We start from the raw sequence: 285,428 nt of genomic DNA on the forward strand, positions 1-285,428 counted from the left end.
ACAGCCGCAGCTCCAGAGGGCAGCAGGGTCAGCAGCGTCCTGAGCAGGAGCCAAGGTCCTGTCCAAGCACACCGGTGATGGGATCTTCCGGGGAAAGAAACAGGATACAGGGATTTTTGCTGATCACCAGTTGTGAATTCCAGAGGGCACAGTGGGAGGGGAGGAGGGGCAGAGAAGGGACAGATAAGGACGTGATAGAGCCCGCTGGAGGTTACTGCACCCAAGATAAGGAGTGACCTGGGAGTCTGGAGTCCCAGTGATTGTTGACAAACACCAGGATAAAGGGCCTCATGCGATGAGTCCTGGGGCTCAAGACAGATGGCTGAGGCCAGATGTAAATGAGGGGGCGGTGGGCGAGAGGGTGTTTGGGGCTCCCTCTTTACCTGAGGGGCCAGTGTTCCCTCTCATGCCCAGCTGTTGACAGAGGAATCTAACTCAGAGTGGGTAGTGGGTAGAACCAGATTTCCTTTCTTGCATCCTGGCTGCCACTTCACCTCTTTGTGACCTAGTTCTCTCACTAGTAATGTAGAAATATTTATCGTTAGGTGTATCGTAAGGAGTAAATGACTAATCTGTGCAAGCCTTCACAAATGGTAAACTCTCACAAGAGTGACACAGTCCAGCTCATCTTTAGCCAGACCTCCTCGGGGCTTCTTAGTCATATGAGCCAAGAAATGGCCTTTTTTTTGTGGGCTATGCTAGCTTGAGTTGAGTTCTTTGATTCTTATGACCAAAAGATTTCTGGCACAGACCCTATTTCTGTAATAGGGAAGAACAAATCTGACTCAAATCTGAAACATAATGGATCTGTTTCTTTTGCTTTACAAGTTAATCACTAAAGGGATGTTGCCTAAAAGCTTAAATTATACATCATGGCCCATCTTGGGGAACCCTGCCTCCTGTGTAATGAGTGTTAAGCTAAAATACATTTGTTCAGCTCACAGGAAACATCCAGACCAGGCCCACTTGTGAATGACTGCAGAAAGGAAGAATTGAACACTCCCCCTCCAGACCAGGCCTGCTTGTGAATGTCTGCAGAAAGGAAGAATTGAACACACCCCCTCCAGAGTCTGACTTGAACCAGTAGATGTTTGACCTTACTCCCATACTCTTTTTTTTTTCTTTGCCACAACACTCAGCATGCAGGATTTTAGTTTCCCAACCAGGGATGAAACCCATGCCCCCTACAGTGGAAGCTCAGAGTCCTAACCACTGAACCACCAGAGAACTTCCCCTGTCCCCTCTTAATATAAAAGAAGCCTGAATTAGAACTCGGGGGAGGTGGTTTTCTGGGATGCTAGCCCACCATCTCAGTCTGCTGGCTTTCTGAATCAAGTCTCTATTCCTTGTCCCTACAGTTTGTCTCTCAGCTTACTGGCCCGCTATGTGGTGAGCAGTACCAGCTTGGACTCAGTAACATTTTGATCTCCATTATGCGGATGAGGAAGCTAAGAATCAGAGAGGTTAAGTTGGCTGCTCGGAGACACACAAAGATTTGAACACAAGTCCATCTGACCTGCCAGTCTGCTCAAAAACAGCCAAACCTCCCCAACTCAAAGTCCAAGCGCCCAGGATCTTTTATTATTTCTAATCAAGTGTCTTCCTCCCAGGGGGACTCTGCAAAGGCCAGGACTGGACATGTTGAGAGTAAAGGGGGACCGGTTTGGCAACTTCCCCACCTTGGGCGGATCACCCTGGAGAGGAGTTTGGTGAGTCACATGCCACGCTTGAGAGGATTAATTTTCACATGGTCCAGTGGTCTAGATTCCAGGTCCACGCTTTCTGGAATGTGGCGAGCAGAGGACAAGTGGAGAGGTGTTCTGATGGGCACACGTCGTATCCAGGACGGCCCAAGCTGAAGGAGGCAGGAGCCCAGGGCTTTAATCTCAGGAAAGGGATGCCAGGTTACACTTTCCCTGCTACCCACACCTCCTGCCCTACACAGGCAGACCTTATTTTACTGCACTCCACCTTATTGTGCTTTGCTGACAATTTGTTCCTTAAAAACTTGAAGGTTCATGGCAACCCTGTATCGAGCAAATCTACTGGCACTGTTTTTCCAACAGTATTATTTTTTAATTTAGTTGTGTACATCTTTTTCTTCAGTCACATACAGTTGTGAGAGCTGAACCGTAATGAAGGCGGGTGCTGCAGAATTGAGGCCTTCGAACTGTGGTGCTGGAGAAGACTCCTGAGAGTCCCTTGGACAGCAAGGAGATCAAATCAGTCCATCTTAAGGGAAATCAACCCTGAATACTTGTTGGAAGGACTGATGCTGATGCTGAAACTGCAGTATTTTGGTCATCTGACGCGAACAGCTGACTCATTGGAAAAGTTCCTGATGCTGGGAAAGATTGAGGGCAGAAGGAGAAGAGGGCATCAGAGGATCAGATGGCTGGATGGCATCACCGATGCAATGGACGTGAACTTGGGTAAACTCCAGTAGATGGTCAGGTACAGGGACGCCTAGCATGCTGCAGTCTACAGGGTCGCAAAGAGTCAGACACGAATGGGCGACTGAACAGCAACATTCATTACACGCTCAACAGACTACAGTATAGTATAAATGTAACTTCTGTATATGCACAGTGAAACCATAAAATCCTTATTGCCATATTTGTTTTAGTGCAGTTTTGGAAAACATTTTGGAATCATCTGTAAGAAACGCATAGAAGTGAAATATAAATACAAAGAACGAACATCAGACATCACGACTAGGGAAACCCTTACTAGACTCAGGGGCTGGGAATGGACTTCAGGACCACATGTCAAATGCTCTATTCCAGAGCTGCTGTGGTTGAGCTGCCTGGTGGCCAAAGCAAAACGGGAAACTACAGTTATGAGGTTCAGAATACTTGAGTCCTGTGGACAGACAGAGACTGCCTCAGAGGAAACAAAACTTTGCCCAGCACTCAGCTCAAAAAGAAAATTTTCACACATGTGTACAAATGACCCTGAATGACATCATACGTAGGTGTCCCTGGCCACATCCTTGAATGTACAGGCTGTAATGGGTTTCCTAAGCCTATTTCCTGGAGTATCTTTTGAAGAAGACAACAAAACAGTTCCAAATACAACTCAGTGAGCGCCTTTAGAAAGTAAAGTCAAACACAACTTTCTAATGACTTCGCTTGATCCAATTGCATTTCCTAAACTGTGTTCCTCAGAACTCCAGAGTGGTACACAGTAATAAGTGTTCTTTTAGAGCTCCACAGGAACTAAATTGGAGATAAAATCAGAATTCAACAAAATCAAGCAAGTTTTTTAACTGCAGAATTTCTAGGAGTATTTAATACTCAAGTGTCCATGTGAATCTCCAATTTCAGGTGAAGGATGGATTCTTTTCCATATTCATGGACCCCTCCTCTCCACTTATCCCCAGTTTTTTTCAGAAGTGCCTTTTAGAAGCTCTCAGAGGGACTGCCTGGTGGTCAAGTGCTTAAGAATCTGCCTTCCAATACAGGGGACATGGGTTCGATCCCTAGTCAGGGAGCTAAGATTCCACATGCCACAGGGCAACTAAGCCCGTGTGCCACAACTAGAGAAGCCTGCACGGTGCAGTGAAGACCCAGAGGGTGGGGATGAGAACTTCTCACAACCTGTGAGATGCTCCGTCTTCACCAAGGGGGCCAGGGTTGCTCCCTGGGAGACCAGGCCAGGGGTGCTGCCTGGGAGCCCGGGCCAGGGGTGCTCCCTGGGAGCCTGGGCCAGGGGCAAACGTGGGGTTCTCTGTGATTAGCTGCGTGGAGTTGAGGGAGCAGCTAAGGGAATGCAGACTTACCAGATGTGCCCCAGGAGGCAGTCAGAAGCGGGTCAAGGGAGAATTCCAAGTTGAAGGGTTAATTAGAGCTAGCCAGAGAAATGGGGGAGGGTGGGACAGGAAAGGAAGTTCAGAGGTGGCAGTGAGAAATGGGTCTAGACCCTAGGGCCATTCCAAATTCAAAGAAAATGTGGTCTTAGGGACTTGTTGTCTGATTTCTATAACCCCAGGCATAGATGCATTGGGATAATTCTGAGTCGAACAGAAGTGGTCTCATCTATGGCTCATTAGTTGATGGTTCCAAGCTTCAGGTCTTAAATCAGGTTCATAAACAACTCAGCATAAATCCAAGTTGGGACCCGAACCAGCAGATGATCCTCAGCCAAAATGGCAGATTGAGGAGATATTGTGCATATTTGCTAGGTTGAGAAGGCCAGATATAAGAAGTGCATGTCCCAGGATGCACACACTCTGAAAGTCATAGGACTCTCAGTAACAGTGGGGAATGGAGACAACCTGAGTAGTCCACTTGTGGGAATTGATCAACTCAAAAACATTCTTAAAGTTTATTTTTTAATTTAAAAAGGTGTTTGTTTGTTTTTTTAAACTTCACTTTGAAGCATGTGGAATCCTAATTCCCTGACCAGGGACTGAACCTGTGGCCCTGCATTTGAAGCGCAGTCTTAACCACTGGACAGCCAGCCAGGGAAGTCCATAGATTATGATACTTAAATACAACAAGATTCCACACAACCTTCAGGAGGATGTGATGGTGCTAATTAATCTGGGAAAAGATATATGTAAACTATTCATCAAAAATACAGATTACCAAAATATAATAGCAGAGTCCCATTTCATCCAGAAAAAAAATTTTTTTTGTATAAGCATGCACAGAAAGAAGGCTAAAGGAAGACATCCAAAATGAAAACTGGTTGTCTGTGGGCTGAGAGACTGAGGGTTATTAATATCTTTTTCTTTACATTCATCAGTACTTTTTTTTCATTAAGCATGGGTGTTTTTACATAATTATTTTTTAAAAACAAGTGGGAAATTCTTTAAATCCATCAGTATTCCTTTAGCTTTTTTTTACAGTAAGAATGTATTTTTTTTACATAATTATTTTTTAAAAGCAAGTGGGAAAGCACTCCGTGTTCCCGACCTCCCACAGGTGGTACCCGAAGCCCTCCCTGTCTCTCTTGCATGATCCCTCCCTCTCCACCCTTATCTTCATTATCCAGTTTGTGCCATTTTGGTTCTAAATCCTGTTCCTCTAGATCCCCGACCCATCCACCCTCAGGCACACAGATGCTTTGAGAAGGATGGAGGCACAGCCAGCCGCGTTTCGGGGAGCACAGAGGCAGGATATTCTGGACTAAGAGGGTGAGTGAAGAGACCAGCCAGCCTAGGGTGAGGAGGGGAGCGGGGGTGACGGGGTGTTCGCTGGAACACAGCTCTCTGGGGCCACCGGGCTGTGCGGTGAGAGTGGCTTGGCCAAGATCAAGATCAGAGGTCAGAGGTCAGGCAAGGTTCAGGCCAGTTGGCACTGCCCTCTCATGCCTTTGCCAGGGAATCTGACACAAGATCTAAAGCTCACATCAGAAATGTCTTTGTAGGGCACGGGTCTGTGGTTATCTGCATGGTGGGATTTCCAAGATGGTCTGTCAAGAGACCTGGTTCTGGTTTCTCCAACTCACAGCAGACTCTGAAACTGTAACCTCACTGAGGCTGTCCTGCTCAAACTCCTTACACCCCCCAGGGCTGTGTGAAGCACAGGATGGAAGAAACTGCATTACAAAGGGCGGAAAAAAAAGTTTTACTGAGAATTAATGAGTTCACATTTGCACAGAAATTATATTTTATTTGAAGATTTGGAAGGATTCAATTTTCTTTTTAAAATTTTTTATTGGAGTACAGTTACTTTATAATGCTGTGTTAGTTTCTGCTATAACAGCAAAGTGAATCAGCCATCAGTTCGGTCATTCAGTAGCATCTGACTCTTTGGGACCCCATGGACTTCAGCACGCCAGGCCTCCCCTGTCCATCACCAACTCCCAGAGTTTGCCCAAACTCATGTCCATCGAGTTGGTAATGCCAGCCATCTCATCTTCTGTCATCCCCTTCTCCTGCCTTCAATCTTCCCAGGATCAGGGTCTTTTCTAATGAGTCAGTTCTTCGCATCAGGCGGTCAAAGTTTTGGGGCTTCAGCTTCAGCATCAGTCCTTCCAGTGAATATCCAGGACTGATTTCCTTTAGGATGGACTGGTTTGATCTCTTTGCAGTCCAAAGGACTCTCAAGAGTCTTCTCCAACACCACAGTTCAAAAGCATCAATTCTTCAGCGCTCAGCTTTCTTTACAGTCCAACTCGCACATCCATACGTGACTACTGGAAAAACCATAACCTTGACTGGATGGACCTTTGTCGGCAAAGTAATGTCTCTGCTTTTTAATATGCTGTCTAGGTTGGTCATAGCTTTTCTTCCAAGAAGCAAGCATTTTTTAATTTCAGGGCTGCAGTCACCATCTGCAGTGATTGTGGAGCCCAAGAAAATAAAGTCTGTCACTGTTTCAGTTGTTTTCCCATCTATTTGCCATGAAGTGATGGGACCAGATTCCATGATCTTAGTTTTTGAATGTTGAGTTTTAAACCAGCTTTTTTAATCTTCTCTTTCACTTTCATCAAGGGGCTCTTTAGTTCCTCTTCTCTTTCTGTCATTATGGTGGTGTCATTTGAAAATCTAAGGTTAATTGATATTTCTCCTGGCAATCTTGATTCCAGCTTGTGCTTCATCCAGCCCAGCATTTCGAATGATGTACTTTGTATATAAGTTAAATAAGCAGGGTGACAATATATAGCCTCAATGTACTCCTTTCTGTGTTTGGAACCAGTCCATTGCTCCATGTCCGGTTCTAACTTGCTTCTTGACCAGCATACAGATTTCTCAAGAGGCTAAGGTGCTCTGGTATTCCCACCTCTTAAACAATTTTCCACAGTTTGTTGATATCCCCACAGTCAAAGGCTTTAGCGTAGTTAATGAAGCAAAAATAAATGTTTTCCTGGAATTCTCACTTTTTCTATGATTGAACAGATGCTGGCAATTTGATTTCTGGTTCCTTTGCTTTTTCTAAATTGAGCTGGAATATCTGGAAGTTCTCTGTTCACATACTGCTGAAGCCTGGCTTGGAGAATTTGGGGCATTACTTTGCTAGTGTGTGAGATGAGTGCAATTGTGCAGTAGTTTGAACATTCTTTGGCATTGCCTTTCTTTGGGATTGGGATGAAAACTGACCTTTTCCAGCCACTGCTGAGCTTTCCAAATTTGCTGGCATATTGAGTGCAGCACTTTCACAGCATCATCTTTTAGGATTTGAAATAGCTCAACTGGAATTCCATCACCTCCACTAGCTTTGTTCATAGTGATGCTTCCCAAGGCCCACTTGACTTTACACTCCAGGATGTCTGGTTCTAGGTGAGTGGTCACACCAGACATCCAGGATGTCTGGTTGTCTGGGTCATGAAGATCTTTTTTATATAGTTCTTCTGTGTATTCTTGCCACCTCTTCTTAATATCTTCTGCTTCTGTTAGGTCCATATCGTTTCTGCCCTTTATTGTGCCCATCTTTGCATGAAATGTTCCCTTGGTATCTCTAATTTCCTTGAAGAGATCTCTAGTCTTTCCATTCTATTGTTTTCCTCTATTTCTTTGCACTGATTACCTAGGAAGGCTCTCTTATCTCTCCTTGCTGTTCTTTGGAGCTCGGCCTTCAGATGGATAAATCCTTCCTTTTCTCCTTGGCCTTTCGCTACTCTTTTTTCTCAACTATTTGTAAGGCCTCCTCAGACAGCCGTTTTCCCTTTTTGCATTTCTTTTTCTCGGGGATGGAATCAGCTGTATATATGTGTATATCCCCCCTTTTGGATTTCATTCCCATTTGAGCCACCACAGAGCACTGAGTGGGGTTCCTTGTGCTATCCAGTATGGTCTCATCAGTTACCTGTTTTACATATTGTTGTTGTTTAGTTGCTAAGTCGTATCCTACTCTTTGAAACTCCATGGCCTATATCCCACTGGGCTGCTCTGTCCATGGGATTTCCCAGGCAAGAATACTGGAGTGAGTTGCCATTTCCTTCTCCAGAGGATCTTCCCAACCCAGGGCTCAAACCCACGTCTCCTGCAGTAGCAGGCAGATTCCTTATTGCTGAGCCACCAGGGAAGCCCATTTTGCACATAGTAGGGCTGCAGTCCATGGGGTCGCACAGAGTCAGACACAACTGAGTGACTTCACTTTCACTTTTCACTTTCATGCATTGGAGAAGGAAATGGCAACCCACTCCAGTGTTCTTGCCTGGCGAATCCCAGGGACGGGGGAGCCTAGTGGGCTGCCATCTGTGGGGTTGCACAGAGTCGGACACAACTGAAGTGACTTAGCAGCAGCAGCAGCAGCAGGGTATATATGTCAATGCCAATCCCCCACTTGGTATCCCCCTGTTCAGGCTAGGGCCCAGGTCCTGCCCTCTTTCACTTCTCTTTAAGAAACTCTGGCTAAGCAGATCATCAGAACGCCTTCTCTCTGCACCCCCATGTGAGATCTGTTACACTGAGGTCAGCTACATAGCAAGGTGTGTAAATTACTCAGTCTGCCCTGAGCAGGGTTTCATGGAGGGGACGCCGGAAGTAATCTTCCACAGTTTCCTACAGAGTTACCGTCTCCATTTTATCAAAATGAGAAACTGAGCTTCAGTGAAGTTGAGAAGACTTGTCAGAAGTCGTGCAGCTAGTAAAGTGATGGGAGCCAGATGCCTAACTATAAAACCGGTGTAAATGGTTACGCCAAGGTGCCTTTATGAACTTTCACTTTCTACTTTATATATTTCTATAATACTTGAGTTATTATACTCAATATATGTTTTCTCCACAGTGGTTGCCCAACAACATCAAAGGTTCTTCTTTAGACACTAACCCCAAATTACTTCCCTTGGTCTGAGTTGAACTTCACCCAGTGGCCTTCCTGATTATTATCTGGCTTCCCAGTATTCTTGCTTGGAGAAGTCCATGGACAGAGGAGCATGGCAGGCCACAGTCCATGGGGTCGCAAAGAGTCGGACAGAAGTGAGCTACTATCTTTCGCTCAGAGCCGGCTAGGGGCTTTCCAGGTGGTGCTAGCGGTAAAGAATCTCTCTGCCTGCCGATGCAAGAGACGCAAGAGAAGCAGGTTCCATCCCTGGGTCAGGAAGATCCCCTGGAGGAGGGCATGGCAACCACTCCAGTATTTTTGCCTGGAGATCCCATGGACACGGGAGCCTGGTGGCTACAGTCCATGGGGCCACACAGAGTTGGACATGACTGAAGCGACTTAGTCCATACACAGGGCTGGCTAGCAGAGAGGGGCGTCACCGGCCAGGCTGGCTGAACTGTGCTGTCCACCTGATTTTCTATTTCTTATTATAAATGAATGCAGCTCAACAGATTTCTTTCTTCTCCTATCTCAACCCTCCCTAGGGTCTAGCAAACAGAAAGGAGCTTTATATAATGCAGGTCAAAGCAGTGAAGAGACACAAAGTCTTTTTTGGCACAGTAACCCACAGGCCTTAGTTCTCTCTTGGCCATGTACACTTTGATTGTCCGTGTCAGAAAGCAATTAAAGGCCTCTTTTCCTCATCTATTGCTATGTTACTCAAATGACTTGCCCTTCCTTACAAGGGACAAAAAAAATCCAACTCAAGCTGACTTAAGAATAAAAATACAGGTGGATTTTATTGGTTATTATAACTAAAAAAAAAAAAAAAAAAAAAAAACAACCCAAAGAGTTCTGGCTTCAGGTATGGCTAGATCTAGGCATTCAATGTCATCAGACCTTTTTCTGATTCTTTTCTCATCTTTCTTTTGTGCCACATGGTGTGGTCCTGGAAACTAAGGGTTCTATCCTCTAGCTTGGAAAGAGAAACTTGTCAATCATTCCAACAGAAGTCCCAGAATTGAATCTCGTTGCTTTGGCTTAGCTCACACTCTGAAGTCTGAACCACTTCTTTTAGCCAGTAGGGTGAATATGCTGATTGGCCTGCCCTGAATTACATCACCTCCCCACTCCTGCAGAGGGGCAAATCACACAGAATGAGAGTGGAGAGCAGCAGTTACCCCCAAAAAAGGCCACTGTAGAAGGAGAAATGGATGTTGGGCCTGGGCAGGAGACATGCTAGATCTGAGCCACCCTTCAGCTTGATCTGGGGGACAGTAGAGTAGAAAGATGGAGAAGGCAATGGCACCCCACTCCAGCACTCTTGCCTGGAAAATCCCATGGATGGAGGAGCCTGGTAGGCTGCAGTCCATGGGGTCGTTAAGAGTAGGGCACGACTGAGCGACTTCACTTTCACTTTTCACTTTCATGCATTGGAGAAGGAAATGGCAACCCACTGCAGTGTTCTTGCCTGGAGAATCCCGGGGACGGAGGAGCCTGGTGGGCCGCCGTCTATGGGGTCGCACAGAGTCGGACACAACTGAAGCAACTTAGCAGCAGCAGCAGAGTAGAAAGAAATAACTGTCACGTCAAAGGTGAAGGAGAAGAGATGTGATGACAGGGGGTAGAGAGTGGAGAAGTGGATTTCAGAGACAGAGGGCCCGGGGGAGCCTGAGGCAGGAGAGCAGAGCCTGCCCCATGGGGTGGGGACAGCGCTGAGTCAGAGGAGCTGGACCCTGTGGACCTCAGCAGGCAGCAGGAGCAGCGGGCCAGGTTCATGCTTCTGGATTCAGCATGGCCTCAGTGAGATTCCTTTGAGGAAGTGGATCATGTCACCCCACTCTCTGATATTCAGGGCAAAGCAACAGAATCATATTTTTTTCCCCTAGCTTTTAACTTGTTTGTTATAGTTGGTTTACAATGTCTTATTAGTTTCTGTTGTATAGCAAAGTGATATGGTTATACATATATATAATTTTTTTCTTTTTCATATTCTTTCCTACTATGGGAATCATGGCAGGGGATGGGGGAGAAGTTGAGAGTTTTTGTTGTTTGCTTTTGAACTGTGGTGCTGGAGAAGACTTTTGAGAGTCTCTTGGACAGCAAGGAGATCAAACCAGTCAATCCTAAAAGCCATCAACCCTGAATAGTCTTTAGAAGGACTGATGCTGAAGCTGAAGCTCCAATACTTGGGCCACCTGATGCAAAGAGATGACTCATTGGAAAAGACCCTGATGCTGGGAAAGGTTGAAGGCAAAAGGAGAAGAGGGAGGCAGAGAATGAGATGGTTAGATAGTATCACTGACTCAATGGATATGAGTTTGAGCAAACTCTGGGAGACAGTGAAGGACAAGAGAGCCTGGCATGCTGCAGTCCATGGGGTCACAAAAAGTCAGACACAACTTAGTGACTGAAAAACAACAACAACAATTTGCTTGTTTTTACCGCACCGAGCAGCATGTGGGATCTTCATTCCCCAACCAGGGATCCAACCAGCACCCCCGGCATTGGGAGGATGGAGTCTTAACCACTGGACCACCAGGGAAGTCCCAGGAATCACGATTTCTTGACCGCCGTGCAGTGTGTATCTGTCAGTCCCACATGAGTCCTGTTGACTGGAGTCAGCTGCCTGAAGGCCAATTGCCTCCACACCAACAGACGAGATTGAGTTCCTGGACCCAAGAAGCTGGGAACCCAACCTGCATGCTGGTAGATCCCCAGGGTCCTGGTCCCACAGAAGTCCCCTTGGCTGCCGTCCAGCAGGCTTGCCCTGACCACACCTCGCCTTTGCTTCCAGGGCTCCGCAGCGCCGTCCTTCCAGGGCTGTGCCAAGCTGCAGGGCGATCACAGGTGAGGACTCTGTCACGAGGCTCAGCTCCAAGGAGGCTCAAATAAACAGCAGCTGTTCGTGTTACTCCTGGGTCTGCAGTGTGTCTGGCACACAGCAAACACACCTATTGTTAGGTCTGTGACGTGCACAGCTCAGGAATCAGGAACGGTTGATACAACCGCTGTGACTGTAAAGGAACGGATGGCCGTGACAGGTGATAAACACCAATGAGCTGTTGGGCTTTTACTGGGTTTGGCTGGGCTTTTACTGGGTTTGGCTGGGCTTTCTCCCCCCGACACTCAGAATACTTTTCCTATCACTTCTCTCCTCTTCACAAGGCGGCCTGCTTGCAAATAGGCTCAAAGTGCAAACTTTTTCCCATTGATCCTGACGTCCAAAACCTTTCATGGAGATCCACCCATGGCAATGTTTCTCAAATTGGGGGTCCCCACAACCCACCTGGGTTAGAATCATGATGACGTTTATAAATGGGGCAAATTCTGAGATTTCCAACCAGACCTTGCTGAATCTCTGGGTCTGGGGACCTGGAAACCTGTATTTTGAAAGGTTCCTGGGAGGACCTCCCTGGTGGTCTAAGAATCTGCCTTCCACTGCAGCAGACTCAGGTTCAATACCCGGTTGGCAAACTAAGATCCTACATGTCGTGGGGCAACGAAACCCAAGCACTGCAACGAGAGAGAAAACCCACACACCGCAGCTCAGACCTGACGGCGTTTCGTCACTGAGCTGTGTGTAACTCTTTGCGACCCCACGGACTGTAGCCCACCAGACTCTTCTGTCCGTGGGATTCTCCAGGCAAGAGTACTGGAGTGGGTTGCCATTTCCTTCTCCAGGGGATCTTCCTGACCCAGGGATCAAACCCATATCTCCTGCATGGCAGGGGGATTCTTAACTGCTGAGCCACCTGGGAAGTCCAAGACCTGACTTAGCCCTAAATAAATTAAAAAAAAAAGAGAGATTCCTGGGATGGGGTGGTGGTGGTCGTGATTCTAATATGTCCTGAAGCTCACAGGCGGTAGTCCCGCGGGCAATCATGACGCACGGGCCCCAACAGGAAAATCCTGATTCCCGCACTGGCCCTCCCTGCCCCCATGGCCCTTCTATCAGGCAATTCAAAGTCTCCGGGCGGAGAGTTACTGATTAACCCTAGGTTTCAAGGAAAGAAATAATAATAACTGAAGGGACAACGTGAGCCAAGAAACAAGCTGAGCAGCCCTGGGAGAGTGGTGGCAGACAGCTCAAGACTAGAAGGAGGAGAAGGAGACTCGAGCCAGCCAGCCTGCGGCCAGACAGCCGTCGGGTCCCAGCAACACCCACCGATTTCTGCCTGTCGATGCCCAGGCGGTGAGTTGCCACGTCCTGGGGGCTCCGGGTGCCCAGAATGGCCTGCCCCAAGATCCCGCAGCAGCCCCAGCTGGTCTGCCAAAAAGCCACCCCCTCCGACCCCGCGGGCTGCAATGGAGGTCCTGGCGGCCCCACAGAGGGTGACCTGGAGTGCCTGGTGTGCCGGGAGCCCTACAGCGGCGTCCGGCCGCCCAAGTTGCTGGGCTGCCAGCACGCCTTCTGCGCCGTCTGCCTGAAGCTGCTGCTGTGCGTGCAGGACGATGCCTGGTCCATCCCCTGCCCTCTGTGCCGCAAGGTCACGACCGTCCCCGGGGGCCTCGTCTGCACCCTGCGCGACCAGGAGAACGTGCTGGCACGGCTAGCCCGGCCGGGCCTGGAGGTGCCGCTCGGCCCTCAGGGGCTGGCGAACCCTGCCGCTCTGACAGCAGGGCAGCCCAGCACTGCCGGAGAGGAGGAGCAGGACGCGGTGAGCCCCAACCGCGCGGCGGCCCGTCGCCTGGCCGCGCACCTGCTCCTGCTGGTCCTGCTCATCGTCCTCATCCTGCCCTTCATCTACCCCGGCGTCATCCGGTGGGTGCTCAGCTTCCTCGTCACCCTGGCCCTGCTGCTGGCTCTGCTCTTCTGCTCTCACCCCGGCCAGCAGGGCGGCTGCGTGCCCACCCCCAGGACTCTCTTCTGCAGAGAGCGGAAACCCAGCGAGATCGCCTCCATCTCCTGAGCGAGCTCTGACCGGGCGGAGTCGGGGGTCCCTTCTGCCGCTGCGGCCCGCTTACCATCACAGTGAACAGAGGAAGCGGTTATGCAGCGGACCGGCTCCCTTGGGAGAGTAACTGCCCGCTGGACTTGCCAGCCAAAGCCAGAACGGCTGTCTTGGGTCAAGAACTGTGCTTTTGGACAATAGACTCACCCCTGCCGCGGATATAGCATAGCTATTAATAAACTCTTTGGGGCTGGGGAAGGAACTACTTGAACGCGACAAAGGAAGGGGGTCTCCTGCTCCTTTTAGTCCAATGCCCCTGACTTTTCTTTCTATACCTGGATGAGAGTATTGCAAACATTATTGGTATTGTAGAACAAATAGAACTGGAACTCTTTTTTTTTTTTTTTTTTTTGCAATTTCTCTGAGTTTTTTCTGTCTTTCTTTCGGTTTGATTTTGTGTGTTTGGGAGTTTGTTTCTGTTTCAGGCTGTGCCATATCTTCCCTCCTGGGAACTCAGAGCCCACAGGAAGTCCTCCTGTGCTCTCCCTGATGCTGTCTGTCTGATGCCCATCTCACCTCTCCAAAGGTCCTGGTGGCTCAGGTCTCCCACTGACCTGCTCCCAGGGATGGAGAGGGAGAAATTGTGCAGAGCAGTGATAGTCCTGCTGCGGCCGGGGGATGCCCACATTTGGCTGGCTGAGTTGGGGAGGAGTGGGGAGGACCCTGGTGGGTCTGGGAATTGCTCCCAGCAGCTCCACCAGGATTTCTCAGCTGCATGTCATCAGGCCCTAACACAACAGAGAATCTCAGGGTTACAAGGACTCCCCTCCAACGGTGGGTCCAGCTGCCCATCTGAGGCACTCAATCCCACACTCTCGAACCAAAGCTTTACAGTTGTTATTTTCTTTCTTATTGCATCCCGATGCCCAGTTGAGATTTTGTCGTAAAGATAAGAGGCCCCATAAATACAACAGTCCTCTCCAATAACCCCGTCTTTCCCACCTCACCCAGGGAGCCACAGTCATCTGAAAGGCTCTCGCGTCTTCTCTTGGCCATTTCTGCTCCGTAACAGAGAGGAGACTTCTGCGGGAGGGAATGACCTTCCATGGCTTCCGGAATCGGGCACCAGCCAGGGGGACCCGTCGGGGTGCAGGGGGGTGAAAGATGGGAGACGTCGCATGAGATCCTTCCAAAGACCCCATAGTTGAGAGGCAGACTTGAAACCTCAGAAAGGCGTGTTGAGTCCAATCCATCATCCCTCCCGGGCCCTCTTTCCTGACAGTTGCTGCATTTGTGTTCTTGAACTGGGCCTTCTGGCTCTCTGAGCTTCATTTCCCCCAAAACGAGCTAGTAGGACTGGGTTATTCCTAAGTCTCCTGAAATCCAGAAGCTGAGGGCACTGCTGGGCTCCCGAACAATGAACAAGGGCCACAGCCTCTCTGGAGTCACATACAGAAAAGTCAGGGTGTAAGTCTGTATGCAATTAGCTCTTGCAATCTGCAAACAAAATCTTCCTTTTTTCTTATAAGGTTCTTTCAGGGCAACTCTGTGACACCCACGCTATTGGCTTTGTTAACTGGGAGGTACTGGGAGGGGGCATGAGTGAGGGTGTGTGGGTGTCCTCATCCTTTTAAGCCAAGGCCAAGTGGGCCTGGAGAACACCTTGTCTCCCCAGGATGAATAAATGACAAGAATTGTTCGGCATTTCCAGAACTGGCCTGGGGCATGTGCAGTTTGGGAGGGTAGCCAGTAGGTTAGGGAAAGAACATTCTTTCCTCATTCACCTCTACTCCCATTCCACCTTGATCTTGGACCCTCCACCAAGGTTTCCATCGCTAATAACAACACCATTTCTACCAAAGTAATGGTGGGCTCATGTTTACTGAGTGCTTACCATGTGCCAAGCACTACATTAACTGCTCTGTGTCCATTATCTAGTTGAATCTTCATGACAACTTTGTGAAGGAGAGACCACCATGCCGAAGAGAAGACTGAGGATCAGAGAAGTCAATTCATCTGCCTAAGGTTGCCCAGCCTGGGTTCACTCCCTGGTCAGGGAGCTAATACCCACGTGCCACAAATAAGAGTCCGCATGCATCAACTAAGATTTGGTGCAGCTAAATAAATAAATAAACATTAAAAAAAAGAAAACAAAAAGCTCGTGATGGCCTGGATGGGAGGGGCGCTTGGGGGAGAATGGATACACGTATATGTATGGTGAATACCTTTGCTGTCCACCTGAAACTATCACAACATTGTAGTTAGTTTTTTGTTGTTTTTTTTTAAGTGCTACTGAATGAGAATCCCATGTCCCAACAGCCTGGCTTTCTCATCAGTCATTGAGCCCCTTGGATTCCATGGGGCCTGTTCAGTGTGACAGAGAGCAGGGACCCAGCTCTGGTAATGGGGTGGAGAAGCCCGTCCAGGGTAGGAGCGTCATCCAGAACAGGCCAATCTGGTGGCCAACTTTATGCTTAGGTCCTCAGGATGGACAGAAATTGCAGGGAGAGGCCAAATTCCACCCCCTTCAGCCCCATATCCCTATTCTGTGGCCTTAAAGTCAGACATAACCTGGCTTGAATTCTAGCTGTCTCATTCAGAAGTCACCGCACCTCACTGCATCTCAGATTCCTTACCCACGAAACAGGTTTCATAGAGTTGTCTGGAAATTAGTTTAAAAAAAAAAATTCCATGGTTGAGCATTTAGGATTGTAAGAAAGTAAAGAAGAAAGAGGGAAGACAAGGAGAAATGGATTGAGTTCTAGAAAGCCCTAACAGGAATGATGAGTACAGACTGTCTTTATTTTATTCAATCTTATTAATAAGGACATGGATTAAAACCTGGACACTAGAGACTTCCCTGATGGTACAGTGACTGAGACTCCTCACTCCCAGTGCAGGGAACCTGCATTCAATCCCTGGTCAAGGAATTGGATCCCATGTGCTGCAACTGAGACCTGGCTGCTATATAAAATAAATAAATATTAAAAAAAAAAAAAAAAAAAACCTGGACACTAGAATTAACCTCCTCCGTTAACCAGCCTCAACATCAGCAATGTCTTCAGTAATATAAGAAAACAATCACCCCTAACATGGTCTGTATGCACTGAGTGAAGTGTATTACATATGATATCACATCTGCTATAAGGTTCACTTCAGTTCAGTCACTCAGTCGTCTCCAGTTCTTTGCAACCCCATGGACTGCAACATGCCAGGCTTCCCTGTCCATCACCAACTCCTGGAGCTTACTCAAACTCATGTCCATTGAGTTGGTGATGCCATCCAACCATCTCATTCTCTGTTGTGCCCTTGTCCTCCTGCCCTCAATCTTTCCCAGCATCAGGGTCTCTTCCAATGAGTTGGCTCTTTTCATCAGGTGGCCAAAGTATTGAAGCCTTAGCTTCAGCATCAGTCCTTCCAATAAATATTCAGGACTAATTTCCTTTATGATTGATTGATTTGATCTCCTTGTACTCCAAGGGACTCTCAAGAGTCTTCTCCAGTACCACGGTTCAAAAGCATCAATTCTTCAGTGCTCTGCTATAAGGTAGGTGCTATCATTAATTAACTCCAAATTACCAATAGGGATGCTGAGGCACAGAGAGAGGTTGAGTAACTTACTCAAGATCACACAGTAAGGTGGTGGTGGAGCCAAGGCCAGACAGCAGAAGTCCAATTCCAGAGTTCAGACTTTGAGTCACTTTACTGTATCAGATGAAACACTCCTGGGCATGTTGTAAGCACAACAACGTATGTGAGCCCATGGCCTGAAGGGTGAAAAATTAAGAAGAGGCCGCATTCCCCCTTTGGCTGGAGGACTCAGGGGTGCCAGGGCTAGAAGCTTGTGGAAGGTTGCCTGTCCCATTACCTACAGCTGGGTTCCCATCTCAGCCTACAGCACCCATTCATCACTGGAAGCTCTCTCAAATGACCGGAAGGAGCGTTGTGGTCTTTGCTGGAACAATGAATTCTTTGCAGCAATGGAAAATATTTCCAGGAATGAAGGACCTTCCTGCAGTCTCTCAGGCTATGGGGAGAGCATGGAGCACATTCAAAGAGAAATTAGATCTGAGCTCTTGAATCTGCCTGGAGCTGTTCACATGAACTTTATATTCTTGCCTGGGGAACTTGAAGTCACTTTCTTAAAGGAGACTATTTCTTGAGTCAGTAGGGAACTCTCTGAGAACTCAGGACACCAAGAAATCTAAGATCCATTGGTGCATTTACACAACAAATATTTATCGAAGGTCTGCTCTGCGCCAGGTACTGAACAAGATATTTAATCTTATTTGATAAGGAACTTTGATGAAAAAGGGAAAGCAATGGGTACAAAGTTGAATTGTGTCTCCCTTCCCCCCAAAATATAGGCTGAAGCCCTAATCTCTACTACTTCAGAATGTGAACTTATTTATTTTTTGCTTTTTTAATAACAAGTTTTATTGGAGTGTAGTTGCTTCACAATGCTGTGTTAGTCTCTGCTATACAGCAAAACAAATCAGATATATATATCGCCTCTGTTTTGGACTTCCTTTCCATTAAGGAGAATGTGACCTTATTTGGAAACAGACTTTTACAAAAATAATCAAATTAAAATAAGGTGGTCATCCGCATGGGTCCTAATCCAATACGACTGGTGTCCTTATAAAAATGGGGAAATTGGTTATGGAGACAGACACACTTAGAAGAAAGACAGCATGAAGATTCATCAGAAGATCAGCCACGCGAAGGTGAAGGCAGAAAGGGGTTATGTTTCTATAAGCCAAGGAATGCCAAAGACGGCCAGAAAGTGACCAGAAGCTCGGAGAGAGGCCTGGAATAGACTTTCTCTCAGGGCTTTCAGTGGGAACCAGCCTTGCTGAGATCTTGATCTTGGACTTGTAGCCTCCAGAACGGTATGAGACAGGAAGTTTCTAGCACTGTGACAGGGAAGAACAGAATCTGATTCCATGTCGCATGCGTTTCTTTAACCTTTGTTTCTGGTGCTTCTGTCACTGCAGCCGCGGCAAGCGTGCGGTCTCCAGCCGTGAGCGTGCATGGCAGCCTGCCTCCGGAACCCTGCCCCTCTGCCTCTGTTCAGCTCACAAGGAAACACCCTGACCGTGCCCATCTGGGACTGGCCACAGGAAAGGAGAAATTAGTACATCCCCTTCCTGAGGCTGGCCAAATCAGGAGATATTTTGCAAGACTTATGGCCTTTTGGGACTTCCCTGGTGGTTCAGTGGGTCGAGAATCCAGCTGCAATGCAGGAAACTGCCTACCATGCAGGACACCAGGGTTTGCTCTCTGGGTCAGGAAGACCCCTGGAGGAGGAAATGGCAACCCACTCCAGTATTCTTCCCTGGAGACTCCCATGGATAGAGGAGCCTGGCGGGCTACAGTCAGTCCATAGTAGCAACTAACACCACCACCGTGGCCTTTTCACTTTACTTCCTCACTCCATCTCCCTCTTGTTCTAGAAGAGAAACTACATCCAGACCCCAATAAGAGGGCAACTTAAGACTCTAGCAAGGCATCTTCTTGGACACTGGCTTTCCAAATAAAGCTGCTATTCTTGCCTCAACACGTCATCTCCTGATTTATTGGCCTGTCGTGGAGGGAGCAGACCAGACGTGGACTCAGTGTGCTGTGCTGTACTTAGTCGCTCAGTCGTGCCCAACTCTTTGTGACCCCATGGACTGTAGCCGGCCAGGCTCCTCTGTCCATGGGATTCTCCAGGCAAGAATACTTTAGTGGGTTGCCATGACCTCCTCCAAGGGATCTTTCCAACCCAGGGATCGAACCCAGGTCTCACGCATTGCAGGCGGATTCTTTACCGTCTGAGCCATGAGTGTTGTTTAAGGAACAAGGGATTGTGACTCCTTGGTACAGCAGCCCTAGGAACCGACACAGCATCCATCCTGTGCCTGGGCTTGCACCAGACCCCTTAGCTGGGCTGCTTCAAGTTCAGCAAAATAACTTGGCCAGAGTCTTGTAGCAACACTCATAGAAATGTCAGGTTCAAAATCAAGTCTGATTGATAACCAAAGATTAAGTTCTCACTCCCATTTCGTGCATGGCAAATTGAGGCTCAGAAAATCCCTGTGATTTCCCCCTCAGACAGAGCCCAATATGTCAGAGATGAAGTGGTAATCAGAGCCCACAGTTCCTAAATTATCCTTAATCTTAGAAACAACCATATGGGAACTACTGAATAATTATCCCCATTTCACAGGTTAAAGAGTTAAAACCCAAGTCCTTAAGACGCCTGACCAACCTTAAGATCACAAGTGAGTGAGTGAGTGAGGTGCCAGAAGTTGAACCTACAGTTTGACTCTAAAGCTACACCTCTCACTGCCTCACAGTTTCTTAGCAGCCTGTCTGCATGGACAAGCAGGAAAGCTTATCTTTCAAGGTGCTTGAGGAACTTACTATCAGAGCCTCTTTGCTCAGAGAGGATAGGACTGTCTGTCTTGTTTCCTCTGTTACATTCAACGGCCCCTCCTGTGGATCCCCCATCTCTCTTCCCGGGGAAACTGCTCTGTGGTTAACCTCAGCCAAGGAAGAGTCCCACCAGCAACCACTACACCATTTGGGGTGCTTAGTCCTTCCTCCACATACCTCCCGTTTCAGCTGAAACAATCACATGATACAGATCATAAGATCTTTTCCAGAACTGCAATCTGGAGTTAGTGATGAAGGAGAGATGAGTGTTTAAAGTGGTAGCAACAAAGCAGATGGTCCCCGTAGCTCTGACCCATGAGCCTCTAGTTGCTTCAGAGAGCTGTTTCCTTCCCTACAATTGCTTTTTTTTTTTTTTTTTCCTTTAGATAGCCAGAGTCAGTTTCTGTTGCTGGCAACCAAAGTTCATGACCTAATACAGGAGCCGTCCAGGCTCCTGGTTGCTGAAAAATCCCACCATGAACTTCAGCCCCTCCCAAACCTGGAAAATGAGGCAATGCCACAGGCCAAGGAGTGGAGGACCTCGTGCACTCCTGCCCCAGCCCTCCTGAGAGCCAGCCTGAATCTGTGGTGAGGCTGCCCAGATGTCAGGACCAGGGAAATGGTGGCCAGGTCGCCTCTGCTCAAATGTGGGACTGGACAGGAAAACATGGAATTGGATCTCAGGCCAGCCACTGTTGGAGGAGAGTTCCTTGGCTTCAGAATCCCCAGAAGAAACAAAGTCTCATTCTTAGATCAGTTCAGTGAAGTCGCTCAGTCATGTCTGACTCTTTGCGACCCCATAGACTGTAGCCTACCAGGCTCCCCTGTCCGTGGGATTTTCCAGGCAATAGTACTGGAGTGGGTTGCCATTTCCTTCTCCAGGGGATCTTCCCAACCCAGGGCTCGAACCCGGGTCTCCCGCATTGTAGACAGACGCTTTACCGTCTGAGCCACCTGTATGCGTGTACGTATAATTTTTTTTTGAGGGGGCTGCACTAGGTTGTCGTTGATGCATGTAGATTCTCCCCAGCTGGAGCGAGAGGGGACTACTCTGTGGTGTGGGGCGTGGGCTCCTCGTTACAGTGGCTTCTCTTGTTGCAGAGCATGAGCTGCGGACACGCGGATTCACCAGCGGCGGCACAGAGCCTTGGTTGTTCCACCGCACGTGGGATCTCCCCAGACCAGAGATCGAACCATGTCCCCTGCATTAGCAGGTGGGTTGTTAACCACTGGACTGCCAGGGAAGTCCACAAACTCTAGTTCTGTGTAGACAACTAGCCCAAGGTCCTTCACTGGAGTTAGTTTACAGAGCAAAGCAGCCTGCAAAGCAGCAGCGGGGGCAGCAGTTCCAAAACCGCAGCAGCCATCATCTTGGCTAATGTTTAGCAAGAGCTTCCTACATTCGGGCTACTGTTCTCAGAGCTTCCTTAGAGCTTTCTTCCTCAAAGCTAACTCTTTTGTTCTTCACAACAATCCTATTATTCTTTCTGTTGGACATTTGACGCCGTCATCTCAATGAATCAACACAGAGCCCCTATTCAGGAAGGCAGCTGAGACATGGATAAGATAAGGAACTTGCCTGAGTGGCTGCGTTGAGTTTGAAGCAGGGGGTCTAACCCAGCTCCAGCCCTTCCCAGTCACCGCACTTAAAACCGCTTCCTACTCCCACCTCTCTCCCTTCCTTCCTCATCTTCCCTGCCTCCATCAAAATGAACCAGACCTGGCCATGCCTGAAAATCAACTTTCCTCTAGACTTTTCAACAGTTACTTGAGTCAACAAATTCCCTTTCTTTGCTTAAACCATTTGGACTGTGTTGTTTCATTTGTAGGCAAAGGAGCCCTGAATCCAGTCTCATCCTACTGGTCCACAAGGCCACCTGTCATATCCTTTAATATCCCTCCTTTAAATAAGCCAGATACCCAGAGGATTCTGGTAGCTCCTCAGCCCTTCCCCCAAGACCCACTGCTCTGTGAGGCCTAGTTTATGGGGAACAGTGTCAGATTCGTGATCGCCAAAGAAGAGACTTTAGCTTCAGGACTAGAGCTGAGGCTTCAGGCACTTGGAGCTTTATGTGAGAGGTTTTATTACAGTGAAAAAGGGATGGAGAAAGCGTCTGTGATGACACGGACATCAGAAGGGGGCAGAGAGGCCCCACTCACTAGTCTGGGTGGGGCTTGATACACCTTGTCAATTGGTTACTCACAATAAAAAGGTCTTACCAGACCCACACCCACAGTTCAGTTCAGTTCAGTCACTCAGTCGTGTCCAACTCTTTGCGACCCCATGAATCACAGCACGCCAGGCCTCCCTGTCCATCACCAACTCCTGGAGTTTACTCAAACTCATGTCCATCGAATCTGTGATGCCATCCAGCCATCTCATTCTCTGTCATCCCCTTCTCCTCCTGCCCTCAATCTTTCCCAGCATCAGGGTCTTTTCCAATAAGTCAGCTCTTTGCATCAGGTGGCCAAAGTATTGGAGTTTTAGCTTCATCATCAGTCCTTCCAATGAACACCCAGGACTGATCTCCTTTAGGATGGACTGGTTGGATCTCCTTGCTGTCGAAAGGACTCTCAAGAGTCTTCTCCGACACCACAGTTCAAAAGCATCAATTCTTCGGCACTCAGCTTTCTTTACAGTCCAACTCTCACATCCATACATGACCACTGGAAAACCATAGCTTTGACTAGACGGACCTTTGATGGCAAAGTAATGTCTCTGCTTTTTAATATGCTATTTAGGTTGTCATAGCTTTTCTTCCAAGGAGCAAGCATCTTTTAATTTCATGGCTGCAGTCACCATGTGCAGAGATTTTGGAGCCCAGAAAAACAGTTTCTCACTACTTCCATTGTTTCCCCATCTATTTCCCATGAAGTGATGGGACCAGATGCCATGATCTTCGTTTTCTGAATCTTGAGTTTTAACCCAGCTTTTTCACTCTCCTCTTTCACTTTCATCAAGAGGCTCTTTAGTTCCTCTTCACTTTCTGCCATAAGGGTGGTGTCATCTGCATATCTGAGGTTATTGATATTTCTCCCGCAATCTTGATTCCGGCTTGTGCATCCTCCAGCCCAGCGTTTCTCATGATGTACTCTGCATAGAAGTTAAATAAGCAGGGCAACAATATACAACCTTGACGTACTCCTTTTCCTATTTGGAACCAGTCTGTTGTTCCATGTCCAGTTCTAACTGTTGCTTCCTGACCTGCATACAGATTTCTCAAGAGGCAGGTCAGGTGGTCTGGTATTCCCAGCTCCTGAAGAGTTTTCCACAGTTTGTTGTGATCCACACAATTAAACAGTCAAGTAGATCAGTCAAAGTAGATACAGTCAAAGTAGATCCATTATATCTACTACTGTGGGCAGGAATCCCTCAGAAGAAATGGAGTAGCCATCATGGTCAACAAAAGAGGCCAAAATGCAGTACTTGGATGCAATCTCAAAAATGACAGAATGATCTCTGTTCGTTTCCAAGGCAAACCATTCAATATCACAGTAATCCAAGTCTATGCCCCAACCAGTAACGCTGAAGAATCTGAAGTTGAACGGTTCTATGAAGACCTACAAGCCTTCTAGAACTAACACCCAAAAAAGATGTCCTTTTCATTATAGGGGACTGGAATGCAAAAGCAGGAAGTCAAGAAACACCTGGAGTAACAGGCAAATTTGGCCTTGGAATAAGGAATGAAGCAGGGCAAAGACTAATAGAGTTTTGCCAAGAAAATGCACTGGTCATAACAAACACCCTCTTCCAACAACACAAGAGAAGACTCTACACATGGATGTCACCAGAGGTCAACACCAAAATCACATTGATTATATTCTTTGCAGCCAAAGATGGAGAAGCTCTATACAGTCAGCAAAAACAAGACCAGGAGCTGACTGTGGCTCAGACCATGACCTCCTTATTGCCAAATTCAGACTTAAATTGAAGAAAGTAGGGAAAACCACTAGACCATTCAGGTATGACCTAAATCAAATACCTTATGATTATACAGTGGAAGTGAGAAATAGATTTAAGGGCCTAGATCTGATAGATAGAGTGCCTGATGAACTATGGACTGAGGTTTGTGACACTGTACAGGAGACAGGGATCAAGACCATCCCCATAGAAAAGAAATGCAAAAAGCAAAATGGCTGTCTGGGGAGGCCTTACAAATAGCTGTGAAAAGAAGAGAAACGAAAAGCAAAGGAGAAAAGGAAAGATATAAGCATCTGAATGCAGAGTTCCAAAGAATAGCAAGAAGAGATAAGAAAGCCTTCCTAAGCGATCAATGCAAAGAAATAGAGGAAAACAACAGAATGGGAAAGACTAGAGATCTCTTCAAGAAAATTAGAGCTACCAAGGGAACATTTCATGCAAAGATGGGCTCGATAAAGGACAGAAATGGTATGGACCTAACAGAAGCAGAAGATATTAAGAAGAGGTGACAAGAATACACAGAAGAACTGTACAAAAAAGATCTTCACGACCCAGATAATCATGATGGTGTGATCACTGACCTAGAGCCAGACATCCTGGAATGTGAAGTCAACTGGGCCTTAGAAAGCATCACTACGAACAAAGCTAGTGGAGGTGATGGAAGTCCAGTTGAGTTATTTCAAATCCTGAAAGATGATGCTGTGAAAGTGCTGCACTCAATATGCCAGCAAATTTGGAAAACTCAGCAGTGGCCACAGGACTGGAAAAGGTCCGTTTTCATTCCAATCCCAAAGAAAGGCAATGCCAGAGAATGCTCAAACTACCACACAATTGCACTCATCTCACATGCTAGTGGCACCCCACTCCAGCACTCTTGCCTGGAAAATCCCATGGACAGAGGAGCCTGGTAGGCTGCAGTCCATGGGGTCGCTAAGAGTTGGACACGACTGAGTGACTTCACTTTCACTTTCATGCATTGGAAAAGGAAATGGCAACCCACTCCAGTATTCTTGCCTGGAGAATCCCAGGGATGGAGGAGCCTGGTGGGCTGCCGTCTATGGGGTCGCACAGAGTCGGACACGACTGAAGCGACTTAGCAGCAGCAGCAGCACATGATAGTAAAGTAATGCTCAAAATTCTCCAAGCCAGGCTTCAGCAATACGTGAACCGTGAACTTCCTGATGTTCAAGCTTGTTTTAGAGAAGGCAGAGGAATCAGAGATCAAATTGCCAACATCCACTGGATCATGAAAAAAACAAGAGAGTTCCAGAAAAACATCTATTTCTGCTTTATTGACTATGCCAAAGCCTTTGACTCTGTGGATCACAATAAACTGTGGAAAATTCTGAAAGAGATGGAAATACCAGACCACCTGACCTGCCTCTTGAGAAACCTGTATGCAGGTCAGGAAGCAACAGTTAGAACTGGATATGGAACAACAGACTGGTTCCAAATAGGAAAAGGAGTACGTCAAGGCTGTATATTGTCACCTTGCTTATTTAACTTATATGCAGAGAACATCATGAGAAACACTGGACTGGAAGAAACACAAGCTGGAATCAAGATTTCCAGGAGAAATATCAATAATCTCAGATATGCAGATGACACCACCCTTATGGCAGAAAGTGAAGAGGAACTAAAAAGCCTCTTGATGAAAGTGAAAGTGGAGAGTGAAAAAGTTGGCTGAAAGCTCAAGATTCAGAAAACGAAGATCATGGCATCTGGTCCCATCACTTTATGGGAAATAGATGGGGAAACAGTGGAAATAGTGTCAGACTTTATTTTTCGGGGCTCCAAAATCACTGCAGATGGTGACTGCAGCCATGAAATTAAAAGATGCTTACTCCTTGGAAGGAAAGTTATGACCAACCTAGATAGCATATTGAAAAGCAGAGACATTACTTTGCCAACAAAGGTCTGTCTAGTCAAGGCTATGGTTTTTCTCGTGGTCATGTATGGATGTGAGAGTTGGACTGTGAAGAAGGCTGAGCGCGGAAAAATTGATGCTTTTGAACCGTGGTGTTGGAGAAGACTCTTTAGAGTCCCTTGGACTGCAAGGAGATCCAACCAGTCCATTCTAAAGAAGATCAGCCCTGGTATTTCTTTGGAAGGAATGATGCTAAAGCTGAAACTCCAGTACTTTGGCCACCTCATGCGAAGAGTTGATTCATTGGAAAAGACTCTGATGCTGGGAGGGAGTGGGGGCAGGAGGAGAAGGGGATGACAGAGGATGAGATGGCTGGATGGCATCACTGACTCGATGGACGTGAGTCTGAGAGCTGGTGATGGACAGGGAGGCCTGGCATGCTGCAATTCATGGGGTCGCAAAGAGTCGGACACGACTGAGTGACTGAACTGAACTGAACTGAACACAGTCAAACACTTTAGCATAGTCAATAAAGCAGAAGTAGATGTTTTTCTGGAACTCTTTTGCTTTTTCATTGATCCAACAGATGTTGACAATTTGATCTCTGGTTCCTCTGTCTTTTCTAAATCCAGCTTGAACATCTGGAAGTTCACGGTTCATGTACTGTTGAAGCCTGGCTTGGAGAATTTTGAGCATTACTTTACTAGCGTGTGAGATGAGTGCAATTGTGCGGTAGTTTGAGCATTCTTTGGCATTGCCTTTCTTTGGGATTGGAATGAAAACGGACCTTTTCCAGTCCTGTGGCCAAATTTGCTGGCATATTGAGTGCAGCACTTTCACAGCATCATCTTTTAGGATTTGAAATAACTCAACTGGAATTCCATCACCTCCACTAGCTTTGTTCATAATGATGCTTCCTAAGGCCCAGTTGACTTCACATTCCAAGATATTTGGCTCTAGGTGAGTGATCTCACCATCGTGATTATCTGGGTCATGAAGATCTTTTTTGTACAGTTCTTCTCTGTATTCTTGCCAGCTCTTCTTAATATCTTCTGCTTCTGTTAGGTCCATACCTTTTCTGTCCTTTATTGAGCCATCTTTGCATGAAATGTTCCCTTGGTATCTCTCATTTTCTTGAAGAGATCTCTAGTCTTTCCCATTCTATTGCTTTCCTCTGTTTCTTTGCATTGATTGCTGAGGAAGGCTTTCTTATCTCTCCTTGCTCTTTTCTGGAACTCTGCATTCAAAAGGGTATATATTTCCTTTTCTCCTTTGCCTTTAGCTTCTCTTCTTTTCTCAGCTATTTGTAAGGCCTCCTCAGACAACCATTTTGCCTTTTTGCATTTCTTTTTCTTGGGGATGGTTTTGATCACTGCCTCCTGTACAATGTCACAAACCTTCGTCTATAGTTCTTCAGGCACTCCATTTATCAAATGTAATCCCTTGAATCTATTTGTCACTTCCACTGTATAATCGTAAGAGTGTTGATTTAGGTCATACCTGAATGGTCTAGTGGTTTTCTCCACTTTCTTCAATTTAAGTCTGAATTTGGCAATAAGGAGTTCATGATCTGAGCCACAGTCAGCTCCCAGTCTTGTTTTTGCTGACTGTATCGAGCTTCTCCATCTTTAGCTTCAAAGAATATAATCAATCTGATTTTGGTATTGACCATCTGGTGATGTCCATTTGTAGAGTCTTCTCTTGTGTTGTTAGAAGAGGGCGTTTGCTATGACCAGTGTGTTCTCTTGGCAAAACTCTTTAGCCTTTGACCTGCTTCGTTTTGTATTCCAAGGCCAAATTTGCCTGTTACTCCAGGTATCTCTTGACTTCCTACTTTTGCATTCCAGTCCCCTATGATGAAAAGGACATCTTTTTTGGGTGTTAGTTCTAGAAGGTCTTGTAGGTCTTCATAGAACCATTCAACTTCAGCTTCTTCAGCATTACTGGTCAGGGCATAGACTTGGATTACCGTGTTATTGAATGGCTTGCCTTGGAAACAAACAAATGAAACACACCCACTTTCACAACATACATTTTAAGATAACAGAATTAGAGCTAACAATAGAAACATCTTACTAGATCCACTCCCACAACATACATTCTCTCCTACCATCTCTGTTGAACAGTAAATGGAAGAGCACCCCAGGACAGGACATGGCGTATGTGAACTCTTAGGAGAGTTGTAAGGAAGGAGGTTTGGGTGGCCAGGGCAAGCCTCAGGAAGGATGTGGGAACTGGCTGGATCTTGAAGCAAAGGTTTGATTTGAATAGCCAGAAAGAGTGGGGTGAAAGACAGCATTGCAAGGAACAGTGTGAGAAAATCATGCTGCTGCTGCTGCTGCTAAGTCACTTCAGTCGTGTCTGACTCTGTGTGACCCCAGAGATGGCAGCCCACCAGGCTCCCCCGTCCCTGGGATTCTTCAGGCAAGAACACTGTAGTGGGTTGCCATTTCCTTCTCCAATGCATAAAAATGAAGAGTGAAAGGGAAGTCGCTCAGTCGTATCCGACTCTTTGCGACCCCATGGACTGCAGCCCACCAGGCTCCTCCGTCCATGGGATTTTCCAGGCAAGAGTACTGAAGTGGGGTGCCATTGCCTTCTCCAGAGAAAAGCATAGAAGCCGCCAAACGCACAGCATATTCAGGGGCAGAGAGTGGACCTGCCTAGGTCAGGAATCAGCCAGGAACAGGGAAGAGGGCCGCACCTAGTGGCAGACGGTCCTGCGTGCCAGGCTCTGGGGCCCACTTGTGCACGTGAGCGTGCAGGCACAGACGTGCTCAGAGTCACCCCCGCCCTGAGACTCTGAACTAGCAGCACAGACTCTTGTTGGCAGCCCGTGACAGGGAAGCCTGTGCCTGTGTGCATGAAACATGTCCACTGGAGGTGAGCGTGGTGGGGAGAAGGGGGTACAAAAGGATGCAGTGAAGAGTTCTGAGCTTTGCTCCACTACTACAGACCCTAAATAAACTTCCTTGGCCTTCAACAGCATCCAACTCTGTGTAAGGGGACGTGGGGCAGTTTCAAGTGGTACTAACAGATATTCATTCATTCACTCACTCATTCATTCAATAATACTATACACTAAGCATTACCAGGCCTCCCTGGTGGCACAGGAGGTAAGGAATCTGCCTGCAAGGCAGTTCAATCCCAGGGTCAGGAAGATCCCCTGGAGGAGGAAATGATGACCCACTTCAGTGTTCTTGCCTGGGAAATCCCATGGATAAAGGAGCCTGGCAAGCTTCAGTCCACGGGGTCACAATGAGTCGGACACAACTTAGTGATTAACACTAACATGAGCGTTAGCTTAGGTCCTAGCGACACAAGAGTCAGTGAGACACAAGACTCCTGGCCCCGCTGAACTTACCCTGGGGCACTGAGGGCCGCCTGCTCAACAGCCATTCCACCTTCTGCCTTCAGAGAAACCTGATTTTGTCCATGCAGCAATGTGCTCAATCAAGGCTGGCAAGAGTAGTCTCGGCTCAGGGCCCCATCCTTCACAGGGCCCCATCTGGCCTCTCCCAGCCATACCCCTCCTGACGGAGAGAGGAGTCTACAAGGCCAAGAGGATGCGCCCACCTAGCCCACACTGTGGGTACCTGGCACCTCAATATTCCCTGTCCAAACAGCCCCAAGCCCACTTCCAGTCTCCTGGAGTGAGTCCCTCCCCGACCCACTCTCCTGAGAGTGCAGCCACTGCCCACATCTCTAGGCTTGATGAGTGGCGAAAGGGCAGCTGTTTGCAGGAGGGAGGCAGACAGGGCTTGGGTGTGTGGGAATCCTCGTGTGGGACGGGAAGGAACCAGGGCTGGAAAGAGAAGGAAGAGGGGCAGTGAGCCGGGAACCACATCCTGGCCTGAAACTCTGAGAAGCTGGAGGATTCTAAATTCACACCTGACTTCGATATTGTTTGAAGGTGTGTCTGTTTGGAAGGTTAGGACATGTTTTTTTTATCATTCTATGTTCTTGCCCTAAGCTCCACAAATGTTCGGACTGGCCTGTTCCTGGCTGCGGGGATCTGAGTCAGTCCCCCTTGCCAGATTCCTTGCTTTCTCAGACTCCTTTGCAGCCAGGAATGATCAAGTGATCTAGACATGTGATCCCAGCAAAGGGCTTCTGGAAAATCATTTCTACCTTGATCATGCAAGAGAAACCTATGAGGAAAGTCTCATGAGGAGAGCTTCCTTTTTCTCTTTTCTGCTTTTGAACACAACTGCTTAAGAACGATCTCTGGGGCGCAGGATGACAGAGTGAAGGACGGCAGCCAGCATGCGAGGATGATGAAAGTTGTAGAGACCTCGGGTCTTGTCGTGCATGCTAAGTTGCTTGTGTCACGTCTGACTCTTTGCAACCCTATGGACTGTAGCCTTCCAGCCTCCTCTGTCCGTGGGCTGCTCTAGGCAAGCATACTGGAGCAGGTTGCCACGCCCTCCTCCAGGGGATCTTCCTGACCGCGCTCAAGTCTCTTCGGTCTCCTGCGTTGGCACTAGCAGCACCTAGGTCATGGAGCCTAGGGGCCAGCCCTGGAGCCATCGGCCTCTGGATTTTATGCTCCGTAAGTCGTCAGTGTCGTCACGGTCTTGGCCACACTTTGAGCAGTGGCCAGCCATCCTCACAAAAACTTTGTGGTTTTTAATTTGTTTTTTGTATTTTTGCCCATGCTGCATAGCTTGCAGGATATTAGTTCCCCAAACAGAGATCAAACTCGGCCCCTGGCAGTCAAAGTGCAGACTCCTAACCACTGGATCACCAGGGAATTCCCAGAAACATGCTTTCTAAAGACTAGGGACAGAAATCAGTCTGGCTGGAAGATCAGCAGTCTGGCTGGTGACATCTCGCCAGTCTGTGGGGAGGATTCCCCATCAGTTCAGTTCAGTCGCTCACTTGTGTCCGACTCTTTCCAACCCCATGAATTACAGCACGCCAGGCCTCCCTGTCCATCACTAACTCCTGGAGTTCACTCAAACTCATGTCCATCGAGTCGGTGATCCCATCCAGCCATCCCATCCTCTGTCATCCCCTTCTCCTCCTGCCCCCAATCCCTCCCAGCCTCAGGGTCTTTTCCAGTGAGTCAACTCTTTGCATGAGGTGGCCAAAGTACTGGAGTTTCAGCTTTAGCATCATTCCTTCCAAAGAACACCCAGGACTGATTTTCTTTAGAATGGACTGGTTCAATCTTGCAGTCCAAGGGACTCTCAAGAGTCTTCTACAACACCACACTTCAAAAGCATCAATTCTTCAGCACTCAGCTTTCTTCACAGTCCAACTCTCACATCCATACATGACCACTGGAAAAACCATAGCCTTGACTAGACGGACCTTTGTTGGCAAAGTAATGTCTCTGATTTTTAATATGCTGTCTAGGTTGGTCATAACTTTCCTTCCAAGGAGTAAGCATCTTTTAATTTCATGGCTGCAATCACCATCTGCAGTGATTTTGGAGCCCCCAAAAATAAAGTCTGACACTGTTTCCACTGTTTCCCCATCTATTTCCTATGAAGTGATGGGACCAGATGCCATGATCTTAGTTTTCTGAATGTTGAGCTTTAAGCCAACTTTTTCACTCTCCTCTTTCACTTTCATCAAGAGGCTTTTTAGTTCCTCTTCACTTTCTGCCATAAGGGTGGTGTCATCTGCATATCTGAGGTTATTGATATTTCTCCCAGCAAAGACTAGTGACAGAAATCAGTCTGGCTGGAAGATCATCAGTCTAGCTGGTGACATCTTGCCAGTCTGTGGGGAGGATTCTCCATGGGTGAAGTCAAACCAGAGGAAATAGAGAATTTTTTGCTATACGTGCATGCTACTTTTACTATTATTGTCTTTAAAAAATAATCCCATTTTTCCTAATGGTTTAAAATGAACTACATCACTATTTAGGGCTTCCCTGGTTGCTCAGTGGTAAAGAATCCACCTGCCAAGGCAAGAGAGCTGGGTTTGATCCCTGGGTCAGGAAGATCCCCTGGAGAAGGGAATGGCATCCCACTCCAGTATTCTTGCCTGGAAAATTCCATGGACAGAGAAGCCTGGTGGGCTACAGTCCATGGGGTCGCAAAAGAGTCAGACATGACCTAACTACTGAACAACAGCATATCACTACTATAAATAAATAGCCAAGATGATTTGCTATTATAGAAAGTAATAAAAAGATTTTTTAAGTGAAATCCTTGCTGAAAATAAAAACCTCTAAGTGCCTTGTGGTATCCCACATTGGATCCTGGGACTGTAAAAGGACATTAGTAGAATAACCAATGGGACTTCCCTGGTGGTCCTGCGGTTAAGAACCCGTCTTCCAATGCAGGGGACATGGATTCAAGTAGATCCCACATGCTGGGGAGCAACTAAGCCCGTGCGCCCCAACTACTGAAGCCCAAACACCCTAGAGGCTGTGCTCCAGAACAAGAGAAGTCACCGCAGTGAGAAGCCTGAGCATCAGAACAAGAGAGTAGCCCCCAGTCATTGCAACTAGAGAAAGCCCATGCACAGCAATGAAGGCCCAGTACAACCAAAAACAAATAAATAAGTAAATATTAAAAAAAAAAAAAGTGGAAGTCACTTAGTCATGTCCAATTCTCTGTGACCCCATGGACTATACAGTCCATGGAATTCTCCAGGCCAGAATACTGGAGTGGGTAGCCTTTCCCTTCTCCAGAGTATCTTTCCAACCACAGGATCGAACCCAGGTCTCCCGCCTTGCAGGCGGATTCTTTATCAGCTGAGCCACAAGGGAAGCCCGGGGGAAAAAAAGAAAAACCAATAAAGTCTATACTTTAGTTAATGGTAATGTACCAATACTGTTATCAAGTCCAAACTCATACTCTTACCACACAACAGGTCAATAAACCAAGAAATAAGCTGCTGGGGCAAGGAAGAGTGACTTAATTCAGAAAGCCAGCAGATCAAGAAGACGGTGTTCCAGTGTTCCAAAGAACCACCCTCCCTGGGTTAGAATTCATGTTTCCTTTACACTTAAAGGGGAGACGGTGTGGTCGGGCGATGCCAGCTTCTTGGTGTCAAAATCCTTTACTCTTGAAGCTGTCCACATAGGTCAGGTCAGGATGTTCTTGTAAACCTCCAGCAGGGCAAATGCTATTCTCTGCTCTGCAACTTTTTATCTCTATGTGAATGGAAAAGTGTTGTATCTTTAAAGATCAGAGCCTTGAGAATGGGCTAGCCTGTGCATTTCAGGCCATAGGCAACATTCTTAACTGGAAGCAAGAGCAAAAGAATACAAAGGTTAAAGTAAAAGAAACAGCTCCAATACAGAGTCAGATTTGTTCTTCCTATTACAATACTGGTTTCTCTGTCTTAAAAAAAAATGTAGCATGGTTATATAAGATGTTAACACTGGGGAAACAAGGTGAAGGATTATATGGTTCTCAGGTAAGAATTCTGTACTGTCTTTGGAACATTTCTGTCAATCTAAACTCCTTTCCTTCCAAAATAAAAAGGTTATTAAATAAATAATACAGTGCTTAAATCCTAACTCAGTATTCTGGAGAGCCAATGGCTCTGAGCTGAGGCCTGTTCTCCCTTCATTAAACAAAGATTAGCAGATATTATAGGAATACAATGGTATACTATTCTGTCTTAAAAAAAGGAGAAGATAATCCCACTTGTAACAACATGTATGCACCTGGAAGACACTGTGCTCAATGAAATAAGCTAGACGCAGAAAGACAAGTATTGTAATGATCTCACGTGGGTATACCATCTAGAACAAATTCACAGAAGCAGGGAGTTAGAATGGTAGTTTCCAGGGGCTGGGGGGAAGGGGGAGGGAGATACGAGGACACGTCGGTCAAAGGGTACAAAGTCTCAGTTATACAAGATGAATGACTGTAAGCTCTGAAGATCGAACACACAGCATGGTGACCACAGGCAACAACGTGAAAGGTGGTCGCTCGGTTGTGTCCGATTCTCTGCAGCCCCACAGACTGTGGCTGGCCAGGCTCCTCTGTCCCTGGAATTCTCCAGGCAAGACTACTGGAGTGGATTGCCATTTCCTTCTCCATGGGACCTTCCTGACCCAGGGACCGAACCCGGGTCTTCCACATTTCAGGCAGATTTTTTACCAGCTGAGCCACCAAGGGAGCCCATATAGGCAACAATATTGTATTGTATACTTAAAATTTGCTAAGGGGATAGATATTAAACCAAATCTTCTCAACACACACAGAAACTATGCAGGCATGATGGATTAAATTATTCAGGTTGATTGGAGTGATCTTTTCACAAGGTACACATATATCAAAACACCAAATCATACACCTTAAATATATATAATTGTATATGTCAAAGATGTCCAATAAAGTTTTTTTTGAAAAAGAAATATACAAACCTTTTGTTCATGAACCTGTAAGTCACAAAGAAAAATGGTTTAAATAACGGCCTTGATTATTAGTTTATGAGAAACAAATAAAAATTGTACCTCAACAACAACAAAAAGATTCAATAGTATCAAACTGTGTTCTCAGTAGAATAAGGATTGAAGGGAATAACTTTCTCATGTAGGACTCAAGGTGATTTAACACAAGTTCACGTACCAGCTGAAGATACCTCGTGTATCACCAGTGATAAGAGTCTCATGCACTAGAAAATATTAGATCAGGGGCAAATACAAACCTTCTTAGATGAGAAGCAAGTAGGGGTCAGCACTCATGCCTCCGTGTAAGAGATAAAGCAGAGAACTACAAACGCATTACCTAACACACAAGAACAGTGGGGGAAAATATTAACCCAAGTGACTTTGACCCTAAATGACTGCCATTCAGCTTAGCCAATTCTAGTTGATGGTCCCATCAACAGAAAGATGTTTAGTTCTTTGGGTCAAAGACGCCTTAGAAACACAAACAAGAGATAAGTTGGCAACATAGCAGTATCCATGGTAACGAGAAACCACCCACAGTGCCCTCCACCCTGACTCTCCTCTGCAGGTGTGTTCAGTCCTTCCCCATGGTACCCCTGTTTATTTCTGAGTGTCATTAGGAAAGAAGTGCCCATAAACGATCTTCTGTGTCATTCAGTCTCAAGTTCAACATGGCAGCATCATACGGATATTCTACAGGAAGGGATACGGGGCTGCTTTCAGCGAAGTCACCCCCAGAATTCAGTACCATCCAACAAACACTCATGCCAGGCCAGCCCCCACCCACATCCTGGAAGGACAGACATCAGTGAAACATAGTGAAGGAGTCTCGTTCTGCTGGGGAGCCGTCCTCTAAAACTCACCTAAATATCTTTGAACCTGTATTGATGTTTGACCCCATGGGATGGCACGACAGCAGAACCGATCAGATGTGGGATCAAATCCTGGCTCTGTGATCGTGGAGCTTGATGTCCCTGCCCAGGTTATTAAACACCCACCCCACCAAGCTTCAGTTCCTTCCCCTGTGAAGTGGAGCGAATAACAGTATAAACTGCATAGGATTAAACGATAGAAAGCATACATGGGACATGAAGAGCTAGCTGCAAGAATAATGGTCTCTGAACAACATCCATGGCGATTTCTATAATTTCTGGGAGAATCAAATCCAATGATCTGGTTGCTGCAAACCTAACTGATCACCCAGGGAACTTTTTAAAATATAAATTCCTCGGCTTCCACACACCTGAGAAATTCTAAATTGAGCCAGTCTGGGGCAGTACCCAGGAGCCTACGGCTCCATGATATACATTTACAGGGTTTCACATTGCCTAGTCTGCAGTGGGCCCTCAATAAATGCAGGCCTCATCCCTGGCCTGGACCATTGCACCAGTCTCCTAACCACTCACCTGTGTCCACTCTTATCCATGTGTCCACCTCCGGAAGCCAGCGGAATCCTTTGGAAACGTGAAATCATGTCACATCACTGCCCCCAAGCCCTCTACAACTCCCCATTTCTTACTGAATAAAATTCATGAACAAGGCCCTACATCAGCAGCTCCTGGGCGCACATTAGAAATACCTAGTGAGCTTGTGAACAATACGTAGGCCTGGCCTAACCCCAGACGAGCAGAATCAGAATCTCTAGGGGTAGGGTGCAAGCAGGGCCGTTACACCACATGGAGGACACCCAGTTACAATGGGATTTCAGATACCCAGTGAATAACTTTGTAGTATAAGTACGTCCTGGGGAATATGGGGACATATTTATACTTAAAAAGTATCTATTTCTTGTATAGCTAAAATTCCAGTGTAACTGAGTATCCTGTATTTTCATTTGCTAAACCTGGAAACCCTAGGCCACACATTAGCCTTTCTAAAAAGCTCACAGTGGGGCTTCCCTGGTGGCTCAGTGGTAAAGAATCTGCCTGCCGATGCAGGAGACACAGGTTCGATCCCCTGTCAGGAGGATCCCACATGCTGCAGGATCGCTCGGCCTGTGAACCACAACTACTGAGCCTGTGCTCTGGAGCCCAGGATCGCAACTGCTGAGCCCACATGCTGCAGCTACTAAAGTCCGGGTGCCCTAGAGCCTGTGATCTGAAAGAGGAGAGGCCGCTGCAGCAGGAAGCCAGCCCACCACGACTAGAGAGTGGCCCCCACTCAGCACAGGGAGGAGCGCGCGCAGCAACGGAGACCCAGCACAGCCAAGGGTAAAGAAACAAATTAAATTAAATTATATTTAAAGAAAGCTCACAGTGAAACGGCCCCCATCACCTCTCATCTATTCCTCTCCCTCAAATCCCTCCACTCCATCCTTCTCCTTTAAAGAGTCAGCCACCTTCCCCGTCTCTACAGCTTGTGGTTGCTGTCTGCGTGGGATGCCCTGTCTGTGTCAGACACCAGCAAGCCTCCCTGACCTCTGCAAGAGCACCTTCTCCCAGGGTTCCCCTCGTCCTGTCTTCCTGTGTCTCTGTAGCAACCACACGACATGATGTATTATTTGTTTGGCTGTCCATCTCCCTTCCCCCACAAACTAGACTGTCAGCTCCATGACTTGTTGGAGACACTTTGGTTCTTTCCTCACTGTCTCTACAATGCCTAGAACCCTGCCAGCTACTCAGTACATTCAGGCTGAATTAGTTAATGGGGGATGAAAAGACCCTTCCTTCCAGCACAACTCCCTAAACATTCCCATGGGAGGAGCTGATAGATAATCTTGGCTGAGCCGGGTCTTGCTTGTGGCATGTGGGATCTTTAGTTGCAGCATGCGAACTCTCAGTTGTGGCTACGTGGGATCCAGTTCCCTGACCAGGGATCAAACCTGGGCCCCCCCTGCACTGGGAGTGTGGAGTTTTAGCCCCCAGAACACCAGGCACGTCCCAGCCCCAGTAGAGGTATCTTTTACTGAGAATGAGAGCAGCTAACGTTTACTGAGCTTGTCCTGTGTGCCAGGCAGCATTCAAAGCACTTCACCTGCATATGCTCATTTCATTCTCATGACAACCCTTGTAGGAACCATAACGATCCTCATTTTAAGAGGAGGAAAGTAAATTTTTCAACAGCAAACCTCAAAAACCTCCAGTGCCTACACCAGAGGGACAAATGTACTTTCTCTACATTTCCTTCCTGTACCCTGGATTCTGGGTCAGGGCCCATGTGCTGCTCATTGTTGGGGTGAGGAGGAAACTGGGGTCAGGGGTGAGCACTGCGCAAAACTGTAACTGTTCCAATGTCTGCAGTCAAGAGCGTCTGACACAGGGTCTGTCTTGAACTATACACAGGGCAAGGCTGTTGGGCAGAGTGGTGCCTGGAACCATAAAGCCAATCTGGCTAAAAGAGACATTGAGCCCAGGAGGGCTGGCTGGAGGTTTTCTGTCCATGTTCACGTCCATGTAGTTATTAATTCTGCAACTGATAAGGCTTGTGTGCTCAGAGATAAACCTCCCATGCCCCCGATGGGTACACACCCATTTGACCCTCACAATGGCCTCATAGGAAAGGAGAGCTGCTATTCTTTGTCCTGAGTTGCCAGTGAGATGAGGAGACACAAGCCTAGAACATTCCACAAGATGCATGAGTCACAGGCTTCTTGGAAGCTGGTCTCTGACCCTGATCGGTGCCTTTCCTGTTCACAGCACTGGGCTGTCTTAGCCTGGAGTAACAGCAACAACCTTGGGGCCACAGTGACTCACTCTGGCTCACCACTACTGCTTCAGGAGCAGGAGACAGATGGGCCCTAGGCGGGACAGCTTCTCCCCTGTGGACAGAAGCTCCATAACAGTGGGATGATGAAGGAGGCTGGGCCCTGCCCAGATAAAGAGATAAAGACCATATATTCCTCATTCTCAAATCAAGAACTCCCTGACCACACATGCACAGAAAGGCTCCTTGGAGGTCAAAAAGGGAGGGGGGATCACCTCATAGTAAGTGATATCAAGTACCCATAAGCCTCTTCACCAGAATCCACCTTGGCTGAGAGATGAGCACTGACACATGGGGGGATCCTGAAAATGAAAGAAATACTTGCTCAGTCAGGCCTAACCGCGGGGACGGTAGCCTGCCAGGTTTCTCGGTCCATGGGATTTCCCAGGCGAGAATTCTGGAAGGGGGTAGCCATTCCCTTCTCCAGGGGGTCTTCCCAACCCAAGGATGGAACCCACATCTCTCACATTGCAGGCAGATTCTTTACCATCCGAGCCACCAGCGAAGCCTCAGAGAGGATCCTGAAACACACCAAATACAGACTCAGAATCAGGCAAATCAAAATGATTGGCCAAAGAAAACCCGGAAAAAATGCCATAAAAGTAATTCAAACTACCACGAGGATGCAACTTAGCAACTCTGAGTACTGTACTCTTGTTCTCCTCCTAATGAACACCTTGCTTGTTTAACTACTTTCTGTCTTTGTGGGAATTCTTTTCTGCACAGCCAAAGGGCCAGGGCCTGGTCACTGGCCACTGGCTGACCTAGTGGCCAGGATCTGGTGCTCTCACTACAGGAACCTGGCCTCAGTCTCTGCTCTGGGAACCCAAGCTCCACTCCAAGCCACTGCAGGCCGAGACCACCTGAGATCACCGTGGCTTCTGCACAACCTTGACCTGAGCCTCAGTTTCCTTTCCTGTAGAATAGATGTGATGAGAATTCACAGGATTGCTAGAGGAATGCGGTCCATTTACACGTTTATGGACTCCAAAATCACTGCAGATGGCGATTGCGGCCATGAACTTAAAAGACACTTACTCCTTGGAAGGAAAGTTATGACCAACCTAGACAGCATATTAAAAAGCAGAGACATTACTTGGCCAACAAAGGTCCATCTAGTCAAGGCTATGGTTTTTCCAGTGGCCATGTATGGATGTGAGCGTTGGACTATAAAGAAAGCTGAGCACTGAAGAATTGACACTTTTGAACTATGGTATTGGAGAAGACTCTTGAAAGTCCCTTGGACTGCAAAGAGATCCAACCAGCCCATCCTAAAGGAGATTAGTCCTGGGTGTTCTTTGGAAGGACTGATGCTTACGCCAAAGCTCCAATACTTTGGTCACCTGATGCAAAAAACTGACTCACTGGAAAAGACCCTGATGCTGGGAAAGATTGAAGGCAGGAGGAGAAGGGGATGACAGAGGATGAGATGGTTGGATGGCATCATCGACTCGATGGACATGGGTTTGGGTGGACTCCGGGAGATGGTGATGGACAGGGAGGCCTGGTGTGCTACGGTTCATGGGGTCGCAAAGAGTCGGACACAACTGAGCGACTGAACTGCACTGAACTGAACACATGTGTTATATCATTCTGAACCAAGTACTGGGTTCAGAATCATTCCCAGTCCCTGGGGCTGGGCACACAGCAGAGGACTGACTCCCGGCTTTTAAACTCTAGTGGGGACCACAGGCAATAAACAGAAACGGGAAGATAAACCAAAACAATTTCACAGAGTGAGAAGCAGTACAATTGACATAGAACAGGACGAGAAGCCTGGAGTGGGATTCCCCAGGCACTTAAACAGTACCTGGCACACCGTAGGTGTTCAGAACTATTTTTTCTCTGACTGGACATGCTGGGTGGATGGGGAAGACTCACAGATGTCACCGTAGGGTGGTGGCGGAGGGGGGGCGGGGGGGACGAGGGGTGGGCGAGGTGAGGCACCGGCATGGAGAGCCAGGGTTGCAGCACCAGGCAGTTCAGTTCAGTCGCTCACTCATGTCCAACTTGGCGACCCCATGGACTGCAGCACGCCAGCCCTCCCTGTCCATCACCATCTCCCGGAGTCCACCCAAACCCATGTCCATCGAGTCGATGATGCCATCCAACCATCTCATCCTCTGTCATCCCCTTCTCCTCCCGCCTGCAGTCTTTGCAGCGCCAGGCAGGGGAAACCTCAAAGGCAAAGAAACGGAAGGGAAACTTGACGGCATGGATAGATCTCAACGCTCTGTGACCTTCACAGGGCTGTCTACCTAGGCGGGAAGGCTGTGTCTGTGGCCTGCTCTTTGATTTCACATCATTTCTTTTGACGATTTCCCCCGGATGGTCGCGTGGCTCTCGGCGTTGGGGGACCGAGTCCGGCGAGCACTTTCCGCAGCGCCGAACCCGCGAGGGCGCCGCGCGGCGTCCCCAAGGGCGCACGGGCCCACGGAGCGAGTTTCGCGCGGGGCTGCCGCGCCCCTGCCTGAGCCTGGCATCCCGGGACACGCGCCGGGGCCCGGAGCCCGGAAGCACCGGGAGCGCGCGGGGCGGGGCGCTGGGCGGCGGGACCCGCCGGACCCGCGCGCGGGGCGGGGCCGGAGCAGCCCGGCCCCCTGGCCTCCGGCGCGCCGCCGCCTTCAGGTAAGGGGCGCGCTCCCCGCCGCGGGAGCCCCCGCCCCGCGCCGCCCGGCCCGCGGGCCCGTTGCCCCCTCCCCCCCCCTCCCCCGGCCCCTGGTGCCAAGTGCGCGGCGGCGGCCCGGCGCCGACCGGCCCGGAATCGAGGCCGCCGGGCGGCTTCTTGCTTTCCGTCCGAGCCGGAAGTGCGCTTAGAGCCACACGCCCTGGCCGCAGATGGGGAAACTGAGGCTGGGCCTCCCCTGGCAAATGAGGACTCTGGTCCGGGCCAGGGAGGGGACGGTGCTTGCCCAACCCAAGGTTACCTGGGGTCGCCGGGCTTCCCCTTGGCTCACGGGGCCCCTCGGGCGCTCCTCACCCCGCCTTCTTTGGCCCCTGTAGCCCTCTGAACTCGCAGGAGACACTTAAACTGGGAGGGAGGAGAAGGTGTTGAGAATAACCTCTGGAGAAAAGGCCCCAGGGTCACAGGGAGCCCAGGTGGCCTCCTCCTGACTCCTGTTGTTAGAGGAAGCATGAATTTCTGCTACCGATTTACCAACTTTGGAGGGGGGGGAGGGATTTTACACCTGGGTAAGCTGAGGCTCAGAGAGAGGAGGGAACTTCCCCAAGACCACTCGGCTGGGAAGGAGGTCAGAATAAGAACCTGGATTCTCCGCCTTCAGAGCCTGACCCAGCACCTGGCACAGAGGAGGGCTTCACACACATGCGCACACACACACACACACCCTTCCAGTCTCCTCTCTGCCCTGCTCAGGGTGGCACAGGAAGGCAGGACCACAGGGCGGCTAGACTCCAGGCCTTGGTCTGGACACCACTGCCTAACGAGGCGTAGGAGTCAACAGTGAGTTCTCTGTTCACTAACTCAGCGTTCATTTCAGTGCAGAAACATGAAGCCCTTTAAGCTTTGGGGTCGTCCACCAAATACATATTGAAGGCCTACTGTGTGCGGTTTAGGCACTGAGAATACAGCAGGCAGCGAGACAAGAGCTGCCCTGGGTGGGGGTGGCGAGCAGTAGCTGGGTGGGGTACATTGCAATTGCAGAGAGTGGAGTAAACCCTGCCCTTCAGCCTGAGCGGGAGGAGGGATGAGGAGGAGCACTGGAATCTTCTCCCCCTGAAGTCGGAGAAGAGGGCAGGAAGGGATGAAAGCGCACAGCTCCAAGTCCTACCAGGCCTTGTTTGGGATGCTTTGCCAGCCTGAGCTCCCCCAACCCCACCCCCAGGGATTTGGGGAGGAGGGGCTGGGTGGGTAGAGGGCATCCCTGAACTGACCTCAGAGTCTGGAAAGCTAGCTGTGTGATCTCGGGTGCGTCATTCTACCTCTCTTGGCCTCTTTTCTCGTCATACGGTGGGAGTCACGATACTTCACAGCGTTGGTGGTGCTGTGCTGAAAGGCTTCGGAAATCGGAAGCAGGGTCCAGGCTGTGGCTCACATCAGAGGCCTTGCCGACTCAGGCGTGAGCCAGGGTGTAGTGTGTATTTATAGTGTTTATGTAGAGGCTCTAGTGACCCTGTCAGAGAAGGCAATGGCACCCCACTCCAGTACTCTTGCCTGGAAAATCCCATGGACGGAGGAGCCTGGTAGGCTGCAGTCCACGAGGTCGCAAAGAGTCGGACACGACTGAGCGGCTTCACTTTCACTTTTCACTTTCATGCATTGGAGAAGGAAATGGCAACCCACTCCAGTGTTCTTGCCTGGAGGATCCCAGGGACGGGGGAGCCTGGTGGGCTGCCGTCTCTGGGGTCACACAGAGTCGGACACGACTGAAGCGACTCAGCAGCAGCAGCAGCAGTGACCCTGTGGATAACCCGTGAGTGCTCTCCGTAAAGAAATGTCAGAGGCAGAGGGAGGCTGAAGGCTGGGAGCCTGAGCTTCCCTGCTCTGCTGTCGCAGGAAATAGAGCGTGTGTCGCGGTCCGCGTTTCAGCTCTCAGAACCCTTGCGGTCACACGTACCGCATCACACAGAGGTGGCCCAGGCCGTCAGTCCGCAACTCCCGGAGTCATCCTGAACGAGCTAAGTGACCTGTCTGTGCCTCGGTTGCCTCACCTGTAAAATACCTGTCCCCAGGGTTGTCACGGGGACGGAGGAGGCCAAAGCCACAAAGGGCCCTGTGAGAGCTGCCACCCTGGGAGCTTTCCAAGGCCTGGGAGTGGTTGGATGGCACAGTTGGCTGCCTTGGTTGCCGTGGCCGAGCATGTACCAGAATGGCACCGTTTAGACACTGGGGGTACAGTGGTCAACAAGACGCATGCTGCCCTGGTTGGGGTGGCGGGGAGGGAGGTTCATCAACGTCACAGCTTGGAGAGTTTCTCATGAGCCTGAAATCATCTTTCCCTGCACTGGTACCACAAGGCTGCAAGTGGCTGGATCAGCCTCCCGGGCCCTCACGTGGGACCTGAGAAATGTCATTAGGTGGTTTATCCTCACTCTGTCCTTTATGACCTGATGGTTTTGTGACCATTGCTGTACATTTTAAACTGCGGCAGCAGATGAAATGGGGGGGGGGGCCCTCGCTGCCTTGAATATGTTACAATGAGCAGAAGGGGGCTAGAAAGGGTATCGAACCCACTTGCCACTTTGCCACCCTCCTCTTGACAGCCAGACCCATCCGATTGTACCACCCTCTGCTCAAAACCCTTCTGTGGCTTCCTACTTTCTTAGGGTAAAGAACAAAAACCTCAGCATGGCCCTTAAAGTCCTGCCACCTGGGCCCCACCTACACCTGGCTTCCTCCTCCAGCTGTGTCTCAGACCACTTTATCAGTAGCCCTGTGTGCTGAAGCAGGCTGCTGCCTCCTGCCTCAGGGCCTTTGCACGGGCTCTTCTAGACTGCTTCTCTTCCCTCAGCTCCCTTTTTCCAGGGTAACACCTCATCCGTCAGATCTGATCCCAACCTTGACTGGCATTCCAAGTTCCCCAGGCCACAGGACTTCCCCAGGTACGTGGAAGGTTTATGTCAAAGTGTAATTATACTTGTGTATAATTGTGTAAGATATCACTGGGATTAATCTCAGCTTCCACCTGGTCACACACCCCCACCTCCAACTGTAACCCTCACGATTTCTGGGACTGCTCGGAGTTTGCTCGAGATGCTCAGTAATGAAATCTCTTTGGGAGCAGCTCTTGAGCGCACCCGTGGACTTGCTTTATCTAAAATTCTATTGTCCTTCATCAAAAAAGAACAGTTGCAGACATCACTTCTTAGCTGTGAGGGTAGGTGTTCTTTCCTTCTTTCACCTGCTCTGCCAGGCACTGTTCTAGGAGACATCAGGGAATGTGACACAGTAGCCCCTGCCTCACGGAGCTTTCTCTAATGAGGGAGACAGACCACAGACAGACAAACCTACCCTCACCGCCAGGTGGTGGCACTCTGGATTACGAAAAGCCACACCGGGCAGTGGTGGCAGCCGGTATCTTACACCTGCGTAAGGAGGCGCTCTGCTGAGGAGGTGGGAAAGCACAGGTGTCCTGGGCATCACCCACTGCCCCCCGCCCATCCTGCTTGGGGAGACAGGCACGTAGGCAACCAGCCTTCATGCCCGAGAGGAGGTGAGGCCCCCCAGAGAAAGCATACGCAGCGCTTCAGAGGTGGCAGGCTGGACAAATCCAAGAAGCCTCACGGCAGCCCCTGAGGCCCCTTAGTAAAATGGAGATGGACTTGGGTCTCAAGTCACGTGCACCTTAGGAGGTGTATATCCTGGTCCTGCCATTTGCCACCGGTGTGGCCCTCACCTCTGTGAGCCTCAGTTTTCTCATCTGTAAGATGGGGACAGTGTTAGTCTCTTCCTTGCAAGGTAGTGGTGAGGCTGAACTGGGATCAGGAGAGTAAGTCTGCAGGAGCTCTTCACTGACTTTTTAGTTTTAATTTATGCCTGCACCGGGTCTTCATCGCTCCCTGCAGGCTGCGGGCTGCGGGCTGCGGGCTCTCCCCGGTTGCAGCGAGCAGGGGCTGCTCTCGGGTTGTGGTGTGTGGGCTTCTCTTTGCGGTGGCTTCTCGTGTTGCAGAGCACAGGCGCTAGGCTCACGGGCTTCAATACTTGTGTGCGGGCTCAATAGTTGTGGCACACAGGCTCAGTTGCTCCTCAGCGTGTGGGATCTTCCTGGAGAAGGGTCAAACTTGTGTCTCCTGCATTGGCAGGTAGACTCCCAACCACCAGACCACCAGGGAAGTCCCTGATTTTATTTGTAAGCTGTGCTTTTGAAGAAGGCGGTTCCTCTGGTAGCTCAGATGGTAAAGAATCCGCCTGCAGTGCTGGAGACCTGGGTTTGATCCCTGGGTGGGGAATATCCCCTGGAAGAGGGCGTGGCAACCTCTTCCTGTATTCCTGCCTGAAGAATTCTGTGGACAGGGAAGCCTGGTAGGCTACAGTCCATGGGGTCACAAAGAGTCAGACATGACTGAGCGACTAAGGTTTTCACTTTCACTTTGAAGAAGGGCATTATTTGGAGATGAGGATCCACGCCAAGAAAAAAAAACAGCTTGAGCTGCGTCCTGAGGTGGGAAACCCAGCGTAGGCTGAAAGGAGCAGCAGCTCAGCTTGGGGGAAAGCTGGCTAGAAGGGGAGTGGGGAAAATAAAGTTGAAAAGTGGGGTCTTTACTGAACCAAACTTGCGTCTGTTCACTTGCACAGACCAATCTACTGTCAATCTGCTGAGACCTGTTGTGGTGAAGGAAAAAGTGCAGCATTTACTATACAGGGGCCGATCAGGAGGTCAGGGCTGCTGCTGCTGCTGCTGCTAAGTCGCTTCAGTCGTGTCTGACTCTGTGCGACCCCGTGGACGGCAGCCCACCAGGCTCCCCCGTCCCTGGGATTCTCCAGGCAAGAACACTGGAGTGGGTTGCCATTTAAAAGAAACCCAAACTCCCTGATGGGTTTCAGGGAAGCGTTTTGTTTTTGTTTCGATGCATAGTTGATCGACAGTGCTGTTAGTTGCTGGTGTATAGCAAAGTGATCCAGTCATGCGTATATATACGTAATTCTTTTTCACATTCTTTTCCATTATGGCTTGCTGCAGGCTATTGAATGTAGTTCCCTGTTTTATACAGTAGGACCTGGTTTATCTATGTCTGTGAGTCTTTCTATTTCATAGAGAAGTTCACTTGTGTCATATTTCAGATTCTACATACAGGTGATGTCATATAGTATTTGTCTTTCTCTGACTGACTGGCTTCACCTCGTATGGCAGTCTCTAGGCCTTCCACGTTGCTGTGAATGGCATTATTTCATTCTTTTTTATGGCTCAGTAGCATTCCATTGTGTATATTTAACGCAGCTTCTTTATCGATTCATCTGTTGTGGGGCATTTAGGTTGCTTCCTTGTCTAGGCTATTGTAAACAGTGCTGATATAGCATTGGGATGCATGTATCTTTTGAAATCATAGCTTATTCTGGATATACACCTGTGAATGAGATTGCTGGATCATATGGCAACTCTATTTGTGGTTTTAAGGAACCTCCATCCGGTTTTCCATAGTGACCGCGTCAATTTACAGGGAAGCGTTTTCTTTTTCAGGGACGCAGTTTTAAAGACCAGCTGAAGGAGGGGAGTCACAGGGTGTGTGATCAGTTTGTGCACAAGTCTCTGACTGGTTGATGGTGAGGTAACAGGGTGGTATCACAGGGGTTAGCATTAGCAATCCTCAGGCTCCAGGAGGTCTGGGGACTGTGTTCTCATGGTCATGGAGTAATTACATCCTTCCGTTTGATAGTGGTTTTATCATCTGTAAAACAACTCAGGGACTGTGTGTCAGACACTGTCATCTAAGGGCTTCAGGGAAGAACTAAGGACTCTTGGACTGCCAGATGACTGTTTAAATTGTTACCGGTTCTCCTGGCCAAACTGCTACTTTTGTCATGATGCAGTCCTTTCAATCATTAATTCTTGGCTCCGGGGAGGCCTGGAAGACTATAGCTTTTCCATGAACAAGAGGCAGGCAGAGGACATGGGGAAGAGGGTCTGTCACATAAAGGCCCACTAGGTCCTGCTTGGTTCAAGATGGAGCTAGTGAGATTCTAATTTGGCAGTTTTCAGATTGTGTTTGAAGTTTTTTGGCCCACCTCAGTGTATAAAGTAGACCAAAGAGGAGCAGTGTAGGCCCTCCTTGAACTAAGACCCAGGTGCTCATTGAAATCCCACATCACTTATGCAGCGGCCTTTCCATTTATTTGTCAGGGCCTCTTTCTCCATCCATGAAACAGAGATAATAGCACCAACCTTACAGAATCGTTAGGAGGAAACAAGATGGAAGAGTAGCATATGGCTAACATTTACCAAGTACTAATATTTACAATTTTTTAATTAAAAAAACTAATTGTGATGAAATACACAGAACATAAAATTCACCATCCTAACCATTTTTAGCTGTGCAGGTCAGTACCATTAGGTATAATCACGTTCTTCTGCAGTCAACCTCCAGACCATTTCAACTTGCTAATCTGAAACTCTGTACCCACTAAACAACAACTTCCCCACCCCCCTCCCCAACCCCTGGCGACCCCTACTTTACATTCTATCTCTACGGTGTTGGTTACTCTAAATAGCTCATATAAATGGAGCTTTGTCACCCTGGTTATTTAACTTCTATGCAGAGTACATCATGAGAAACGCTGGACTGAAAGAAACACAAGCTGGAATCAAGATTGCCGGGAGAAATATCAATAACCTCAGATATGCAGATGACACCACCCTTATGGCAGAAAGTGAAGAGGAACTCAAAAGCCTCTTGATGAAAGTGAAAGTGGAGAGTGAAAAAGTTGGCTTAAAGCTCAACATTCAGAAAAACGAAGATCATGGCATCTGGTCCCACCACTTCATGGGAAATAGATGGGGAAACAGTGTCAGACTTTATTTTTCTGGGCTCCAAAATCACTACAGATGGTGACTGCAGCCATGAAATTAAAAGACGCTTACTCCTTGGAAGGAAAGTTATGACCAACCTAGATAGCATATTCAAAAGCAGAGACATTACTTTGCCAACAAAGGTTCGTCTAGTCAACGCTATGGTTTTTCCTGTGGTCATGTATGGATGTGAGAGTTGGACTGTGAAGAAGGCTGAGCGCGGAAGAATTGATGCTTTTGAACCATGGTGTTGGAGAAGACTCTTGAGAGTCTCTTGGACTGCAAGGAGATCCAACCAGTCCATTCTGAAGGAGATCAGCCCTGGGATTTCTTTGGAAGGAATGATGCTAAAGCTGAAACTCCAGTACTTTGGGCACCTCATGCGAAGAGTTGACTCATTGGAAAAAACTCTGATGCTGGGAGGGATTGGGGGCAGGAGGAGAAGGGGACGACAGAGGATGAGATGGCTGGATGGCATCACTGACTCGATGGACATGAGTCTGAGTGAACTCCGGGAGTTGGTGATGGACAGGGAGGCCTGGCGTGCTGCGATTCATGGGGTCGCAAAGAGTCGGACACGACTGAGCGACTGATCTGATCTGATACAGTGTTTGTCTTTCTGGGACTAGTCGATTTCATTCAGCATAATGTCCTCAAGGGTTATCCATGTTGCAGGGTGTTAGAACTTCCTTCTTTTAAGGCTGAAAAATGTTCCATTGTATGTATATAGCACATTTTGTTTATCCTTTCATCCACCGATGGCCACTTGGCTTGCCTCCCCCTTTTTTTGTTGTTGTTCAGTCACTGAGTCATGTCCGACTCTTTGAGACCCCCATGGACTGTATCATGCCATGTACCTCTGTCCTTCAGTATCTCCAGGAGTTTACTCAAATTCTTGTCCATTGAGTCGGTGATGCCATCCAACCATTTCACCCACTGTTGCCCCCTTGTCCTCCTGCCTTTAATCTTTCCCAGCATCAGGGTCTTTTCCAGTGAGTTAGCTCTTTGCCTCAGGTGGCCAGAATATTGGAATTTTAGCTTCAGCATCAGTCTTTCCAATGAATATTCAGGGTTGATTTCTTTAGGATTGGCTGGTCTGATCTCCTTGCAGTCCAAGAGACTCTGAAGAGTCTTTTCCAGCACTACAGTTTGAAAGCAGCAATTCTAGGACTTCCCTGGTGGCTCAGATGGTAAAGCATCTGTCTACAATGCAGGAGACCCTGGTTCGATCCCTGGGTCAGGAAGATCCCCTGGAGAAGGAAATGGCTATCCACTCTAGTACTATTGCCTGGAAAATCCCATGGACAGAGGACCCTGGTAGGCTACAGTCCATGGGGTCGCAAAGAGTCGGACACGACTGAGCGACTTCACTTTCACTTTCAGCCTTCTTTATGATCCAACTGTCGCATCCATGAGTGGAAAAACCACGGCTCTGACTATACTGATTTTTGACAGCAAAGTGATGTCTCTGCTTTCTAATACACTGTCTAGGTTTGTCATAGCTTTCTTTCCAAGGAACAGGAGTCTTTTAATATGGCTGCAATCACCATCCATAGTGATTCTGGAGCCCAGGAAAATAAAATCTGTCACTGCTTCCACTTTTCCCCTTCTATTTGTGATGAAATAATGGGACCAGATGCCATGGTCTTAGTTTTTTGAATCTTGAGTTTCAAACCAGCTTTTTCACCCTCCTATTTAGTTCCTCTAAACTAAAGGCTCTTTAGTTCCTCTTTGCTTTCTGCCATTAGAGTGGTATCATCTGCATTTCTAAGGTTGCTCTTTCTCCTGGCAGTCTTGATTCCATCCAGCTTGTGCTTCATCCAGCCTGGCATTTTGCCTGGTGTACTCTGCTCCACCTTTTAGCTGTTATGAAAAATGCTGCTATGAATATGGGTGTGCAAATACCTTTTTGAGACTGTGCTTTCGGTGCTATTGGGTATGTAAGCAGAAGCGGCATTGTTAGATCATTTACTGTTACAATTTGAAGGTGGGCATGGATGGCTGCCTCCGTGTCTTCTCTTGCCCGTCAGAGTAGGAGAGGTCCCTGGGACCCTGTGGACCAGTTTGAAAACCAGTGAGTCAAATGAACCATTGTAGACTTTGCCATTTCTTCCCCTTCCTTACCAGGCAGATTTGCCTCTTAAATTATATTTTAGTTATCCCTAGTGGAAACCGCCCTTCATTCAGCAAATGTTTATCGGTTCCTACTATGTTCCGTGTGGGCAGAGGGAGATAGACAGTAAGCAGTAAACATAAACAAGGGAAGGGTATAGTGTGTCATAGCAAGGCCTGCTTTGGCCCAGGCGGAAGAGCCAGTTGACAGGGATTGGGATGAGAGGCTGGGGGTGCCATGGTTTCCCTGAGCTGTGAGATTTAAGCAAAGACCAGAAGGAGAGAAGGGAGTTGACTGTGTGGTTACCTAGGGGAAGAGCATTTCCAGCAAAGGGAGCAGCCCCTGCAAAGGTGGGAGCACGCCTGGTGTGGCAGCCAAGAGGAGGGCGTGTCTGGAGCCGAATGAGTGGAGGAGCCGGCAGGAGAAGGGCAGGGTGCACATGGCCTGGCAGCCACTGTGAGGAGGCTCTGGGTGAGAAGGCAGTGGCTGGAGGTTTGGAGCAGGGAAGGGACGCGATCTGACTCTCCTTTGAGTGGAGCTTTCTAGAGGCTGTGGGGTGGATAGCTAGGGGTAAGGGCGGAAAGAGGTGGGAGGGGAGGCTCCTGCCAGAGAGACGATGGCAGCTTGTACTCTGCTGGGAGTCAGGGAAGAAGGGCGCGATGATAAATGAGGACGAAACACCCGAGAGCCTGGGCGTCCACCCTTGAGCACACTGTCGCCTTCCAGCCCTGCCCCAGCACCCCGCCCCTCCTCCAGGCTCCCGAAGCCAGGGTGGGCTGGGAGCTTGCCCTCCATGCCAACGCCCTCTTTTTCTTTCCAGTCTGTGCTGGGATCGTCCAAAACCCTCCGGGTTCTTCTGTGTTGAAACTGTTGCCGGGACACCTCCTGAGATGGTGCAGTTACCGCGGACCTCCAGCTTAACTTCCCGATAGAGGTATAAAATGAATGGGTTTGTCTCCTAAAATGCTGAGAGTGGGAAGTAAGCTGGGCCTGCCTAGGAGCCCCGCTTCTAGGACCATGTCAGGATTGTCTTGGGGTGTGTGTGTGTGTGTGTGTGTGTGTCCGTCCGTGTTGAACTAGTCTTCAGAATTTCTGGCTTAAGAACAGTACTGTAGCTCTGTTTGTTACAAAGGATTTCTTTGGCCCAATGCTTTTCTTTCTTCTTGGGTCCAAAATAATTAGTCCTCAGCCTTCCTCTGACACTGTAGTTATCTCTCTAGTAATGGTTGTTTTTAAAACAGATGTTTATATTATTTATTTTTTAATTTGGCTGCATGGGGTTTTACTTGCAGCATGCAGGATCTTTCGTTGCAGCATGCACATTCTTAGCTGTGGCATAGAACGTTGGCTCTTAGTTCCCCAGTCCAGGATGGAACCCGGACCCCCTGCATTGAGAGTATGGAGTTTCAGCCACTGGACCACCGGGGAAGCCTTACTGATGGTTATTTCACTGTACTGCAGACTCATTTAAAAATTCACCTGTGGCCACTTAACTCAGAAAAAGAGGAAGAAAGAGAGAAAAAGAACATCACACCCCAGCTGCACCGGGCTCCCCTACCCTGCAATCCCCCCGCCAACACACACACACACATCAAAATTTAAAAAAAAAAAAAGGCCACAGTTGGCTCAATTTTAAGAAAAACAAAAGAAGTTCATTCTTGCATGACATCTTTTAAAGACTAGGTCCTGCAGAACTTCCCCAACCAGGGATTGAACTTGCTCCCCTAGCTGTGGAAGTGCAGTCTTAACCAGTGGACCACCAGGGAAGTCCAAAGGCCTTGGAGTTTTAATGATGATTTAAAGGACTTTCAGGGCTTCCCTGGTGGTTCAGTGGTAAGGAATCCAACCGCCAGTGCCCGAGATTCAGGTTTGATCCCTGGGTCAGAAAGATCCCCTGGAGAAGGAAATGGCAACCGACTCCAGTATTCTTCCCTGGAGAATCCCATGGACAGAGGAGCCTGGTGGGATACAGTCCGTGGGGTCGCAAAAAGTCAGATACGACTTAGCGACTAAACGATAACAACAAAGGACTTTCCAGGATGATGTTGACCACATCTGATTTTCTCCTCTGTGCTAACTTTGGAATTTTTGCCACTACAAGAAGAAATCCCACTGCATTGTTTATGGCATCCATCAAGAAATGTGGGTTGAGCACCTCCCGTGGGTGCCTGTAGAACCCAGGACAGATGTTTGGGAATGACCATCTTCCCTTACTACTGACAAAAATAACCCAGCCTGTGCTTTTTTTGGTGACTGGTAATATGACCTGTAAGACAGAAGTCATGACTGCGGTGTGGTAAAGCATGTTCCCGTTCCAGCCTGGTGCCTGCATCCCGCCTCGGCCATGAGCCCAGCCGTGGACCGGTGTCCCCCCAGGCACCTCCCTGTGTGCATGTCGTTTCCCTGAGCGGCGGGGCTGACCTGGGGCAGAGGTGGACCTTTCTCAGCGTTCCTTGGGATCTTCATGTCACCTGGGCAGGGACAAGATCCCCAGGGAGTCGGGACTACTCCCTGCATCAGTGATGTGCGGAGCCCAGGATGGTGCTGGACGGGCCCTGTGCACGTGAGGTGGCCCCGGGCACCCACCTCCAGCCCTGACCAGCAAGGTCTTCTTCTCACCGCAGGAATCCAGCACCCTTTTGCCCTCTCTCTCAGAATCAGTCCAGCTTCTCAGACATACTTGAGACTCTCGGTTCAGCTTTGGACTGGATCCTGATCCCTAACCAGACCAAGGAGTGGAGGCCACTGAGGGCCAGTGTACACGGTCCAGGTGGCGCCCCCGCCTCCAACCTCAGCCGCCACCACACTCCCTCGATTGAAAGAGTTTGGGGCCCACCCCATCCAACGGGCCAGTCTGTGGAGTTGGAACCCTGGGCTCCTCCATCCCACCGTCACGGATGGCTGAGAGTTGCCCTTGTCCATCTTGTTGATTACAAGAGCTGCTGGTCAAAGGAATGCGGCTTAATCGTGACTTCACCCACACGGGCTCAGCTGGGCCACATGCGGCCAGGGCTTTGTAAGATAAAGCACTCCCCTTCTAGTGATCAAAAACACAACAATTTTTAATTACAAAAATTTTTTGTAATTATTAAAGCTCTAATAGAGACTTCCCTGATGGCCCAGTGGTAAAGAATCCACCTTGGAATGCAAAGGACTTGGATTCAGTCCCTGGTCAGGACGACCTGGTATCCCACAAGCCACAGAGCGACTAGGCTCACCTGCCACAGCCCATGTGCTCTGGAACCTCTGCCCCACAAGCAGAGAGTCCACACGCCACAGCGGAAGATCCTGTGTGCCGCGGCTAAGACCTGACTCAGCCAGATAAATGGGTAAATGTTCTTTTTAAAAAGCTCTAATAAGCTTGCGACAGAAAAATGTTAGAAATCCAGAAAAAAAAGAATAAAAACCAATTACTTCTAGGCCCACAGCCTTGCCACCAAATGAAAAGGATCATTAACTTTTTTTTTTAAAACTGGAGGATAGTTGCTTTACAATGTTATGTTGGTTTCTGCCATACAACAACTCGAATCAGCCATAAGTATGTGTGTGTATATATATCCCCTCCCTCTCAAGCCTCCCTCCCACCCCTCTAGGTCATCAGAGAGGCCAGGCTGGGCTCCCTGTGTTATATAGCAGCTTCCCACTGGCTGGCTGTTTCACATATGGTAGTGTGTATGTTGGTAAAGAAGCAAGGTCCGATGCTGTAAAGAGCAATATTACACAGGAACCTGGAATATCAGGTCCATGAATCAAGGCAAATTGGAAGTGGTCAAACAGGAGATGGCAAGAGTGAACGTCGACATTCTAGGAATCAGCAAACTAAAATGGACTGGAATGGGTGAATTTAACTCAGATGACTATTATATCTACTACTGTGGGCAGGAATCCTTAGAAGAAATGGAGTAGCCATCATGGTCAACAAAAGAGTCCGAAATGCAGTACTTGGATGCAGTCTCAAAAATGACAGAATGATCTCTGTTCGTTTCCAAGGCAAACCATTCAGCATTACAGTGATCCAGGCCTATGCCCCAACCAGTAACACTGAAGAAGCTGAAGTTGAACGGTTCTATGAAGATCTACAAGACCTTTTAGAACTAACACCCAAAAAAGATGTCCTTTTCATTATAGGGGACTGGAATGCAAAAGTAGGAAGTCAAGAAACACCTGGAGTAACAGGCAAATTTGGCCTTGGAGTATGGAATGAAGCAGGGCAAAGGCTAAAGAGTTTTGCCAAGAGAACGCACTGGTCATAGCAAACACCCTCTTCCAACAACACAAGAGAAGACTCTACACATGGACATCACCAGATGGTCAACACCGAAATCAGATTGATTATATTCTTTGCAGCCAAAGATGGAGATGCTCTATACAGTCAGCAAAAACAAGACCAGGAGCTGACTGTGGCTCAGATCATGAACTCCTTATTGCCAAATTCAGACTTAAATTGAAGAAAGTAGGGGAAACCACTAGACCATTCAGGTATGGCCTAAATCAAATCCCTTATGATTATACAATGGAAGTGAGAAATAGATTTAAGGGACTAGATCTGATAGACAGAGTGCTTGATGAACTATGGACGGAGGTTTGTGACATTGTACAGGAGACAGGGATCAAGACCATCCCCATGGAAAAGAAATGCAAAAATACAAAATGGCTGTCTGAGGAGGCCTTAAAAATAGCTGTGAAAAGAAGAGAAGCGAAAAGCAAAGGAGAAAAGGAAAGATATTCCCATTTGAATGCAGGGTTCCAAAGAATAACAAGGAGAGATAAGAAAGCCTTCCTCAGCAATCAATGCAAAGAAATAGAGGGAAACAGCAGAATGGGAAAGACTAGACATCTCTTCAAGAAAATTAGAGATACCAAGGGAACATTTCATGCAAAGATAGGCTTGATAAAGGACAGAAATGATATGGACCTAAGAGAAGCAGAAGCTACTAAGAAGAGGTGGCAAGAATACAGAGAAGAACTGTACAAAAAAGATCTTCATGACCCAGATAATCACAATGGTGTGATCACTCACCTAGAGCCAGACATCCTGGAATGTGAAGTCAAGTGGGCCTTAGGAAGCATCACTACGAACAAAGCTAGTGGAGGTGATGGAATTCCAGTTGAGCTATTTCAAATCCTGAAAGATGATGCTGTGAAAGTGCTGCACTCAATATGCCAGCAAATTTGGAAAACTCAGCAGTGGCCACAGGACTGGAAAAGGTCCGTTTTCATTCCAATCCCAAAGAAAGGCAATGCCAAAGAATGCTCAAGCTACCGCACAATTGCACTCATCTCACATGCTAGTAAAGTAATGCTCAAAATTCTCCAAGCCAGGCTTCAGCAATACGTGAACCGTGAACTTCCAGATGTTCAAGCTGGTTTTAGAAAAGGCAGAGAAACCAGAGATCAAATTGCCAACATCTGCTGGATCATCGAAAAAGCAAGTGAGTTATATAAAAACATCTATTTCTGCTTTATTGACTATGTCAAAGCCTTTGACTGTGTGGATCACAATAAACAGTGGAAAATTCTTAAAGAGATGGGAATATCAGACCATCTGATATGTCTCTTGAGAAACCTGTATGCAGGTCAGGAAGCAACAGTTAGAACTGGACATGGAACAACAGACTGGTTTCAAATAGGAAAAGGAGTACATCAAGGCTGTATATTGTCACCCTGCTTATTTAACTATATGCAGAGTACATCATGAGAAACGCTGGGCTGGAAGAGGCACAACCTGGAATCAAGATTGCCGGGAGAAATAGCAATAAGCTCAGATATGCAGATGACACCACCCTTATGGCAGAAAGTGAAGAGGAACTAAGAAGCCTCTTGATGAAAGTGAAGGAGGAGAGTGAAAAAGTTGGCTTAAACCTCAACATTCAGAAAACTAAGATCATGGCATCTGGTCCCATCACTTCATGGGAAATAGATGGGGAAACAGTGGCTGACTTTATTTTGGGGGGCTCCAAAATCACTGCAGATGGTGATTGCAGCCATGAAATTAAAAGATGCTTACTCCTTGGAAGGAAAGTTATGACCAACCTAGATAGCATATTTAAAATCAGAGACATTACTTTGCCAACAAAGGCCCGTCTAGTCAAGGCTATGGTTTTTCCAGTGATCATGTATGGATGTGAGAGTTGGACTGTGAAGAAAGCTGAGCGCCGAAGAATTGATGCTTTTGAACTGTGGTGTTGGAGAAGACTCTTGAGAGTCCCTTGGACTGCAAGGAGATCCAACCAGTCCATTCTGAAGGAGATCAGCCCTGGGATTTCTTTGGAAGGAATGATGCTAAAGCTGAAACTCCAGTACTTTGGCCACCTCATGCGAAGAATTGACTCATTGGAAAGGACTGATGCTGGGAGGGATTGGGGGCAGGAGGAAAAGGGGACAACAGAGGATGAGATGGCTGGATGGCATCACTGACTTGATGGACGTGGGTTTGGGTAGACTCTGGGAGTTGTTGATGGACAAAGAGGCCTGGTGTACTGCAATTCATGGGGTCGCAGAGTTGGACATGACTGAGCAACTGAACTGAACTGAAGTGATGTTGGTGAAGAATCTGCCTGCAATGCAGGAGACCCCGGTTTGATTCCTGGGTCAGGAAGATCCACTGGAGAAGGGATAGGCCACCCACTCCTGCATTCTTGAGCTTCCCTTATGGCTCGGATGGTAAAGAATGTGCTTGCAATGTGGGAGACCTGGGTTTGATCCCTGGGTTGGGAAGATCCCCTGGAGAAGAGAAAGGCTGCCCATTGCAGGATTCTGGCCTGGAGAATTGCATGGACCGTTCAGAGCTGGACTCGACTCAGCGACTTTCACTTGCACACGGTAGTGTGTGTGTCAGGATCGTTAACATTTTGATGTATTGCCTTGTGGTCTTTATGCTCTGTGAGACATTTTTTAGAAACATAGCTGGCATTGTATTGTGTATCCCACGGTGCACTGTTAACCACCTCCCTGGAAAAAAGATTCCCTTTGTCCGTGGCACTTGCCAGTTTCTGTGATGGAAATAGCCCCTCTGTGGCCTGTTTCAGTCTCCCAGCATCACTGAACACAGAGCTGGGAGAGGTGCCAGTCTGAGCTGATATCAGCACACCATACTAGGATTTAAAATCATAATCCATCAGGGACTTCCCTGGCAGTCCAGTGGTTAAGACCTCTACTTCCCATGCAGGGGGTGTGGGTTCGATCCCTGGCTGGGGAACTAAGATTCCACATGCCTCCAGGCCAAAAAACCAAAACATAAAACAGAAGCAGTATTGTAACAAATTCATAGACTTTAAAATGGTCCCCATCCAAAAAAAAATATTTAAAAAAACATCTCTTCATTCTGATCTTATAGTCAATACACAGTCATTACTGACAATTCATAAAATTTAAACATATAAAGAAAAGATTAAAATCATACAGAATCTGAAGCCACCAACCCCCACCCGCCCCACTGCACCCCAGCGTACAGACAGTCAGTGTCAGCCACCCTGCTGTAAGTCCAACCATCCCCTCCATGCAGGTCGAGACATGAAATAACTGTCTTCAGAGTTTAAAAGCAATACAGCTCTGTGGCACTGGGGAAATCCAGAAGAGTCTCTGGTATCCCACCATCCAGAGATCCCCGTGATGACTGTTCTTCCAGACATTTTACTTGTCTATCTTTTTAATATGATTGGACTTGTGTCTTGAATCTCCTGGTTTATAGTCATACTACATGCTTGTGCCTCGTAGGAAGGTAACATCCAGGGGAAGGATGTTACTGCTGGTAATTGATTAAAAACCCTTTGGAGGGTTAAGAGTCTGCACTTCCACTGCAGGGGCCTTGGGTTCGATTCCTGGCCGGGGAACTAAGGTTCTGCAGGCCACACGGCATGGCCAAAAAGAGACCTTACAGGAGCCTGAAGAGGCAGAAAGTATTCTGGCTCCTTGAACATAGAAAATGGCCTGTTAGGATGAAGCTCAGATTATTTGAAGTTTGGGTCGCTGAGCATCTTTGGGTGTCCTTGGGCTGAGCGTTATTGGGTCGCTGAGCATCTTTTTGGTTCTTCAGAAACACCTTCTCTCCTCTTCCGCTGGGCTCTGGGACGTCTCTGGGTAATTCCAGATGCTGGGCCCTTGTTCCATCTGCCTTCCTCATCTAATGCTCAAGGGGAGGGTGAGGAGTACGTTTCCAGAGAGAATAACCAGGAAAATCTAGCTTTTGTTGACACCTCAAAACTCATTCATTCACTTGCTCATGTCACAGGCAATTTCCGAGCACTCACTCCGTGGCACGCAAATGGCTGGGCCAGGGAATACTGGTGTGGAGGAGATCCAGTGCCAGCCCTCTGCCGCCAGGCTGGCCAAGCAGCGGGTGCAGCACCCACGGTTCAGGGTATGAAGACTTGGAACCGACAATTCATGGCAGGAGCCAGGCTGCTCTCGATGAATGATCAATGCCTACAGACCTGGGGGGCAAAGGTCAGAAGTAGGGTCAGGGCTCCCCTGAGCCCCGGGGCTAACCTCCCTCTTTCCCACAGGCCTCCTCCCAGTCCCACACCCTATGGACCCGCGGGCTGGTTTTTCTGGTTTTTTCCTCCAAGGCAATTTGCATAGTTCTCCAAGAACTTCCAAGAAGCTGAACAGCCTGTTTTCAGACTTAAAGAAAAGGGAAGCCCAAGGTTGTTTCTTGAAATCTGGATAAGCATTATATAAGGTTTCTTTTTCTTCAGAACCTTCGTCATTGTGTAAAATGATTTTTCTTTTTCAGTGTTTTCTTTCCATTTTCTTTCCAACTCCTTGTGTGAAACAGAATGCTCTTAATTTAAATGTTTTGAGTTTACCTACCGTCTGTCTCCCTGCTACAGTGAGTCTCCATGGTGGAGGTGCTTGTCCCTGTGTCTTAGTCACTCCTGGGTCCCCAGCATGGAAGCAGCACCTGTAATACCTGTACTTATCTGGTGCGTGTTTGGTAAATTAACTGATTGATTTGGAGTGGAGGTGAATATTTAATTTGGGTTTATTTTAACTTGAGGTTCTCAAATTCTATAGCAATGCCGCAGTGCTTGTTTCTTTTTAATTGATTATGGACTCACGGGCAGTTGCAGAAATAGCCCAGCGCGCCCTCCCTCAGCTCTGCACGCGGCCCTGGCCTTCAGAGTCAGGTTGGACTCCTCAGCTGGGCACACTTGGTCCCCTCAGGGTGTAGCCTCTGGCAGCTTCCCCTCCAACCTCATTTCTTCCCTCCCCGCCTCTACACCCACCCATTGCCCAAGCCCTGGCTACACTGAGCATCCTTTTGGTTCTTCAGAAGCATCTTCTGTCTTCTCCGTTTGGGCCTGACACGTTGTCTCGTCTGCCGGGAACACTCCTTTCCCGCCCCGTCTGAGGTCGCCTTCTCCGGGAAGCCGGTGCTGGGCTCTCCTCTGCGTGTCTGGCTGTCTGGGTTCCCTCTGCCGCAGCATTTGCCCCACTGCTTTGCCGTCGTCTGTTACCTGTCTGTGTCTGCCACTGCCTGTTTCTCCTCCTAAATCGCCTTCTCCGGCCCGTCTTAGCTCCTGCAGGCCTCTGCTGGAACGGCCCCTTTCGCCTGATACCACTGCCACCCCTCCTTCCTCCTCACTTCGTACTCCCCTCACCCTGGTTGCTCTTCCCTGGCAGTCACCGAATACTTAACTGAATATTTACCTGCTTATCTACTTACTTACTGATTTCTTGGGCCTCCCTGGTGACTCAGATGGTAAAGAATCCACTTGCAGTGAAGGAGACCCCAGGCTCTCAGTGCAGGTCCAGTCCTCAGGTGGGGACAAGCCCCTGGAGGAAGACATGGCCGCCCACTCCAATATTCCTGCCTGGAGAATCCCATGGACAGAGGAGCCTGGCGGGCTACAGTCCATAGGGTTGCAAAGAGTCGGGCACGACTGAGTGACTAACACCATCACTTATCACTTATTTATTGAGTGGACTGTTCAGAGCATGGATCATGCATTCAGTTCCTCTGAGTGAAAAAAATCTCAGTTCCACCACTTAGTAGCTGTGTGATTATGGGCAAGTTACTTAAATTATTATGATTTTGACGTATCAGTATAGTATTGCCTGTCTCCCTTCTGAATGTGAGCCCCTTGAGGGCAGGGAATTTGTCAGTTTTGTCCCGTGATCTGCCCCAAGGCTGCCCAGAACAGGACATCCTGCACCATATATCCTTCTTCATTCGTCCAGCAAGTAGTGACTGAATACCAACCATATTCCACGGCTAGCTCAGAAAGCTCTGGGTACAGCAGTGAAGAAACACCCAGGGGCCTGCCTCGGGAAGTTAGCATTCTACTTATGCACACAAGTAAACAAATACTCTAAAAATATATTACTTAAGACGGAAGTAAGTATTACAGAAATAGAACAGGGGTACTGGGTTAGAGAAGCACAGTAGCTTGGCCTAGAGAAGGTGACATTCTGGCTGAAGCCAGAATGATGTGAAGGACAAATGCAAAGTGTCCCGGGCTGGGAGGACAGCAGGTGCAAAGGCCCAGGGGGAGGACCAGCTCGCGTATTTGAAGAGCGAAGACAGCCCGAGTGGCTGTAGTGCAGTGAGCACGGTGGGCAGGGGGTGTACAGGCTGGGATTAGAGGCAGGCAGAGGCCAGACCAGGACTGTGTAGACCACCATGAAAGGACTGGTCTTCATCCTGGGGCGATGGGAGGCCTCTGGAGGACTTTAAGCAGGGGAGTGACATGACCACTGTGTGTGACAACGAGGCCGCTCGGGCTGTTGTGCAGAGAATGGATTTATAGGGGTGTCACGAGTGTATTTTGTTGAAAGGATGAACGAACGGATGAATGGATGAATTTGGCCTGAGCTGAGTTCTTTGGGCACTCAGCACACCCTCTTCCCTGCCGTGGTTAGAGGCAGGCCAGCTTAGGATTCTCTGATTAGAAGGCTGTTTCTTCTCGAGCTGAGACCTAACATGGGGTTCCCCAAATACAAACCCAATAAACTACCACCGTGGGCTCCTCTGGGTAGGAGCAGCAGTTACTCCAGTCTCCAAGTGGCACGTGGTGGTGTTGATTAAAGGTTAGGAATCGCCGAGTCTGCTGACATCAAGGCCGGGCACTGCCCCCGGTCATCATCTTAGTTCGTGGTTTGTTGCTGTGCCCTTTGTTCACGGCCGTGGTCTGTACTGATTATCTGAGCCAGGGAGTTCAGTTCAGTTGCTCAGTCATGTCCGACTCTTTGCGACCCCATGGACTGCAGCATACCAGGCCTCCCTGTCCATCACCAGCTCCCGGATCTTGCTCAAACTCATGTCCAGCAAATCGGTGATGCCATCCAACCATCTCATCCTCTGTCATCCGCTTTTCCTCCCGCCTTCAATTTTTCCCAGAATCAGGGTCTTTGCCAATGAGTCAGTTCTTCGCATCAGGTGGCCAAAGTATTGGAGTTTCGGCTTCAGCATCAGTCCAGCCAATGAATGTTCATAATTGATTTCCTTTAGGATGGACTGATTTGATATCCTTGAAAAGCTATGACCAACCTAGAGAGCATATTGAAAAGCAGAGACATTACTTTGCCAACAAAGGTCCATCTAGTCAAGGCTATAGTTTTTCCAGTAGTCATGTATGGATGTGAGAGTTGGACTGTAAAGAAAGCTGAGCGCCGAAGAATTGATGCTTTTGAACTGCGATATTGGAGAAGACTCTTGAGAATCCCTTGGACAGCAAAGAGCTAGGGAAATCCACTCCAAAAGATCTCAAACCTGGGTTCCTGGAGCAGCCATTGGAGGCCAGTCTTGCTGGGTGACATTGGGCAAGGTCTTAACCTGTCTGGCCCTCAGTTTCTCCATCTGAAATGAGGAGAGGAGAATCCCTGTGCCTGACGCACAGGAGTGAACATGGGGTTTGGAACCAAAGTCTGGTTTGATTTTCATCACGTACGTACTGTGTGACCCTCGGGAAATCACTTGACCTCTCTGAGCTTATAGTTATAGGAGAGAGTCATAATGCCTCACATGCTACTTAACCTTACCTGGTAATTGTAAGAATTAAATGGATTTACAGTGCTTTGTGAGCTGTTAACCTGCTGTCCAGATGTTGGCTTGTGGCTTTAACTAGCTCAGAGTTATTTTGAAAAACAGATGCCATGTTAGCTGCCAACAAACTTTTAAATAATCCCTCCATGGATGTAATATTTTGAGAACAAAAGATTTTGTTGCTCAGCTGGATGAGAATGAATTGTGAGCCAAAGTCAGTGTGGCATATGGGTATTAATCTAGAAATCTCTGGGCAATAAGACGAATGTTTAAAACGGAGATGGTGCAAAACAAAAAAAAAACACGAGATTGTGGGTGAGATGTCTGCTAAGAGGTCTAGCTTTGGGTTCTATTCTGCTGTTCTCTGGCACGTGACCCGGGCCCAGATCCTCCTCCTCTGAGCCTGTTCCTCCAGGAACAGGGAGAAAGTGGACACTGTGGTAGTACCTGGCTCATAGAGCCGGCTGAGACAGTGTGTGTTAAAACTGCAGCCTGGGGGCCTGGCATCCAGTGACGGGTCCCTTTGGTTGCCTCTTACTCTTATTTATGCCCCTTTGCTGCATGCCAGGCACGGTGCTGAGCACTTGTTTGTTTGTTGATAATTTTATACATTTATTTCTTTAACATTTATGTAGTGTGAGCCCAGTGCCAAGTTCTGTCTTTTCAGTGCTTTATAAATACTGACTTGCACGGCGGTGTTCCTCGTTGCTTGCGCAGATCTTCCAGACACACACTATTATAGTTCATTTGTAGGTGAAGGAATCTCAGTGCAGAGAGGTTGAGCTTCCCAAAGTCCCACACCTTCTTCTCATCACACCGTCTGCCTGGTCCTGAGCCTGCATTTTGTATCTGCGGTGCCTGTGGTCACGGCTGGCTACCCTTCCTGGTCCCCCCTCCCAGGGCCCTTGGAGGCCTGGCTTGGCTTGGTTTGTCCCTATGCCTGCCTTCCCTCCGTCCACTTCAGCTGCTGGCAAAGAAGAACAGAGTAGAGGGAGGGGCAGAGGGAGGGCAGGGAGGCCTTACTCCCTCCCCACCCCTCTTCTGTGGCTGCGCTGGGCTTCTCTGCGGCATGCCGGCTTCTCTCATGTGCCGCATGGACTCTAGAGAGCTCGGGCTCAGTCGTTGCAGTGGGGCTTAGTTGCCCCTCAGAATGTGGGATCTTGGTTTCCCAATCAGGGATCGAACTCAGGTCTCCTGCATCGGAAAGCAGATTCTTAACCACTGGACCACCACGGAAGTCCCCCATATACACAAATCTTAAGTATACAGTTCAGTGGATTTTAAAATCACCACCTGGGTCAAGATACAGAACATTTTCATCACCTAGAAGCCTTTCTGTATCCCTTCTGGGCCAATATTCCTCCAATGGCAACCCCTCTTCTGACCCTTCTTGCTATAGATTGGTTTGACCTATTCTTCAAGTTCATATAAACATAATTCTACAGTATATACTCTAGTGAGTGACTGTCTGCTTATCATTAAGATTCACTCATGTTGAAGTCTGTGCGTCAGGCTCTGTTCTTTTTCATTGCTGTGTAGCATTCCATGGTATGACTAGACATAGGATGTCCGATCTACCCGTGGGTGAACGTGTGGGTGGTTTCATTTAGGACTGTTATGAATGAAGTTTCTCTGAGCATTCATGTACATGTCTTTTGGGGGACATAAGCCCTCATTTCTCAGGAGTGGAATTGCTGGGGTGTAGGGAAGACATCTGTTTAACTTTGCTGGATAAAGTGAGACCATTTTGCCCGTGGTTCTACCAAGTTACATTTTCCCCAGCTGTGTATGAAAGTTCTATTTGCTCCTTATTCTGTTAATATTATAGGTCTTTTTTAGTTTTAACCATTCTGATAGGCGAATGGACTTGGGCTTTTTTCCTTTTAAAATTTGTTTGCTGGGTCAGGTGTTAGTTGCAAGATCTTTAGTTTCGGCATTTGAGCCCTGGGTTGCAGCACCTGGGATCTAGTTCCCCAACCAGGGCTTGAACCCAGGCCCCTTGCACTGAGGGAGTGGAGTCCGAGCCGCTGGACCACCAGGGACGTCCCTCACTGGAGTTTTTCATTTCTGTGTCCTCAGTGACTAATTCACACCCCGCCGGTATGTTTGCAAGTTATGTCTTTTTTCTTCATCAGCACTTGGTGTTGTCAGGTTTTCAAGTTTAGTCTTTCTGATGGATGAGTAGCCATGTCTTACTGGGGTTTTTATCTCTGTTTCTCTGATTCATGATGATGTTGAGCACCTCTGCGTGTGCTTATAGACCACTTTTGTGAAGATACATGATATCTTTTGTGAAGTACCTATTCAGGTCTTTTGCTGATCTTAAATTTGCTTTGTTTCTTTTTCTTAGTGACTTGTATGAGTTGTTATCATTCTGGGGATACTCAGCCTTTGTGATAAACACATTTGAAAATATCTCGCCCTCCCCCACCTCCCAGTCTCTTAAAGATGATAACTAGAAGTTTTTCATTTGAATGAGGGCTGATTTATCCATTTTTTCTTTTATGATGGGTAGTTTGTGTCCTATTGAAGGAGGCTTTGCCAACCTGCTGAAAGCAGTCTTTCACTGGGATTTTTCCCTGCAGGACTGGAAATGGCCACAAGGGACGGGTCGGGCCCGAGGCTGCCCCGGGTGGCTGAGCCGGGTATGGAGGGGGAGCCGCGTCTGCCCACGGGCCGGGAGCTGACCGAGGCCAGCCGCTTCACCCACGCCGCCCTCTGTGGCATCTCCTTGTCCCAGCTCTTTCCAGAGCCCGAGCAAAGGTGAGTGCTTCTATCTCACAGAGAGATGGTCGTGCTATTTCAAGGAGATGATTGTGGCAGCCAGGCAGCCTTCCAGGTGCTACCAGACGGTACAAAGAGGACAAAGCCGTTGTCCTTGCCTTTAGGGAACTCACATCGTAGGGGGACAGCGATCCCTCATTCGGTGCCCACTCATTTATACCTTCACAAGGCATCTAAGGAGCACCTGCTTTTTGACCAGGCACCACTTGAAGTACATGGAAAGTGTATGTGAGTAAGATCAACAGGGCCACCTCTGCCCGTACACTCAAGGAGGACACCCCCTAATGCAGGACAAGATGTCTGTGCATTCAGTGAGCACCTCCTGTGTACTGAGGATTGTGAAAGGCCCTGTGGAGAACGCAAAGAAAAGCAAGGCCTGGCTCCTGTTCTCCTGGTGCTTACAATCAGGGGGCTAAACCAGGTGTCTGGGTTTGTGTGTTTTGTTTTGTTTTCATTTTTATTCACTTATTTATGTGTTTATGACCGTGCCGGGTCTCCGTTACTGTGCTTGGGCTTGCTCTAGTTGCAGCGAGCAGGACTTCTGCCTGACTGCCGTGCACATCACCTCACTTCTCCTATTGCTGAGCGCGGGCTCTAGGGCGTGCCGTCTTCAGCAGTTGCAGTGTGTGGGCTCCATTCCCCAAAGTGAAAGGGAAAGTCGCTCAGTCATGTCTGACTCTTTGTGACCCCGTGGACTATACAGTCCATGGAATCCGCCGGGCCAGAATACTGGAGTGGGTAGCCTTTCCCTTCTCCAGGGGATCTTCCCAACCCAGGAATCGAACCCAGGTCTCCCGCATTGCGGGCAGATTCTTTACCAGCTGAGCCACCAGGGAAGCCCAAGAATACTGGAGTGGGTAGCCTATCCCTTCTCCAGCTGATCTTCCCAACCCAGGAATCGAACCAGGGTCTCCTGCATTACAAGCGGATTCTTTACCAACTGAGCTATAAGGGAAGCCCTGGCATGTGGAATATTCCAGGACTAGGGGTCAAACTGTGTCCCCTGCATTGGAAGGCGGATTCTTAACCACTGAACCACCAGGGAAGTCCCCAGTTGACTGGTTTTAAGAGTGGACGGATGGGCTAAGTGCCACGATGGGGGATAGGTTCAGTGAGTGTTTGGAGTCGGAATAGTAGAGTGGCTAGGAGCATGGGCTTGGCCTTCAGGGATTTGCAGGGGAAAGTTTGGAGGGCCGGAGGAGGGTTGTTGGAAAGCTGGTGAAGTTGTTTGGAGAAACCAGGACAGTGATCCGGAGGTGGAGGAACAAAGGTGAGGCAGCCTTTTTCTGGAGCTGGGGACAGCTTGGGTGTTGTGGAGGGGCAGATGGAGCCCCCAGACTGGGACGGAGGGCCTCGGAGCACACAGATAGTGTTGCTGAGGCCGAAAGTGGTGGGTTTTGGGGACAGGAAGTAGAAGAAGGTTTCGCTTCTGCATTATTTCCAGGAGCCGCGCCCCCTCAGTCCCAGCATGGGCCCCTTGAGTAAACTCCTCTGTGCCTTGAGTCTTAGCTGGGCTTTTTTTTTTTATCTTTGTCATCCTCACCAAACCAAACACTTGTGCGTATTCATCTCCTTGGGGGTCACCTCCAGGAAGCCTTCCCAGACCCTCCTCACCTCCCGGACAGGATGCGTCTCCACCTGTCTGTCCAGTGACCTGCCCCCATGACCACCGGCATGCTGCACTGCAGCTCTTCCCATACCTGCCGCCCCACTCCTGTCCCTGGAGGGCAGGAACTGCCCTGTTCATCGCTTGAGTGCCCAGTGCCTTGCACACAGCTTGGTGTAGCGAAGACAGTAAAGATTTGTGAAAGGAAGGAATGGATACATACTGACTCTGTTAGCACAGGAGACAAACCACGGGATTTGGACTCAGATCTGGGTTCAGATCCTACCCCTGCCACTTTGCGATGACATGTGACCCCTGGCAGGTTATTTGGCTTCCCTAAGCATCGGTGTCTTCAGCTGTAAAGTGCGGCTAGTGATGCCCACCCTGCAGGGTAGTTCCAGAGTCAAATGAGATAATGTAGGTAAAGCATGTAGCGCACTGTTTGGCTGCTGCAGTACCGTACATCACACCCTCACAGAATAAGACTCGAGGCGAGAAGGGGAGGATGAGGATGCTCTGCAAGTCTCTCTCATTAGGGAGGAACTCTTTCCCAGGATACCCTGCAAAGGCTTCCCCTTTTATGTCATTGGTTAGAGCCTTGCCTGGAAGGGAGGCATGGAAAAACTAAAGACACTTGTCATTCTCTGTCTCCATCATGGGAGGGGGCTTCTACTGGCCCAGAAGAAGGGGCTGGAGAATCACTGCTGCTGAGAAGCGGCCATCCATCAGAGAGGGTGGTCCTGGGGAAGGAATGTCTGGATGGCCCCTGCAGAGCCTGGCACAGAAAGTAAAGAAAGTGAAGTTGCTCAGTCGTGTCCAGCTCTTTGCAACCCCATGGACTGTAGCCTGCCAGCTTCCTCCATCCATGGGATTTTCTAGGCCAGAGTACTGGAGTGCGTTGCCATTTCCTTCTTCAGGAGATCTTCCCAACCCAGGGATTGAACGCTGGTCTCCCGCATTGTAAGCAGACCTTTACTGTCTGAGCCACCAGGGAAGTCCTGGTTTCTTTCTTTCTTTCCTTCTTTCTGGAGGTTAGAATTTATCTCATTGGGTGTTCTGTTCCCAAGCAAGCAAGGGCCCAACTCCTGCAAGGGTCCAACTCTCTCCCTGCTCCAACCCATACCTGTGCCATACTTCAGTTCAGTTCAGTTCAGCCGCTCAGTCGTGTCCGACTCTTTGCAATCCCATGAATCGCAGCATGCCAGGCCTCCCTGTCCATCACCAACTCCCGGAGTCCACCCAAACCCACGTCCATAGAGTCGGTGATGCCATCCAGCCATCTCATCCTCTGTCATCCCCTTCTCCTCCTGCCCCCAATCCCTCCCAGCATCAGAGTCTTTTCCAATGAGTCAACTCTTTGCATGAGGTGGCCAAAGTACTGGAGTTTCAGCTTTAGCATCATTCCTTCTAAAGAAATCCCAGGGCTGATCTCCTTCAGAATGGACTGGTTGGATCTCCTTGCAGTCCAAGGGACTCTCAAGAGTCTTCTCCAACACCACACTTCAAAAGCATCAATTCTTTGGTGCTCAGCTTTCTTCACAGTCCAACTCTCATATCCATACATGACCACTGGACAAACCATTGCCTTGACTAGACGGACCTTTGTTGGCAAAGTGATGTCTCTGCTTTTCAATATGCTGTCTAGGTTGGTCATAACTTTCCTTCCAAGGAGTAAGTGTCTTTTAATTTCATGGCTGCAATCACCATCTGCAGTGATTTTGGAGCCAAAAAAAATAAAGTCTGACACTGTTTCCACTGTTTCCCCATCTATTTCCCATGAAGTGATGGGATCAGATGCCATGATCTTAGTTTTCTGAATGTTGAGCTTTAAGCCAACTTTTTCACTCTCCTCTTTCACTTTCATCAAGAGGCTTTTTAGTTCCTCTTCACTTTCTGCCATAAGGGTGGTATCATCTGCATATCTGAGGTTATTGATATTTCTCCCAGCAATCTTGATTCCATACTTAGGAAGCTCTTATCTTTCCAGAAGCTGCCCCAATCTGGTAAATCCCTACCTGATAAGCCGGTAGATATGCGGGGGAAGAGCTTTGCGTACTTTGTTCACATAAAGAAATATTTATGAACCTGAACTGTGTGCCAGACCTGTGCTGGGCACCACCTCCACCTGGGAGGGCACAGGGAGAAGTTATTGTTCTGTGTGCACCCCCCTCCCAAATCCACATCTGGTCTTAAGCACACAGGGCTGTGGCTGAGCCAGAAGCATTTGCCTTGGGGGTGTTTCCTTCCTGAAAGTTGAGCGTGTGTGCGTGTTAAGTCACTTCAGTCCTGTCCAACTCTTTGTGAGCCTGTGTAGCCCGTCAGGCTCCTCTGTCTCTGGGATTCTGTGGGCTTCTGTGCTGCAGCGCAGCATGTGCAGCCCTTTCCACGTGGTTGATCTGAGTCGTCTTAAGACCCAAAACACACTTGGGAGGCAGGGCGGTCTCTGCAGTGGTTCAGCGTGGCCTCTGGAGTCCGAGACTTGGGGGCTTGGACCCTGGAGCTGTCACATAACCTCTGTGGGTCTGAGTATCATCCTTGTTTCTCGAATGGAGGTAAAAACAGTGCTTCCTGCCCTTGTGGGGCTGTACCCAGAAGTCAGCGAGCCCATGTGTATGGAGCAGCAAGCACAGGGGCTGGTGGATAGTTGCTCTGCGGTCGCCATGAATTCTCATTGCCATTGATTGTCATATGTTTTGACTGGGGCTTCCCTGGTGGCTCAGACGGTGAAGAGTCTGCCTGCAATGCAGGAGACCCGAGTTCAGTCCCTGAGTCAGAAAGATCCTCTGGAGAAGGGAATGACTACCCACCCCAGTATTCTTCACCAACCACATCAGAAGCATTACCAAGACCCCGCCATTCTGCAGTGCTGCTGCCTCGTTTAATAGATTGCCACACTGGCCCTTTACATATGTTCTCATTCATTTGTTTATCCAAAGAAACACCTGTATAGGGCTTTACACCTGCCAGTTTTGTTCTGAGCACGTGACACCTGCTAACTCGGCTAATCCTTTCGACAACCCCATGAAGTAGGTTTCGTCCTTCTCGCCGGTATTTCCAAGGCACAGAGAGGCTGAGTAACTTGCCCAAGATCACACAGCTCACGGCAAAGCTGGATTTGATCAGAGTTCATGCTCTTCACCCTTCCACGCGTGAGATGCAGCGCTTCTCTGCATCCATGGACGTAGGGCCCGGCCACGCCGCTGCCCTCAGCCCCGAGCCCTTTCTGCATACATGTTGACACAGAAACGACACTTGATCCACTTAGTCATCCCTGCCCCCCACTCACACCCACACATCGCCCCAGGGTAATTCCAGTAATTCCAGCGGGGCAAATCATAGTAACTGTAATAACGGTAGCTAACATTTATGGAGGGTTATCATGTGCCGGGTGCTTTTATCTTGTGATTTAATCTTTCTGGCCAATCTCTGAAGCAGCCCTGTTATCATCTTCACTTTACAACAGAGGAAAATGAAGCTGAGAGAAGCGAGGGAGGCTGTGAAGCCAGGCACCGAGGGGGCCAGAACTCTCCCAGGGGTCAGGTTTCAGAGCCCAGCTCAGCCCTCTTCACTACCTCCCTTGGTCACCTTGTAAATAAAATAGTGATGCTGGGACTTCCCTGGTGGTCCAGTAGCTAAGACTCTGCGCTCCCAATGCAGGGGGCTCAGGTTCAAGCCCTGGTCAGGGAACTAGATCCCATACGCTGCAGCTAAGACCCGGTGCAGCCAAGGGAATAAATATGTTTAAAAAAAAATGTAAATAGTGATGCTAACCAACATTAATTATCTACTGCGTGCCAAGCCTTGCTTGTCGTGCTTTATATGTAGCTTCTCATTTAATCCTCAAGCAGTTCTATGAAGTCGGTCTCTTACACCCATTTTCAGGTAAGGAAACCGAGGCACAGAGAGATCAAGGTACTTTCACAGCCTCACTCAGCAGTGAAGGACGTTTCCACCGACTGCAGAGGGGGCCACCCACGTGGGCTGGGCCTGCCTCAGCTGCAGAGAGCCACCCTGCCCAGGGTTCTGCCCACTTCCTGGGGTATCTGTTGTCCGATGACTCTCTGATATGAGGGTATGAAGGCCCAGCCCTCTCGCCCCACTGGGGGACATCTCTCAGGGGTCACCCCATCTTCAGATCTCCCCACAGGATCAGCTGAGACTTCTGTTGAGACTGGATCTCAGCTCCCTCCCACCCACCAAGTTCTTCATCCTCCCTGCCCATCCACAGGTGTTGAACCTGAGGGAATCCCCAGTAATCATTTCAGAGCTACTTCCTGGGAACCTGGACCAAAACGGTGGTGTTCCCAGGATTTGAACCTGAGTCCTGCACCCACCTGCACGGGCCCAGCCTGCAGAGATCTCTCTGCTTGGGCTTTGGCAGCAGCAGCTCTGAGGAATGGGTTGGGTGTGCTGCCTGGGATCCATGGAGACCAGAGCCAAGCAATGCCAGCAGAGAGCCTCCTAAGGTCACCCCCACGACCAGGGAGCTTGGCTTGTTTCTGGGAAACCTTTTCTCAGAACTTGCCTAATCACCTCCCGGCTGACTCTCCTGCTCCACATCCCAGTGGTAGCTTTGAATCAAAGCCTGATGTGGGCTCTGCCAGGGTCCCCAAGATGCCACGAAAGTGAAAAAGTGTCAGTCACTCAGTTGTGTCCGACTCTTTGTGACCCCACGGACTGTAGCCTGCCAGGCTCCTCTGTCCGTGGAATTCTCCAGGCAAGAATACTGGAGTGGATTGCCATTCCCTTCTCCAGGGAATCTTCCCCACCCAGGGATCAAACCTGGGTCTCCTGCATTGCAAGCAGATTCTTTACCATCTGAGTCACCAGAGAAGTGCCCCCAAGATGCCATGGGCTTCCTGCATCTCCTGGGGTCCCTTCTGCCCTGGAGTACCCCATCCATCCCCCACCCAGGGACCCCTGTGGGACTCAGCTCAAATACTCAGTATGGACAGAGACCCCACGGTGATGGTTGCATAACTTCCTCCACACTTTGTCCACTTCTGCGGCGGCCAGCGTGTTTCTAGAAAGCATGTCCATGGCTGTTTCCAACAGCAGGAGGTCTCCATCTGCGGGAAGCCTTTTCTGGTTGCCACCCCTCACCTCCCAGATGGATTCGGGGCCCCCTCTCTGGACTCATCAGGGCTGGATTCCTGCCTCTGTCCTAGCATGTTGCATGGCGCTAGACCAGTTAGTTCCATCTGGGTCTCTACCCCTCAATGAGCTTCTTATCCAAGATCCGTCTTGCTCATTTTTTATTTCACAGCCCTCAGGGCAGGCTGGGCTCAGGGTGTTTGGTCAGTAACTAACTGCTCATTGCCCTCATTCCTATGGTTTATCAGCTCCTTGTGGTTAAAGTTTTGGTGGAGTAAGGTCAGATCCGCTCTCCTGAAATCAGGTTTGGCTCTCTCGCTATGTTCCATGGGCCACAGTTGCCATGGTTTTTTGTAGATGCCAGCTCTTCACATCCCTTAACATGTCTCGTCTTGTGAGTTGCATGGTCCAGGGTCTCAGCTGTGTTTGTCTTTCAGATCCTTCTGCACAGACTTTGTGGCTGGCCTGGTGAAGTGGCTGGACCTGTCTGAAGCCGTCTTGCCTACCATGACTGCTTTTGCCAGTGGTCTGGGAGGCGAAGGAGCAGACGTATTTGCTGAGGTTTTGTTGAAGGACCCCATCTTGAAGGATGACCCACTGGTGATCACTCAGGTACACCCACTGCCCAGGTAGCAGCTGCTGGGGAAAGTAGACAGCTTCCTCTCAGAGTCAGCCTGAATATCACTTCTAGTTGTGTGGGGGGAGTTCAAAGGTTAAATATTGCATCATAATATCTGATGATACGATGATCGATCATTATCGAATATTTACTATTGATTTATTACTTAAACATTGCTTCTTATATGTTAGCACCTTTACTCATATGAACTCATTTAATTCTCAGAGCAATTTTATGAGGTAGATAAAGTGATCATCCCCATTTTATAGATGAGAACATTGAGGCACAGAGAGGTTTAATAACTTGTTCGAGGTCACACAGCGGATTTGAAGCTTGGCCATCTGACTCAGAAGCCCGTGTTCCTAGCCGTTAAGCTGTGGTGCCTCTTTTCGGAAGCATCAGCTCTGCTGTGTGCCCTTGGGCGTGTCACTCACCTCCTCTGTGTGCATTTGAAGAAGGCAGATGCTTGGCCCGGGCTCTCGGTGCCAGCGGAGCACTTTTAAAACAGCCCTTGCCCTCCTTCATCTGACTCCCTGAAGTTCTTATGCATTTGTTTGGTTATGTGCTGGCTTGTTGGTCTGGCTTGCCACTCAAATGCAGGGCAAAGGTATTTTGTCTGCCTTGTTTTCCCACTTATTGTTAAGAGTCAATAAATGTATGTCCAGTGAGCAGGCTGGTTACGTATCAACCTATCGCTAATTCCTGTTACTTTTCCCTCAGGACCTTCTGAGCTTCTCACTCAAGGATGGTGAGTTGATAGTTCCTAAGTTCTGTAAATTGTGGGCACGTGTCTCCCCCTCAGCCAGGGAAGCCAGGGTTAGGTGTTGCTCTGTGGTCCCATGCTCGTGGCCTTTTCAGAGCAAGAAAGGGAAGGGAAGCCAGTAGCGCTGGGGGGCCGGGGAGCTCTCCATTCGTGCCAAGCGCCAGCGGCGTGATGCTCCTTGCGGTTTTACTGATTCCTCACTCCACCCCCCAGTCTCACCTTCTCAGTAGCTCTGGAGCCTGGCTCTTGCCCTCCAAGGTCTGTTCTGCTGACATCAGGGAGAAGGAACACAGAATTGAAAATGACATTCCAACAGCCTCTGCACCGTGTAATAAAGGGAAGTTTCAGGGACTTCCCTGGTGGTCCAGGGGTTAAGAATCGGCCTTGCAATGCAGGGGACACATGTTCAATCCCTGGTCAGGGAACTAAGATCCCACAGCCCACTCGCCATAGCTAGCGAGCCTGCACACCACAACGAAAGATCCCACGTACCACAGCTAAGACCAACTCAGCCAAATAAATAAACACTTTTTATAAACAGAAGTTTCCCCGAGTCTCCACCGAAACTCTGGCTCGTGGGGGATTGGAGGGGTAAGAAGAGGAGGAAGAAGAACAGGATTTCACGAGTAGGCGTAGCACACACAGGAGCGTTGGCAGGAGAGAGCGCTCAGAGGAGGGTCACGGGGGCCGGAGCCCAGTGAGCTCTGCACGGTCACAGGGTCCCAGGCGGTTCCCGTGGAGTTTACAGTCTGAGAAGCGCAGCTCTGAGGCTCAAACCCCAACGTGGCCCTTTTCCAGCCACGCGAAAGTTTTAACTCTGTATCTCAGAGCTGAATGCGGATCACGCAAGGGTGATCTGGCCCAGCCCCTGCTTTTATGCAGGCACAGCCTGAAGTAACACGTCTTCCTTTAAAAAAAAAGATTATTTATTTTGGCTGCACTGGGAGACATGGGTTCAATTCTTGGGTCGGGAAGATCCCCTAGAGGAGGGTATGGCAACCCACTCCAGTATCCTTGCCTGGAGAATCCCCAGGAAAAGAGGAGCCTGGCAGTCGCAAAGAGTCAGAGACGACTGAGCACGGCACAGCACTGGGTCTTACTTGGGGCTCTCAGGATCTTCGCTGCACGAGGGCTTCTTAGTTGCAGCATGCAGGATCTAGTTCCCCAACCAGGGATGGAACGCGGGCCCCATGCATTGGGAACGCAGGTTTAGCCAATGAAGCCGCATGGCTGAGCTGTGGTCTGAGGATGTGGTGGAGCTGGTCTGAGAATCCTCGGCAGAATCCCTTTTATTTCTGCAAACTGAAATGAGGGAGTATTCGATCGTCCTGGATGCTCTTAGAATGAGAGGTGGTTTGCCCGGAGGTCTGGGGCGCGGGTTTCGGGAGAGCAGGGTAGTTGGTCAGCACACACACACACACACGCTCACATGATCGTCATGGTAACGACAAAGCACCGGGTCCAAGCACTTGCTGGGAGGCCAGACGGCTGCCGGGGGCTGTGCAGACTTGGAGTCCTCCCTGCCCCCTGAGGGGTGCTGGGAGGCTTTGTTCCCATCTTGAGGGTCAGGGTCCTCTTGGGTGAGACTCATATTTGCAGGAGGAGTGACTGGGGACCAGAGAAGGGAAGGGGCTTTCCCGGCAGCACACGGTGGCAGGTGGCCTTCTGGTAGGAACCAGGTCTCTGGCCTCCTGGGCCAGCCCTCTGTCCCACGGCCTTATCACGGGGGAAGCAGCTCCTGTGTGTGCCAGACTCTCCCTTCTGTCTCCCAGAGCCATGTGTATCCTAGCCCGCCACCTGCCCGCACCTGCCAATCACAACCCTTCTGAGCGCCCATGAGCACCCCAGGACACCTTAACTTACCGCCCTTTGCTGTGTGTACCCTTGGCCTGGCTCTCCCAGAATAGTTAGAGTGGGTTTGAGGTGGCCTGTCTGTAATATCATCGTCTGGTACTTCATGCCCTCCTGGGGGCTTTCTCGTAGGCAGCCTCTAAACTGGCATTCAGTTCAGTTCAGTCGCTCAGTCGTGTCCGACTCTTTGTGACCCAATGGACTGGAGCACGCCAGGCCTCCCTGTCCACCACCAACTCCCGGAGTTCACTCAGACTCGTGTCCGTTGAGTCGGTGATGCTATCCAGCCATCTCATCCTCTGTCGTCCCCTTCTCCTCCTGCCTTCAATCTTTCCCAGCATCAGGGTCTTTTCAAATGATCAGTTCTTTGCATTAGGAGGCCAAAGTATTGGAGTTTCAGACTGGCATTGCCTGTTAAATTTCTCTGGAGAGTCCCCCCACTTGCTAAGCCCCTGCTCATGCTGGTGACTGCCCCTGGGCCTTGTCAAACATTGTTTCACAGCATCCTCATCCCCATCCTTTCATGTAGACATTCCCCTTCACGGATCAGCAAACTGAGGCTCAGAGAGGTAAAGGAACAGGTCTAAGCTGTTAAGTGGCAGAGCCGACATTCTAAAATAAGTGCTGTTAACAAAAACCTTCTCAGATTTTACCCATAGGAGTTGGAGGGATGCAGAGGCATCCCCATGGGAATATAATAATCCCTCACATCTAAGCCGGCTTCCCAGGTGGCGCAGCGGTAGAGAATCTGCCTGCCAAGGCAGGAGACTCAGGAGATGCAGATTCAATCCCTGGGTCAGGAAGGTTCCCTGGAGGAGGAAATGGCAACCCACTCCAGTATTCTCGCCTGGAAAATTCCATGGACAGAGAGGTCCATGGGGTCACAAAGAGTCGGAGATGACTCAGCAACTGAGCATGCATGTCTAAAGAATACAAGTCTCTGGCAGCATCTGAGGGGTACCTTTGGTTTGTCTCAAAGCCCCTCCAGATGCTGGCATCTACAAATAGGAGCATGGTCAGTGACACACCAGGACCCCCAGTGGGAGCTGGTGGAAGGGCTCAAAAGTTCCCCAGAAGGCAGAGGTAGGTAGCCCCTCAAACCATCCAGATGGCCCTCGTCGGACACAGGTGGGCCCCGGAGAGATGGCAGGTTCAGTTCCAGCCCCCACAGTAAAGCAAGTCACGTGACCATATGTGGTTTTCAGTGCATCTAAAGTTATATTTACACTATACTGTAGCCTGTTACGTGTATAATAACACCGTGTCTAAAAGGGGGTCACAAAGAGTCAGACACGACTGAGCAACTGAACTGAACTGAAAAATCCAGTGGACAAACTTTAATTTTAAAATGCTGTTGGAAAAAAATGGCACTGATAGATGCTGGATGCAGGGTTGCCATAGACCTTCAATGTGTAAAAAACAAACAAACGAAACAACACATTATCTGCAAAGTGCCATCAGGGTAAAGCGGAAGCCTGTAGTTGAGAAAATGATGCCCAGAGTGGGAGCGGCTGCTGTTGTCCTGTCCAACTCTGTCCTTATTAATGAAGAACCAAGGACCAAGACGACAGAGGATGAGATGGCTGGATGGCATCACCGACTCAATGGACATGAGTTTGAGCAAGCTCCGGGAGGTGGTGATGGACAGGGAGGCCTGGCGTGCTGCAGTCCATGGGTGGCAAAGAGTTGGACACAACTGAGCAACTGAACTGAACCGAAGGACCAAGAACTGGGAGCACTGGGGGATCTGCCCGCCTGGTGTTAAAATTCATCAGCAAGTTGCTGAATGTCTCTGCCTCCGTTTCCTTGGGCATCAAATGGGCACCACAGTACTCTTTACCTCGAAGGGCGGTGGTGAGGACTGAGTGGAATAACCCAGGTCAAGTGCTGAGAGCAGAGCTGGCGCCCAGGACGCAGCCCCTGCGTGCTGCAGGCCGCGGTGGCCGCAGAGAAATGGCAAACTCCTGGGAACCAGGAAACCTGGACTCTCATCCTGTCTCCGAGACACTCGTGATGTCAAGTCACTTCTCTGAACTTCAATTTCAAATACGAAGAGGCAAGCGCTCAATGCTACTTCAAAGCAAAACAAAGCTGTCTTTGGTCCTAAGAACACAGTCGAGGATCTTGTAAGGAGAAGGTCAGTGTCATAGTTGGGCCAGTTGTTCAAGGCCTATCTCGTAAGCTCCGTGAGGGCAGGGCTCCTGTCTGGCTTCTTCACTGTTGTTTCCCAGTGTCTGCAATGCTGGTGGACAGATGGTGGGCATTTAGTGTTTGTTGGATGGATGGAGGGATGGTAGAATGGATGGATAGAAGGAAGAATGGATGGTCTTTCCTTAGAGCGCAAGCTTAGGCACTAGCAAGGCGGTTTGTCTGGACTGTAGGGTTAAGCCGTCTTTTTCTGCAGAGACTGAGCGGGTAGGTCACACAGCACAGAAGAAAGCTGTCTGTCTGTGTGGCTGCGTTTCTCTGGGTGTGAGGCAGGGTGGTTAGTCGTGGAATCAGCCCAGGAAATCAACATGAAGAGCTGCAGGTCTCAGAACTTCCTGGAAGGTTGACCTTTTACTGACGATGTTGGGATCTTAGTCACGGAACGATGGCCGTCTTGGCAGCAGTAGGGTGGAATTTCTTTGCACGCTAACCATTTTCTTCTCCTCACCCGGTAACAACCCATGAAGCCTCTGGCCTGCCTAGCTGGAAAAACAAGCCTTTCATATGTTGACGGTTAAACTGAACCTGAGCTCACTAAACCGGGTTTTCACAGTCGCGGCACTGCAGACATTGGGGACTGGATAACTCTTTGTGGTGGGGCCCCGCTGTGCCTTCTGGGAGATTTGGCCACCTCCCTGGCCTCTTCTCACCAGACACCAGTAGCCCTCCCTGACTTGGAACAACCAGAAATGTTTCCATACTTTACCAGATGTTCTTGGGATGGGGGTGGGGAGCACAAAAACGTCCCTAGTGGAGAACCATTGGTCCAGGACCCACAGTGTGGCCAGGTGGGGCTGGTTTACTAGCAGTTGGTGGTCTTCAGAAGTGACCTAGGAACTTCCCTGGTTGTCCAGTGGTTAAGAACCTGCCTTGCAATGCAGGACACGTGGGTTCAATCCCTAGTCTGGGAACTAAAATCCCACATGCTGCAGGGCAGCCGAGCCCACACACCGCAACTAGAGAGACCACGTGATGCCTCAGAGACCCTGATTGCCGCAACTAAGATGAGACACAGCCTACACAAATAAACAAATAGATAAAAGTTACCCAGTTGCTGTGGGTCATGTAACACAGATGGTGAATGACTGTGTAATATATAATCCTTAGATCAACTGCTAGAATAGATAACTGTTATCTCCACTGGGAGGAAATTAGGCTCAGGAGGTTAGGTAATCAGAGGTGAAATTTCAAAATAAGTTTCAAATTCCATTTAAGGCAGTGAGTCTCATGGTGAATTATGAGCCAGAGACGTAGCTGAATCATGGTTCTCGCCCTCTGTACCCTGAATCCAAAGATAGCTTTGGCTCCGGGCAATGGGACCCAAGGAGGTGCAGCTGCAGGAGACAAAACCACCTTCACTGCAAGCCCGGCTCCGCTTTCTGACCCGGTCTTTATGACTGAATTGCAAAGCCTGCCTCGCCGATAAATCAGAAAAGCCTGAGAGGTCATCTTCGATCGTGGTGGAACACACACATTGTCACCTGGTGGCCTGGGTCTCCGTCAGGATCCTTAAGACTCGGCAAGCTTGTTATCGGTATTGAACTGATTGACGCATTCAGCCAGTAAGAACTGAGCCCCACTGCGCGTGCCAGGCCCTCTGCTGGGCGCCGGGAGGAATCCTCCCTGGGGCAGATGCTCATGGAGTGCCTACTGTGTGCCAGCCCTGAGCAGAGTGCTTTTATGATTTGTTTCAGCCCCTCAACAGCACTGGGAGGTAGATGATGCTGGCCCCCGCCCCCTCGTTGTGCTGACGAGGCCGAGGCAGCCCAGAAAGGGGAATCAGCTGCCTGAGGTCACACTGATGGGGAGAAGGAGGGCAGGAGTTGAGCCCAGGCATCATGGTTCCAGAGTCTACTCTTATCTTCGGCTATGCAGCATGTGGGATCTTAGTTCCCCAACCCAGGATCAAACCCATGCCCCCAGCAGTGGAACCTTGGAGTCTTAACCACTGGACCCGCCAGGGAAGTTCCCCACCATGCACTCTTGACTGGTGTTCTCCTTCCAACGAGGAGATGAAATGATAGAACCCTCATCCTTACAGCTGCCTTTAAGGGGATTTGATGAGGCCAGAACCAAGAGCGAGCACCCCGAGAGGCAGGGTCCTGAGGAGCGGCCAGACGGGGCAGCATCTAAGAAGGTGGAGCTGGAGGAGGGTTTCGGAAGAGGCCCCTCGGCTCCCATGACCACTGGCCTTGAACTACTCTTGTTACCACCTGAGTGTCCTTCATTGTCCCCCCAGAACAAGCCATGAAAAGGCAGGAGTCATACCTGGAACTATCTAAGGTCAAGTCCTGCCCTGAGTCGGGGTGCATCTTAGAAGCCCCACCCCTCCAGCCACACTCTCCCCACCAGTGTGAACACCCTGACTTGTAAGTCAGTCCAGCGCCCAATGTGGGGGCCCAGGGGGCATGGGACTGGAGGTAGGTGTGCTTTCTTTGTATGAAAAAGAATTCACTGAGGGTGAAACAGTATTAATATTTCAAATGCTATATAACATGTACAATTAGAAAAGTTAGGGGGAGGCCTTCCCTGGTCGTCCAGTGGCTAGGACTCCACACTCCCAATGTAGGGGGACCAGGTTCAATCCCTGATCAAGGAAACTCGATCCTATATGCTGGATGCCACAGCTAAGACTCAGCCCAGCCAAGTAAATAAATAAATAGAAAATAAGAAGAGAAGAGTTGGGGGAATTCCCTGGCAGTTCAGTGGTTAGGACTCAGCACTTTCATTGCTGGGACCCAGGTTCAATCCCTGGTTGGAGAACTAAGATCCGTCGAGCCACATGGCATAACCCAAAAGAAAAAAGAAAAATTGGCCCATCGAGGGATGGCAGTGCGGTGTGCTGGGTAAGTGGTTGTATGAACGTGGCCTGAGAGTGCCCTCGGACCCTCAGGGAGCGGTGAGACAGGTCCCCAGGCTGACTCAGCAGCTCACAGCCTCACCCCAGCAGTCCTTGCTTCCTAGCATCTAAGGATCTAGGAAACATGACAATTTATCATAAAAAGGGTACTATCAGCCACCCTTTCTCAACCACAGTCCATGGGGTGGCAAAGAGTTGAACAAGACTTAAGTGACTAACACTTTCACTTTCCAGCCACCTTTATCTGAGGACTAATTTATAGAATCACGCTGTGGCTCAGACGGTGAGGAATCCACCTGCACTGCAGGAGACCCAGGTTTGATCCCTGGGTCGGGAAGATCCCCTGGAGAAGGGAGTGGCAACCCACCCCAGTACTCTTGCCTGAAGAATCCCATGGACAGAGGAGCCTGGCAGGTTAAAATCTATGGGGTCGCAGAGTCAGACACGACTGAGCGACTGACACTTTCACACTTGACCACTTACTGCATCCTAGGTGCTGGCCAGGTCCATCACATGTGTCTTCTCATTGCATCTCAACAAAAGCCAGATTAAAAAGATATTCTTGCCCCCATTGTACAGACGAGGAAACTGAGGCTTAGCGAGATCAAGAACTTGTCCGAAGCCGTTCAGCTATAAAGATAATCAGATGAAAATTCAAACACCAGTCTGTGTGGCAACTGCCTGAGTTTCTGCCTGAGTTCCTTTCCTTTGGTCTTGAGGGCAGCCCCCCACCCCCAAGGGAAGGGCTTGGCAGTGATCTCTTCCCAAAGGTCTGGGATGCTGCTGCTCTCTATGGAGGGGCGAGGTCAACCCCAGGCTGGTCACCCCGGCTCCCGAACTCAGAGCTGTACTGAGTGCAGAGGCTGGTTCAGTGCCTGGCAATGGAGGTTGTACTGCTGAGGTTGTACCCCCAAGGAGGTGCATGTGGCTGTGTAGGGAAGGTGGGGCTTATCATGATGCCTGGGGTACACCTGGCATTTAGTGCCAGGCTTCGTGGGTGCTGTTCATCCTTTAATGCACAGCACAGTGTTAGACGGTGAAGTTCAAAGTGCGGTAGCTGCTCTGTTGAGATAAGGGTGAGAGAAGGAGCCCAGGGGTGTGAGTTGTAACCCTGGGTCTGTCCACACACACTGCGTGACTTTGGACTTGTCCCTTGCTCTACCTAGGCCAGGGGGACCAGTTGGACTCCAAGGGTGGAGACTGGGGTGGGTACTGGGGCTGCACAGCAGTTGAAGGCTAGTGTTAACTCCAGCTCCACTCAGGGCAGAGTTCGTGTTCCCCTCCAAGATTTTCCAAAGAGTATACTGGCTGGGTGTTGGGTCATTTGTATGTGTGCCTGTGGCCCATAGCCTAGGCCTACGTGTGGGATGGTGTGGTGGTGGTTGTTCAGTCGCTAAGTCACGTCTGACTCTGCAGCCCCATGGACTGCAACACGCCAGGCTTCCCTGTCCTTTACTATCTCCTGGAGTTTACTCAGATTCATGTCCATTGAGTCGGTGATGCCATCCAGCCATCTCTTCCTCTACCACCCCCTTCCCCTTTTGCCTTCAGACTTTACCCAGCTTCAGGGTCTTTTCCAAGGAGTCAGTTCTGCGCATCAGGTGGACAAAGTACTGGAGCTTCAGCTTCAGCCTGAGTCCTTCCAATGAATATTCAGGACTGATTTCCTTCAGGATGGACTGGTTTGATGTCCTTGTAGTCCAAGGGACTCTCAAGAGTCTTCTCCAACACCGCAGTTCAAAAGCATCAGTTCTTCAGTGCTTATAGCTTTCTTTCTGGTCCAACTCTCACATCCACACATGACTACTGGAAAAACCCTTGCTTTGACTAGACGGACCTTTGTCGGTACAGTTGTGTCTCTGCTTTTTAATATGCTGTCTACGTTTGTCATAGCTTTCCTTCCAAGGAGCAGATGGCTCTTAATTCCATAACTGGGAGGATTAGCAGCCCCGATTGCAAGCCTGTCCGGTGGCTTCCGGCCTTTTTAGGAGCGCCGTGGATGCTGGTTTCCTCCCCTGCAGAGGTCGCAGGAGGAGTCTTCATCATGTGGCTGCTTCTAGGCATGAGTGCCCCAGACCTTCTGAGATCGGGGGTTTGCTAGTTAGAACAAGTGCAGAGGCCCTGGGGCAGGAATGAGCTTGGCTCCTTGGTGGGACAAACCCTGGTGAGTGAAATAGGGACCAGTAGAAAGTGAGGTGGGAGAGGGTGGTAGGAAGGGGTCAGATGGTGTACAGCCATGCAGACCATGGGGGAAAATGTGGGTTTTATTCCAAGTGCATTGTGGAGTTTCAAGTTGGGGAAGAGAAGCTCCCACATTTGTGACTTTATCTTTCAAGCTGCTGTGTGGCAAGTAAAGTGTGGGGGCAAGGGTGAAAGATGAGAAAGCGGGGAGATGGCTGGTGAAACGCTGTGGCTGTCATGGTGGCCGTGACAACAGAGAAGGGGAGCTGTGCTCAGACTCGGGATACGTTTTGGAGGGGCAGCTGTCAGTATTAGCTGGTAGATTGGGTGTCAGGGGAAGGGCAACAAGAAAAATCAAGAACATTGCCCAGGCTTTTGGCCTGAGCCCCAGGTCAGGCTCTTTATTGAGATGGGATGGATTGGCCCTTGAGGAGTCAGTTAGTTGCCTGGCAAGTTGTCCTGTAGCCCAATATTCCTCCCCACCTCCTCCACCACTCACCACCTGCGTGAAGTAGAGCCTCAGCTCCAAGTCCAGCAGTCTGGCTGTCAAGGTCCTTGAAATGACCCTTCCACGAGGCTGACATTCCAGAATCCCTTGCCCAGGAATACCTTGGAAGGTTTTAATCACCTGGCACCTGGGACTCTATATTCCAAAAACTAAATCATGGCAACCTTGACCAATGGAGTATGAATTAGTAGCTAATTATCATCGCCAGCAATTAATCACCATGGCCAAGGCTTATTAATTCCCACAGCTTGATTATGACCTGCGTTCAATGGTCAGTGACCCTAGGAGGGAGCAGGGAACTCCCTTATTCTTGGAACATCAGCGGATCAGTAACCCCAAGACATGACCTGCCGGCGTCCGTCTCCCTGCACGCAGCCAGATCCACATCCAGGGAGGCAGCTGAGGGCAGTGGGACGCGTACTGCCAGACCACAGCTCGCTCCAAGCCCCTCACTCCAGGGAGGACTGCAGAATTACCATGCAGCAGAGGAGGCCGGTTCTGCAGTGTTCATACAGGGCTCCTCGTGGGCCCGGAGTCCTCTGCTTGAAACTTTGTGAGATGACTCTCACAACTTCTACCTGAGCAAAGGCGAATGACCCCTACCTGGGTCATTAATTGAACATTTATTCTTTATGCCGGGTGCTCTCCTAGGGACTAGCGAACACACAGAGTTTATACATATAGGCTTTATACTTCTCGGGGAGAGAAAAACAAAAGTAAGTGGACATGATATCAGACTTGGGCAAGCTCTGTGTGGAACGAAATACAAGGCAGAGGGGTCGAGGGATGTGTGTCGGGGTCAGGGGGGCCACTCTGGACAGGAGGCATTGGAACAGAGACTTGAAGGAGGAGGAGGTGCCCCACAAGATCAGGGGAATGAGCCTCCCAAGTGGTGGAAACAGCCCAAGAACAAAGGCTCTGTAGCAGGAACATTCTAGAAGATGAGGTCATGGAGTGGGCCAGGGGCCTTGTAGTCAGTGTGGCATGGGATTTGGTTTTTATCATGACATCACCTCCTTAAACAGCTTTGGGATGTGAAAATTGGAATCTTTGCTAATTTGACTGCTGAAAAACGCCACCTTGCTTCTGATTCAGGTTCGTGAGTTACCCACTGCTCTGCCCCGGAAGCTGTGCTCCTGTTAAATGCACCGGCTGGGGGCCCTGAGTCTGGGACGTGTCTCGGGTTCGGGTCTCATGCATCGCACTGCAGTGAGCATCTCTGTGCTTGGGAGCTGAACTGACCCCTCCTCTTTCTCTCTCTCTCGAGGCTGCTACGATGCTCGGGCCCGCGTCCTCATCTGCCACATGGCCTCCCTCCTCCGAGCGCCCTTGGAGGAGCTTGACCTCCTGGAAGAGACCTTCCTCGAGAGCCTGAAGGAAAGCAAAGAGGAGGACTCTGAGTAAGGGACCCCTGACCCTTGGCCCCGCCTATCGGGAATAGAGGCCTCCCACTTCTCAGATAACACAGTCCGGTCTGCCCCTCCTCCCGCCTAGCTGAAATCTCAGATTTCCACTCCAGTGGACTTCTGAGATGTCCACCACTTCCACCCATTAGGAGACCCTGAATGGAGAATCCCGGTGCAGCCCTGACTTGCTGTGTTACACTTTAGCAAGTCACTTTCCCTCTCTGGCCTCCACCCTCATTTATAGGAGACGGGGATTGAGCGGATGATTGCTCAAAGCCCTGAGTTTGTGATTTTAACAGCCTGTGTCTTGACACCCCCCTGCACTTCAGTTCATATGGCACCTTGTCCGTGGGTCAGAGTGGCCTGGGTTAGGATCCCTGTTTATTTTTGACCTTGGGCAGGTTGGCCCCCCTTTCTCTAAGCCATAGTATTCTTATCTGTAGTATAGGAATGAAAATAACATCTTAAGGTTGTTGTGGGAAACAGATGCAACTGTATTATCAAGTGCTTGGCCCAGGGCTGGCACACAGCAAGGGTTCCATACCTAGGAGTCCTTACCTTCCCCACATGCCTCCATGCCCGCCAAGGCTGATGGGCTTTGCTCTCTCTGTATGGTCAGGTGTGTGTCGAGGGAAATTTTCCTGGCAAACTTGGCCAGAGCTCAGCTCTTTGTCGAACACCCTACAGAGGATCTAATCCCGGAGTAATAGATCAGTTCCAGTCACAGCCTAACTGCATGCTCCTTGCATCCAGGCATATCTCCCAGCCTTGAGTTTTGTTCAGCCACGAAGAGTTTCTTTGAGCAGCCAGACTGTGCCAGTTGAACCCAACTGAGAATTTAGCTTTGAAGCCAAGCTCAGAACTGCATCCACCCTCCCCCCACCCAACTTTGTAGGGCAAAGGGAGGGGGTTGTTCCCTTGAGAAAGAAGGAAAGTTAATCTGTCGAAATAACCCCAAACAGCCTTGTTTTGACTCCCAGAGCTGTGTCAGTACAGAAAGACCTGGACCGAGCCCAGTGACCATGGTCACAAGGGCTGCCCAGCACCTTTGGATATATTGGACATTTGTACCATTTCAAGTATGCCTTGAAGTGAAAGAAACTCTTGAGTATTGTTTGGAAATCTGTTGTCAGAAAGAAACATATTACCCAGAGGTTCTGTTCCGAGAATACCAGTCATGCCAGATCAGGGACAGTGAAACAGAGCCCACCTCTGCCACTTACCAGCCGTGTGATCCTGGCCAAGTTACTTAACTTCTCTGAGCCTCAGTTTCTTCACATGCAAATGGAGATAACAGTAGCACCCTCTTCAAAGGTTCATGTGCGGCTTAAATGAAGTTTCTATACCTAAAGTGCTTCAAGCAGGCCTTGCAGAGTTGTATGTATGTGTGTTCAGTTGCCAAGTCATGTCTGACTCTTTGTGACCCCATGGACTGTAGCCCACCAGGCTTCTCTGTCCATAGGGATTCTTCTGGCAAGAATATTAGAGTAGGTTGCCATGCCCTCCTCCAGGGGATCTTCATGACCCAGGGATTGAACCCATGTCTCCTACATCTCCTGCATTGGCAGGCAGGTTCTTTACCACTGGCACCACCTGGGAAGCTCTGCACAGACTTACTAGATGATAAATATCAACATTTGCTATCGTACCAAAAGAATTGATGCTTTTGAACTGTGGTGTTGGAGAAGACTCGTGGGAGTCCCTTGGACTGTAAGGAGATCAAACCAGTCAATCCTAAAGGAAATCAACCCTGAATATTCATTGCAAGGACGGATGCTGAAGCTGAAGCTCCAATATTTTGTCCACCTGATGTGAAGAGCTGACTCATTGGAAAAGACCCTGATGCTGGGAAAAATTGAAGGCAGGAGGAGAAGGGGACAACAGAGCATGAGATGGCATCTCATCTCATTGGATGGCATCACCAACTCAATGGACATGAGTTTGAGCAAGCTCTGGGAGATAGTGAAAGACAGGGAAGCCTGGTGTGCTGTAGTCTGTGGAGTTGCAAAGAGTCGGACACAACTTAGAGACCAAGCAGCAACATTGCTGTTATTCCATTGTGGGGCCATTTCCTTGGGAAAATACTCCACAGGTGTCATTTTTGAAACTAAATTTTAGGGACTTTGGTGACCTCTAGGTTCCATCTGTGGTCTGTGGAAGAATCTGGGACCCAGGGAAAGCCTAGGGACTGGTCAGCCAAGCAGCCTGGTCCTCTGACTCTGCTGCTAAGTCTGTGTGGCCTTGGGCCCATGGCTTTCCTTCTCTGGCATTAGCACCCATGTTCTCACCTGTCCAAGAAGAGGATCGAATTGCGTGTAGGTGTCTTTTGACCCTGAGGTTTTGTGTTTCTGTAAGGTGAGCTTCCTGGCACCCTGGGGCGATCCTTTGCAGCCGGGGTTCAGGATGCAATGTCCCACCTCTGTGTTCTCAGGGCCTCTCTGAGCCCTGCGGCCATCCGAGCTTCCCCTCCTGGTTGGGTGACTTCACTTCCCTATGCGTTAGCTTCCTTGTCTCTAGCAGAGGGATAGTGATCGTATCTCTGTCATAGGGCTGTCCAGAGGATTAAATTCATTCATTCTTATCAAAAGCTTGGAACAGTCCCTGGCACATAGTAAACAGCGAATGCCAGGCTGGAGGTTGATACTGAGCCCATCATAATAACATGGTCAACATCTAACCTTTACTGAGTGCTCTCTAGATGCCGGTACAAGATACCGTCTCGTTGGATTTTCACTGCGGTCCCCTGAGGCTTTGGCAGAGGAAGAAACAGAAGGTCAGAGGGTGACGTCACTCGCCCAGGGGTGCCCAGGTGATCGGATTCAGCTTCCTTATCCAGTCTGAACGTCACTCACTGCATCCCCTTCAGGCGTGGCTGGGAACCCCCAGTTTCCTCCTAAGTTCTGAAGAAGGCAGCGAAGATCATTCTTCTATGGGTTGTCTGAGCTTTTACTCGGAATGTGTCTCTAGACTCCCCAGAGATAAGCACCCCCTCTCTATTGACTCTTGCAGAAAGTGATTTAAAAAAAAAGAAAGAAAAGGGTGGACTTCCCTCGTCGTCCGGTGGATAAGAATCCACGTGCCAACGTAGGGGACACGGGTTCTGTCCTCGGTGTGGGAAGACTCCACGTGCAGCAGAGCCGCTAAGCCCGTGTGCCTCACCGAGCCCCCTCCAGGGCCCGAGAGCTACAAGCACTGAGCCCACGGGCCGGAGCTACTGAAGCCAGTGCCCCCGAGAACCTCGCACCTGGGGTCCGCAGCAGGGGAAGCCACTGCAGTGAGAAGCTGTGCCCCGCATCTGGAGAGTAGCCCCCCACTCTCCAAAACTAGAGAAAGCCCACTCGCAGCAACGAAGACCCAGCACAGTGATAAATAATTCTGGGGAAAACAAGAAGGGTGACGATGAGGACAGAAGAGGGGAAGGCACCCCCTCTCACAGGAGATAAGGCGGCCATGAGGGAAATTTCTCTGTGGAGCCGTGAGATGAGCAGTGTGGTTGTCTTTGCTCCTCACAAGGTAGCCGTGACTTCAGCCTGGGATTTAGCCCTAATCTGCGTTTTGGCTTCAGCCTCTGATAGCTCAGCTGGTAAAGAATCCACTGGCAATGCGGGAGAGCTGGGATCCCCTGGCGAAGGGAAAGGCTCCCCACTCCTGTATTCTGGCCTGGAGAATCCCATGGACTATATATATAGTGCATGGGGTTGCAAAGCGTCGGACACGACTGAGCAACTTTCGCTTCTGTCTTTGGGAGGCTGACCTGAACTCCAGCTCAAGGTCACTTCCGGCATCCCAGGTCGTGAGTGTGGCCAGGGGCTCTGTGATGGCACAGGTGGCCATGGTGCCTCAACAGCAGGCAAAGTCAGGAAGAGGAGCAAGGCTTCGTTTGGATTTAGTGTCATGCTCTGAATTCTCACTTCCCAGTACAGGAAGCATTGCAGATGTGCCTCACAGCCTGTGTCTCCTCTTGTTTAAATTCAGTCAGGCAGGGACCTCCCTGGGATTTGTTCTAATATCCCGGAAGTTTCATTCTTGATGGTGAGCGGCCTGAACTCTGGCTAAATATTTTCTTTAGCCAAAATGTATGTGCCCTCTGGTTTTCATACACGTGGACAATGAGCGGAAGAATAGATCACTGCAGTGAGATGTTCACCTCCAAATCTTTCTTTCTGAGGAACATCTTCTGAGCCGCATCCAGGTGCCAGTCCCAGAGCCAGCTACTGAGGGTGGAGGCAGGAAAGGTTTGATCTATGTCCTAAAGGCTCACCCCGGTGGTTCTCAAACTTGACATAACCAGAGAGCTTGTTACAAATAGTTTCCTCACCCAGGAAGTCGTGCTTTTAACACCTTCCTGCTGGGGCTCCTGATGTGGTTCATCCAGAGCCTAGCCTTTGAAAATCAACGGTCCAGAATTCCAGGCTAATACAGCACAGAGGGATAGGAAGGTCTGGGGTAGGGGCAGTCAGGCAACCTTGAGGCTCAGGGCGTGCTTCCTGGAGGAGACGACTCTGGAATGGACAGTGATGTTTAGCCAGACAGAGGAAGGTGAGAAGGTCCTTGGCAGCCAAGGGGCAGCAGGAACACAGGACTGAGGCTTAGGAGGCGTGCCTGCAGGCACTTTAGTGTTTCTGGAGGGTAAAGTGTAAGTTCGGAATTGATGAACCATGAGGCTGTGAAGAAGGCAGGGGCCAGGTCGCAAGGGGGCCTGAGTGTCCTGCTGGAGAGGTGACCCCGTCCTCAAGGCAGAGGAGGACCTAGGAGGGAGGGAGAAACAGGGGCAGACCGTCACGGTTCTTATTCTCCTGCTTGACGTTGGTCACCTTCTGGGGCTGTATCATCATTTCCAGTCCCGAAGTGAGAAAACTGAAGGTCAGAAAACCCAGGTGAGCTGGTGAGCTCGTGGCAGAGCTGGGCTGAAGCCTTTCTGCCCCCAGTTTGCAGTGTCTCCCAGGCAGCGTTTGTTGAACCAGATACTGCTGGTCAGTCCGCAGAGCCAGCCGCTCGTGGCTCCTGTGTGTTCCTCATATGTGTTCCCCCAGCAGCTGGAATTCCTCCTCAGGCCTCGAACTCTGCTGAAAGCAGCTCATTTCCAGCCTTCCCTTTTGCCCCAAATGGTGCTAGCCGTTCAGGGCCAAAGTATATCTCCAGCCTGTGTTGAGGAAGTTATCATAACCATGGAAAGAATGATGGGAGCAATAAACACACGGAATGATTACAGCGTGCTAGTCACCTGTGTGGACTCTCGTTTCGCCCTCCCAGTACCCCTGGGAATCCAGGGCTATTATCATCCCCTCTTCATGAATGAGGAAACTCAGACAGGACAAGTTATTTGTACCTAATCCCGAGGTTAGTAAGTGGCTCTGTCCACCAGGATAGGCTAGGTTTTGCTGCAGTAACAAATGACCTCCGTGTCTCAGTGGCTTACAGCAAGAAAAAGGAGCATTTCTTTCAGGTTGGCTGTGGCTTTAGTCCACTCTGTCTTGGTCCCAGGATGACAGAGTGATCTTGGTCCAACAGTGTTGCTGGTCTCGGGGCAGAGCAGAAGGGGTCTTAGCAGGAAGTGACACAGATCCCTTCCACCTACTGGCCAAAGCGGGTCATGGGGCCACTCAGCTCAGCAGGGCAGAGAAGGATCATTTTTCCTTAGCGGGGACCAGCTCAGGGCATAACTGGACATCTGGAGAACGCTGGTGGCCCACCACAGCAGAGGGAGGATCCAAGCCTAGTTTACAGGGTATGAAACCTGACTGCACAACCCAGGCCCTTCATCACCATCGTGTGACGATCGATGCGTGTGGTTCAACCTCTTCCCGCACGTCTGATGGCGTGCGTTTCAATCATGGGAAACCAGCACCTATGATCACGGAGAGCTGGTTTCCGCTCAGTAGTGAAGCAACCGAGAAGTGCTGGGCTGTACCCCCAGGAGGATAAGAATGTCTCCCTCCTGAGGCTGTTGGTTTGTAAAGATTAGATTCGTTAAGGAATCCATCAAGGAATTTAAGACAGTTGGTTGAAGTGAGCGGGCCGACAACCAAAATGCTTAGCAGGTCTCTGAGTGCCCATCTCAAATCCCACTTCTCCTCGCTGACTGGAGAATGAACGGTTTCTCGCTATCACGTGTGGTTCAGGAGGCGAGAGATGGGAAGGGAACAGTTCTGATTGAGGACCGCGTGGTCCTGTTTGCCAACACACAGAAGTGCCCGCCCGCTGTCCACGCTCCATGAACGTCTGTCCATCGAAGGCATGAATTAAATTTAGTCCACACTGTCTTGGTTCTGAGTCCCAGGATGACAAGAGTGATCTTGGTCAACAGTGTTGCTGGTCTCGGGGCAGGGCAGGAGGAGGCGTAGCAGGAGACTTAAATTCCTTAATGAATTGAATCTTTACAAACCAACAGCCTCAGGAGGGAGATGTCCTATCCCCCTTTTTACGAAAGGGGGGACTAAATTTCGGGCAGATGGAGCTTCGTGGGAACAGCCTCCATTTAGGGCCCCACGTGCAGGGCCGGCTGTCGGGCTCTGTGTCCAAGATTCCCTGCGCTGCTCCCCACTGCCGCTCAGAAGCTGGGTACACTCATCCCCAAACGCGGCTGTGATACGCGGACAATAAAAAGGAAAACTGCTTCTGGGATAAGATAAGCCATTCGAAGTGCAAAGCACAGTGGCAGTCGTGTTAAAAGTCCTCAATAAATATTAACCCTTCTTTCATTATCGCCGTCATCTGCCATCGCTCCAGCACTGAGTTGTTGTCCAAACTCCAGGTTCAGTGCAGAGTTCACGCTGGTGATGACTGCACCCTCCCGCCCGTCTCCCGTCCTGCGCCTTATTGCCCCGAAGCACCACGGGCCGAATGTCAGACAGGACAGTTGGCCTTAGTGACAGGAGGGATTCTCAGGATTTGCCTGACCCGAGTTTCCAACACTGGTTCCCTTTTGCTACGTTTTCTCAGGCTCAGATCTCAAGTCCGGATGGCTCTAGTTGTTGTTGCCCCAAAGCCAAGGTCTCCAGCACAGACATTTCTCTAACCCGTGTCTGAAAGGGTTATTCTCAAGGGAAATTGGTTTCCAAAAGCAGATGGCAGAGCGCGGGCTGGGGAAGGAGAGAGTGAGGTGACGGGGTCTGTAACTGTGTAGTGCTCGTTCCAAGTCCTTCTGTATAAAGATACCTTTGTGCTTCTTTTGCTGTTACTGTTATTACTTCTTTGTCTTTTCATTATTCAAATTGCAACCCTGTTAGGATGAATCGACTGGGTAAGTAGCATATCCCACATACTGGGTTTTTAGAACGTTTTCAGCTTTTTAAGACCATCGATGATGGACGGGCCCGGGGTAACTTTGGTACCTCGCTCTGCATGATAGAGCCTGCAGCCCGGAGGCTAGGTTGGGGGGTTGGGGAGGAGGGGTGGCATCAAGGTTGCCCAGGCACCGCGGGCCCTAGAGGGCAACCTCTTCTCCCGCAGGTCTGCCGAGGCATCCCGGAAGAAGAAGGAGAACAGGAGGAAGTGGAAGCGCTATCTGCTGATAGGCCTGGCGACCGTGGGAGGCGGGACGGTGATCGGTAAGATGAGACGGGACATGTGGCCGGGCCGGGTGGGATGACCCCAGGGACTGGCTTCAGGGCACAGTCACGATGGACTGCTTGCTCAGTTGCGTGATGAAGCTCCTTTGCTCTCTCCCACTTGCTCTGGGGAGAAATTCAGACTGCTTGCTGCAGCTCGCGTGCTCCTGTGTGGTCTGCCACCGCCCTGGACACCGCTGTTTGCCAGCTCCCTGCTCGAGCCACCCTGTGCTTCGGCGGCACCGCTGGGCCTTCCCCTGCATCCCCCCGCTTGGTATCCACTGCAGGGGGATCAGCTGGGGGGCTGCCTCCCTGCCGCATGCAGAGGCAGTGTGTTCGCACGCATGTCGGGGGCCGCGTGCTCACGCCCTCCTGTCCCCCGCACGGGCGGCTGTCCTTGCAGGCGTCACCGGGGGCCTGGCCGCTCCTCTCGTCGCTGCCGGGGCCGCCACCATCATCGGCAGCGCCGGGGCCGCGGCTCTGGGCTCAGCGGCCGGCATCGCCATCATGACCTCGCTGTTCGGTGCCGCTGGAGCCGGTCTGACAGGTAAGGCTCCAGAGCAGCAGCGGTCATGAGGGGTCTGCGGCCCCGGGTGGCCCAGCCCCGTAAGGGTCATGCCCAGATTCTCACCAGGGGAACTCCCCGGGAGATGGAGGAGGAGGAGGACGTGGCTTTCCTCTTCTCTGAGTTCCAGAACTTGCGGCAGGCTTCGGCACGGGTCTGGGGAAGGGCCGAGGTTGTGAAACTGCCCCCAGTGTAGACTCTTCAGGGAGGGTCTTATTGGACTTCTTGTCGCCACCTGGGAAATTTCCAGGTGGGATGCCTCAGAGATGCTTGAGCTTCCCCGTGTAAGAGACACTTACAGGACAAACTTACACCTACACTTTACGAGAGAAAAAGGCTGCTTTTCATTCAGCAGCAGCCCCTGGTGGGGGCGGGGAGGGAGTCTTTCCACATGTGCCGGTAGGCCCCTCATCACACCGAGTTTCCTGTTCCTCTCCCCAGGTGGCCTGTAGCTGCCCACATTAAGCATCTTGCTCATGGGAACGTCCCTGCTGCTCCAGTCGTTAAGAACTTTGCCTTCCAGCGCAGGGGGCAGGGGTTTGGTGCCTGGTCCAGGAGCGCAGATCCCACGTGCCTTGCGGCCAAAAACACCAAAATAAAACAGAAGCAGTATTGTAACAAATTCAATAGAGATTTTAAAGATGGTCCACATTTTTAAAAATCTTAAAAAAAAAATCTTGGTCTACTAAGATGGGTGTGTTACGCTCCTGAGGTTCGTGGGCAGGAAAACGATATAGTACCCACTGAATCAGGACAGAGCAGTGGTTTATAAACTTGGATTCTGAGTTTCAACCCCCAGCTCTGCCACTCACGGGGCTCACTGGCCTTTGGAAGCCTCTTACTCTCATCTGTAATTAGGGACAATCATGGCACCAACATTAATGAGTTCAAAAATGAGACGTGTGTTGAGGAACAGGGCACAGAGTGTGTGAGTACACAGAGCCATGCCGACAACATTCCCTGGGGGCCCCAGGCACCCCCATCCTCATTTTTGTATCTGGTCTTTAGGATACAAGATGAAGAAGCGTGTTGGGGCCATTGAGGAGTTCACATTTCTGCCCCTGACGGAAGGCAGGCAGCTGCACATCACCATCGCCATCACGGGATGGCTGGCATCCGGAAAATACCGTGAGGACGGGGGGCAGAAAAGGATGCAGAGCGGGTGGGCGTTGGCTGAGCTGGGTCTGCTGCTGTGGGCCAGACGCTGCCTAGGCTTTTGGCCGGTGTATGTCTGTAGGGCTGGGGTAGGAGAGCCCCATTTTTCAGAGGAGACTGAGGCTCAGAGTGGTGAGATAACTTCATCCCATAGTCTTCCCATCCATCCATCCATCATCCATCCATCATCTGTTTGTCTACCCATCCATCTACCCACCCACCCACATCCATCTGTCCATCTAACCATCCGTCTATCCATCCATCATCCATCTGTCCATCTACACATCCATCATCCATCCATCCATTTGTCTATCTGTCCATCCATCCATCTATCCATCCATCCATCCATCATCCATCCATCATCTGTTTGTCTACGCATCCATCCACCCACCCACCCATATCCATCTGTCCATCTACACATCCATCCATCTATCCATGCATTATCCATTCAACTATCTATCCATCCATCCATCCGTCATCCATATAATCATCCATCCCATCCACATCCATCTGTCCATCTACCCCTCCATCCATTTACCCATCCATCATCCATATAACCATCCATCCATCATCCATCTATCCATCCATCCATCCATCCATCCATTCATTTATCCGTCCATCCACCCACACATCCACCCATCAGTCCATCCTTTCAGCAGGCTTTGCAGAGCACTGAGCACACTCTGCCAGACACTGAGCCAGGCCCTAGGAATCCAGTGGTGAGCAGCACAGTCATGGCCTCTGCTCCCGTGGAGCATATGGTCCAAGGCAGGAGACAGATCACTGAGCAGAGAATTACAGGGATGCTGTATGCGCAGCACAATAGGGGAAGCACAGTGTTTCTGGGGAGTGAGGGAAAAGTCACTAGAGGAAACTTTTTAGGCTAAGGACTAGCTGGGGATTAGCCAGGTAAAGAAGAGAAAGCAACGAATACCAAGTTAAAGGGCAGCGTGTGGAAAGGCCTGTGGTGCCAAAGAAGCACAGGATGGCTGGAGCAGGGGGCTGGGAGACAGGAGGTTGGGGGGGCCACATCATGTAGGAGCGTGTGAGCTGTGGCCAGGGGTTTGGACTTCTCCTCAGAACAAATGGAGGTTAGCAGGGGACTTTTAGCACGAAACTGAGAAATCGGTACACTGGCTGTGTGACCTCAGGCCATTTCCTTAACCTCTCTGTGCCTTGGCTGTTTCATTTGTGAGGCAAAGCAGATTATCCTTGCCTTTCAGGGCACTCACAAAGATTAAACAAGGTGACCTGTAGATTTTTAGTGACATTCCACAAGCATTACTTAGTTGCCTTTGCGGCTGTACTTTGAACATGTGTGATGTGGGGGACTTCCAGCCAGGGTGGCCTGAGGAATAAACGTCAAGGTGCACTGCCTGCTGGCTCACTGCTGCAAGTGCCCACGCGAGGCTCGGCAGACAGGATGAGCAGGGCGTCAGCCCAGGCAGAGAGCAGGCTGAGCGGGACGCCGGGGCATCCCAACCACATACCCACACTCAGAGCCCGGTGGGTTCCCGGGGCGAAGCCACAGTTCCTCTGAGTGACATAGCAGGAAGCAGGCGAGAAAATGCCCAGGCTCTGTTGAGAGGCTTTCCTGGGCCCCAGAGTATTACTGGTGAGGCTCACCCCGGCCGGTCCCTGCACAGCAGTCTCTGGCATTGACTGAGCACCTAGCACCCTGAGTCAGGCATTTCACCCACACGCTAGGGGCCTGATGTACATGACCTCACGTGACCCTTTGAAGTAGAGCTGTTCTTTCCCTGATCTGGATGAAGAGGAAAGCTAGAGGGGTCCCGTGGCAGACAGGCGGCACAGCGGGATTCCACCCCAGGTCTCCTGAGCCAGGGGGTCACGGGTTCCTCTTCATTTGTCTCATGGCACTCTCGGTGCTACGGAAGGACCAAGATAGGAAGTAAGGATGAAGAGTCTTGAGTGAAGCAGTTTGCAGCTCTGACCAGTGTGGAAAGCAAATCCTTCATGGTTATTTTACCCCCTGGCTGAGTTGGCTCCAGGTCAAAGTGAAGTTCGTCTGGGGGGTGGGGAGGAGGAGATTGTCTTCAGGGCTCTCCTCCAGCAGCCTAGTGCAGTATGCGCCCCAGGCAGAGGGGGGCAGTTATAAGAAGTGCAGCCGAGCTAGACGAAGTTCTGGAGGGAAGTATCACCTGCCTCCTTGACGCCAGGAAAGAAGTCTCTTATCCTCACAGGCTTGCTTCCACCTGTGATGGGAACAGATGGACTTTCCTGGGTCTGTCCCTTTATTAAGCAGCATTGCACGTAATCGTGATAGTAGTCTAGTAGCTCGCCGCTGAGCCAGGCATCCTGCATGCATTGGCTCACTTAGGCCCTCACGTCGAGCCACAAAGATGGGCATCGTTATCACCCCCATTTTACAGATGAGAAAACCGAGGCTGATAAGGGCTGCCCTTGCTAGTCAGGGAAGAGGGCGCGGCTCACCCGCTTTCTGTCTGGCTCCATGGCCCATGTTCTTGGCCGCGGGGTGATAGAAGGCAGGAGAGCGCTTTATAGTTTACGTAATGCTTTTCACGCAGCCTACCAGGTGGTCCCCGTGACCCCTGTGAGTCAGATGCCCTCTTTCCATTCTGACACCTGCAGAAACCGAGGCTCAGAGGGCAGTGTGCCCTGCTGCGAGCCTTGGGACCAGGAAGCTGCCCGGCTGGGTCCAGAGCCTGGGCCAGCATCACAGCCCACCACGCACACACATACATGCACACACTTGCACACATGCATGTACATATACTTACATGCGCACACATACACACATTTACACGTACACACATAGGCATGCGTGAGCATTCACATACATGTTTACACGCATGCACGTACGCCCATACATACATGTACACATATGTGTACAGTACATACACATGCAGCCTTACATGTGTGCGCGCGCGCACACACACACAATCTGCCCACATCCTCTCTCAGAGCTGTCTGTCTTCATAACTAGAGACAATTAACCCCTGAGCTGCTGCAGAGCTCTGCCTGGGTCCCTGCAGAGAGGGGGAGCAGCCCCTCAGGGGTCTTTGTCAGCAAAACTCCCGTCGAGGCGCCTGGCTGAGCCGGAACCTGGAGGCAGTGGGAAGCTGTCTCCTCCCTCCCTTCACTCATCCTGCTTTCATGAGGCTTTGCGAATCGAGCGCTTGGCAGACAGGCTGCGGGAGAGACGGGCATCAGACGAAGCAAAAATAAATGGACAGTCATGGGCCATGATGAGAACTTAGGGCAGGAAAGCGCAGGATGTGTGAGACCCATCAGAGTGCCAGAGGGGATTCCCTGGAGATAAGGCAAGCAGGCTGGAAGCTCATAGAAAGGTAAGGATGGAAGGTCGCTTGGGCCACAGGCAGAGATGCACAGGGCTTCTCTGTGCTCCCACAGTCTGCAAACCAGACTCCATGAGGTTTGCACAGTCCTCTCCCTCCCTGGGCTGAGGGCTTCTTATCTGGGTGGCTCAGCCTCCTGCATTGTAAAATGATATAACATTATCCCTTGTAATTGTGGGGCTCCATTTCCAAAGCTATGTCGAAGGTTAAATCAGAGAGTCTGTGAGAAAACCCTCAATGCAGAGCTGCCCAGCGCTTGGTACCTGCTCACAGCATGTTCCTGCAGTGACCAGGGTCTGCATATTCAGGGTCAGGCTCCGGGGCTGGTGTGGTCTAGGCCCCCGGTTAAAGTCTGTGTAGGAATGAAACAGTGAACAAAGAGATGGAATCAAAAGCGTGTGTTTCCAAAGGGCAACATGATGAACAGTGAGGCTGTGAGGAAGGCAAGGGCCAGGTCACAGGGGGCTGAGTGTCCTGCTGGAGAGGGGCCACTACCCTCACGTCTGAGGGCGGACCGGGAGGGAGGACGGTGCCGGCGTCATGGTTCTCTTCTCCTGCTTGGCGCCGGGCACATGGTGCTGCTGACATCACCCTCCCATTTCCAGTCCCTCGGTGAGAAAATTCAGGCTCAGAAAAGTCGGGGGAGCCAGCGAGCTCATGGCAGAGCTGGCCTCAAAGCCCTCCGCCCCCAGTTTGCAGACTGTCCCCCAGGTGGTGTGAATGAGATGCGGCTGGTTCAGGGAGCGAGCCCATGTGGCCCGTGTGTTCCTCTCGTAGGCCCTCAGCGGCTTGATGCCAGAATTACTGCAGAGGGGGAGGCAAGAGCCCTTACGTGCATGGTCGCTGGAATGCTTAATTCTTACAACTACTCGGTGAAAGGAGATAAGTAGTAATCTCCCCACTGGACAGCTCGGCAGAGTGAGGCTCAGCAGGGGATAGTGGCCCCCGGTGCTCAAGGTCACTGACGACCTTGCTAAGGAACGCAGGAACTGGGTCCTGAACCCCAGCCCCCCCACTCACAGGCAGCCCCGTGCTCCATGTGGGAGCACACCTGCTCCGCTGCCAGCTGCTGCCCGTGGGCAGGGCTGGTCCTCCTGTCTCCCCCATGAGGGTGAGTGGGCCTCTGTCCCTGCCTGTCGGGGACAGTGGGGCCCCCTCCAGCCCAGACAGGAGAGACCCCACCTGCCCGCGCTCTCCCCAGGCACCTTCAGCGCCCCGTGGGCTGCCCTGGCCCGAAGCCGTGAGCAGTACTGCCTGGCCTGGGAGGCCAAGTACCTGATGGAGCTCGGCAACGCCCTGGAGACCATCCTCAGCGGTCTTGCCAACATGGTGGCCCAGGAGGCCCTGAAGTACACCGTGTTGTCTGGTAAGCCTCCCCTCCCCCCGACCAGCGGCATGCCCACCACTCCCAGGCCACACTGCTTCTGTGCCTTTGCCTGCCTGAGGCCCCCAGGGAGTCAGGCACTGTGCTATTCCCTCGGTGACCCTGTCTGTGACATGGTTATCATGGTCTTCATAGGGAGGAAATAGATAAACAGCCAATCACATTATCACCTAGTGTATCAGTTAGTAACTGCTGTGTAACAAGCCACCCCATAACCCAATGACTTAAAATAGCAGTCATTTATCACAGTAGCTCAGGAGCGTCGGCTTCCTTTGGCTGACTTTTGCTGGGCCTGCTCATGCATCTGTGTGTCAGCTGGCCAGCCAGGTGTCGGCCAGCTTTGTCTGGGGTGACCAGGGTGACCGGGCTCTTCTCCATTTGTCTCTCCTCCACTCCTGGGGTCGCAGGCTAGCCCACACCCCTGGGAGAAGTGCGTCAAAGGCACAAGTCCATTTCACACCTCTCATCCAGCAGCGTCTCATTGGCCAAAGCGGGTCATGTGATGGAGCCTAGCGTGGACAGGCAGGAGGCAGGGCCGGGGGCGCTGCAGGGTTATGGCAAAGTGGGAGGGATACAGGGTGGCGTGATCGATTGGGCCATCTCTGGAATCCCACCCGTGGCAGATGTTTGAACCTGAGATCTAGTCCACGTATCAGAAATGCTTGAGCTTCCCTTTTCTTCCGGGCTAGTGAGCAGTTTGGCAGCACTTGGGAAACTTACCAATCCCAAGTTAGAGACTGCAGGCGTTCACTCGGGCATCCAGTAGCCAGCCAGTCACTTCCCTAGGAGGACCCCCCACCCTCACCCTGACTGCTTTCATCACCTGTACCCCTCCTCCCCAGGCATCGTGGCCGCCCTCACCTGGCCAGCCTCACTCCTCAGTGTCGCCAACGTCATTGACAACCCCTGGGGCGTGTGCCTCCATCGATCGGCGGAGGTTGGCAAGCACCTGGCCCACATCCTGCTCTCCCGGCAGCAGGTACCCAGGACTGGCTGGAGCGGAGGTGGGAGGGAGCAGGGGAGCTGACTGGTGGGTGGATGTCATACCTCAGACGAGCCCACATCGGGGTAGCCCGGTGGCTTTAAAGGGTCTGCACTGCTCCACCAGCTCAAGTCACAAAAGTGTCCTAGGAGGACTTCCCTGGCAGTCCAGTGGTTACGACTCTGAGCTTCCACTGCAGGGGGCCCAGGTTCCATCCCTGGTTGGGCAACCAAGGTCCAGAATGATGAGTGGTGGGCCCACACCCTGCAAAAATATATCCTAGGACAGACCAGTAAGAATTACTGACTGTGCCTCCCTAGCAAGTAATCAAGTGAGGACTGAGTGTCAGAGGCCTCTGCAGGTGTGGTCAAGGTCAGCTCTTCTTTCGCAGATATCTACAGAGCTACGCTCTGAGCAGGTCTCTAAGTGGTCCAGATACCACGTAAAACCATCAGGGTTCCGTCCACATTCCAGTCAGAGGCAGGAAGATACAAGTAAAAGACCAGGAAGATCCCACATGCCTCGGGGCAGCTAAGCCCGTGGCATCCCTTGGCCAGGACTCAGTCCTGAGGCCATCCCTGGCTACAGGGAAGTTGGAGAAACTTAGTTTTTGGCTGGGTAGCTGTGGGGGGTGGGGGTGGGGGCAGAAAAGCTCAGGAGTTTTGCTACCAAGGATGAAGGAAGAGTAGCTGTTGGGCAGTGACTGGCAGCTTTGACTGCAAAGTTCCTGTGGAATTGGAATATGACTCAATGGAGGGACTTCTGTGGAAGTAAATGGAGGTGGGGCAGCAAGGAGTGGATGCACGTATTGGCCCCAAAACAAGGGAAAGGCACAGGGTGCTGAGGCCGGCTGGTCCGATGAAACTCACCTGCCCCTGCCGTCTGCTTCCGTGTCTGTAGACCCTGTACTCAGACCCCTCTCCTGACCTTCTTTTCCAGGTTGCACTTTCTGCAAGTTCTTTAGTCAGAAAGTTCCTCTGTGCGTCTGACTTGGAACCCCCCATTTTTCTCTTTATGTGTTTTTTTGTTATTTGGCTGCCTCGGGTCTTCACTGCATCACGTGGGATCCCTCATCGAGGCACAGACTCTGGTTGCAGTGCGCAGGCTCAGCAGTTGCGTTGCACACAGGCTTAGTTGCTCTGAGACATGTAGGATCTTAGTTCTACAACCAGGGATCAAAGCTACACGTGCTGCATTGGAAAGGATTCTTAACCATTGAACCACCAGGGGACCCCATGGACCATAACCTACCAGGCTCCTCAGTCCATGGGATTTTCCAGGCAAGAGTACTGGAGTGGGTTGCCATTTCCTTCCTCCAGGGGATCTTCCCGACCCAGGGATCGAACCCGGGTCTCCCGCATTGCAGGCAGACGCTTTACCATCTGAGCCACCAGGGAAGCCTTACCAGGGGAATCCCTTTTTATGTTTTCATTATTATTATTATTGTGGTGAAAGTCACATAAGATAAAAATACTTCTTTAACCATATTTAAGTGTCCAGTTCAGAGGCACTGGTGTAACTCGCACCATCATCCATCTCCCGAATTTTTCACCTTCCTAGACTGAAACTCTGACCCCACGAAACACTGAGTCCCGTCCCCTCTCCCCTCCGCCCCCCACGGCCCCTGGATCTACCAGGATCCTTTCTGACTCTGTGAATCTGACTCTTCCAGGCCCCTTGTATAAGTAGACTCAAACAGTACTTGTCTGCACCTACTGTACATTGGAATGCATTGTTCAGTTCAGCTCAGTCACTCGGTTGTGCCCAACTCTTTGCGACCCCATGAACCATGGCACGCCAGGCCTCCCTGTCCCTCACCAACTCCCGGGGATTACTCAAACTCATGTCCATTGAGTCGGTGATGCCATCCAGCCATCTCATCCTCTATCGTCCCCTTCTCCTCCCGCCTTCAATCTTTCCCAGCATCAGGGTCTTTTCAAATGAGTCAGCTCTTCGCATCAGGTGGCCACAGTATTGGAGCTTCAGCTTCAACATCAATCCTTCCAATGAACACCCAGGACTGATCTCCTTTAGGATGGCCTGGTTGGATCTCCTTGCAGTCCAAGGACTCTCAATGCACTGTTAAGGTTAACTGAACATACGTCCTACAACAGACGGTACTTCCCCCCGGCCCCGTGCTATACAGTAGGTCCCCTCATCAGCCTTCCATTCCAGACACAGCACTCTAACGTACTGTCTCCTCTTCTAGTCTAAGGCCAGCATTTCATACCACGCTTTCCTATCTAGGGACAGAGCAGTCCCCCTGCTCCACGTCACCCTTTGCCCTCTTCTCCATCGCATCTGGGGGTACCTCCCGCCCCCTCTCCCAGCTCCAGAAGGGGCCCCCTTCACTGCAGTCATTTGCCGCACACAGGTAGACGGGGAAGGAGAGACGGCTGCTGGGAAATGGTGTGGGATAAAAGGAAATTAGCCCAGTGAAACACTGCCTGTCAGCCTCAGAGGAAGCCAGTTCCCTAGCAGGTGCCCTCCTGCATAAACGCCTCTCCTGATGGAGACATCAGAGCCCAGGTCAGGAACGGCACAGCCCCCATGCATGAAGTGCAAGGCAGCCGCTGACAAGTGTGCAAGGGCCGCCGTCATCAGGGCAGCCTTTCTGGAACTGCTGTGCACACCTGTGTCCCTTCTTCCCCAGGGCCGGCGGCCTGTCACCCTGATCGGCTTCAGCCTGGGAGCCAGAGTCATCTACTTCTGTCTGCAGGAAATGGCTCAGGAGAAAGGTAAGGCTGGCTTGTTACAGGTGAAAACCCTTCCTGAGTCCGTCCCTAGGCCGGAGGCTCCACACCGGGGACCTCAAGTCTTGTGACTGTGTTCCCAGATCTTAGTTAAAAGCTTAAAATAGTTTGAAAAAGAGAAAATAGTTACTTGGAAAATTGTTTATTTCTTCCATATGTAAATTAGAGTGGATGTGAGATAGTCCTACAATAATGGCCTTGGTTTTCTGATGTGTTTTTTTTTTTTTAATTTACTTACTTATTGATTTTGGCCACGCTGGGTCCTCATTACTGCACGCGGGCTTTCTCTAGTTACGGCTTCACTGACAGGCTTGGGCTTCTCCCTGTGGCGGCTTCTCCTGTTGCAGAGCACGGCCTCTAGAACATAGGCTCAGTACTTGTGGCGATGGGCTTAGGTGCCCCGAGGCATGTGGGGTCTTCCCAGAACAGGAATCAAACCCGTGTCCTCTGTGTTGGCAGGCAGACTGCTAACCCCTGAACTGCCTGGGAAATCCTGATGTGGGTTCTAGAGTGGGAGAGGAGGGGGTGGGAGGGCTCTGAAGTTGGGGTGTTGGCAGGGCCACGTTCCCTCTGAAGGCTCTGGGGGGACCTCACCTCTTCCAGCTTCCAGTGCTGGCCAGGCTTGTAGATGCGACGTTCCACTCATGCCTCATCCTCGTCACCTTCTCCTTTATGTCTCCTCTTCTGCCCTAAGGACAGTTTTGGTGACTTCAGGGCTACCCGCTCAAAGCCAGGATGACCTCGTCTCAGGTGCAGGCACGTGTGTGCTCAGTCGTTTCTGACTGTTTGCAACCCCATGGACTGCAGCCCACCAGGCTCTTCTGTCCTTGGGATGCTCCAGGCAAGAATACTGGAGGGGGTTGCCGTTTCCTCCTCCAGGGCATTTTCTTGACCCAGGGATTGAACCCACATCGCCTGCATCTCCTGCATTGGCGGGTAGATTCTTTACCACTGAGCCACCTGATACCAATTACCTGTGTGTGATTTAATTACTTCTGCAAAGACACTTTGTCCAAGTCAGGTCCCGCTCACAGGTTCTGAGCGCATATCTCAGTGGGGGAAGGGGCACTGTTCCACCCACTACAGACACCTGTGGGAGCGTGGCATGCCGTTCAGTGACGTGCTTTCATCGTGGAGGCAGCGGAAAGCCTGGATGCCCCTGCCCCAGCCTCGGGTGGGTGAGGCCTCCGGGACTGAATGCTGGTTTGAGACAGATCTGTCAGCCGGGGCTGCCACCCAGGGAGGGTTACGGGGAGACGAGGTGCAGAGCTCGGGGCACTTGAGGTGGTCCACTGCCCTGCAGAGCACCAGCAGAAAGGATTCCTTCTCTGGATGGGGCGAGTGGCAGAGAACTGTCAACGATCTTTAATCTCACATGCACTCTGTTGGTCAGAGCAAGTGACGGTCAAACCACACAAGCAGGACTTGAGTGTTAGTCAGGACTTGAGTGTTAGTTGCTCAGTCCTGTTTGACTCTTTGAGATCCCATGGACTGTAGCCTGCCATGCTCCTCTGTCCATGGGATTCTCCAGGCAAGAATACTGGAGTGGCCTGAGCATTCCCTTCTCCGGGGGTTCTTCCCGACCCAGAGATAGAACTTGGGTCTCCCCCATTACAGGCGGATCCTTCACCCTTTGAGCCACTGGGGAAGCTCAGACCAGCAGGGTGGAGCAGTGCATTCTGTCCACAGTGGAGGGGGAGGGAAGCCAAATGGTGGACTCTGACTCTGGGGTTAGGAGGGCATGGGCTTTGCCAGCCTGAGACCTGGGTCTGCGTTTGCAAAGACCAGCCTCTGCCCAGCTGGGGAACCTGGGTTGGGTAAGGATGCAGCCTCCCTATGCGTCCATCTCTCCATTTGCAGCAGGAGGTTCATGTCACCTCTGGGCAGCGGCAAAGGGCAGAGAGACCATGGCAGTCAGGCCACCGGCCCCGTGCTGGCTCCTGAGCCTCCCCTGGCCTTCAGGCTGAGGTGTCTCTGCCGGTGCAGGGGGACCTTGCACCCACCCCTGCTCTCTGTAGTTGCTCCCCCCACCCCGGGACGTTATCCTCCTCTGTGCCGTCATTATCTTGCTCCTTTCCTGGTCATCCATCCCCAGCCCATGCAGCAGACCATCCGCCAGGCTCCTCAGTACCTGGATGTACTCAGTACTCCTCAGTACTGAGTACCTCAGTACTCAACAGTTGTTGAGTCACTCACTCGTGTCGGACTCTTTGCGCCCCCGTGGACTGCCACACGCCAGGCTCCTCTATGCTCCCGTTTCCTGGAGTTTGCTCAAATCCATGTCCATCGAGCCTGTGATACTACCTAACAGTCTCATCCTCTGCCACCCCCTTCTCCTCCTGCCCTTAATCTTTTCCAGCATCAGGGTCTTTTCCAGTGAGTCGACTCTTTGCATCAGGTGGTCAAAGAACAAGGCCACCTGGACGACATGGTCTTATTAACAGGACCGATTCTCAATTCAGAGGAGAAAGGCATACTTTTGGCTCCAGTGAGCATAAATTACTTATTAGCTTCAGAACATTAATACAAGCCAACTCTTCAATTCCCCTGCTGAACAAATTGGATTCATTTCCATTGACCACTTGGCTGAGGCCATCAGAAGTGAGATCGACTGTCAGCTGCCTCTGGCAAGTGAGGCTGGAGACCGGGGGGAGGACGATGTCCTGCCTCTCTGCCTTTGCAGGGCTGGTTCCTAGAGCAGCTTCCTTCCGGCCTCTTTTTGGTCACTGCTTCCTCTCCTGGACCTTCACTGCCAACCGATAAGAACTGGGGCTTTGGTATCAGGCAGACCTGGATCTGGGTCCCAGGTTTGTCACCGATGAGCTGTGGGACCTCGGGAAAATCACTTAACCCCTCTGAGCCTCAGTTTCCTCATCTGATGTGGGGTTTGGTACACTCATCTTGGAGGCTCCTGGAGAGATTAAAATGAGACCGTGAATGTGGAAGTACCTTCCACAGGTTCAGTTCAGTTCAGTTGCTCGGTCATGTCCGACTCTTTGCAACCCCATGAACTGCAGCACGCCAGGCTTCCCTGTCCATCCACCAACTCCTGGAGTTTACTCAAAACTCATGTGCATCAAGTCAGTGATGCCATCCAGCCATCTCATCCTCTGTCATCCCCTGCTCCTCCTGCCCTCAATCTTTCCCACCATCATGGTCTTTTCAAATGAGTCAGTTCTTCACATCAGGTGGCCAAAGTATGGGAGTTTCAGCTTCAGCATCAGTCCTTCCAATGAACATTCAGGACTGATTTCCATTAGGATGGACTGGTTGGATCTCCTTGCAGTCCAAGGGACTCTCAAGAGTCTTCTCCAACACCACAGTTCAAAAGCATCAATTCTTTGGTGCTCAGCTTTCTTTATGGTCCAACTCTCACATCCATACGTGACCACTGGAAAAACCATGGCCTTGACTAGATGGACCTTTGTTGTCTGCAGTTTAGGTTCCATTAGTAAACACCTGTTCCTCTAAACTCTAACGTGAGGGCCTACCACACACGGGGAACTATGGTGAGCGTCGAGTAGGTAGAAAGTCAAAGTTGTTCAGTTGTTTCAGACTCTTTGTGACCCCATGGACTATACAGTCCATGGAATTCTCCAGGCCAGAATACTGGAGCGGGTAGCCTTTCCCTTCTCCAGGGGATCTTCCCGACCCAGGGATCGAACCCAGGTCTCCCGCATTGCGGGCGGATTCTGTACCAGCTGAGCCACCAGGGGAGCCCATGGTGCTTGTCATTTTACGTCTACTTTCTGGCACACGTGTTAGATCCCGAACTCCAGGTGGACAAGGTCTGCCTGTGCCCCACCATCTCCCTGGCACCCAGCACATTTGAGAGCTCAGGGAAGGGCGGGGAACTTGACTCTGAGCGAGGGAATCAAGCGTGGGCTGATGTACTCAAGAGCCGGGTGCAGACTCCCCCTGCGCCAGGGGCTCAATCTCCCCGCAGCCCCTGGGGGAAAACTGAATGAGGCCGCACAGAGGAGCCACTCGGGTGCTGAGAGCTGGAGCCGGGATGTGACCCCAGGGCGCTGGGCTTCAGGGCCCTCAGTCCCGACACTGCTGTACTTTGCAGAGGAGAGTATGGGTGGGAGTCCTCCCGAGGCCCGAGCGGGGAGGGCATTCCAGAGGCCCGGGCCAGCAGGACAAAGGAAGGGCTCTCAGCGTGTCTGGAAACGCTGTGTTCTTGCAGCCTGTGAGAGGGGCACTGAGCTGGAGGCGGGTCATGGTTAGGACAGGAGCCCCGCACAGGCTGAGGCATTGGAACTGATGCTTAGGCCTCGGCCTCTGAACTGTGGGGTGAATGAAGAGCTGAGCAGGTCCTGCAGAGGGAGGCACTGGGGGCAGGGCGGGGGGTCAGCCCCGGACAGCCCGCGGTTCACACCCACACACTCCCATGCACACATTCCCATATGCTCACACACATTAACACATAGAGCAGCAACTCAGCCAGCCCCAAGGACCTCTGCCGCCCCCATTGTTCTCTGTGTCCAGGGCGGATTTTAAACAAAGAAGGAACTAGGATGGGCAGCTTCCCAAATAACAAGAGTTTGATCGAATCTGAATAGAAGCCCTGTGCTCAAAAACACAGCTGGTTTTGTCCCCACCCGATCACCTCCTAAAGGAAAAACTTGAAGCCAGAATGCTCTGAACGAGAATCGTCTCCATCAGCCTGGGAGTTTTCCCTCTGGTAACATCCCATCCCAGCGTGTCCAGACAGGAGGCGAGAGAGCACCCCAGTCGCCCTTTGCCTCGCCCTTGGTTAAGAGCTCTCCGAGAAGGGGTCTGCCCGTGGTGGCAGAGGCTTATTCCAGACATGGGCTGCGCTCCCATGGTGAGAGGTGGGACATGTTGGCGGGGGGGGGGGGGAACAAGCCGTGCCCTTTGACCCCGTCCACCCTGCTGGCCCCCTCAGCGCCTCCAGGTAGACGGTGAGCCCCTGATACCAGGCCTCAGAGTCCTGTATTTCTCCCATTTCTCTCTACCTTTCCAGAGAGCAAGAAGGGAACTCCTGATGGTTCATAGAAATAGGAAGTCAGAAACAACACACGCCCGCCTGCAGAGCAGAGCAGAGGGTCCTGAACCCGAGAGCCGGTTGCTGCTGCGCAGCCTCCCTGGGGGCCTGGGCCCAAGGCCAGCGGGGCCACGGAGTAACGTGAATGAAAACGTGGACAGACATTCACAAAAATAGGCTCAGGCGCCTGCGTGTTGAGCGGGGCCCTCGTCTTCCCGTGTCCTCTTTTCCTCTTACTGCCCACATTCTCTCCAGCCATCCAGTGAGCCCCTGGTCTGCAGGACTTTACCGCTTACCACCCAGTCCTGGGTTCTATCCCTGGGTCAGGAAGATCCCCTGGAGAAGGGAAAAGGCTGCCCACTCCAGTGTTCTTGCCTGGAGAATTCCATGGACTACACAGTCCATGGGGTCACAGGGTCGGACATGACTGAGTGCCCTTCACTTTCACCCGTTCCCCACCCATCAAAGATGAGAGGCGGACCAAGCCAGAAGGACTGCACAGATGCAGGCCTCTGTGCTCAGCTGGGGACGGGGCCACAGACTCTTCCCCACCAAGAGACCCAGCTCAGCTGCTGCAGATATGCAGGCTCTGGAGTCTGGGCATCCCCTTTGAATCCTACACCCACTGCGAGGCAAGTCTCACCTTTCTGAGCTCCAGGGGACTCGGGTAACACCCTGAGTAATAATAGTATTGTCATCAAGGCTGTAAGTGATACATGCAGTAGTGCTCACAGATGCTGGTGTGTGGGAGCCTGGGGAGTCTTATTGAGCATTTATTTTATGCTAAGATCTGTCTTAAGCTGTTTAAGAGGGAGCTGGCTTGAAATTCCCTGGAGGTCCCATGGTTAGGACTGTACGCTTTCACTGCCAAGGACTCAGGTTTGAGCCCCAGTCAGAAATGAAGAGCCCACAGGCTGCACAGTGAGGCCAAAAAAAAAAAAAAAAGGCAAGGCAGGGCTCATATGATTAGAACACCACACATATAGGTGACCTTAACCGACGCCCCAGTTGAGAAAAATCGGCCTCCCATCAGAGTGGGGGCCCCCAGGTTCTGTTCCTCTCTGTTCCTGCACTCGCCTTCCCCCGCCACCCTGTCTTTCTTGACAACCCCTCCCAAGCGCTGGCCTGGGTTTCTGGTGGGGCACCTTCAAGTCTGCAGCTGACTGTGGTCATGAATGAATTATTCACCCTTTGCCCGGAGCTGCTGTTTCACATCTAATTCATTCCAGCTCAGCTGTCTGGTTTCAGGCAGCCCTGCTCGTTTAACACCCAATTAATCTTTACACAGAGAAGACCCTCTCCTAATTGCAGGAAAGCTGTCATTATCTGAGTTGGGGGAAATGTGAAACAGGAATTACTCTAATGCAATTGAATGTACTAATTGTCTTCTGGATTCCCTGGAGACCGAGTAATGCGATGTAGCGATAAATGAGTCGCCGAGAGCACAGCACCCTTCAGCCGGCCTCCCCGGCCCTCTGCTCCCACCCAGCCTCCCCCGGCCCTCTGCTCCCACCCAGCCACAGCTCATCCTTTTTCCCCTCCCCCAGGAAAAGCTGCCTATGGCATTAACCACCTCACAGCTTCATTTCCGTCCTGAGTGATGTTGCAGACAGCAGGGGGTTACTGCTTAGGGGATATGCAGCCATCCCCAAGGTACCGCTCGCCTGGTCCTGCTCCTCCCTCCAGCTCAGGGTGGGCAGCCTACTTTCAAATAGGTGTCTGGACCACGAAGCCCTTGAGGGCAGGAATTGTGTGTGAGCAGCCTCTGTGCCTCGTGTATCTGGGATGAAGCCAACAGAGAGCGCACGCTCTGTAAGTGACGTGTCTAACGTAAACAGTCACACGGTATCAGTCAGGACAGGCGAGGTTACGCTGCAGTGACAAACAGCCCCGCCTCCTTAGAGGCATGGCCCAGCGGAGGGCTTCACCGTGCTTCCGGTCCCAGCGGAGGGCTTCACCGTGCTTCCGGTCCCAGCGGGGGGCTTCACCGTGCTTCCGGTCCCAGCGGGGGGCTTCACCGTGCTTCCGGTCCCAGCGGGGGGCTTCACCGTGCTTCCGGTCCCAGCGGGGGGCTTCACCGTGCTTCCGGTCCCAGCGGGGGGCTTCACCGTGCTTCCGGTCCCAGCGGGGGGCTTCACCGTGCTTCCGGTCCCAGCGGACGGCTTCACCGTGCTTCCGGTCCCAGCGGACGGCTTCACCGTGCTTCCGGTCCCAGCGGACGGCTTCACCGTGCTTCCGGTCCCAGCGGGGGGGCTTCACTGTGCTTCCGGTCCCAGCGGACGGCTTCACTGTGCTTCCGGTCCCAGCGGACGGCTTCACTGTGCTTCCGGTCCCAGCGGACGGCTTCCCTGTGCTTCCCGTCCACTGTGGGTCGGCCGGGGCTCTGATCTTTGTAGTCACTCAGCCATCCAGGCCAGGGGAAGCTCCCTCAGTAGGAGGTCGAGATTGTGGTGAATTACACACTAGCTCTTCAGTTTCACCTGGAACTAACACGTGACTTTCACTCATGTTTCGTCAGCTAGAGCAAGGCAAATTGATGTTTCTAACATCTGGGAAAGATCAGTGAGTATGCCCACCATGGACTCCAACTGGAAGACCTTTTTGGATTCTGGTCTCTAATTAATTCTCAGTTGAAACATTAGTTTCTTTATCTACAAAATAGGGACTTTCCTCTCTTCCCTTACTCTGCCTCATAGCTTGCGGGATAGAAGAACCCCTTGATGGGAAGCCAGAGTGTGACAGGTCCTGAGGATGCTGGGATGAGAGTGCCAGAGGTTGATGGTACCCAGGAGCTCCAGCCACAGGACCCCCCAACAGACAGAAGCAGGGATGGTCCCCAGAAGGTTACCCACCAGAGGACCAGAGATGAGGCCAGTGTAGAGCTGGGTCCAGTCCAGCAGGGAGCAGGCTGCAGGCAGACAAAACTCTGAGCTGTGGTGATGGTGACTGGCTCCAGCCCAGGGCCCAGAGAATCAGACATGACCGGATAAAAATGCCCTGGAGACGTAGAGCGCGTGTGCTCAGTCGCTGAGGTCTGTTCGATTCCTTGCGACGCCGTGGGCTGTAGCCCACCAGGCTCCTCTGTCCATGGGATTTCCCAGGCAGGAATACTAGAGTGGGCTGCCATTTCCTTCTCCAGGAGGTCTTCCTGATTCAGGGATTGAACCTGAGTCTCCTGCAACTCCTGCATTGGCCGGCAGGTTCTTTACCACTGAGCCACCTGGGAAGCCCTGACGGCATAGTGAGTGAGTGAGTGAGTGAAAGTCACTCAGTCGTGTCTGACTCTTTGCAACCCCCCTGAACTGTACAGTCCATGGAATTCTCCAGGCCAGAATACTGGAGTGCATAGCCTTTCCCTTCTCCAGGGTATCTTCCCAACGCAGGGATCGAACCCAGGTCTCCCGCATTGCAGGCGGATTCTTCACCACTGGGCCACCAGGGAAGTCCCTGCTCTTGGCTTTGGTGTCCGTCACCACAGATGGGACGGATGTCTGTGCCAATGCTTGATGGTGTCAGTTTTGTTAACTCGGATCCTCACAGCCTCCTCATGGGCCGGCATCTGACTCACCATATTCTATAGAGAGTGGACAAGGACTTTGAGACTCGGAGAGTTGAAGGGTTTCCCCAGAGTCGGAGCTGGGAGGTGGCAGAGCTGAGGCTGCCCCCCAGCGCCTGGCCCTGGCCCTTGGTCCAGGTCCCTCTCCTGCTCTCTGTCCGAGCTCCTGGGAAACAGATTATCTGCCAAAGCTTCTCTCTGCAGGGCGATGGAGGGGCAGCCTCCAGGAATTATTTTCCCAGCCATGGTGAGCCCTGGTGCCCTACCAGCCTCACGAGCACGCCCCCACCAAGGGACCTTTCTCAGTTTCCCTCCCTCCTGGGCCTCCTCCTCACTGAGAATGTTGTACAAACAAGTCCCTTGCATGAGTCTGATTGATAATAACTGAAGAATCCAGACCCTCTGCAGTGAAGGAGCAGCCCTCTGGGGGTTTGGGGATCCCAGCAGGGGAAGGAAGCACCTCAGTTCAGTTCAGTCCCTCAGTCGTGTCCAACTCTTTTCAACCCCATGGACTGTAGCCTACCAGGCTCCTCCCTCCATTGATTCTCCAGGCAAGAGTACTGGAGTGGGTTGCCATTTCCTTCTCCAGGGGATCTTCCCGACCCAGGGATCGAACCCAGGTCTCCCGCATTCCAGGCAGACGCTTTAACCTCTGAGCCACCAGGGAAGCCCCAATATATGTAAAGCACTTAGCAAAAATGGCTGGCAAGTCGCAGGCGTTCAGTAACTGCTATCTTTGTCCCTGTTACTGCTACGGTTGTACTTTCTCCTGTTATCACCCAGCTGCTATAACTGAGCTGTGGCTTCAGCTACTCACTTCCTAGCCATCAGAGCAAAAGCAGAAAGCATTGATCCTATTTCTCACTTCCATAAGGGGACTTGGAGATACCAGCTCTGCTGGTAGTAAGACCTTCCTTTTCAACCTGTCTCACTCTGAGAGTTTCACACTCTCCTGTGAGGAGCTAAGTGCTCAGGTTCAGGTTTAATTAGCCATCAGAGCCTCAAACAGCTCTGTCTTCTGCTCACTGGAAAGGTTTACAGACCCAGTACCATGAAGACCACAGCATGGCTGGGAATGACCTCTCCAGGGTGCTGCCTAATTGTCTGGAGGGTGGTAGCAGGGGTGTCTGCAGAAACTCAGGCAGGGAGATAATTTCTTCAGCTTTGAGCACCTGGGTACTTGAAAGAATGTTAATTAGGCGGCAAGTCCCAAGTTGGGCTCTCATTGGTGTAATTTTACATTTAGTAATTTAGCAGTTGCTGGGGGTAGAGGCTTCAGGGGACCGTTGTTGAACATGGCTCACAGCTTAGTCAGTTTAGTTGCTCAGTCGTGTCTGACTCTTTGCGACCCCATGGACCACAGCACACCAGGCCTCCCTGTCCATCACCAACTCCCAGAGCTTGCCCAAACTCATGTCCATTGAGTCAGTGATGCCATCTAACCATCTCATCCTCTGTCGTCCCCTTCTCCTCCCACCTTCAATCTTTCCCAGCATCAGGGTCTTTTCCAATGAGTCAGTTCTTTGCATCAGGTGGCCAAAGTATTGGAGCTTCAGCATCAGCATCAGTCCTTCCAATGAATATTCAGGACTGATTTCCTTTAGGATGGCCTGGTTGGATCTCCTAGCAGTCCAAGGGACTCTCAAGAGTCTTCTCCAACCTTGGCCCAGCCTTAGATACCCCATAAGAGGGCTGTGGGGTTTTCTTGTTTGTTTGTTTTTTAATATGTATTTATTTATCTATTTGGCTACACTGGGTCTTAGTTGCAGCACATGAGATCTAGTTCCCTGACCAGGGATCGAACCTAAGCCCCCTGCATTGGGAGCTCAGAGTCTTAGCTGCTGGACCACAAGGGAAGTCCTTTGAGGGCTTGTTGAACCGCACTTAATGAAGCCAGCTGACTGAGTCACAGTTCCTGCCGGGTTCTTCCCATGAAGTGTCTCGTTGATGGTCCCAGCCAACCCGTGTGCACCTAGGCCCTGTGACCCATGACAAGGCCCACTCCACTGCCCCAGGGGGACCTTGGACCTGTCTCTTGAATGGCACCACTGAGTGTTTACCCAGCTTGTCCAGGCTGCACAGCCAGTAAAAGGCAGCGTCAGGTCTGGAGCCTTCTTGGGGCTCGTCTCAGGGACCCTGGGGCGTGGCAGGTGCTCTGGGGTGTGGTCAGCCCCACGCTTGCAGGTGGCTTTCCTGGAAGGTCCTGGCCGAGTGTCCCGGGACACCTGGAGCATCTGTGGCTGCCACAGCACCATCTGGCGGTGACTCGTGGAGCACGCACCTCACGAGCTCAGCTTGGAGCGGGCTTCCAACAGGCGCCGGCCAGAGAGGCCAGCAGCCTTCCCTTGGGGGCTTGTGCAGAACTGGTACCTCCTCCCGCTGTCTGAGAGATTTCCGTGTCAGCAGCCACATCCTCCCTGTCTGTATTTATTAGACATCAGAGATACAAAGCAGCGGGGTAGTTCCCTGGTGGTCCAGTAGTTAGGACTCCATGCTTTCACCACTGGAGGCCTGGATTTGATCCCTGGTCAAGGAACTAAGATCCCACAAGCTGCAAGGTGTGGCCAAAATAAAAGGGGGGCGGGAGGGGCGGGTGTAGATACAAAGAGGGGGAGGATCTGGTATTTACCGAGCTCCTGCTGGGAAAGGTGTTTCCTGGCATCATCTCCTAGAGTCTTCCCAACAGCCCTGCAAGTCAGCGATTCTCCTGCCCTTTCTGGATGAGGAGATGGACAGGCGTGGCCTGGCCTGGCTCCCGTGGCCCCATTGGACCCCTGCTCATGTCATCAAAGCAGAAGGTCTGCCCTCCTAAGTGTCACCGGGCTTTCCTGGCAACAGCTACCCAACGTGTGCTGTCATTTCCGTGAACTTGTTCCCCTCCCCAGATGAAAATCAGGAGGAAATGTTCTGAAAAAGAACTTCTCTTAAGAAAAGAAAGAAAAATCAAATCCCATTAGTCCATTAGCGATGCCCCCTTTTTCTTTAATGACCAAAAACTATACAAGATCAGGTTCCCGTGGCACTTATTTTAAAAGATGGAAGGGAACTCAGATGGGGTTGTTTTTGAGGATTCCACAGCATCGCAGAGGTCACTGGGAGGCCCCTGCCCTGTGCCGACCCGTGTGGAGAAAGTCATTGGCAGAGAAGAGGAAGAGCAATGACCAGGTTTCTGATATGCCTCCAGTTACCCCACCAGGAACTTGAACTCAGGCCCATAGACATGCATTCATGCTCACTGGGTCGTTCAAAGAGGCGAGCGGCTGCCAGAACTGGGCCCACGCCGGGGTCTGAGGCTCCCAGTTTGGCAGGGCTGTTCATGCAGGGATAAGGCAGCGTTAGTCATAAAGACATTACTACCAGCAGCCTTATCAGTGATCTCTGCCCTGACTGTTCCTGACTGGCAATCACTGTACCATCTGTTTCAGAAATGGAATAAAGAGTTATAAAGCTTGAGAGTGGGTAAGAGGAAGCAACCACGGGGAAATCTTACTTTGAACCCAGATCTAGGCACTTTAAGTAAAATTACCCAGTGGAAATACGACCACTACTGTCAGAATACGAGCCTGACATTGGAGTCCAGAGAACCTCAGTTCAGTGGACTCAGACTTGCTAAACTGTAGGCAGCGCTGTGGACTCCAGGTTATAAGCACTAGCAGAATGGGAATAACCACTGTGGACTTTCAGCCAGGTTCCCAGCCACAGGCATTACCATACAGGTCCTCAGTCCAAACTACACAGATTCCCATGTAAGAGCAGCTTTAAAGATGAGGTCTTACTCCATAAAGTTGATAAAAACACATGAAAAAAAAAAAACGAAAAACACCATATGGGAAAAGCACAAAGAAGCAAACATCAAGATTAGATCCTTAATTTAATAGAATGGCCTAAAGGAGTGCCCCCCTCAAAAAAATAAGCATGATTACAATAATTAAGGACATAAAACATTGAAGGATAAGTGGAAAGAGTAAAATGTTGGGAAAAAAAAAAGTACAGGGAGATTTTTAAATGAAACCAGTGGAACTTTTAGAAATGAAAAAGAATAGTCATTGAAATTAAAACTTTGGTGGGAAAGTTAAACAGATTAGACAAAGCTAGCGAGAAATCTTTCCCAAAGGAAAGATCTTTGGGGTACGTATTAGGTATGTTAAGGTCAGAAGAGCAATGGCTCCTGAATGGCTCACAGTTCAACAATCTGGCAGTCAGAAGCGCTTTACAAAGGAGAGCATCACTCTGATAATGAACATGCCCGGGGGCTCCCTTGGACTTGAGACGTACCATTCTAATTTCCCCTACAGGAGCCCCAGAGAAGGAAATGGCAACCCACTCCATTATTCTTGCCTGGAGAATTTCATGGACTGAGGAGCCTGGCGGGCTCCTCTGGGACTGCCATGGGATTGCCAAAAGTCGGACACGGCTGAGTGACCAACACTGGCTTACACTTAAAAAGGGAAACAATGAATTGGAAGATTGGTTTGAAGAAATTACTCACAATGCATTGTGGAGAGATAAAGAGATAGAAGATAGGAAAGAGAAGTTAATGTTCAACAGTTGCCTAATTCCAACTCCAAAAAGGAGAGAATAGGAAAGAGATATAATTTACTGACTGAGATTGACTGACAGACGTGATTCCTAAGGTTCAGGGAACATGAGTCTTGAGCAGAATAAATATGTTACACCTACACAGATCATAGTGAACTCCAGAGATAAAAAGGAATTGTTTAATTACTTTTTAAATGAATTTTTAAAAATAATACTTACAAAGAAACCTCAACTAGACTGATGAGACTTCTCAAAACAATAGAAACCACAAAAGGGAAAAAAAAATTGTCAATCTAAAATTATATATCCATCCAGCTAAACTATCATTTGAGGTGGAAGCCAAAAGATATTTTCAAAGACTGAGCAAGTTTACCTTAAAGAGACCCTTGCTGCAGTAACTACTCAAGGAACTCTACTTCAAAAAACAGTGAATATTACTGTGATAATATAGACAGAACATCTAGCACTGTTCCTGGAATCCAGGACCATGCTCATAACCACTAGCTGCCTTTATCATACTTGAATAAAAGCCTCCAGACCCTGCTCTGCAGCTCTGACCACTGGCCCTCTGGACCTGGTTGCTTGATCTTGCACTTGATTAAATCAGTGCTTGAACACCCCACCTTGATCTTGCCTAAAGGATTCTGTTTTGGCCTATTTTCCAGTTCTCTAGAAGGATCCTGCCTTCATTCAGAGTCCCAAAACCACATCCCTGAAAACAGCCACTTGCCAACATCCTGGCTGGGCTGCTTCAGTGCCCAGGTGTTCCTCCCACTCCTCTTCTCACTGGGTGAGAATTCAAAGAAACATTCCCCTAGTACTGGTACCACCAGGGGTTTTTAACCCATTGCTTACTGCACACGAGCTCTCAGTACTTTGCAGTGTTTCAGATATATTGCATATATCTGTCGTAGACTGATTGCAAAAAAAAAAAATGGCCCTACTTCTCCACCCCTCCCTATTTTCACATCTTTTCCAATATGACCTTGAAGCTCTTCCCATCAAGAAGTGCAGTCAGTTTCTCCACCCTTTGAATCTGGACTGGCCTTGTGACTTGCATTCGCTAAAAAAAAAAGTAAAAGAAATGACATCATATCCATTTCAAACTTAAGCTTCGGAAGGCCTCGCACATGGGTTTCACCCTCGCCTTAAGAACAAGTCAAGGCTAGCCCCCTGGAGGATGGAAGACACGTGAGGCAAAGCCACGTAATCTCAGCCAGCCCCCAGGCTACCCACCAGCTGGTCGTAGACACATGAGTGAACCCAGTGGGATCAAGCAGGCCAGGATAATCTCAGCAGAACTGCATAGCCCATTGGTAGGCTCATGAGAAATAACAAATGGTTACTTCAGGTCACTGAGTCTGGGGCTTATTTGTTATACAGCAGCAGCTAACCAATAGAAAGACATTTTATTTGTGTATATGCATATAATGAAACTGCTGGTGTTATACTGGCTCACAGCTGTGTTTCTATTCATGTCATCTTGTTCAGTTTAACCTTTCTGGTGGGGAATTGAGTGCCCATGCTAGGATGGATGGCCCCCCACTCCAGTACTCTTGCCTGGAAAATCCTATGGACGGAGGAGCCTGGTAGGCTGCAGTCCATGGGGTCACGAAGAGTCGGACACGACTGAGCAACTTCACTTTCACTTTTCACTTTCATGCATTGGAGAAGGAAATGGCAACCCACTCCAGTGTTCTTGCCTGGAGAATCCCAGGGACGGGGGAGCCTGGTGGGCTGCCGTCTATGGGGTCGCTCAGAGTTGGACACGACTGAAGCGACTTAGCAGCAGCACCAGCAGCAGCTAGGGTGTGGACCGACAGCCGTAACTGCCCATCAGAAACTGCACAGTGTGACATGTCTCATGCAGACCCCTCTTTCTTTGCGTGATCTTTCCACCCACTTGGTTTGACAGGTGTTCCCAAAAGTAGCAAAGCAAAAGGTCGTGTGCCTTTGGCGTGGTGCCCACATCAGGATGTCAGTCTTCCAGCAAACTCCAGCCTGCTGGTGTGTGTCTTGAGTCAACCGAGTAAGAACTGTTTATCTTGGCAAGTTGTGCTGTTCTGTTTTTAATATTCGATTTTAGAAGATGTCGCAGTTATCAAAAGACATGTTTTGGTTCAAGATTAGGGAAGTAGAGTAGGAGAGAAAATGTAGGGATCACTGAATTCCACTCTGCCCCTTATTGTGTGACTTTGGGCAAATTACTTAGTGTCTCTGAGGCAAGTTTTCCCCATCATAAAATGGGAGTAGTCCTGCTTACCTCCTAGAGTTGTTACAAGAAGAAAATGAAACAGTATATGTATAAAGCACTTAGCCTAGGTAAGCTGTGATGATGATAAAGAAAAGAAGGGAGGTTAAGAAATAGTATACCAGAACTTTGTTTAAAAACAAACAACAAAGGAATGACCTCTGCAGCAAGATCTCTCTCTCCAGCTTCTCTCCCAGCTCCTCTGAAGTTAGACCAGTATTACTGCCTGTGATACTTGAAGGATAAAACCAAGGCAAAAGAGTTCCTCAGTAAGCTCAGACACACTTAAACATCCTGACCTTGAATTCTTGAACTCTCACTTAGCTGAAAACTGCGTCTGGGGTGTCACTAGGTACAGTTGAAATGCAAAGCAAACTGTCGTTCAGTCAGCTGGCTCTTTCATCTCCAGCAGACATCGCCTTTGATGTGATTTCTTTCCCTTCTACGGAATCGCACCTCCCAGGTGCTTTGTCTGCAGCCAGACCCCGCTTTAGCCTCCCCTGGAGAGGCGGGTGGACAACCACGAGAGGTCAGGCATGCAGATTAATTTTTCGGGCTCCCAGATGCTAGTAACAGCCTTACCACTTTGCCGAATGGAAGAGACGGGAATCAAAAGGGAGAGATGAAGGCTTACTCCTTCCATGAAAAAATCATCCCAAATCCCTATAATCCATCAACGGGTCCCTTAAACGGTTCTTTCTAGTGTGAACGTCATTCCACTGAAGGGTTGGGAGGAGGGGGATAGTCAAAGCTTGCCTTCATCTCCCTTCCCTCTGGCTCCTGGACCTCTCCCTCTCCCCTCCGCTGCGTCTGTGGGTTTATCTTGCGTGTACGTGTGTCTTTGGCATGGATTTCATTTGTGTTAGATGCGGTTCACAGCATTTTCTTCAAGGTCTGTTTTCTGGACCCGCCATCAGGAGATAACTTCCTCCTTCGTTTCCCACCTTATCGCTCAGTGCACACACGACCCCCTGCCAGGAGGAAGAACATCCTTCTTTTTCGCTTCTCAAACTGTGGTCTTTGCAGCGCGGGAGAATCTCATTACTGACAGTGTGATAGGCCTGTGGGAGCGTGTGATGTGGCCTTTCCTGCCGTGTGATGAGATTTCTGTGTAGCTCCTAGAGGAGGCTGGTGGGAGAGACCTGGCAGGCACCGCCAGGGCCTGCCTCATGTTCCGAAAGCACGTGGTCTGGAGAGGACAGAATGACAGAGGCGAAGCTGGGAGTGGCCATTCCCAGTGACACAGGGCCCCCCTCATCGTACAAAAAGGATGCTCTGTGGGACTCTGAAAGAGCTAGCCCTACTTGGTACATTTTAAGAATGTTTAGTTTGATAGAAACTCAATGTATCAACAGCCTCAGATATGCAGATGCTACTACTCTAATGCCAGAAAGTGAAGGGGAACTGAAGAGCGCCTTCATGAGGGCGAAAGAGGGGAGTGGAAAAGCTGGCCCAAAATCCAGCATTCAGAAAACTAAGATCGTGGCATCTGGTCTCATCACTTCATGGCGAATAGAAGGGGGAGAAGTGGAAGCAATGACAGGTTTTATTCTCTTGGGCCTCAAAATCACTGCGGATGGTGACTGCAGCCATGAGATTGAAAGACGCTTGCTCCTTGGAAGGAAGGCTGTGAGAAACCTAGACGGCATATTAAAAAGCAGAGACATCACTTTGCCGACAAAGGTCCATATAGTCAAAGCTAGGGTTTTTACACTAGTCATGTAGAGATGTGAGAGTTGGACCTTAAAGAAGGCTGAGTGCCAAAGAGCTGATCTTTCAAATTTTGGTGCTGGAGAAGACTCGTGGGAGTCCCTTGGACAGCCAGGAGACCAAACCAGTCAATCCTAGAGGAAATCAACCCTGAATATTCATTGGAAGGACTGATGCTTACGCCAAAGCTCCAATACTTTGGCCACCTGATGCAAAGAACTGACTCATTGGAAAAGACCCTGATGCTGGGAAAGATTGAAGGCAGGACGAGAAGGGGACGACAGAGGATGAGATGGTTGGATGGCATCACCGACTTGATGGACATGAGTTTGAGCAAACTCCGGAAGATAATGAAGGACAGGGAGGTCTGGCGTGCTGCAGTCCAGGGGGTCGCAAAGGGTCAGACACGACTTGGTGACCGAACCACAGCATAGAGGATTTTAAAGACCAAGGCTCCAGAGTGAAAGAATTCTTGCTGTTGTGAAGAACTAGCCGTTCTCAGCTCTTGGGGCTTTTTTTGTGATTTGTTTTGTATTTTTTTGAAAAGCTAAGACAATCTCCAGACTGCCAGGAGCACCCCAGTGGTAAAAGTGTCATATCAGGAATCTGGCGTGATAAGAGCAGTTGACAAGATAGAAACTGATTTATCTAAATCCTAAGTGATAAAAAGCAAGATGGTTGCACAACAGTATGGCTATACTTAATGCTACTGAACTGTACTCTTAAAAATGGTTAAGGAACTTCCCTGGAGGACCAGTGGGTGAGACGGAGCCCTCCAGTGCAGGGGGTTGGGACCCCTACTCGGGAAACTAAGATCCCACAAGCCTCACAGCTAAAAAATAAAAATAATAAAACAGAAGCAACATTGTAGCAAATTCAATAAAGACTTTTTTAAAAGGTCCATATCAAAAGAATTTTTTAAATGGTTAAGATGAAAACTCATGTTATGAGTATTTTACCATAATTTGTTTTTTTTTTTAATTTTGGGACTTCCCTGGTGGTCCAGCGGTTAGGACTGTCTGCTTTCCCTGCCAGGGGTGCGGTTTCAATCCTTGGTTGGGTAACTGAGATCCCACAAGCTGAGTGGTGGGGCCAAAAAAAAAATGTTTTTAAGTAAATGAGGATGTGTTTAACTGTAGTTGACAGCTCTACAGCTGCTTCCCTCCGGAGGCTTCATCCTCCGACCACGTGCCCGGCATCACTACTCCCCACCACTGACTCCTCAAATAGTACCTGCAATTAGCAGCTGGCTAGAAACAGGCACAGAGAAGGCAATGACACCCCACTCCAGGACTCTTGCCTGGAAAATCCCATGGACGGAGGAGCCTGGTGGGCTGCAGTCCATGGGGTCGCAAAGAGTCAGACACGACTGAGCGACTTCCCTTTCACTTTTCACTTTCATGCATTGGGGAAGGAAATGGCAACTCACTCCAGTGTTCTTGCCTGGAGAATCCCAGGGACAGGGGAGCCTGGTGGGCTGCCGTCTATGGGCTCAGAGAGTTGGACACGACTGAAGCGACTTAGCAGCAGCAGCAGAAGCAGGTGTGGTACTGTAATGGCGAAGCCATCTCCAAAGACAGTGCGTCCTGCCCACCATTTCTGCCTCGCTGCCAACTTGATTGTGTGCATGGGAAAAACAGTGGATCCCACTGACCGGGCATGTACCAGGAACCACCCTGAGCATATAACAACCTCACTCTAGCCCTGGGAAATCAACATTATTGTATTATCTCCATTTTACATGAGGAAGCTAAGGCTCCAAGTTACTAAATAACTGACTTCAATTCACGCAAAACCAGCATTTGAAGATATCTTCTGTGCTCAAGGTCAAGCAACTTCTCCCAGACTGGCGATTCCCAACGTTTCTGTGCCCCTGGGCCCTTTCTGCTGGCAAACATTTCCCAGCCCTGCCCGTGGCACTTGTCACTCTTTCAGCGTCTCCTGGTGGAGAAAGTATGTAATGACAAAAAGCTACCTGAATCCAGAAATTCTGAGTTGCAACAGCCATCCGATAGTCCTAATCATGGCACCTGCCGGGTGCGACAGGCGGCCTTTAATTGGTCAGCGGTGGTTTGCACTTACACAGGCCCTCAAATTCACTCCGGATCTTTGTCCCCAGAGATGGGACACCTTGAGCTACACCACGAAGCTCCTGAAGGGTCTGGAGATCCCAAGCCTTCCGTATCATGTAGGCCAAGCCCAAGGGATTCTGTGAATATGGCTGATGTTAGGTGCTTCTTGGGAGGGTCACCATGAGCCTCTGGCTCACACTGTCAGAAGCCAGGGGAGAGTCGGCTCAGTCAGGTCAGGGTCAGAAGGACCAGCTCCACCAGGGCAGGGTCAGAAGGGCCGTTCATGTTCTTGCCCGCTGCAGACCGCAGCTAGCCACCGTAGCAGCCGTTCCCCTGGAGCAGAAGCCTGGAAACCAGCAGTTAAAGAGCTGAGTGGGTGCTTGAGTGCTCAGTTGCTTCAGTCCTGTCCAACTCCTTGCGACTCTGTGGACTGTAGCTCACCAGGCTCCTCTGTCCATGGGATTCTCCAGGCAACAATACTGGAGTGGGTTGCCATGCCCTCCTCTGGGGGATCTTCCCACGCAGGGATGAAACTCATGTCTCCTGTGTTGCAGGGGCATTCTTTACTGACTGAGCCACCAGGAAAGCCCGAAAAGCTGAGAGCAGTGGTTAAATACTCACATTTACTTTCAGCAGACTCAGCACTTGCTCTTCATTATCCAGTCTACAGAGATCCTCGACTGGCACCTCTCAATTAAAAAAAATTTTTTTTGCATGTATTCTCACCACAAAGGGTCCACACTGCCGAGTCCCGTGGCTTGCTTTCATTCATCCCACCAGTACTTACTGAGCTCAGCACCGCTGCCAGGTGCTGTTTGCTGAGGGCGCTGGGGATTCCCTGTTGTTGTCCAGTTGCTCAGTCGTGTCCAACTCTTTGCAACCCCAAGGACTGCACCACACCAGGCCTCCCTGTCCTTCACCAGCCCCGGAGCTTGCTCAAACTCAGGTCCACTGAGTCAGCGATGCCATCCCACCGTCTCATCCTCCATCGTCCCCTTCTCCTCCTGCCTTCAATCTTTCCCAGCACCAGGGTCTTTTCCATTGAGTCGGCTCTGCATCAGGTGGCCAAAGTATTGGAATTTTAGCTTTAGCATCAGTCCTTCCAATGAATATTCAGGACTGATTTCCTTTAGGATTGGCTGTTTTGATCTCCTTGCTGTCTAAGAGACTCTCGAGAGTCTTCTCCAACACCACAGTTCAAAAGCATCAATTCTTCAGCACTCAGCCTTCTTTATGGTCCAACTCTCACATCCATACATGACTACTGGAAAAACCATAGCTTTGACTATACAGACCTTCCTGGGGAACATGAGAAAGAACAGTCTCAGCCCTCGGGGAGCTACCATGTAGTGGCAGACAGACTGAAAAAGAGATTTTAAAAGACAACTAGGTCATGAGTCAGATGGTCTCAAGTGCTGTGGAGAAAAGGAAATCAGAGAAGAGAGATGGGGACTCCTGGTCGGGGTGGGAGGTTGGATCCTCCTCCCTTTGGAGGGTGACAGTTGAGCAGAGAGGTGCCGGGGGGGCATGTGGATGTCAGCGGGAAAGGCATCGGGAGGAGGGGTCAGTGAGGGAAAGGCCTGGCATGTTCTGGAACAGCGAGGCCAGTCTGGCCGGAGCAGAGCGAGTGAGGGGATGCATGGGGGAGGTCTCGGCGGGCTTCAGGAGCTGCTGAAGATGACTTACCCCAGGAGAGATGGACCCCACGAGAGGGTCTTGAGCATGAGAGTGAAATGATCTGACTCTCCCTCCAGTGTAATTTACATACTACACAATCCCCCCGTCTTCAGTATATAAGTCAGTGATTTTCAGCAAACGTACAGTCCAAAGCATTCCACAACTCAGTTGTCGAAAATTTCCATCACCCCCAGAATGTACCTACCTCGTGCCTATGACTTGACTTTTAAAGGGATCACTTTGGCTCCCGTATTAAGAATAAAAATAAGAGATAGAAGTCAAAGACAGTTTGGAAAAGTAGTGTTTCTCATAGCACACATGAGTGACGAAAAGCACCAAAAGTGGAGAGGAGAAGGCAGGACTGATGAGCACTTCCTGGTGCTTCACTGGCCAAGACTCCTCACTCCCAGTGAGTTCAAGCCCTGCTCGGAGGACTAGATCCCACCTGCCCCAGCGAAAGATCCCACGTGCCGCGACAAAGGTGGAAGATCCCGCGTGCCACGACTCCAGTCCAGTGCAGCCAAATAAATAAATACATAACTAAAAAGTTTAAAAAAAAAAAAAAAGGACTGATAGAGCATTTCTTCTCCACTGCTGGAGGGATGGAGCTGCCTTAATTCCAAAGTCCTAACAGAGTGAAGGGCCTCCACCTTTGCAGTAAAAGCATTGTATTGGAAACATACACAGGATTGCTTAAAAAATAAGAAATCCACGCTTAAAAGCTGGACATGCCTGTGTCCTCTACTCGAAGGTGGCCAATGCTTGTTGGACCCCTGACTGTTTATAAAGCTATGGGACTATCTTCACACCTTAAGAATTCACAGGAAGAAAAGCTGATGGTAGCAACTGGAATAAATCCCACATATTTCAGAAAACATTTATGGTCCCTGCAGTTAAACTGCAGTAAGGTGGTCTTATGTTCGTTATTATTGTTAAAATATTAAATACCAGTTTCTTTTTTAAAACATTTATTTAGCTGTGCTGGGTCTTAGTTGTGGCATGTGGGGTCTAGTCCCCTGACCAGGGGTTGAACCCAGACACCCTGCATTTGGAGTGTGGAGTCTTAGCCACTGGACCACGAGGGAACTCCATTGTGACATGAAGAATCACGTGTGTCCACGGAAGGGACCTTCTTGACTCTAAAAGTGGTACCTGAGTGAGGATTTTCTGTGTTTTACCTGGAAGACTGAAATTTTCTGGCATTATAAAGTTTTGGACCAAACAATGAATTTTGACATTTTTTTCCCCCGGCATCTAATTCAGTGGCCAGTTTTCTTAACTCAGACTTCCCCTCCTGGACTGTATCATTCTGGGAACAGGACATAGAGTTATCCCTTGGGTGGGTCTAAAATGAGACAATGGCACCCCACTCCAGTACTCTTGCCTGGAAAATTCCATGGACGGAGGAGCCTGGTAGGCTGCAGTCCATGGGGTCACGAAGAGTCGGTCACGAAGAGTCGGGCACGACTGAGCGACTTCACTTTCACTTTTCACTTTCATGCATTGGAGATGGAAATGGCAACCACTCCAGTGTTCTTGCCTGGAAAATCCCAGGGGCGGTGGAGCCTGATGGGCTGCCGTCTATGGGGTCGCACAGAGTCAGACACGACTGAAGCAACTTAGCAGCAGTAGCAGCAGCAAGTTTTTTTAGCTAACACCTGTGTGTCACCAAGAGTCTGCTTCGTGGCTTATCTCCAGGTTTGCCTTTTGTTCCAGAGACCAAATCATGTTTTAAAATGTAAGGAGAGCACCTACGACTGTGTAACCGTCAGAAGGGGAGGAGGTCTCGTTAAGTCAGTTTTCAACCAGGCTTCAGTAAACATGTTTCCAGCTCGCTGCCCACCCTGGCTGGATTTGACGGTTCTGGATTGTTTTATGAGTTTCAGCTGCTAGTCTCAGTTCAGCAAAAGGCAGCTATCTCTTTGCTGTTCGTCACAGCTGTCTGATGGGAATCACGGCATCCTGGCGGTCACCCTAGGCAACCTGGCGGGGAATGCCGCAATCCCACTGCTGGCCACAAGGGGTCCCAGCCCGCCCGGTGATGGCCCCTGGGGCAGCGGAGCTCCTGAGATAGATTCATCAGGCAGGTGCCCTGAGTGGCCGGCATCCAGAGAGCGCGCAAAGCTCCGTCGTTGGTCTTGGCCCACAGCCGTTGGCACTGTGGGGGCGATGATAACCCCTCCATGATCGCTGCGCTCTGAGTTGCTGCTGCTGGAGGGATGCCCAGGACCTAGCAGCTACCCGTGTGACTTTCGGCACGCCCCCTCCCCTCTGAGACCCCGTGTTTCCTCATCCGACAAGAGCAGGGTTCAGAATAAAATCTACAGCCTCGCTGGAAGCACAAGCACCTGAAGTGGCCCTTACGTGGAAGAGCATCTGAGGCATCTTTTCCATTCAGCACGAACCACCAGCTTCCCGAGGCTTCACATCTTTCTGCCAGATTATCCTCTCCCTGGAAGCCAAGGAGTGACGTCAGGATTCTGTGCCAGGGAATCTGATCTGTCAGAGCCGGAGGAGCACAGGGGTTCTCAGATTCCCGTTAGCCCAGAACCCCTTACTCAAACTCTGACATGCAGCTCAAATGGAAACCAGATGCACTCTGGTTAGAAACCGGAGCCCAGGGAGAGGAAGCCAGCCGCCCCGTATCTCTCAGCAGGAGACGGGCAGGGCTGGCTGAGTTGTCCCTGTGGGGCCCACTCCCCAAGAATAACACGGAGCAGGTAACTCCCCAAGTGTAGGGGTGCTCAGGACTCTGAGAAGGAGCTACGTGCTGGGAGGTGGGGGAGCAAGGCAGGCAGGGGGTCCGCCAGCTTCCTCTGTGCATTCACCACCCTGGGTTTTTCCCCACCATGACTTCATCCCCATAAAGACCCTCAGTTCAGTTCAGTCACTCAGTCGTGTCCGACTCTTTGCGACCCCATGGACTGCAGCATGCCAGGCCTCCCTGTCCATCGCCAGCTCCCAGAGCTTGCTCAAACTGATATCCATCAAATGGGTGATGCCATCCAACCATCTCATCCTCTGTTGTCCCCTTCTCCTCCTGCCTTCAATCTTTCCCAGCATCAGGGTCTTTTCCAGTGAGTCAGTTCTTCACATCAGGTGGCCAAAGTATTGGAGTTTCAGCTTCAGCATCAGTCCTTCCAGTGAATATTCAAAACAGATTTCCTTTAGGATGGACTGGTTGGATCTCCCTGCAGTCCAGAGACCCTCAAGGCAGTACCATAGCCACTTGTAGGCTCAGAGAAGTAACTTAGCTTAGAAGTCACCAAGCTGGGATTTGAACCCAGAGCTTTGCAGCTACCAAGTGCATACACTGGCTGTCCCAGGGGATGGCCATGTATTTACTCACCCATTCATTCACACCCTTCTTGAACCCCAAGGATAGACCAGGCATCTGTGACCAAGGCAAGCCAGAGCCCCACCCTCCCTGAACCCAGAGGTTAGAGGAGGAGACAGATGTAAACAAGTGAGACGAAGCCAGAGCAAACAGAGCTGGCTCAGGGGTGGAGAGTGGCTGGGGGTGGGGCACGTGCACCCCGGCGGGCTGAGAGCAGCGCTTCTCAAAGTGCGTGTGAGCTGTGGGTTTCCAGTCTGCAGGGACATCAGAGACACTGCTTCTCTGATCTATACTGAGAGGACGGACACCCCACGGGCCAGCGCTCATCCACGGGCTGCAGTGTGAGGAGCCCTTGCCTGAAATACCCTGAACCGCTAGGTCAGCGCCGATGCATCCACTCCATGCCCTTTCATCCCCCTCTCCTCTGCACTCCCGCCTTACCGCCAGGCCGTACAGGCCCCCAAGGACTGTTGCCAGAGGAGGGCTGTTGTACCTCCTGCCTGGCACATGCAACATGCCAGGGACCATGAGTCCCTTCTAAAAGGAAACTCTCCATCCAAGGCCACGGTCAGTCGTGAGCTTCACGGATGGTGGAAATAGATGTGGGTCCCCACTTGGACTGTGATACCCACTGGCCATGTGATCCTGAAAATGTCTTTGGTTTTCCTTAACTCTGAAACGGGGATGATGTGTGCTTGGTTTATTCATTCATTCCTTTTTGGCTGTGCTGGGTCTTGCTGTGGCCGTCTTCTCTAGTTGTGGGGCACAGGCTTGGTGTGTGGGCTTTGTAGGAATGGATCAGGCACCAGAGGGCTTGACCCAGGGCCTGGACCTCTGAATAGAAGCCGCAGTATGGTGTGCGTTGGCATGGATGTGTGCACGAATGTGCTTGTGCCGCAAGGACAGGGAAGCCTGGCGTGCTGCAGCCCGTGGAGTCGTAAACTGTCGGACATGACTGAGCGACTAAACAACAGTGAGTGCATATGTGCATTCTCGCGGGTGTCATATCCATGTCTTCCACCGCTGTTGGACGGTCCCTCACAGGACCCACTGTGGTCAGGGGTGCTGACGACCTTTTCTGGGGTCTCTCTCCAGATTGCCAAGGGATCATTGAGGACGTCGTCCTGCTGGGCGCACCTGTGGACGGAGAAGCCAAGCACTGGGAGCCTTTCCGGAAGGTGGTCTCTGGAAGGATCATCAATGGCTACTGCAGGTCTGTCCAGAACTCGTGCTCCTGGGGAGCTGACAACCCTAACTGAGCACCTAGTGTCCCAGTGACCTAGTGACCTAGGTGTCACCTGGGGACACAGATGTTTGAGGCCAGGCCCTCGTCCCGGAGGATCCCAGGGAGCAGTGGGGCACCGGCCCTGGAAGGAGCAAGGCCCAGGCCAGGGGTCCTGAAGGGGCAGCGTCCGTGTCCATGGGACGATGCACGAGAGGGACAGGTCCTGAGGAGGACTTCCTGGGTCAGGCCCGAGACCAGATTATAGGATGACTCGAGAGGCCAGGCCGGTCACTGTGATCTGGGGCAAGAGGGACACAGCTGAGTGGGCTGAGACTGAGAGGCAAAGAGCGAGCCCCAAATGGGAGGTCTTTAAGTGCTGACTAACGAGCCCTTGTGTGCTGTGTTTGTTTATTGTTTTTTGGCTGCGCTGGGTCTCTGCTGCGGCCTGCAGTCTTCTCTAGTCACGGTGTGCGAGCTCAGTAGTTGGAGCACGTGGGCTTAATTGCCCCGTGGCATGTGGGATCTTCTCTCTGACCAGGGATCGAACCCATGTCCCCTGCATTGAAAGGTGGATTCTTAACCCGCCAGACCACCAGGGAAGTCCCTCATGTGCATTATTTGGTAGGAAGGGAGTGGGGATTGTCCAGGCTTTCAGAGCAATGTCTCGGGGTGGGGATGACAGCCTTGGGGGGCCCAGCACCCACAGCATACGACAGATCCTCCAGCAGGAGCTGAGGGCTCCAGAGGCTGATGGCTGTGGGGCTGGAAAGGAGGCGTCCTGGCCGGGGATTTGAGAAGGACTTGGGGGCTTCAGCCAAGGTGGTGCCCTAGACACTGGGGAGGAAGGGAAGGTCCTACCCCAAAACCCTAAGGGGTTCGTATTATTGATCCCATTTCACAAGTGAGAAAACTGAGGCTCAGAGAAGTTGAGTCGCAAGGCCGGTTAACTTTAGTTTTGATCTAAGCCCAACCATCCCAAGTGGAACCTGCAACTGAATAGAACAGATTCGGAAAGTCTTTATCATTTTGATAACTTAGCCCACGTCCAGAGCTATAGATAAAGATGATCTTTAGCCATGGATAGAGGGCATTAACCAGCACACCAGAGTTCAACCAATTAGTATGGCTTTATCATTCATATTCTTTTCCTTTTCAAACTTTAAACTTTTTACTTTGTACTGGGGTATAGCCGACGAGCAATGCTGTGGCGGTTTCAGGTAAACAGCAAAGGGGCTCAGCCACACATGTACATGTGTCCATTCTCCCCCAAACCCTGTCCCTCGTATTCTAAGCTGAGTTCTTAGAATCAGAATATGGTAGAGAGAACAAAGAAACAACGATAGAGAGCCATAATATATAAAGAGCTCAATCAAATCAATTTTAAAAATTGAATAAGAAAATGGCCAGAGACTTCTCTGGCCATCCAGTGGTAAGACTGCATACTCCCAATGCGGGGGACGTGGGTTCACTCCCTGATTGGGAAACTTAAAATCCCCCATGCCTCATGGTGTGGCCTAAAAAATTTAAGAGATAAAAGAGAAAATGGCCAAAAGATGTCTACACATAAGCATGGAATAAATGCAGTCAATAAACTTTTGAAAAGATATCCAACCTCATTATTAATGAAATAGATGCCAAGTAAAGTAAGTAAAACACTGTTTATCATCCATCACATCATCAAACATCTGAAACGTGAATAGCACTCAGTGTTGGTGAAGATGTGGTGAAACGGGCACTGTTATACTCTTGGTGGTAGTTGAATTTAGTGAATCCTTTTTGGGGTAATTGGCAATATCTATCCAAATTAGTAATGTGCCAGTCTTCTGACACCACAGACTCGGGCTCCTGTGATCCTGCGTAAATAGATACTCACATGCACAGAGATGGATGCACGGAGGGGGTCCTTGCAGCTTCGTTTATAAAAATTGAAAGCAGCCCAGTGACCTAAATGACCACAAAGAGGGGAATCATGTTTTTAAAAAAGCAAGGGCAGCAATACATTCTATGGGCCCATTTACAGAAGAAGTTTCTGTGTGTGCATATATGCATCTGTGTGTCTAGAAATGAACAGGGAGGTCCAAAGGGACCATGAGACACGGATAACAGTGAAACCCATGAAGAGTAGATAGGGATTGCAAGGAGGGCTTAAAAGGGTTTTTTTTCCATTGATACATAGTTGATTAACAGTATTGTATTAGTTCCAAGTATATAGCAAAGTGATTAGTTACATATGTGTATTTATGTACTTCTTTTTTAATAAAAGAGACTTTTATGTATTTATAAAAGAGACTTTTAAGTAAGGGCAGTTTAAGTAATAAGAAAAAGAATGGACACAACTTTGACGTCCAACAGTCCTTGGTTAAAATCTTGGCTCCGTCCTTTACCTCTCAGATGGCTTTGGACAAGCAAATCTGAAGCTCAGTATTCCTACCTGTGCAATGGGAGTAAGAGGCCGTCCTGCACAGGAGTTCTGGGAAGATTAGAGGAGATTATGTGGGGTGGGAATGGCAGTTTTTGGGTGCCCAATAAGCAACATGGGCATATTCACAGCACAGGATGTTTTTTGGTGTGTTTCACAAACAGCAAAGGGAAAGAATTAAAATTGCATGTGTGCAGTATGAAAGCAGCAAAATCTTATTAAAGCCATCTGTTCTGTTGAGAACCTGAGGCTAATAAGCTTGGGTTTCCATTATTTTGTGAGATCCAGAGCCATCTCTCCAGAAAGAAAAAAGGAGGAGAAGGAGGAAGGAGAGAAGAGGGGAGGAATGTACAGACCGAAACAATAACTGTTGTTTCTTGATTAAATTAAGCAGCAGCCAGGAATTCACATGCTTGGCCCCCAAAGGCTCTTTGGTTGCGGTAAACTTACTTAAGATGGAGAGTGAGTGAGGGGGTAAGGGGAGCTTCAGGCCAAAGCTACCAAACTATATACATTTATACATTTATAATGTACATTAATAAAACTCGCAAGCTCTTCGCCTGCTTTCACACACTCCCTGGAAGCCAGCCGGGCTGGGTGGAGCTGCTCCCTGTTGTACTGCAAGGACACTGAAGCGCAGAGAGGGTCCAAGGCCAAGGTCACACAGCAGAGCCAGGATGTGAACCCGGGTGAGCCTGCCTCCTGACCCCTGGGGCATCTGCAGTGAGACGGTTTCATTCTGAGCTCCAGGGGCCTCCCTGAGTGGCCTCTGCTCCAGCGCCATGTGGGGAGGGGCTGATGTTAGAAGGAGCGGGCGGTGGGAGGGCGGACCCCTGCCCACAAGCAGCTCCAGGCCTGTGAGGACCCAGGGCACAGCCTTCCGCAGGTCTCGTGGTGCCCGTCAAGGGCCAGCTTGATTCGTGCGTCCACCTGGCCTGGAGCACTGAGGCCTGGCTTGCTGGGCACCCCACCCACCAAGGGGTTTCACGACTCCACTCGGGAGGCAGGATGCAGGTCTAGGGCACAGTTCTACCCTCAACGAGCTCTCTGCCCAGGAAAGGAAAAGACCCAGGGACGGACCCACAGAGGACACGTAACAAACACCGCAAGGGGAGCACACGGCAGGCGCCGGAGGGACGGGGGTTATTAATGTCGGGTGGAAGGGCTCAGGGCCACTACTGGAGAGGGCACGTGCAAGCTCGATGGTGAAGCGGGGGATAGGAGCCCGGCGGAGCCGGGAAGAGTAGGCCCGGCAAGAGCGGCCGCGGCGCCCACGAAGGCCCCGAGCGAGGGCTGTCATCACACCAGTGCCTCCCGGGCTCGCGGGTGTGAGTGCTGGGCACACAGGGCGCCTTGGGCATGCTCCTGTCCTCCCCGCAAGGTGACTCACAGTGACGAGCCTGAGGCTCAGAGGGGTCAAGCAACTCGCCCGAGGTCACACAGCGGGTGACTGACAGGGCAGGACTAGCTCCGTGCGGTCCAGGCGGGGGCTGGTGGCCCACCTGCTGTGAGAGGGTCTGGCAGGCCTCTGCAAAAACCGCAGGAAAGAAACAAAAGCGCTGGGTTCATTCAGCACAGTTTCGAGGCTCTGGAACCTTCTAACACGCGATCTCGCCCTGTCTGTCGTCGTCGTTCCGTCGCTAAGTCACGTCCAACTCCTGCGACCCCGTGGACTGTAGCCCGCCAGCCTCCTCTGTCCTTGGAAGTTCATCCGTACGTGTGTATAAACAAGTGCAGTTAACATCGCTAAGTAGAGTGTGGTCAGAGTTAAGATGGACCGTGGGCAGGAACGACGCTGGCCTTGCCCGTTTATGACCTTCTTTCTGTCTTATCTTTTGGGTTGTTCTGGGTTCTTTGTTGCCAGGCGTGGGCTTTCTCCAGTTGCGCTGAGCAGGGGTGGGGGGCCACTCTCGAGTTGCGAGGCACAGGCTTCTGGTTGCGCTGGTCTGTCTTGTTGGGGAGCACAGCTCCCAGCGCCCGGACTCAGTACTTGTGGTACTCGGGCTTAGTTGCCCCACGGCGTGTGGGATCTCCCCGAGCAGCGGTCACACCCATGCCCCCCGCACCAGCCGGTGGATTCTCACCCACTGTACCCCAGGCACGCCTCTCATTTACGACTTTCCATGTCAGAACCATCTGGGGGCTCCGTCACACCCTGTGTTTGATGCGCGGGTCTCATGATGACTTGATAGAACAGCTCGGATCAGTCTCCCTTGTCCCCTAGCCAGCATTCTGAGGGACGCTGTCCTGGGCCCTCAGTATGAGGCTGACCACTGGGCTGTGCAAGCATTGCTGTCTGGAGGGAGTTAAGGAATTTTCTAGAAAAGAAAGCTTGTGGGCAGTGGGGAGTCACGGTCAGCTTCTAAGAGGACAGGGGTTGGGTGAGAGTTTAAGGAAGGGGATGAGGGGCTGCCTGATTTCAGAGCTGGAGCAGAAGGTCCTGCGGGAGCGGGGCGGGCGGATTCAGTGATCAGTGGCCTGCTGGTGGGGGAATGGGGACCTGGGACATGGTCCTGCCGGCTACTGTTTGAGGGACCTGGTGGGTGATTCACACAGTGGAGTCAGGGGGGACACAGCAGGCAGGTCTATTGCCTGCATACGAGTGTACTAAGTCGCTTCAGTCGTATCCAACTCTCTGTGACCCCATGGACTGCAGCCCACCAGGCCCCTCTGTCCTTGGGGTTCTCCAGGCACTAATACCAGAGTGGGTTGCCATGCCGTCCTCCAGGGGATCTTCCTGAGCCAGGGATCGATCCCACATCTCTTTACGTCTCCTGCACTGGGAGGTGGGTTCTTTACTACTAGCGCTACCTGGGAAGCCCAAGGGTCTGTTGAGAGCCCCTCAACTCTGGACCCCGGTCCTTCCAGGGTGTCCGGGGTGGTACCACACAGGCACCCATGTGGTCAGAGACCCTGAAGGGTCAAAGCTACCAGGGAGCCTAGGGAGCCCGCCACACCATGGGTCCCAGACAGCTCGCCTATGGTCAGACATGCAGGGCAGGGAGCCCTGACTCCCAGCCAATCCCCCCCACACGGCAGGGAGGGAGAGCCCTGCTTTCAAACAAGTGCAGAAAAGTAATGGTCTCAGAGGACCCTGCAAACCAGAGTCAGACTCAGCCTAAACGAAAGGAGAATTCCAGTCCTGGAGGCTGAGGGGGAACAGAAGTGTCCACGCACACGGACCTGCTGGGGGACAGGGCCAGCGTCACCCTGGGCGGGGCGCAGGGGCTCGAGGGGGAACGCTGACCCATGGACCCTGTAGACCAGGCCTTCTGTGGACACAGCTCGGTGTACCTGAAGAATCAGGCTGCAGAGGGTCTGGGGTTATCCTCTCTCCGGAGTGTAGGGCGGATGTCTGGCTAGGAGTGATGGGGTACAGAGTGCAGGGTTCACAGCACCCCTGAGAGCGGAGGAGGACTGTTGCAGGGCTGTGACCCACCTGGGGGTCACCCTGGCCTCCTAGTGAGGGCAGGAGGCTGCAAGCCGGGCCTGTCTCAGTCCCTCCCGTTCACAGTTAGATGGGGGGGCCCCAAACCCAGAGTCCCAGCCTGCAGAGCATGTGTCCTAGACCCCCGTGGTCCTCTCCCCGAGACAGATGTCCTGCTGCCTCTCTTTGATCTCCCCAGGAGCCCCGGCCCAGCCACCCCAGGGAACTGGAAGCCCATAAACAGCTGAGAGCGTCCCTCCCAGCCTCATGCTGGTTTCTGGAGAATGGCATGCGTTTCCCTCAGTCATCCACTCATCAGAGACTGTCTGTTGCTCTCAGCACTGTTTTCTGCCCCAGGGAGCTGGCAGGGAACCAAGCGGCTTCCCCGGAGCTGCCAGGCCCGCAGTGCTCCCAAAGCAACGGCGCCTGCAGCTGCCCCTGCCATCCCTGGGCGCAGCGAGCCCCGGTTTCCCGCAGAAGCGCCCATCCCGCCAGGCTCGCTGGGGCCGGGCTGGGCCCTCCTGAGCTGGCGTCCACCCCTTCTCACTGCGTCCTCTCCCCCGCAGGGCGGACTGGCTGCTGAGCTTCGTCTACCGCACGTCCTCCGTGCGGCTCCACGTGGCCGGCCTGCAGCCTGTGGTGCTGCAGGACAGGAGGGTGGAGAACGTGGACCTGTCCTCCGTGGTGAGCACCCCGGGCCCCCTGGGGCCGACTCTGGGGGGTGGGGAGGGCGCACATCTTACTCCAACCCAGCGACCCATGTGCCAGGGACACGCCCCGGCCCGGTCCACCCCAGACGAGAGAATTGTAAGAACTCACTGGGGAACCAGTAAGTCCTGTTCACGGGCACCATCCCTGTGCCAGGGCAATGCCCCCAGGCCCTTGGCACATGTCCTCTCTAACCTGCACATGGTCTCAGGGCCAGTCATCATTATCCCCATTCCACAGATTAGGAAACAGGCTTAGGAACGTTCCCATCATGCAATGCGCAACCGATAACGTGGATTTGAACCTCCAAAGCCCTTGTTCTTGCTCCTACATTACTGCCCTCTTTCCACTCCTCCCCCAGCTCCTCCTCCCACAGCCCTCACTCACTCCCCGAGCCCAGATTACTAGTCAGGACAGTCTGTTTCTCTGGAGAGTAACCAGAACAACCAGAGCATACACGTGGAAGCATTCAGGCTGGACCGGAAGAGAAGCACCTGACTGCCGGGCTGTGGAACGTGGAGTGGGCTTCCCAGGGGGCACTAGTGGTAAAGAGCCGCCTGCCAGTGCAAGAGAAGTGAGGTGTGGGCTCCAGGGAAGTCCTCTGGAGGAGGGCGTGGCAGCCCACCCCAGTATTCTTGTCTGGAGAATCCCGTGCACAGAGGAGCCTGGCAGGCTCCATCGTGCCGCGCAGAGTCAGATACAGCTGAGGTGATTTAGCACACACACCCAAAACCTTGGAATAGGGAGCAAGGAAGGTGTTTAATTTATGACAATGTTGCTTCTGTTTGATGTGTTTGGTTTTTTGGCTGCAAGGCATGTGGGATCTTGGCTATCCCACCAGATATTGAACCCACACCCCCTGCATCGGAAGGCAAAGTGTGTTCCAAGGTCCCTGACCTTTGACGCATCTGGAGAGTTTATTTAAAATGCAGATCCCAGAGCCCCGCTGCCCAGACCTCCTCCATCGATCTCTAGAAGCGGAGCCTGCTCGTCTGCATATTAAATATACTCCCCCAAGGACTCTTCCACATCTCAGACTAAGCAGGGCAGACGGTCCAAAGCATTCTTACTGGGAAATCGGGGGCACCCACCCCAGCGGCCACACAAACCTAATTTGGTCTTCTAGATCCGTTTTCCAGGCTTGCAGGAACCTCGTCCCCCCACTACATGTCTGTCCTAGAGAGTTAATAATAGCTTCATGTACCGACGCGATGCCCAGCTCTGCCCTGAGCCTTTTTCAGTGTCCGTATCCCCACTCTATGGATGTAACTGCAGCCCACGACCTCTGAGGCTTTGAGAGGCTAAGGGACTTGCCCAGGGTCACTCAGCAGGAGCATGGCAGGGCAGGACTCAAGCCCAGGTCTGAAGCCAGTGGGCATCGCCCCTGGTTGGGTAGATGTGGGCACCAGCTGCCAGGAAGGGGTGCGTCCTGGGCTGCAGTTACATCCTCAGGCAAACTCCACCAGGGGAAGTCGCTGCGATGAAAGTCCCGCGAGAACAGGAGCTTCAGTTTCCAGTTACTACACTACCAGCTGCCATGTATCAAGTGCCAAACATTTCCCAAGCATAAACCAGTTGCCCCAGGTACCGCATAAGCGTGGTTTGAGCCAGCCACACCGTCCTGTCTGAAAGCAGGCAGACCAGGCCCCTCCCTGGGCATCTGAAAACTCCCCTGGGGGTGGGTAGCCAGGACGGCCTTGGCTCCTCCCTTCAGCTTCAACATCAGCCTGGCCCAACAACACCCCCCCAACACACACACACACACACACACACTGCACCTCGTGGTGGGGGAAGCTGGGCACCCTGACCCCCACCAGCACAGCTAACGCCAGGTTGCATGAGGTTTTAGGAGTTTTTTGATTTGCTTTTTAAAGATTTATTTTTTTGATGTGGACAATTTTTAAAGTCTTTGTTAAATTTGTTACAGTGTTGCTTATGTTTTATGCTTTTGGTTTTTTGGCTGCAAGGCATGTGGGATCTTGGCTCCCCGACCAGGGATCGAACCCACATCCACTGCACTGGAAGCTGACGTCCTAACCACTGGACGTGCCGGGGAAGTCCCCGGTTGCGTGTTTGTTAAAGCTGAACTGAGGCCTGAAGACAGCACAAGGGGTTCTAGCACAAAAATGTAAAACTGGAGCATTATCAGGCACTGCCAGCCCCAGAGCTCATGGGCCGTGACCTTGCCCTGAGGACCCCTGGGTCTCTCACCCGGCCTGCCACCATCTCGCGGGGGCCAACTTGTCCTGGCTCATATCTTTACTCCCCCAGACTCCAAGGGCCCTGGCTCACAAGTCCTGACCCACCAGAGGAAGGCAAGTGAGGAAGGGGAGCTTCAACCCCTAGAGTCATCTCTTTAGATCATCTTTACCCCTGAGAGCTTGCTTCATGCGATATCAACCTCACAGCAACCCCGTTGAGTAGGCTGTGGGCATCCCCAAGTCACAGACTAGAACACTGAGGCTTGAGACAGTGGGCTTCCCTGGTGGCTCAGACAGTAAAGAGTCTGCCAGCAACGCAGGAGACCCAGGCTCAATTCCTGGGTTGGGAATATTCCCCAGAGTCAGGAATGACAACCCACTCCAGTATTCTTGCCTGAAGAATTCCATGGACACAGGAGCCTGCAGGCTATGCTAAGAGTCAGACATGACTGAGCGAGGCTTGAGACGATAGACTCACAGAACCAGAGTCGTAGATCCGATCTCTGAAACCAGGTCCGGAGTCTGTGCGATCCGCCTTCCTGTGGGAATGAGGAGAGCTTGGCTAACAAGACTAGGAGACCACCAGACTCTGATGCCCCCTGGCCCGTGTCCAGGAGTCTCTGTCCTGTTTGACTTGATGCCCCACCATGCCAGGGGTCTCCCTCTGCCACAGGAATCGAATGTGAAAAAGTGTGGCTGAAATTTCCTTTACAATGAAAATTTCCTTGAAGTGCTACAGAGCCCTTGAAAGATGCGATTCTGCCCTGGGAAGCCTCTGAATGGGATGTAGTGGGAAGGGCACAGCGGTTGATGCCAGGGAGGCCTGGCTTGGAACCCGCCTCTGCTGCTGTGCTGGCTGTGTGACCTCAGGCCAGTGGCTTAACCTCTCTGTGCCTCGGGTGCCGCATCCTAGAAACAAGGCTACCACCTACCTTCCAGGGCACATGCGTGCGTGATGCTTGGTGCGCAGGAGGCCCACCTTTAGCGCTAGGCCCCGCCTCCCCTGCCCCCGTCTCCACCTTCAGTTCTGCCCCTGAGACCAGCAGCTGCAGAGATTCCTCTCTGGGCTCAGATGCCTTCATGGCAGCCTCCCAGCTCCTGCCTAATAATAGCTCTTTATCGCATTAGGATGCAGCACAGAAAGCAGTGCTTTCCTTTTCTGGGTAATTAGAGGTAATTAGCATTGCCTTCGTGCCGCCCTCCTATTTTCCTTGAAAATTCTTGCTGGAGGAGACGTTGCTGGCAACAAAGTCCTCATGACTGCTGTTGGCAAGCAGTACCTGCCCTGTGCTCAAGGCTGAGACCTAAGGACACGCCTTCTCCCGGCCGGGCCCACGTGGGCAGAGCCCTCTGCGTTAGCCCAGCGGCAGTCACGTGACACAGACCTGGTCTGCAGAGGCTCCTGACCTCAGGACAAGCCTGAGCAGGGCTGAGCCGCGGTCAGGCTCTGACACAGACAGAGGGCGTCTCCAGGGAGTGAAGCAGACAAAGGCCAGGCTGCCTGGCGCTCTTTCAGCCTCTCCCATGTGGGGACTGGTTTGCAGCAGATGGGGTTTCTGCCTCCCCAGAGACCACCTCTTGAGGCTTCTTAGAGGAGAGAGACCCAGTCAAGGGTCTCTGGAATCTTGGTGTTCCAGAAGTGCCAGCTGACTTCTAGGACTTAGCAGGGCTCGGCACACAATGGTGGTGGTTTAGCTGCTCAGTTGTGTCCGGCTCTTTGCAACCCCTGGACTGCAGCCCGCCAGGCTCCTCTGTCCATAGCATTTCCCAGGCAAGAATACTGGAGTGGGTTGCCATTTCCTTCTCCAGCGGATCTTCCCAACCCGGGGATCGAAGCCGGGTCTCCAGCTTTGCAGGCAGATTCTTTACCGACTGAGCCACCAGGGCACAAGATAGACACTCAATAATAGTAACAGTAGCCAACACACCAGACACTGCTCTGCATGGGTTACAGACCTTATGTCACTTGATCCCCATAGCTGTCCAGTGAAGCAGGAATAATAACCCCATTGTACAGGTATCAATGCAAAGAAATAGAGGGAAACAACAGAATGGGAAAGACTAGAAATCTCTTCAAGAAAATTAGAGCTACCAAGGGAACATTTCATGCAAAGATGGGATCCATAAAGGACAGAAATGGTATGGACCTAACAGAAGCAGAAGATATTAAGAAGACGTGGCAAGAATATGCATAAGAAATGTACAAAAAAGATCTTCATGACCCATATAATCACAATGCTGTGATCACTCACCTAGAGCCAGACATCCTGGAATGTGAAGTCAAATGGGCCTTAGAAAGCATCACTACGAACAAAGCTAGTGGAGGTGATGGAATTCCAGTGGAGCTATTTCAAATCCTAAAAGATGATGCTGTTAAAGAACTGTACTTAGTATGCCAGCAAATTTGAAAACGCAGCAGTGGCCACAGGACTGGAAAAGGTCAGTTTTCATTCCAATCCCAAAGAAGGGCAATGCCAAAGAATCCTCAAACTACCGCACAATTGCACTCATCTCACATGCTAGTAAAGTAATGCTCAAAATTCTCCAAGCCAGGCTTCAGCAATACATGAACTGTGAACTTCCAGATGTTCAAGCTGGTTTTAGAAAAGGCAGAGGAACCAGAGATCAAATTGCCAACATCTGATGCATCATGGAAAAAGCAAGAGAGTTCCAGAAAACATCTATTTCTGCTTTATTGACTATGCCAAAGCCTTTGACTGTGTGGATCACAAGAAACTGTGGAAAATTCTGAAAGAGATGGGAATACCAGACCACCTGACCTGCCTCCTGAGAAACCTGTATGCAGGTCAGGAAGCCACCATTAGAACCGGACATGGAACAACAGACTGTTTTCAAATCAGGAAAGGAGTACATCAAGGCTGTATATTGTCACCCTGCTTATTTAACTTATATGCAGAGTACATCATGCGAAATGCTGGGCTAGATGAAGCACAAGCTGGAATCAAGATTGCCAGGAGAAATATCAATAACCTCAGATACGCAGATAACACCACCCTTATGGCAGAAAGCAAAGAACTAAAAAGCCTCTTGATGAAAGTGAAAGAGGAGAGTGAAAAAGCTGGCTTAAAACTCAATATTCAGAAAAGTAAGATCATGGCATCCAGTCCAATCACTTCATGGCAAATAGATGGGGAAACAAGAGAAACAGTGATCGACTTTATTCGGGGGGGCTCCAAAATCACTGCAGGTGGTGACTGCAGCCATGAAATTAAAAGAGGCTTGCTCCTTGGAAGAAAAGCTATGACCAACCTAGATAGCATATTAAAAAACAGAGACATTACTTTGCCGACAAAGGTCCATCTAGTCAAAACTATGGTTTTTCCAGTAGTCATGTATGGATGCGAGAGTTAGACCATAAAGAAAGCTAAGTGCCAAAAAATTGATGGTTTTGAACTGTAGTGCTAAAGAAGACTCTTGAGAGTCCCTTGGACCGCAAGGAGATCCGACCAGTCCATCCTAAAGGAAATCAGTCCTGAATATTCATTGGAAGGACTGATGCTGAAGCTGAAACTCCAGTACTTTGGCCACCTGATGTGAAGAACTGACTCCTTGGAAAAGACCCTGATGCTGGGAAAAATTGAAGGCAGGAGGAGAAGGGGTTGACAGAGGATGAGATGGTTGGATGGCATCACTGACTCGATGGACGTGAGTTTGAGCCAGCTCCAGGAGTTGGTGATGGACAGGGAGGCCTGGCGTGCTGCAGTCCATGGGGTCACAGAATCGGCCATGACTGAGCGGCTGAGCTGGGCCAGGCGGGCATAGAAACCGGGGCTGCAGCAGGGCACAGTGCATGTGGGTGGCAGAGCCGGGTGGACCCAGAACCTCCCTGAGCTGGGACTCTTCACCGCTGCGTTCACGCTGCCTGTGTCCACACATTTCTGTGGCTTCTTGTCAGTGACATCCGGCCCTCAGCCATTAAGCCTGTGATGTGTATTATCTCACTGAAGCCTCACAACCAGCCCACGTGGTGTACGTATCTTTATTAGCCCCATTTTACAGAAGAGGAAACTGAGGCCTGAGAGGTAAAGGCGCCCCCAAGGGGTCCAATAGCCTTGGAAACGGTTGGGCAGATGGCAGCAGCTTTGGTTTGGGAAGTCGAGGTGTCTTTCACGGCAGGAAGCCCTGAGGCCCCCTCACCCTGCGTTGATAAGCCTGAGCATCTGCAAGGTTCAGGGCTGGGTGTGGGGGTTGGGTCCTGCCATCCCCCACACAGTCTAGCAGGACAGAGACCGAAGCTAGCAGGTGAGAATGGGGCATGTTGTGAGTGTTGTCACGGGGGAGCCCCCGAGAGGGTCCCTAACCAGCATGGGAACGCCAGGGAGGCTTCGCGACCCCAGGGACATTGAGCGTGTCTCCCCGCAGGAGGAAGCCCTCCGTCGAGGCGGCCGGGGAGACGGTCCTGGCCTGCAACCTTTTCTTTTGCTGCTCCGGGCCTTAGTTGCACACTCAGCTTCTTCCATCTCGGCTGCAGGATGCTGAATGTTTCAGTTGCGGCGTGTAGGATCTATTTCTCTGACCAGGGATTGAACCCCGGGCCCCCTGCATTGGGAGTGCAGAGTCTCGGCCTCTGGACTACCAGAAGTCCTGGAAACTTTATCCAGCGTCAGCCACAGCAGAATGCTCCTCTGCACAGAAGAGATTCTTTTCCCACCCACCTCACTCCTGCTCTCCTGTTCCCCCAGCTCCCTGTAAAATTAGAACTTTGCCAGCCAGTTCTTTCTCCCTCTCTGTCTTTGCAGAATAGCAGCTCAGGGGCCAGGGTTGGCTGAGGCCTGGACCAACCTGTGGCCAAGAAAGGCCAGAGCTGTGCATTCTGGGGCAGTTGCCCAGTGCAGTTTCTATCTGGCATCAGCTGTGGCCACAAATACCTCCCTTCCTTCCTGTCCTGCCTGCCTGCACCCAGCCCTAGTACCAGCCCTTTGCCAACATTGAAAGGGTATAAGGAGGCCATCCTTGTTTATCTCTCTGGGTCTAGGTTTCTGCTGGCTGGAATTCACATGTGATGGCTTGAGCTTCAGCAGCCATTTTGGGTTCCCAAATGGATCAGCCCAGCTAACTCCCTACCTTCTATCTCTCCTTCCAAGAAAACGAAAGTAAAGGAACTCATATGCACAGCATACCTACTATGCACCAGGAGCGGTGCCTTGTGGTTTGTATTATTTCTTCCCACCACTCCCGTGAGATGGAGCAGAATAGTTCCTGCAAAGTCCCAGGCTGTTGAACTCTTTTAGCAGATATTCAAGGTATGCAGTATTGTGACCCTCATTGTTACAGATGGAGGAGCTGGTGTTCAGGACATTGTAGACTCACCTCGTTACTAGTAAGAGAGCCAAGTCTAGAACCCCGATTTCTCTGATTCAAACTTCGGTGCTTTCTAGCACCACGCAGCCACTGATGTCCACCCTCTAGGAAAGGATGCCTCACTACCTTGACCTCCACCCTGAACCCAGGGGTCTGAAAAGCCTCTTCTGTGTGTATGCGTGTTTCACTGAACGGTTTTCGAAAGCAGTTGTACAGAAAACAGCAAGAAGTAAGCAGGTTCTGGTTATTATGAGAAAATAACAGAGCTGTGCAGGGAGCTGTCTTTTGAGTTCTTGCGCAGTCGCCGGACTAGCCCAGTGTGGTTTGTGGCCCGAATGGGAGCTCCGGTGCTGCCGGCTGGGCCTTTGTACCACCTTCTCGGGTCCCGGCAAGCCTCCCCTCTGTTCCCTGTCTTCTTTTTAAACAAAAACCTTCCTCTCCAGCCTTGAGGGACTGTCCAGTCTTGTGTTTGCCTTTGGCACTAAAGCAGGCCCCCTAAGCTGGCTGGGGAGAGCGTGAGGCTCCGTCTCAGGGAGGAGATTTGTGCAAAGCAGCTTCCACAGTCAGCCTCTGAAACGCCGCACACGGCTGCGCCCTTCACAGGCTGCGTGTCGTCAGGCAAATCACTGCCCTTCTCTGGGCTTCTCTTTTCTCATCTGTAAAACGAGTATGATTTTTAAGGCCTTCCCCACCACACACTTGACTTTCCACGAAGAGAGGAGGTCTGGATTCAGAGCCCAGCTCTGACATCTGCGTGACCCTGGGCGGATCCCTTTACCTCTCTGCCTTAATTGCTTCATCTGCAATTAGCACCCAATACCTGTCAAAGGAGTATAGCCAATAAATGTGTTTCCTCCAATGTATTAAGCACCCGCTGTGTATCAGGCATTGTCCATTATCACTGTTAGGCGTCGGCACTCCAGTTACACCCCTATTTTTCACTCACTGACATATATCCCAACACAAAAATAGAGAAGTCTCTTTTCTCTCAGGAAGGGAGCAGGCACTTCTTGGCCCTCGTGTTAGTGAAGATTCTGTCCATAACAGAGGCCCAGATGAAGTGGCTTAAACACACAAGAGGCGATGCTGCCATGTGGGAAAAGGCCAGAAGAGGCATTTCAGGGCTGGTGCAGAGGCTCCACAGCCTTCAGGGGCCAAAAGTCTCTGTCTTGCCACTCCGCCATCCTTACATGGCTCACGATGGCTGCTGAAGCCCTGGCCATCCCGTCTGCATTCCAGCCAGCAGGAAAGAGGAAATAGGGAGAAAGCAGAAGCATTCCTCCTTTTAAAGAGACTTCCAAGGAGCACCGAATAACGCTGTACTTCATCTCATAGGCCCGAGCGCATCCCCATAGTACACTCACCAGCCAGGGAGGCTGGAGAGTATGTCCAGCGAGCGCTGGTTCTTATGACTAAGGGGAAGGAGGAGAGTGGACTGTGGAAAGTACCTTGCAGTCGTTCTAGCCATAGCTCTGTTTTCAATTTCAGAACCATTCCTGGGGGAACCTTCAGAGCAACCCTCTGAGCTACTCACTCTTACTGCCCCCGTTTTACAGCTGAGGCAAGTAGAGGTCAGGGGGATACAGGGCTTGCCCATGCTCCCTCAGCTGGTGAGCCACAGAGCCCTTCCACTGTAACCTGAAGCTGCAGACAGAGAACGGGAACTGCCCCTCCAGACTTCTATCAGGAGGATCTTTCCTGCCCCACAGGACCCAGACTCTGTAGAGAAGCTTCCTTTTGTTGTTCAGTCGCACGGTCATTTCTCTTTGTGGACCGCAGCACGCCAGGCCTCCCTGTCCATCACCAACTCCTGGAGCCTGCTCAAACTCATGTCCATTGAATCAGTGATCCCATCCAACCATCTCATCCTCTGTCGTCCCCTCCTGCCTTCAATCTTTTCCAGCATCAGGGTCTTTTCCAACAAGTCAGTTCTTCACATCAGGTGGCCAAAGTATTGGAGCTTCAGCATCAGTCCTTCCAGTGAATATTCAGTGTTGGTTTCCTTTAGGATGGACTGGTTTGATCTCCCTGCTGTCCAAGGGACTCTCTAGAGTCTTCTCAAGCTTCCTTTGTCTTTATTTAATAAATTCTAGAGCAGCCTTGAACCCAGAGGCTTCCCACTCACTCTGGATTGGAGAATCATTGAGGGTTGGAGTGATGGTATTCGTTGACGACACAGGGAGAGGCGCAGGGGTCCTGGGAGGACTGGGCTCTGCGGTGCTCACTTTCCACCCTCCTGCAGGTCAGTGGCCACTTGGACTACACCAGGCAGATGGACGTCATCCTGAAGGCTGTGGGCATCCGCACCAAGCCCAGCTGGGACGAGAAGGGACTCTTGCTGGCCCCAGGCAGCCTGCCCCAAGAGGAGTCCCGCCAGGCAACAGCCACCTCTTCATTAGATCAGACCACCAACCAGGATGAGCATCCGGAGACACCTGGAGACATCCCCAAAGCAGCCATACCCCCTGACCTCCGCCAAGCCCAGGTGCCAGCAGGACTGGACCAGTCTGAAGGGGCCTCCCTTCCTGCTGCTACCAGGCCTGCTGAGAGCCCCCCTCTCTGCAGCCATGGCCTGGGCGCCAACCCACTGGGCTGCCCTGCCTGTGCCCATGAGACACAGGGGCCCTGCCCAGGGCTGGACTGACCCGAGGAGAGTCACCTTCCCAGACTGCTACACGGAGCACCCTCTTACTCTGCTTCACCGGCTCCCCCGCCACCAGCTCTGGAGATGGAGAATCTCTACCACTGCCTTTGCTAAATTGAAGACGTTGGTACTGGAAGGACGGGGGCTTGTAAGGAGACACTGTCCCCTCCCCGAGGAATGGAAGCCAGAGCTCCGCAGAGTCAAGCCAACACAGTACAGATCCGTGGGGCTGAACCGGCCGGGCACCTCCTGTGCTTTGGGTCAGCACTAGGGGTCTGATTGCCCGTCCAGAGCTCTCTGGAGCCACGCTGCCAAGCTCTCCAGCCTCAAGAGCCTGGTGTCCGCCTGCCCCTCCAACCACTGTCCAGGGCTGTGCTCCAGCCCACAGGCACCATGGGAACACCTGCAGAGCAGGTCCAGTGGGGAGCGGACAGCTTACCCTCTCTGCCCTTGGGAGATCCGATGAGATTTGCCGCATGCAGCCATCCGGGCTGAGCCCTGCACAACCACAGGGGCGGCCATCAGAAACATGTGACGTGAAGGCCCTCCCCCCAAAGTTAGCCACAGGGGGGCCCTGAAGATAATTGTTACAGAGCAGGGTGCACAGATGCTGGATCAGCAGGCAGTGTGGACGCTGGATCAGCAGGCAGTGTGGACAGGAGCTGGGCCTGGGACAAGAATGAAGTGTGTGGGGGCAGAATTTCCTATGGCAGGAACAGAGGTGTGATGATCATAGTCATAGATAATAATGCTCGCTACCGTTTATTAAGTATTATCGTGTGCAGAGCGCTTTGTGCGATTGTCTCGGTTGACCCTCACAACAACCCGGCGAGGTAGGTACTATTGTCTTCATTGTCACTGTCAGGCCCAGAGCGTTTCGGGAACCTGCCCGAGATCACGCAGGTGATCAGTCTCAAAACCCAGTCAGTTAACCTCCAGAGCCCAAGTTCTTAGTCCCTGTAGCTGCATCCCTGAAACCTTCCTCCTCGGTCCTCCCACTGGCTCTGAGTGACAGACCCAGAGATGATCCCTCTCCCGCACTGTGCATTCAGGGAAACTGAAGCCCAGGCAGAGAAAATTTTGACAAACCTGGGAGGAGGCAGCTGGGATTGGAGAGAATCGGGGGAATTAGAGTATTAGAGCTAAATTGGTCCTTGGGGAGGATGTGTATTTGTTCCTTCAGCAGATATTCACAGAGCCCCTGCTGCTGTTGGTCCAAAGCGCTCATGTCACCCATGGAAGACTGAGCCCCAAGAGAGAAAAGGACGTTGCTGAGGTCCCAGAGCAGGCTTGGGCAGACTCTGGACCAGAACACAGGACACCAGCACCCAGTCTCTTCCCGCTTCACCAGCGGCTTCTCCAGCCCAAGTGGCCCTTCAAGCAGATTCAGTCCACACCACAGTCACTCAGCCAGGGCTTATTGAGAGTCCACTGGGGCAAGCCTGGGGTAGAGGGGGAGCCCGACAAGCACCGTGGCCCCTGTAGAATCAGTGGCATGGCCAGAATGGAGTCTGCTCAGTACCACGGAGAGCGCCAGGCCGCTGGTGGACGCCCCTGGGATAGGGGTTGGTAGAATTTGGTGGGAAGATGGGAGGGAAGCAGGCAATGGAGGAAGAAAAACCTCAGACTGAAAGGGAACCTAAAGCAGATAAACTTTGGGAACCAAGAGTTCCCCGTCAGAAAAAAAAAACAAGTCCTGTGCCGGAGTCCACCACCTCCCCCAGGGCACCTGCCCATTACCAGGGATGGCTTCTCTACAACTCTGCTGACCCAGTGCCCACGCCCGCTTCCCTCACTGACCCCAGGGAAGGCCAGAAGGCAGCGGGAGAGGGACTGGCTCTGTCCTCATCAGATGGTTCCCTTCTAGGCCCAAGGAAGCCCACAGTAGGGAACACCCATCCTTGATCTTGAGCAAGAACCCAGCAGCTACCCATGTGCCACCAGGAGGAGCAGGACAGTAGCCTAGCCAGGAGTTCGGGAGACAGAGTCAGATCGCGGGCTGCGGGCCGGGGCTGAGGAGGAGGAGGAAAGCGGGGGTGAAAAAGTGGGAACAGTGGCCTTTCCTGGCCCTCTGCCAGGAGCCAGGAGATTGGAGGGCCAGGAGTTATAACTGCAGCAGGGACCACCCACTAACCACCTGCCGAGTGCTGGGCGTTCTGTGCCTGTAACGCCCTAGGAGGCAGGCATCATTTCCCCATTTGCATGTGGAATACCAGGCTCAGAGAGGTTAAGTAACTTTCCAAGGGCTGGAAAGCAGTGAAGCGGAGGTTCAAACTTTGCCTGCCTGACTCCCAGGCTCAGATATTTACTATGCAGCACGTATATCCTGAGAGCCTAGCTGGTCTGAAAACTGTCTAGCCAGACATCTTCAGGTTAAAGATCCCCTGAGCCAGCACATCTGAAACCATAATGTGCAACGATTCACCTGGCGACCAGCAGGTCTAGGTGGGGCAGGGACGTGCACTTCTAACAGACTCCCGGGAGCTGATGCTGATGGTCATGGCCCGCAGAACAAGGGATCTGGCCCAGCACTGAGCCACCTCTGCAGACAGAGGCATGGCTCCCACGCAGGCTGATTGGATGTGCAAGGGAGATGGTTGCCTGCATCCTAAGCTGGGCCAAGAGGGCCTTACCCCACTCCCGGGAGCCCTCCAACCCTGCTCTACACACACCCACCAGTCACACTCAGCGGTGAGGCATCCTGGAGAAAACTGTCCTAAAGCCAGCAACCAGGCCTCCACGTTGGAGGCCCGTGGTGGGCAGGGGGTGCTGACTCAGTGCATCCACTGGAGCTCAGAATGGCTCCCCGGAGGACCTGTAGCCTCCTGGTTTTAGCCAAGAGCTTGTCCAAGGCCTCGGGGGACCTGGCCCCATCCAGTCCAGCTCTCCAAGCCTGCATCAGTTCGTGGGGGTCCCAGGCAGCCGCGGCCGCAGCCCGGGCTCTGTGCGATCGATGCGGAAGAAGTTGGCTGTTGTAGCGGCCCTGGCAGGCGGTGCGGGATCCCGGGAGGCCTCGCCAGGCAGCAGCAGCTGGGCCGTGAGCCGCGGGCCAGAGAAGCCCCCGGAGCCCGAGCCTGAGTCCGAGTCCGAGTCCGGCGGCAGGGGCAGGGGCAGCACGTGCTGCAGGCTCAGGCCGGGCCGCGCGCCGCTGTGAGAGGTCCGCACGGAGGGTGAGGCGAGGCCCGGCTGCTGCTCCCGGGGGCCGCGGGCACACGGCAGGAGCCTGCCCAGCGCCCGCTTGAAGTCCCGCATGAAGAGTGGGTAGATGATGGGGTTCATGGCGCTGTTGCAGTAGCCCAGCCACGTGAGGGCGTCAAAGAGCCCCAGGGAGATGCAGTCACACACGGCCTGGAGGGGGTGGGGGACATCCTGGAGCCGGGACGCAGGGCACCCCACCCAGCATGGGTGGGACAGACCCGCAAACACGTGCGCTCTGAGCGGCTGCCCGCCCCCCTCCCTCCCCAGCTCTGGGGGTGCGGGGTCGGGGGTGGTGGGATTCGGGGCCTCCCCATCAAGGCGGGGACTCACCCACCTCCAGCGGTGGCATTACCTGGACTATGTTGGCCACAAAGAAAGGCAGCCAGGTCACAAAGAACATGCCCAGCAGGATGCCCAGGGTCAGGCTGGCCTTCAAGGCCTTCCTGCTATGCTTGGTGGCTAGACGCCTGCTGTCAGCTGACTCCACCCCTGGGCGTGGGGTCCTGGGCACCTGCAGAGAGGAAGGCCGCATGACTTGGTCTGAACCTATTCCTGGCCCCAGACTGAGCCTTAATCCCAATTCTAGACCGAGCCCTTAATACACTGAGCCTTGACCCTTGAATGGGCTCCAGTTGTAGTCCTAGACTCAGCCCTGACCCTGACTCCAGGCTGAACCTTGACCTTGGCTTCAGAGTGAGCCCTTCAGCAGTAAACTAAGCTCTGCTCATGTCCCTGACCACTGATACCTACCATACATTGAGCCCTACATAACCACCGTCTCAAAGTGAGCCTCCTCCCTGGACCAGACTGAGCCCAACTTTAGCCCCAGACTGAGCCTTGATCCCAGAAATAGACTGAGCCTCTGTCCTGGTCCTGCACCAAGCCCCGACCCTGACTAGCAGTGCACAAGGAGCTCTAGGAAGGGCGGGGAGATGTCCTAGGGGCTCATGTTCGTGCCTGGTGGACAGTGTCGAGTGCTGAGCTTTGCAGGGAGTGTGGCCTCCTGAACTGCTGGCTTTGTGTCTGGGGCAGTGTTGCCCTGCGCTGCACTTGGGCGCTTCAGGGATTTGCTGCGATGGAGCAGTGCTTGACGAAAGAGGACAGCTGCTGCCCGAGGCCGGGCAGCCTCGCTGCCTGTGAACTGACTCTCTTCACGTTTTGGACGGTTTTGCACTACTGTTTTCATGACCCACAAAATAAAGTTTATTTTGAAAACATGTGCCCCAAACAAATGTGTGCAATTAAATATCTTATAAATCACTAGGGACGGGAGTGACCTTGGTATTTTAAACTTGGATTTCACTGTGGACTTACAGACATCTTCATTCCCACACATGGACTTCATGAGCAGGAGCTGGGAGAAGAGGAAAAAGGAGGGGCTCCACGGGAGACAAGGCATGAGGGGCTCGAATGTGACTTTTATAAACTGGAGACCAGGAGTCCCAAAACATAAAAGGCTCTCTGTACCAGATGACGCATTAGCCCAGCAGTTCTCTTAACTTTTTCAACTTTATGAGCCCACTGAAATTGATGACATCTACACAACTTACTCCCCAGAAAACAGCTTGTAAATGTTTACGGAAACACACACACACAGAAGAAAAAATTTCCCACATAGCCAGAGGGTTCAGAGACCACTGCAAAGTCCATGCCTGAAACCCCTAGGGATCCACAAAAGCTGCAACGTGAAGCCCTCCTCTAAACCATGTGTTGTAATCAACTTGGATTTTCATATATCTGCTTTACACAAAGTGAAAGCCACTTATTTGACAGCTTATGTAAATACTGGGGTGAGCATAATTCACTGGACCAGGAAAGGGTATGTGTGCTGCCTGGGAATACACCTGGGCTTTAAAGGCCAGAGATTCCCTCCAGCACTTCCTAAACTGTGCAAGAGCCCAGCTTAGCTCTTGAGGCAACCAGAAACAGGTTGGGTACTGGAGGATGAAAGAATCAGGAGGAGGCAGGAAGGAAGGAGCCAGGTTCCCAGGCAACCTTCACAGATGGAAAGGGGTGAAGGCAAAGCCAAGAGTGTGAGCCCCAGGGAGCATTAAAGCCACCCACACACACCCCAATGTGCAGGAACTCCCCCTCCCAGCCTTGTTCTCACTGGTCTCTTCAGGGTACCCAGGCTTGGTTCCTGTCCAAGGTGCTGAAACCCCAACTGCATGCTGTCCTGTAGGATCTGGAATAGCGGTGGGTAGGAGAGGGGAGACAGGCACCCTGTAACTCCTGCTTTTCGATGTATTTGTCCAGGTGAAATCTGGTTAGACAAATATCAAGGCTCACACAGGGAAGCCTAAAAGAGGCCCTTGATTCTTCCCACTTTCTTGGTGGGCAGGCTTCAAGTTATGCCTCTACCACTCACTCACTTGTGATCTTGAGAGAGTCCGCTTCCACATTTGTCAAATGGGAGAAAACGCCCAGCTTATGAGCTGCTGCGGATAATGCACGTGTGCCCCGTGCTGGACACGCAGTTAATACAAGCACAGCAGCCCTGACACCGTTCAGTGGTGCGTGGATGAGGCTGCGGAAGTTGTAGCGCCCTCGGGAGCCTCGTCCTCCTGCCAACAGCTCAGGCTTTCCAAAGCAGCGCACACCTCAGGACAAAGGCTCTGACTCACTGTGCGGCAACCAGGGAGAAAGAGAGGGTCTGCTTTTCCCTCCCCTCTCATTTTCTCTTCTCCAGAGTGGACTCTCTATGGCTTCTGTGGCCCCATTGGTCAGCCTGGAGGGAGAGACTCCTGATTCCCCAAAAGAATCTCCCAAGAGCTGCTCTGACTTTGGATTGCTGCCGTCGATGGGGACAGACAAGGGGAGGAGGGAGACACCATCTCCCGCAGGCCCCAGCCACACAGGTACCCCCTCACCCCCTGGAAGCCTGGTGAAGAGGCAAGAGACAGCCATGGCTCTTGGGCACTGGGAACCAAGGCATTCAGGGAGATAAGACAGGGGCCATCATCAGGGGAGGGTGACCCAAAGGGGTCAATCATCATATGAGGGTCCCTCTCCAGTCTTCCTGGGAAGAAACCTGCATTTTCCTGCCTCTTCTTCTCCCCAAATAATTGACTCAAGAAAGCAGGCAAAAGGGAAGAAATTGAGGTTCAGAGAAAGTAGGGGGCCTTCCCAAGGTCACACTGTGCTCAAACCAAAGCACCACAGACCCCCTGCGTTGTTATCCCCACTTACTGAGTGCTTACAATGCATCTGCACCTGACATTCATTCTGTCATTTGGTCTTTCGGGGAGGAAGGTATTATAATCTTCATCTTGCAGATGAGGCTGAGAGAGCCAGGAGTCACACAGCAGACAAGAGTTGAGTCAGGGAATTAAGGTCACCTCCAGCTCCAGACGCTGAGCCTTTCCCACTTCACCATGCTGCTTCCATTCTGGAGGAAGGCAGCCCCAAGCAAAAGCCCACCACTCTCACCAAGAGGCCCTCGGGGAACAGACGCCGAGGGCCACCACCAGCCCACACCCTGGGGTCCGGGTGATGCCATCCTTCTCACTTCTCTCTGCCCTAAAGCCACCTCACGACCCCTCATGGCACGCTCTGTTGTCTGCATGTCCCTTATATCAGCACACGTCTGTGGCATTTGCCACTGTCAGAGGGGGCAACTTGGCAGGGCCCTGCAGGGCCCTATGTCCATAAACACCTGTCCACCTGTCCACTCAGCACAAACAAGGATATATACCGCAGCTCCATTCGTGACAGAAAAAAAAATGGAAACAGCTCACAAGTCCATCAGAGGAGAGTGGTTAAATAAACCCTGGTTTAGAATACTATAGTGAAAGTCACTCGGTCGTGTCTGACTCTTTGTGACCCCATGGACTGTACACAGTCCATGGGATTCTCCAGGCCAGAATACTGGAGTGGGTTGCCATTCCCTTCTCCAGGGGGTCTTCCCAACCCAAGGATCAAACCCAGGTCTCCCACATTGCAGGCGGATTCTTTACCCGCTGAGCCACCAGGGAAGCCTTAGAATACTATACAGATGTTTAAAAGGATAAGTCAATCACACGGAAAGATCTCCACGACACATGATCAAGTGCTAACAAGAAGCTGCAAAACAAGAGAGACAGCATGAATACCTTCGTTTAAAAAAAGATGCAAGGCATAAGTTTCTTTAGGCACATAAACAAATTCACAAACACAGAGGAAAACAGCTGGAAAAACGTGGAGAGACAGGAGTGGGAGGTGACTGATGAGGTCAGGGGGGCCTTTTACTTTATCGCTACCGATGAATTTTCATTTTAAAGTGGACTTACATATTCCCTCGTGTAATTTCAAATTTGTATGACCAGCTAACCATGTGTGTGCTCAGTCACCTTGTGTCCAACTCTTTGAGACCCCACAGACTGTGGCCCACCAGGCTCCTCTGTCCATGGGATTTTCCAGGCAAGAATAGAGCAGATTGCCATTTCCTCCTCCAGGGGATCTTCCTGACCCAGAGTTCCAACCCACATCTCTTGCATCTCCTGCATTGGCAAGCGGAATCTTTACCACTGCACCCCCTGGGAAGCCCAGCGATCTAATCACAGGGTGAGGGTGATAAGATAGACCTTGGAGCCAGACTGCCCAGTTCAAATCATGACTCTGTTACTAACCAGCTGAGCAACCTTAAGCAGGGTACTTTACCTCTCTGGGCCTCAGCTTTCTCATCTGTAAAATGGGAATTCTCATGACATCCGCCTTGTAGGATTGTAGTAAGGATTAAATAGGATAATAGAAAGTTACTTGAACAGTGCCTGGTACATAGTAAGTACTGTGTGAGTACTGTTAGTTACTAAGTTAGTGATCATGGTTGGTGTTTATTGTTATTTGTATTCGCCTCAGCTCCCTGATAATGATGATGAGGCTGCTGGTGGCAGCCATGGTTATTTTTGCCCCTAGGAAGACTCAAAGGGGTGAACTTCCCAGCACCATGCATTTCACCATCAAGAGGAAAGGACAGAGCTAACATTTGTCAAGCAACAAGCGACTGCTGTGCACCAGGCATATATAAATCACCTCACTGTTGCTTCAAACAGCCTCAGACGATAACTGGGAGAGAGGGAGGTGAGTGACTCACCCAGAGTCAACCCGCTGCAGTGAGAGAGAGGCAGGATTTGAACCTGGGCCCAGACAGACAGACAAGCCCCCCGCCCTGTCCCGGCTGCAGCAGGCTGCCTCGTTCAGAGCGGCGGCCCAGCCTGTCACGCTCAGCTCTGCTCCTGCTCTCCCCCTCCTCCCCCTCTGAGATATTTCTGGGATCACAGCCTCCTCTGAGGGGGAGGAGGCAGAGATGGAAGGGAAGACGGATTGCTGGGACAGAATGCTGCATAGCTGGGTGCTGGAGGGTGAAGAGAGCTGGGGGAGGAGGACCAGGAGGAGAAACGGAGGGAGGGCAGGAAGAGGAGGATACGAGGTGCACGGGAGAGGGGCTGAGACTGAGCCGAGGGGGAGGAGGATGGGGGGACGATGGGGCAGAGAGGAAGGCGGTGAGGAGAGCATGTGGCCACAGAGACACAAGAGAGAAAAAAGGGCACAGGACACAGGGACGCCCAGCCGGGCTGCCTGCTGCTCCCCAGGAGGCTGAGCGCCCACAGCGGTCCCTCTGGAACCCCCAGGGGTGAGCACCATCACCACAGGGGCACCCACCTTTCACACACATGCACACACACGCAAGCACACACTTGCCCTGGTTGCATCTCATGGGCACCCTCACCACCTCTCACGCCCCTCCTGCACCCCCAGACACAGCCCCTGCCTGACCTCTAAGCAGGACTCCTTTCCCAGGGCCCCTGGGGCTGAAACCACTGAGCCAACCGGTGGCTTTCTAAGAGCTCATTCGCATCAACAGGCAGACAGAGGCAGAGGAAGACACTCCAGCCAGCTCGGCAACCACGTCTGAAACTCCGGAAGGGCAAGGACTTCAGGGACTGGGAGCCAGCCCCCGTCTCTCTGTGGGAAAGCGAGAGACTGGATCGAGGGAGCAGCCAACGGTTCAGTGGGGCCGGGATGGGGAGGAAGGGGGCCTAACATTCCCCAAGTTCTGTTCCTTCTCATCAGTTCCGCTGGGTCCAGGCAATGAAAACACCTCCACCCCCAGGCCGGATGCGCCACCTCAGGTGATGAAAGAGGGTCACAACCCAGGAGGCCAGAGTAAGGCGGCCTCCCAGAAGCCTCGTCCCCAAACACAGGCAGTTCTCCAGGTGGTACGGAAACTAGCCGGCACAAAGCTTGCTTAGGATCTGGGTGGTTTGGGAAGCAAGCTGAGCGACTTCAAGCTAGGCACTTGCTGGATGGTGGAGTCAGACACGTCCTTACTCAAATCAAGAGAAAAGGTGTTCCAGAAAGCAGGAGATATTCACACAGACATATTTCAGGCCTGAGAGGCCGAGAGTCATTCTGCCTCAGAGGCAGTGCATGTGTGTGCTAAGTCGCTCAGTCGTGTCCGACTCTTCGTGACCCTATGGACCGTAGCCCACCGGGCTCCTCTGTCCATGGGATTCTCCAGGCAAGAATACTGGAATGGGTTGCCATGCCCTCCTCCAGGGGATCGTCCCAACCCAGAGATCGAACCCACATCTCTTAGGCCTCCTGCACTGGTAGGCAGATTCTCTACTGCCAGCTCCCCCTGGGAAGCCCTGAGACTGAATGACCCATGAAGACGCCTCTCAGCCTTTGGTTTTGTGACTTCCTTGATTTTGCAAACATACGCACAGGGAGTGATGGATTTTTGACGTTTGCTAGAAGAGACGCCCTTCTTATAAGCTCCAGAACCCTCATCATGATAGGGTTTCGTGACTACCATCTCTCTCTCCAACTAGAATGTAGATTTCAAGAGGGCAAGACCTTCTCAGACCCACTCATGCCCGCACTCACAGCCCAGGACAGCTCCTGCCCAAGAGAGATCCTCAACGGAGCTCCCTGGTGGTCCTGTGGCTAAGACTCTGTGATCGCAATGTAGGGGGCCCAGGGATCTGGTCAGGGAACTGTATCCCACATGCCGCAATGAAGACTGGAGATCCCATATGCTGCAACTAAGGCCCAGGACTTCCCTGGTAGCTCAGCTGGTACAGAATCCGCCTGCCATGCAGGAGACCTGGGTTCAATCCTTGGTTTGGGAAGATCCCCTGGAGAAGGGAAAGGCTGCCCACTCCAGTATTCTGGCCTAGAGAATTCCATGGACTGTATAGTCCACGGGGTCACAAAGAGTCAGACACGACTGAGCGGCTTTCACTTTCAAGACCCAGCGCAGTAAATAAATAAATAAAAGCAGAAGTACTCAGCACGGCACCGAGGAAGTGAATGAACGTACTGAAAAGCACAAGATCCATCAGCCACAAGAACTGCTTCTACAAGTGGAAGAGAAGGGAGAAGCGTGAGCTGGGGTTGAATCCTGGGCTCTGTGGGGCACTGTGTCCATTTCGTTCCTTCCATCACTGTGCAATGAACACTCACGACACTCCTTCAGATGCTGAGAATCCAGCAGTCAAGACAGGTCCTCAGCCTCACAGAACTTACATTCTAGTAGGAGGAAGCAAACACGCCAACGATAAATGGGAAGTATGCAATTTGTGCCATTTGCTGCTGAGAACAACTTAGGAAATGAGGGCTGGAGGGGATCTGCGCAAGTGTGACCTCGTTACTAACCAAGCGGTTAGTAAGACAGCCAAGCAAAGGCCAGAGGAAAGGGACAGAAGTTAGGGGCAGATCTCTGTGGTGACGTGAGGTTCCCCAGGCAGAGGTAACAGCAGGTGCAAAGGTTCTGAGGCAGGAGTGTGCCTGGTGCTCAAGGAACAACAAGGAGCCCAGTGTGGCTGAAACAGAAAGAGTGAGGGGATGGTGGGAGGAAAGGAGACCAGACAAGGGGCAAGGAATAACACCACAGGGCCTGCACTTTTCTTTTTTTTTTTTTTTTTTTTGGCTACACCTCCCGGCTTGTGGGATCTTAATTCCCTGACCAGGGATCGAACTCAGGCTCACAGCAGGGAAAGTGCCGAGTCCTAGCCAATGGCACCACCAGGGAATTCCCAGGGATCGCTATGGCTGCAGTGTATGTCGAAAGGAAGCAAGAATGGGCTCAGGAAGCCAGTGGAAGATCAATGCGATAACCTGGGCACCAGATGAAGGGCTCAGCCATTGAGGGGGGGCAGCAATTGACACGTGAGAAGTGGTCAGGGCCTACATGGGCTTTGAACATAGAAAGCACACAGGGTGTGCAGCAAGAGAAAAAGAGGCTGCCTCCAAGGCTCCTGGCCTGAGCCACTCGCGTCAATTAGTCGACGTAAGGAACACAAGTCAAGGACTACATCTGGAGCCTGGAAAAAAAAAATCCCAGATTCTGTTGGGGATGAGGTAAGTGAGTGGTCCAGGCTGGAAGTCATCAGTATGAACATGGTACTTCCGGTCACAGGATGAGCTGAGCTCACTAAGGAAGTGAACGTGGAAAAAAGCAAGAAGGCACAAGGACCGAGGCCGGGGAGTGCCCCGGATGGTAGCAGAGCAGGAGGGCCCGGCAGAGGCGACTGAGAGGCACAGCCAGTGCAGCAGAGCACTGGACCCAGGGTGGTGACCCTGGAGCCGGGTTTCGAGGGCACGTCACCGCCGGCTGGCAGCAGGAGGCTCAGACCCGGGCTCTGCGCTTGAAACTCCCTGACTAGACGTGCAACCGTGGGCGAGGCGCCTCCCCTCATCGACCCTTAGTCCTCCAGCTGTCCAACAGGGATGGGGATTATTGGCCCCTTTGGGTGTCCGGGGACTACCCCAGTAGCTCAGTGGTAAAGAATCCACCTGCCAATGCAGGAGACACAAGTTCGATCCCTGACCCCGGAAGATCCCACACGCCACGGAGCAGCTAAGCCCATGAGCCACAACTAGAGAAAAGCTTGCACAGCAACGAAGACCCAGCACCGCCAAAAATAAATAAATAAAATCATTTTTCAAAAACCCAAGTGCCAGCTGGTTAGCGTCACGGAAAGAAAATCTATGTGTCACAGGCTCTGCGGTAACCAAGACTCTAGACCTCCCCACTCCAACCCCACCAAGACCAGCCAACTCCATACCTCCTTAGTCATTAGGGCAGAGTGAGACGGGGAGATGACCTTGGATGGTGAATGAACACCCAACAAAATAACTGAGTCACAGAGTAAGAACAGAGGCCTTTAGCACACCCTCCCAGCTCCTCTGGTTACGTCAATAGAAAGTCTCATGCTGATGCTACTGTACCTTTAACGTCCCTCCAACACCTAACAGGGAGAAAGCAGGCCTTGGGCTCAAGCATCTCCAGCCATCCAAGCTGGACTTCAGCAACACTGCTGGGGCTTCTGCGGCCTCATTGAAGTTATGGTTCTGATCACCTTCTATTTCTGGCAAGGATACTGATTTTCCGTTAGTGAAAGAGATAAGAAGTTTTCTTGCTAAATAAATTCATGGAAGTAAAAAGATGAGATGACTCCAAGAAATCGCTAAGTACATATGGCTGCAGAGACTCGCAGACTGTGTGAAGCTGGGCAGCAGGGTAGCAAGGCAGATGCCACGAGGCAGTTCCCCAAAGCCTGAAGTTTGCGAAATGCTCCTTTACAAGAACCCAGGGAGAGGGTGTGGATAGCCCATGGCAGCCATCCTGAAGCTCGAGAACCAAGTCAGGGTCACAGCCACCTGCAGAGACTGGAGAAGTTTCTCCAGTGAGTATAGATCAGGAGACAGCTGGCTGCAGCCAAGGCCTCCTGTCCACCCAGGACACCATCATCCTAGCTGATGGGCCTCCCTGCAGGGGTGACATGGATGAGCCACTTGGGGGCTGCCAACCAGGATGTCAGCCTCTCAGCTCCATCTATCCAGTAACCCCCACCCCTCAAGGGACCTGCCATCCTGCAGACACCTCCCACACCTGAGGCCACATCTAGAGGACACTGGAGAGCCCCGCTGGGAACTTCCTGGGGGCCTGTGGTCTAATTCTCTGGGGCTCAGGCCCAGCAGTCTGAACACCCATCCCTGGGCAGTAGAGTGCTAGGACTCAGGTGCTGTGCAACCCGCTCCACTCTAGATACTGCAGGGAAGAGCACCCACCCCATTCACAAGGAATCAGGGACACCTACTAGGCACAGTGGAGATCAAAACCCACCCAGATAAGCCCAGCCCTCATGGGAGCTTACACGCCAGTGAGGGACACAGACAATGAACAAATCAACCAACAAACTGGGGGTCGAGATGGAGAATAACAGGGTGGCGGGTGGCGGGGCGGTCTGCAGACAGGGTGGGCAGGGTGGGCCCCTGGGAAGGAGTAACCTGTGAACTAAAGACTCAGGCAAGGACAGCCCCAGAGGAAGAACATTCCAGAGGGCACAGCCAGTACAAAGACCTGGGCACACAGTCTGTCGCCTTCTGGGAATGGGACTGGTGCAGAGAAGCGGGGAGTGGGGAGGGGAGGGAGTGCAGCTGGAGAGGCTGGCAGGACCAGGTCCCAGGCCAGATCCTGGCCCGGGTCTCCTCTGCATCTTGAGAGCCATAGGGCGCCGAAGGGCTTGGAGCCAAGGAGTGAAAGGACTGCCTTTTGTTTCTCTTTGTGCAGAAAATGGACAGGGTGGGTCTGGGGTGGAGGCAGCGGGAGACTATCAAAGGCTCCCGGGTAAGGGCCTTCCCTGGTGGTCCGGTGGTTAAGAATCCGTCTTCCAATGCAGAGGACACAGGTTCAGTCACTGGTTGGGGAAAGAAGATCTCATGTGCTGTGGGGCACCTAAGCCCCAGTGCTCCTGAGCACCTCACTGAAGACCCAGCACGGGAAGAAAAGAAAAAGGCTCCAAAGTAAGAAGCAATGGTGGCTTGGATCAGGAGATCAGGAAGGTGTCCTCGGGGATGACACAGGCATAGAGGGGCTTGTGAATGCATCCCGTGAGCACAAGAGGGAAATTTTTCCCAAGCTTCTGGGCCATGATGCCATGATGGCACCATTGGCTGTGATGGGGAAGACGGGCGAGGAGCCAGTGGAGAGAGTTGGGACCCCCTGAATGCCCTGTTGCACGTTACCCTTGAGAAACCTGCCCACATCCTGGCAGGTCCTGTGGACAGTTGGGCATCGAGTCTGGAGTTCAGAAGGAAGATGGGTGCTGGGAATGACCACTTGGAAGTGCCAGCAGTTGTATGCTGAGCCGTGGATGCCCAGTGGGCACCCAATGACTGCTCCTTCCTCTCCGTCCCCCACGCCCGGATCTCCCTGCACGCCCCGCCCCATACCTGCAGCGTCTCCAAGGCCTGGCCGGCAGTGCCGGTGGTGAGGGACGCCACCTGGACGGCCTGCTTGCGGGCAGCCAGCAAGATCCTGCTGTAGGTGAAGCAGATGGCGCCCGAGGGCAGGAAGAAGGTGAGGCCTGACGCCACAAGGACAAAGGGCAGGCTGGCCAGCAAGCGGCACTGACCCGGCACGGGTGCCCGCGCGCGGCCCGGCTCGTGCCAGCCCAGCAGCAGGGGCAGGAAGGAGGCGAGCGCGGCCAGACTCCAGGCGCCGAGGACCAGCGCCAGGGCGCGCGCTGGCGTCATGCGCAGCTTGTAGCGCAGCGGCGAGAGGATGAGCAGGTAGCGGTCCAGGCTGATCAGGCAGAGGTTGAGGATGGAGGCGCTGCAGCACATCACGTCGAAGGCGGCCCAGAGCAGGCAGAGGCCCCGCGCCAGCACCCAGCGGCCGTACAGCACGTTCAGCATGGCCGGCGGCATCACCACCAGCCCCACCATCAGGTCCGACGTGAAGAGCGACACGAGGAAGAAATTGGACGTGTTGCGCAGCGCGGGCTGCGCGCAGATGAGCGCGATGAGCAGCGAGTTGGCCGCGGCCGTCAGCGCGATGACCACACACAGCGCGGCGGCCACCCAGCCGCTGCCCCCGGGTGCCCACGGCGGCCCCGAGCCCCAGTCCGGGGTACTGTGATTGGTGGGGCTTTGCTCTGGGACCATGGGGGCTCTAGGGTCCGGAGGACGAGGCAGGGTGGGCGTGGAGGCTGGCTAGTGGGAAGGCGGGGATGGGCGGGGATGGGCGGGGGGGGGGGGGGGGGGAGGAGGGGGCGGCCCTCTGGGTCAAGGGTCAGCACCCCTAAGGGGATGGAGAGGGGGTCTGGGGGCGTCCGTGGGTGGGATGCAGAAACACCTGGAGCAAACACCTGGGTAGGAAGTTTGGGAGGGGGCACCTGAGGAGCAGGGTCCTCTAGCAGGAGCAAGTGGCAAGTCAGGAGGACAGGAACGCAGAGCCCCTGGAAGGGGCGGGGTAAGATGGATCGAGGGCAGAGACCCGGGGAGGTGAGAGCCGGGGCCACTGGGCGCTCTCCAGGCCGGGGCAAGCCCCTCTCGGCGAATGGACATAGGTGCCAAGGAGGACCCGGGGTGCTGGGAGTCTCAGGGTGGGGGCCCCACGGGCCAAAGCCAAGCCCCCGGAGGGGAGCTCAGGTCTCGGACCCAGCGCAGAAGCACCCCGGGCTCGGGCGTACGCGGTCCCCGCGGCGAGCTGGAGAATACCGGCCGGCCCGCCGGGAGAGAAAGACCCCCTCCCCACCCGGCCGCAGGTCTCCGGCCCCGCTCCCGCCCGGGCTCGGTACCTGGAGCGCTGCTCCGCCGCCGGCGACTGCGGCAGGAGCCGCGGGCCCGGGAGAGGCAGCGGCGGCCGCGGGCCGGGCCGGCTCCCAGGGACCCGGGAGACGCCGCGAGGGCCCGGCGCGCGCGGAGGCGCGGTGGCTGCTTCCAGGAGCGCGCGGTCCCCGCGCCGCGGAGCCTGCGTCCCGCCCCGCGGTGGGCGGGCAGAGCCGAGCCCTGGCCCAGCAGGCGGGCGGGGTCCCCGACACCCCTAGGCCTGCGGAGGGATGATCCGAGAGCCGGGCCGTGCCAGGTCGCCTCCCAGCTCTAGCGGCTTCTACCCGCGCCCCCCGGGCCTGCCCCTCCCCACTCACACTTGGCGCAGGAGGAACTCGGAGAAGGGGGTTGTGGGCCACCTTCATCCAGGACTGCTTCCAATAGGGGGCTGCCCACCCGCTACCAGGGCGAGGCGGTTGGGAGATATTGGGCAGATCGCTTGACATATGTGTACATATATGTTACAATATGTTGTTGTTGTTTAGTCGCTAAGTCATTTCCCAACTCTTGCAACTGCATGGACTCTAGCCCGCCAGCCTCCTCTGGCCATAGGATTTCCTAGGCAAGAATACTGGAGTGGGTTGTCATTTCCTTCTCCAAGGGATCTTCCCCACCCAGGGATGGAACCTGCATCTCCTGCATTGATAGGCAGATTCTTTACCACTGAGCCACCTGGGGAGCCCTATATAATATATAATTTGTTGCACTTTCTTCAAACCTTTAATTTAAATAGATGGCAACCTCCTCCTGGAAGTCCTTCCCAGCAGAAACCATCCTGTCCCCTGACAGTGCCAGGCACTAAGGATGAAGGATCAAGCTGTCGGCACTCTCAGTCTACAGAAGAGTGGGAACAGGGAATCCCCAGGCCAGGTGGGGTGGAGTCACTGCAGGTAGATAGGCTGGCACACCGTGTGTAAGGCTGCTACGAGTATCCTTGCCTCCTCCCGCCCCTCACAACCAGAGCTAAGAGTCTCTACTGGACATGTCACAGGTTAATATCATGGATTCAGTCAGTCAGTTCAGTCGCTCTGTCGTGTCCGACTCTTTACGACCCCATGGACTGCAGTACGCCAGGCCTCCCTGTCCATCACCAACTCGCGGAGTTCACTCAAACTCCTGTCCATCGAGTCGGTGATGCCATCCAGCCATCTCATCCTCTGTCGTCTCCTTCTCCTCCTGCCCCCAATCCCTCCCAGCATCAGAGTCTTCTCCAATGAGTCAGCTCTTCACATCAGGTGGCCAAAGTGTTGGAATTTCAGCTTCAACATCATTCCTTCCAATGAACACCCAGGACTGATCTCCTTTAGCATGGACTGGTTGGATCTCCTTGCAGTCCAAGGGACTCTCAAGAGTCTTCTCCAACACCACAGTTCAAAAGCATCAATTCTTCGGCGCTCAGACTTCTTTATAGTCCAACGCTCACATCCATGCATGACCACTGGAAAAACCATAGCCTTGACTAGACAGACCTTTGTTGGCAAAGTAACATCTCTGTTTTTTACTGTTTTCTGTTGTTTTCCTCTATTTCTTTGCATTGATCACTGAGGAAGGCTTTCTTATCTCTCCTTGCCATTCTTTGGATCTCTGCATTCAGATGAGTATATCGTTCCCTTTCTCCCTTGCCTTTAGCTTCTCTTCTTTTCTCACCTATTTGTAAGGCCCCCTTAGACAACCATTTTGCCTTTTTGCATCTCTTTTTCTTGGGGATGGTCTTGATCATGGATTCAACAAACATTTATAAGGAGCACCCACTAGGTGTCAGACACTGTTCCATCCAATTGGGACACTACAGAAACCAAAGCAAAGATCCAACTTCATAGAGTTTACTAAGCATAAAAAAACGTTTAAAGTGGTCATAGGGCAATAATTGTGTGTGTGGTCAGTCACGTCTGATTCTTTGTGACCCTATGCATTGTAGCCCGCCAGGCTCCTCTGTCCATGGGATTCTCCAGGGAAGAATATTGGACTGGGTTGCCATTTCCTCCTCCAGGGGATCTTCACAACTAGGATCAAACCCACGTCTCCTGCATCTCCCACAGTATAAGGTGGACTCTTTACCACTGAGCCACCTAGGAAACCCAGAATGATAATTGCTATAGAAAAAAAGGAAATGGGGAAGAGTGTAAAGAAAATCTCAGGTGGCTGGGGTCTTTTTCCTTCCACAGAAACAGGAAAATAATGCTATGTGCCAGGGGCTTTATTTTATTATTCCTACCCCCAGACCAATGCTAAGAGGTAAGTTAAACTGGGCTAGGAAAGGCCAAAGGCCTCTCTCAAGTCACCAGCCACAAGAGATCAAGTGGAACTGAAACTCAGGTCTGCCCAACACCCAGAGAAGCTTCAAGACCCTGCATACCCTGCCCGGACTTGCTGCGTGGCACCCAGAGTCCCATCCCTGCCCACAGCCGGGTCCATGTGGCAAGGGGAGGCTTGCCGTCCCTCCCAACACCACCTGCAGCATCACGACAATTTCTGTCCTGCCTCAGGGAACAGGATACCAGGCTCTGGGCAAAGAGACAGAAAGAGCAGACTTGGAATCCCAGCTCCACTGCTAACCAGCTCTGTGGACTTAGAACCAGCGACTCCATCTCCTTGGGCCACTGTTTGCTCCTCTGCAGTAACTAGCAGAACAATACAGCACCCGCCTCTCAGGGTTGTTGGTATCATCAGTAAACTTTTTGGTGCTGTGTCAGTGTTAGCTACTAGCCTCAGTGTTCCCATCTGTAAAATCGGAATGCATTCAGCTCTGCAGTAACTTCTTCCCCCCAGGGATTTTTTTTTTAATTTTTTATTTTATATTGGAGTATAGCCAGTTAACAATGTTGTGATGGTTTCAGGTGGACAGCAAAGGGACTCAGCCATACACATACATGTGTCCATTCTCCCCTAACTCCCCTCCCATCCAGGCTGCCACATAACATTGAGCAGAGCTCCCCGGCCCAGGGATTTCTTCTGTGAGCAACAGCAAAGCTGAGAAGTCCTATGTGGGATACACTTTGGGGCCAAGTGTTGGTGTGGTTCAGTCACTCGGTCGTACCTGACTCTCTGTGACCCAATGGGCTGCATCACGACAGGCTCCCCTGTCCTCCACTGTCTCCAAGAGTTTGCTCCCGTTCATGGCCACTGAGTCTGTGATGCTTCCTGGGTTCATAATCCCGATTCGGTTACCTGCTCTGTGATGTTGGCCAAGCGTTTTCATGTCTCTGCAGCTATGAAACTGGGGTAGTGGACATACACCTGGGTTGAGCCTTGAAACCATTTGGCATGGAGAATGTGCTTGGTACATTTTAGCTTTGAGAAAATTTAAAGTATATGGTGAAGACTTCCCTGGTGGTCCAGTGGTTAAGAATCTGCCTGCCAGTGTAGGGGACACGGGTTCGATCCCTGGTCCAGGAGGATTCCACATGTGGGGCAACTGAGCCCGTGCACCACAACCATGAGCCCATGCTCCAGAGCCCACGCGCCAACTGCTGAAGCCCTCGAACTCTAAAATCCGTGCTCCACGGCAAGAGGAGCCACCGCAATGAGAGGCCGTGCTCTGCAGCAAAGAGGAGACTCAGACTATAGAGAAAGCCCACGGGCGGCAACAAAGACCCAGTGCAGCCAAAACTAAATCAGTTAAATACATTTTAAGATGTTTAAGTATATAGTGAAATTGAATATTATTATTCCCTCTGCTTTGGCCTTCCCAGGTGGCGCCAGTGGTAAAGAACCTGCCTGCCAGTGTAGGAGACATAAGAGCCTCTGGTTCGATCCCTGGGTGGGGAAGATTCCCTGGAGGAGGAAATGGCAACCCACTCCAGTATTCTTGCTTGGAGAATCCCATGGACGGAGGAGCATGGTGGGCTACAGTCCATGGGGTTGCAGTCAGACACGACTGTAGCGACTTAGCATGCAGGCACCCTCTGCTTTAACTCTTTCAGTTTGATTCCTTTATTAAAATTAAGAAAATCTAGGGAAAAAAGAGAGGGATGGACTGGGAGTTTGGGTTTGATAGATGCCAACTATTACATTTAGAATGGATAAGCAACCAGGTCCTAATGTATAGCACAGGGAACTCTCTTCAATATTCTGTAATTCCACAATGGAAAATATTTTTTTTTTAAAGAATGTATACATGTATAAATTGAGTCACTTTGCTGTACAGAAGAGACTGGCCCAACATTATAAATCAACTGTACTTCTTTAAAAAAATAAAATATTTTTAAAATCTAGGGAATTCCCTGGCTGTTCAGTGGTTAGAACTTGAGATTTCACTTCTGCAGCTGAGTTCCATCCCTGCTTAGGGAACTAAGATTCCAGCAAGCCTCGTGGTGTGGCTGGAAAAAAAATAATATGAAAACGTGACCAAAAATGTTAGCATTTGTTTGTTCTGGGCGATAGATTCACAGATGCTTGTCACATTATAAACCGTACTTTGCTATACTCAAAAAAATAATAATCCTCCAGGACTGGGCCTGGGTACTGGTACCAGCTGTGGCCACAGTTAGTATCTTGACTTTAGGACCTTTTCAGAAGTTTGTGCACTTAAATTTGTCATTTCCGTCATGGAATCTTAGGCGTCCTTAACATTTCAGGGTAGAGAGGGACCGTCAAGGATGCTCAGTTTTTCTTGATTACTTCTAGCCACGGGGTGCTCCCTCCCTCGAGAGAGAAGGCTTGTGCCATAATGGGACAGCCGAGTCTTAGGGAGTCTTCTGTCCCAAGCCTCCATGCCTGCCAGCACACAGGGAACCAAGAAGAGCATTTCATGGCAGAGATGAGGAGGGAAACCAGGGTCCAGGGGGACTGGGAGGCCTGCTCAGAGCTGCTCTCACAGGAGCCATTAACCAACTGGTTAACTGAGAGCAGGGATTTGTCTCTTTTGTTCACTGTTGTATCCTCAGCATATATTGTTGCTCCTGTTGAATCGCAAAGTCGTGTCTGACTTTTTGCAACCCCATGGACTGCAGCCCGCCAGGCTCCTTTGTCCATGGGATTTCCCAGGCAAGAGTACTGGAGTGGGTTGCCATTTCCTCCTCCAGGGGATCTTCCCCACCCAGGCATCAAGCCCTCATCTCCTGCACTGGCAGGCGGATTCTTTACCAGGAGCCACCTTTTGTTCACTGCTGTGTCCTCAGCATGTACTAGGTTGCCATAAATACATGTTCAGTGAACAAATGAACAAAACTCTCAGCCCAACCATCAGCAGTCACTTATTCTCAATAATTATGTTTTTTTTAAGATTTTCGATGTGGACCCTTTTTAAAGTCTTTATTGAACTTATGACGATACTGCTTGTTTTAGGTTTTGGTTTTTTGGCTGTGAGGCATGCGGGGTGTTGGCTCCCTAAGCAGGGATCAAACCTGCACCCCGTGAACTGGAAGGTGAAGTCCTAGCCACTGGATCCCCGGGGAAGCCCCATGAAGAAGAATTATTATAATGACTGACATTCGTTGAGGCCCCACTCTATGTCAGGCACTGCTCCAAGCTCTACAGGTACACTGATTCATACAAAGCTCACCACGACCCTGGAAGGGAAGTGGGTGCGATCAATATGCCCCAACTTGCTAAGGGAAAACTCAGATCTTCAGTGAGTGGCTCAAGAAACAGCCCAGCCAGGATTTGAATCTGGGAATTCTGGATTTTCCCAGAGGCTCAGAGCAGGGGAGGGAAAATAGACGGGAGTTACTGGCTCTGTACAGGTAAAACCAAGGCAGGGAGCAGGTGCTAATCACACGCCCATCTGGAGAAAGGCCAGCGTGGCAGTGCTGCGTTAGGGCTTATCCCTTGTCAAGATTTCCAATTCCTCCACCTTTGCGGGGTTTGGGGGTGAATGGTGGCAGGGGGACCTGCAATTTTTCTTCTGGGTCCTCTTAGTGGTTCAGTTTGAGGTTGGCCAAGGAAAACATCAGCAGGCAGTAATTCGCATCTCACTCCCACTGGCAGACGGGCACAGCCAGCGACGCGTCTCTGCCCTCTAAGTCTGGCTCTCTCCGCTGGCTGCTCGCACGGCCCGTCAGCAGCGCCTCTCCTGTGTGGCCCCGCTTCCCTAGCCCTCCTCCACCCCCACCCAGTCCTGGCCTCCACCACCTCCTGCTTGGACTCCTGCAGTTCCCAGCTGGTCCCCACCACCCTCCTCCCCAACAAACCTCATCCTCCCACGAGACTGCTTTTCATCTCGCTGAAACCCAGTTCTATGCAGACACTCTTCCTGCAAAGACAGTGAAGCCTGAGCCCCCGCGGCTGCTCCAGGCCTGCCACCTGCAGGCCACTCCTTGGCATCGCAGCCCGGCTTCCTGCCGCCTTTCCAACCAGCTTCTTCTCAATCTCTTTATGTATCTATCCGTTTATGCCCCGCCTTGTTTCACGCACGGGATGAAGCCGGCCGCTGATCAAGACTCATTCTGCCAAGAGGATGCTCGAGTCTCAGAGCCTAGTCCCAAGGACGCCACCCCAGGAAGCCCTCCATTTGCACCTGGTTCCTGAGCGCTTGCTCTGTGCCCTCCAGTCCACCCCCACCTCCAATTGTGTAAACTGACATCGTCAGTCATGTCCGACTCTTTGCGACCCCCTGGACTGTAGCCTACCAGGCTCCTCCATCCATGGAATTTTCCAGGGAAGAGTACTGGAGTGAGTTGCCATTTCCTTCTCCAGGGGATCTTCCCGACTCAGGCATCGAACCCGCGTCTCCCACATTGCAGGCAGACGCTTTACCATCTGAGCCACCTGGGAAGCAAAGGACTTACTAATATGGCCAGAGATTGTCCCTGCCTGACTGAGGTCACTGAGGGCTGCGTGTATATGCAGATACGTACTTTTCTCCAAGCCAATTCCACGACAAGGGACAAAGGACCACCCAGGATCGTTGTGTCCTGCACAATTGCAAGGAGCGCCATTCTGTAGTTGGGAAGTCCACAACCTACACAACAGTCATGAGCAGCCATGCAGGGAAAGCTCGGCATCTGGGAGAAACCAGGTATGTACACACAACTGCTATCGCCAGAAGGCGCTAGATTGGAATCTGGGCGCCACTGTCTGCCAGCCTGGGGAAAGCACTCCCAGAGCAAAAAGGCGCTCATTTCACATTTGCAAAATGAAGATCCTCCATGGATGAGAAATGATATAGCTTCCCGGGTGGCGCTAGTGGTAAAGAATTTGCCTGCCAATGCAGGAGACATAAGAACCAGGGATTCGATCCCTGGGTTGGGAAGATCCCTTGGAGAAGGAAATGGCAAGCCGCTCCAGTGTTCTTGCCTAGAGAAGCCCATGGACGGAGGAGTCCGGTGGGCCACAGTCTATAGGGCCACAAAGAGTCGGCCACAACTGAAGCAACTTAGCAGGCGTCTACAGGCTGCCTAGTATTGGTGGTTACAGCAATGCATGTGCGGAAGAAAGGATCGGAGAGTTCTCCCACCGCCTGCCTGGTCTCAGTGGAGAGTCCAGGAGCCCCAACTTCAGCCACAGGCAGGTAATGATGCCAAGTCCATAGGGCCATTTAGACGGGAAAAGGACGCCAAGCATTGTCCAGCATCCAGTCCGGCACATAGTAGGTGATCCACAAATGGAAAGACTGAAAGCAGGAGAAGGGGACGACAGAGGATGAGATGGTTGGATGGCATCACTGACTCAATGGACATGAGTTTGACTAAACTCCGGGTGTTGGTGATGGACAGGGAGGCCTGGCCTGCTGCAGTCCATGGGGTCACAAAGAGTCGGACACGAGTGAGCAACTGAACTGAACTGAACCAAGGGCAGTTCCTAAGATTATACCAAGAGTGATTCAGACAGACTGCCTGGGTTCAAGTCCTGTTGGAGACTTTTCTCAACCCCTAGGCAAGTTACTTAATTCCTCTGCACTTCTGAGGCCTCTTCTATAAAATGAGGGCAGTTATTGCATCGCCAGGGAGTGGCGAGGGTGCAGTGAGTCAATTCACATAAAGTACTTAGCAAAGCACCCCACTTTGCATATCAGTCTGTAACCACTGCTTCTGTCTGTTTCCCCTTCTCCTGAGGCCAAGCCAGGCTGGGGTGCTGGGAAGGGCCGCGATGGGTCACTCCGAGGAGAGGAGATGTCATGGGCCCAGGGGGTCAAAGGTCAGGGTCAGAAGTGGGGTTCTTGAGGCCCACCCAAGTTACATGTGAGGCCAGAAACAGCCTCTGCAGGAAGGAGGTGGGGATCCAGGAGCCAGGAGGGGCTGCAAGGAAGTGGGGACCCCTAGGATGTGGGGGGTGCTGCAGACCACGCTTGCCTTGGGGGTCCTCCCAGGGCTCGATGCGCAGCCTGAGGCCCCTTGGGGCACCCTGAGACAGCAGAGCCTCCCAGCGAGGACGAGAACACAGGCGTTGAAGGAATTTATTCACGAGAAAACTCAGGGTCCCTCGGGGAGACAGTCTACTGGTTACAAGCTCCAGAAGCTCTTGTCGGGTCAGCCATGAGGGCCGGGGCTCCCCCTGGCAGGGGGCTGGGGGGCCGGCAGGGGCCCTGGGACAGAAGAGCGGATGCAGGCAGCTATGGGTGCTGAGGGGGGCTCCTCCCTTCCCGCCTGCCCGCCCCCCCGGGGGGACCCCCGCCCCCTCTGGGGCTAAAGTGCAGCTGGGAGGCGGGGGCGGGGCCGGGCTGCTGGAGCACCTCGGGATCACGGGACGCCCCACGAGCCCTCGTGGCTCCTCTCCCTCACTTCTTGAGGCTCACCCCAAGTCCATGCCCCACCACATCCCTTCTGGGAACCCTCTGGGTAAGGGAGACCCCTCCCCAGCATCAGATGTGTAGACAGGGTTCCCCAAGAGGGTGAGGCTGGCTCCATCAACTTTGAGGGGCCTGGAGCATGTGGGGGGCACTGAGATCTGGGCGGGCGGGAGGGAGGCAGGGGGGAGGAAGGGGCGATGTCTGATGGAGAGGGTCATCCCCTCCCCCGCCCAGAAGGTCCCGCCACCCCCAGGGAAGCTGAGGAAGCCAGCGAGCCTGGCTCCCCGATCCAGGGCCAAGAGTCAGCGGGGGCCTGCCCAGGCCTGACTCCCAACCACGGGAGGGCCACCTCAGTGCCACCAGGAAATGCTGCTCTGGGGGCGGGGGCGGTGGGCCTTGGCACAGTTTGGAATGCCTCGCCAACTCAGCAGCCTAGCCAGAGACTCCTCTCCCCCGCCAAACAAGGGCACACATCTCAGAGGCAGTCAGGAAGAGAGCTCCCCTCGCCCCAAACAAGAGCCCTGAAGATCTCCGCCCCTGCCCCCCACTCTGGAATATATTAAATTGTGCAGCTTGGCCCCAGCCCCACCCCCTTCAGATCTCCGTGGCAACCGGGAAGCATTCCAAGTCCAAGTCTGAATCCAAGTCCATCCAGTGCCAAAGGGGGTGCTTCAGCCTCTCCCCCCAACTCTTCCCCAGGAGGGCGAGACCCCCACATTCCACAGGGAGCGGGAGGGGAGGAAGACTCGGGGGCCTCAGTCCTCAGCCCCCTCTTCCTCGGCGTGGGGGGCCCCAGGGGGGTCCTCGGGCTCAGGGGCCTGCCCGCCGGGATGGGGGTGGGGGTGGGCGCCAGGCTGGGCCCCCTGCGCGTCCTCGCCCTGCACGTAGACGCTCAGCCCCTCGTGGCTGGGCTCCTTGCCACACGCCTGGCAGCTGCAGTGCAGAATCTTCTCCACTAGCTTGTCCACCCGGGGCACCTCCTCGTGGCCGGGGCACTCCAAGGTCACCTGGGCAGGGCAGACAGAAGAGGAGTGGCGTTTCCAAGGGCCTGGGGCAGGCAGGGAGGCCCCAAGGGCAACCCGCATCACAGGACCAAGAATCACCCGAGATCCCGGAAGCCTGAGCCCCCCAGGGCACCTGGGCACAGTCGGGGGAGACGAGGAGGTGAGTCCCTGCAGGAGCCTCCTGGCCTGTCTTCCCACATCCTGCCACCTTCCTCCCCAGCCCCAGGCAGCCAGGAGACCCCCGAACGGCCCACCCTGCCTGAAACCGGCCCCCAGGGCTCCCACTGCCCTCGCCCAGAGCCCCTGACTCCTCACAGGCCGCCTGCCGCAGACCCCCTGCCCCCGCCCTGGACCTTGCCCCCCTCCTGCCAGCTCCCTGCTGCCTCATCTGCCTGAGATTTTGCATGTGCCGTTCCCTCTGCCTGGGAGGGCCTCACCCACCCGCCCTGCTCCCCGCTGCCCCAGACTTTGCCCACTTAGCTTCCCCTGAACCTCTGGATCTAAGCCCAGATACTGCTTCCTGGACGCAAAGGGCAGGTGCAAAAGCCCGGCGGTGACCGCAAGCCAAGTAGGTATGAGACCGAAGGCAGTGGGTTGGTGTCAGGCTCAAGCTTGTACAGAGGCGAGAGAGCCAGGAGGAAGCTTGGAGGACTGGTGAGCCAGAGCATGGCTTGTGGACGGGCCTTAGGGGCACGCGGAGCTCTGGGTCTCATTCTCTAACAGCGGGACGCCCCCGAGAGGATGTCAACAAGCGGCTGATGTCAGAAGCAAGCTTCAGAAAGAGCTCCTCTCCTGCAGATGCTGTCGTCAGACGTGTGAACCCGCAGGCGGCAAGGACCATGCCAGTGCCCCCAGCAGCAGCCCCGAGCCCCACACCCGCGGGGCCCATCGGGGGAGGCCAGGCCGGCCGGGCTGTACTCACGATCTCCCACATGGACTGGGCCGGCATGCAGGAGTCACAGTGCACCAGGGACTCGGTCGACTGCGGGAAGGTGTTGGGGACGCTGTAGCTGAAGCACTGTCCCAGGCAGGCCCTGCGAGAGGAGACCGCTGTCCGTGTCGCTGCGGCGGCGTCAGGCGTGGGCAGCCCGTCCCTTCCTCCCCTCTGGGCCCCTGTGCGGACCCCGCCTAGCCGCTGCCCCCACCCCAGGATCCCACCTGTTCTGGATGGACTTCGCCTCACAGCCGCTGTGGCCCACGATCTGGGTGATGTTCTTCGCCTCACACCAGGCACTCTTATCCGGGAACAGGGCCAGCTTGTTGATGGGCGGAGGCGCAGCCAGGACCATGACGGGCAGGACAGCCCCCACCAGGACCCGCAGCATCATGCCCGTGGCCTCTGGAGCCCTAGGACTGAGCACAGACCGCAGGTGAGGCCGGCAGGGCCCAGGAGGCGGGTAGAGGGCGGCAGCAGTGGGGGTACAAGTGTGCCCGCCGAGCCCGACTCCCTGGGTTCAAGCCCTGTCTCTACCGCTTCCTAGCCAAGCACGACCTTGGACAAGTTATTTCTCCTGTAGGAACCTCAGACCTGGGGCTGCTAATACTGCGAGCATCAGATAGGTATCGTGGAGATTAAATAAGGTATTTTATGAAAAGCTCTGAGCAGAGAGACCAGCAGATAATACACACTGCATGTGTTAGTCATCTTTATAACTTGCTTTGTAGCTTTAAAGTAAGTTACTTTTCAGTCAGTTCGGTTCAGTCACTCAGTCGTGTCCAACTCTTTGCGACCCCATGGACCACAGCATGCCAGGCCTCCCTGTCCATCGCCAACTCCCAGAGTTTACTCAAACTCATGTCCATTGAGTCGATGATGCCATCCAACCATCTCATCCTCTGTCGTCCCCTTCTCCTCCTGCCCTCAATCTTTCCCAGCATCAGGGTCTTTTCAAATGAGTCAGATGTTCACAATCATGAGGCCAAAGTATTGGAGTTTCAGCTTCAGCATCAGTCCTTCCGATGAGCACCCAGGACTGCTATCCTTTAGGATGGACTGGCTGGATCTCCTTGCAGTCCAAGGGGCTCTCAAGAGCTACTTTTAAGCTTCATGTATTTATCTGGCTGCACCGGTCTGAGTTGGGGCATGCAGCAGCACGTGGGATCTAGTTCCTGACCGGGGACCAAACCCTGCCCACTGCATTAGGAGTGCAGAGGCCCAGCCACTGGGCCATCAGGGAAGTCCCGAGCAGATTACTTTTTATCTCTGGACCTCACTTTCTTCAACTAAAAAGGGGGGTGTTATGAAAGGTGGTGGTGATGCCGTGTGACAGTGGACTGTGGCTCGTACGAAACCCGGCTGTTTGCAAGCACCCGGCTGAGTCCTGAGCAGTCACTAGCTCCCTCCTCACTGCAGTGCTGTGGGTCGTCCAGGGCCACGTCTCCCGTCACCGTGGCTGTCAGCTTTCCGGCATCAGGAAAGCTAACCATCTCCGTGTCACTGTGAAATCTTGGGCCGCTTTGGCTGGCTGAACCTCGGGTAAAAAAAAAAAAAAAAAAAAAAAAACCGAACTAGACTGTATTTCTCTTCTGGATGCTCCAAGTCCAGAGTCGACACGCACATCACAGCTCCATTCTACCCTCTGAGTCAAGCAAGAGACAATCCAAGCCAAGGGCCTGACTCTCTGAATTGCCTGGAGCGAGGCACCAAGGCGATAATAGAATCTGCCAGCAGAGGGCGCTGCAGGGCAGCGTGTGTGTCCGAAGGGCGGGCCCGGGGGGGTTTTCCCAGTGTCCCCCAGCTCCATCCTCTGCAGGTTTCACCCCCACCCCCACTGCAAAAACCGTGGAGGAGGGAAGCTTCAGAGGCATTCGGAAATGCGGGCAATGCTTACAAGGCGGTCCTCTGGGGGCAGGACACTGGGGAAAGGGCACTGGACTGGGAGTCAGGCATCCACGTGTGCCATGAGACCCTGGACACTCCAGCCTCAAGGTCCCCACCTGTAAAATGACTGCCAATTTTCAAACCTGATAGCGCATCAGAATTCCCTGGGGACTCGTGGAGTGGAAGTTCCAGGGTGGGGTGTGCCTTTTTTTTTTTTTTTTTTTAACAAGATTCCATGGTGGTTCTGATACACAGGGTGGGCTTAAGAAGTGGTCTGGCTCAGTCAAACTGGGGTTCTGTGCCTCGGGACAGTCCCCAGAGGGGCCTGGGTGGGGCTGAACTGGGAGCAAGGGCCAAGTACGGTCCCATCGGCCCCACGGATGCCCGGTACTAGTCAGGCTAGCCAAGGGCTAGACACCTCCTTCAGAACCACCCTTACCCTTGGCCCACTTTCTGCTGAAAGGGGCAGTTACTTGGTGAAAAGCCGGGAAGTGAGAGGTGCTCAGGGATCTTGCTGGCTCCTGCAGGCTGACCCTCTGGGCGGGCTCCACGGAGCTTCCAGGGAGGGCCCCTGCAGGGCTGCGACCACCTCCACAGGGCTCTGAGCAAGTTCAGCTCAGATCCTGACCCCTAACCCTGCATGTGGTCCCTGGAAGCAGAGACAAGTCCCATCTCGCTGGATCCCAGTGCCCGGGGGACCCCTGCTCCCAGCCCAGCAGGGAGGGGTGCAGCAGGCAGAGCGGTGGGAGGCGAGTCCAGACAGTCTGCCCCATCCCAGGGGAGTCTGCGTCCTGACCCAGGCCCTCGCCCACACATTTCCGGTCTCACTCCCTAGACCGACAGCAAAGCCCATGTTTTCAGGGCAACCACAACCTAAGAAAATAGAATGGACGTGTTCCTAACTGGTGACCTAATTTTCCAGCACCCTTAGCACCCAGGAGGCTCCGTCACCCCCACCAACTCCCTTTCCATCCCCAGGGACCTAGGCTCTGAGTCAGGGCCTGAGCCTAGCACGCTGGCGGAGGCCCACCTAAGGGGATCCCTGAGGCTCCCCCGGCAAGACCTCGGAGAGGTCCAGTGACTTTTGTCCAATGCCTGACCCCTGCAGGGCTCCTCAGCAAGGCCAGGTCAGGCGGGCAGGGAATGATGGTAGGCTCCTTTAGATAGGAGTGAAGCCTGGGAACAGAAGCCATGCGGATGTGAGCGCGGGGCTGGTTTGGGGCTGGAATGGGGAGATGCTGGAACTGGGGCTGGGGGCCAGGACCCCGCTAAGGGATTGAGATGGGCATGAGGTTCATAACAAGGTACAGCAGAAGTGGGATAACGATGCTTCAGGAGACCCGCCACCCTGGAGGGTGAGGACTGGTCCCTTGGGTCAGGTTGGAGCAGATGCCCAGAAGGCAGGAGAAACGCCGAGGAAGAAGCCGCCTCCCTTAGCTCCCCACCCCATCTCGGGCACAGCTGGGCCCACAATGGGGTGCTCCAACCCAGTCCACCAGGCCCGGCCTCTCCCCAAGCCCCGGCCCAGCCACGCTCGGCCTCCCTGAGCCAGCAGCCCTGAGCTCCAGCAGAAGCCTGGCCCGGGAGCCTCCTAAGCTCCAGCCCCAGGGCCCCCCCACCAGGAGCCGCGCAGGTCCAGCGGTACGGTTCACCTCTCTGCCCAGCGACCTCAGCCCCACGACAGGAGCGAAGCCCGGTCCTTGAAAACCACGGCCAGGATGCGATGAGAGCAGCCAGCAGGCACCTCACTCAGGATAGTGCCCTTCCCCTGGGGGCTGACAAGGAGGCTGGGCTGGGCCAGGAGACAGGGAGCCCGCCCTCCCACCCAGCCCCCAAGAACGCCTGCTGCCCCCCCCCAACTTCGCGCTGGGGTCAGCTCTTGGCTAGCAGCTTTTTCCTTGGCTTGTGTTTTGTTTTTTTAAGCAGCAGCTCAGTTGTTTGGTTTGTTTTTTTTTTTTTTTTGATACAACCATCGGACCTTCCTTCCTGAAGACTTGAGAACCTCCCCCAGGGTCTCATCCCCTCCTCCTGCTCTGAGGCTCACACAACAAGTCATGGGTCGCCCAGAATGTCAGAGTGGGAAGGGGGTCCCCCAAGCCGACCCCCGTGCTTTGCAGAGGGGTGGTCCCAGGGCCCCCAACAGTCAGGCCGAGCAGTGTCCTTCCTCTATACCATGCAGTTCTCTGCAGTTGGACGCTGGTTTCCCAAGCACCGTCTAGGAGGGCAGAGAGGGCACTGAGGCTGGGGGCCCCCAGGGGTTCAGAGCCTGGAGGGGAGATTGAGGGAGGTGGGTGATGAGGAAGCAGCTGTTGAGAGCAGCAGTCAGACAGCTGGGGGGTGGGGGGACAGAGAGTCTCAATTCTGAACTGAACTCGGGAGTATAGCTACCAGAACAGTAAGGCCAGGAGGGGTTTGCGGGTATTAGCCCAGCACAGCCCCTCTTGCAGTTAGAGCTGCTCCTGGCTGTGGGCCAGGCGCTGTTCTAAGGCTTACAGCGAGTGAAGCCACTCAGTCGTGTCCGACTCTTTGCGACACCATGGACTGTAGCCTACCAGGCTTCTCCATCCATGGAATTTTCCAGACAAGAGTACTGGAGTGGGTTACCATTTCCTTCTCCGGGGGAGCTTCCCAACCCAGGGGTCAAGCCCAGGTCTCCTGCATTGCAGGCAGACGCTTTACCCTCTGAGCCACCAGGGAAGCCCTCTAAGGCTTATATATACACATATATATACACATATTCATTTATTCGGTTCTAGGAAATAGATACTGTGTTTTCCCCATTTTACAGATGAAGAAACCCAGGCACTGGGAGATTACGAGAGTCGCTCAAGCTGACTGACACAACCAGCGTTGACTAAAGCTGAGGTATGAAGCAGACAGCAGGATAACCCAGAAAGGTTCACGAAAGAGGAAGACGAGGAACGGTCTGCAACACGCAAGAAGCCAGGGCCCCCCTCCCGCCCCAGCAGCTGAGGCTGTGTTTCTTAGGCCGAGTGGCTCTCTGGGGTTCAGCCACAGCCAGGGCTGGAAGCTTGGCTGCCCCACAGGGCAGAGTTCAAATCCCACTCCGGACCCCCTGCAGATGAGCGTGTGGCCACGGTAGACCCCGGCTCCCTGGAGCTTCCAGCCTTCCTCGGAGCTGTTGGGGGGCCACAGTTAGGGCGTCCCCTCTCACCACCCCACCGTCCACTCCCAGATGCAAGCCCTCAGGATCTCCAGAGGCCTCATGCCAACCTCTGATACATCCGAGGCTGCCAGAAACACAGGGAGAGGTTCCCTGGGGGAGGGGAGGGGGCACAGGCTGCCACAGTAGCGTGGAAACTGAGGCACGGAGCAAGGAAGTGACAACCTGTGTCTCCCACTCGGGGACAAGGGCAGTGAAGACACACGGGGCTCCTGCCTTGGCAGCTTCCTGGGGAAGACGAGGTTGGGGCAGCAAGGACGCCGGCTTCCGAGTCAGGCCTGCTGGTCCTCACACCCTCCAGAACCCAGCATCTTCCCCAAGATGCTTACCAACAACTCAGGCATCCAGGGCCCAGCCCTGGATACGCCGACCCCACAGTTCAGACCAGGCACATGAGCCCAGTCCCACATGGAGCTGAGGCCCGGTCAGGTCAGGAGCCCCCCAACTCCCCAGGGAAGGGTCCCCAGAACAGCATGGCTGACAGCAGCCACCCACCCCTCTGCCCGGGCCTGGTGCCTGCAATCAACCCTTAAATTCCCCAGAGGGACTCAGGTCTCAAGGAAGACCCCTGGCCCGCCGCTTCGCTGTAGGGCACCCAGCGCAGAGCAGAGTCAGCTTCACAAAACAAGTGACCATCACCCTCTCCATTTCCTCTCTTGGATAAATCTGAACATTCAGGGTCCTTAAGGCCAGGTAATCCAACACTGTATTGGTACGATGGTCCTCTCACTCCCAGACAGACACACACGCAGGGCCAGCAAAGCCTTCCTTAGAAGCAGGCAAGCCTTTCCCCAGCTCCAACTTCTGCTTTCTGGAACCTCCTCTGGAAACCTCTCCCACTTAAGGCTGGAAGTTCCTCCCTGTGGGCTCAGGTGACACCTGGATTCGCACAGAAGGCAAGTGGGGTTTGTGGGGACTTGTTTCTCCAATGGATCAAACCGGATGCCCCCAGTCTCTACCCCTCCCCGTTTCCTCCTCCCCCTGTGCCCCCCCCACACACACAGAAGGACAGGGTCTGGTCTCCTCCATTCACAGCTGAGGCTGCGACAGAGCCTGGTTCAACCCCTGGCTCACCCACTTGAACCTTTTTTATTTTTTTGTCTTGGTCACTGTGCAGCTTGTGGGACCTCGGTTCCCTGAACTGGGATGGAACCCAGGCCCCTGGCAATCAAAGCACCAAGCTCTAACCGCTGGACCACCAGAGAATTCCCTCACTTGGACCTTTCTGTGCCTCAGTTTCCTCATCTGCAAGATGGGGGCACCTCTTAGGGCAGCTGTGAGAGTTAATCGGCAGAGTGCACGGAAATTTCGGGAGAGGGCGCCCGTCACAGGCGGTGCTCAGCAGATGTCCCTGGGAGCACCGGCCTGGAGTCACTCTGGGCTACTCACCCTCTCTGAACCCTGCCCACGCCCTTCTGCCTCCTACGCGCCCCCCTTCTGCCTCCCTCCCCACCACCCGTCCCTCCTACTAGATCCCTAGCGGGTCCCAGAATATCTAAATCCAGGGCTGTGTCTGCCTTGAAGGAACTGAATTTAGGGGAAGAAACTCAAGCAGAGACGACGGCTGGGCGAGGGTTTTCTGCTTGCCAGGGTGGGAGCTGAGAGCAAGATCCCGCTCAGACTCTAATCCTTGCGCCCTTGGCTGAAGGGCCGGGGTCCCCGAGAGACCAGCAACTCGGTGAAAACAGGCGGGGCCCGGCTGCCAGGCCGCGCACGCTGCGGGTGCGGAGGGCGTGGCGTTCCCGTCCGCGGCCCTGGGCTGGGTGACCAGCAAGGGCGAGGCAACCACCGCAGGTCCTGGAAGGAGTGCCTGCCGGGACTTCCTCGAATGGGGCCACTGAAGGGCTCAGACCCCCAGCCCTGATCTGCTCAGCAGGCCCTCTCTGGGGTCCGGGAGAGAATCGGACCCAAGCTCATCCTCTGCCTCACTGTGAGTGCCTGGGGGCAGGACAGGACAGCGGTTAGGGACCAGACCACTGGTCGCTGGTTTCACCTGCCCCAGCCTCCCATTTGGTCCCGTGAAATGGGAAGCAGGGCCTGGCAGAGCCTATCTTAGCAGATGGTCTCAAGAGGAGTCCAGCTCCAGCACGCTGCTTAGAGCCGCTGTGACTCCATGACCCCCGGCAGCGCAGCGTGGCTTCCTTCCTACCGTCCTCGCTGGCAGAGCACATACGAAACCCCACCTCCGGGGTTGGGGAAGGCGGGGGGGGCACGAAGGGCCAGGCCCAGGCCCAGGAGGCCTGCCTGCCGCCGGGCAGCTCCACCTCCCTGGATACGCCCCCACCCCAACCCAGACCACGGCCCTCCTGCCCGCAGACCCTCCTGGCCACAAACTGTCTCCAAAACAAATCGATGCTAATGAGCGGCTGCAGGGCCCGCCTAGACATCTGCTCGGCAGAAGTCCCACTGCAGCGGGTACCGGCGTCCCCGCCCGCCCGGCCGCCTGCGACCCCAGGAGCTGGGGGTGGGGAGAAGGCGCTAACTCACTTGGAAATTTCACTTTAAAAGGATGAAGATAGCTCCGCAGGCAAACGCACATCCTCCCGGCCCCCTCCTCCAGCACACAGGCCCAGCAGAAGGAGGTCCAGTTTAGGGGGTGCGGGGGGGGTCACCGATGCTCCAGCCTCTCCTTTCCTTTGGCCCCAACTACGGGCAAACCACACCCAAGCAGCAGCCCCAGCATCTGGAGGAGTTTCAGGAGGCCGGTGGTTGCCACAGTAACAAAGGGTGAGGGGCTCCTTGTTGACAAATTGCTTCCCCACCCCCACTCCCCCGGCCAGCAGCCCAGCCTTTGGCCTCCGGCCCTGACCTCTGTTTTCCTGGGGTTCCCGGAGTTACAGGCTGCTGTCCTCCAGCTGGGTGAGGACCTCGGAAACGCTGAAAATGTGCCCTTGTCCCCGGGTACCGGCCACCACCACCCCCCCACCCCGCCCTCCGCCCCGCGCCCCGGGCCACGCCGAGGCGGCCAGCTGCCCCCTCTGCTGCGTCTTGTAAAAGATCCGAACCGCCCCGCCCAGGCAGCGGGGCGGGCAGGTGGCCGGCAGCACGGCCCAGTTGTCCAGGCCGCCTCTCGGGGGTGGAACTCAAGGAAACTGAGCCCCCGGGAACGCCGACTCCCCTGCCCCTGACTCAATTCCAGGGGGACAACCCCCCAGCCCGGCCCCGGGGGGCAGGCAGAAGGCAGGGGGAGGCTTTCGCTCCTTTTCCCGGGTCTAGGAAACTGTTCCCGGACTCCGCTGGGGGCCCCGGGCCTCCGATCCGGTGGGGGGAATGTCTGAATTCGAGGGTGGGGGGCACCAGGGAGACGCACAGACAGGGGGAGACAGAAAGAGCGAGCGAGAGACTCCAACAGCGGGGCAGGCGAAGGGCGGGGGGCAGACAGAAAGGCAGGCACCAGCCCAGGGAAACGGGCAACGGGCAGAAGGGGAGAAAAAGAGAGAAGGGGCAGATCCGGAGGGCGAGGGGAACGGAAATCGAAAGACGGGGACAGCCAGACGGGAAGACAGACGCCCGGAGACAGAAGGGAGGCAGCAACGTCCCGGAGAGAAGAGGCTCGCGGCGCGGCGAGGCCCCGGGACGGAGCCGGGGGACGCGCGGGCCCGGCGGCCGAGCTCCGGGCGCTGCCCCGGCGCCCGCGCGGGCCGACCCGGCCCTCCACCCGCCGCCCGGCTTCCTCTCGGCCGCGCACCACCTCGCTCGGCCGCGGATCTCCGACCAAGCGATGGAAAACCCAGGCGAGTCGGGGGGACCGGCTCGGGGCGGCCGGGGCGCTCCGTAGCGATCCCGCGCCGCGCCCGCGTCCCCCCCCCCCCCGGCCCCGGCGTCTCATAGCCGCCTGGGGCTCCCGGGGCTCCGCGGCGGCGCCTCCGCACGCTGCCCGGGGGCGCGCGGCGCTGCGCCCGCGGCCGAAGCCTCTGGAAGCCGGGCGCTCGCGCGCCGGCCCGGGCGGGACTTACCGCGCGCGGCGGAGGGGAGCGCGGCGCGCCCGCCGGTTCCTGCGGGGCTGTCTGCGGGCCGCGGCGGGCGGACGCGGAGCCCCCGGGGGGCTCGGGGAGGCGGCCGGCAGGGCTGGCGGCGGCCCCGCGAGGCTAGGCTGGGCTGCGCTAGCGCCGTCTGCGGCCCCGGGCGGGCGCGCGGTGCGGGGGAGCGGCGAGCCGAGCGGCTCCGACGTCAGGGGTGTCTCCGCTCCAAATAGGGAGCGAGGGCGGGCGCCGCGGAGGGAGGGACGCGAGAAAGAAAGAGCGGGCGGGCGCCGGGGCCGCGCCCCTCCCGGCGCGCAGGAGGGGGCGCCTCGGCCGCCCGCGCCCCGGCCCCCTCTCCCCCCGCCGCCCTCGAGCCCCGGGCCGGGGTCGGACGCTGTCCGACGGCGCGGCGGAGCTACCGGGGGGCGCCCCAGAGGCGGGGCCGAGAGCCCGGCGCCCCCCGATCGTTCCTTTAGAGCACCCTCCGCCGGATTTCTCCGCGCTCGGACTGCTCTCCGCCTCCCTTTCCCCGAGCCCGGGGCCACCGGGCCGCGCCGGGCCTCCGGGTGACAAAGATGGAGGGGCGCTCCTTTTTCTGGGAAGCAAGCGCTGCTGCTTTGCTCCGAGGGCGTGGCGCCCCAGCCCCGTGAGCCGCGCGCCCAGCCCGACCCGCTCCCGGCTGCGCGACCGGGGCCGGTCTGAGCTCTTTCGATTCCGGTGGCACCCGACCTCCGCCAGGCCTTGCCTCAGCTCCAGACACTTGGCTTACGTGTGCAGAGAAGGGTCTGAGAGTCCCGAGGAGGCCCATTCCGAACGCCAGCAAGTGGACGCACTTCCCTGGCTCCTGGGATGAGCACAGCGTCAGCTCCTGGGGGAGGAGAGGTACCCAATGAATCAGGCTACACCTGGGCACTCGGGCGCGTTTCCGTCGTGCCCTCATTGTTATGTTCGCCAATAAAGTGGGGGAAAAAATAGCTTTGTTGCTGAAAAGTAGTAGCTCAGGACACAGATCCAGTTGCAGGGCTTTGCGTTCTTTTGCAGTGGTTGGTGAGGGTGCGTTTCACCGTAGCCTGGCTGGAAGCTCCCAGATGGAAGCCGCCCAGCTCACTCGATGTCACAGGTTGCTGAGCATGCTGGTGGCTTCCAGTGGGCTGCTGCTAGCTCCGTGGTGCAGGCTGGCCTGTCCGCCTCTCCAAACCGGGCACTGCCTCTCCATGCCTCCAAGCTCTTGCTTATGCTGTTTGCTCTGCCTGGGCTTCCCTCCCCCTCCTTTCATCTCCTAGTGAAGACACTCTTCAAGACCCAGATTGGAAAGCCTTCCCGAGACCCAAGGAGCATAAACCCCTCCCTCCTCTGGTGTGATCCTGGAGCACAGGATACACACCTCTGTTCCTGGTAATTTCCCTCTAGACCAGCTGAGTAGATCTCTTTCCTCTACTTGACCGTGGGCTCCTTGAAGGCAGGGATCACCTATGTTAGTGTTCCCAGGGCTTGGCGAACAGGGATACAATGTATCTGCCTGAATTAAGGAAATGTTATCCCCCATGAGTGTTCCCCGGAGGATCTCTGTAGTAGCACCGGTAACAACTCAGGCATATTGAGCATCTTCCTATACAAATGCCTGGGCCCCTTCTAAGCACTTTCCCCCCACACAATAAATCTATGAAATAAACACTATTGTCCCCATTTCATCAGTGAAAAGAACCAAGACCAAGAGAGAGGTTACGAGACTGGCTTAAAGTCACTCGGTAAAGGCAATGCCAGTGACCTTCTGTTGGAGGAACACATCTCACGGGTTCTAGCCTAATCGCCTGGTACCCAGTAGGCACTCAGGAAACTCTGACCTTTGTGCTCACCACTGCCACTCTCAATGTGGACCCCTGGTGGGGCAGGGACTGGATGTCTACACTTTGTAAGTGAAAGTGTTAGTCGCTCAGTCATGTCTGACTTTGCGACGCCATGGACTGTAGCCCACCAGGCTCCCCTGTCCATGGGATTCTCCAGGCAAGAATACCGGAGTGGTTAGCCATTCCCTTCTCCAGGGGATCTTCCCAACCCAAGGATCGAACCTGGGTCTCCTGCATTACAGGTAGATTCTTTACCGTCTGAGCCACCAGGGAAGCGCACTTTGTAAGAATCCACTGCAGGAAGCAAACTGGGTAGCCTAATGAGTTTGTCAAATCATACAGAGAGCCCTTGACAGTTCAGCCACCCAACCATCTAGTCAAGGACATGGGGTTTGAGATTAGGTAGCATTCGTCTGGTAAAGACTGGCAAATTACAGGAGGGCTACTGCCGGAATCCAGCTCCAGCAGCCAGGGATTCAACCTGAAGGGAGTTACAGGGTACCCTGTGAACACAGGGTCAAGAAGGCGACTTGCTAATACTGTCAACAGCTATCACTATGTGCCAGGCATCATGCTAAGCACCACACCTGCTTTACTGTATGGAATCCTGACCACAATCCTACTATTATTCCCATTTTACAGATGAGAAAAATCAAGGCATCAAAAGCTTAGTTACAAAAAAGAAAGAAAGAAACCCTAGTTATCCTCCCAAGATCACACCACTAGTGATGGACAAAGTCCAGACTTGAACCCAGACCCATCAACCCCAAAGCCCATGCTCCTCTGTCCACCGCCCCCTCCTGACTGCCTCGGGCACCGCTAAGACCCAGGGTGGCGGGCCCCAGTGGGAAAGGCAGAACCTGTCACGTCAGAGTCTCCAAGCGCACGGAGATGCACCTGGTTGGCAGCCGCATGCCAGTTGCCTCAACAGGCCTGGCTGGCACCGGGCACGGGCCTGCAGCCAGAGCCTGCTGGCCCTGGGCCAGTCTCTTGGGGCCAAGGTAATGCGGGGCCCAGCTCTGGGGTAGAGGGCTGAAAGCCTCTCTCCCCAGCTCATTAGCAGACATCTGGGCTCAGGAAAATGACCGACCTGGAATGTGACTGGGCCACGGGGAGCTGCTCCCCTCCCGGAGTCCCGGGAATGTGAGCTCCCTCCCACAGGGCACGGGCTTGGGCCAGCTGTTTCCTCTAATCCCGTCAGCCTGGCCTCGACAGGGGTCCAAAGCCCTGCGCTCTCCCGGAGAAAGAGGGAGAGCGAGCCAGAGCCCTCCTTCCCAGGCCGGCCCGCTGACTCAGAAGGTTGGTACCGGGGCCTGAGAGAGCCATAGTCCTTCCATCTCCTGCAAGATAAAGACCAAGGGTGTCCGCGTGTCCAAGTGTGTGGGTGGGAGGGGCCGTGGAGGAATCGTCATGGAAGGTCCTGGAGGCTTCCTGCTTGGGTTTGCATCCTTGCTCCATCACCCAGCAGCTCTGCAAGTTGCTTCCTGTCTGGGCCTCGATTTCCTTCCCTGCAACACGCAGCTGGTAACGGCGTATCCTCTACAGAGCTGCTGGGACTCACTGATGTATTTAGCAAATACTTATGGTGCCGACTATGTGCCAGACAGGCACAGAGGTGCCAGGGCCACAACAACGGGCTGGACCAATAAGGTCGCAGGGCTCAGGAAGCTTCAATTCTGCCACGGGGAGCCAGAGCGGGTACGCATAAGCAGAATGGGTTTCTCATAATCCAGCTGTTACAGAGGAAATAATCAAGCCAGGGCGAGGGATGAGACTCAGAAGACATGGCAAAGAGGCGACGTTTGAGGTAGATTATGATGAGAAGGAGCCGGGACTCAAGGAGATAAATGGATACAAAGTACTCGGCATGGTTCCTGGAAAATAGCACACGCCCCAGAAAATGAAAGCTATTTTAGGGAGGTTTGTGCAGGGAGTCAGAGTCCCTGGATCAAACCCAGGCTGCAGCGCCAAGCTTTCTCTCACCTCACCCAGGGAACGCGTGCCCTGAGCCTCAGTTTCCTCATCTGCAAAACAGGAGTTTTAATAGTGCCCAAGTGCACGTTGACAGGGAGAATTTGCTGAGGGATGTGTATGTGGAGCCCGGAGCCTGGCCCCAGCTGGCCTGGAGGAAGGGAAAGCTGCTAGAGTCGCATTATCCCTTCCCACAGAGGCAGAGGACGTGCCGAGTTTCCCTGGGCGAGTCGGCAGCAGATCTGGCCTGCAGGCTCTGGCCTGCTCCTCCTCGTCGTTGGGGGTTCCGGAGGACTCTGGGCCCTGCTGTGGGCTCACAGAAAGCGGAAGGGCATGATAGACGCCCTCTGGGGTCTGCCCCTGGAAAGCTGCTAGGGGCGTGGGAGGTGTGGACCCAGCCCTGGATGAGTGCAGAAATGCGGGGAGCGGGGCCCCGTGGGAGGATGTCAGATGCCCTTTGTAGGTAAGTTGGGAAACCGAAACTCAACAGGAGGTGCCGAGGGCTAAGAAAGGGGAGATGAGAAAAGAGGAGGATCAGAGAGGAGACCTCAGTTTTGGGAATTTCAAAGTGGAAATGGAAACTCACGTCAGTCTGACTCCAGGGAAGGCCCCTTTTCCACTCCAGTGGTGGTTACGGCTGTGTCCTCATCGTAATAATGAGGACACCGATGCCACCAGGAGTGTGGCCTAAATGCCAGCACCGGGGTGGCGGGGGTGACTCCCAACCTCTCACTTTGCTGCTTGTTTGCTTCCTCCACCACCATACCCCCAGGCTCCCTCAGCTGGGGTTCCCGGACCCCTGGGGAACTGCCCCCACCCCACCCCTACCCCCACCGCCAACCTCCAACTGACAGCCCCAGAGCCAGGCTGTCCAGAAAGGGCCTCGTGCCTGGGATCCTCCGCCCTGCCGCTGTGGTCAGCGCAGAGAACCGGGCTGGGGTGCTGGGCAGTGTTAGGCAAGTCCATTCTTTTATAAAGTTCCTTCTCCATTCTTCCATTTCTCAGCTTCCAGCTGCCCACACATATCCACAGAGAGTAGAAGAAATTTTCTCTCTCCTCGAGAGTTGGTCCTTCTGTGAGTATTTAACATCCCACAGAGCAGTTGTTTTGGTTTTTTTTCCCCTCAAGGTTTTTGTGCTCCAGATAAATTCACTGAAGAATCCTCCTGCTTAGGAACACGGATACTGGAGAAAGAGAAGGCGCAAAAGACCATCACGTGGGCATCTGTGCAGCCCCACTGCCAGGGACCCGGCTTCTGCCCACACCCGCAGACCAGCACAAAACGCCAGCAGCCAAGTGTGTTCCCCAAGAGCCTGTCTTCCTGGCCAGGCCAGTCGAGTCCTATCTCTCCAGAGTCTGAACTGGGAGGCTCGGGGACTGGGCTGGTGAGCTGAATTGTGTTAGGGACAGGATTCTAGAGAACGCTGCCTGCTGAAGGAGCTGACGAGGGCTTGGTTCTCACCCCTCAAGATTCCCCTTCCTTGGACTCTCTGAACTTCTCCAGTGTCTTACAATCTTAAGCTGATTTGAAGGAGTTTGGTATTAAAAGTCTTGATTAAAACAATATATAAAAGGGTTTGGTCCTTAGAAGAAAAGCTATGACCCACCTAGACAGCATATTAAAAAGCAGAGACATTACTTTGCCAACAAAGGTCCGTCTAGTCAAGGCTATGGTTTTTCCAGTAGTCACATATGGATGTGAGAGTTGGACTGTGAAGAAAGCTGAGCACCGAAGAATTGATGCTTTTGAACTATGGTGTTGGAGAAGACTCTTGAGAGTCCCTTGGACTGCAAGGAGATCCAACCAGTCCATTCTAAAGGAAATCAGTCCTGAATATTCATTGGAAGGACTGATGTTGAAGCTCCAGCACTTTGGCCACCTGATGCGAAGAACTGACTCACTGGAAAAGACCCTGATGCTGGGAAAGATTGAAGGTGGGAGGAGAAGGGGTCGACAGAGGATGAGATGGTTGGATTGCATCACCGACTCGATGGACATGAGTTTGAGCAAGCTCTGGGAGTTGGTGATGGACAGGGAGGCCTGACGTGCTGCAGTCCATGGGGTCACAAAGAGTCAGACACAACTGAGCGACTGAACTGAACTGATACATATTATTACACATATATATATTTGACCACCTACTAAGTGTCTAATACAGCACCAGGAACTGGAGACAGAGTAAAGCATAAGCCTGCCCTGGAAGGAAGACGGGCAGACACACAGAGCTTGGAAGTAGAGGGCAGAGGAAAAGTTCTTTGACAAGGAAGCTGCCCCGCACGAGGCCAGAAGGTTCAGAGGAGGCGGTGGCGTCAGGGGGCTGGTCTGCCTGGGAAAGACTTGGTGGAGGAGTGAGCTTATACAAGGGCTTCGAGGCATGAGCAGGACCTGGGCCGATTGAGAAAGTTCACACTCAGAAGGAAAGCACCTGGAAAGACTGATCTGCCCTGGATAAACACGAGACCCTCAGACCTCCAGAGCACCCCAGCAGAGGCCACTAACACACACTTTCTGGACTAGCCCAGAAACAGCCTCAGGATGCTTTTTCTTTTCTTTAAATATTTGTGTATCTGGCCATGTCAGGCCTTCGCTGAGGCACCCAGCATCTCCAGCTGTGGCATGTGGGATCTAGTTCCCTGACCAGGGATTGAACCTCGGCCCCCTGCATGGGAAGTGCGGAGTCTTAGCCACTGGACCACCAGGGAAGTCCCAGCCTCAGAATCCTTCTTAACATAGCTCCTCTAGGAAGTCACCAAAAGGGATACTGATGGCTTGTGAAATAAATGTATTTTGTTTGAATGCATTTGTCACTCCTAGGAAAAATGTGTTTCAGGAATAGATAACAAGCGCGACTGAAATAGAGGTAATAGACTAACATTCAGTTTTTCAATGAATATTCGTTGAGTGCCTACTATGTGCCAGGCTCTATTCAGGTACTAAGCATGTGGCGGTTAGAAAAAAGAAAAAAACAAAAACCCTCCGAGCAAACAAACAAAACAAAATCGCTCCAAAACGGTAAAGATATCTGCCCTCAGGGAGCTTGCATTTTGGTGGGAGGAGACAGACAACCAACAAAATACGAGGTCAAGATACAATCTGTGGGGTTGTGATAAAGGCCAGAGAGGAAAAGCGGAGAAGTGGGGTGGGGGCGGGGTCGGGGGGAGGGAGAGTTACACAAACCAGAGCAGTCTGGGGGGACCTCCCTGAGGAGGACCTGCTGAATAAAGCCCGGAAGGAGATGAGGCGGGTGAGTTGTGGGGACCCTGGGGGAAGAGCGGGAACAACCAGTGTGCTCACACACAGCGGGGACAGAAAGACTGCACAGAAAAACAGGGAGCCGGTGGACTGGCAGGTGAGGCTGGCACCAGGAGGGTGGCATCGGAAAGGGTCCCAGAGTCCATTTTGCTGACTCTGGCTTTTTATCCCAGTGCGGTGAAGACACCAGAAGGCTGTGAGTGGAGGACAGACATAATCCAGTTTAGCACTCACGCTGCCAGGTGGAGAATGGATGCAAAGGGGGCAACAGTAATAATACAGTCTCAGACGACTCTCCACCAAGCACTGAGCGAAAGGAGCTTTGTACGTTCCCGTGGTAACTTTTGAGACAGGCATCAGCAAGATTGCTCCCATTTACAGACAAGGAGACTGAGGCATGTGCGTGCTCAGTCGCTGCAGTCGTGTCTGACTCTGTGTGACCCTGTGGACTGTGGTCCACCAGGCTCTTCTGCCCATGGGATTCTCCAGGCAAGAGTACAGGAGTGGGTTGCCGTGCCCTCCTCCAGGGGACCTTCCCGACCCAGGGATCGAACTGCGTCTTTTATGTCTCCTGCATTGCCAGGTGGATTCTACATGGTGAAGGACCGTCAATGCTAGGCTAAGAAATGTGGAACGATATTTTGCTCATCATTGGGAATCCACTGGAAACTTGTGAACAGGGAACAACATGCATTAGACTGAGTCAGGACTGACAGGAGGGGAAGAGGCTGAAGGCCGGCAGGCCCCTGGAAGCGTGGGCAGAGATCCTGGCAGGATGAGAACCATTCCCCGAGGGCCCCCTTCCTCAGCTGAACCGAGGCTTTACAGATCACAGATCTGGGCCAAAAAGAAGCATGGCTGCCTTCTGGGGCCAAGGGGAGGAGTCAAGAAACCTTAGATGTGGACACTGATGGACATGTTCTGTGTCTCACCTTCTGTGGCTCTCCCTCCTGCTCTTCAAGAACGTGTCTGTATAGGTTAAGGGAAGATCTATAATTACCTCGCTACTCCTTGATAAGAGGACTTTTCCTGGTTAAAAAAAAGAAAGCAGAACTTGCGTTTTATCCATGAAGTCCACTATGGAGAGAAAAGTGAAAGTCAAAGTCGCTCAGTTGTGTCCAGGTCTTTGCAACTCCTTGGACTATACAGTCCATGGGATTTTCCAGGCCAGGATACTGGAGTGGGGAGCCTTTCCCTTCTCCAAGGGATCTTCCCAACCCAGATCTCCCGCATTGCAGGCGGATTCTTAACCAGCTGAGCCCCCAGGGAGCCCTCCGTGGAGAAGAGGGAGTCAAGTCTGGACCAGCGGTGGACCTTCTAGTTTCTGTGAGAGTCTGTCAGGCGCTATCACAATGGCCAGACCTCCAGGTTAAAGGGGGGTGATCCTTTTGATCATAATTTGTTACACAATTGATTATATAAGAGAATCTCATTTCGCTATTTCACTTTTCTCCTCAGTAACAGAATGCCTGACCTCACATGCACACTGTGTGACAGGCAGGGGCCGTGACTGTCTCACAAGGAGGCCCAGAGCGATCACGTGGCTTGCTCATGATTACACAGCGACCCAGGGAGGCAGCTCGGGTGAGAACAGAGGACGCTCTGTGGTCAGAATTTGGGGAAGCCTTTCTTCCAATTGCAAGTCACTGACCCGTGGAAATGGCCACTGGGCCACCCACTTAAAAAGCCAGTTAATTTAGGGGTTTTAAGAATATGGGAAACATTAAACGCAACTTCCTAACTGAAACATACTAAGGACGAAACTATTCCATAAATATAGTGATAATGAAAACGTACTCTAGGTCTTGATAGACAAGCAACAGACAAGATATGGACACACAGAGAATGACAGATGCTGGAAGACGTGCAGACAGAGACCAAAAGAGGCAGGAGACCACGCACACGCCTGCCCCCCAGCTCCACCTGCCGAGACGCCAGAAGCAGCGGCACAGCAACCGCAACCAGCGCACTCGCCGGTCCTGCTTCCAACCATCGCTCTCCTCTAGAAGGAATGAGGGCTGCCGCAGAAATGGCCGGCTCCTCGGCTGGGGTCAAGCAAATGAGAGAGGAGTCTGGGCTACCTCATACTTAAAGAATGGACTAGATGCCAAAAGATAAAGGCCCCAGATTGAAAGAGCTCCCATTAGACAAATCTGGACAACCTGAATAACAAATATTGACAGTAATGGATTCTAATAATCAATTTAATGAGGACCCACAAGTCCACACTGATATAAACTGATGATCAAATACATGAGGGAGAAGGGAAAGTTCTTTCCTCGGAGAATGTCAAATAATAAGGAATAGTGACTTTAGGAAACCATCAATGGATGCTAAAATTGATCGTTTGATAAGGAACAGCTTCAAAAGTATCTCCTCACAACTTATTTATAAATTACCAAAGAGAAAAATAATAGATTTACAGGGAAGAAACCAGGCGAACACCACTTTAACCGAGTGCCCAAAGTTCACGTCACCGATGTTAAGACGAACGTACAGCAGGTGCCTCCTGGTGAGACGCACTGAAAAGGGGTCAGCGCTGGGACTGCAAGCCTGCGTGTGGTCACGGCGCAGCACAGGGCACACCCAGACTGAGGAACGCGCCACAGAATAACGGCTTGCACTCTTCAGAAATGTCAGGATCAAGAGCAAAAGCTGATGAGCTGTTCTGGATTAAAGAAAGAGACGCGACAACTGAGTACCATGCACGGTGCCGGGCTGGATCCTGGACCGGGGAGACAGACAGACCCCACGTTGTTTTGACAACTGACAAAATCTGAACATGTGTTATGGATTAGACACTGTGGTACTGATGTTAATCACCTGATTCTGATAACTGTGCCATGGTTACATGAGAATATCCTTATTCTTAGAAAACATACATTGAAGTATTTAGGGGTAAATGGGCATATCTCCAACTTCCTCTCAAATGGCTCAAAAAAATACTCTGCATACACACATCAAGAGTTATAAAAGAAACGATGTGAGCAACCGGTAAACAGGGTGAAGGGTACAAAGGAATTCCTTGCATTATTCTCCCAACTTTTCTCTGTATAAAACAGAATCAAAATAAAAACATAAAAAAAAATTTAACCCCTTAAAAGTACACCATAAAGGCAGTGAATATCACCACTACACATTATTAAAAGGGTTTCCATCTTCCACCTAGTGATGGGGGTGCTCGTTACTGTCTACGAATAATGCCTTTTAAAAAAATGAATTGAGGACTTCCTTGATGGTCCCATGGTTAAGAATCTGCCGCCAGTGCAGGGGACATGGGTTTGATCCCTAGTCAGAGAAGATTCCACATGCCTTGGGGCAACTAAGTCCAGGCGCCACAACCGCAGAGCCCGTGCCCTAGAGCCCACGAGCTGCAACCGCTGAGCCTCCATGCCTAGAGCCCACACTCTGCAACGAGAAGCCTACATAACGCAACTACAGAAAGCCCATTCGTAGCAACAAAGACCCAGCACAGCCAAAAACAAATAAATAAGACGAATTCAAGTGTTTCCAGTTGTTAAGATATATCAGTCAATAAAAGCATGATGCTTTATTATACATGCAAGGATTTAGCAAAACTCATCAATAATACTGACCTGAAGCTCTGATTAACAATTACATTGTTTTTATTCTTTTAGGACTACCTCCTTTATTGACAATTGTATTTCTAATAAATATAGGAATTATTTTTAACAAATATAGGTAATTTCAAATTGGATCAACTTGTTCTTATCAGTTTAAACTCAATGACACTGACTCTGATTACTTTCAACTAATTCCATCAGGTTTGTATCAGATCATGTTTATTTTTGTATGACCCTTTCCAGTTTAAACAGCTTTCAACCAGCATAGCAGAGCAGTTAAGTGTCTGGGTTCTGGAATCAGGTAAAAATCCTGCCTGTATCACCTTTTAGCTGTTTATCCTTGAACAAGTGAACTTATCCTTTCAAAACCTGTTTCTTCATCTATAAAATTAGTGTAATAGTATTTATCTCACAGGATTGTTGTAAAAAGTAAGCATCACAATGTACATAAAGCCTTAGAATAATGACTAGCACAGAGCAGCTGCCCAATAAATACAAGCTATTATTATATATTCATTTGAAGTGATCAAATTACGTTCTGCCAGGCTCAGACTGGCTAGACCAGGAATAAAGATGACTGACAGCTGATAATGAGCTCCTTTTTCTAGTCCCAGTTTCTTCCCTATTAAGGACTCAGCTTCTGCCCACTCCTGAATTCCTCCAGGATTCTTGACATCGTCTTCCTCCACTTATGTCTATTGGCTCTGAGCGCCCTTAAGTCAGGATCACACAACTGAAGCCAATTACCTGGAATGCAGAATTAGGACGAATGCGGTCCTGTTTCCTACCGCACCAGAAGCTCCCAGAGCTCTCGGGTCCCACTGAATTTCTTCAGTGGCCTTTTCCCTCCTTCGCCTCTTGGTCTAGACTGAGGCCGTGTGCTCAGGGACTCTGGTCTTTGAGAAGCTCGGGTGGAGTTTCAGGAGGCTCTTCTCGTTCGGGGGGTGTCTCGGTGGAGTAGAGCATGAAGCCACTGATACTGGTTCATGAAGATGCATTGCTCCCCAATCATTTTCAGCCTCTTTATTACCAGGGACTCATTGGAGATACCTGTTCTCTCCCTCAGATCTCACTAACTTAGACTCTAAGAACCAACTCCCTGAGCCCAAGGATTATGCCCTTTTCATTCTAGAACCGGAGAAGGCAATGGCACCCCACTCCAGGACTCTTGCCTGGAAAATCCCATGGACGGAGGAGCCTGGTAGGCTGCAGACCATGGGGTCGCTAGGAGTCGCACACGACTGAGCGACTTCGCTTTCACTTTTCACTTTCATGCACTGGAGAAGGAAATGGCAGCCCACTCCAGCATTCTTGCCCGGAGAATCCCAGGGACGGGGGAGCCTGGTGGGCTGCCGTCTATGGGGTCGCAGAGTTGGACACGACTGAAGTGACTTAGCAGCAGCAGCAGCATTTTAGAACAGCCCCCTGACTACCTACCAGTAACACCACGCACTCGGTACTGATTCAAATAGCAGCACCCCCTTTTGGGTATTCCTGTTAGCGTATACATTTGACCCCCAGTGTCTATAAGGTAGAAATGACCTTTTCCTCTTTATTGAAGAGGAAACTTTAGTTTGAAGAGACTGAGGAACCACCCTAACCCCCCGACCCCCAGTCACATCCAGCTAAGCGGTGGAGCGGGAACTTGGACCCAGGTCTTCGACTGGGAACCCTTCCGCTCTTCTCGTGTAAGCCCCGCCTCCTCCTCCCGCTGCCCCGCCTCCGTGGCGCCTTACACTCCAGCGGTCACCCTGACTCAGAGGCTGCTCGGCGAGCCCTGCCCCGCTCCTGCCCAGGTCCGTTAAGCTTGACACCACCCCTGGCGTCCGAGGGGAAATGCTGCTTGCGGCACACTTAAGAGAGAGTGGTGATGGCTTCCAGATGAGCTGGTGATTCTAAATTGAACATTCCTTTCGGTACTGAGAATTCCCACTTTCTCCCTTCCAGCCCTTGGCATTTCTGTAATCAGAAAGCACGCAACAGGAGATGGTCTGTCTCAGCGCCACTCGGGGCGAAGGCTGCCGCAGCCCGGTTACATCCTTGGGGGGAGAATAGGCAGAGTTTATCTGGACAGGTTCAAAAATAGTCCTTCGACAATACAATCAGATTGAACCACGACAAGTAAAATGTAATTATGGCTTGGTTACATTTAAACAAAAAAAAAAGTGAACAGTGAGGTTTGGGAAAAGGAAAAGCAGAAGTACATAGATATTTCCTTCATTCTCAATGTCTGCATCTCCTGCAGGCGGGATTTCAAGACTGCATCCGCAGATCTTTTGAAACGGGCAAGGGGATGGCAATCCAGGAGACAGCTCAAGAGGGTGTGTTCCGAGGCCACTTCTCAGAACAAAGACCGACTTCTGCACAAGGCCAATGCAGCCTGATAAAGGTTCCCCCAGTGGGTCCCCAAACGCCAAAGACATTCACGTGAATGAGTTCAAAATACATATTGCTCTGGGCCAAATCACACAGTGTCAAGTTCAGACCATGTGTGTTTGTGTGTGTTGGCAGGGCAGGCCGCTTCTGGGGTGCTGCAGCTTCGGCCTGGTGTCCTGGGCCCAGCGGGGTCCCCACCACTCTCTCCCCAAACCCACGGGTTCCCTGGTATTTGGTTCCAGGAGGACAGGCAGGAAATAGCTTCACAAGCCCACAGGGGAACAGGGCCCCTGAGGACATGAGTTTCTAATGAAACTTTACGTGGAACAGAAGGTGAGCCTTTGCCAGCACGCTGGGACTTTCTGCAGGCTGATCTGAGACGGGGGCAAGGAGACAGGATGAGATGGAGCAGTGTGCGTGGGGCCCATCTCTGCTCAGAGCCATAAAGCGGGAAGACAAAGTGCTCTGAGGGAGAGCAGACAGCCAGTGCGTTCCTTGCCCAGAACTACTGCCCCCCAGAGCTGTTTCTCAAAACACACGGGTGGTGTTTCCAAGATGCCGGGCAAAGGGATCCATGCAAATAAATGCCTAAAACCTAACAACTAATGAGACAGAGAAGTCGGACTCCAGTGTCCACTTCCACTCCGTTTCCTCCTGGCATATCTGGAGAATTAGTGGGCGTGCTGTTTTCTGCTTTTGTCTTTTTTGGAAAGGGGACCTGTTATTCTCTCTGCCTGAATAAAGATGGGAAGATTGGGGGGACAGGGGAAATAGTAACTTTTAAAGCAAGTATGGAGATGACAAGTCTAAGAGATGAAAGAATCCACCTGCAACTCAGGAGACGCAAGTTTGATCCCTGGGTCGGGAGGATCCCCAGGAGGAGGGCACCCCACTCCAGTATTCTTGCCAGGAAAATCCCAGGGACAGAGGAGCCTGGAGGGCTACGGTCCAGGGGATCACAGAGAGTCAGACACGACTGAAGTGACTGAGCACGCTCGATCATGGAATGAAGAGGGCGAAGCGAGAAACAGCAGAATGGCTGTGGAAGGTGGTAGCCGTGATCTCGCAGTCCTGGGGTCCAGCCCACCTGTGGGCGTCAGCTGATCCACAGAAATGAAAACCCGCTGAGAGCATGGGAGCCTGGACGGGTGGTGGGCCCTCTGCTGCCTGCTGTGGTCCCGAGCGCAGCGCACCCTTCTGGGAAGGGAGCTGGGGTGAAGGCTGAGGAAGGAAGGAGGGACAAGGTGGCTCTGCCTCGAATCTGCTCACTGCAATACCCGCAAGAACTGTCTAATCGACATTCCCCATTGGTAGAGACCCCAACTCTACCCTGACGCTCACCCCGCGCCCCCCACCTCTCCGGACCCTGCACACTGGTGAAACTGACTTCCTCGTGGCTCCCCAACAAAAAAACACACTGCCATGATTCTGAGCCTTTGCAAAAGCTACCTTCCCTCTCTTCTGTCTGGAAGGTCCAATCAACTTCACATGCCCTCCTCCTCTGCCAGGCCATCCGAGGATCTCCTTCGCTTTGGCTGCCCTTTGTCTACACCCCTCCTCATCCAACGTCAGAAGAGTCTGTCTGTCTGTGCATCAGACTCTCAGCTCCTCAAAGGGGCCTGAGTCTTGTCTTTCACCCATTTATCTCCCCTGCCTGTAACGGTACTGAGCTCACCGTAGATGGCTAGTCAACAGTTAAAGGGACAAGTGGGATCGAGTCCTGCCCATCTTCATTTCATTAATAGAAACAAGATACAAAAGCCTGACTCCTGAGGCTCTTCACGCTCTCAGAACAATCTGCTACAGTACCCGCTTTGTGTCTAGCCTCCCTGATTGCGGTGAAACCAAAGGGACAAACTCAGAGGGCCAGCAGCAGTGGCCCTTCTGTCCTCGGACTCCTGGCGCTACATGAAGATGAAATCAACCCCAAACGCGGCCTTCCGGCCAGCCGTGCAAACCAAGACCTCTCCCCAGTCCCCGGGCCAAAGCCCCCAGTGCCGAGGCCCGGCCGGTGGGCGTCGAGCTCCTTGAAGTTAAGAGGAACCGTGACAGCGATGGGGTGAGCCACCAGCACGGGGAGGCTCCCTACCTGACCTCAGCACGGCAGACGCGGCCAAGACGGGCCGGCCGGGTCCAATGGTCAGGACGACACGCCGGCTTTACAGACTAACAGCCAGAGCAAGCGCGGCTCCTCTGGACGTTCATCGTCTTCCTCGGACAACACACCACGCTCTCCAAGCTCCGATTTATGAGATGGAAGCAGTTCTGAAAACTACACTTCACGGGGCGAGCGGGGAGGAATGCACCACGGCTGTGCTTCCAGGAAGGCCTGAGAGAGAGGCTGGGACCAGGCGGTTACAGCTGCTGGCGGTTCAGACAGACACCTCCTGCTCACAGACCGAAGGCAAAGAAACGCAGGCCACGCGCTGGGCTGCCGAGTTTAGTTTATTTATTTTAAGACCACCGCCTTGCAATTTCCAGAGAGAAAATACAAAACAAGAAACAGACTTGGTTTCAAACACGTGCACAGTGTGCTGGAGTCGGAAGCATTACTGGTGACGTGGTTACGCGAGTGCGGCTCGCCGGGCGCTTCAGTGTTCCTGAGGAATGAACGCGGTTTCTCCTGCCCTCCCCTGGGGTGCTCTCAGGCGTGAGTCACTGCTCCTGCTCCTGGAAAGGAAGGACACTCCATTAGCAGGCGCGCACGGCCTCCTGACGAGCCCCTCCAACCTGCTGCCGCGGGGCAGGCGCACAGGGCCCTACCAGCATCTGCTTGAAACCTGTCTCACTCACAAGAGGACCGTCTCCAGCCCACCAGGTTAACACCCAGCAGAGGGACGGGTCCCAGGTGGGTGGAGGGAGCACAGCCCTGCGATCAAATGGCCTACTAACGCCGGGAGCTCTGGCAAGTTCCAAACCCCGGTAAAGTTCAGTTTTCTCATCTGCTGAACGAGGGTCATAAAACCTCCGTCGCAGATCTGCTGGGAGAGGTCTAGAGAAGGAACACAAAGATAAAGCACCCAGGATGGCCCACGGGGCATAGCAGGCGCTCAGCAATCATCACCCCATATTACGACTACACTGGAAAAGCCCCAGGCCGCAGTCCTGCTCCTCTCTTCAGAGACTCGAGGCTGACAACATCGAGGCGCAGACTCGAGCTCAGATAAAGTTACAGGCTGCGCTGGAGCAGCACGCACGGGGCTGTACAACCTCTAACAGCATTTCCCACAGTGAGCCCCAGCATTAAATATGCACACATACAATCACCCCTGAGCCATTTATCCATGACAACTCAGTCTGGAACAATGAAAACATTTCAATTAAAAGACCTAAAGCTCCTCTCCCTGTTCCTTTCTGTTCTCCTCCAGACTCAGCTGCAGGGCCAAGAGGGGAGGAGCCGGGAGCAGGGAAACTGCCCGCGGTCAGCGCTGGTGCCATGCAGCTGCCCTCCGCCTGCGCGGGCCCCCGGGGCACCCACCCTGGCCTTGGCACAGGGGCGGGTCATGACGACTGAGGGCCTGCCTGCGCAAGGCTCTCCCGCCTCCCCTGCTCCCAGTCCCCTCCCCAGGCCCACAAAGGCTGGCCAGTGGGCAGCTGGCAGTCTACGCACGTTCTCAGATAGGGGCTCCCAAGCTGGGACGCCCGTTTGTACCCCACTCTCTGCCCTGCTTGCTAGTGCAGTGGACAGTGGACGAGTCAGCCACCCCTCCTTGGCCTCCACTGTGATAACCAGTGCTTCTGTTTATAGGGCACCTCAGAGCTTGAAGACATGTTCACATTTAATCTGCACAGCAATCCCGTAGGCAGAAATTACCACCCTCAAAAGTGAGAAAAGAAGGGAAGAACTCCAGAGCACCCAGGAAGCACACACGGGGCTGTCCTGGCTTCTGGGCTCTCTCCCCTGGCCCCCGCTGCAGCCCAGACCAGTGATTCTAGCTTGAGGTTAACCGAGAAGGCAGACGAGAAGGCAGAAGGCTCATCCCTAGAAGGAGAAGTTCTTCATGAAGGTGGTGGTGTGTGACGGTGATGCCTTAGTAAGCCTGACGCCCCGAGGCCACCAGCCCGTCTAGTAAGATATACAACTTACTTCATTCATTTATTTTACATTTATTTGAGCACCTACTTTGTTCCAAGCCCCGAGCATACAAAAATAAACAGCACCTCCGTCCGGAGGCTGCTATGCACAGAAACTTTTAGGAAACGTGATACGTCCTTTCACTTGAGGCAAGGGTAAAACTTTTGCATCTTGTTTGCGTCATTAAAAGCCCATCTGTGGACAAGACTGCAGCAGAATCGGGCGGGACTCACGGTCAAGAACGCGCCCTCTTCAGTGGAAAGCAGAAGCATGACTGAGTTCAGAAGTCTAGGTTTAGCCTGAATGTGTGTGACATGTTTACCGGGCACTCTGAGATCCTGAACAAAAGTGCTACCTACAGAAAGGAGAATTTAATAAGAATCTGCTTTACTGTGATGATTCAAGTCGATTCACTTACGAGCTCAGCGGTGCCACAAAGACCTCAGTTTATTTATCATTTATCATATTTATTATTATCTGCGCTCTAAAGAATTCTCTGAGGAGGCAGGAGGAAGAAAGAGAAGCATCAGTTCTGTACGTACTTTGACATATTTTCCGTGTAGAAGGTACGGAGCCTGGAAATCATGCTGACAATTGGAGTAGGCCATTCCAAATCCCATTCCAGAGCCAAAGGCTAATGGCCACATTCTTCCTGGTGAGCAGAAAAGGAAAACCCCAAGGGGGAACTGTGAGGAGAAAATAAAGTTTTCCTCTGGCTTCAGTACACTCGCTTAGGGTTCAGTGAACATTCAGCGCGCACCACGCTGGACTGTTACACGCCACACGCCGGTCAGTGTCTCACCACCAGCCCAGGGGAGGGCCGATTAGGTACCCGTGCTGCCAGACGTGAAGTCTTAGGTGGTACAATATGAAAACAGCAGACACAGTGGAACCTGTTAACTTTTCTATGCCAGTTCTAACCATCTGCTCATTTCAACTAATTCTTAAAACTTATCATAATAATACCAGTAAGGTCTTTGAATTTTTAAAGTATGTAAGAACTTCACCAATATTTACATATTTTAATTCTACTAAGTCATGAGGTTTACTTAAGCTAATGCCATAAACGATTACTTCACACCAGCACTGTTTCACTGGGATTCTCCAGTTGTGTATTCCCCACTAGTTCCTCATGGAAGGAGGTCAAAGTGACCCCTATGGCTTCTATTCAATAGCCAAACTTCAGAAGTTCTTCCACCGAATGAAAGAGACACTGCCTGCCCTTCGCTCAGGAGAATTTCTGGCCAAAAAGCCTATTTATTTCAGGTCCACTTCTTTTTATTACGAGCAGGACTTTTGTTTTCAAGCTGCTTTAGAAAAAATTATAACTAATTAGAATTATTTGAGAGCGTAGATTTGGCCAAATGACTCACTGGCATAAAGTACAGGCTTTTTTTTAAATGATATCATATTCAAGATATCAGGCACCCTGACTTAGTGCCCAGGGGAATTCTGGAGATGCCCACCCGTTCTGGCCTCCCTTGAGCCTGTAGTCGCTGTCTAGCTCACTTTGCAGTGGCCCACCTAAACCCACACGTGGATGCTGGCAGCCGGGGGCTGAGCCTCCAGCAGCGTCCCTGCCGCGCACGTAGACCCTAGGACGTTATGCACACAGGCAGGAAGGCACACTTACTTTTAAAGAGGGTAAGTGAGAAAACAAGTCCTAATCCAAAGCCAGTACCTACAAAAGAGGGAGGAAAAACACGTTAAACACCTTAACAGTAACTTGACAAAAATAAAACGAACATTTCATAAATGTGAACATCTACACGACAGATTTTTTTAACTTGGTAGAGAGACGAGTTTCTCGTTTCTAACTTCCTTCTTGTCGTCAGAGGCTCTGTCTACCCCTGTGGTCCCCTTTGCCCCACCAGGGGATAAGAACTTTCTCCCCATTCTGTCTAGACGAGTCTCGGGGGTGGGGGGAGGAGCCAGGAGACAGTTCTGAAAAGATGCTCTCGCATGGCTTGCAGACAGCCTCCAGCACCTCGGGCTCCCGCGCCGCCTTCCCAGGCACGCCACGGCCAGCACGCCAGGTGAACACCCTCAGCGGGAAGGTCCCCTGGCTGTTTGGCATTTTGAGTGGTGGCGACATTTTGAGGAAGAAGGAAGGAGCGATCCAGAGGAGCTGCTGCCACAAGTCAGACTGTCCAGACGGGGAAAGCACGTCTCAAGCGTGGACATCAGGCCCCTCTCCTCGCTGACTCACGGGGCGCTTTTAACCACCATCTTTCAAGATGAAAAAACAGATGCAACCCTGTTTTAATGATCTGGTAGGAAAAAAAAAAACTTTAAATACCTAATTTTAAATCAAACTTCACAGGAACCTTAAGCTTGGAGCCAAAAAAAAAAAAGCTAAATCCTCATTTTGACCAATCTTTCTCAACCTTGGTCATTCTATTGATATGCTCATAATTTATTTTCTTTAAAAAAGAAAAAAACCATTAATGAATGTATTTAATTATATAAATTCAACTTCAACTTAAATAGTATCTATAATCACAGATTCAAGTGCCAGCTATACTTTTTTAATAAGGCACGTTTTAAATGAATGCAGAACGATTAAAATAAAAACATTTACCTGTGGTACCACTTTAGGAAAAAAAATCATCTCACATACTGTAGAGACACATGTCCCAAACTTTGAGATAAACTTATTTTTCCATTATCAAAAAAGTAAAGTTACACATGCCAAGGAAGAGAGCCAAGCCCTGATTTCTCCTCAGACTTGACAGTTAATTGTTTTCAGACTTTTCAGAGTATCCTGATGTTCTTTACTAAGTGTCTGCCCCATGGTCCAACATAGCCCTGACCAACTTCTCCACAATTAAGCACCACATAAAGGTCCCAATTCTCACTTGCCTTAATGGTTTTCAAATACGTGCTGTTGAAATTCCGAGAGCCTCTTCCCTGTCTAACCATGAATGTAGGCTAGGCAGTGTGAACACTCAAAGCACTCCTCAGTCAGCAAACCTGACCTTTCTGCTCCAAACACAGAGAGCTTCATCTTAAGCAAGTAAGCTAACCCACACCTTTTCTGCTTCACCTGTGCAACAATCCCGCTGATGCTGGCCTGATCAAGTGTTTATGCTAAAACCCAGAGTGAGTTCTGATAAGCCTCTTACCCTCTCCATGTGGCCATGATGCGTTTCCTTCCTATGACTGTATCCTATAGAAATATGTATTTTAGTTACAACCACGACTTTGTACTGTCCGCAGGCCCTGCACTAGGTACTGCTGCCCAGCTTTAAAATGCAACATCTGAAGATCTCTCGTGTCATCCCAATTTCCATGCAGTTTAATGAAGTGATGGAAAACCTGTCAGTTTACAGACCACAATGGTTAACCTATTCCAGGCTGACATAAAGAGAAGGGAAAGGAACAAACATCAGTATCTCCCATGAGTACCCAACATTCCCTCCCTACTCCACCAAAAATTCTTGTAAACCAAACAGCAGCCTGACATGGTACTATCCCCCAACTTGCTCAAGGACACGCTCAGTCGGTGGAAGAGCAGTGACCTGGGCCCGAGTCTGCCAGACTGCAAAGCCTAGATACCCCCAGTGCCAACCCCTGAACAACTGATGCCTCCCAAGGGAAACTGGAGGATCGAGATTCCTACTGCCAGCGAGGCAGGATTCAGCCAAAACCAAAGTGTGCCTCCCGTGCGACAGCCCAGGACGCTAGGCAACCAGGGCAGCAACAAGCCCGCACAGGGCCAGCTGGGCTTGTTCAGATCCGTCCCCAGGCTCGCCTGCCGCCCCTGCCACAGACACGAGTCTACCTGGAGGGTGTGCTGCAAGGGCTTCAGAGACGCAGCCATCGCGACTGACGCTCCCCAGCAGGGGTCTGCTGCTGCCTGGCTTTCTAAAATGGCATGGGCTTCCATTTCAAAGTAACCTGCCTCACCCCCTTGCAGCTGGAAGATGAGTAAGACGGTAAATTGGTCCTAGAAAGTGAGGTAAAGAATTTGGGCTGGCCCACGGGTCTCACACCAGGCAGCGGGCGGGGGTGTGGCCAGCAGAAGCACAGCGGCTCACCGTCAGAGCGTCTGGTCTTCTCCGTCTGGAAGGCAAGTTTTTGGCAAACAAATCAAAAGCCCAAAAGGAAAATATTTCAGCACTTTCCTTGTCCCTCCGATTCCATGCCTGTCTCTATTTTCCCCCAAGGAAAGAAAGCTCTCTGACGCTCAACTTTTCCTAACAGTAGATTAAGAGCGATGATACAGCCAGCGCTACCAGTTATCACTCAGCCACAAAGAGGAGAAAGGCTTCACACCAACCAGGACACAGCAGAAAATCTTTCCTCTCTAGACGTCACTTAAGTTCAGGTATATGCCTGACCACTTCAATTCTGCTACTATTAAAGGCATGTGTGTGTGTGTGTTAGCCACTCAGTCGTGTCCGACTCTCTGCGACCCCAGGCTCCTCTGTCCATGGCATTCTCCAGGCAAGGGTACTGGGGTGGGTGGCCATGTCCTTTTCCAGGGGATCTTCCTGACCCAGGGATTGAACCCAGGTCTCCAGCATTTCGGGCAGATTCTTTACCATCTGAGCCACCAGGGAAGCCCTATTAAAGGCATTTACTTGCAAGTATAAACTGGGATCAAAATCACAGTGCAGACTAGCCTGAAGTAGAAGTATACTCTAGGCTCTTAAGTTGAGCTGCGACATCTTCGATTCTTAAGAGTGATTTTTTCCCCTCCATTTCTATATTTTTAAGACACAAAATACAAGTCTGCTCCCTTCAGAAAAAATGACGCAGAAATCGATGTTTAGATGCCAACAATTTACTTTCAGTCGGCTATCTCGGTTATTTAAGAGATAAACAATGGTGGAACTGCTGATGAGTTTCACAGGTTCAAGTTCTCACATGCTCAATTTTCTTTTAAAAGGCAACATGTTGCTTCAAAGAAAGTCCCACCTGATCAGGGGACACCAACTCCGCAGCTGTTTCCACTAAAGACTGGCACCTCTAGGCCAGGTTTAAACTTCATAACAATAAAACATGAAAGGCTTGTCTTACAATAAAAACAAACCAACATGGAAAAAGAGGAGAGTTCTCTCAGCCTTTGGCCACTTCTTTTTTGTTGTTGCATTTCAAGTTCTCTTAGAAGAAAAAAGCCAGAGGAAAAAGTACAAAGCATTTTTCACCTTCCCTGGAAGCAAATATTTAACTATGAATAAAATTTATATAACTCTGCCTCCCCTTTTAAGCCTGTTCTTTTGGCCCATGCTGTCTGGAATGACAAATAACTCTAAAGTAAAGAAATGCCTGATTGTAGGTACACATCTTCCGAATGGCAAAGTCCACCAAGGGGAAGGCAGGGAACAAGGCAAAAAGAAAAACCACCCAAAAGAGCAGCCTTATGGAATCGACATTAGGCAAGAAGCCATGCTCTGAAACCATTCTTTCTGGAGAGGAAAAAGAATTGGCACAAATTCTTTCAAACAGAAATTGCTCTGAATCAATCTAACCGGCCCTTTAATGCAAGTTTAGTGCCCAAAAGGACATCATAAAACGGGCCAGTAGATAAACACACGTTTTTAGAAAGAAGCAACTCCTTAACAGTTCATCTGATACTACTTTAGTAACAAACAACAGAGAACTCACTCCACTAACTACATAAAAAAACACTGCCTCATCGTATGCCCAAGCGGATTTCATAACAAATTTCAGAGAATACCGACTACCAGCAGTGTCCCAGTGTACACCCCAAGCGACGCGTGTGTGGTGGGGTCTATGCCGACGGCCATCACTGCGACACATGGGCGAGGCCCCGTGCCACGCATCACGAAGCTCGACTTGACTGAAACACTGAGAAAGCAAACATAACCTGCAAGAATTAAGCAGCAGGCCACATCATCTGACTGCAGCCCTCAGGTACAAATGTTTGGGTTTTTTGGCTATCCTACAAGGCATGCAGGGCCTTAGCTCCCTGACCAGGGACTGAACCCAGGACCCCGGCAGTGGAGCATGGAATCTAAACCACTGGACCGCCAGGAAGTCCCAGAAATGTACTTTGGATGTCAGTCCCTAAGCAGAACAAGTTGGAGAGATAAAGGTTCCTATGGAATCAACTTTGTAGAAGTAATTGTCAACGAACATTCAATTGAGGAATAACTCACTGCTGGGGGAAGCATTAAAAAAAACCCTCAGAAAGTCACTTAAAAAACATGTCCATGAAAAACTGATCATAGGGGAAAGAAGACCACAGACCTTTTATTTATCAATAATTGATTATATAACTAAGATCTCACTCCAGCTTATTAACATTTTAAACAAAGCTCCTAAATTCCTAAGTCCAGTGTGTGGTTTATCAATGCTAAATCTTGATCTACATCTACCATTTTACTTTGTATAATAACATATCAAGATGAACAGCACACACTTAAGTACCACACTCGATGGCAGGTTATGAGAAACTACAGCGATTACAAGCAAGTTTAAGAGTCTAGGAGCCATATGCCAAACAACTTTATTCTTAAATGATGGAAAGAAAAGATACAGCTTCCAAAATATAAGAGACTTACCTTCCCACTGCGTGTGACGCAAGAGCATGGATGCTGTCGGGAGACAGGCCGAGTTCAGAGCCCTCTGACCTCAGGGCGAGTGCTTTAGCCTCACCTGCCCTCAGCACGCTCGTCTACGAGCATCGCCGTGTTAGGAAAGTGTAAGGGATCTGCAGTCTGACACAGACTTCAATAAATGGTGGTTAGGTCTGCTACCTCTCTAAAAACACACTCAAAAGATGTCAGAAGCGTAACATAAGAGTTAATCCCTCCATTAAAACACAACTCCACAGGAGGATCGCACTGTGAGTGAACCACAGCTGAAGACTGGAATCTTTTTTATCCACTCTTTGCATAGCTGACTTTTTTTTCACAGGCAATAGCAACTGTTTACAGAAATACATTTTTTTTTTTAAACAAAATAGGGGGTTCCTTCAGATTCACTGCTGAACTAGAACATGTTGCTTTAAAATACAACATTTTCCTAGAGCTGCCTTGTGTTTAATAAAGCTATATTTATGCTTTGCACATGGATTAATATCAAACTGAGCTATTTATAATGGGTGTTCTTTCCTGTTCAATCATGTTTCTATAACACTATTACAATCATCAAATGCATTTGTCAGAACAAACAAGAATGTGCTTTTATAGAAAAGTACCCTTGGGACTGAATTTAGTGAGAATTACATTTCCAAGAAACATTCCTGATTTATGAAAGATGCTCAGGGCCCAATTTATGAGGGGAAAAAAAATAGTTTTAAGTCAATTCCAAACTGTGTTACTTAATCCTTTGAGGCAAAGACAGATTGTCCCAGGTGTCCATGTGTAAACGCCAAGTCACGTGAATCAACCCAGAAAGTGTGCCAGACAACGGCCCCGAGACGGCAGATGTGGTCTGTGCTAGTCAGCTTCTCACAAGTCAGCCCAGCCGCAGGCCGTGCAGGGCCCGGGCCGGGAAGGTGGCTGCTGCTCGAGGCCGCACCCTTCCTGCGCCTCAGACACAGGGGCTGAGCGTCTGCAGGAGCGTCTGGGGTGGACATCGATTACCAGGACTCTGATCAGAACACGTCAAGCAGCCGGCCAAAAGGAGTCAAGACAAGGAAGGTAAATGTGGAAGCCATTACAGCACTGGTGTGCTGCTTCCAGAAAAGGCACCTCGCGACCAGGGTCCTTTTAAACGAGAGCACACAGCACACGATCCACCTTCAGGATTCCGACAGCTGTATGGCTTTTCCAGAACGCACAAAAGAAACGCGGCTGTACACATTTTACTAAAATATAGTTTATTCACATGTGGGCAGAGGATGCGGGAAAATAAGCAGCTCTGATGACTATTAAAGGGACATTGAAGAAAATGCAGAATTACTAAGTTTCAAAAAACACAACCAAAGAAGCCACTGCGGCTGCTGAGTCACTAAGTCGTGTCTGACTCTTTGGTGACCATCCCCATGGACTGTAGGTGCCCTGCACTGGATTATTGGGGGGAAGGAGTGCTTTGGGGTTCCCTGGTGGCTCAGATGGTAAAGAATCTGCCTGCAATGCAGGAGACCCAAGTTCAATCCCTAGGTAAGGAAGTTCCCCTGGAGGGCATGGCAACCCACTCCAGTATTCTTGCCTGGAGAACTGCATGGACAGAGGAGCCTGGTGGGCTACAGTCCACGGGGCTGCAAAGATTGGGACACAACTGAGTGACTAACACTTCTGAGGTACTAACATTTACAGAGTGGCAGACACTGACAATGGAGAAGGAAATGGCAACCCACTCCAGTGTTCTTGCCTAGAGAATCCTGTGGACAGCGGAGCCCAGTGGGCTCCGCTGTCCACAGGGTCACACAGAGTCAGACACGACTAAAGCGACTTAGCAGCAGCAGGCACTGATGTACCAACGTTTCCATATATTATTTCACTTGAACCACAGAACCACCTATGAGGTGTATTATGATCCTGATTTACAGAAGAGGAAACAATGTAAAGAAAGGGGTTAGGTGAGTTACCCAAGAACACACAACTAAGAAAGAGAATGCAAACCCCAGCTGTTTGACTCCAGGGTCCTGGCTCTTTTCTACCGGCAGAGAAAAAACTCAGGGAGAGGTCGGTCAGAAGAGCTGCAGGGAGACCAGTCTATTGTTACATAGCACAACGAAGTGTTTTTCTGGATTTTCTGGATTGTAGTGTTTTGCATGGGTAATTTATGACTGTGTGACTCTTTAATCCCTCAAGAAAACAACAGAAACCACAGATGTCCGATTTATCAAGAGTGACAACAACCCCCCGCCCCAAATTACTTAGCCATCAAGGAGAAACAGGCACCAAGTCAAGCTGGGAGGCGCTTCCTTCTGGACACTGGCTGGAGAGAGAAGTGCCTTCCCTCCCTACACTGCCCCCCGCCATCAACATCAGTACCTGCAGTTTCCTCCCTGGGACCGTCAACAGGAAACTCAGGGCTTCCCTGCACCCTGTGTATGCATCATGACGGCTGTTACGTGGCTTCCTTCTTGATCCAAATGAAAAAATCAACAGAGAAACAAGAACCAACAGTTTCTTTTCCTTATACATTTCCTTAACCTACATTTATTAGCAATTATTAAGTAGAAAGCACTAAGGATAAATTTCTTTTCTCTTGGAGTATGTAGTGCTTATTTTCAAAAAGTGGGTAGTGGATACACAGTGGTTACATTTCAGCTACAGTGTTATGTAGATTTGGGGGTAAAACAGGTTAAACAGGATTGAGAATACTGGTTACCTACTAGTGGTGTGTCCCTTCCTTGGACAACTTATATACCCTCTCTAGGCAACAGCTTCTTTGTACTGAAAATAGGAATACTAACAGTGCCTACCTCTAACTGGGGAAGAAGAGCAAGGATGAAACAACATAACATGTGTAAAAAGCCTGGAAGAACAGTGCACTGCACACAGTAATTATAAATGTATTCTTCTCCCACAAAAAGCATTTCAAGAACAAATACTTACTGAGCACTGAAGGACAAGAACACTGGGTCCAAAATCAAAAAATGGGCCAAAGAACTAAACAGACATTTCGCCAAAGAAGACATACAGATGGCTAACAAACACATGAAAAGATGCTCAACATCACTCATTATCAGAGAAATGCAAATCAAAACCACAATGAGGTACCATCTCACGCCGGTCAGAAGGGCTGCTATGAAAAAGTCTACTAACAATAAATGCTGGAGAGGGTGAGGAGAAAAAGGAACTCTCTTATACTGTTGGTGGGAATGCAAACTAGTACAGCCACTATGGAGAACAGTGTGGAGATTCTTTAAAAAACTGGAAATAGAACTGCCATCAGTTCTTTTCAGTTCAGTTCTTCAGTCGTGTCCAATTCTCTGCAACCCCATGAATCACAGCATGCCAGGCCTCCCTGTCTATCACCAACTCCCAAAGTTCACTCAAACTCACATCCATCGAGTCGGTGATGCCATCCAGCCATCTCATCCTCTGTCGTCCCCTTCTCCTCCTGCCCCCAATCCTTCCCAGCATCAGTCTTTTCCAATGAGTCAACTCTTCGCATGAGGTGGCCAAAATACTGGAGTTTCAGCTTTAGCATCATTCCTTCCAAAGAACACCCAGGACTGATCTCCTTTAGAATGGACGGGTTGGCTCTCCTTGCAGTCCAAGGGACTCTCAAGAGTCTTCTCCAACACCACAGTTCAAAAGCATCAATTCTTTGGCACTCAGCTTTCTTCACAGTCCAACTCTCACATCCATACATGACCACTGGAAAAACCATAGCCTTGACTAGACGAACCTTTGTTGGCAAAGTAATGTCTCTGCTTTTGAATATGCTATCTAGGTTGGTCATAACTTTCCTTCCAAGGAGTAAGCATCTTTTAATTTCATGGCTGCAGTCACCATCTGCAGTGATTTTGGAGCCAAAAAAAATAAAGTCTGACACTGTTTCCACTGTTTCCCCATCTATTTCCCATGAAGTGATGGGATTAGATGCCATGATCTTCGTTTTCTGAATGTTTAGCTTTAAGCCAACTTTTTCACTCTCCTCTTTCACTTTCATCAATTATGACCCAGCAATCCCACACATGGAGGAAACCATAATTGAAAGAGACACATGTACCCCAATGTTCACTGCAGCACTGTTTAGAACATCCAGGACATGGAAGCAACCTAGATGCCCACTGACAGATGAATGGATAAGAAAGCTGTGGTACATATACACAATGGAATATTACTCAGTTATTAAAAAGAATGCATTTGAATCAGTTCTAATGAGGTGGATGAAACTTGAGCCTATTATACAGAGCAAAGTAAGCTAGAAAGAAAAACACCAATACAGTATATTAACACATATATGGGATTTAGAAAGATGGTAACGATGACCCTATATATGAGACAGCAAAAGAGACACAGATGTATAGAACAGTCTTTTGGACTCCGTGGGAGAAGGCAAGGGTGGGATGATCTGAGAGAATAGCACTGAAACATGGATATTACCATATGTGAAACAGATCGCCAGTCCAGGTTTGATGCATGAGACAGGGTGCTCAGGGCCAGTGCACTGGGATGACCCTAAGGATGGGATGGGGAGGTACGTGGGAGGGGGGGTTCAGGATGGGGACACACGTACACCCATGGCTGATTCACGTCAATGTATAAAAAAACCACCACAATATTGTAAACTAATTAGTCTCCAATTAAAATAAATAATAAATAAATAAACTTGGCAAAAACTAAAAATAAAAAGAATGCTGGGTTCAACAAGAATAAGAAATAAGACAGTCTCTTCCCTGGCAAGCTTGGGCTCAGGAAGGAGTAACAAGTTAGGTATCCAGAAAACTGAATAAAAGCGAATCTTGTCTTTCAGAGAGGGAGAGTGCTGCCAGTCCACAGGAAGGCGGGGACACGTGTAGCTGAGAAGCTGCTGTTGTTTTTTTAATCTTCAAGAAGGAGGTGGCATTTCAGTTGCCTTAAATGGTAGACTTTCAACAGCCAGAGCTGAGGCAGGGGGACACACCCCCCACCCAGTGGCTGCAGAAAAGCAGGGCTCGAGCAGGGAAACGGGGGAGGGCGGCCACGCGGAAGCTCAAGGCGGGCCACTGGGAGCAGGAGACAAGGCTGGAGAGGGACGGAGCCTCTGAAGCACCAGGAGGTGGGCCAAGGAGTCTGCACAGCACTTAATCCAACAGGCTGGGCTTCCCTGAAGAGTTTTTTAAAAGGCAAAACACGACTGACACTATGCTTTAGGAAGAGTCATCCGACTAAGGTGCGCAGGATTACTTGGAAAGGAAGAGACATTTTGTTGGCAAAATTTACAGGATTTAACAACTGATTAAGTGTGTGTATGTGTATCTGGGGTTTTGGGGGGGTGCAGTGGGGAAGGCTGTCAAAGAAAATGCAGAGAACTTCTACCTGGATAATTATAAAAACATTGGTGATATTTAAAAATTATCAAATAACCTTTTAATACAAAATTCCCTTAATAAAGCTAGAATATAACTTGATTTATACAAATGCAATATCGACAATGTTTTCATGAACACCAAACCATATCAAATAAAGTGAAGAGTATTCGCTAAGCACTTAGATGTCACGATTCAATTATCTCATTTAACCTTCACATTTAACAAGCTTCTCTTATTAGCCCCATTTTACAGACTTGGAAACTGAGACACAGATTGGTGAAGTAACATGCCTCGGGTCACGTGTCTGGGACTGGAACCCAGACCATCCAACTCCAGAGACCTGGTCTTCAGTTGCCACGTTCCTCTGCCACCAGTGTGGCCTCCTCAGAGGCATGAAAACCATTATAATCATCATGACTTACCAAAGGAAGCGAAACAACCTTCCAAAATTCATCCGAGCCAACATTCTGTGTCGGCTTTTCCTTCACGACACAAACTGAGCACCCACTGTGTGCCAGCCACTATACTAGGCCCCGGAAATCAGTTTCCACTCTAAGTTCACGGTCTAGCGTTAGAATCAACCGATAATTAGAAACTCAAAGTACAAGGTACAACGAGGAAACAGGAAGTGCTGTTTCTGCTCAGCATGGAATACACAAAGGGGAGACGGGTGTTGAGGAGACCAAAGTATGTAGGGTCATATTTTTCATGCAGATGGCGGAGAAGAGAGAATCTGAAGTCTGGACCTAGCCAGAGGCACTGAGAAAGGCACCCAAGCCACCTGGAGGGTTAGAGAAGGGAGTGGGAGAGAAGGCGACAAGACAAAGACTTCAAGGAGCTCCTGGTTGCCAAACGACCATGCATGAGGTAGGAGATACAGCAAGACAGTCTTTGACAGCAAACTAAGGATCTTGAATATAAAGAAAGCTGAGAGCCGAAGAATTGATGCTTTTGAACTGTGACGTTGGAGAAGACTCTTGAGAGTCCCTTGGACTGCAAGGAGATCCAACCAGTCCATCTTAAAGGAAATCAGTCCTGAATATTCACTGGGAGGACTCATGCTGAAGCTGAGACTCCAGTCCTTTGGCCACCTGATGTGAAGAACTGACTCATTTGAAAAGACCCTGATGCTGGGAAAGACTGAAGGCGGGAGGAGAAGGGGAGGACAGAGGATGAAATGGTTGGATGGCATCACCAACTCAATGGACATGAGTCTGAGTAAACTCCGGGAGTTGGTGATGGACAGGGAGGCCTGGCGGGCTGCAGTCCGTGGGGTCACACAGAGTCGGACACGACTGAGCGACTGAACTGGAGTGAAGGATCTTGGTCTCTATTACAAGCCACAGAGAAGCAATGACAGAAACTAAGCAGGGAAACAACACATCAGATGTGTACTTCATAGCAGCCCACTCATAGCAATGAGGACAGATTTGAAAAAGCCCCATCAAAGACAGAGACAGTAACCCAGGCGGGAGCTAGGTCCAGACTTCAGATTCTCTCTTCTCTGCCATCCGCCTGAAAACTGTGATCTTACATACTTTGGTCTCTCCTCAACAGCCCTCTCTCCTTTGTGTATTCCATGCTTAGCAGAAATGAAAGAGACAGTACTAAAGGTAAGCAGGACAGGTTAAAGCAGGACTCTGACCAGGACTTAGGAACTTCTGAGAAGTGGGAGTGACCACACTTAATGATGATTCTTAGCTAAGGAATCCTTAGCTAAGTCATGGACAGAGATACACAGAGATGGAAACGGGGGTCAAATGTTTTTTAAACATACCAATGATTTTGCATTTAACATATTGTTGGTGCCAATGGTGACTACTATCCCAGATCAGCATTCACAAAAGTGTGGGAATGACTTGCCTGAATTCGGGGGTCTTCCATGAGCAAACAACTTCTTTGCTGTTCAATCTGGTTCTCTCAGGGTGGCCAAGACTATGAGGTTTAGGAAGCAGCACCCAGCTGACTTTCTGTTGCAGTAGTATTCTACACCTGATGTGAAGAGCTGACTCACTGGGAAAGACCCTGATGCTGGCAAAGACTGACGGCAAGAGGAGAAGGGGATGACAGTGGATGAGATGGTTGGATGGCATCACCCACTCGATGGACATGAGTTTGAGGAAGCTTCAGGAGATAGTGAAAGACAGGGAAGCCTGGTGTGCTGCAGTCCATGGGGTTGCAAAGAGTCGGACATGACTCGGTGACTGAACAACAACACCCGTCTTTCTTAAAGACATCAGTAATCTTCAAAACTCCGTAAATAAATCTCTCCAAATCACTGGACTTGCATACATTAAGAAATAAAAGTTTTAGTTTTCATATACTGAGTGAAGAAGAAAAGTCTTCCAAAAGATATGAGCTGAAATAAAATGAAGTTCAAGTTGCAGTTGAACAGGGGAAAAACGTTGGGGTTTTTTTCAATGGTCACAGCCAATCTCCTCTGGGAAAGCTTATGATTAGTAGCATTTATTCTAATGCCAGGACAAGTGAGATTAGAGCGGCAACGTACTGCGTTTTTACTTCTAATTAGAGAGGGATATTGTGAGCTCAGATACAGGCTTATGCGGAAATGGTTAAAACAAAAATTCCTACAACTCGTTAACTTCAATTTAGTCACCTGAAATGATGCCAAGAAACTAGCAACTTTCTTAGGACTACTTTCCTAGTAAAAAGTGAATTATGCTGCTCAAATCATATGCTTCAGTTAATCATTTAAAATCTATCTATCAAACAGGAATTTTGAGTACTTTATATGTGCAGGTTCTGACAACCAGAAACATTTGTTCTAACTCATAAACATTTGCCAAAGTAAAGTAGACCTACAAATCCATCAACAATTATGTCAGTGTTGCAATAATTACAAACTATCCGAAGCAACCTAATACAGGTTTAGGTTGGATAAAGAAAATTGAAGTAAAAAGTGATGAGATGCATTTCAATTCCTCCCACATACACTGCTAACTATTAACAGAAAGCTTTAAAATTCTACCTGAAGATACACAGTTGGAGCAACTTGATGGAGGGCTCTCACTTTAGACGAGCACCTGGGCCACACTGTGACCCCCGCCCGCCTGCCCTCGCCCCCAGACACAGCTCACTCCCCGTCATCCATTAAGACCGACCATATTTTCATATCCCATATTCTTCTCCATTTCTTTCTAACTTGTACCCCCCCTTTTAAAACATGCAACGCTTCGTGGATCTGTGCCATCCTTACTCAGGGGCCATGCTAATCTTCTCTGCATCATTAGTGAATGTGCTGCCAAAATGATTACACTCTTTTTTCCTTTATTTGTTTCTTTATTTATCCTTTATTTCTTATTTCTATTCCGCTATCTAAAAAGCACTTCACTTTCTCAGGACTTCCCCGGTGGTCCAGTGGTTAAGAATCCGCCTGGTGACACAGGGGCTGCGGGTTCACTTGATGGTCGGGGGAACAAAGATCCCACATGTCCTGGACGTGCACAGCTAAGCCCGGGCGCCACCGCTATCGAGCACGCGCCCTAGAGTCCAGGAGCCGCAACTGCGGAGGCCCTGGCGCCCTAGAACCCCCGCTCCCTGACAAGAGGAGCCCCTGCGATGAGAGGCCGGGGCACCGCCACAGGGAAAAAGCCCTCACAGCAACAAAGGTCCAGCACAGTCAAAAATAAATAAATAAAAATTAAATAAAAAACAACACTAGACCAAATGAACTCCTAAAGTTCCTACCAGCTCTAATAATCGACAGTTCTGTAAGTCTATGGACTTACTGAAATTATTCAAGTGGGGCCAACCAAGGAAAGCCAACAATGGTATATCACATCCAACAAGAGCAAAGCCCATTAACCTGTCAATCAAGGAGAAACGTCATTGATAGGCACGGTTGCATGGCATCACCAACGCAATGGACATGAGTCTGAGTAGGCTCTGGGAGTTGGTGATGGACAGGGAAGCCTGGCGTGCAGCAGTCCATGGGGTCGCAAAGAGTCAGACACGACTGAGTGACTGAACTGAACTGAATGTAATTTCAAAGTTAGTGAGAAGCTTAGAGAGATTTTCACTTTAAACTACTCTATTAAATACAAAACTAGACTTAACATATTTATTTAAAGATTACTGAATATTCACTGGAAGGACTGATGCTGAAGCTGAAACTCCAACACTTTGGCCACCTGATGCGAAGAGCTGACTCATTTGAAAAGACCCGGATTCTGGGAAAGACTAAAAGTGGGAGGAGAAGGGGACAACAGAGGATGAGATGGTTGGGTGGCATCACCGACTCAATGGACATGAGTTTGAGCCAACTCTGGGAGACAGTGAAGGACTGAGAAGCCTGGCGTGCTGTGGTTCATGGGGTCGCAAAGAGTCAGAGGCACGACTGGGCAACTGAACAACAAATTCAAAATCCTCAACTACAGGAACCAACTCAGCTCAGTAAATAATGTTTTGAACAGAAACTGTTCTCATTGTTTCTTTGCTTACATTATGATTCCCTGGAGGAGGGCATGGCAACCCACTCCAGTATTCTTGCCTGCAGAATCCCAACCACAGAAGCCTGGCAGGCTATGGTCCATAGGGTCACAGAGACACGACCGAAGCAACTTAGCATAACTACAACAGTTAATGATTCTCCGCACCAAGCGTCATTATTACTCCCAAGAGGGGATCTGTATTAAGTTTACTGCTTATCATCCCATTTGTATAAGCGGGATCATTTATCACACAAGATGTTCTACAATTTACGCCTCTCACTTTATGATTATCAGGACACCTTTCTGTGACAGTACATGTCTGTTTAAGACTTTTCATGAACTGTAACATATATACATAAAGCTGCGCAATTAAATGTGCCACTCAGTGAATTTTCATAGACTAAACACACCCATGTTACCAGAACCAGAGCAAGAAACAAAGGATACCCAACACCCCCAGAAGTCTGCCTTGGGCTCTCCTAGTCAAAACTTTCCATCTGAGGATAACCAGATTCTGATTTCTCAAAGCACAGTGTAGTTTTGCATGGTTTTAAACCTACATAAACAGAGTCGCAGAGCATGTGCTTTGGCCCACCACTGGCTATGGATAGATACAGTCTGTTCTTATCACTGCTGTATAGTATTGAATTACATCGTGTCACAATTTGCTGACCCATTCTGTTGCTGGGCATTTGGGTAGCTTCCAGTGGGCGCTATTATGCCTAGTTAAGTTCTACGAACGTTCTAGTACAAGTTACTTGGTGAACACATGTGCGCACGCCTGCCGGGCACACACGGAGGCACGGAGCTGCTCTGTCATGAGATGCGCACAGAGTCCGCGTTAGGAGACACTGCCAGCTTCCCAGTGTTCACACTGATTCACGCTCCCACAAGCTGAGTCTGAAGGTTCTGGTTGCTTATATCTGCACAAACACTGGCTATATTTCATCTTTTTGCTTTCATTTCACTTTTCTTTTTTGGTTCTAAATAACTTTTTGGTGTATAATTTATGTGGAATAAACTGCATCCTTTTAAAGTGTAAAACTCAATGAGTTTGGAAGCTGCACACGCGCGCGTGCGCGCACACACACACATACACACACACACACACACACACACACACACACACGGGAAACTGCCACCACAATCAGGAAACCGAGTACTGTTACCACCCCCGTTCCCTTGTGACCCTCTGCCGTCCAGCCTTCTCTCTACCCTTTCCTCTTATCTACTTTGTCATTACAGACTGGCTTGTATCTTCTAGAATTTTATATAGAAATTCATGCAATACATACTCTTTTGTCTGACTTCACTCAACATAATGATTTTGAAATGTATATATGTTGTTGTATACATGGTTTTGTATGTATGTTCCTTTTTATTAGTGACTAGTCCATTCTATGGATGGTTCACATTTGCTAATCCATTCACCTGTTGATGGAGATCTGGGTTCTTTCCATTTGGGGGTATGATGAATAAAGCTGCTATGAACATTCATATACAAGACTTTTTGTGAACTTGTTTTCATTTCTCCTGAGTAAATAAATACCCAGGAGTAGAATGAGTGGATGGTATGTTTAACTTTATAAGAAACTACCAGTTTTACAGAATGACTTTGCCATTACACCTTCCCATCAATAGTACACAAGAATTCCAGTTGCTCCATACCTTAGTCAACCCTTAATGTTATCAGTTTTTTAAACTATTTTAATCGGTATATAGTGGTATCTCATTATGATTTTAATCTGTACATCCCCACACCATTAATGTTAATTTCTTCTCATTTTTTTTTTGCCATTAGTATAACTTATTTTGTGAAGAATCTTTTCAAACATTTTACCAATTTTCTTAACTGAATTATCTCCTTACTGCTATGATGAAATTTAACAATTCTTTTTTTATTCCGGAAACAAGCAACGTTTTTGTTCTCTTAATGGTGTCTTTCAAAGAGCAAGTTTAAACTTTTGATCAGTCAGCATATAATTTTTTCTTTGTGATTTTGCTTTCTGTGATCTAAGAAAATTTTTTTGAATTCAAGGTCACAAAAATTTTTCTCCTATGCTTTCTTTTAGAATTATCTAATTTTAGCTTTGTGATCTTTGAGTTAATTTTTATGTATGATAATGAGGTATATTTTTCCCTGTACATGGATACACAGTTACTCTAGCACAATCTGTTGAAAAGATTTTACTTTCCCCATTAAACTGCCTTGGCATCTTTGTCAAGAATGAAATTGACTGGCTTCCCTGGTGGCTCAGTGGTGAAGAATCCGCCAGTCCAGGAAGATTCCACGTGCCCTGGAGCACCTAAGCCCACGCGCCATAACTAGAGAAAGCCCGTGTGCAGCAACAAAGACCCAGCACGACCGAAAGTAAATAACAATGAACGCCCTGCACACTTAGGGGTCTACTCCTAGACGCCAGCTGACCCCGCTGGTTTCCAAGTGCATCCCTCCCTCCGACACCACAGCGTCCAGTTTACTGAAGATTCACAGTAAGTCCTAACATCAGGTAACATTAGTCTTCCAACTGTTTCTCTTTTAAAAATCACTTTGGCAACTTCCCCGGCTATCCAGTGGTTAAGACTCCACATGTTCTCTGCAGGGGGCACAGGTTCAATCCCTGATCTCCCATGCCACCTGGCATGGCCAAAAATAAAAAACCTCTTTGCTTTGTTTTGGGTTGTTTACATTTTCATATGGATTTTTTTAATGAACCTCTCAATTTCTACAAGTACCTCTGAGCATTATTTTTGTTGCTGGAACAAGAGATAAATAAGCTTCCTCACTGAACTGCTCGGAGAGTAGAAACAGGAGAGTATGACAGCGGGCCAAGTCTGATGGCATAACAGGCACTCAGTTAGTGTCAGCTTCCTCTCGTCTCCCCTCTCTTGGCCTTTAAATAAACAGGACCCAATCTAGTAATGCCCTAACATTTCACTAGTGGGTCAATGGCCATGGTAAAATTATTACCACACCAAACGACTTTTGTAAGTAAATATTTGTATTTTTACTTGGATTCGATACTGAAATGCACTTGCCAGAAAAAGCAATTCAGCATATTTACTAATAAACTGTTTCAGGCCACATTTTAGGAAAGCATAAAACCACAGCCAGAACAAAAATTCAAATCTGTTTTCAAGTTCCATATAGGGCCTAATTACATTATTCTACAAAACTAACAGAAAATCCTCCTCTAGCAAGATCACCGCGTTCCATTGTTCACAATCCTGCCGCAAGTGGAAAAAGGATTCCTGCTTCCAAACATTGTTTAGAAATACATGTAACAAACAAAATATGACTACTAATTCAACAATTAACATGTACTAATTTGAAACCAAACCTATAAACAATCAGAAGCCTTTGAAGTATTTCAGTTTAGCCTAACTGATATCACTCCATGACATGGAGAGGGATCAGTCTGCAAACACAGGCTACCAAAGGGCCCTTTCTGGTGGGCCACCAACACTTCGTGGTAACCCACATTTATCAGATGAACTGATACTTAAAGAAAAACAATAATTTGCTTTCTTTTTCCATGACTATCCAATTGCTTCTTTCAGTATATTTTTTAACATTAAAATGGTCTTAAACAATCAACTTAACTACACTTTTACTTGATTATCAGATGAACACACAAAACTGCTGATTAATTCTAAGGTAGCTCAGCTGCTAAACCATTTACTGTCCTAAATACTTTCTTAGCATGGAAGGAACAAGGCCAAAACCTTTCTTTTCATGAAGATGAATCATGACACAGCAGTAACTTCCATCTCTGTTGACTGAGCTGCATACAACCAGAGGCAAATCTAAGACATACCAGGAATAAATTAACTGCACAATGTTACTTGGGCTCGCTCCCCTCCGGCCTCTCCTGATTGTCAACCGCAGCTCCGTTCTCCACTTACACGGGTCTGACGTCAGCCCTGGCGACTCCGGCTCGTGAACCGCCACATCAGGTTCTGTAAACGTTGCCGCCGCCGTCGCCTGTCTCACTCCACTCCTCCTGCCCTCATCTTGGATCTGAGCTCCTCTAACCTCTCATCACGTCGCTTCTGACATGACTTTGCAATAGTGTACTAACCCATCCCTGCCCTCTCTCTGGCCCTTCCCAACTCATCCTCCTCGTGCTACTGCAGGGCTCTTTCTGAAATCAAACGTTCAACATTTTCTACAGAAACAGAAAACCCATCCTAAAATTCATATGGAATCTCAAGGGACCCTGAATAGCCAAAATAATCTTGAAAAAGAACAAACCAGGAGACATAATTTCTGATTTCAAAACTTACTACAAAGCTGTGTTGTGTTGTACTTAGACACTCAGTCGTGTCCAACTCTTGCGACCCGGTGGACTGCAGCCCGCAAGGCTCCTCTGTCCATGGGGATTCTCCAGGCAAGAATACTGGAGTGGGTTGCCATGCCCTCCTCCAGGGGATCTTCCCAACCCAGGGATCGAACCCAGGCATCCTGCATTGCAGGCAGATTCTTTACCATCTGAGCCATCAGAGAAGCCCAAGCATACTGGAGTGGGTAGCCTATCCTTTCTCCAGGGGAAATTCCTGACCCAGGATTTGACCTGGGGTCTCCTGCATTGCAGGCGGATTCTTTACCAGCTGAGCTACCAGGGAAGCCCTACTACAAAGCTACAGTTATAAGAGCAGCACAGTACTGGCCCTAGAAGTCCAGTGGTTAGGATTTAGCACTTTCCCTGATGGGCCTGGGTTCAACCTCTGGTCGAGGAACTAAGATCCCACAAGTCAAACAGCACAGTAAAAACAAAACAAAACAACCAACCAACCCAGTGTAGTACTGGCATACAGACACATTAATGGACTAGAAAGCCTAGAGATAAACCCCTGCGTGTATGGCCAAGGTTTCCCAGGTGACCCCGTGGTAAAAGAATCCGTCTGCCTACAATGCAGGAGATTCAGGAGACGTGGGTTTGATCCCTGGGTCAGGAAGACGCCCTGAGCAGGAAATGGGAACCCATTCCAGTATACCTGCCTGGAAAATTCCATGTACAGAGAAGCCTGAAGGGCTACAGATCACAACAAGAACATAAATGGTCAAATGATTTTTGACAAGGGTGCCAAAACCATTCAGTGAGGAAAAATCTGTCTTTTCAACACACGGTCCTGGGAAAACTGGATATCCGCAAAAAATACACAGGACAAAGGTGTCACAACACTGCATGCGGCGATGATTTCTTGGATATGAAACCATAGAAAAAACATATATAAATACACTGGTCTGTGCCTCCAGTTTCTGGCAGAGAGCACCTAAATTGCTCAGAACTTCCTGGGTGATAGACACGTCTTTTCCTATAATGAGGCAACTCTTGATGGGCTCCTGCATAGCTTCAAGATGAGGGCTGACCACCAGAAAGTGCAGGCCACCCTTGGAATTTTCAGCCCCACCCCTCAGCCTCCAAGAAGGGGAGAGGGGTTGCAGACTGAGTTAACGATTAATCATGGCTCCGTGATGAAGCGTCTGAAAAACCCGAAAAGTATGGGGTTCTAAAAGCTTCCAGGATGGTGAATACATCTAGGAGGGAGGCACACCCAACTCGACAGCAACAGAAATGCCTGCGCGCGGGGCCCTTTGGGACCTCTCTCCACCTGGCTGTGCATCCCCGTTCTTCAGTATCCTTGGTAATAAGCCGGTAACCTAGCGCCGGTGGTTTAGCTGCTCAGTCGTGTCCGACTCTTGTGACCCCGTGGACTGCAGCCCTCCAGGCTCCTCTGTCCATGGCATTTTCCAGGCAAGAATACTGGAGTGGGTTGCCATTTCCTTCTCCAGGGGAGCTTCCTGACCCAGGAATCAAACCCGGGTCTCCTGCATTGCAGGCAGATTTTTTACCACCTGAGTTATGAGGGAAGCCTAGTAAGTAAACAGTTTTCCCGAGTTCTGTGAGCCACTCTTAACAAGTTATTGATGACTAGGAGGGAAGCACAGGAACCTCTGATTCACAGCCGGTCAAAAGCACCGGCAACAATCCGGACTTGTGACTGGCATCTGAAGCGAGACTCTCAGGGGACGTAAGCCTTGAGCCCGGAGGCTCTGTGAGGTCTTGTTAGTGTCAAAACTGAACTGTGTTATGGAACACCCAGCTAGTGTCAGAGAACAGCCTAGTGTGGAATACCCTACAGCCGACATTAGAAGAACCGTGAGTACGAGAGTAGAGGAGAAATAGAGGGGTTTTTTTGCTGCTCAGACACCAAAAGCAGTCAACAAAAACTGACAAACTGGACATCATAAAAACTTTTAAATTTTGTATACCAAAGGTAAGAGCAGAGCCAAAAGGCATCCCACATACACAGGAGAAAATATGTGCCAATCATAGATCTGATGAGGGATTAATATAAGAATATACAGAGAAATCCTAAATGCAGTAACAACAATTCAAAGATGGACAAAGGACTCCAACAGACATTTCTCTAAAGATACACAAGTGGCCAATAACCATATGAAAAGATGCACTCATCATCACTAATTATTAGAGAAACGCAAATCCAAGTTACAATAAGACACTACACTAAACTGAGCATGATGGCTACTATAAAATTTTTAAGGAAAACAAGTATCGCTGAGGATGTGAAGAGACCGGGACTCATGGCAGTGTTGCTAAGAATATAAAATGGTACAGTCACTGTGGAAAATAGAATGGCCGATCCTCAAACAATTCAAAACAGAACCGCCACTGCTGCTCAGTCACTGAGTTGTGTCCGACACTTTGAGACCTCAGGGACTTCTCTGTCTGCGACTATCTCAAGTTTGCTCAGATTCATATTCACTGAGTTGGTGACGCTATCCAACCATCTCATCCTCTGCTGTCCCTTTCTTCTTTTGCCTTCCATCTTTCCCAGCATGAGGGTCTTTTCCAATGAAACAGCTCTTTGCATCAGGTGGCCAAAGAACTGGAGCTTCAGCTTCAGCATCAGCCCTTCTAACAAATATTCAGGATTGATTTCCTTTACTAAATGACTGGTTGGATCTCCTTGCAGTCCAAGGGACTCTCAAGAGTCTTGTCCAACATCACAGTACAAAAGCATCAATTCTTTGGTGCTCAGCCTTCTTTATGGTTCAATTCTCATATTCATATATGTCTGCTGGAAAAACCATAGCTGTGACCAAACGGACCTTTGTAGGCAAAGTGATGTCTCTGCTTTTTAATATGCTGTCTACGTTTGTCATTGCTTTCCTTCCAAGGAGCAAGGGTCTTTTAATTTCGTGGCTGCAATCATCATCTGCAGTGATTCTGGAGCCCAAGAAAATAAAATCTACCACTGTTTCCATTTTTTTTTCCCCTATCTATTTGCCATGAAGTGATGGAACTGAATTCCATGATCTTAGTTTTCTGAATATTGAGCTTTAAGCCAGCTTTTTCACTCTTTTCTCTCACCCTCATTAGGAGGCTCTTTAGTTCCTCTTTCTGCCTTTAGAGTGGTATCATCTGCATATCTGAGGTTATTGATACTTCCCCAGCAATCTTGATTTCAGCTTGTGATTCATCCAGCCTGGCATTTCACATGATGTACGCTGTATAGAAGTTAAATAAGCAGGGTCACAATACACAGCCTTGTCATTCTCCTTTCCCAATTTAGAATCAGACAGTTGTTCTATGTCTGGTTCTAACTGTTGCTTCCTGACCTGCATACAGGTTTTTCAGGAGACAAGCAAGGTGGTTTGGTACTCCCATCTCTTTAAGAAGTTTCCAGTTTGTTGTGATCCACGTAGTCAAAGGCTTTAGCATAGTCAATGAAGTAGATGTTTTTCTGGAACTTCCTTGCTTTCTCCACGATCCAACAAATGTTGGCAATTTGATCTCTGGTTTCTCTGCCTCTTCAAAACCCAATTTGTACATGTGGAAGTTCTTGGTTCATGTACTGCTGAATCCTATCTTGGATGGATTTTGAGCATAACCTTGCTAGCATGTGAAATGAGTATGACTGTACACTAGTTTGAACATCCTTTGGCACCGCCCTTCTTTGGGACTGGAATGAAAACTGACCTTTTCCAGTCCTGTGGCCACTGCTGAGCTTTCCAAATTGGCTGGCATGTTGAGTGCAGCACTTTAAAGTGAAAGTGTGAGTCACTCAGTCGTGTCCAACTCTTTGCAACCCCATGGACTGTAGCCTGCCAGGCTCCTCTCTTTCCATGGAATTCTCCCGGCAAGAATACTGAGAGGGTAGAAGACATTCCCTTCTCCAAGGGATTTTCCTAACCCAGGGATTGAACCTGGGTCTCTCACACTGCAGGCAGATTCTTTACCATTTGAGCCACCAGGGAAGCCCTTAACGAAATAAGCCAATCTCAAAAAGACAAATACTGTAGGATTCTAGTTACACGAGGTAGTTAAGAGTAGTCAAGATCACAGAGACAGAAAATAGAGTGGTGGGTGCCAGGGGCTGGGCCTGAGAGTGGAGAGCTACTGCTAACTGGGCGGAGTTCCAGTTTCACAAGATGAAGCATCATGGAGACAGATGACGGTGTGGGCTGCACAGCGCTGTGAGCGTACTTAACACCATCTAAGGGTACACTTAAAGAGGCTTCAGATGGTAAGCTCCACGTTTTTTCTTTAAATTAAAATTAAAAGTTTTTTATTGAAGGACAGTTGATATACAATGTTGTGTTAGTTTCAGGTGTGCAGCAAAGTGATTCCATTGTAGACACGTGTGTGTGTTCAGATTCTTTTCCATTACAGTTATTACAAGACACTGAATATACTTCCCTGCGCCACACAGTAGGATCTCGCTGCTTATACTGTATATAGTGATACGTATATATGTTAATCTCGAACTCCTAATTTACCTGTCCCATTCGACGGTAAATCTCATTATATGCATTTTGTCACAATAAAAAAATTAGGGGAACACACCTCACAACATTACGAAGATTAAATGAGATAATGTTTCCAGCTGACCACAGTGTGTGGCGCACACTAAGCGCCCAATAAATGGTCACTATCATCAGTCCCGCGAGGAGCCAGAGTCTCTCTCCTCTGGGGCTCTTCCTAGACAGTTTCTGAGGCCTGAAACACAGACCTCCACCCCTTCCGCCCACTGAACACCTACACAGTCCGTAAGACTGAACTCCCATGTCACAACCTGCTTTTCATTTTCCTCAGGAAGGGTGGGACTTTCCACCGTTTGGGGACATATACATTAATAATTACTATTATGTATATAAACTGAAATACCGATTGTCAGACTTCATGCCACCCGCAGTGTTCACACTCAGAGCAAATGTGTTCACTATTTTAAGTTACGATTGCTACCCTTCATTCAATGCCTGCAGCAAGTATTTACCAAGTACAGGTAACGTACCAACCGCTCTGCAAAGGCTATCTCACTTTATCCCTACTGTAACAACTGCCGCTTTATAACTGAGAAAACTAAGGCACAGAGAGGTCCTCAATGGTACTTTTATTTCTAATGCAAAAAAATCAAGAAAAAGAAAAGGAAAAGTATGTGAAGGTTATCACAGTCCATTAAAGGGAATACATTCTAGGGGCTGCTTATAAATGTCCACGGCTCGCATTTTTCCTTATACTTAACACACCCGGCCTCCAAGGCCAGCCTTTTTCAGGAAAGTCAGGGTGCTGGGAAACCCCTTTCACAGGCAAGATGTCTCTTTCCTCTCTTTCAGATTTCCCAGCCCACATGTGGACTAGGTACTAGATATTCCTTACTCTGGTCTCACAGTGGGGTGGCGGGGGAACCACAGCCAACGCGACAGCTTTTCAAGGCAGGTTAAGAATTCCGCAGGCCTCCAAATGGGCTTCCCTGGTGCCTCAGATGGTAAAGAATCTGCCCGTAATGCAGAAGACCCAGGTTCAATCCCTGGGTCAGGAAGATCCTCTGGAGGAGGAAATGGCAACCCACTCCAGTATTCTTGCCTGGGAAATTCCATGGACAGAGGAGCCTGGCCTCCAAATGCATCATGAAGTGCCAGAAGACTTTCCTCAGAGATTCCCCCAGCGAATCTGGGGCCCTGGCCCCTGTCACACGGACATCAACGTGGTCACGAGGTCACGGTCTGCCAGCGCAGGCCTTCTGCGCTCAAGAGTGAGCTGTAACAGGACTCTGAGGCCAATGACAACGCTTCCATGACTTACACTTTCAGGGCTTAGAAATTCCCAACTTGCAAGGAAGGACCTCCATAAGTCTCACAACCCTGATTCTTCTCATCTCCTGGAATCTCACTTTCACTGGGAAAGAGAAAATAGACCCTCCTGTCCAGTCCAGAGTGACAAGCACAAGGTGAGGGCGTCAGCCCCGTGCCAGAGCTGCTAAGACTCTGATGTGAGCACTATGCATGCCTGCCAGTCTCACCAGCAGAACGGGTATCTACTCATGAGGGCGCACACAAGACTTAACTACTCAGAATGTACAAAAAAAACAAACGGCGCAGCCCGTGAGCCAAGTGCGGAAGAAAACCGGAGCATTCAATAAACCTGATAAAACTTAAATCCATAAAATTAGCAAAAACTATTAATGATGCATTCACGTAAAACTAACGGAACATGCTATTCATAAAATGTAATATTCTTCACTCCCTTTTCATTTCCTGCAATAAGGCTCTGGCACTACCACTTAAACCAACACCACCCTCTCCTTGTTTAAATAAAGAAGTGCTCTCTGGTTTACGTTTCTGCATTGACTAGTCCCAAATATTTCTAATACTACTTCATTATTACTGACACTAATTTACATGCCCATATGAAATTTAAAAAGTTGGTAAAAGTTCCAAGAGTACAAGCACATGTGATCAAAGTGTGAACTGGCAGAAATTCATATGAAATCGACTTTACTTGGACTTTTAAAATTTAAGAGCTGATTCATTCAGTTAATAAACATACTGGGAAGCAAGTATGGGCACAGAATAGAGTCTACAAAATTTTCAGCAATCCATGTCATTAATTTAACAATCATTATTGTATGTCTCCTGTATGCCAGGGGCTGGGGGTCAACAGTGAACAAAACAGTCTGACTCTCATGAAGCTTACATTCTAGGGTAGGGGGACAATCAAGTAAAGAAACAGACTGCAAATTTCAGATGGTGATATGAGCTATTAAAAATTAGTGATGCGATGGATAAACTAGACAGTGCATATGGGTGGCGGCAGCAGGAGTAAGAATGGAGGCCAAAGGGAAAGGTAAAGGTGAGCGGGAGCGAGGGAAAGAAAGGAGTGGGAAAGAAGACAGAAACAGGTGTGCCACGAGCGATGCCTGCCGCGCCGGGTACAGGCAGGCGTGCGCTTTGCTTCTCTGATTCAACAGGCTCCATACACCAGGTCAAACCGTATTAGAAATCTTCTACCCCACACACTCCTATTACACGCAAATAAACAGGTATTTTAAATCCAGAATACGGGAGAAATAAAATTGCTTTCCCTATGATAGGAAAGGGAGGGGGTATTTATAAAAAACAGTAGCTCTTACTATAGGACAATTTATATGAGAACATCACTCAAGCTTCAGAGTAAATCCCTGAAGAACAGTTTTCTTAAAAAACCTGTGCCTAAAGTACGATCAGTGCAAAGAAATAGAGGAAAACAACAGAATGGGAAAGACTAGAGATCTCTTCAAGAACATTAAGAGATACCAAGGGAACATTTCATCCAAAGATGGGCTCGATAAAGGACAGAAATGGTATGGACCTAACAGAAGCTGAAGATACTAAGAAGAGATGGCAAGAATGCACAGAAGAACTGTACAAAAAAGATCTTCACGACCCAGATAACCATGATGGCGTGATCACTCACCTGGAGCCAGACATCCTGGAATGTGAAGTCAAGTGGGCCTTAGGAAGCATCACTAGGAACAAAGCTAGTGGAGGTGATGGAATTCCAGTGGAGCTATTTCAAATCCTGAAAGATGATGCTGTGAAAGTGCTGCACTCAATATGCCAGCAAATTTGGAAAACTCAGCAGTGGCCACAGGACTGGAAAAGGTCAGTTTTCATTCCAATCCCAAAGAAAGGCAATGCCAAAGAATGCTCAAACTACTGCACAATTGCACTCATCTCACACGCTAGTAAGGTAATGCTAATAAAATAATGCTAGTAAAGTAATGCTCAATATTCTCCAAGCCAGGCTTCAGCAATATGTGAACCGTGAACTTCCTGATGTTCAAGGTGGTTTTAGAAAAGGCAGAGGAACCAGAGATCAAATTGCCAACATCCGCTGGATCATCGAAAAAGCAAGAGAGTTCCAGAAAAACATCTATTTCTGCTTTATTGACTATGTCAAAGCCTTTGACTGTGTGGATCACAATAAACTGTGGAAAATTCTGAAAGAGATGGGAATACCAGACCACCTGACCTGCCTCTTGAGAAATCTGTATGCAGGTCAGGAAGCAACAGTTAGAACTGGACATGGAACAACAGACTGGTTCCAAATAGGAAAAGAAGTACGTCAAGGCTGTATATTGTCACCCTGCTTATTTAACTTATATGCAGAGTATATCATGAGAAATGGACTAGAAGAAGCACAACCTGGAATCAAGATTGCCGGGAGAAATAGCAATAACCTCAGATATGCAGATGACACCACCCTTATGGCAGAAAGTGAAGAGGAAGTAAAAAGCCTCTTGATGAAAGTGAAAGTGGCGAGTGAAAAAGTTGGCTTAAAGCTCAACATTCAGAAAACGAAGATCATGGCATCCGGTTCCATCACTTCATGGGAAATAGATGGGGAAACAGTGGAAACAGTGTCAGACTTTATTTTGGGGGGCTCCAAAATCACTGCAGATGGTGACTGCAGCCATGAAATTAAAAGATGCTTACTCCTTGGAAGGAAAGTTGTGACCAACCTAGATAGCATATTCAAAAGCAGAGACATTACTTTGCTAACAAAGGTTCGTCTAGTCAAGGCTATGGTTTTTCCTGTGCTTATGTATGGATGTGAGAGTTGGACTGTGAAGAAAACTGAGCGCCGAAATTGATGCTTTTGAACTGGGGTGTTGGAGAAGACTCTTGAGAGTCCCTTGGACTGCAAGGAGATCCAACCAGTCCATTCTGAAGGAGATCAGCCCTGGGATTTCTTTGGAAGGAATGATGCTAAAGCTGAAACTCCAGTACTCTGGCCACCTCATGCGAAGAGTTGACTCATTGGAAAAGACTCTGATGCTGGGAGTGATTGGGGGCAGGAGGAGAAGGGGACAACAGAGGATGAGATGGCTGGATGGCATCACCGACTCGATGGACATGAGTCTGAGTGAACTTCGGGAGTTGGTGATGGACAGGGAGGCCTGGCGTGCTGCAATTCATGGGGTCGCAAAGAGTCAGACACGACTGAGCGACTGAACTGAAAGTACATGCTTACGAGAGCTCTTTAACTCAGCTGTACAATATCTAGGCTACACATGAGCAATGGAAAGTCATTTTTCACTCTGCTGCTGCTATGTCACTTCAGTCATGTCCGACTCTGTGCGACCCCATAGACAGCAGCCCACCAGGCTCCCGTGTCCCTGGGATTCTCCCGGCAAGAACACTGGAGTGGGTTACCATTGCCTTCTCCAATGCATGAAAGTGAAAAGTGAAAGTGAAGTTGCTCAGTCCTGTCCAACTCCTAGCGACCCCATGGACTGCAGCCCACCAGGCTCCTCTGTCCATGGGATTCTCCAGGCAAGAGTACTGGAGTAGGCTGTCATTGCCTTCTCCGATTTTTTACTCTACCCTGTGTAAACAGCTGGTGGGAACCTGCGGCACAGCACAGGGAGCTCGCTGGGGGCTCTGTGGGGACCCGGCGGTGGGGCTGGGGGAGGGAGGGGCAGGAGGGCGGGGATACAAGCACACTTACAGCTGATTCGCTTCGCTGTAAAGCAGACACGAATACAACACAGTAAAGCAATTATACTCCAAATAAAAACAGATAAAAGCAACAACAGTTCATGGCAAAAAATAATAATAATAATAATAACAAAACATTCATTTTTCAGCAAACCAGTGGGAAAAGACTGAAAACACTTAGGTAGAAGGAGCCAAATAGAGCAGTGCTCAGCAAGGGAGCTGTCCTTCACCGTGACCTCCCTTCAGTCCCTTTCAAGGCAGAAAATACGAAATTATCCACATGCAGCTGAAAGCCTGCCTTGGCCCTTCTTCCCTACCTACGTCTTCTACCAAAGCTCTATCTTATGGCGTGCTGCCATTCCCTGAGTCTCCATCTCCATTTTGAAGTACCAGAAAAGCAGGCCGCCAAAGAGGTTTCAAGAGTTCTATAATCTCACTGCCTATAGGAATAAGAACTAAAACACTCACGACAGAAGAGCGTTCATCCCCCAGTCTCAATCCTCTTAGACGGAAGCCTCCCAGAATTACACTTCCACTCTGCATTTCTCATATACCCTTACTCGAAGTCCATTACTTAAGGGATAGCTTCTCAAAATCTGAACTCAGCTTCTCCCTCAAAATTAAAAACCTCTTCAAGGGGCTTCCCTGGTGGCTCAGTGGTAAAGGGTCCGCCCGCCAGCGCAGGAGACGTGGGTTCGACCCCTGATCCGGGAAGGCTCCACCTGCCGCAAAGCACCTCAGCGCATGCGCCATAACTACTGCGCCTGCGCTCTAGAGCCTGAGCCCACGTGCCGAAACTGACACCCGCACGCCCTAGAGCCTGGCTCAGCAGGAGGAACCACTGCAGGAGACCCGCACACGGCAGCTAGAGAGCAGCCCCTGCTCACCGCAACTAGGGAGAAGCCCACGTAGCAATAAACACCCTGCACAGCCAAAAACACATAAGTAAAATCTTTAAAAAAAAAAGAAAAAAAGAAGAAACCCTCCTCTCAACCTCATCATTCTCAAACAAATCCAACCACGTAAGAAGAAAAACCACCAAAATTATGAGCTTTTCTTCTCCCTCCAGTCTGTCTCCTGCCACCTCACACGGTCGGTTACTAAGACCCAGATGTAACTGAGTGGAATGAGGTGCACATGCACCCCTCCTGCTTTACTTCCAATTTCTGATCAATGACATCAACCAAGTTCTAACCTTGGAGTCATCCTTATTATAAGAAACAGAATGTGACAAAGTTAACCCAGTTGGAGAGAAGATAAAGAAAACAGCATTTATTAAGTTCCTGGTGTGCGCCTGGCGCTGTGATGGCCCAGGAGGTGGGTATTACTATCTCCATCCCATAAATGGAGGGAAAAGTTTGTCAAGTTTCTCAAACACACCCACTCCTTTCTGGTCTAACAGTTCAGACTTTTCACTTCACATTCGCAGCCTTCTCTACTCCTGATTTGTTCTGTATAAAACACTGCCAGAATAATCATAGCAAAATTCCATTCACATCACATCAGTTCCCTGTTAAGAGCAGTGAAATGCCTTCTGCTTCTCTGCTTGCCCACTGGCTGGCCCGCAGCTCAGCATGTATGTGTTAACTAGCTCACAGTCCCCCACCAGCCTCACCTTACTGAGCCCTGGGAGCAGAAAGTAACAGATTTTAAAGACAGAGGTGGTGAATATGCAGAATGCATGTGAAAAAGCCAAAGGCAACTCAGAACACTTCAAGAAAAAGTAGAATCTCCCTAAGATATTTCACAATTCTGACTCCACTCAAGCCAGCCTTCTTTAGGGAGGAGTGGGTGCTAAAATCGGAACACCAGGGTGCTAACCCCAGCTCCTCACTTCTAGCCACTTATCCTCTCCGTGCCTCAGTTTCCTCCTCCATAAAAGTTTAACCAGCCTTTGCTCAAGTTCTTCCACTCTCCCTAACTATCCAAGTTATTATCCAAAGCTCTGCTAAAGGCCCATTTCTCCCAACCTACCACTGCACTTACCTGATTCATAACAACAGCTCTACAGCAAAGAATTGGAATAACTCATTTTAATCTTCATCTGTAATTACATATCACCATGCTTCACTTGGGCTTCCCTTGTGGCTCAGCTGGTAAAGGATCCGCCTGCAATGCGGGAGACCTGGGTTCGATCCCTGGGTTGGGAAGATCCCCTTGAGAAGGGAAAGGCTCCCCACTCCAGTATTCTGGCCTGGAGAATTCCACGAACTGTATAGTGCATGGGGTCGCAAAGACTCAGACGCAGCTGAGCATCACTTCGTGCTTCATTTAATTATTCCACCTGCGTGTGCCCCACCCCCACGTCCCACTCATGGATGACACACACTCCTCACCGCCTCGGGTGACCATCAGTGTGTATGCACGCTCAGCCAGGTCAACCCTGTGACCCCGTGGACCGCAGCCCACCAGGCTCCTCTGTCCATGGGATTCTCCAGGCAAGAGTACTGGAGTGGGCTGCCATTTCCTCCTCCAGGGGATCTCCCCAACCCAGTGATCAAATCCATGTCTCCTGCGTCTCCTATGTTGGCAGGCAGATTCTCTACCACTGAGCCACCTGAGAAGCCTAATCATCAGTGGCATCATACTAACATCAACAATTATTACTATCACTATTTACTGACTACATAGTTAAGTGCCAGGCATTGTGCAAATATCTTGTATACTTTTCTGTCATTCAACATTCAGCAACCTTTTAGATAAATCTGTCTCTTAATCCCCATTTCACAGTCAAACCTCTACATAAACTCACTCATTTAATCCTCAAAACAACTCTGTACGACAGTAATAATATTATGGCCAATTTACTCAATACAAATTAGGAAGCAGGCACAGAGAGGTTAAATAACTTGCCCCAAATCACACAGCTGGTAAGTGGTGAACTGAAAGCTGTGATAAATTCACTTACTGACTCATTCTCAACATTTTTTATTAAGCATTCCTCTGGGGGCTGAAGCTACAACAGTGAATGAACCAGCAAACATCCCTGCTTACAGTTTTATTTCTTTTCCAATATTTTCATTCAAGAGCACAATCCTAAATCCTCTTAAATACTCTTTAAGATTTTCATACAAAAATATCGAATTCAGGTAATAAAAGTATTGAAGAAAAGCATGGGACGTGAAGCCAAAATACCTGGGTTAAATTCCCAACTTTGCCATTGATTAGGCCCTGATCAATGGGCTTTCCTCATAGGTCAGTTGGTAAAGATTCTGCCTGCAATGCAGAAGACCCGGGTTCAATATCTCTGTCAGGAAAACCCCTGGAGGAGGGCATGGCAACCCATTCCAGTGTTCTTGCCTGGGAAATCCCATGGACAGAGGAGCCTGGTGGGCTACAGTCCATGGGGTCACAAAGAGTCAGACACGACTGAGCAACTAAACCACCACCAGGCCCTGATCAAATTCCTTCACTTATGCTGCACACTGAGCACAGAGTCTGGCACTTAGCAAAAGAGTTCTCCTCTCCCCTCCCAGCACTGACTCCACAGTCTGTGTCGTCACAGAGCACGTGTTAAAAGGCTACACCAGGTGACAAGACGGGCTCAAAAGGGACCACTCGGCCTCTTAACTTTCCAAGTCAATTCTCCTTCCAGATGACCAGCACTAATGTCTCTGCTTTCAGGCCTCAAACTACTATGAGGCTGATAAATCAGGTTCCAAGTCCCAACCAGTCCATCCTAAAGGAAATTGGTCCTGAATATTCATTCACTGGAAGGACTGATGCTGAAGCTGAAACTCCAATACTTTGGCCACCTAATGCAAAGAACTGACTCCTTATTCAGACCCTGATGCTGGGAAAGATTGAAGGCGGGAGAAGGGGACCACAGAGAATGAGATGGTTGGATGGCATCACCAACTCGATGGACATGCGTCTGAGTAAACTCCGGGAGTTGGCAATGGACAAGGAGGCCTGGCATGCTGCAGCCCACGGGGTCGCCAAGAGTCGGACTGAACTGAACTCCCCTCCGAGCACTGACTTCAGTCTGTGTCGTCACGGAGCGCATGTTAAAAGGCTACACGAGTTACACGACGGGCTCAAAAGGGACCAATCGGCTTCTTAACTTTCCAAGTCGATTCTCCTTCCAAATGAACAGCACCAATGTCCCCGCTTTCAGGCCTCAAACTACTCCGAGGCTGATAAATCAGGTTCCAAGTCGGGAATGGCAGCGACTCACGTGAGGCCTGGCAGAATCTATAAAAGGCTTGCAGATGACCTTCTCGGCAGGCACTTTTGATTCAGCAGGGGAGGAACGTGGCCTCAGACAGCCGTGACCCCAGGGAGAACCCCGAGACCCTGGCCCCTGTGCCCCTGCACACGCCGCTTCCACTCGCAGAGCCCGGCAACTCTCCGGCCGCCTGCCGACGCGACCCCCGCTTCTTCGGGGCTGCTGCAGCTGCACCCCTCCCACTTCGGGCAGCGCCCCCAGGCTCCTATGGCCCGTGTCCCCCAGCCCGCTCAAGTGACCAGGGCCCCGGGGGCCCCGAGCCCCGGCCTGAGTGGCTGGAACAGGCCGCACGGCCTGACCTCTCACCCGCCGAGTGGACCTCTCACGGGGCTTCTCCTCCACCCTCCCAGTCAGCGGGCCCTAGAGCCGACGACTCGGCTCCCGGCGGCGCCCGCCGAACACGACGAGGAGCCCCTCACCTATCTTCACGACGGCGTCCGCCAAGCACCGGTCCCACTTCCGGCCGAGCTCTGACTCCGACATGTTCCCCCGCCAGCAGCAGCCGCTCCAGCTTTCCGGACCGTCGGGCCCCGCGCTCAGAGCCCCTCCCCCGCCGCCCCAGGCAAGTCTCGCGATAGCCGGCTGCCTGTCCCAAGTCCGGAAGGCCGAAGGCACCGGCGCACCAGATATCGCGAGATGCTCTGACTACTTCCGTTCTTTCCTTTTTTTTTTTTCCCCCAGTTGGTCGTCAAGGTGACGGGTGGCGGAGGCCTGAGGTGACCCTGACCTTGGAGCTGCGCCTACCTAAGGGTTGCGAGGCAGACAGGTTTCCTAGGCGGCATCCAGAGCCCTGTTTGGGAAGGTTCCTTTCACTACACCAGCTCCCGACTCTGGCCTTGGAAATTCCCCAGGGCGAGTGAGGGCACCGCGCTAGGGTCTCTTCATTGGTCGCCTCACCTTGGCTTTTTTCTCCTCCCGCCGTCCCTCATTGATTGCCGTGGAGCTCCCGCCGTCACCTCTGACCACAGAAATTGCCCAGGCAAAGGCCACTTATTGCCAAACCACAGACGCCTGTGACCTCTGTACGGCATTGGACGCAGCCGCTTTCTCGTTCTTGATCTTCCTTGTCGCGGCCTTCTCTTTATTCATTTGGCTCCCAGGACACCAGTCTGCTAGATCTCCTGTGACTCTTCTCTTCAGAGGACCGTTGCCGGTTGCTTCCTCTCCCAGCTGCTTGGAGTGTTGGTTCATTGGATTGCCGTCTGTCCTCTTTACATATTCTCCCTAAGTAATTGCAAGCATTGCTAAATTCTGTCTCCTGATCAACCTTCCTATTCATAATTCAGCCTCTTCGCCGGGGTCCTCTAGTTTTCCCTTCCCATTCCCTTCCTCTAGCCTACCAACAAATATAGATTTGATCCTTTTGTTCCTCTTATGGGGCTTCCCTGGTGGTTCAGGTGGTAAAGAATCTGCCTGCAGTGGGAGAGACCCAGGTTGGATCTCTGGGTCGAGAAGATCCCCTGGAGAAGGGAATGGCTACCTACTCCCAGTAGCCTTGCCTGGAGAATTCCATGGACAGAGGAGTCTGGCGGGCCACAGTCCATGGGATCGCAGAGTCAGACACGACCGAGCGACTAACACTTTTCATTTTCATTCCTCTGATTAGAAGCTGTCAATGACCCCTATTCATCTACTGGTTATATTCAAGCTTCAGTGAGTTCATTTTAGGAAACCTGCACTAATAGAACCTGGAGACCCCCTTCATCCACTAATGCAGCCCGGAGCCACTGTCCACCTCCCTACTGCGGCAGGAGCTCACCTGACACATGGAACCTCTACATTGCACTGGAACACCTGTTTATAGATATTTGTATCTGCCACTAAAACTGGAAGCTCCTTAAAGGCCTGAGTTGCCCCTTGCTCATCTGCACACTCCCAATTCAGAGCACAAGGCCTTGGGCAGTAGGATCTTCTAAGAAATATTTTTTGAGCTGAATTGAATTCATTCACTCATTTCCTTATTCATTCGTCCTTGGCATCCTTAACAGCAGAACTGTTTTAGTAGTCCTTGCTGTGACAGGGCCCCTGCTTTCAGGAAGCCTCCTTCCATGACCTCTCTTCAGTCCTCATCTGAGCAGCATATCAGATTGTGTGGTAATTGTTTGTGTGACTCGGATGTGACTGTGAGCTCCTTGAGAATGGGGCCTGTGTCGTTTCCCTATCCCTGACGACCAGCAGAGAGCCTAGTATATATTGATTTTCAATGACTGCTTTTTGAATGGATGCGAGAATGAATGTGTAAATGATTGATTGAGTTAGAGGAAACAAAGTCTCTGTTCTGGGGGAACTTTATAGTGCAGTATTTGTGTTGAGAAAGAAAAGGAAAATTAACTTCACCGCATCCCTATGATGTGTCACAGATGGCACCAGGCAACGCATGTAATTTCACTTATCCTCACAGCAAGTGATTTTAGTATGTTAAGTTTCAAAGATTTGGAAACTGAGTCTCAGAGACGTTAGGTAACGTGGAAGATGCACAAGGCTCTGCATTGTGTAGATTTAGAAACTGACAGACGCATTTATTGGATTCAAGAGGGTTGTAAACTTTTGTAGAAGGCAGAGAGCAAATTACGAAAGCAATCAGAGGCAGATGGTAGAGCGTGAATTCTGGAGCCAGGCTGTCTGGGTTCAGATTCCAGCTTTTTCCTAGTTTGTATCTGTTATTCTCTTTCCACGGTTCCTCTCCCAATATGATGCTTTGCTCACTGCTGTATCCCCAGCGCTAGAACCTTATGTGACACATAGTGTTTGTTTGATGAGTAGATGTTGGTTGAATGAATAAAATAAATGAAGGCTCTGGAGTTTTTATAGTTTTTGGAGAAAAATCAATGCAAGTGGGGAAAAAAAATTTTTAGGAACATCACTACAAAAAAACCTCAGCAATACACTCAAGATAAATTTAGTTCTACTCAAAATGATTAAAAATAGATTTCTCAATGCTGGAGCAGGGAGTTACAAACATGGAAAAAGCTTGAAAAAATTTTTTTGCTGTTGGATTGGAACTAAGAGTCTCAGTATGAATTCATTGTATTTAATAGAGAGAGGGTGATCTAGTGGTTAAGTATCGGTCTTCCAGTGCAAGGATCCCTGGTTGGGGAACTAAGATGCCACTTGCCATGGAGCAACTAAGCCCTCGGGCCATTACCAGAGCATCCTCGCCCCGCAATGAAGATCCCGTGTGCCGCAGCTAAGACCAGACACAGCAGAATAAATATGTTTTTAAAATAGAGATAGATATAAAAGTGTGTGTTTCCTGATCCTGTGTGTTTCCCAACCCTGTCTGCTGAGAGGGCCTAAAAACAATGATACACCAGTAGCAATAAGCAAGCCTAGATCTTGGCTTCTAAATACCATTCTCTATTTAAAGAACCCAGGTCACCTTGGAAAAATAACCAAGGCTTCAGAGTTCAAGCGGGAAAATTCCAGATGACCCTGGAATCTGTTCTTGTATCATAAAGTAAGGAAGTCATCAAAGGATGATAGTGTCATGTCCAAATAGTTTAGCAACTACAAACTGCCTAAAGAATTGCTTGGTTCCTAATTGGAACTCTGTACAAGCTATTATTACCATCAGTAGAACTTCTCCCAGTTGTATGGGGCAAATTTCACAAAGATAGAAGTTTGCCTTTCAAATTGGTAAAGACAGTCTTGTCTTAGAGCAATTTCACAGTAAGAGAGCCAATTCCTTTTTACATTGAATAGAAAAAAACGTGGAAAAAAAGTTGAGTAGATTTTAACCTCAACTGCTTAATCAACTAAACATAAGCTCTTTGTTTGGTTTACTAGGTTGTAAATCCAGTTTCATTAACAACACAAACTAAAATATTTTATAGCACAGCACCTGCATAAATAAAAGTCTTTTATATTCCCGTATTTTTTTTTCAGTTCCCCTTCAATTAAAGACTAATTCCTTTCTTAAAGGGCGATTTGCATTTTTTGTTTCATATATTCTTTCTCTAAGAAGGGAAATGGCAACCCACTCCAGTGTTCTTGCCTGGAGAATCCCAGGGACGGGGGAGCCTGGTGGGCTGCCGTCTTTGGGGTTGCACAGTCAGACTCGACTGAAGCAACTTAGCAGCAGCAGCAGCACCTCAGAAGCCCTCTCTCTGGTGTGTCTTTTGCCAGGTCATATCCCCTCCTTCTCAGCCAGCATAACTACTATTCTGACTTCTATGTTATTCTCCCCTCCACCAGGCCCCACCAAGCATGTGGGATCTTAGTTCCCCAACCAGGGATTGAACCTATGACCCCTGCAGAGTCTTAACCACTAGGCCACCAGGGAAGTCCCTCCTTGCTTTTAAGTGATATAGTCTGATTAGGCATCCTTAAACAATGTGATTTAATTTTGCCTAGTTTTGAACTTTACACAAATAAAATTATACAGTCTGTATTCTTTTGCTCATTATTTATCTGTGTTATTGTATGTATAGCCCATTCTCAATTCATTGCTATATCAGTTCAGTTCAGTTCAATTGCTCAGTCATGTCCAACTCTTTGCAACCCCATGAATCGCAGCACACCAGGCCTCCCTGTCCATCACCAACTCCCGGAGTTCACTCAGACTCAAGTCCATCGAGTCAGTGATGCCATCCAGCCATCTCATCCTCTGTCATCCCCTTCTCCTCCTGCCCCCAATCCCTCCCAGCATCAGAGTCTTTTCCAATGAGTCAACTCTTCGCATGAGGTGGCCAAAATACTGGAGTTTCAGCTTTAGCATCATTCCTTCCAAAGAAATCCCAGGGCTGATCTCCTTCAGAATGGACTGGTTGGATCTCCTTGCAGTCTAAGGGACTCTCAGGAGTCTTCTCCAACACCACAGTTCAAAAGCATCAATTCTTCGGTGCTCAGCCTTCTTCACAGTCCAACTCTCACATCCATACATGACCACTGGAAAAACCATAGCCTTGACTAGACGAACTTTTGTTGGCAAAGTAACATCTCTGCTTCTGAATATGCTATCTAGGTTGGTCATAACTTTCCTTCCAAGGAGTAGGCGTCTTTTAATTTCATGACTGCAGTCACCATCTTCAGTCATTTTGGAGCCCCCAAAAATAAAGTCTGACACTGTTTCCACTGTTTCCCCATCTATTTCCCATGAAGTTATGGGACCGGATGACATGATCTTCGTTTTCTGAATGTTGAGTTTTAAGCCAACTTTTCACTCTCCTCTTTCACCTTCATCAAGAGGCTTTTGAGTTCCTCTTCACTTTCTGCCATAAGGGTGGTGTCATCTGCATATCTGAGGTTATTGATATTTCTCCCGGCAATCTTGATTCCAGCTTGTGCTTCTTCCAGCCCAGGGTTTCTCATGATGTACTCTGCATATAAGTTAAATAAGCAGGGTGACAATATACAGCCTTGACGTACTCCTTTTCCTATTTGGAACCAGTTTGTTGTTCCATGTCCAGTTCTAGTCTATCCATAATTCATTTTTTGTTTTTTAGTTGAAGTATGTTGATTTACAGGTGTACAGCAAAGTGATCCAGGTGCATATATGTACATATACACACACATAATATATACACATATATGCGTGCCTGCTCACTTGCTTCAGTCATGTCCAACTCTGCAGCCCCATGGACAATTGCCTGCTAGGCTCCTCTGTCCATGGGATTTCCCAGACAAGAATACGGGAGTGGGTTGTCATGCCCTCCTCCAGGAGATCTTCCTGACCCAGTGATTGAACCTGCATCTCCTGCATTGCAAGTGGATTCTTTACCACTGAGCCATGGGGAAGCATAAATTCAGTTCAGTTCAGTCACTCAGTCATGTCCAACTCTTTGTGACCCCATGGACTATAGCACACCAGGCCTCTCTGTCCATCACCAACTACTGGAGCCTACTCAAACTCATATCCATTGTGTCGGTGATGCCATCCAACCATCTCATCCTCTGTCGTCCCATTCTCCTCCCGCCTTCAATCTTTCCCTGGAGTTATATGTATATAAATAACCATGGGGCTTCCCTCATAGCTCAGTCGGTAAAGAATCTGCCTGCAATGCAGGAGACCCAGGTTCAATTCCTGGGTTGTGAAGATTCCCTGGAGAAGGAAATGGCAACCCACTCCAGTATTCTTGCCTGCAGAATCCCATGGATAGAGGAGCCTGGAGGGGAAAAGTCCATGGGATTGCAAGAGTCGGACACAACTTAGCAACTAAACCACCACAACTTTATACCCTGGAATTACATATATATATGTATATATATAATTTTCAGATTATTTTCCCTTATATGTTATTATAAGACGTTGACTATATTTCCCTATACTATATAGTAGGTCCTCACTGTTCACCTGTTTTATACATAGTAGTGTGTTTCTGTTAATCCCAAGTTCCCAATTTATCCCTCCCCAGTTTCCTCTTTGGTAACCATATGTTTGTTTTCTATATCTGTGAGTCTATGTTTTGTAAATAAGTTCATTTGTATCATTTTTTAGATTCCACATATGAGTAATATATATTTGTCTTTATCTGGCTTATTTCACTTAGTATGATAATCTCTAGGTTCATTCATGTTGCTGCAAACGGCATTATTTTGTTCTCTTGTTGGCTGAATAATATCCCCTTGTACCTGTATACTAGATCTTCTCCTTCCATTCATCTGTTGATGGACATTTAGGTTGCGTCCACGTTTTGGCTATTGTGAATAGTGCTGTTATGAGCGTAGGTGTGCATGTGTCTTTTTGAATTATAGTTTTGTTGGGATATGTGCGAAAGAGTGTGACTGCTGGGTTACATGGCACAAGAATTGATTTTTTAGATTACACTCTAAAATACTTGCCAGTCCGGTAGGTGTGTAGTGACATCTCGTGGGGGTAATCCTTGCTTTTCTAAGCGACTAAACTACCAGACCATATGTTCTAAACATATAGCAGGAATGGGGGATTCAAATTAAGTGAAAGGGTCCCTGAAGGAGAAGAGAAGATGACAGAGACACTTTGCAGATTTAACATTTTCTACCTTTGAAGCAGGTGTACTGGGACGAATAGTCTCCCCCATCACATTCATGTCCTTCCTGGAACCTCAGAATATGACCTCATCTGCAAACAGGATCATTGCAGATGTTGTTAGTTAACATCAGATCATAATGGGATAAGGGAAACCCCAAATTTAAAATGACTAGTGTCCTTATAAGAAGAGGAAGAGATATATACAGCAACAGGTAGATACAGAAGGATGATGGCTATGTGATGATGGAGGCGGAGATCAGAGTTCTCTGCTGCAAGCCAAGGAATGCCAAGGATTGCCAGCAAGCACCAGAAGCTAGGAGAGAGGCGTGGAACAGAGTCTACCTCTGCGTCTCCAAGAAGAAACCAACCCTGCTGACACTTTGAGTTAGTTCTAGCCCTCAGACCTAAGGGAGAATAAATTCCTGTTGTTTGGGGCCAGCCAGCCTACGGTTCTTTGTTATAGCAGCCCTAGGAATCTAAACTAGCAGGGAAATACACTAGATTGGAAATCGTGAGAGCTGGATGCCAGGCTCCTCTGCCACTAACTGGAGACCATGTAGGCACAGCAGCTCTCAACACGTGCGCCTCCCTCCTCATCAGCTCTCTCTCGCTCTTACCATTCGGCGTAAGGCTCGCAGGGGCTCCCACTGCTGCTAACCCCAGGGTATTATACCACTCCTCTCGCTTAGTAAATAGTAACTTTACAAACTCTCCTCCGCTTCCCAGCTGGAGTGGACCGTGTGTTTTCTGCCAGGACCCTGATCCTAAACCTCTGAGTGGTCCTTGCCCCGCCTCCATTCTCTACCTAACCCTGCCCCCTCCTTTGCTTCCTTCCCAGCGCACATCGCAATTCGCAATTATCTTGTTTATTTACTCCTCCCTGCTCCGCCTCCATCACCCAACCCTGCTTCTCCCAGCAGATAGTAAGTTCGTGAAAGCAGCGCCTTTACTCGTTCCTGATCATTTATATTCCCAGCGCCCTTGCAGCATCCGGTGCCTTGTTGTTGAGTTGCTCAGTCGTGTCCAATCCTTTGCAACCCCGTGGACTGAGCCCTCCAGGCTCCTCTGTCCATGGGATTCTCTAGGCAAGGATGCTGGAGTGGGTTGCCATTCTCTTCTCCCGGCTCCTACATTAGAGCCATCTGATGACTATTTCTTGAGTGAATGAAGGCAGGAGGAGCAAGAATGATGCCTCCTCAACACCATCCACCCCAGTACTCAGTGGTGCTCAGCTGATGCTCCATGTTCTCACATGGTCCTGCCTTAAAGGCCAGAGGCTCCCAGTCTGAAGCACAAGAATAACAACTAGGGCGGATTTAATCATAGCTTTGTGCTCATTATTTTTTTTTCAATTGACCTTAGAGTGAGCCTGCAGGAACATTTTAAAACGTGTGATTGAAGGTGCATTTTCTGCCATAACCTGCATTTGACATGAACGTGTAGGAGATCAGGAATTTAAGACAGATAGCATCACCGATTTCGTTTGGATTTAAGCGTGTTGACTTAAATGAGTGACTGTTGGCACAGGTGAAATCAACATAGCTTGAATATTAATATTTCAAGGACCAACCAAAATCATTCCAACATCTTTCCACAACAGAGCTCCCCTGACCAATTCAATGTCAAGTTACTTTTGATTTTGACCTGGATTATATGAACGCAGCCATTATTGTGTAACTGGATATCACTTGTCTGTTTTATGGGTTAATAAAAAAAATTAGGGAGTGCATAAAGGCTTTCTTGATCAATGCAATCTCTTGGTAGAGAAAATATTTCTAAACAAGGGGAGAAAGGGGCATTTTTGACAAAAAGTAGACTGGGTAGCCTCTAAATTTCTCTCCTGTTTCACAGCCAGAGTGTCTCAGCCCTAAACTGGGTCTTAGGTTCTGGGCTTCCCAGGTGACGCAGTGGTAAAGAATCTGCCAGTGCAGGAGACAACAAGAGACGCGGGTTCGATCTCTGGGTTTGGAAGATCCCCTGTAGGAGGAAGTGGCAATCCACTCCAGTATTCTTGCCTGGAGAATTCCATGGACAGAGCCTGGCAGGCTACAGTCCACGGGGTCGCAAAGAGTCGGACACAACTGAACTCACAGCTTGCACTCCCGCTGTGTCTGCTTCTAAAGTCACAACTTTACCTGGGAGGTTGATGGATGTGTTTCACCAAAAGGTCTTTCTATGAATCCCTGAAATTCTATGCAAACTTTATGTATGAGTACATTTTTTTTTCCTTTGAGTCTGTAGCTTTCTTCTGGTTCTCAAAGAAGGTTAATAACTATTGACATGGAGCCAAATACAGGTCAGTATTTGGAGATATACTGGGGATGAGGCCAGTCCCTCCAGCAGAGGGTGGCGGCTCCCACATTCACTGACCTCCTTGACCTCACGACATTGGTTGTCAAGAGATGGGAGAGGCTGAGCCAGGTAGGGCTGACCCAAGAGCACCAAAAGAGAATGCCAACTTTTCCCTGCTCTTCCTGTTGGGTTGGTTTTCAAATCCCATTTCCAACCCCCCAGCTACCACATCATGAAGCACATAAGCTCTCAAGCAGAGTCTCTGGAGAAGACCACCTTCTCTCATCAACTTCCTGAAAGGGCCTAGAAGATTCTTCTCAAGGACACACGTTTTTCTAAGCTTTTTCACTCCTTTGTCACAATGCTGGTTTCTGGGACTTCCCTGGTGGTCCAGTGGCTAAGACTCTGTGCTCCCAATGCGGGGGGCCTGGGTTCAATCCCTGGTCAGGGAACTAGACCCCACACACCACACCTAAGACTTCAAAGGCTGCAACAAAGACCCAACACAGACAAATTTTTTTTTTTTTTAAATGCCGGTTTTTCTGGCTCCCGTTGTGGACATATTTAGACCCCTTGAGCAAATGCTGATTCAGAGGTTCTGGTTGGAAGACATTTCTCAATGGAAACGTGACTTTGATTCTTACTTGGACACCTTTGCCTATAGAATAAGCACTTAGCTCCTTGACTTTGCATTCAAAGCCCCTTGAGAATGGTTCCGTCCCCTTCACCTCTTTGCTCCTCCCCCATGTAAGGCTGAAACAGAGCAGGACATTGGGCCCCCCTGCGTACAAGTCCTTTCGGTGTCCCCCGTTTCTTGTTTGTAGGAAATAGGTTTCATTCTGGCTTCTTGACCTTCCCTGAGGTCCAAAGGGCAGACTCAAACAGTTGCTACTCAAGGGTGGCGGTGGTTTCATCACTCAGTCGTGTCCGACCCTTGCGACCCCATGGACTGTAGCCTGCTAGGCTCCTCTGTCCATGGAATTCTCCAGGCAAGAATACTGGAGTGGGTTGCCATTTCCTTCTCCAGGGGAATCTTCCCAACCCAGGGATCAAACCCAGGCCTCCTGCATTGCAGGCAGATTCTTTACCGACTAAGCTATGAGGAAAGCCCGAAATCAAGGGAAGAGCAGTCAAGAAATTATCTGAGGCAAAATTAAAGGAAGCAGAAAAGCTTGCCAAGAAGATGATCTGAAGCCAGAGGAGAGGAGACCAGGCCCTGCACACGCCCTGATCTTGAACGGTTGCTATAAAGCTCCTCATCAAACCCTCCAGAGTTTGGACACACAGTCTCTGGGGGGCAGGAGCCTGCTGTGTCTCCCTTTGCCCCCTCCCCAAAGCAATAAAGCTATTCTTTTCTACTTCATCCAAAACTCTGTCCCTGAGATTCGATTTGGCACCGGTGCACGGTGGCTGAGTCTCCAGCATCATTAAAGACTCTGAAAGGCTGAGGAACCAACGCAGAAAGATAATTGTGGGGAGAGTTTTGCGGGCACAGAGAGGTGCATGTGCAAAGGCCCTGGGGTGGGGGCCTGCTTGGCCCTTTAAGAGACCCAGTGTGTCTGGAGAGTGTGTGCAGACAGGAGATGGTATCAGAGGGGTGGAAGCAGATGGCACAGAGCCTCGTAGGCTGTGGCAAGGACTTTGGTTTTCTTCTGAGTGAGCTGGGAGACATCAGAAGCTTTGAGGAGAGGAGTGATGCCATGTCACTTGTGTCTGACAAAGACTACTCTGATCATTGTGTTGAAAATAGAACATTGGGGGACTAGAATCCCACAGGCTGCATGGTGTGGCAAAAAAAAAAAATTATTTTTTTGTTTTTAAAATTAAGATCACCCAAGGAAAGAGTATGGACAGAGAGAAAGGAAGGCCAAGGACTGAGCTTTGTGGCACTCTTAACACCTTTTCAGAATTAATTTTTATTGGAGTACGTATAATTTTTTATTGATTTACACTGTTGTGTTAGTTTCTGCCATACAGCAAAGTGAATCAGCTATACATATACATGTATTTGCTCTTTTTTAAATTCTATTCCCATATGGACCATCACAGAGTACTGAGTAGAGTTCCCTGTGCTATACAGTAGGTTCTTATTAGTTATGTATTTTGTATATGGTGTGTGTATGCCTCAATCCCAGTGTACCAATTTATCCCTCCCTCCCTACATTCTAACAGAGGCTGTGGATGAACCAGCAAAGACGAATGAGAAGGAATAACTATCCTTCTCATCAGTGGGAGGAAAGCCAAAAAGAACGGTATTCTGGAAGCCAATCAGAGGGAAATGTTTCGAGAAAAGAACATGATTAACTGGGTCAAATGGAGATGAAGAACTGGCCGTTGGATTTAGCATCAGGGAGTTGCTTTGATGACGCTGACAAGGACAATTTCCTCGGAGGAGCCAGAGCCAAAGTGTGAAGACAGTGGATTTGAGAGAGAAAGGGGGAGGGTTGGAGGCAGTAAGGGCGCGTTGTCTTTTCAAGGCGTCTCTCTCCAAGGAGGGACAAAGGAATGGAGCAACAGCTTGAGAAGGGGTGGAGTTGCTGGCGGATGTCTTAGGTTGGGAGAAGTTACTCATATTTGTGTGTGGACAGGGATGATTCAGGAGAGCGGGTCAAACTGACGATCCAAGAGAGACGCGAGAGGAGACGGCTGCAGCCTGGGAGTTTTCATTAGAAATGCTAAGATTTTTAGATTCCAGGGGGCTGGAAGTAGGAGGTTTGATTCTGAGAAGAGAGAGAGGTTGCGAGACATCTGGAATTTCCTTTCCATGGATGCCTGTGTCTCTAGGGCTCAACTTTTAAACTTGAACATTTCCTTTTTTGATGTGGTTAGAATCCCTGAGCCCACAACGTGTTCCCAAGAGTATTTAATTAAATAGGAATCTAGTGTGCATCTGTGACTAATTAATACTGATCAGAAACAATTAAATATTAAATGTCAGGGCTGTTACCTGGTTCCTAATGATTGCAATGGGCTGAATGCAGTGATCAAGTCCTGACCTCCATAGGAACCAAGTTCCTATGTCAAGATTATAAAAGACTAAAACTGAGCTGATGAAAGAGCAGATTTTATGAGTTTTGAAAAATATTTGAAGCAATGAAATGCTGAGCATCAAGACAAGGGAATTGCTTACAGTTCTTTTCCTTAATGTGTGGGTTTAGAAAAGCCCTCTGGCTAATAGAAATAATGGCAGTTAGCAATGTAGTAAACATTTCCTAACAGTTCTTTTTAGAGAAAAATATGCTTTCATAAGCTGATAACTTTTATATGATATATATATGTGCTTAGTCAGTAAGTTCTGTCCAATTCTCTGCAACACCATGGACTGTATAGCCCACCAGTTTCCTCCATCCATGAAATTTTTCCAGGCAAGAATACTGGAGTGGGTTGCCATTTCCTTCTCCAGGGGAACTTCCCAGACCAAGGATCGAACCTATGTCTCCTACGGAATGCCCGTGATATGTATAAATATATATATATAATGATGTAATTCATTCAACAAGTGTTTCATGAGGACTTGATTTGGCCAGTCCTGTGCTAAGCTCCGGGAATAAACAGACATATATGACGAACTCTCTGTCGTTAAGATCTAGCCTGATACTTTTCAGAGGGTGACCTGATGTCCATCGTGGTCAGAACCAGCTGGGTTGCTTTGCTTCTACTTCACCTTGTGTGGTTAGGGGTTGCTGTTGTCTCCTGATTTCGTAAGCCGCACTTTCGTTTCATTTCTTGTTGAGTGATTTTTAGAGATGCGGTAGGGAGAAATACCTTTACTCCGCCGTCTTGAACCTGGCCGGCCCCCATGGCCCTCACGGTCCTGGTGAAAGTGGGGCCCGTCTATAGTCCCACAGATGGGGGGCTTCTATCCCTGGAGCAGGGCGGGAGAGGGAAGGGTCGAGGGCAAAAGCAACAGCTTGGGTTGGTGAGGTTGCCGAGGGCTGGGAGAGCGAGTCGAGCCTGGGGGGATATCTAGCAGAGGGATGGGTGGAGGGCAGGACGCAGCGCAAGGGGCCGGAACAGAGGGAGTCTGAACGAGGAGCAGCAGGGGAGAAGATAGAGCAGGGGGCCTGGAAGGGCTCCCGGGGCAAACCAGGGACGCTGTAGCAGCTCCGAGTCTCATCCCTGGGCCAGCTTGTACATACTGCCCAGGCCACTCGAAAGCATCACGCTGGGACGGACTTCTCTGGTGGCCTAGCAACTAAGACGCCACGCTCCCAGTGCAGAGGGCCTGCGTTCAAGTCCTGGTCAGGGAGCAATATCCCGCATACTGGAAGCAGAGCTGCTGTGTGACGCAACTGACACCCAGTGCAGCCAAATAAATAAATTTCTTTTTCTTAAAAAAAAGAAAGGCGTCACTGTGGATGAGTCCTGTTTGACATTTTTTCCCTCAGTCCTCATTTGAAAAGTGAAAACTCACCTCCCTTCATGAGAGTCTGAGTTCTGAGCTGTTGTCAACTATAAAGTGCCCATTTGATGCCCTCAGGGTGGTAGCTGACACTTCAGATTCTTAATTTGTAAAGAAGAACTATGGACAGGAGGTTCATAACATTGTATAGGAGGCGGTGATCAAAACCATCCCCAAGAAAAAGAAATGCAAAAAGGCAAAATGGTTGTCTGAGGAGCCCTGACAAATAGCTGAGAAAAGAAGAGAAGCCAAGGGCAAAAGAGAAAAGGAAAGATATAAGCATCTGAATGCAGAGTTCCAAAGAATAACAAGGAGAGATAAGAAAGCCTTCCTCAGTGATCAATGCAAAGAAATAGAGGAAAACAATAGAATGGGAAAGACTAGAGATCTCTTCAAGAAAATTAAGAGATACCAAGGGAACATTTCATCCAAAGATGGGCTCGATAAAGGACAGAAATGGTATGGACCTAACAGAAGCTGAAGATACTAAGAAGAGATGGCAAGAATGCACAGAAGAACTGTACAAAAAAGATCTTCACGACCCAGATAACCATGATGGTGTGATCACTCACCTGGAGCCAGACATCCTGGAATGTGAAGTCAAGTGGGCCTTAGGAAGCATCACTATGAACAAAGCTAGTGGAGGTGATGGAATTCCAGTGGAGCTATTTCAAATCCTGAAAGATGATGCTGTGAAAGTGCCACACTCAATATGCCAGCAAATTTGGAAAACTCAGCAGTGGCCACAGGACTGGGAAAGGTCAGTTTTCAATGCAATCTCAATGAAAGGAAATGCCAAAGAATGGTCAAACTACCGCACAATTGCACTCATCTCACATGCTAGTGAAGTAATGCTCAAAATTCTCCAAGCTAGGTTTCTACAGTATGTGAACTGAGAACTTCCAAATGTTCAAGCTGGATTTAGAAAAGCTAGAGGAACCAGAAATCAAATTGCCAGCATCTGTTGGATCATAGAAAAACCAAGAGAATTCCAGAAAAACATGTATTTCTGCTTCATTGATTACACTAAAGCCTTTGACTGTGTGGATCACAACAAACTGTGGAAAATTCTGAAAGATAGGAGACACCATACCACCCACCTGCATCCTGTGAAACCTGTATGGAGGTCACGAAGCAACAGTTAGAACTAGACATGGAACAATGGACTGGTTCCAAATTAGGAAAGGAGTACGTCAAGGCTGTATATTGTCACCCTGCTTATTTAACTTATATGCAGAGTACATCATGTGACATGCCAAGCTGGATGAAGCACAAGCTGGAATCAAGATTGCCAGGAGAAATACCAATAACCTCAGATATGCAGATGACACCACTCTTACGGCAGAAAGTGGAGAAGAACTAAAGAGCCTCTTGATGAAAGGGAAAGAAGAGAGTGAAAAAGCTGGCTTAAAACTCAGAAGTCAAAAAACTAAGATCATGGCATCCGGTCCCATCACTTCATGGCAAATAGACGGGGAAAAAATGGAAACAGTGTCAGACTTGATTTTCTTGGGCTCCAAAATCACTGTGGACAGTGACTGCAGTCATGAAATTAAAAGATGCTTGCTCCTTGGAAGAAAAGCTATGACCAATCTAGACAGCATATTAAAAAGCAGAGACATTACTTTGCCGACAAGGGTCCATCTAGTCAAAACTATGGTTTTTCCAGTAGTCATGTGCAGTTGTGAGAGCTGGACCATAAAGAAAACTGAATGCTTAAAAATTGATGCGTTTGAACTGTGGTGTTGGAGAAGACTCTTGAGAGTCACTTGGACAGCAAGGAGATCAAACCAGTCCATCCTAAAGGAAATCAATCCTGAATATTCAACGGAAGGACTGATGATGAAGCTGAAGCTCCAGTACTTTGGCCACCTGATGTGAAAAACCGATTCATTAGAAAAGACCCTGATGTTGGGAAAGATTGAGGGCAGGAGGAGAAGGGGACCACAGAGGATGAGATGGTTGGATGGCATCACTGACTCAATGGACATGAGTTTGAGATAGTGAAGGACAGGGAAGCCCGAGGTGCTACAGTCCATGAGGTCAGAAAGAGTTGGAATGTTGGACATGACGGAGCCACTGAACAACAACCCAAGGCAACCTACAGATTCAGTGCAATCCCTATCGCAATACTGATGGCCTGTGCTCTGCAACAAGAGCAGCCACTGCACGGAGGAGCCTGTGCGCCCCAACTAGAGAGCAGCCCCTGCTCACCACATCGAGTGAAAGCCCTCGTGCAGCAAAGAGGACGCGGTACTGCCAAAAGATAAGTAAAGGAAAAAGAAAAAGAGGGGATGTGATCAACCAGGAGACAGCCACTCGTGTCCCAGAGGAAGAGGACAAGCTGACTCGAGGCTGCACTTTTCTCTGAAAGCTTATGTGACTCTGGTCTTTTGAACCATGGATAAAAATACTTAATTTTGACGTTTAATATGGCTGAACATGAGAGATCCTCTTATGCAGTGAATAAAGACACGTTGAAGACCTAGTTTATGGAAGATACTGTGACAATGTTGGAGGATTTGGAAGCGTATAAAATACAGGCAAATCACATAAAATCACTTTCACATTTAAGATTAATTTGAATTCAGATGGACTAAGAAATGTCCAATTTTCAGTTTGAAATCTGTCACTGGCATTCACAAGAGAGGTCAGGGCTGGATTTGCCAGTAGGGGACTCACCCACTTGAAGGTATTAAAATCTTGAAAATTGATGAATTTCTCAAAGAATGTGGAATTACAAGGGATAAACATAAAAACCAGGATAGAGCCTTAAATTGCACCAATTATACAGGGCTGCAAAAGGAAGTTAAACCAATGAAACCCTAGGGATGAATGAAGAGGAAGAGACAGAAGAAGAAAAGATAAATAACAAGTTAGAAAGGGCACACACAGAGCGGCAAGAGGAGGAGGTGGTCCAAACCTCCTAGCCCTTCACAGAGGCCTGATGAATGGGAACTTTGTAACAAACAAGAAGTATAAATGGCAAGAGGTCAGTGATTCCCTGCAGATGTTGCCTCTTCAGACGGTGGTGAAAGCAGAAACCGGAGAGCAGAGAGTTCAAGACAAGTGAGGAAAGCTGTCATTGTACAGAAGGAAAGGGAAGAAACCCAGATGCCGACACCCTGCTCAGCGTGCACAGTGGGCTCTGGAAGGACTGAAGAGAATATCCTTTTAACCTAGGCAATAGGGACACATCCTTAAGGAGGGCAATCTGTTAGTTTGGTTATATCATAATTAAGGAGTCCTGCTCAACAAATGACACTGAGACAGTTAACAGATGACAGACTGAAAGGAGGTATGTTTAGTATCTAAAAATCACAAGAGACTAGTGGCGGGAGGAGACAAATGAGGAGTTTGAGACTAACGTATACATACTACTATGTATGGGCTTCCCAGGTGGCGCTACTGGTAAAGAACCCACCTTGTCAGTGCGGGAGACAGAAGAGACAAGCCTTCCATCCCTGGGTCGGGAAGATCCCCTGGAGGAGGGCATGGCAGCCCTCCAGTGTTCCTGCCTGGAGAATCCCATGGACAGAGGAGCCTGGGGGACTACAGTCCATGGGGTCGCAAAGAGTCAGACGACTGAGCGACTAAGCAGAGAGAGCAGTCAAGTAAATAAATAAAAATAAATATTTAAAACATTTAAACTAGGTAAACAACAAGGACCTACTGTATAGCACAGGGAATGATACTCAATATCCTGTAATGACCTATAATAGAAAATCATCTGAAAAAGAATATATATATGTATATATTCAGTAATATATAACTGAATCACTCTGTTGTACACTTGAAACTCAACCCAACATTGTAAATGACCTATGCTTCAAATTGAAAAATAAATAAAAAATAAGGTGTGCATGGAGCGTGGGCACATGCGTATGGAAATGCAGGCTCTCCACAGAGGATGAAGTGGTGTTGGCTCAAATCCCCCCAGTTCAGGACCACCGCAGGTTAACAGACGGGGTGGTGCCTGGCCCAAGATCAAGCCCCCTTCCTAAAGGCCTCTTGCATCCAGTGACCGATCCAGGAAGGAGCGTAAGTCCTGAGGCCCCTTGCCTCAAGGCAGGGCCAGTGTGAAGGCCCAGCTGCGCCCCGGAGCGCCCCGCGGCTCTGCTGGAGCCCTGCGAGCAATTTCATCAGAGTGCAGCTTCTCCCTCTGCCCGGTTCCGCTCCTCTTACTCGTGGGTTTTGTTCCTGAGAGCCTCTCTCCTCAAAACTTCTTACATGAAAATGTCAGACTCAGAATCCGCTTCACAGATAACCCAGCCTAGGTCCGTTGATCCTGGAAGGGGTCTCAGCAAGCAAACGAAAATGGGACTTGAGAGCTGGATCGCAGGCCAGTTGCCTGGCAACGAACAGCCTGCCAGTGGTGGCTGTGGAGCAGCAGGAGCCTCTGGCGTGCACTTACGATGCGGTTTAAAAGTTTCTCCCTGGGAGTGAACTGGAATGGGATATGCGGAGTCTTAAAGACTCTGGAGTTGGATCGCTGTTGCTGGAAGCTACCAACGCACTGGAGAATGACAAGGAAAAGCAGAGAGCGATTAATCACCAGTGATGGGCGAACTCACCAGTGTGTTCTCTACAAAACCCAGAGAGAGCCTGGAAGATGACTGTGGACTCCTGCAGGCTTCACCAAGGAGTGGCACCAAATTGCAGCTCTTGTGCCAGATGTGGTGCTGTGGCTGCAGCCGATAAACAGCCTCGGATGCGTAGTCTGGGGTCACGAGTCTGGCAAATGTGTTCTTTTCCATCCTTCCCAGAAAGATAGGCCAGGGATCTCCCTGGTGGTCCAGTGGTTAAGAACCCGCCTTGCAATTCAGGGGATGCTAGTTCGATCCCTGGTCGGGGAACTAAGATCCCACATACCTCAGATCGACCCAGCCCACGAGCCACAGCTGAGCCTCAGTGCAACCAAATAAATAAGTAAACATAAATAAAAGAAGAAGAAGGGCCACAAGCTGTTCACATTCACATAGAACAGACAAGAATCTATTGGCAGTCTCATTCCAGGACTATGTCAACTGCCATTCATCTGAAGGGATTTGGACCCCAGCTCATCTCATGAAAAAGAACCTATCCTGGCCCTGGGTTATTTCATAGTGTAGGGTGAAAGACAGAAGAAAACTGAGAGATGAGAAAACAATCTACTCAGAGATTGCTTGTTCTAGACAGAAGTCTTGATTGCAAGGGACAGAAACCCAGTTTGAGCTGGCTTAAACAAAAAGTCCGGAGAAGGCAATGGCACCCCACTCCAGTACTCTTGCCTAGAAAATCCCATGGACCGAGGAGCCTGGTGGGCTGCAGTCCATGGGGTCGCTAAGAGTCGGACACGACTGAGCGACTTCACTTTCACTTTTCACTTTCATGCATTGCAGAAGGAAATGGCAACCTACTCCGGTGTTCTTGCCTGGAGAGTCCCGGGGACGGGCGGGGGGAGCTGGTGGGCTGCAGTCCATGGGGTCGCACAGAGTCCGACACGACTGAAGCAACTTAGCAGTAGCAGCGGCAGCAAGCAAAAAGTCCCAGGCTTGAATCTCATTGGTCAGGCTTGGGTTACGTCCATCCTGAACCAATGACTGCGGCTAAGGGAATGGAATACTCTGATTGGCTAGGCCTAATCACGGGCTCGGTCTTGGAACGAGGGGTGAGGTAGGGTTAAGATCAGCCCGCTGGACTGAAAGCAAGGAGGGAATGACTCCCGAAAGGACGACTAAGACACTGAGGCTGATCAGTAAAATGAGCAGATGTCCCCTGGAGGGCTCGAGTAGAGTAGGCATCTACTATGGGGGAGTCTAAGGAGGCTTCGTGGAGGAAGTGGGCGTATTTTTAATTGAAGTATAACCCATGTAGAATATTATATATATGTTACAAATGCGGACTATGGGGATTCCCAATTCTTAAAGCTTATCCTCCATTTATAGTTATTATGAACTGTGGACTATATTCCCTATGTTGCATAATAGGTCCTTATAGCCTATTTCGTACCTAATCGTTTGTCCTCCTTACTGGCCTCCTCTCCCCTCCTCCCACTGGTAACCCTAGTCTCTCCTCTATGTCTGTGTCTGCCTCCTTATTGTTATATTCACTAGTCTGTTGTATTTTTTTAGATTCCATATGTAAGTGATATACAGTATTCGTCAGAAGTGAACATTTGACTCAGGGCCCAAAGAACAAATAGCAGTTTCTCAGGTGGAAAGGGGCCAGCGTGTGCAAAGCAGGGAACTGTGAGTGGGCACTGCCCGTGGAGAGGAGATAGTTCTCAGGGGCGGGGGTGGGGCTGGAGAGCTCCTGAGCCCACCTAGAGGGTCTTCTAGAGGAAGGCAGCATAGACTTATGTTCAATATGCTGATATGAAGTCAATATTGTCAAATATTAATTTGATTCTCTCTAGATCAGTAAAGGGGTCTTGTCTTCCCTGTGGCTCAGACGGTAAAGCATCTACCTGGAGTGCGGGAGACCGGGATTCGATCCCTGGGTCAGGAAGATCCTCTGGAGAAGGAAATGGTAACCCACTCTGGTACTCTTGCCTGGAAAATCTCACCAATGGAGGAGCCTGGTAGGCTGCAGCCTATGGGGTCGCAAAGAGTCGGACACGACTGAGCGACTTCACTTTCTTTCAAATCAGTAAAGGGGACTTCATGTGAGGCAGCATGTCTAAACTCTAGAATATTAGCTGCTGTGGGTAAAGACATTTGACTCCTGTTCAGTGATGTATCCATGTGCCTAGACACTTCTGGCACATGGTAATAATAAATAATAAATAAATGTTTGGGTAATAAATGTCTGAATTTAGCTTAATAAATAGGTTGATTGTGTTAGACTTTCCATGAAATCCTTGAGTAAAGGAATGAGACTAGGAAATCTTAACAAAAACAAGAGCAAGGAGTGGGGGAATTGATGAGGTTGAAAAGAAATAGAAAATAGTAAAAATAATGTGAGCACTTACTGAGGATGTATCTATTAGAGATTGCTTATAGTGATCAGTGAGTATCTAAATATCCTATATTCATCATCTCATTTAATCCTTATATCTGCCCTATGAGGCAAATAATATGATCCCCACTTACACAACGAGGAAGTGAAGCTCAGAGAGGTTAAGTGAGTTGGCCAAGACCACACAGTTAGTTATGCTGATACGCAAACCCAATCTGTTTCTCTCTAGAGCCAGAGGTCTTAATAAAAATGAATTCTCATAAAGCAAGCGCCTTCTACATTCCAGGCAGCCCTGGACATTTGCTACCGCACAACACATCTATGCTGGTGGCATTGTTATCGCCATCAGGCCTTATGTTAAAGACAGGGAAGTGAAGGCCAGGAGAGGTTAAGTATAATTTACCTGAAGTCCCATGTAAAACAAGCAGCACAGGCTGGATTTGAGCCCAGGAGACTAGCCCCAGTCTCCAGACTCGGAACTAACGCCACACCGCGGCTTGACTGACGCTGCTGATTCAGAGGGGCGTTTAGGCTGTAACCTGTGCGGTTTGTTTTGAGGAAACTAACAGACTTTACAAATATCCCTGAGTTTGAATGCCTGATTTCCCGCTGACCGACTGGGTAACTTTAACCTCTTTGAACCTCAATTTCTTCAACTTTAAAATGGGATTAATAGCCACATCCTCCTTGCAACTGTAGGAACTAAACGAGGTAATGGCCAATAAGTTCCTGGCACAGGTCCAGCATGGGTCAAGAAACTGTAGTGACTTATGTATTTGGTTTTTTTGCTTCCTGTCTTGTCAAGGATATTCAGCTTAGATCAGGGGTCTTAACTCTTTTATGCTCCGAACCCTTTAGCAGTTCAGGGCAGCTGATGCAGCCTTTCTCAGAATGATTTGAGATACAAACAATGAAGTGTGTAGGATGACAAAGAAAACTAAATATATTGAAATATCATTATTAAAGACGTTTTAATTAGAGATGCAGATGCAGAGGACGGTCTTGTGGGCACAGCAGGGGAAGGAGAGGGTGGTGTTGACATACAGCATCACCGCATGTAGACGAGCTAATGGGAAGCTGCGCACAACACAGGAGCCCGGCCGAGCACGCGGTGATGGCCTAGAGGGCGGGGTGGTGGGGAGGGTGGGAGAGAGGCTCGAGGGGGAGGGGGTGAGGGGGAGGGGGTACACATATATGCTGTGCTCAGTCGCTCAGTCGTGTCCCACTCTTTGCAACCCCATGGACTGCAGCCCGCCAGGCTCCTCTGTCCATGGGATTCTCCAGGCAAGAATACTGGCGTGCGCTGCCATTCCCTTCTCCAGGGGATTTTCCCAACTCAGGGATCAAACCCAGGTTTCCCACATTGCAGGCGGATTCTTTACTGTGTGAGCCACCAGGGAAGCTTATATATATATATACGCACACACTTATATACAGCTGATTCTCATTGTACAGCAGAAACCAACACAACATTGTAAAACACTTATCCTCCAATTTAAAAAAAAAAAAGATGTTTTAAATTTGCATTTGTATTATAGTAACATGGGAAGGACTGATGCTGAAGGTGAAGCTCCAATCCTTTGGCCACCTGATGCAGAGAGCCGACTCATTGGAAAAGACCCTGATGCTGCGAAAGATGGAAGGCGGGAGGAGAAGGGGACGACAGAGGATGAGGTGGTTAGATGGCATCATCGGCATGATGGACATGCGTTTGAGCAATGTCCACATCTCCAGGAGATAGTGAAGGACAGGGAAGCCTAGCGTGCTACAGTCCACGGGGTCGCAGAGAGTCAGACATGACTTAGCAACTGAACAAGGACGACATATGTGCTTGTAACCGCAGTGAGTCCTAAGTGCTGGTGGCAGGCTCTGTAATGACTATTAGTTCACAGTGATGAGCGTAAAAGACATTTGGGGATAATCTATAACACCTGTCACGTGGAATGAACGTATCTATGATTCCTATTGGTGTCAGTTGCTGGTACTCTTGCCTGGAAAATCCCATGGACGGAGGAGCCTGGTGGGCTGCAGTCCAGGGGGTCGCTAAGAGTCGGATACGACTGAGTGACTTCCCTTTCACTTTTCACTTTCATGCATTGGAGGAGGAAGTGGCAACCCACTCCAGTGTTCTTGCCTGGAGAATCCCAGGACGGGGAAGCCTGGTGGGCTGCCGTCTATGGGGTCGCACAGAGTCGGACACGACTGAAGCGACTTAGCAGCAGCAGCAGCTGGTCATGCTAAGACTATGCGATTTGTTGCCTACGCTCATAATTGAAGGAAGTGTTAAATTCGAGTAAGAGGTTAGTGAAAAAAAAGATGTAATTTTTTTTCCCATCCAAGTTCATGGACCCTTGGGTTCAAAACAGCTGGTTGAGAGGAGGGCGGTTGTGGGGAAACTCTGGAATTGGCTGGCTTGTTTGGAAGCTTCTCGTAAACGGACCTCTCTGCTCACGCTTTTGGATGTTGTTTATTTGACCCTGTATGGAGAGAAATCACACATCTCAAATTCGCTGTGGGCTCCCTGCTGCTCCTCCAATGTGCTAGACAAGCTCCAGCCTTAGAGGACTTTGCATTGACCTGACTGTTCCCTCTGACAGTAATAATCTTCCCTCAGACATCAGCCTCCTCCATCTGACTCTCACATCTCTCTTTATTTTTTTTTGGCTGGGTCATGCACCTTGAGAGATCTTAATTCCCCAACCAGGGATGGAACCCTGGCCCCTGCTGTGGAAGTGTGAAGTCCTAACCATTGGGCAGTCAGGGAAGTCCCTCTCATGTCTCTTCTGAGTCTTCAAACATCACTTCCTCCATGAGGCCTATCTTGATTGCATGTGCTCAGTTGTTCAGTCGTGTCCACCTCTTTGTGACCCCATGGACTATAGTCCACCAGGCTCCTCTGCCCATGGAATTCTCCAGGCAAGAATACTGGAGTGGGTTGCAGTTTCCTCCTCCAAGCACTGGGCAGGTGTTTCATAAATGCTAATTCCTAGCCCCTTTGGATCTGGAGGAAGCAACTCCATCCTGTTGGCACAGGGTCCCGGGAACTCCCGTAAAAGGGCAGGGCTCTTGTCCCTCGCTTTCGTCGTGTTCCCAAAAAAGGCTCAGAATAGAACCAAAGTCTCCTGGCTCCACTTGGAGTTGTAGGCAACAGCCCACACGACCACTCTTTTCCTGTCCACGACTCCTCTTTTGAGGTGGAAAGTAGTCATTGGAATAACTCACCCAGGGGCAGGGAAAGGAAAAAACAGCAAAAATTGTTTTAAAAGGGAGTTATACAAGCATATGCAGGAAAACCCCATCGAGGGACATAAATGCTGATTCAAATAAGGAGGAAATATGAAGTTTGACAGTTTTCCAAGCCTTCCCTGCTCCTAAATTTCCTCTCTTCCATCACACTTTTTTTTTTCCTTGCCCACAAAATGGGCATTAAGGAAGATGACAGGTCAAAAAATAGACGAGGGAGCAAAGCAGAGGGAGTTGGAGGTTGCTGATCAGTGTGAGTATAAACGCTACTTGCTATTACCACCAACCTGTTCCCTAAGTCATGATGGGGAAAGGCAGGCTTGAGCAGAAGCCGATGTCCCCCCAGGGAAGGAGAATGAATTCTGGATCACTCGCAGAGACCATTTTCCAGAGCTGCTTTGATCTCCTGCCCGAACCAGGGCTGGGGACCAGCAAGCTGGGCCTCCAAGGAAAACCGGACTTCGCAGCAGTCTCGAACAGCTGTCTGCCCACAAGGGCGTGTACTGGCCATGCATCTGGCCGGCTTGCGCCCTGCTCCCGGGCCCTTGCCCTTCGACCCCAAGGAGTCGTTTTCCTCTCCACCCAAAACGGAGCCGAGCTGGCATCTGAAAACGAGTAAGTGAAGTGAGGCTGAGCTTCGGTTGCTGTTGAGGATTTGTTTTTGCCAGGCGGCTTGGTGGAGAAGTTTGCATTTCTCGGTTATTTTTAAACCTGGATTTCTGGAATTTGATTTGGAAAAACACAACACCAAAAACCAGGAACCCAAGTCATGGGAGCCCAGTGGCTCTGGGCGTCCTCTTTAGGTGACTTGCTACTCCCTGGAGTGGCGGGAGCCCAAAGAGTGTTGGGCTGGCAGAGGACAGAGAGGCAGAGGGGTTCCGGCAGTTCCAGAAAGCATCCTGTTCTCCATTCCCTGTGAAGAAAATGCCACACCTACGTGACACTCACTTCTGGCCCTTGCTGTGTGCTGGGCTCTGTGCTGGGTAGGGATGGAAAGTCCTGGTCCCTGGTCTTCTTTCAGATGAAATTAATGGTTGTAACATACTTATGATATGCGCTTGCTAGGGGAAATTACAAGGTTGGAGGGGGCACTGCTCATCTAGCCCAGAAAGATCCAGAGAGACTCCAACTATGAGACTTGACTGGGAGTTAGCAAAGCCCAGCCAGAGAGGACGATGGGTAAGAGAGAGGTGTGGTGAGGGTGAGGGCAAAAAGACAGAGGCTTTGAAGACATACAGACGGGACTTCTACTCTACCTCTGACAAGCAGTGCCATTCAAGCAAATGTGCTTACCTTCTCTGTACCTCATTCTCCCCATCTGTAAAATGGGGATAATCTGAATCCTTTACTTGCAAAAGTTAACAATTACTAAGCCTGTACTGAGTGCCAGGAACTGTTTCAAACATCCAATACCTATTAACTCAAAGATAATTTTCCCAAAAAAAGATAAAAATTTGACTCGCATACAAATATGAAATGAACCTATATCAAAGATTGTATGCAATCTGTTAAGTAATGAGGGAACCAGAAAGATGTTATGACTCATTCAGAGAAGGAATCAAAGTACACTTGGGACTTTCCTGGTTCAGTGGTTAAGACGCCATGTCTCCACTTCAGGGAGCACGGATTTCATCCCTGGCAGGGGGTCTAAGATACCACATGCCATGTGGCATAGTCAAGAAAAAAAAATAGAATAAAAAAAACCTCCAAAGTACTCCACAAATATAGTGAAATAAGGATCAATGAAATTAATTTATAAATAGATACAAAACTGGCAAAGTTGGTCAATATCCACAAAACAGTAAATCATAAACCGCATTTCACAATGTGCGTTTCTATAGACAAGAATCATTTGTGTTACTGTTCATTTTCTCTAACTTACAGAGCTAGAAAGTAGTTCAAAGATAATGAAAGGTAGAATAGCCTTTCCCTGACTGCTGAGCCAGTCAGGACACCCAAATACACTTTGGAGTTTTTCCTATTTGTCCCTATGGTCTCTCCGAACCCCTGTGATCAGAGTCTCAAAGAAAAATTATTCTTGATCACAGGGTGAAGCTGGTCTCCTTAGATTTGTCCTAATTGTTTATGTAGGTGCGGTGAGAGTATTAATTTGTCATACAAGTCTTGTAAATGTGCTTCACAACATTCAAAGCCATACACATTTAAACGATTGAAAATTAACTTTTTCTAGAATTTTTTACAAGGGATGTCCACTTGTTTTTTTGGTTTTTTTTTTTTTGAGGGGCGGAGCCGCGTGTCGGATCTTAGTTCCCTGACTAGGGATCAAACCTGCTCTCCCTGCAGTAGAAGGGTAGAGTTTTAACCACTGGACTGCCAGGGAAGTTCTTCCACTTGAGATTTCTAAAGGCTCTGTTATTTGTTATTTGTAGATTAAGAAAGCCAACCCAGGAAACTGTTTTTCAGCAGATTTCTCTCATCTGTTGTACCCATAAATTTTGATGAATTCCTCCTTTTGAGGTCCCCCAAACATCCAAATTCCATTTCTTGGGCTTCCCAGGTGGCGCTAGTGCTAAAGAGTCCACTGCCAAGGCAGGAGACGCAAGAGACGTGGTTCAGTCCCTGGGTCAGGAAGAGCCCCTGGGGTAGGAAATGGCAACCCGCTCCGGTGTACTTGCCTGGAAAACCCCATGGCCAGAGGAGCCTGGTGAGCTACAGTCCATGGGGCTGCGAAGAGTCGGACACGACAGAGCAACTGAGCCAACATGCGCACAGATATCCTTCCTTAGGATCTTTAAACCAGGTAGCAGACCAGTTTTCTTGGAGAGCTTTGTAAGGAGTAGTTCTGTAAGTACAGCCAAGTTTGAAAGTGAGTTCCTTAAAACTGAGTTACCCTGTGGAGTTTGTGAGTAACCTCTGTATTGAAAACATGATTCCCTTTCTTGCCCTGCCCTGTTCCCCTCAGGGTTGACGAGTATCAAAGGAAGGAGAAGCTGAACAGGAGCAGGGCCCTGCAGAGCCCTCCCAGACACAAGAGCCCTTCCATGTCTGCTGTTTCTTGTTTGTCAAAACTGCTTTAGCCTCCTAGGTCTTCCAAAGAGCAGAGCCAAGCAGTTACTAATTAGAGAAGAGAAGGGATGCAGAAGCAAAGGAAAAGCAGTCCAGCAAGAAAAGTAACGATCCCTTCAACAATAGCGACAAAACAGAGACCTAGGTCCGTCTCAATGGATGTACTTAACGATCTTACACATAACTTTTGAGTTGTTCTGCAGAAACTAAGACCCCCCCTACCCAGGTCTGGGATGGTTACTCAATGCTGACCACAAGCATGTAGACACCAGACTGATTGGAACCAGAAGGCTGATGATTAAGAATCCTGAACCATCACCCTGCTACCTCACCACCAACCAGTCGCAACAAAGTCCATGAGCTGATCACGCATCTCACAGCCCTCACCCTTAATTTTGCCTTTAAAAATTCTTCCCTGAAAGTCATTGGGGAGTTTGCATCTTTTGGACACGAGCTGCCCCTTCTCCTGGCCTGGGCCGTCAATAATGCTGTATGTTCCTTCACCACAACCCGGTGTTAGTAGGTTGGATTTGCTGCCCGAGGGCAAGCTGACCATGTTCAGTTCAGTATCAAATTTTATTCCCTGAAATATCTTGTTGCCTCTGACTTGAAGAGCATCATTCTCAAAAATGACACTCCAGGCCCTGAAGTATGATCAGTTTATCCCGATCATATCCTGGTAAGAAGGAGGGCGTATACTTACTGAAACTATGCAATAACTTGCCATGACAAGCAGGGGAGCACTGAATTTCTGAATTCTGCAAAGTCAGTCGATGTTTAGTTCCACTGACAAAAGCAGAAGCTACTGAATTGTTATGGGTTACAGATGGCTTAAGAAGACAAAGGGCTTCCTTATAAATCTGGAAAACAGGGCACTAAAACAAGATCAACAATATTGCAAACAAATATTCCAGCGAGCAGCAGTTACTCTGCGTTTCGAAGCGCAGGTCGCTCCTTGCAGTGGCCTCTCTTGTGGCGCAGGCTCCAGGGCTTGCAGGCTCCGCGGTCGTGGCTCACAGGCTTCCTTGTTCTGAGGCACGTGGAGTCCTCCCGGATCAGGGACGGAACCCATGTCCCCTGCATGGGCAGACGGAGTCCCATCCACCACGCTACTAGGGATGTCCTCTGAGGACTCTCGAGGTGGTGTCTGAAGAAGCCATCTGCTTGATTAGGTGGATCTAGTGGTTAAGAACCTTCCTGCCATACTTACCTGGCAGGGGAGATACCATGATCACGAAGGTGGTTTTCCCAGGGCGAGGCTTATCCATTGCACTCCGGATGTGCTGACCCCTGCGATTTCCCCAAATGTGGGAAACTCGACTGCATAATTTGTGGTAGTGGGGGACTGCGTTCGCGCTTTCCCCTGAAAAAGAAAAAAAAAAAAAAAAAAGAACCTTCCTGCCAATGCCAGAGACATAAGAGATGCAGGTTCAATCTCTGGGTTGGGAAGATTCCCTGGAGAAGGGCATGTCAACCCGTTCCAGTATTCTTGCCTGGAGAATCCCATGGACAGAGGAGCCTGGTGGACTACAGTCCATAGGGTCGCACAGAGTCAGACATGACTGAAGCAGCTTAGCAAGCATGCATACTTGACTATCGAGTCCTAGAAATCCTGACTCACTCCACTGGTAGAGCCTAAAAGTTATCTAAGCCAGGTCAACTCAGCTTTGAATGTCAATAGTTTGAGGTATCTGGTGCAGTCCTTTTCTATGAAGCTCTGAAACTGTCCTTTGATGAGAACACGAACTCCGGTCTGTGGTTTACAGCAGGGCAAGCCTCAGAGATCTCACAGATAGCAGTGACCAAAATGGATGTGGTTAACTTATTACTGATAATCTTCCCATGTGAGAGATCTGATGAGAGTTCATACTGCTGCTACTGCTGCTAAGTCGCTTCAGTCGTGTCCGACTCTGTGCGACCCCAGAGACAGCAGCCCACCAGGCTCCCCGTCTCTGGGATTCTCCAGGCAAGAACACTGGAGTGGGTTGCCATTTCCTCCTCCAATGCATGAAAGTGAAAAGTGAAAGTGAAGTCACTCAGTCCTGTCCGACTCCTAGCGACCCCATGGACTGTAGTCTACCAGGCTCTTCCGTCCATGGGATTTTCCAGGCAAGAGTGCTGGAGTGGGGTGCCATTGCCTTCTCTGAGAGTTCATACTAAGAATCATGAAACACAAGGAAATTTTGTTGTTTCTGGCAAGTAAAACAAAGATAATCAGATGTTCCAAAAAGAAGAAAATTTAGGCAAAACATCTCTAAAGATAGCGATTAAGCCTACGTTCAAAGAAGTCAGTAAGTGTTGCATCTGATTCATAAAAATGGATAAATATAATTTATAGAGAGGAATAAATCTTGAGAAAAGTGGCAGACTTTATTTTTTGGGGCTCCAAAATCACTGCAGATGGTGACTGCAGCCATGAAATTAAAAGACGCTTACTCCTTGGAAGGAAAGTTATGACCAACCTAGATAGCATATTCAAAAGCAGAGACATTACTTTGCCAACAAAGGTCCGTCTAGTCAAGGCTATGGTTTTTCCTGTGATCATGTATGGATGTGAGAGTAGGACTGTGAAGAAGGCTGAGCACCGAAGAATTGATGCTTTTGAACTGTGGTGTTGGAGAAGACTCTTGAGAGTCCCTTGGACTGCAAGGAGATTCAACCAGACCATTCTGAAGGAGATCAGCCCTGGGATTTCTTTGGAAGGACTAATGCTGAAGCTGAAACTCCAGTATTTTGGCCACCTCATGCGAAGAGTTGACTCATTGGAAAAGACTCTGATGCTGGGAGTGATTGGGGGCAGGAGGAGAAGGGGACAACAGAGGATGAGATGGTTCGATGGCATCACTGACTCGATGGACGTGAGTCTGAGTGAACTCTGGGAGTTGGTGATGGACAGGGAGGCCTGGTGTGCAGCGATTCATGGGGTCGCAAAGAGTCGGACACAACTGAGCTACTGAACTGAACTGAACTGAACTGAATCCTGAGACATATTGTTTTTTGTACCAAGAGTATGGAGTAAAGAGATTCAGGAAGTCTGGAGTGGGATCCAGATATTTCACAGATGTCTACAGATCTCCGTTCCATTAAGTTTGATGTACATCCGCCGGCCTAGACCATGCTGGATTCAATTAACGGAGAGTCCTCAGGACGTCCTGGTGGCCCAGTGGTTGGGGCTTGGCCCCCTCGCTGCCAGGGGCATTGGATTCCGTCTCTGGTTGGGAAATGAAGATCTTGCAAGTCACAGTGGTGCAAAAAAAAAAAAAATAGAAGGAAGCCTTACCCAAGGATTGTAGCAGCAAGTAAATATTTTAAACACTATCTGAGCTCGAGGCTGATACACTGTACTGGCGAGGCCGATCTCAGCAGCAAAGCACTGACAGGACTCGGAGGAGAGGAGGGACGCTCAGCAGAGCTGTTTCATAATGGCTCTGGCTCTTTCGAGAACTAGTTCAGGAAAGTGCTTTCCTCGAGGGCAAATACCTACTAAGAAGAGCAAGGACACAGTCCCAGGGACTTCCCATAAAATGCAATTTTAAAATGTTTGTATAAATAACATTTGATCTAGATGTATTTTACTTAGAGAAAGCTTAGCATTTCCTGTGATTTGATAACTCTTTACATGCAAATTTTCAAGCAAATTGATTATATGTAGCATTTTTTTTTAAAAATAAAGTGAAAGAACAAATTTTTGTGATTTTCCAGAGACCCTATGGGAACGCTCAAAGATAGTTTTAGATGTAGGGGATATCTTGAAATTTTTCTTTACTCTTTTCCAAATTTAGGATCCAGTTCTGGGAAAGCAAAAATTCAAAAAAGCCATCAGAAGAGATTTGGATATTTGATTAAGAGGGGATCTTGAGTGTCTATATGTGATAATAAAGCATTTAAAAATAAACATAGAAGGTAACAAGATAGTAAAGAAAATCAGCTTTTTCATAATCAGCTTTCCCCCACCCTTAAATAATCAAGGATATAATAAAATACAAATAAATCACAGAAAATTATTAAGACATGGAAAGTTTGCTATCTAGGCAATTATACAGAAAGTAAAGAAAAGCCTTACATAAGCAGGTGAAAGCATTAATCAGTAAACCAAAGAAGCAAGTCTGTCAAAGTTGAGCAAACTTTGTTGTAATTTTGACATATTTCAAGCTTCCTTTCAGATTCAGGTACAGCCAACCAAATGATGTAAAATTTACTTGTATATAAATGCTCTTTTATATTCTGAATCAAACTGACGCTTAAACTTAGCACATTGTTTCTCTTTCAGTGAGCCCACAAGGCCAGAACAATTTTCATATTAATATTATGTTAACAAGCAATGAGTACATCATTTTTTACCTTCAAAGGAATCAATAAATATTTTGTTAGTTAAAAATTTTTTCCAGTCTCAAATTTCAATATGGTAATCATTAGATTTAAATTTGCATGAACAAAATAAGATAGCATATATTAAAATATAAAATCTCTATATGGAAAAATAAATCTATATTTTTTTTAAATTGCATAACAAAAGTTGTTTGGGGTCCTTAATATGTGTCAAGAATATGAAGGGTGCTTCCCTGGTGGTCCAGTGGTTAAGAATCTGCCTGCCAATGCAGGGGCACAGGCTTAATCCCCAATCAGGGAAGATCCCTCTTTGCCTCGGAACAACGAAGCCCACGTGCCACTGTCTCTGAAGCCCACGTGCCTAGAGCCGTCGCTCTGCAACAACAGAAGCCGCGGCCGTGAGAAGCCTGCCCACTACAGTCAGAGAGGAGCCCCCGCCTGCCACAGCTAGAAAAAGCCCGTGCGCAGAAATGAACACCAAGCACAGCCAGAAATCAATAAATATTTAAAAAAAAAAAAGAGAGAGAGAGACAATGTAAAGGGATCAGAAGTCAGGGTCCCCACCAAAAGCCTGAGAATCTCTGCTCACATACACATTATATTTCTGTTACTGCTAGTCTAATCTCAACCACTCGTAGAAGTTCTACTTTTAACCAAAGTTTTACTTTTAACCAAAGTTTTACTTTTTACCAAAGTAACCAACTACTGATTCACAGATAACAGTAGGGTGTGTGTGTGGGGTAAGTTAATTAAAACCCGTCTGCCTTACCTGAGTATTTTAGCGGACAATCAAAGCTTGCAACTTTCTACAACCACAGGTGTCTCTTACACATTTAAAAAATGCTCCTTAACAAAACCCGAAACATAATTTTTACATAGCACATATGCAGAATATATAAACTTAAAGGTATGCTTGGTTGATAATGTTTCGGTATTCTACCTTAGAAATGATTTAGGTATCAATGATTAGCTTACTTGATTTAATATCCTCTCAGGCGCTAATGGAAACTCATCTGCCTGCCAGTGCAGGACACGTAAGAGAAGCAGGTTCTGTCCTTGGATTGGGCAGTTGCCCCGGAGGAGGAAGTGGTCTTCCCACTCCAGGATGCTCGCCGGGAAGGTCCCGCTGGCGGAGAAGCCTGGCGGGCGACAGTCCATGAGGGCCACAGAGAGCCAGAAGGCTGAGCCTCTGAGCACACGCACATGCACACGCACGCACACACACACACACACACATGCGCCACACACACGCACACACACACACACACACGGCTTTAGTCATCTGAAGATCTTGGATATTATCTATTGCTAGCACACTATAAGAATGATCAGGGACTTCCCTGGTGGTCTAGTGGTTAAGACTGCACTTCCAATGTAGGGGGCGCAGGTTCCATTCCTGGTCAGGGAACTTAAATCCCACATGCTGCGTGACATGACCCAACAAAATTTTAAAAATTAAAAAAAAAAAACACATGATCACTGTGAAGATTTGTCACAATAATGATTCAATTCACTTGAATCATGTCTCAACATTTCTTCATTGTTATAAATGTTATACAGGAATAACGCTAGCTTGCTTGATCAATTAACCTGAATAAGTTCAGGGTAAATAAACCCCAGTACAATAAAACGAACACTGGAATTGTTGTTCACTTGCTAAGTTGTATCCGACTATTTGCAACGCTATGGACTGCAGCGGAGAAGGCAATGGCACCCCACTCCAGTACTCTTGCCTGGAAAATCCCATGGATGGAGGAGCCTGGTAGGCCGTAGTCCATGGGGTCGCTAGGAGTCGGACACGACTGAGCGACTTCACTTTCACTTTTCACTTTCATGCATTAGAGAAGGAAATGGCAACCCACTCCAGTGTTCTTGCCTGGAGAATCCCAGAGATGGGGGAGCCTGGTGGGCTGCTGTCTCTGGGGTCACACAGAGTCAGACACGACTGAATCGACTTAGCAGTAGCAGCAGCATGGACTGCAGCATGCCATGCTTCCCTGTCCTTCACTATCTCCCGGAGCTTGTTCAAACTCATGTCCATGGAGTCAGTGATTCCATCCAACCATCTATTCCTTCTGTCATCCCCTTCTCCTCCTGCCTTCAATCTTTCCCAACATCAGGGTCTTTCCAAATGAGTCAGTTCTCCACATCAGTGGCCAAAGTATTGGAACTTCAACTTCAGAATCACTCCTTCCAATGAATAAATATTCAGGATTGATTTCCTTTAGGATGAAGTGGTTTGATCTCCTAATCCCTTGAACCTATTTGTCACTTCCACTGTTTAATCATAAAGGATTTGATTTAGGTCAACCTGAATACTCAATACTGAAGTCAGATTGATTATATTCTTTGCAGCCAAAGATGGAGAAGCTCTATACAGTCAGCAAAAACAAGACCGGGAGCTGACTATGGCTCAGGTCATGAACTCCTTATTGCCAAATTCAGACTTAAATTGTAGAAAGTAGGGAAAACCACTAGACCATTCAGGTATGCCCTAAATCAAATCCCTTGCAATTATACAGTGGAAATGACAAATAGATTAAATGGATTAGATCTGATAGAGGGCCTGAAGAACTATGGATGGAGGTTCATGACATTCTACAGGAGGCAGGGATCAGACCATCCCCAAGAAAAAGAAATGCAGAAAGGCAAAATGGTTGTCTAAGGAGACCTTACAAATAGCTGTGAAAAGAAGAGAAGCAAAAGGCAAAGGAGAAAAGGAAAGATATACCCATTTGAATGCCGAGTTCCAAAGAATAGCAAGGAGACATAAGAAAGACTCTCAGTGATCAATGCCAAGAAATAGAGGAAAACAACAGAATGGGAAAGATTAGAGATTTCTTCAAGAAAATTAGAGATACCAAAGGAACATTTTGTATAAAGATGGGTAAAATAAAGGACAGAAATGATACTGACCTAACAGAAGCTGAAGATATTGAGAAGAGGTGGCAAGAATACACAGAAGAGCTATACAAAAAAGATCTTCATGACCCAGATAACCAGGATGGTGTGATCATTCACCTAGAGCCAGACGTTCTGGAATGCCAAGTCAAGTGGGCCTTAAGAAGCATCACTATGAACAAAGCTAGTGGAGGTGATGGAATTCCAGCTGCGCTCTTTCAAATTCTAAAAGATGATGCTGTGAAAGTGCTGAACTCAATATGCCAGCAAATTTGGAAAACTCAGCAATGGCCAGAGGACTGGAAAAGGTCAGTTTTCATTCCAATCCCAAAGAAAGGCAATGCCAAAGAATGCTCAAACGACCGCACAATTGCACTGATCTCACATGCTAGTAAAGTAATGCTCAAAATAAAGTAATGCTCAAAATTCTCTAAGCTAGGCTTAAACAGTACCTGAACTGAGAACTTCCAGATGTTCAAGCTGGATTTAGAAAAGCCAGAGGAACCAGAGATCAAATTGCTAACATCTGCTGGATCATGGAAAAAGCAAGAGAGTTCCATAAAAACATCTACTTCTGCTTTATTGACTACGCCAAAGCCTTTGACTGTGTGGCTCACAACAGACTGTGGGAAATTCTGAAAGAGATGGGAATTCCAGACCACCTGACCTGCCTCCTGAGAAACCTGTATGCAGGTCAGGAAGCAACAGTTAGAACTGGACATGGAACAACAGACTGGTTCCAATATACGTCAATGCTGTATATTATCATCCTGCTTATTTAACTTAAATGCAGAGTACATCATGTGAAATGCCAGGCTGGATGAAGCCCAAGCTAGAATCAAGATTGTTGGGAGAAATATCAATAACCTCAGATATGCAGATGACACCACCCTTATGGCAGAAAGCGAAAAAGAACTAAAGAGCCTCTTGATTAAAGTGAAAATGGAGGCTGAAAATGTTGGCTTAAAACTCAACATTCAAAAAACTACGATCATGGCATCCAGTCCCATCACTTCATGGCAAATAGATGGGGAAACAATGGAAACAGTGGCTGACTTTATTTTCTTGGGCTCCAAAATCACTGCAGATGGTGACTGCAGCCATGAAATTAAAAGATGCTTGTTCCTTGGGAGAAAAACTATGTCCAACCTAGACAGTGTATTGAAAAGCAGAGACATTACTTTGCCTACAAAGGACTGTATAATCAAAGCTATGGTTTTTCCAGTAGTCATGTATGGATGTGAGAGTTGGACTATAAAGAAAGCTGAGCACCAAATAACTGATGCTTTTGAACTGTGGTGTTAGAGAAGAATCTTGAGAGTCCCTTGGGCTGCAAGGATATCAAGCCAGTTCATCCTAAAGGAAATCAGTCCTGAATATTCATTGGAAGGACTGATGCTGAAGCTGAAACTCCAGTACTTTGGCCACCTGATGCGAAGAACTGACTCAATGGAAAAGACCCTGATGCTGGGAAAAACCGAGGGCAGGAGGAGAAGGGGACGACAGAGGATGAGATGGTTGGATGGTATTACCAACTCAATGGACATGAGTTTGAGTAAGCACCAGGAGTTGGTGATGGACAGGGAAGCCTGGTGTGCTACAGTCCATGGGGTCGAAAAGAGTTGGACACAACTGAACAACTGAATTGAACTGAACTGAATAGTCTAGTGGTTTCCCCTACTTTCTTCAATTTAAGTCTGAATTTTGCAATAAGAAGTTCATGATCTGAGCCAGTCAGCTCCTGGTCTTGTTTTTGCTGACTGTATAGAGCTTCTCCATCTTTCATGTGCTGGCATTCAAACCCAGCCAAAACCCTGCTTGGGACTTGAACTCACGTGGCTGGGACGAGAACCTAGCTAAAACCCATGGCATCTGGTTACAGGACCCAATGAAGCTCAGGTTTTTGATGTCGCATCACAGAAATAATTCAGTGAGAGACAAAGTGATAGGCAAGTGGATTTATTCAGATTCAGAGAGAAGCACACTCCATGACAGAGTGTGAGTCATCACAGAGGGCTAGTGTGGTGGCCAAATATGGCCTGGTTAGTTTTTATAGGCTGGGTAATTTTCATATGCTAACGAGTGAGAGGATTATCCCAAATTATTTTGGGGAATATGAGTGTGTTAGTCGCTCAGTCGTGTCTGACTCCTTGGGACCCCGTGGCCTGTAGCCTGCCAGGTTCCTCTGTCCATGGAATTTTCCAGGCAAGGATAGTGGAGTGCATTGCCATTTCCTTCTCCAAGAGATCTTCCTGACCCAGGGCTCAAACCTGGGTCTCCTGCTTTGCAGGCAGATGCTTTACTGTCTGAGTGAAGGGGTGGAGTTTCCAGGAACTGGGCCGCCGTCCACTCCTTGGTTTTGACAGCGCCTGGGAACTATCATGATGTCTCTGCATCTGCATCTATGCTCAGTCGTGTCCGACTCTCTGTGACCCCATGGACTGTAACCCGCCAGGCTCCTCTGTCCAAGAGGTTCTCCAGGCAAGAGAACTGGAATGGGTTGCCATGCCCTCCTCCAGGGGGTCTCACGATGCCTCTAGCTGTGTCATTTAGCTTGTTGATTGAAGATCAAGGTCCAATCAAAGCCAACTTCTCTGCCGTCTTTGACCCATTTGATTCTGATCAGTTTTTGTTATGTCCTTGGCCTACGTCATTCTTTCAAAAGCTGTGCCCCTTTCCCTCCTGTTACACCATGAACTATAGCCACCCAGGTTCCTCTGTCCATGGATTTTCCAGGGAAGAATACCGGAGTGGGTAGCCATTCCTTTCTCCAGGAGATCTTCCTGACCCAGTATTGAACTCAGGTCTCCTGCACTGCAGGCAGATTCATTACTATCTGAGGTATTATTATCTGTATTTATTATTATCCGTGTTTTAGATAAAGAGAACTCAAGGCAGAGAGAGATTGAGTCCAAGGTCCCACACCTAGTAAGAGGCTGAGTTGTTGTGAAATGTACCTAAGATTTTATTTTAATCAGGTACTGAACGATGACAGGCGTGGAGATATCTGTCTTTAATAGAAGCAATGTATTACTTACTTGGGCTTCCCTGGTGGTTCAGCTGCTAAGGAATCCGCCAGCGATGCAAGAGACCTGGGTTTGATCCCTGGGTTGGGAAGATCTCCTGGAGGAGGAAAAGGCAGCCCACTCCAGTATTCCTGTCTGGAGAATCCCCATGGGCAGAGGAGCCTGGCAGGCTACAGTCTGTGGGGTTGCAAAGAGTCAGACACGACTGAACGACTAAGCACAGCATTATTTACAATTCTCGAGAGGAGTGGAGCATGCCAGGCTACACAGGGTAGTATGAGAAACCAGGGTCAGTTAGATAGAAAAAAAAAAAGAGCAAGAGGTTTTTTTGTAGTTTTCATGGGAAGGAAGGAAAGAGGCAGCGTAAATCAGGATTGGCTAGTTTGAATGATTTCAGGTTGGCCCCGAGTTATCTGGTACGCAGCCCTGGGCTGATTGATGGAAGAGACAATATTGACTTGGCTGTGAGAGTCGGATAGAGGAGGTGGTTGGGTGTTTGCCTTTGGACTGATTGATTTGCAGAGAAACAGCTCTTAGGGCGCTTAGGCAAGTTGTTTACTATCTCTAGATATGAGCTGGCCCCGGGAGGGGCGGTTTCTCCAGGATTAGCAAGGGCCTGGAATGCCAAAGCATCATAAATACAGAAAATAAAAACATGATTAGTCCATGAGACTGACTTTCAGCAGGCCGTCTCGGGAGTGTGCTTACCTCGCACACCCTGCTGCTCTTCCTAGGTTATCGTGAGGACGCGAGTGGAATATAAAGTACGCATATAATATTTAGCACATTGCCTGGCACTTAGAGCAAGTTCTTTATAAATCACCACGACTATTATGCAAAGGCCAAGAAGTGGGAGAGAGAACAGGGTGTATTCAGGCAGCTCAGCGATTCAACATGGCTTTACTGAGGAATGCTAGGGAGTGGGGGTGAGGAGGGATGCTGGGAAGAAATCTAGTTAGGCTGCGACTGCAAAGAGTCAGACATAACTGAGCACGCAGGCATCCAAAACTCTGGCTCTAGCTGGAGTGGTTAAGGAGAGGCCTGCCAGATCTTGGAGGCTTTGTTAAGGAGGATAAAATTTACCCCGAGGGCAAGGAAGGACCACGGGAGAGTTTTTAAAAAGGCTCAGATCTGTTCCTTTTAGAGAACTTCTTTCCAGCTGCAGTGCGGAATGCGTTTAGCTCAGAAAGACACTGGAGTCAACATGACCAGCCGAACTGGAGGAAGGTTTTGTCTCCCCAGCAGCCATTCAGCCCTCACAGATTTCCACTGAGGCTCTGCCTTTCCCGGGGCTTCCTTGGTGGCTCAGATGGTAATGAATCTGCCTGCAATGCAGCAGACACAAGAGACCCAGGTTCGATCCCTGGGTTGGGAAGCTCCCCTGAAAGAAGGAAATGGCAACCCACTCCAGTATTCTTGCCTGGAAACATCCCAAGGACAGAGGAGCCTGGAGGGCTACAGTCCATGGGGTCGCAAAGAGTCAGAGGCTGAGTGCTTGTCAGCAGCTTCCTCTCCGACATTCACAGACCCTGTGGTGGTGGTGATGGGGATTGGTTCTACCTCCCCCAATCCTCCCAGGTGAGAACTTGACCACCCTAGACCTAGATGAATCACCTCTATTCCTTGGGCCACTATGACTGGGTCCATGATATTTACATCCAGTAAGAGTGACTATCAGGACTGCGGCTTAGACTACTGGGAAACAAACTTGCTTTTGTGTGCAGAACTTGACTCTGAGAGGGTAAGAAGGATGGAGCTGCTGCAACCACCTTGTCACTAAAAGGAGAGAGCCTGGAGATGACGGGGGCCACGACTTAGAACAGAAGAATAAGGCCAACCCAGTGGGAAACAGAAAATGAGCCCCAATGCCACTCAAGTGAAGGGAAAGTCACTCAGCTGAGTCTGACGATTTGTGACCCCAGGGACTATACAGTCCATGGGATTCTCCAGGCCAGAAGCTTTTCCCTTCTCCAGGGGATCTTCCCAACCCAGGGATTGAACCCAGGTCTCCCTCATTGCAGGTGGATTCTTTACCAGCTGAGCCACAAGAGAAGCCCAAGAAGACTGGAGTGGGGAGCCTATCCCTTCTCCAGCGGATCTTCCCAACCCAGGAATTGAACTGGGGTCTCCTGCATTGCAGGCGGATTCTTTACCAGCCGAGCTATCAGGGAAACCTCAATGTCACTATTTGAGCCCTAAATCCAATCACGCCTGAAACCGTTCAGTCCATTTTTTTGCCAAGCGACATTGAGTTTGGCTTCTGGCTGATACAACAGAAATAAATGAAAGTAAATAGCTCATTGCAATACACTCCCTGTGCTCAACTGCTCAATCATGTCTGACTCTTTGCGACCCCGATGGGCTGCAACCTGCCAGGCTCCTCTGCCCATGGACTCTTCCAGGCAAGAATACTGGAGTAGGTTGCCATTTCCTACTCCAGGGATCTTCCTGACCCAGGGATTGTACTGGCGTCTCCTACCTCTCCTGCATTGGCAGGTGGTTCTTTACCACTGCCCCGCCTGGGAAGCCCAGTGATTAGATTTCAATATATGAATAAACACAAACATTCTAGACCCAAACATTCAGGATTGTACTTTCTTTATTTGACTAGTCAGTATTAGGGAATGAATTGAGCTTCCCTGGTGGCTCAGTGGGAAAGAATCTGCCTGCCAATGCAGGAGATAATGGGTTCGGTCCCTGGGTTGGGAAGATCCCCTGGAGAAGGAAAAGGCAACCTACTCCAGTATTCTTGTCTGGGAAGTCCCATGGACAGAGGAGCCCGGCGGGCTGTAGTCCAGGGGATCACAAAGAGTCCAACCTGACTTAGTGACTAAACAGCACGGGGAGTGAATTACTGGCTTCCCTGACGGTTCAGCAGTAAAGAACCCATCCGTCAACGCAGAAGACGCAGGAGAGGCAAGTTCAATCCCTGAGTCAGGAAGATCCCCTGGAGGAAGAAATGGCACCCCACTCCAGAATTCTTGCCTGGAAAATTCCATAGGCAGAGGAGCCTGGTGGGCTACTGTCCATAGAGGTCATAAAGAGTCGGATGCAAAGGAGCCTGGTGGGCTACTGTCCATAGAGGTCATAAAGAGTCGGACGCAACTGAGCTACAGCACAACCCACGATCCCCAGTGTGATGATCTTTGGAGGCAGTAGCTTTGGGAGATAACTAGGTCATGAGAGTGGAGCCTTCAAGAATGGGATTAGTGACCTTATAAAAGAGACCCCAGAGAGCTGCCTTGTCCCTTCCACCTACAAGGACAGCAGAAAAGATGGGAGTATATGAACTAGGAATTGGGTTCTTGCCAAATACCAAACTTTGATCTTGGATTTCCCAGCCTCGGAATTTTGAGAGAGAAATTTCCGTTGTTTATAAGCCACTTAGTCCATGGTGGTTTATTATCTACCAATCATTTTTATTAATAACAGGGGAAAACATGTTCTCCATTCAAACACTCTCATGCACTAATGTTAAAAACTGATAAAAGTCTTTAGAGGAAAGATAGGTGCTAGTTATACAAGTCTGCATACTTGGCCCAGCAATTCCACATTTAGAGATACTTCTGCCTGCTTGCACAAGCATGGAAAGATGTAAAGATAGCACTACTTATTCGTGCAAACATTAGAAGAACCCAAATGTCCATCAAAAGGAGAATGGAAAAAATAAACTATGGAATTTCTATACAATCAAAGCTATTACACAGTGGCAACTCACATAACACATACAGCCCTGCACACTGTGAAATATGATACTTTAGATTGTGATGGGTCTGCATAAAGACAGGGTGACTTGTCCATGATATATATAAAGTCACAAACAGTGATATATGGTATACTCTATGTGTCTAAGAAGGGGACGACAGAGGATGAGATGGTTGGATGGCATCACCAACTCAATGGACATGAGTTTGAGTGAACTGCAGGAGTTGGTGATGGACAGGGAGGCCTGGGGGGCTGCAGTCCATGGAGTCGCAAAGAGTTGGACACGCCTGAGCGACTGAACTGAACTGATGTGTCTAAGAACTTTATTATTATTATTATTTTGGCCCCACCACTTGGCTTGTGAGATCTTAATTCTGTGACTACGTATTGAATCTGGGCCCTCAGCAGTGGAAGTGCAGAGCCTTAACCACTGAACCTCCAAGGAGTCCCAGAACTTTGTGCTTTAGTACGTGCTAGGATATCCACCAGACGGTCAATTGTCATCTCTAGACAGCCCAAGACTGACACATGCTCTTGGTTTTCTTTGCCCTTTCGGCCGCGTGGGGCCTGGTTGCTGTGTGTGGGCTTCCTCTGGTTGCGGAGAGCGGCAGTAGCTGCGGTTCAGGGGCTCGGTTACCCTGCGGCCTGCGGATTCTTTCCGGACCGGGATGGAAGCCCCGTCTCCTGAGCTGGCAGGCGGATTCTTATCCACTCTACCACCAGGCAAGCCCTACATACGCTCTTTCACATATCCTGTTTAATATATTCCCATAATGTTTTATTCTTCTAAGACTTCAAATTAAAAAATGATGAAAGTTGGGGCCTCCCTAGTGGCTCGGTGGTCGAGAATCCGCCTGCCAGTGGAGGAGCCCCGGGCTCCCTCCCGGCCCAGGAAGATCCCACGCGCTGTGGGGCAACTGAGCACCTGCGCCACTAGTACTGAGCCGGGGCTGCAGCTACGGAGGCCCACGCGCCTGGAGCCAGCGCCCGCAAGACAAGGCACCGCAACGAGAAGCCATCACGCCGCAGCTGGACAGGAGCCCCCGCTCCCCCGCTGCAACTGCAGAAGTGCTCTTGCAGCCACGAAGACCCAGCACAGACCAAAACAAGAAATAAGCTTATTTTAATGAAAGAAAAAAAGAAAAAGAAGCACCCAGACTGTCACCTTTTAAAAAAACTAATAATTAAAAAAATAATAGATGATTAAAATTAAATGTTTTTAAAGTAATGAAGATACAGATCTATATATGTATCTAATGCCATTTTTTAGCATTATAAGTAAAAAATAGCTCTAAATCCTCTAAAAACAATGACATCATTTTAATAGATTAATAGGAAGTTGTGCAAATATCTTGGCAAATGTATTCAGGGTCCTTCTGTCTCAACTCTGCAAGACTTCAGTCAAATTCTAATAAGTCTAATAAGTTCTAAGGAGTGCGTGAGAATTAGGCCCTTTGACATTAACAGAGCTCTGTTATTAGCAGATCAAAAGTTAGAAGTTCTGTCTTCATGTTGACAACATCCACATGTTTGGAGACATGGGGAAAATGGACTGACCTTCCCCCTGCTGGATCCAATTGTTTTGGCTTTGAGCAGGAAGTGCTTTTGCATCCTATTTCAGGGTTTAATATCTGACCTAGAGCTATAACTCCTATTAACAGAAAAGGAGTTAGAGGAAATTAATGAACAGTAAGTTGGGAGGGAAGAGTGAATAAAAAAGTAAAGATCCTGTGGTTGCAAGTAACAGAATGTTCTACTTAACTGGATTAGGCAACGTGTATCTGAAAATTGTTCTAGCTTCAGGTATGGCTGGATCCAGGGGCTCAAACGTACCAAGATTAGTCTCTATCTCTTTATTGTGGAACTTTATGTAGGAAGAGTCCAACCACATTGTGGCACTTTCACCAGCAGCTCCAGGGTTACACCCTATTCTGTCTTAAAACCCACAGGGAAGATGATGCTCTGTTTCCTTGACAGTCCCATTGACTTGAATTGGTCCCAATTTCCTTTTGTCTGAATGGGGTCACATTCAAAGTAGTCAATGTGGCCAGGGGGATGAAATAGACTGACCAGTGTGGGTCTGGTTAACATGCCTCTCCCAGGAGCTGGGGTGGCAGTTATGCCAATCAAGTCATATGGACCCAGAGTGGGGGAAAGGTGGTGTCCTCAAAGGAAAATCAGAAGAGAGGGAAAGTTTCAGAAAGAACAGATACAGAATGCAGGAATAGTCAAGTGACACGATGGGGCTTCAGGTCCGTTTCAAATAGTGGCAAATGCTATGAAGACAAGCAGAGCAGGGTCACGGAGACAAGAGAAGGAAAACACCCTTTCCCTGCCCTCGGGCATTTTGGGGGTTAATAGGTCAGTGCCATAAGCATTGTGCTCTGTAATCTGCAGATTCCTTGGGTGTAAAGCGAGGGAGGGGATTCAGGATCAACATTCCGGGCGTGGTGAAAGAGGTTCATTTTCCCACGATAGGGGGCTCCTGGGTCCTGAGCTTCTCAGGGGCTTCAGTGAAGCCATATCCTGGGTCAGGATTCTTCCATTTCACATTATCCATCCAGTGCCTACTTGGCTTCAGGCAAAGCTCACAGTGATACCGCAGCCCTCACAGAGTTCACTCAATATGATGAGGCACAGACAAGGAATAAGTCAACAGACTTGTAGAATATGTTTGGTGATGGAAAACGACAAAAGATAAAGCCGGGTGAGGGAAAAAGAGGGTCGTAAGGTGGTCAAGGAAGTGCTCTCTATTGATAAGTCATTTGAACAGAGACAGAAGGACTTGATGCAGAGAGCCATGCAACTCTCAGAGGGAGCAGAGTTCTGGGCAGAGGGAAGGGCAAGAGCAAACGCTTTGAGGCCAGAGGATGCTTGTGTTATTGGAAAAACAGCCTGTAGGCTGGTGTGGCTGGAACAGAGACAGCGAAGGGCAGAATGGTAGGAGGTCAGATGAGAGAGGCAACGGAAGGACAGATCACGCCCTGGGAGGCCATGCTGACAGCTTTGGCTTCCACCCTGAGTTAGACAGGGAGCCCCTGGCCAGCGTGAGCAGAGGTGTAGCATGATCTGACTTCTGGTCTTAAAGAATCATCCCACCCACCAATCGACCCACAACAGAAGGAGTACTCCGACAGCTATGTGGAGAACAGACGGCATTAAGGAAGGCTGGAAGCAGAGAGGTGGGTCAGGCATCTGCTGCAATAATGCAAGTAAGAGGCGATTCTGGCCTGGACTGAGGTAGCCACAGTGCCCGTAGTGAAAAGTGGCCCCAGTCTGGATGTGGGCAAGAAAATGACTGAGCCAAGCAGGTGTAGCTTGAAGGGCCATATGACAATGATGGGGATACTTGTAATTATTCAGGCCAAACGGTGTCCAACTCCCACCTCCTCCTATTAATACACCAAGCCCCCTCTGTTGGAACTCACTTGGCATCTTACAGAAGGGGTTATTCCTGACAGTCTTACTCACACTTACAAATGAAGCTTAGAGGGCTGGATCCTTCCACCCTCTGTCCCTTGGGGGTGGGTCCATGACATAAGCTCAGCCAATGGACTCTCCAAACACAAAGAGAGTGGAGAAGGGGCTGGAAAGCCCAGGTTCATGACAGAGGCTGCACGGCCCGTCTGGAGCACAGCCTTTGCTGTTGGTTCTGTTGCCCAGCCTTCCTCAGACAAGGCCATAAGTGCATCACACAACTCCAGGGCAGGAGGCGCCATTTCTCGCTATTCTGTCTTAGTCTACGGTAGGAGTCAGCAAACTTCACCCACAAATGTTTTAGGTTTTGTGAGCCAGATCGTCTCCATGACAGCCACTCAACTGTGATGTCACAGAGCAAAGGGGGCCACAGGCAACATGCAAAGTGATAAGCGCTCTGGGGGCAGTTGTTCTCCCCAGCCCTAAGGGAACAAAACAGCAATGTTGTAGGAAAGAGGTCGTTCCAATAGAACTTTATTTGTAAGAACATATGTGTTTGTCTCTCTGCTGCTGCTAAGTTGCTTCAGTCATGTCCAACTCTTTGTGACCCCATGGACTGTAGCCCACCAGGCTCCTCTGTCCTGGGGATTCTCCAGGCAAGAATACTGGCGTGGGTTGCCATGCTCTCCTCCCGGGGACCTTCCCAACCCAGGGATTGAACCCAGGTCTCCCATATTACAGGCGGATTCTTTACCAGCTGAGCCACCAGGGAAGCCCAGGAATACTGGAGTGGGTAGCCTATCCCTTCTCCAGGGGATTTTCCCAACCCAGGAAGCTAACTGGGGTCTGTGGTGTTGCAGGTGGATTCTTTCCCAGCTGAGCTACCCGGGGAGCCTATAAGAACATAAAGAAAGCGAGAATTCTGGTTGGTGGGTCATAGTTTGCTGACTCCTGGTCAAAGTGAGTGTCTTCTGCCCCAGGAATTGTACAAAGCTGACTGTTAGGTCTTCAGAGGTCCTTTTGTTCCTGGCTTTCCAAGCTGGCCCCATAGCTTCCTTCTGATTCTATGAACCCCCGTATCCTTGGTCTTAATCAACTCAGGGTGCCATAACAAAATATCATTGTCTGAGTGGCTTAAACAACTGAGATTTATTTCCTCACAGTTCTGGAGGCCACAAAGTCCAGTATCAAGGTGCTTTCAAGATGGGGTTCATTCTTTTTTTTTTTTAATAAGTGATCTTTTCTTTATTTCTGGCTGTGCTGGCCCTTTGTTGCTGCACACGAGCTTTCTCTAGTTGGAGTGGGCGGGGGCCACTCTTCGTCGCAGGGCACAGGCTTCTTGTTGCTGTGGCTTCTCTTGCTGCGGGGCATGGCTCTAGGGCGCACAGGCTTCCGTAGCTGTGGCTCCGGGGCTCTAGAGCCCAGGCACATGGGCTTAGTGGCCCCACGGCACGTAGGATCATCCTGGCTCAGGGACTAAACCTCTGTCTCCTGCACTGGCAGGCAGATCCTTTACCATGGAGCCACCAGGGAAGCCCAAGGTGAGGTTCCTTCTGAGGCCTCTTCTCTTGGCTTGTAGGTAGCCTCCATCCTGCTGTGGGCTCCCATGACCTCTTCCTGATGTGTGCTGAGGGTGAGGGGAGAGAGAGCTAGCTCTCTGGTGTCTCCGTTTATAAGGGCACTAATCCCATGGTGAGGGCCCCACCCTCAAGGCTCACCCTGTCCTAATTATCCCCCAAAGGCTCCAGCTCCAAAATACTACCACACTGGGGGACAGGACTTCAACATGTGGACTTAAGAGAGACATAAACGTTCAGTCCATAGCACCCTTGCCGTGTATTTTGGTTTTGCTCAAGGTAGAGTCATTTTCTGTAGCTTGCACCCAAGAACTTTAATTGATGCAACATTTACTCAATTTCATTTAATTCTATGTGGCTCTTAGGAAAGAAAAGAAGAAGGGGTTGGGACTTCCCTGGCGACCCTGTGGCTAGGCCTCCACACTCCCAGCTCAGGAGGCCTGGGTCTGATCCCTGATCAGGGAGCTAGATCACCCATGCTCCAACTAAGATTGAAGATCCTGGGTGATGCAAGTAAGACTCGGTGCAACCAAAGAAACAGATGCTAAGGAAAAAAAAAAGAAGGGAGCGTGAGGACAACTCAAAGCCCCTCATTCCCACTTCTGGAGAAACAGCCCAAAGCAGGTTACCAGGAGCAGAAGCCATCAGTGACATCTTGATTTATGACGCATCCATGTGCTTACGAGTTTCCTCACTGCATAGTTGTAACTTCTACCTCTTTCCTAGAAGAGTCAGTCAGGCCTGCAGTGAACAATAACTGCCTCCGGAACTAGTTCATTCATGATCCCAGGCTTCCTCCCTCCTCCTCGCCTCATCAACTGCTTGGCTGTTAGAGCCGTATGTTTCCTGTTTACAAAGAGATATGAAATATATTAATTGAAGAGTCTGCCCCTAATGTTTCATTGCTTCCTTCTGCCTCACAAGATGAATTTCACTTGGCCCTGGAGTTGTATTTGTCTTTGGAAGTAATGGATTTGATGATGTTTAGAAATTCATGACAGTAGACGACCAAATCTGTAAGGCGCTCATTCACATTACCCGTTTGTGTTTTCTTTATTTAAATAATCCGTCATGTTCCAAAGAGGATTGACTTGATCTGTGCTGTGCAGAGGACTTTTTTTTTTTTTTTTAAGTAAGCAATGGGAACTTCCCTGGCAGTCCAGTTAAGACTTCACTTTCCAATGCAGGGGGGTGCGGGTTTGATCCCTGGTTGAGAAGCTAAGATCCCACATGCCTCGCAGCCAAAAAAACCAAAACATACAACAGAAGCAATACTGTAACAAACTCAATAAAGACTTTAAACATGGTCTACATTAAAAAATGTTAAAAAGTAAAGGGAGCGGACAGGGGGACTTCCTTGGTGGCCTAGTGGTTAAGACTTCACCCTCCAAAGCAAAGGGTGCAGGTCTGATTCCTGTAGGGGAACTAAGATCCCACACGCTGTGTAGTGTGGCCAAACAGAAAATACAAGCAACAAAACACAATGCCATTTACATTGGGACTTCCCTGTGGCTCAGATGGCAAAGAAGCTGCCTGCAGTGCGGGAGACTGGGGTTCGATCCCTGAGTGGGGAAGATTCTCTGGAGAAGAAAATAGCAACCCACTCCAGTATCCTCACCTGGAGAATTCTATGGACAGAGGAGCCTGGAGGGCTACAGTCTATGGGGTCACAAAGAGTCGGACATGACTAAGCAGCTAACACATACTCATTTACATTAGGACTCCCTAAAATGAAATACTTAGGTATAAAATCTAACAAAATATGTAGAAGATTCATATGAAGCAAACTACAAAACTCTGACGAAAGAAATCAAATAACAACAAAATAAAGAAATATTCTTTGTTCATGGATAGGAACACTTCTGTTAAGGTCAGTTCTTCCCAACTCAATCTATAGATTCACTCTGATCCCAATAAAAATCCCAGCAAGTTATTTTGTGGATATTGATTGACAAACTGAGCTTACATGGAGGAGCAAAAGATCTAAACAGCAGCGCAGTCAAAGAACGAAGTCCGAGGACCGACACTACCCAACTCCAAGATTTACTATAAAGATACAGTAATCAAGATGTGTGGCATTAAAGGAGTAGACTGATCAATGGAACAGAATAGAGAGCCCAAAATTAGACCCACACAAATATGGTCAAAGGGTCTTTTATAAAAGAACAAAGGCAATTCAATAACGAAACGATAGTCTTTTCAACATATGATGCTGAAACAGCTGGGCATCCACATGCAATAAAAATGAATCTAGCTACTGACCTTACACCTTTCACAAAGTGGATCATAGCTAAAAGGAAAACACAAGCCATAACATTGCTGTGTACTTCCTGGGTGGTCCTAGGGGACTCTGTGCTCCCGACGTAGGGGGCCTGGATTCGATCCCTGACTGGGGAACTAGATCCCAGATGCTGCAACTAAGACCCAGTACAACCAAGTAAATAAAAAACTAAAAATAAAAAGCAAATAAAAAAATCAATAAAATCAAATAGATAAAAAAAGTAAGTATTCAAAAAGACCCATACAATTCTAGAAAGGAAAATACAGGAGCAAAGCTAGCTGATATTAGGTTTGGCAATGAGTTTTTTATTATTATTATTATTTAAATTGAAGTATAGTTGGTGTATAATATTATATAAGTTACAGGTGTACAATGTAGTAATTCACAATTTTTAAAGGCTATGCTCCAGTTATAGTTATTATAAAATACCAGCTATATTTTCCATGTTGTACAATATATCCTTATAGCTAATTTTATACATAATTGTTTGCACCTGTTAATCCCTTGCCCCTACAGGACAATGAGTTTTTAGACACAATACTGAAAGCACAAACTGTGAAAGAAAAAATTGATAAGTTGATCTTAATTAAAACTAAAAATTTATCTGTGAAAGACACAGTTAAGAGAATGAAAAGGGAAGCCATAGGCTGGGACAAAATTTTTGCAAAACACGTATCTGAAGAAGGACTTGTATCCAAAACATACAAAGAACGTTTAAAATTCTACAGTCAGAAATCAAGCATACCAGTTAAAAAGTAGGCAAAAGATCTAAATAGACATCTCACCAAAGAAGATACACACGTGGCAAATAAGCATATGAAAAGTTGTTCAATATCATAGGTCACTAAGGAATGGCAGACTAAAACCCCAATTTGATACAACCATGATGTTTGTCTATTAAAATGGCTAAAATCCAAAGCACTGATAACATCAGATGCTGGCAAGGATATGCACCAAGAGGAAGTCCCATTCACTGCTGGCAGGAATTCAAAATGGTGCAGCCACTTTGGAAGACAGTTTGGTAATATTTTTTTAAACAAAGTTAAATAAAGTCTTACAGTAAGATTCAGTAATTTCATCCCCACAATTGTATTTGTATTCACTCAAAGGAAGTGAAAAATTATATCCATGCAAAACCCAGCACATGAGTATTTATAGCAGCTTTATTTATAATTGCCAAAAATTAGAAGCAACCAAGATGTTCTTCAGCAGATTGGGTGGATAAACATACGGTGATATATGCAGACAATGGAATATTATTCGGTGCTAAAAGGAAATGAGTTCATCCAGACATGAAAAGACATGGAGGAAACTTAACTGCGTATCGCTAAACCAAAGAAGCCATTCAGAGAAGGCGGACAACTGCACGATTCCACCTCTATGACCTTCTGGAAAAGGTGAAACCATAGAGATGGTGGGCTTCCCAGGTGGTGCTAGAGATAAAGAACCCACTTTCCAATGAAGGAGACCTAAGAGACACGGGTTTGATCCCTGGGTCGGGAAGATCCCCTGGAGGAGGGCATGGCAACCCACTGCAGTGTTCTTGCCTGGAGAATCTCATGGACAGAGGGGCCTGGCGGGCTACAGTCGATAGGGTCACAGAGAGTCAGGCATGAATGAAGCGACTTAGCACGCACGTAGAGACAGTGAAGCGATCAGAGGCTCCGGGAGCATGGATGGTGGGGAGGAACGAGTAGGTGGAGCACCGGGGATTTTAAGGCCATGAGACTATTGCATAGGACACCATAATCATGGACACAGGACACTATGCACTTCTTAAAACGCAAGCGATTGTGTGGGGGGAGTTTTTTGGTCTCACCTCACGGCTTTCGAGATGTTCATTTCCCTGACCAGGGATGGAACTCCATGCCCCCTGTAGAGGAGTCTTAATCGCTGGACCACCAAGGCAGTCCCGCAAAGAATTAATACAAAAAGTGAACCCTACTGTAAACTATGGACTTTTGTTAACAGTAATGTATCAATTGATGATGAAAGTGAAAGTGGTGAGTGAAAAAGTTGGCTTAAAGCTCAACATTCAGAAAACTAAGATCATGGCATCCGGTCCCATCACTTCATGGGAAATAAATGGGGAAACAGTGGAAACAGTGTCAGACTGTATTTTTGGGGGCTCCAAAATCACTGCAGATGGTGATTGCAGCCATGAAATTAAAAGACGCTTACTCCTTGGAAGGAAAGTTATGACCAACCTAGATAGCATATTCAAAAGCAGAGACATTACTTTGCCAACAAAGGTCCATCTAGTCAAGGCTATGGTTTTTCCAGTGGTCATGTATGGATGTGAGAGTTGGACTGTGAAGAAAGCTGAGCACCAAAGAATTGATGCTTTTGAACTGTGGTGTTGGAGAAGACTCCTGAGAGTCCCTTGGACTACAAGGAGATCCAACCAGTCCATTCTGAAGGAGATCAGCCCTGGGTGTTCTTTGGAGGGAATGATGCTAAAGCTGAAACTCCAGTACTTCGGCCACCTCATGCGAAGAGTTGACTCATTGGAAAAGTCTCTGATGCTGGGAGAGATTGGGAGCAGTAGAAGGGGACGACAGAGGATGAGATGGCTGAATGGCATCACCTCCTTGATGGACGTGAGTTTGAGTGAACTCCGAGAGTTGGTGATGGACAGGGAGGCCTGGCGTGCTGCGATTCATGGGGTCGCAAAGAGTCGGACACGACTGAGCGACTGAACTGAACTGACTGAGTGGAGGGAGATGTGAAGTGTGAAGTGTTAGTTGCTCAGTCGTGTCCGACTCTTTGTGACCCTATGGACTGTAGCCCGCCAGGCTCCTCCGTCCATGGATTCTCCAGGCAAGAATACTGGAGTGGGTAGCCATTTTCTTCTTCAGGGGATCTTCCTGACCCAGGGATCAAACCCAGGTCTCCTGAATCGTAGGCAAATTCTTTACTGTCTAAGCCACAAATGGGAAGATGGGATATGTGAAAACTCTCCATAGTTCCACCCAATTTTTCTGTCAACCTGAAACTGCTCTAAATGATCCCTGGTGGCTCAGACAGTAAAGAATCTACCTGCAATGTGGGAGATCTAGTTCAATCCCTGGTTTGGGAAGATCCCCTGGAGAAGGGCATGGCAACCCACTCCAGTGTTCTTGCCTGGAGAATCCCATGGACAGAGGAGCCTGGTAGGCCACAGTCCATGGGGTTGCAAAGAGTCGGACATGACTGAACAGCTAAGTACAGCATTAATTTTAAAAAATATTTATGTATTTACTTGTTTGGCTTTGCTGGTCTTCCTTGCAGCACGCAGGATCTTTAGTGGAAGCATTCAGACTCTTAGTTGTGACATGTGGTGTCCATCTATTATAGTTCTCTGAAGAGGAATGGCACCTGAGCCCCCTACATTGGCAGCTTGGGGTCTTAGCCACTGGACCACTTGGGAAGTCCCTAAAGTCTATTAATCTTTAAAAATGTGAAAGGTATTGTGGCTAAGACAATGCTATGTGTCTTCCTGAGAAGATCACATTTCCCAGCTCCCTTGGAGTTATGCTGGGCCCAAGTGACTGAGGCCTGAGCAGAGGAACGTGGGTACAAACTGTGGAAGTCATCTCCAGGCCTGGCCCTTCAAAATACCCCCCTTCACACTCCAGTTTTTCCTTCCTTTTGCAATGACCTTGATCTAGACAATGAGAAAACAAAATTAAGAGGGCTGCCCAACCCACATTGGATTCTGTATGAATGAGGGAAAAAATACAAAACAACTTGCTATTCTCATAAGCTGCTGAGATTTCCAGGATTTATTTGTTAGCTCAGCATAGCACATGCAGCCTGATCAAAACAAGTACAGAAAGGCTCAGGACGAAAGCAGACAGAATGAAATGCAGTTCCCTCACCCGGGGCTGCCCTGCTGGCTGACGGTAAAGCATCTGCCTGCAGCGGGGAGGCCCAGGTTCGATCCCTGGGTCGGAAGATCCCCTGGAGGAGGCAGTGGCAATCCACTCCAGTACTCTTGCCTGGAGAATCCCATGGACGGAGGAGCTGGGGAGGCTATGGTCCGTGGAGACGCAGAGAGTCAGACACGACTGAGCAACTTCACTTCCCTTCCCTTGCCTGACCTCTCCTCACTTTTTAGTCTTTTTCCCCAGAGGACCACTTTCAATATTTTAGTAGCTTCTTTGGGCATTGATGTCTCTATTTCTACATATGATCTTTAAATTTTATTATTTATTTATTTGACTTATCCAGGTCTTTTTTGTGGCCTGTGAATACTCAGTTGTGTCAGGCGGGAGCTTAGTTCCTGGGCTGAGGACTGAACCCAGGCCCCCTGCATTGGGAATGTGGAGTTTTAGCCACTAGACTACCAGGGAAGTCCCTCTACATACAATTCTACTTCTAATTTTTTGTGTATAAATTTTAGGCATTATCTATTGGCGTCCATTATGGAAGATGACTTTTTTAGCATTCTTACACAACCCAAGTACCCTGATTCTCTTCCTTCCAGTGTCACCGGGTAATAAACATGAAATTCGGGGGACTAAATCCACACTCAGTCTTGATGTTGTTCAGAATATGCAAACGCAGAACCCTCATGAGCCAGACAGTACACTACCCTTGTGTTTCCTTTCTGAACACTTTTTATTTTTAGTCTCTGTTTCTACTTGTTTTATTTTTTATTTCATTTTGCTTAGTTTTTGTGTTGTTTCCTTTTGTTTTAGTCTATGTGTGACCATTTCTTTCCATACTTTGAGAGCGGATATTTGTCATTCTTCCTGGCTGCCCAGATCTTAAACCCTTCTGTATTTGGGAAATCGTCCCTAATGAGACTTGTGGAACTTCCAACACAGAAGAGGAAGGTTCTAGAAGCTCACTTTCCCAGCCTCTTGCAGTTTAAGTCATGGGCACTTGGCTTGGGCTCCACTCATCCGATGCACACATTTCTTCTGACTTTGAATAGATAACTAACGACTGGAGAAGCAGAAAATGCAAGAAACCCTTTTTGGATAGAAGAAGTTGCCTCGGGGCAGCAATGAGAGGCAATAGCATTGAACCCTGACGAGGGACCCAGCAGGATCAGATCTGCAAGATGCAGTGCCTGGTACTTGGGGAGAGCTTTGGCATCACCCTGATTGTACCACTTTAGAGATGAGAAGCTTTTCTAGTAGGGTACATATTAACAGGGTTCTCTAACCCTCTTGGGATTTTATGGACCATCTGACATTCTTTGAATAAAGTCTCTTTCTCCATAAGTCAACTAGAGTTGGTTTCTCTTGGACAGCACATAGGAACGGCTATCATTATAGTTTTTCACAAGGTCACATGCAAGGCCGACTTCCTGGGCTTTTGCCATCTTGAAATTCTTTTCCGTGGGTCTGCCATACCACGAGGCATGACGGATCCTAGCTCCTCAACCAGGGACTGAACCTGCACACCCTGCTGTGGAAGCTTGGATTCTTAGCCACTGGACCACCAGGGAAGTCCCACCATCTTGAAATTCTTAATAATTTTCAAGCAAGAGGCCTTGCCTCTTCAGTTTGACTTTGCACCAGGCTCTGCGAATGACACAGGCGATCCTGGGCGCCTGCAGTGGATGATGTGTGAATTTCCCTTTTTTTCCGGCGCTCTCTGCCCTCCTGTACCCACCTGGACACAGCTGCCTGCACAGCAGTCGTGCCGAGGCTTCCATTTACCATCAGTGTGGGAGTATCCCTGCCTCTGGCCTGGGTCGGAGCCACTGTCTCCTGGATACTTGACTTCGCCTTGTGTTTTTCTCTCTCATAGGGTGGAGTTGATCATCAATCATTTGCTAAGGAAAAGGGCATTTGAGGTAAAAGTTTTGAGAGCTTGCGTGTCTGCAGCTATGTATTCTACCTCCCATCTGATTGATAGATTGGCTAGATGTAGAATTCTTTCTTAATAGCATTTTTCATTTAGTATTTTGAAGATTTTGTCCCTTTGCTTTCTAGCGCCTATGTAATTTATTATTTAGAAGTTGAAGGCCCTTCTAGTCTCCAAGTCCATAAATGTGGCATGTTTCTGGTTTTTCTTTCCTCAGTCTCTCTCCGTCTGAAAGCTTTTTGACCTCCAGGCTAATGCCCACAAGTCTCCTGGGGATGCTCTTCCAAGGTCAAAACGTATTTCCTCATATCCCATAGGGCTCAAACTAAGAATAATAATTACGGAATTCTCCATTTCTTTCATTCAGCAAATGATTTCTTGAGCTCGCACTGAGTGCCGGACAGTCTGCTAAGTCTGGGTTTGCAGCAGTCAACAGGGCAACTAGAACTCTTGCCCTCAGTGGAGCTTGGGGACGGTGAACAGAGAAGGGTGTGGAACTGCATCGTACGATCGCATGTAATGAAGAAGAGAGGGTGTTGCAACGGTGACGAATGAGGGTGATCGAGGAAAGTGTCTCTGAGTTCTGAAAGATGGGAAGGGGCCAGCGTGTGAAGAGCTGCGGTGGAATGTTCCAGGCAGCGTTTTCCACAGGTGATAAACCTCCTGTGCTAGCCTGTCACTTGACCGGGATTCCTGTTTCTTCTTTCATTCTTTTTGACCATGAAACAGCGTGTGGGATGTTACTTCCCTGACCAGGGGTTGAACCCATGCCCCCTGCAATGGAAGTACAGAGTCTGAACTACTGGACCACCGGGGAAGTCCCAACATCCTGGTTACTTCTTGAATCTCACCTCTGACTCTCATCTCTGGCATCCTTGCTGTTCTGTGAACATACTGGGCACGCCCCAGCTGCAGGGACTGGGAGCTCATCATGGCCTCAGCCCCACAGTCCTGCCTGGATTGTTACCTCAAGCTGCTTCAAGTATCAGATGTCACCTTCTCATTGAGACCATCCTTGGCTGCTGTGTTGAAAATTGCAAACCCACTCCTCAGCCTCTCTGACTCCCTCTCAGCTTTATTGCTTTTCCCTTAATGCTGATTCTCATCCAGTTCATTTCAGTTCAGTTAGTGGCTCAGTCATGTCTTACTCTTTGTGACCCCATGGACTGCAGCACGCCAGGCCTCCATGCCTGTCCATCACCAACTCCCGGAGTTTACTCAAACTCATGTCGATTGAGTTGGTGATCCCATCCAACAATTTCATTCTCTGTCATCCCCTGCTCCCCCAACCTTCAATCTTTCCCAGCATCAAGGTCTTTTCTAAGGAGTCAGTTCTTCTCATGAGGTGGCCAAAGTATTGAAGCTTCAGCTTCAGCATCAGTCCTTCCAATGAATATTCAGGACTGATTTCCTTTAGGATGGACTGGTTGGATCTCCTTGCTGTCCAAGGGACTCTCAAGAGTCTTCTCCAATACTA

The 285,428-nt window shown here is 50.0% G+C and overlaps 5 protein-coding genes, 2 long non-coding RNA genes, 1 other non-coding gene and 1 pseudogene across 17 annotated transcripts; 5 read left to right on the forward strand and 4 right to left on the reverse strand.

The window, feature by feature from the left end:
- Positions 1-12,519: 12,519 nt before the first annotated feature.
- On the forward strand, positions 12,520-15,694 carry RNF186 (ring finger protein 186). The gene has a single exon (XM_006068095.4). It carries the CDS (start codon positions 12,947-12,949, stop codon positions 13,625-13,627), a length of 681 nt encoding a protein of 226 aa, XP_006068157.3. The 5' UTR covers positions 12,520-12,946; the 3' UTR covers positions 13,628-15,694.
- A 24,723-nt stretch (positions 15,695-40,417) lies between these two features.
- TMCO4 (transmembrane and coiled-coil domains 4) lies at positions 40,418-143,929 on the forward strand. 9 transcript variants are annotated; one of them, XM_025278831.3, is made up of 16 exons: positions 40,453-40,513; positions 43,357-43,447; positions 50,283-50,396; positions 64,034-64,211; positions 71,370-71,544; positions 72,272-72,299; positions 83,190-83,322; positions 90,781-90,878; positions 91,282-91,425; positions 92,452-92,571; positions 97,141-97,305; positions 98,166-98,302; positions 100,959-101,043; positions 126,307-126,424; positions 132,849-132,966; positions 142,756-143,929. In XM_025278831.3, exons 4-16 carry the CDS (start codon positions 64,042-64,044, stop codon positions 143,155-143,157), a joined length of 1,893 nt encoding a protein of 630 aa, XP_025134616.2. In that variant the 5' UTR covers positions 40,453-40,513; positions 43,357-43,447; positions 50,283-50,396; positions 64,034-64,041; the 3' UTR covers positions 143,158-143,929. The 9 variants fall into 9 exon arrangements, with proteins under 9 accessions (XP_025134615.2, XP_025134619.2, XP_025134616.2 ...); XM_025278830.3 differs by lacking the exon at positions 43,357-43,447 and having other exon boundaries at positions 40,418-40,513; XM_044938189.2 differs by lacking the exons at positions 40,453-40,513; positions 43,357-43,447 and adding an exon at positions 40,691-41,348.
- A 2,126-nt stretch (positions 143,930-146,055) lies between these two features.
- On the reverse strand, positions 146,056-158,353 carry HTR6 (5-hydroxytryptamine receptor 6). Its single transcript, XM_006068096.4, has 3 exons — positions 157,576-158,353; positions 146,708-146,866; positions 146,056-146,505 (listed from the first exon to the last, which is right to left on the reverse strand). Exons 1-3 carry the CDS (start codon positions 158,287-158,289, stop codon positions 146,056-146,058), a joined length of 1,323 nt encoding a protein of 440 aa, XP_006068158.3. The 5' UTR covers positions 158,290-158,353.
- An 8,923-nt stretch (positions 158,354-167,276) lies between these two features.
- NBL1 (NBL1, DAN family BMP antagonist) lies at positions 167,277-179,444 on the reverse strand. Of its 2 annotated transcripts, none has more exons than XM_006068100.4 (4): positions 179,364-179,444; positions 169,786-169,980; positions 169,550-169,661; positions 167,277-168,630 (listed from the first exon to the last, which is right to left on the reverse strand). In XM_006068100.4, exons 2-4 carry the CDS (start codon positions 169,953-169,955, stop codon positions 168,379-168,381), a joined length of 534 nt encoding a protein of 177 aa, XP_006068162.1. In that variant the 5' UTR covers positions 169,956-169,980; positions 179,364-179,444; the 3' UTR covers positions 167,277-168,378. The 2 variants fall into 2 exon arrangements, with proteins under 2 accessions (XP_006068162.1, XP_025134620.1); XM_025278835.2 differs by lacking the exon at positions 179,364-179,444 and adding an exon at positions 178,589-178,743.
- A 14,608-nt stretch (positions 179,445-194,052) lies between these two features.
- MICOS10 (mitochondrial contact site and cristae organizing system subunit 10) lies at positions 194,053-230,627 on the reverse strand. The gene is made up of 4 exons (XM_006068101.3): positions 230,481-230,627; positions 197,334-197,381; positions 196,243-196,352; positions 194,053-194,295 (listed from the first exon to the last, which is right to left on the reverse strand). Exons 1-4 carry the CDS (start codon positions 230,542-230,544, stop codon positions 194,281-194,283), a joined length of 237 nt encoding a protein of 78 aa, XP_006068163.1. The 5' UTR covers positions 230,545-230,627; the 3' UTR covers positions 194,053-194,280.
- LOC112583061 lies at positions 210,769-210,865 on the reverse strand (annotated as a pseudogene).
- Positions 230,628-230,663: 36 nt separating the features above from the next.
- LOC123332252 lies at positions 230,664-234,451 on the forward strand. The gene is made up of 2 exons (XR_006549068.2): positions 230,664-231,289; positions 231,668-234,451. It is a non-coding gene; the product is annotated as an uncharacterized LOC123332252 (long non-coding RNA).
- A 12,272-nt stretch (positions 234,452-246,723) lies between these two features.
- Positions 246,724-258,273, forward strand: LOC123465479. Its single transcript, XR_006640702.1, has 4 exons — positions 246,724-246,735; positions 248,367-248,371; positions 254,218-254,222; positions 258,131-258,273. It is a non-coding gene; the product is annotated as an uncharacterized LOC123465479 (long non-coding RNA).
- Positions 258,116-258,279, forward strand: LOC123465489. The gene has a single exon (XR_006640723.1). It is a non-coding gene; the product is annotated as a U1 spliceosomal RNA (small nuclear RNA).
- Positions 258,280-285,428: the final 27,149 nt, after the last annotated feature.

Source organism: Bubalus bubalis, chromosome 2 (genome assembly GCF_019923935.1).
Source record: "Bubalus bubalis isolate 160015118507 breed Murrah chromosome 2, NDDB_SH_1, whole genome shotgun sequence".
In the NCBI taxonomy this organism is placed as follows: domain Eukaryota; kingdom Metazoa; phylum Chordata; class Mammalia; order Artiodactyla; family Bovidae; genus Bubalus; species Bubalus bubalis.

Bases quoted from the DNA above. Each gene is read 5' to 3' on its own strand.
- RNF186 (XM_006068095.4), top strand. From the start codon at position 12,947: ATGGCCTGCCCCAAGATCCCGCAGCAGCCCCAGCTGGTCTGCCAAAAA.
- TMCO4 (XM_025278830.3), top strand. From the start codon at position 64,042: ATGGCCACAAGGGACGGGTCGGGCCCGAGGCTGCCCCGGGTGGCTGAG. The intron at 64,212-71,369 runs GTGAGTGCTTCT...TTTGTCTTTCAG, and splicing joins TTTCCAGAGCCCGAGCAAAG to ATCCTTCTGCACAGACTTTG. The intron at 132,967-142,755 runs GTGAGCACCCCG...ACCCTCCTGCAG, and splicing joins ACGTGGACCTGTCCTCCGTG to GTCAGTGGCCACTTGGACTA.
- HTR6 (XM_006068096.4), bottom strand. From the start codon at position 158,289: ATGGTCCCAGAGCAAAGCCCCACCAATCACAGTACCCCGGACTGGGGC. The intron at 146,867-157,575 runs GTATGGGGCGGG...TCCTCTCTGCAG, and splicing joins AGGCCTTGGAGACGCTGCAG to GTGCCCAGGACCCCACGCCC. The intron at 146,506-146,707 runs GTAATGCCACCG...CACCCCCTCCAG, and splicing joins TTGTGGCCAACATAGTCCAG to GCCGTGTGTGACTGCATCTC.
- NBL1 (XM_006068100.4), bottom strand. From the start codon at position 169,955: ATGATGCTGCGGGTCCTGGTGGGGGCTGTCCTGCCCGTCATGGTCCTG. The intron at 169,662-169,785 runs GTGGGATCCTGG...CTCCTCTCGCAG, and splicing joins GCGAAGTCCATCCAGAACAG to GGCCTGCCTGGGACAGTGCT. The intron at 168,631-169,549 runs GTGAGTACAGCC...TGCCCTGCCCAG, and splicing joins CCCAGTCCATGTGGGAGATC to GTGACCTTGGAGTGCCCCGG.
- MICOS10 (XM_006068101.3), bottom strand. From the start codon at position 230,544: ATGTCGGAGTCAGAGCTCGGCCGGAAGTGGGACCGGTGCTTGGCGGAC. The intron at 197,382-230,480 runs GTGAGGGGCTCC...CCTCTTTTGTAG, and splicing joins GGACGCCGTCGTGAAGATAG to GTACTGGCTTTGGATTAGGA. The intron at 196,353-197,333 runs GTAAGTGTGCCT...TCTGCTCACCAG, and splicing joins CTCACTTACCCTCTTTAAAA to GAAGAATGTGGCCATTAGCC.